A 275,810-nucleotide genomic window follows, 5' to 3' on the forward strand; every position below is an offset into this window, starting at 1 on the left:
AGAGCTGTTTTTGTCCTTAAAAGGGAATGAAAGACAGACTCAGTTTCTTTTCAGCCTGTGGACATTGCAACTTGCATGTGACACTTGGAACTGTAATTGCCATCTTATGCCTTGAAAAGAATCAACCTAAGACAACAAGGAAAACTCTCAGGATTGAAGAACTAAAATACTGCATAAATCTGGCTCCTGATGACACCTCTGGGCCATTAACTCAACCAACCCTGAAATTCCCCTCCCTCTAGATTTCTTGTAAGAAAGAAACTTTTGAGCTGATTCTTCTGTTATTTGAACCAAAGCATCCTAATTGATAGAGTTGGGATATTTATATGATTTACTACCTAAAGGATTTATTATTCTTAATATTAGCATTGATAATACCTAATAATAATAAAAATAAAAATAATTTGCAACCTTTATTTTATTCTGTAAAAAACAGTGTACCAGACACTTGTTTAGAGGGTGACAGAGGATGAGATTGTTGGATGGCATCACCAACTCAATGGACATGAACTTGAGCAAACCCTGGGAGATAGTGGAGGACAGGGAAGCCTGGCATGTTGCAGTCCATGGAGTCTCAAAGAGTCTGACATGGCTTAGTGACTGAACAACAAGGCACTTGTATAAATTATTTTATCTAATACCAATATTTGATTGAAATAGTTGTTATTGCTCTCATTTTACATGTTAAAAAAGCAAAAGCGAAAAATATAGGAGGCTTAAAAAGGTTAAGTAACTTGATATAATGTTCACAGTAAGTGAAAACAGATCCCAGGCAAAAATCTCACAGGAACTAGTGGTATAAACATAACCTCTGATCAAATACTGAATGAACAATAATTTGTGAAGACCCAGAGGCAGCTTCTAGGAAAATCATTTCCACCCTTGAATGTCTGGAAGACTGCATGCCTGCAAAAGGCCATGTCCTTTCAAGAGTAATTGGAGAGAAAAAATCCAAGGTACTAGTTCCTGGTTGAATGTGGCGGCAAAAATGTAAACTTGAATCTTTATAGCAGCCTCCATACCTACACACATTCAATGGCAAAAGGAAAAAATCTAACTGGCCAAGTAGATTTATGCACAATTTTTGACAAATAAGTGGTTTATGTTGAAGTAGGAGCAATCCTTAGGTATCTAGGCTAAAAGATTTTTTAAAAAATTAAGCAGGGATATGAGAGCTTTTTGACCACTGGGAAGGGAAATAAACTGCAAAGACTTAATTCAGCGAAGTTGCTAAACAAATCACCAAACAAGCAATAACAAGATCAAGGCTCTAGGGGATGGGGTGGAGTACAGTATTCAGAGTTGCTACACTATATTATTTCAAATGTCTAGCTTTCAATCAAAAATTATAAGACATGGAAAGACACAGGGAACTGGGATCCATACACAGGAATAAAAGCAGGCAATAGAAATTGCCTTGAAGAGGCCCAGGTGGTAGACTTAGCAGATGATCACTTCAAAGCAGTCATCATAAATATCTTCAAAATTAAAATAGACCACACCTAAGGAGTTTAAGGAATGATAACAATCTCACTGAATACAGAAAAAAAAAAACCAATATAAATTATAAAAGAGATCAAATGAAAGTCCTGGAGTTAAAAAGTTTGATAAAATGAAAAACTCATTAGAGGGGATCAACAGTAAATATGAGCTGATCAAAGGAAGAGTTATCAAACTGAAAACTAGATCAGTAGAGATTATACATCCTGAATAACAAAGGTAAAGAAAAAAGAAAAAGTGAGGTCTCAGACAGATTTGGGTCACCATTAAGAAAATAACCATATATATAATGAGAATATCAGAAAAGGAGAAAAGGGACAAAAAAAATGCTCAAAGAAATAATGTCCCTCATTTTTTTTAATTTCTCAAATTTAAAAAGAACAAAATGAAATATTCTACACATCCAAGAAGCACTATCAACTCCAAGCATCCTATTTTATCCTAAACACAGAGATTTACATTCAGTCACATCACAATAAAATGTTAAAACTCTAGAGATAAAGAGAAAGACTGGTAAGCAGTAAGAATAAAACAACTTATTATGCAGACAGTAAAGAATCCGCCTATAACGTGGGAGGCCTGGGTTCAATCCTTGGGTTGAGAACATCCCTTGGAGAAGGGAATGGCTACCCACTCCAGTATTCTGGCCTGGAGAATTCCACGGACTGTTTAGTCCATGGAGTTGCAAAGAGTCGGACATGACTGAGTGACTTTCACTTCACTTAGTACCCAGAAGAGAACTTTAACACAACATAGCTGACAGCTCATCAGGAACAATAGAGGACAGATAGGCAGCAGGAAAGTGAAAGTGTTCAGTCATGTCCTTTGCGACCCCGGGGAATAGCCTGCCATGCTCCTCTGTCCATAGGATTTCCCAGGCAAAAATATTGGAGTGGGTTGCCATTTCTTTCTCCAGGGATCTTCCCAACCCAGGAATTGAATCCTGATATTCTCAAGTGCAGACAGATTCTTTATCATCTGAGCCACCAGGGAGGCCCAGGTAGTAGGAGGACATATTCAAAATCCTGAAAGCAAAAAATTCCTCAACTAAGAATCTCATATCAAGTAAAACTATCTTTCAAAAATAAAGGCAAAAACAAATACATTCTTAGATTGAAGGGAAAAATAAGATAATTTCAGCAATTTTCTAGCAAAACTGGTAAGAAATATTATAAAGAAGTTCACAGGTCATACAGATGGCCAAAAGGCACATGAAAAGATGCTCAACATAGTTTTTCTAATTATTAGAAAAATGTAAACTAAAACTACAGTGATGTGTCATCTTACACTGGTCAGAAATGCCATCATTAAAAAATCTGCAAATAATAAATGCTGGAGAGGGTGTAGACAAAAGGGAATCCTTCCACACTGTTGAGGGAATATAAATTGGTGCAGTCACTATGAAGAACAGTATGGAGGTTCCTTTAAAAAACTAAAAATAGAGCTACAATATAATCCTACAATTCCACTCCCAGGCATATATCCAGAGAAAACTCTAACTTGAAAAGATACATGCACCGGCAATATTCATTGCAGCACTATTTTCAGTAGCCAAGACATGGAAGCAACCTAAGTGCCCATTGACACAGGAATGGATAAAGAAGATGTAGTACAGACATACAATAAGATATTACTCAGCCATTAAAAAGTATAAAATAATGCCATCTGCATCAACATGGATGAACCTAGAAATGATCATACTAAATGAAATAAGTCAGACAGAGAAAGGTAAATCTCATCTAATATCACTTATTTGTGGAATCTAAAAAATAATGACACAAATTAACTTATATACAAAACAGAAACAGATCCACAAACATAGAAAACAAACTTACAGTTGCCAGAGGGGATAGCAAGAGAGGGAAGTGGATAAGTTAGGAATTTGGGATTAACCTATACATACTACTATATATAAAATAAAGTAAACAATAAGGACCTACTAAATAGCACAGGAAACTATGCTCAGTATCTTGTAATAACCTACAATGGAAAGGACTACGAAAAAGAACACACACACCCACACACACCCCCACACCCCCACACCCCCACACCCACACACACACACACGTCACTTTGCTACACTTGAAACTAACATTGTAAATTAACTCTATTTAATTAAAAAATGAAGGAAAATAAAAATTGAAAGAAAAGAACCAACTATATACTATGTACAGGAGATACAATTTAGATCAAAGATACAAGTAGGTTGAAAGTAAAAGGGTGGAAATGTATCTCAAAAATGAACTTGAACAGTTTTACTAATATCAGACGAAATAAATTTTAAAACAAAAAATGTTACTAAAGATAATAGAGAAACTATAATGATGAAAAGGTCATTCCATCAGTAATATGTAACAACTATAAACATACATTGGAGAAAGAAATGGCAACCCACTCCAGTTTCCTTGCCTGGAGAATTCCATGGACAGAGGTGCCTGGAGGGCTACAGTTCACAGAGTCAGACATGCTGCTGCTGCTGCTGCTAAGTCGCTGCAGTCGTGTCCGACTCTGTGCGACCCCATAGACGGCAGCCTACCAGGCTCTGCCATCCCTGGGATTCTCCAGGCAAGAATACTAGAGTGGGTTGCCATTTCCTTCTCCAGTGCATGAAAGGGAAAAGTGAAAGTGAAGTTGCTCAGTCGTGTCCGACTCTTAGCGACCCAATGGACGGTAGCCTACCAGGCTCCTCCATCCATGGGATTTTCCAGGCAAGAGTACTGGAGTGGGGTGCCATTGCCTTCTCCGAGTTGGACATGACTTAGTGACTAAACAATAAACATACATTCTCCTAGCAACTGAGGTCCAAAATACATGAAACAAATCTGAAAGAATTGATGGGAGAAACAGATAATTCAATAACAGCTGAAGAGTTTAAGACTCAGTTTAAATAATGGATATCCCTAAGCAGAAGGTCAATAGCAGAATAAGACTTGAACAAGACTATAAAACAAATAGCACTAACAGACATCTGTAAAACACTCCACCCAAAGATAGCAGAATACACATTCTTCTCTAGTACATATGGAACATTCTCCAGTATAGACCATAAAACAGATATCAATAAATTTAAAAGGACTGAAATTATACAAAGTATATTCTCAGACAAAAATTAAATTAGAAATTGATAACAAAGGGAAGTTGGGCAATTCACAAATATGTAAAAATAATTAAACCTTTTGAATAAATAAGTCAAAAATAGTAACAGATAAGATGAGAAAATAGTTTAATGATTTAAACAGAAACATTGCATACTGAAACTTATGGAAGGCAGTTAAAGAAAGGCTCAGTGGGAAAATTAGAGCTGTAAATGTCTATTTTGAATACATAATAAAGATCTCAAAACTTTCTTGTTATACCTACTTTGAATACACCTATAATTTTTAACTTACTAATAAGATTGAATTAGTAATTTAAAAACTTCTCATAAGGAAAACCCCAGGAGTTTGCAGTTTCACCAATAAATTTTACCACGTGAAAAGAAGAATTATTACCAATTCTTCCAGAAAACATAATTGGAGGGAACACCTCCCAACTTACTCCATGAGACAAATATTACCTAAACCTTAAACCAGAAAAAAACATCATCATAAAAACAAAAACACCCCCTGCAGAAAAACTACAGGCCAGTATCCTCAGAAATACAGATGCAAAAAATCCTCAGAAAGTACTAGCAAACTTAATCCAACAATATTTTAAAAGGATCATGTTTCGTAATCACATGAGAATTATCTTCTTGGGATAATTCATAAATTCAAGGTTGGTTTAATGTAGAAAATCAATCAATGTAATATACCAGGCGTATCTATAGAGACATTGACTTGTGCTTGCCTAGGCTCAGATCAAGGGATGGGGAGTGACTACTGAAAGGAAAAAGATCTCTTTTGGGAGAGAGAAAAATACATCTAGATTGTGATGATTGCACAACTCTCTGATTCTACCAAAAGAATTGTACATTTTAAATGAGTGAATTTTTTGATATATGAATTATATTTTTATAAAGATGTCAACAAATAAGAAATGAAAACATAAATCATTAAATTGATCTTAAGAGTATGTATGTGCTCAGTTGTTCAGTCACGTCTGACTCTTTGATGCCACGGACTATAGCCCACTAGGCTCCTCTGTCCATGGAATTTCCCAGGCAAGAATACTGAAGTGGGTTGCCATTTCCTACTCCAAGTGATCTTCTCAACCCAGGGATCAAGCCTGGGTCTCTTGCATCTCCTGTGTCAGCAGGTGGATTCTTTACTACTGCATCACCTGGGAAATCCTTGATCTCAAGTATGAGTTCATAAAAATCAATGCTAATTTAATTAGTTTCAAGTATATTTGTAAAATCCATTCTATACATTTATTTTCACTGCCACCTCTAAGAACTAAAGTTAGTATCCAAGGACCTACAACTGAGTAGTTTCTGCTAAGCTCTTTTGAGTTTGACTTTAATTTACATAAATTCACCAAATATATGCTGAGCATGTGGTATACCAGATATTCTGATGGGTACTATAGTGGATAGCCACATAAATGCTTAAAAATAATCATCAAAGCATCTATTCAGATGTCAAATAATTTATTTTGATTTAAAGTGCAAATTTCATTCAGGGTTAAAATGTTTTTAGAAGAGTACCTTCGAGTTTCAGGTTAGATGATATTTTCATTTATTTATTCATTGTCTATGATGAACTTCATTTATTTATTTACATTTCTATATTGTTATTTACTTTTTTCTTAAATTATGTCAGTTACCAAATGCCTTATATTAACTGGGCATGATAAGAAAATGTGAGATTGTTAGTTATTCAGAAGTCCTGGGCAATTTTTTTATTCCATTATCATTTTTATTTTAGGAATTATTCAGTTCTTATTTGATCCTAGACACTGAAGCATGTAGGAGTATGCTTATTTCATAGTTTCAGAATTATGTTTCGAGTGGAAATCATTCCTGCAACATAGGAATTGGATTTGGACCTCATTCTTCTAACTTCATTATTCTTTTAAATGCCTTCAGTACCAGAAAGCTGCCCTTATATAGAAACCAGGCTCAGAGAAAGTCAGATGGAATTAAGCTTCTGAAGTTATTTCTGGGCCACTCAACCTAAGGAAGGAGAGTGGGAGAAGAGTTTACCGTGGGGTAAAAATACCAATGCCAAACTAAGGAAGAAAAGGACAAGCAGGGAGGCAGGGGCCTATGCAACAAGAAATTTGGGCTGGAGCCAAGGGACCAGATTCTTATTTAGGGTCTGTCATAATGTTCCTGTGTAATTTGAGTAAGCCATTCAAGCTCCCAGACCTCCATTGCCTCATCAATAAAATAAGAAGATTGGTATAAATATCTCCAAGATATTTTCCAACCCTTTCATTTTATGGCTTTTGGTTAGCAACTGTCCAGACTGGCTGCCCTATTTTCTCCATGTTTTCAAGTAAACAGGTGAAACTCACTCAGCAGCTCAATTTTCTTGTCATGCTGTATGACCCTTAGACCATCTTAGATTTGCTACTTTAAATTTCATTATTTTAACACAGACTCACTGATTGCTTCTTTTCTAACCAGCTCTTACTTTTAAAATGGCATTCTCTTGTATGTTTGAATGCTCTCTTTCTATGGCGCATGAGTACATTTTAAAATCTTTTCTCTCCAGGATGTGGAGAAAAGGGAATATTACTTTACTCAGCCATAAAGAATAAAGAAACAATGTCATTTACAGCAACATAGATGGACCAAGAGATTATCATACTAAGCAAAGGAAGTCAAACAGAGGAAGACAATATCATATGATACCGTTTATATGTGGAATCTAAAATACAACATAAATGAACATATCTATGAAACAGACTCACAGACAGACTTGTGGTTGCCACAAGAGAATAGAATTATGGTTGCCAATATGGAGGGGTGTGTGAGGGGGAAGGACTGGGAATTTGGCATTAGGAATTGCAAGCTATTATATACAGGATGAGCAACAAAGTCCTATTGCATGGAAGGGAAGTCAATTGAATATTACATGATAAATCATAATGGAAAAGAATATATATGTGTATAACTGAGTCACTGTTGTACAGCAGAAATTAACACAGCTTTGTAAACCAACTATACTTCAATAAAATTAAAATCTTACTTCTCTGTCTTTGAATATTTGGAGTTTCATCAGTGATCACTTCAATTTTTATATTTTTCATAGACTACTTCAAAAGGTTAAACTTGGGTCAGTTCAAGAATGGTATATGGGCTGTTTACTGGATAAATTATCTACTTAACACTGTCATGGGATGAAATGATTGTGTGGTTTTTGCACAGGACCTTAGTTTAGTCCGGAAAATTCATATTTGATGACTCTCTTGGGAAAGTAGTTGTTGTCTAGGTCAACAGAAATGTATCCAATGCCACTGACTTCGTAATAGTTCTTCCTGAAATACAGTAGGAAAAATTGGAAGGAATTTAGGATGGTAAACATTTTTTGCCACAACAAATATAATACATAGAAGACTAAGAGTCTTTCCTGCCAACTTTAGAGAAATGAGTACAAAACAAAGGAGGTGGGGTTAGGAAGAAGCCAGCTAGGGAGAAAATGAAGTGCAGGAGAATCTAATCAGGCCGCTAGACAGGGCATCATGCCAAGAACAAACACTCTGAAAGAAATGCTCCTGACCTATGACCTGAAGAATCTTTAGCATCTGGGCTCAGCATACTGAGCCATATGCTGATTAATTAAACTTAAAGTTCAGGAAGGTGGAATATCTTTTATTTTTGCATTATTGATGTCATATGTACACATCCATTTCCTGAAAAAAATAATGTGGTGCAAAATAAAATCAAAATATCACTGGGACATTGACATGCTACTACCAGGAAGACAGACACAGTACTGCTGCTACTGAGTACTTAACTCAAAGCCTGGGAACTGTGTCTAGTGGTCTCAATGCCTATATTCAAATCTTTTTCTTGATCTTCATCAATGGAAGAGCATCATGCTCAGTATCACTGACACAATGGTCTTGGATTTAATTTTATATATATATATACATATATATATATATATACATATGTATACACACATATATATGTATATACATATGTATATATATGTATATATGTGTATATACATATGTATATATATATATATATATATATATATATATAGCCCCTGGAGGAGGGCATGGCAACCCACTCCAGTATTCTTGGTTGGAGAATTCCATGGACAGATGAGCCTGGCAGGCTGCAGTTCATGTGGTCACAAAGAGTCAGAAACGACTGAAGCAACTTAGCATGCACATAGCACACAGACACACACATACACACACTCACATGTATATATATATATTAAACCTTTTCTAAGGAGATCAAGACTGGTTTACAATCATTGAGGAGTGACTGACACACAAAAATAAATGGAAAGCAGACTAAGTGTGATCTTTCTGCTTAGCTAGAAAGGACTTTAAAAACATGTAAATATTAATGCATATATATGAAATCTAGAAAATGGTACTGATGAACTTATTTGCAGGGCAGGAATAGAGACACAGACATAGAGAATGAACTCATGGACCCAGCATGGGAAGGCGAGAGTGGGATGAACTAAAAGAGTAGAATTGAAATATATGCATTATTATGTGTAAAATAGGTAGCTAGTGGGAAGTCGCTGTATAGCACAGGCAGCTCAGCCAGGTGCTCTGTGTTGTCCCAGAGGGGTGGGAGGTTCAAGAGGGAGGCGATATATGTATACTTACAGCTGATTGATGTTGTTGCACAGCAGAAACCAACACAATATTATAAAGCAATTATCCTCCAATTAAAGATTTTTAAAAAATATGTAAAATTCTGAAATGGGTTGATTGTATATAATGGGAGCTTCTCTAGGATTCTTGGTTTCTATCCTATGGCCTCTTATTTTCCTGCTTGGTAGGGTCTATTTAATTATTTGAGTCATTCTGCCCTGTCTTCCCCCTCCTTGCTCTAAGACATTGAAGAAGATTGGATGACAGTTTGAAAAATCTGTGTGGGAGGAGGAAGGAATCTGACTTTGCTTTAGAAAGGCAGAAAATATTTTACTGTTAGCCCAGCTTAAGTTAAAACTCGGGGTGAAACTCCCTTCTCTTTTAAAAATTGCCTTGATGCTTTTCAAAACCACAGACAGCATATGCCTCCAAGGCCAGCTCATTAGGGCGTTCCTGGGAACAGTGTGAACCCCCACAGGAGTGTGTGTTCCCTTGAGAAGTTGCTCAGCATCTCCTCCCTTAGCACCTGCAGATTTTCCACAAAGCTGAACGGAAGCTAATGATTTTATGAGTGTAAGCCCACATCTCTGCTACCCTGGTTTTATTGATCTCCTCTGTGCTACACTGAAATCTCTTTTATTCCTATACTTCTTACTTTGATTTTCTTAGATTCACAATAGAAGTAACTACTCCCACTAAAGTCAGTTCACCCTCTATTGGCAGAAAATTGGTCAGTGGTGAGACAACAAAACAGAACTGAAACTCGCAACTGTGGACAGACTCACTTTTCTGGAGATGAGTCTGCCTATTTGGGGAGACAGTGTGTTGTCAGTATTCTGTAACTGGCAAAACCTCTTTCCTTCCCGATATTTTCTCCCTCAGTCCCTGGGGGAGCGAAGAGCAACTTGAAAACGTAAAGACAACGCGTGCTGGTGAAAAGTGTCAAGTGTAAAAGGGTTCAGGCAGAGAGCTAGTGAAGGAGAGATCTGACTTGATCCTCCCTCAAGAGCATTCCTAACACCAGAGATTTTTAAGTGCTGGCTCTGATGCTGAGAAATTCTTGCTGAGAGAGTATGAGAGGGGAAGGTTCAAAGTGTCTTTCTTTACCAGTTAGTCAGAGCAGACATCTTCCCCAAAAGGTGGCCCATGCTCACCACCCACTCCTCTCCCATGACCCGACCCTGTCTCAGCAATCTCCTTCATACGTTCTGACCATGGTGTGGTCACTGTCCCTTAGGTCCTCAGAGAGCTTGGGTCCTCTAAATCTCTGTTGTCTCAGCCCAAATGCCACCCTGAAGTAGACCCCTCCTTGACCACTCAGCTGAAGTTGCATCTCCCACCCTTGTCTGTGTCTCTCTATCCCATTATCCTGTTTTATCATCTTCATAGCACTTATCTCTTATTAAATGACCTTGTTCATTTTGTTTGTTCCCATGGATTTGTTTTTGTCTCAATTTCCGTACCACAGTATAAGATCTAGAAAGGTAGGAACTGTACTTTTCTGATGCTGTTCTACATCCCCAGTGCCAGGGAAAGTACCTGATACAAGATATTTGTGGAATAAATGAGTTTGTGAGTGAATGAGAATCATCATAGGTAAGAAGATATTAACTATATTCAGAAGCAGGAGTCTGTGCTCTCTGTTAGTTCCTTTATGGATCCTGCCCGCATGTTTCCATCAACACAGTAGGTAAAGATGCACATATCGAATCATATTTTTCAGGTCAGGGTGTGAAGTCAGGGTGACCAGGTGAAGACTTCAAACAAACCATTTTACACATACAGATACTTTTCTCTGAAATCTGGCTTATCCAAGGAGGTAAGTACACAGACCCTGAAGTGCACTGCTGAGGTCACAGCCTGCCTACACAACTGGTTTGTGGTGTGACCCTGGGCAAATTCACCTCCCTGTGCTTTATTTTCTTTGCCTGTAAATGAAAATAGATTACTTCCCTAACTGGGTTGTTGTAAAGATTAAATGAGTTAATATAAGTAATGTACTTAGAATAGCATCTGCCTTGTCATAGTACCATAAGTGTTTCTTATTAATTCTATTATAATTCTCACGTCATATACTGTGCCTCTAAGTCTTAGGAATTTGCGCCACTTCTTGCACCACAGTTTCTGACAGTATGGGGAAGACTGTGGACCATTTGTCATAAAAATGCTCGTAAAAACATAAACTACACAATATTACAAAGGAAGCAAGTATATTGAAATATTTATCAATATTTAAAAACCTGTGATATTGAAATATATCTACTTTTTAAACACATTAAATAATAAGATACACTGTCAGGAATTAAAACCACCTTAATTTTAAAATAGTGAAAAACAAATAACATTTCAAGATACTGGCAGCAACAATGAAAATATGTGTGATTTCTATTAGTGAGAAAATCACAACTATTGCTAAAACTACTGGTTTGTTGTTATTACTAGCAATTGAAAGCTAAATTTCAGAGGTTAGAGAAAATGAAGATGCTAATTTTTTTCCCATTATAGTTCAGACACTCTGATCATATCCATAGTTCACGTAATCCAAGATGAGAACCCCTGCTACAGATACTGTTTGCAACTTCTTTAACAGCTATTCCAGGGCAGTTTGGAAAAATATACATAATTTTTATAAATACAAATTTAGAAATAGACATATATCCAATAGAAATGCTTACGCAGATCCATACACAAGAACACTTACTATAGTCTGTCTGAAATAGTGAAAGACCAGAAACAACCCACATGTCTATTGACAGGAATTTGTTAAAATAATTTCATGAATCTGTACACTACGGAATACAAGTTTTGTTTCTGTTGGTTTGTTAAGGAAGATGAAGCCTGAAAGTTGTCTCTGGGTACTGATGGAAAAGGCACTCATCACTGAAATCACAAAGTCACAAAACATATACAGTATTATCCATTTTTGTAAAAAAAAAAACCCAGGTAATTGCATAGATATACCGATTAACAGTGGTTATGGGGGTGGGTGGTTGATTATGGGAAACTTTCACTTTCTACACATTTCGGTAATTAAACATTTCTTTTTTCCAATAAGCCTGTATCTTCAATTATCAAAACATGATGATGATTATTTTTGAAAAAACAAACCCCACTCTCCCAGATTTCCTGGCATCTAGAAGCTTATAATTTCGTAAAAGGGTAAAGATCAAACATATTTATTATTATTTGCATGTCTGCAAGCAGGCAGCTCCATCTAACCCAAAGAGATAACCCCTGGGGCTTTTCCCAGAATTCCTACATAAGAATGATGCTGTGGTTCTGAAGCCACGGCCTACAGGTTTTCTATTACTCAGACGTGAACTAGCATTTAATCTCAAGAACTTTGAAATGTTTTGGGTACACTGGGTCTTGTCTGCCAATGTTTCTGGTTTTAGGACTCCTCTGTCTACCCGTTCTTAAGCTGCTCCTTGATGTAAACCAGATGTTTGCCCATTTCATGTTCTTTGTTCTATCTGCCACAAAACATTACTTTCACTGTCCTCAGCAAGCACCTAGTCCATTCTGGCGACTGGGTCTCATCCTTCTAGCTGTCCTCACCTGGCTGCACTGCATTTGAAGATCAGAGAAGAGAGCAAACGTCAGGTTAGGGAGGCTGTAATGGGCACAGCAACTGTACAGCTCCATCAACATATACATACTTAAACATCACCCACCAATGCCAAATCAATGGCAATGATTCGTTCTAAGAATCCATGCTTCTTTTAAAAGAGAAAGGGGATGGGGCTTGCTGCTTCCTCTTCCTTTAATTTACAGATCTCATCATTTCTCAACTCATAGCACTCTAGCTCCTATCTCCACCACACTTCTAGTGTCTCCAACAAGCTCCACGCTTGTTGCTGCTCTTTCCTTTTTTGCTCTCATGATATCTGATATTGCTGCTCACTGACACATCTGTGAAACTCTGTCCTCTTCATTTCTAGGACACCATGCTTTTGATTTCCCTCCTTCTTCTCCTTCATAGTTCCCTCTTTCCCACTCTTAAATACCAGGGCTGCTCAGGGCTCTGCTAATGGCTACAGAACTATGGCCCATAAGCTCCTTAAAACTCAACATGTCCAATCCTAACTTTAGCAGTTTTCTCCCCAAACCCTCTCATCTTTATTCTCCAATATTTTCTATTTCAATACATGATATCCTGCTTTTCTACGTGATCACAGCCAAACACTAAGCATCCTACTAGAACCCTCCCTCTCACTCAGCCTTACAAACCCAACCTCTCTTTTGACTCCATAGCTTTTACTGTCTTAAATGTCTTCAATCCATCAATTTCACCCCATTTTGGCTTAATTCAGAGTCTCATTACTCTTCACCTGGGCAACTACAACACTTGCTCAACTAGACTTCTTACCTCTAATTTGGCTAGCATCTAGTTACAAATAACTACATGTGATCTTTCTCAAGTCCAAATATGATTACGCCATTTCCTAGTTAAATTTCATAGATTCCCATTGCATTTATTGGATAGGCCAAAGAGTCCATTTGTGTTTTTCTGTAAGATGGTATGGAAAACCTGAATGAACTTTTTGACCAAACCAACAGTATTAAAGTAAAAAAAAAAAAATCTTCATGGACCAACCAAAATCTTCCATAATTTAGTTTCTGCCTTCTCTAGGCTCATTTCCCACAATACCCACTATAGATAGTTCAGTTCATTCACATGAAATAATTTGGTACATATCCCTTCTGAAAATGTGTCACATGTCCACAAATTTGTATATGAAAGCCTCTCTAAATGAAGTACCAATTTCCACACACCCCTCACCACCACTGTCACACATATCCATACACACACCTCTAATACAAGTCTAGCTAATGTGGACCTATCCTTGCAAACTTGTGTCATTGACTCATATAGCTTTCTTTTATCATTACCTCTACTTACCAGTCTCATTTAGATCTATCCTATGCTACCACTATCAAAGCACTGATTGCGCATGTGTGGTAAATCACTTCATCATGTTCAACTCTTTGTGACCCTATGGACTGTACCGAGGCTCTTACATCTCCTGCATTGCCAGGCAGGTTCTTTACCACTAGTGCCAACTGTGAAGCCCCATAAAATTGATTACTTGGCACTATATCTGTCATTAGGCCAGAAGCTTCTCAATCACAGAAATCATGTCTTATCAGATTCAGTATCACCAGCAACCACTGGGTACTTAACAAGTGTTTGTGGAATAAACAAATGGGTGATTTACTTTATGATACAAACTCCCATTCACTCCAATGCTCAGTCCCCACACTGCAATTCAATTCATGTCACTCACTTTCCTAGAAGCCTCTCCCATACCATTGTGAGAATAAACTGTAAGTTCCTTAATGTAGAAACTAAGACTTCATAATCTAACTCCAAACTGCTTCTCCAGAATTATTTCCCACATATATTGCCTAGGGATCATTTACTACAGCCCCAGTCTACTGCTCATCTTTCCCCGAATTCTTACTTTCTCATGCTTTCAGACTTTGATCTATTAAAAGAGAATTCACAAATTTGTCTCATTTGGAAAGTTTTTCTCAGAAAGAATTAGTTTCAGGAGAATTAACTCACTCAATACAAAATATCTTTTTGTTATTTATGTATTTAATTTCCTCCCATTGAGTTATAATGTTCCCAGAGATGGAGAATTTGTCTCTTTTCTCTCTGCTTATCCTTTTCTATTCTTAACTCCAAGGCAGCGACTTGCACATGGTTGATAATCAACACACACTGGGTAAATCACATATATTCAACAGTACAGTTTCATCTTATTTAAAAAATAAGTTTAAATTTTGAAGCCAGTAATCCAAAATTATGCCTAAAATCTGTGTTCTTCTTATTCCTGCAACTTCAGAAATAAAATCCTGGATGTAGGCAACAAAAAAGGACAAGAGGAGTAGCATCAAACTAAAAAACTGCACAGCAAAATAAGCAATTGACAACATGAAAAGGCAAATTATAGAACAAGAGAAAATATTTGCAAACCATGTATCTGATAAAAGGTTAGTACCCAAAATATATAAGAAATTCTTACAACTGAAAGAAAAAAAACTGGTTAAAAAATGGCCAAATGACTCAAATAAACCTTTCTTCAAAGAAGACATACAGTTGGGCAATAGGTAGATGAAAAGGTGCTCAGAATCACTAATTATCAGACAAATGAAAATCAAAACCACAGTGAGACATTATCTTACAACTGTTAACAATGGTTATTGTCAAAAAACAAAAGATAACAAGTGTTGTTGAGAATGTGGAGAAAAGGGAACTCTTGTACACTGTTAGTGGGATTGTAAATTGATGAAGCTATCATGGAAAACAGTATGGAAGTTCCTCAGTAAATTAAAAATAGAACTTCCATGAGATGCAGCAATCTCGTTTCTGAGTGTATATCCAAAGAAATTGAAACCAGGATCTTGAAGAGATATCTGTATTCTCATGTTCATTACATCATAATTCAAAATAGCAAAGATATGAAAGCAATTTAAGTAGTCATCAATGAATAAATGGATAAGGAAAATTATGGCATATACGTACAGTGGAATATTATTCAGCCTTTAAAATTGAAGGAAACCCTGCCATCTGGAATAGCATGGATGAATCTGGGAGATAGCATAATAAGTGAAATAAACCAGACACAGAACAACAAATAGTTATTAATGATCTCACCTTTATGAGGGATCTAAAATAGTCAAACTAAAAAATAAAAATTAAAAAAAAAATAGTCAAACTGATAGAAGCAGAGAGTTGCCAAGGGGTAAAGGGAAGGGAGAATGGGGAGGATGAGTCAAACGGTACAAAGTTTCAGTTATGCAACATAAATCCTAGAGACCTACTGTACAGCATGGTGCCTATAGTAAACAATACCATATCCTTAAAATTTTGCTAAGTAGATAGAACTTAGGTTGAGTTTTTATCACAAATAAAAGAGCGTGGATGGCAATAAACTTATAGAAGTAAGGGATACATTCATGGCACTGGCTGAGGTGGTGGTTTCATTGCTGTATACTTATCTCAAAATTCAGCAATTGCACAATTGACTATGTATAGCTTTTTGTACATCAATCATACCTCAATAAAGTGGTTTTAAAAACTCTGAAAAACACAAATATCATTTATCCATTCACAGAAAAAAAATCCTAAATATCATAACTGCTAATTAAGAAACAGGTATATTAATAATTTAATATATAAGAACGAACATAATATGTGAAAGTAATAATAATATTCTACGAAGAAGCCCATGCTTTCTGAGAAGGCAGTATCTGTTCAAGTAGATTGAATATACATTCCCTTTACTGATTTTAAAAGAAATGGGGTATCCAAGGGATTATTCAAAGTTATTTCTAACAAAGCCTCCGGACTCTCAATGAGGTCAAGGTAGTCAGTAATATTAGAAAAGACAAATTCCGATTTGAGGTGTGCATGCATGCTAAGTTGCTACAGTTATGCCCAACTCTTTGCCACCCTCTGGACTGCAGCCCTTCAGGTTCCTCTGTCCATGGGATTCTCCAAGCAAGAATACTGGAGTGGATTGTTATGCCCTCCGCCAGGGTATCTTCCTGATCCAGAGATTGAACCCACATCTCTCATGTCTCCTGCCCCCTATTTGAGGCAATCACAGCTAATAATTTCTCTGTTAATACAGACAATAGGGAAAACAAAGCTGGCATCTCTGGTTATCAGAACAGCCTGGAGTTTGCACCCCTAAGAATGTGCTTCTCTCCTCTCATCCTGTCCTCAGCTTCTTCCATTCCTCTCAGCAACGCAGGGAAATTCCAATGTGTTCTTGTATCGTTGACCAAAGATGAACACATCAACTGTGGTAGAAGCTGCTGGTCCTGGGTGACTGTGTCAGAAACCCATGTATTTCTCCAAGTATTACTCAGCAAGCAATACCTTCAGTAAATAAACGGCTTCTCCCTCTCCTATGCCTCAGACAATAACAACACAAACGAATCTAGATGCAGCAGGAGGCTGGGGGTAGGTATGAGGTCAGGGTGGTTAAGGGGAGACAGAGAAAGAGTGATATCAAGGGAAGTCCCCTTTCTGACTCTGGGTGTGGTTTTTTTTTTTTTTTTTGTCTCTGAAGTATCAGTTACATCAAATCTAGCTTAGTGAGCTTAACCTTCTGTTAGACTCTGGGTGGAGGAGGGGCTACAAAAAATCTTCACAAACTTGTGGAGCAGTCTGTTATTCAGTTCAGCTCAGTTCAGTCGCTCAGTTGTGTCCAACTCTTTGCAACCCCATGAATCACAGCACGCCAGGCCTCCCTGTCCATCACCAACTCCCAGAGTCTACCCAAACCCATGTCCATCGAGTTGGTGATACCATACAGCCATCTCATCCTCTGTCGTCCCCTTCTCCTCCGGCCCCCAGTCCTTCCCAGCATCAGGGTCTTTTCCAAAGAGTCAACTCTTCGCATGAGGTGGCCAAAGTATTGGAGTTTCAGCTTCAACATCAGTCGTTCCAATGAACACCCAGGACTGATCTCCTCTAGGATGGACTGGTTGGATCTCCTTGCAGTCCAAGGGACTCTCAAGAGTCTTTTCCAACACCACAGTTCAAAAGCATCAATTCTTCGGCACTCAGCTTTCTTCACCGTCCAACTCTCACATCCATACATGACTACTGGAAAAACCATAGCCTTGACTAGATGGACCTTTGTTGGCAAAGTAATGTCTCTGCTTTTCAATATGCTATCTAGGTTGGTCATAACTTTCCTTCCAAGGAGTAAGTGTCTTTTAATTTCCTGGCTGCAATCACCATCTGCAGTGATTTTGGAACCCCCCAAAATAAAGTCATCTACTGTTTGCCCATCTATTTCCCATGAAGTGATGGGACCAGATGCCATTATCTTAGTTTTCTGAATGTTGAGCTTTAAGCCAACTTTTTCACTCTCCTCTTTCACTTTCATCGAGAGGCTCTTTAGTTCTTCGCTTTCTGCCATAATGATGGTGGAAAACAATTGGAAAGTAACAAAGGGCATTTTATATTCAAAGGTCATTTATAATCAAATGATTCAGAATTCTTGTTTTGAGTAGTCAACTTGACGAGGTGCAAGAGCCAGAACTTATTTTTTTTTATTTTAATTAATTAATTTATTTTAATTGGAGGCTAATTACTTTACAATATTGTAGTGGTTTTTGCCATATATTGACATGAATCAGCCATGGGTGTACATGTGTTCCCCATCCTGAACCCCCTTCCCACCTCCCAAGAGCCAGAAATTATAAAGGAGGTTTTTCTGAACATGGAGCCTAAACTAATTTTGGAAATGTAAACTATTTTGACAGGCAGAGCATAGGTGCCAACATATCAAAAGGAGTTGGAGAAATTAATTGGGACTTGCCCTTCTTACAAAATCCTGTAAACTTGAAATCTCTTATTAAAGATTTTCAAAGGTCATTTTATTTTAGGCTTTAACTCAATTCTACTTCCCTTCCCAATTATTTAAAAATCTTGGTACTAAATTTACTTTATGTTCAGTTGCTTTTCTATGTGGAGTCCAGGAATCTTGAAATAAGAAACAGTGTTACCATGTGTAAAATGGATAGCTAGTGGGAAGTTGCTGTATAAGGCAGGGAGCTTAGCCATGTGTTCTGTGATGACCTAGAGGGGTGGGATGGGGGGCGGAGTGGCAGGGAGGTTCCAGAGGGAGGGGATATATGTATACCTATGGCTGATTCTTGTTGTTGTATAGCAGAAACTAACACAACATTGTAAAGTAACCATCCTTCAATTAAAAATAAAGTAAAAAGACAAATGCATAAAATAAACAAGCCAAAAGAAGGAAAAGAAAAATCTCAGAAATTGTTCTCATCCCCTTTCCCTGCCCCTTCTGAGCTGTACAGTTCGAAGGCAATAGGTAGGGCTGAGCAAGACAGACACTGAAATGTGGGAGAGGAGAGGGAACATCTTGATCTAAGGTGTGGGAGCCTGTGAGTGATGGATGATGTCTGCATAAAAGCCATAGCCCGAGAAGGGTGAGGAGGGTATCTGCGAAGAAGGGTGACCTGGCATAGGTTTGAGAGCCTAAGTGAAATTAGTCAGGCTTCCAAAATTGTCCAGTGAGAGTGAAAAGAGTACAAAGTATTTGTCCTGGCAGGGGGCTGGCAGGAAGGTCATGATGTGTCAGAAGCCCAGAAAGATACAGAGAAGGTCAACAAAGAAAGGAGCATAGGGTGGAGGTGCTAGAGCTCAAGAGGCAGATAAAGAGGATGTCTATACAGGAGGGCAGCTTGGTATGGGTGTAAGAGTCTAAGTAGGTAGATGAGAGTATCCACGTAGGTGCCCTGCACAAGTGTCTGCATCCAAGGGAGATGAAGGGGGCACCTCGTGTAAATATAACCTGAGCAAAATGAGGAGAGGAATCCTGTTGGGAACATTATAGCCCATGAGGCACCATGGAGCTTCAGCCTGAAGATGTAATCAGCCCAGGATATCTGAACTCAGGTGATGTTAGACAGGGGCTCATAACAGGATTAAGACAATGACAATAAGAGATTAGTTACAAACAAGGAAGTTGATCAAATAAGAAGTATATTCTTTCTCATTGTTGGAAAAGAGTTATAAATATGGGAAGGAAGAAAACTAGAATGAACCATGTGGTGTTGGGCTGTAAGTGAAGGTACGGGCCATTTGGGCTTTCATGTACGTGTGTGTAAACATATGCACACACAGATAAATATAGATAAAAATGGGTATGCACATACAAACACACAAACACATATACATACATTCCTCACTAGGCTCTGTATATATGTGTGTGTGTGTGTATATATGTTTACTCCTGAAAAAGATATATATATTCTTCATGCTAGCTGAGCTATTAAAATCTTAAAAGATGATGCTGTTTAAGTTCTGCTCTCAATATGTCAGCAAATTTGGAAAACTCAGCAGTGGCCACAGGACTGGAAAAGGTCAGTTTTCATTCCAATCCCAAAGAAAGGCAATGCCAAAGAATGTTGCAACTATCACACAATTGTGCTCATTTCACATGCTAGCAAGATTATCCTCAAAATACTTCAGGCTAAACTTCAGCAGTATGTGAACTGAGAACTTCCAGATGTACAAGCTGGGTTTTGATGAGGCAGAAGAACCAGAGATCAAATTACCAACATTCATCGGATCATGGAGAAAACAAGGGAATTCCAGAAAAACATCCACTTCTGCTTCATTGACTACACTAAAGCCGTTGACTCTGTGGATCACAACAAACTGTGAAAAATTATTCAAGAGATGGAACTATCAGACCACCTTATCTATCTCCTGAGAAACCTGTACGTGGGTCAATAAGCAACAGTTAGAACTGGACATGGAACAACAACATACTGGTTCCAAATTGGGAAAGGGGTATGTCAAAGCTGTATGTTGTCAGCCTGCTTATTTAAGTTATATGCAGAGTACATCATGCAAAATGCTGGACTGGATTAATCAAAAGCTGGAATCAAGATTTCCAGGAGAAATATCAACAATCCTACCCCAGCTATGGAATCAGTCATTTCTCTAAGGAGTTCTGGTCCCTTTTAGTAAGGAATGATATGGTTTTTCCAATAGTTATGTATGGATGTGAGAGTTGGACCATATAGAAGGCCGAACACCAAAGAATTGATGCTTTCCAAACTGTAGTGCTGGAGAGAACTCTTGAGAGTCCCCTGGATTTCAAGGAGATCAAACCAGTCAATCCTAAAGAAAATCAACCAATTTTCATTGGAAGGAGTGTTGCTGAAGCTCCAATACTTTCACCACCTGATGCGAAGAGCCGACTCATTGGAAAAGATCCTGATGATGGGAAAGATTGAAGGCAAAAAGAGAAGGGGGCAGCAGAGGATAAGGTGGTTAGATAGCATCACCAACTCAATGGACATGAATTCAAGCAATCTCTGGGAGATAGTGGAGGAGAGAAAAGCCTGGCATGCTACAGTCAATGGAGTCACAAAGAGTCAGACATGACTTAGCAACTGAACAAGCTTGGGGGATATCACCTTAATGAAATGATCAAATTAGCATCATTAGTAATGTGACAAATCAGTTACATGCTCTTTGACAAGATGCAATGAGAAGAATGCAGCATCACTTCTATGCTATGCCTGTCAATAGCCTGAACTCAATCGTGGTGAGACATCAGAGAAAAATCAAACTGGACACTCTCCAAAAAAAAAAAACAATTCTGTAATCCCTCAAAGTACCAAGATCCTGAAAGTCAAGAAGAGAAGACCAAAGATAGAGGCAAACTAAAGGGACACAACTAAACACAGTGTGTAGTTCTGAACTGGATCCTTTCCTTATAAAGACATCACTGGGATACTGACTGAAACTTCAGTGAAAGGATAAGATAGGATGGTATTAACAGCATATGTCAATATTTCCTGATTTTGATGGTTGTGGTGGTTATACGGGGGAATATCTTCATTTGTTAGGAGTAAAATCTAGTTTTAAAGTATGATAGGGGCATCCTATCAACAACTTACTCTCAAATGTTTCAGAAAAAAATTGATTTGTTGAAACTTTTATGTAGGTTAGAGATAGAATCAACATTTTAAAATTCACACTACTATACATAAAATAAATTACTAATAAGGACCCACTGTATAGCACAGGAGGCTCTGCTCAATACCCTGTAATGACCTATACAATGACCTAAAGAATCTCGAGAAGAGTGAATATATGTATAACCGACTCTCTTCGCTATACAGCAGAAACAAAGACTTCATTGTAAACTAACTATAGTCCAATTAAAATTTTTACTAAAAGAAGAACATCAAAGAATTTTAATAATAAATGGTGAATTGGTTATACCACATGTACTGGGCTGGTAAGGGTCCCCCTGACAAAGGCAGATAGTGGAATCTCTCCTGGGTGATGGAGTAGGGAAGGGCATAGGACATCAGTGCAGCAAAGGTGTAGAGCTTGTCCCAGCACACCCTACCCAAGCCAGAGACTGAAGGAACGATGCATCTATGCATCCTCATAGCAGAGATGTCCTGATGAGTGTGCAGAGCAGTGCTTTCTAGTTCTGAGTCACAAGGTAAAGTCAGCTTCCTCTGCTCTTTTCAGTGTAAATGATTTTTTAAAAAATAAGCCCTTCCCTCTAGAGTCCATTCCCATGTAGATGAGCCTCTAGACGTTGGCAGGGAAAGAGAAACAACTCTGGGTTTGGAAAGTTAAAACCTGGTTTGACCTTGGCCCTTTGGGGAATCCTTCTTTCCCACCTCACTGCTTGCTCTGAGTATCAGATGAGATAGTTATGAAAACTCCTTAGAAAGGGCTGTGCAAATGCTAGTATCACCATGGCTCCTCACTATCTGAGCTCACATGAGGAGAATTAAGGAGGTTTTTTGGGGTTTTTTTCAATTTTTTGCCTCTATTTTCCTTTTCTTCATTACTTGTCATCTTCTGAACCTACCTTTGATCCAGAATTTTCAGCAGCTCACTTATTACCCTGTTTTGACCCACTTGCATGTATCTTTTCCATCTTTCTATCAAAATACTAATTGCTCAGCCAACAGAGGAAATTGTGGATCTCAATCACACACATACTATGTGCCAAGCCAGTAGGAGCAATACGAAAGATTATGTGCATGCTCAGTTTCTAAGTCGAGTTCGACTCTTTGCAGCCCCATGGATGTAGCCCACCAGGCTCTTCTGTCCATGGAATTGTCTAGGTAAGAATATTGGAGTGGGTTGCCATTTCCTACTTCAGAAATCTTCCCAACCCAGGGATCAAATCCATGTTTCTTGAGTCTCCTGCATTGGCAAGTGGATTCCCTACCACTAGCAACACCTGGGAAGCCCAATGCTATACTAAAATTATGAAGCTTTGGAGATAGGGTAGTTCCAGGCAGCAAAAGACCTTATTCCCAGGAGAAAAGAAAGGTGAGGAAAAGCAGGAGGCACTCGAGAAAAAAGAGGCAGAAAATCACTGTTTTATTACCCAAAAGACCTCAAATTTAAGACCTTAAATAATAATAATAAACTTTTAAAAGTAACCTTAAATAATTTAAAGCCTTAAATAATAATAAAAACTTAAATAACCTGCCTGAGAGACAGCTTTGCCCATGGCAAAACCTATTTACATGTAAGGTGTGTGATATATTTACTGAAAGAACAGGAATCTGAGGTTTAGGTTAAGCATGGAAGGAATAACTTTGGTTTTATTGGTTTAACCAAGTGAACACTAATAACCACTCACTTATACACAAATATTCACAGAACTATCAAGCTGGGACTAACATGAAGGGTTTCAGGGACTATATCCAACTTCATCATGATCATGATGACAACTTGGTTTTGGATCAAAATGTTCAGGGTTAGTACTGTATGGCCTTGTTGCTTGTGTCTGTGCTTAGTTGCTCAGTCGTATCTGACTCTTATAACCCCATAGACTGTAGCTGTAGCCGGCCAGGCTCCTCTGACCATGGGATTCTCTAGGCAAGAATACTAGCGTGGGTTGCCATTTTCTTCTCCAGGGGATCTTCTCAACCCAGGAATTGAACCCCGGACTCCTGCATTGCAGACAGATTCTTTACCAAATGAGCTATGAGGGAAGTCTTGTTATGCCTATATGAAAACATCTATTTAGAGCTACGTGAGTCCCCCACTGGGTGAGAGTGAAAAGAGCATTGAAGAGGCTGATCATGAATGCCCTTATGTGTTTGTTTTTTGCTTTCTCAGAGGAATAGATAGCAGGGTCTGGAAAGTCAGAGTGAAAAACAGCATGAATAAGACCACCACCATAGCAAGACTAGGAGGGAGGGAACACAGCTCCACCCATCAAGAGAAAACTGAATTAAAGATTACTGAGCATGTTCCTGCCCATCAGAACAAGACCCAGTTTCCCCCTCTGTCAGTCTCTCCTATCAGTAAGCTTCCATAAGCCTCTTATCGTTCTCCATCAGAAGGCAGAAAGACCGAAAACCACAATCACAGAAAACTAACCAATCTGATCACATGGACCACAGCCTTGTCTAACTCAGTGAAACTATGAGCCATGCCGTGTAGGGCCACCCAAGATGGATGGGTCATGGTGAAGGGTTCTGACAAAATGTGGTCCACTGGAGAAAGGAATGGCAACACTTCAGTATTCTTGCCTTGAGAACCCCATGAACAGTATGAAAAGGCAAAAAGATAGGACACTGAAAGATGAACTCCCCAAGTCGGTAGGTGCCCAATATGCTAATGGAGATCAGCGGCGAAATAATTCCAGAAAGAATGAAGGGACAGAGCCAAAGCAAAAACAACACCCCATTGTGGATGTGACTGGTGATGGAAGTAAAGTCCAATGCTATAAAGAGCAATAATGCATAGGAACCTGGAATGTTAGGTCCATGAATCAAGGCAAATTGGAAGTGGTCAAACAAGAGATGGAAAGGGTGAACATTGACATTTTAGGAATCAGTGAACTAAAATGGACTGGAATGGGTGAATTTAACTCAGATACCCATTATATCTACTACTGTGGGCAGGAATCCCTTAGAAGAAATGGAGTAGCCATCATAGTCAACAAATGAGTCCAAAATGCAGTACTTGGATGCAATCTCAAAAATGACAGAATGATCTCTGTTCATTTCCAAGGCAAACCATTCAATATCACGGTAATCCAAGTCTATGCCCTGACCAGTAATGCTGAAGAAGCTGAAGTTGAATGATTCTAAGAAGACCTACAAGACCTTTTAGAACTAACACCCAAAAAAGATGTCCTTTTCATTATAGGGGACTGGAATGCAAAAGTAGGAAGTCAAGAAACACCTACAGTAACAGGCAAATTTGGTCTTGAAGTACAGAATGAAGGGCTAACCGATTTTTCTGTTAGCAAAGGCTAACAGAATTTTGCCAAGAGAACACACTGGTTATAGCAAACACCCTCTTCCAACAACACAAGAGAAAACTCTACACATGGACATCACCAGATGGTCAACACCGGAATCAGATTGATTATATTCTTTGCAGCCAAAGATGGAGAAGTTCTCTATACAGTCAGCAAAAACAAGACCGGGAGCTGAGTGTGGTTAAGATCATGAACTCCTTATTGCCAAATTCAGACTTAAATTGAATAAAGTAGGGAAAATCACTAGAACATTCAGGTATGACCTAAATCAAATCCCTTACAATTATACAGTGGATGTGAGAAATAGATTTAAGGGACTAGATCTGATAGACAGAGTGCCTGATGAACTATGGACAGAGGTTTGTGACATTATAGAGGAGACGAGGAGCAAGACCATCCCCAAGAAAAAGAAATGCAAAAAAGCAAATGGGCTGTCTAAGGAGGCCTTACAAATAGCTGTGGAAAGAAGAGAAGCAAAAAGCAAAGGAGAAAAGGAAAGATATACACATTTGAATGCAGAGTTCCAAACAATAGCAAGGAGAGATAAGAAAGCCTTTCTCAGTGATCAGTACAAAGAAATAGAGGAAAACAATAAGATGGGAAAGACCAAGGATCTCTTCAAGAAAATCAGAGATACTAAGGGAACATTTCATGCAAAGATGGGCACAATAAAGGACAGAAATGGTATGGACCTAACAGAAGTAGATGTTAAGAAGAGGTGGCAAGAATACACAGAAAAACTGTACAAAAATGATCTTCACCACCCACATAATCACGATGGTGTGATCACTCAGCTAGAACCAGACATCCTGGAATGTGAAATCAAGAGGGCCTTAGGAAGCACCACTACAAACAAAGCCAGTGGAGGTGATGGAATTCCAGTTGAGCTATTTCAAATCCTGAAAGATGACGCTGTGGAAGTGCTGCACTCAATATGCCAGCAAATATGGAAAACTCAGCAGTGGCCACAGGCTGGAAAAGGTCAGTTTTCATTCCAATCCCAAAGAAAGGCAATGCCAAAGAATGCTCAAACTACCACACAATTGCACTCATCTCACACGCTAGTAAAGTAATGCTCAAAATTCTGTAAGCCAGGCTTCAGCAATACGTGAACCATGAACTTCCAGATGTTCAAGCTGGTTTTAGAAAAGGCAGAGGAATCAGATCAAAATGCCAACATCCGCTGGATCATTGAAAAAGCAAGAGAGTTCCAGAAAAACATCTACCTCTGCTCTATTGACTATGTCAAAGCCTTTGACTGTGTGGATCACAATAAACTGTGGAAAATTCTGAAAGAGATGGGAATACCAGACCATCTGACCTGTCTCTTGAGAAACCTGTATGCAAGTCAGGAAGCAACAGTTAGAACTGGATATGGAACAACAGACTGGTTCTAAATAGGAAAAGGAGTAAATCAAGGCTGTATATTGTCACCCTGCTTATTTAACTTATATGCAGAGTACATCATGAGAAATGCTGGGCTGGAAGAAACACAAGCTGGAATCAAGACTGCCAGGAGAAATATCAGTAACCTCAGATATGCAGATGACATCACCCTTATGGCAGAAAGTGAAGAAGAACTAAAGAGCCTCTTGATGAAAGTGAAAGAGGAGAGTGAAAAAGTTGGCTTAAAGCTCAACATTCAGAAAACTAAGATCAAGGCATCCGGTCCCATCACTTCATGGAAAATAGATGGGTAAACAGTGGAAACAGTGGCTGACTTTATTTTTTTTGGCTCCAAAATCACTGCGGATGGTGACTGCAGCCACGAAATTAAAAGATGCTTACTCCTTGGCAGGAAAGTTATGACCAACCTAGACAGCATTTTAAAAAGCAGAGGCATTACTTTGCCAACCAAAGTCCATCTAGTCAAGGCTATGGTTTTTCCAGTAGTCATGTATGGATATGAGAGCCGGACTATAAAGAAAGCTGAGTGCTGAAGGATTGATGCTTTTCAACTCTGGTGTTGGAGAAGACTCTTGAGAGTCCCTTGGACTGCAAGGAGATCCAACCAGTTAATTCTAAAGACCAGTCCTGAGTGTTCATTGGGAGAACTGATGTTGAAGCTGAAACTCCAATACTTTGGCCACCTGATGCGAAGAGCTGACTCATTGGAAAAGACCCTGATGCTGGGAAAGATTGACGGTGGGAGGAGAAGGGGACAACAAAGGATGAGATGGTTGGATGGCATCACTGACTCAATGGACATGAGTTTGGGTAAACTCCCTGTGAGTGACAGGGAAACCTGGCATGCTGCAATCCATTGGGTTGCAAAGAGTCAGACACAACTGGGCAACTGAACTGACTGACTGAAGACTACCACAGGACTTCTTTGGTGGTCCAGTGGATAAGAATCTGTCTGCCAATGCAGGGGACATGTGTTTGATTCCTGGCCTGGGAAGATTTCACATGCTGTGGAGCAGCTAAGCCTGTGTGCTGCAACTACCAACAACAGTATTATTATTAGAGACTGTGCTCTGTAACAAGAGAAGCATGTGCACTGCAAGTAGAAACCCCCACCCACTGCAACTAGAGAAAACCCATGTCCAGCAACAAAGACCCAGTGCAGCCAAAAATAAGTAAATAGAATACACTAAAAAAAAAAAGACCACCACAATATCTTCCTGGGACATTCTTGCTCTTCATATTTGGCTAAGAATTTTACCATCTGAGGTATGATCCTTCAACCCTTTCCTGGCAGCCCCCTGCCTCCCATAAAAGCCTGCTGTCTGCTCAACTAAAACTAGCCATACTGAGGGCTTCTTTGCCAATATCTGTGATATCATCAAAATGTATTCTCTCCCTATTTGTAGGTTAAAGTGAATAATCTCAGTGCAGAGGATACTATTTATTTATATTTTGTTATTTAGACATAAATTAAGCAATGGTAGTAATAATTTTTAATAACAATAATAAATCTATTATGCAATTCTTATGTGCTAGATTCTATGCATTATCTTCTCTAATCCTCATAAAACCTGCTGCTGCTGCTAAGTCGCTTCAGTCGTGTCCAACTCTGTGCGACCCCATAGACAGCAGCCCACCAGGCTCCGCCGTCCCTGGGATTCTCCAGGCAAGAATACTGTAGTGGGTTGCCATTTCCTTCTCCAGTGCATGAAAGGGAAAAGGGAAAGTGAAGTTGCTCAGTCATGTCCGACTCTTAGCGACCCCATGGGCTGTAGCCTACCAGGCTCCTCCGTCCATGGGATTTTCCAGACAAGAGTACTGGAGTGGGGTGCCATATCTAATATTATCCCCATTTTACAGATAAGAAACTGAAACTTGGAAGAATTAAGCAACTGCCCAAGTTACAGAGCTAGTAAAAGGCAGAACTGAGTTTCATTCAGTTAAAATTAAAGCTCTTATTCTTAACCACTATTTTACTAAGCTAATTTTAACATGTTTTATTTGAATATGCAATAATATTTGGAAACAATAACTATTTTCTTTTTTTTAATTGGAGGAAAATTGCTTTACAATGCTGTACAACTATAAAGAATAAGTCTAAAATAATTTTGAAATCAAAAGTTAAAATAAATCACAAAGTATCTCAAAATTATTGCAATGGAAGCAATAACTTTAAAATACTTTGTGATTTTTTAACTTTTGATTTCAAAATAACTTTAGATTTATTATTTTCCAGTTGCAAAAATAGCACAGAGAATTCTCATATACCCTTCATTCAGCTTCCCTTAATGTCATATTACATAAGCATATTACATTTATTGAAACCAGAAATTAGCATTGGTTCAACACTGTTAACTAGAGACTTTATTTAGATTTCTCCAGTTTTTTTTTTAACTTGTTCCCATTTCTAGATCCAATTCATTTAGTCATTAGTCTGTAACAGTTTTTCAGCCTTTCCTTGTTTCTCACAACTGATACTTGTAGAGTATTCCTCAGGTATTTTGTAGAATGTCCCTCTATTGGGGTTTTTCTGAGGCTTTCTCATGACTATAATTTTTTTTTTCTTATGAGGTTATGTATTTCTGAGGAAGAATAGAACAAGATGAAGAGACATTTTCATTGTATTATCAGCAACACATGATATCAACGAGACTTTTTACTGGTGATACTAACTTGACCACTTCGTAGGGTGGTATCTTCCAGGATTCTTCACTATAAAGTGACTATTTTTCTCAGCTCATATTTTACTCATTTGAATCTTGTCACTAAGTTCAACCCATACTCAAACCTCCACCTCCCGGAGAAAAGGGTAGCAAAAAATCTGTGGCCATATGTTAAAACCACCATGGAAATTCATCTTTGGAAAGATGCAAGTATTCTCTTTGAAACTGCAAGTATTCTCTTTCTCCATAAAGTTTTGCCCGCTAATTTTAGTACCCATCAATAGACATTGCCTGCATCACAAAGTACTCTGGTGTTGTAATGGTGATTTTGTATTTCTCTCATTATTTCTGCATTTATTATTTGCAATTCTTCTGTAAGGAAGATTTGTTCATTCTTCCTCATTTATTTATTTATTCCATCATTTATATCAAGATATATAAATTAGGTTTATATAAAATCAGTATATATAAACTGCATATTATAGACTCTTAGATATTTATTAATTCATTTAAACATTTTATCTAGAAATAATTTTAGATTTACAGAAAAGTTGCAAAAGAAGTCCCATATACCCCCCACCGAGTTTCAATTTCCCCTAACACAACTAACTTAAATTACTATGGCATATTTACCAAAACCAGTAAACTAATATTGGTATCACTATTAACTAAATTCCATACTCTATTTGGATTTCATCAGTTTTCTTGTTAATGTCTTTTGCTGTTCGAGGAGCCAATCTTGTATGCCATATTATATTTTATTCTCATTTTCCTTTAGTCTTTCTTAGTCTGTGATGGTTCCTTTCTCCCTCTTCCTTTTCAGGAAGATTATGTCATGTATCTGTATTTGTTTAACACAGTCTGTGTTCTATTCCAGGATCTCTTCAATATCCTACTTGATTTTTCAAAAGTTTGCATAAAATGAGGTTTATTCTTTGTGATGCACACTACTATAGGTTTTATCAAAAGCACAGAGTACCTTTATCTACCACTGCAGTACCATACAGACTAGTTTCATCATCCTTAAAATTCCCTTCTGCAGTCCATTTGTAGTCATGCATGCATGCTAAGTTGCTTCAGTAATGTCCAACTCTGTGCGACCCTGTGAACTCTAGCCCACCAGGTCACAGAAAACCTAAGAACTTACTGCCAAATTCGGTGCCTTGTAGACTTTTTGGTTATGTTTTGTTTCTTAGACTTTTATAGTTTGATATCTTCTGTTTAGATTTATGATCCATTCCAAATTAAGCATTATGTATCGTGTGAGTTAAGGGTCAAGGTTACTTTTGCATGAGAGTGAAAGTTGCTCAGTAGTGTCTAATTCTTTGTGAGCCCATGGACTATACAGTCCATGGAATTCTCCAGGCCAGAATACTGGAGTGGGTAGCCTTTCTCTTCTCCAGGGGATCTTCCCAACCCAGGGACTGAACCCAAGTCTCCCGCATTGCAGGCAGATTCTTTACCAGCTGAGCTACCAGGAAAACCCAATGTTACTTTTGCATAAGGATAACCAATTGCTCTTTCTGGAGAGGGAAATGGCACCCACTCCAGTACTCTTGTCTGGAAAATCCCATTGACAGAGGAGCGTGGTAGCTTACAGTCCATGGAGTCGCAAAGAGTCGGACACGACTGAGTGACTTCACTTCACTTTAACCAATTGCTCTAGGACTGCTCGTTAAAAAGTTTATACTTTCCTTATTGAATGGGTTAATACTTTTGTTGAAAATCAGTTAACCCTATTAACCCTCTGACTTCATTACTGTAGCTTTATGGTTATAGTTTTATAGCCATCTAATTCTTAAAATCTGAGTACTGTAACTTTGTTCTTCATTTTAAAAATTGTCTTGGTTATTCAGGGTTTCTTGCATTTACATGGAAATTTCAGAATCAGCTTTCAATTTCTACAAACAAACCTTGATGAGATTTTGATTGTGATTACATTGAATCTACACATAGATTTTTGAGTAACTGATATCTTTAAAATATTGTATCTTTTGATTCGTGAACATAATATATCTGTCTAGTCATTTATGTCTCTTTTAATTTTCCCAAGAACAAACTATTTCTTGAAGACAAAAGAGTAAGAGTGATAGTTAAAGTCCACACAGCAAAGCTAGAGGATTTAGTACTATCTAAGGCAGATTAATGTGGTGACAAGTAGCACTCTATATATTTCAGAATCCTGTCAGGAAAATAATATTTAGTAACTGACATCATACATGATAACCTAAGGTTATCAAGTGACTATTAAATGCTATCCAGTATATTATTTAACAAGGCAAAACAGCATATATTTTTAAAGAGATCTTTTAATTAATAGTGATAAAAATAAAGTGTGGTGCTTAAAGAAATAAGTTCCCATTCAATGGAAAATTCACTGAAAAAGGAATACTTCATTTCCAATAGCACCAAAAGACTGAAACATAAAGCATAAAGACTAAAACATAAAGGATAAATGACTCCCTTTATCTAGATACTTATAGAAGTAAAATAGGCAGGCCAGGTTTCTCCTTCGGCCTGGGGATCTCCTTGAGAGAGGCACAAGGAGTTTTTCTTTCACTATACTCAGGGCTTTGAAGGATGTTGTTTGATCTTGTTTGTGACTTCAAAAAGTGGCTGACAATGTGCAAGTGGCTCTAAGAACTTCACACAAGAAATGCAATGTTTTCTCTTACCTAAAAATAAAGGAAGCCTTGGTTTTCTTGTAGATAGACTTCAGTTTCTTAGAGAAGAGATGAAAGTTGTCAGGTTTATTTTCTTTTTCTCACAATACTAGGTAAATCTCCCTTGGCTTTACAGCTTTGGTAGTTGGAGACCTAATCAACCCAGACAAGAGAAATTAAAGGAGAACAGTAAAAGAATTTTCATCATTTTACACAATTGCTTCATGAGTCATGCTTTTCTATGATTTGATGCTGGATACTCCATTAGGATACTAGGGCCTAGTTAAACAGTTGAAGTATTCCACTCAGTCAGGGATGAAAGGAACAAGCATGGCCTCAAGACCTTTTTCACATTAAGTGCTGTAGGTCCAGCCACAGAAGAGTACTTGGAAAGAACCAGCAGTGGAAAAAAAATTGTTAATAATTCCTTCTAGCTCAAAAAATTATTATTTTTTCTGAAGACTGTATTGGCTTATAATATTATCACTGAAAAGGCTGAATATGAGAAGAAGGAGAAATGTGGAAGATGAAAACTACCATTTAGTGTTGATAAGACTTGTTATTTTTTGAAAAACATCATTCTGAATCCTGGAAGTCACTGATTTTTTAATCAGTTCTCTATTCCTTGCTAGTTCTCTATTGCTATTCCTTGCTATTCTCTATTCCTGTTACTCTGCTTATCTAACTTACATGCAGAGTATGTCATGGGAAATGCCAGGCTGGATGAATCACAAGCTGGAATCAAGATTGCCAAGAATCTCAGATATGCAGATGACACCACCCTAATGGCAGTAAGCAAAGAGGACCTAAAGTGCCTCTTGAGGAAGGTGAAAGAAGAGAGTGAATAAACTGGCTTAAAACTCAACATTCAAAAACTAAGATTGTGGCATCTGGTCCCATCACTTCATGGCAAATAAATGGGGAAAAAATGGAAACAGTGACAGGTCTTCTTTTGTTGGGCTCCAAAAACAGAGCAGCCATGAAATTAAAAGATGCTTGCTGCCTCAAAGGAAAGCTATTACAAACCTAGACAGCATATTATAAGGCAGAGACATCACTTTGCTGACAAAGTCCATATAGTCAAAGCTATGGTTTTTCCAGTAGTCATGTGCAGATATGAGAGTTGGACCATAAAAAGGCTGAACACTGAAGAGTTGATGCTTTCGAACCATGGTGCTGGAGAAGTCTCTTGAGAGTCCCTTGGACTGCAAGGAAATCAAACCAATCAATCCTAAAGGAAATCAACCCTGAATATTCATTGGAAGGACTGATGCTGAAGTTGAAGCTCCAATACTTTGGTCACCTGATGGGAAGAGTTGACTATTGGAAAAGACCCTGATGCTGGGAAAGGTTGAAGGCAGGAAGAGAAGGGGTGACAGAGGACCAGATGGTTGGATGGCATCTTTGACTCAATGAACATGAGTTTGAGCATACTCTGGGATATGGTGAAGGACAAGGAAATCTGGCAGGCTGCAGTCCTTGGGGTGGCAAAGAGTCAGGCATGACTGAGCTAATGAACAACAGCAACAATACCCAATAGATGCTATTTAAACAGTTACTCTAATATATCACAATCATAAAAAGCCTATGACTTTTGTTTTGGTTTGTTTGTTACAGCCATGTCTCTATCCCTACACAGCCATTACTTTATTCTATGATCATTGCAGGTAGAACTAGCGTCTCTGCCTTTCTTTCTTTTCTTGTAGCCATGGAGCTCTCTTTCTAAAATATATCTTTTATTATGTCATGTTCTAAATCACTTCAGTCATGTCCAACTCTGTGATTCCATGGACTACTGTCCACCAAGTTTGTCTCTCCATGGGATTCTCCAGGCAAGAATACTGGAATGGGTTGCCATGCCCTCCTCTTACTATGTCATAGATCTGCTCAAAAACACATAGTGGGTCAAGGAAGAGGAATTATTTAAGATGAGTCTCAAAGAATAAACCAGAGAATAGCAGACTGGTGGGTCAGGAAATAGGCATTCCAAGCAGAAAAAACACCCTACATTAAGATACCAAATAGTTTGCTATAACTGGCTGTGTCTGAGGCACATGTGTTAGGAGGGATGAAAAGGAGGTTGTGCAGTTAACCAAAGATCAAATCACAATGAGTCTGGTGAATCATGGCAAGAATTTTTGACTTTATCATGTGGTATATGGTAGTTTAAGCAGGAAATTAATATGATGTGATTTTCCTTCTAGAATATAGTTCTAGCAACTTTCTGTTCCATATAATCATTTAAAGGGTAGCCATTCCCTTCTCCAGGGGATCTTCCTGACCTGGGGATCAAACCTGGCTCTCCTGCATTGCAGGAAGATTCTTTACTGTCCGAGCTACCAGAGAAGCCCCTAAAGTCTTCCAGAAACCACATAAAGAGAGCACCTGTGCTCCACCTTGCAACTCATCCATTATACCCACTACCCACTTCAAAATTCTCCAACAGATTTCCAGAATTCTTTGCCCCATTTGGTTCCATGGTCCATCCTCTGAGTCTCACCATTCATTTCTGCCTTACATTCATGACATTGTCTACCCTCTTGACATAATATTGATATTTATGAGTTAGCATGATATATTGCAATATGAGGTAAGAAGCACCACCACTCTGCTCCACCTCGGCTTCTTGAACGTATCTTTTCCCTGCAACTTACCTGACTGGAATAGGAACCAAATAACAGGAGTAGAAAGCTCAAGGTTAAAAGTAGGTTAGAAAGGAGACAAGAAAGACAATGGTGGAACTATTGCAATAACTATGGATAAGATGAACTAAGAGAAGGAATGTATGAGAGAGTGTGAAGAAAGTCAAATAAGAATGATTTTATGGGGATAAGGAGCAGAGGAATGACTTTCAGATGACTAGTGGTCCCATTCATGGAGATAAATAAAACAGGAAGCAGATTTGATGGGAAAGACTATGATCCCAGTTATGGATCTGTTGAGTCTATAGTGCCTAACAGAAATTTTGATGGAGAAATCTATGGGCAGCAGGACGTTTAGATTTGAGACTCAGGAGCATCTACACTGGAGACAGTGATTTGGATGCAGTGAAGGAAATAGGCAGGAATGAGGTCACCCAGAGAAAGTGTTCACTGTGAGAAGAGGATGAAAGATGAAAACTTGTGGAAGAAAAGCATATAATGAACAAGTAAAAACAACAATATCTGGTGAAAAAAACAAGTAGGAGTGTCCAGAGAGATAGAAACTAGACCCAGAGAGAGTTTCTTAGCTGTCTGCCAGATAAATAGATTTGGTGTTTAGAAGTGTTTTGGTGACCTTGGAGACAGCAGTTTCAGGGAAGTGATAGTAATACATTATTTTTACTGGAAAAGAAAGAGCTGAGGAATTGTTTACAGAAAATATGGGTAACTTTAAGAAACTTGATAACCAATGAAAAGAATGAGATAAAACCTTAGCTGGTTTCAGAGACTTTGTTCATTTGTTTTGCCTTTTTTTCAAGCTGGATTTAGAAAAGGCGGAGGAACCAGAGATCAAATTGCCAACATCTGTTGGATTATAAAAAAGACAAGAGAATTCCAGAAAAAACATCTACTTCTGCTTCACTGTCTACACTAAACCTTTGACTATGTGGATCTCAACACTCTGTGGAAATTTCTTCAAGAGAAGAGACTACCAGACCACCTTACCTGCCTCCTGAGACACCTGTATGCAGGTCAAGAAGCAACAGTTAGAACCAGACATGGAACAATGGAGTGGTTCCAAATTGAGAAAGGAGTATGTCAAGGCTGTATATTGTCACCTTGGTTATTTACCTTATATGCAGAAATGCCAGGCTGAATGAATCACAAGCTGGAATCAAGATTGTCAGGAGAAATATCAATAACCTCAGATATGCAGATGAGACCACCTTTATGGCAGAAAGTGAGAGGATCTAAAGAGCTTCTTGATGAAGGTGAAAGAAGAGAGTGAAAAAGCTGGCTTAAAATTCAACATTCAAAAAAACAAAGATCACAGCATCCAGTCCCATCACTTCATGGCAAATAGATGGAGAAACAATGGAAACAGTGACAGATTTCATTTTCTTGGGCTCCAAAATCACTGCAGATGGTGATTTCAGCCATGAAATTAAAAGATGCTTGCTCCTTGGAAGAAAAGTTATTACCAATCTAGACAGCATATTAAAAAGCAGAGACATTACTTAGCCAACAAAGGCCCATATAGTAAAAACTATGGCTTTCCCAATAGTCATATGTAGATATGAGTTGGGCCATAAAGAAAACTGAGCAATGAAGAACTGATGCTTTGAACTGTGGTGTTGGAGAAGACTGTTGAGAGTCCCTTGGACTGCAAGGAGAACTACCAGTCAATCCTAAAGGAAATCAGTCCTGAATATTCACTGGAAGGACTGATGCTGAAGCTGAAACTCCAATACTTTGGCCAGCTGATGTGAAGAGCTGACTCATTTGAAAAGACCCTGATGCTGGAAGAGATTGAAGGCATGAGGAGAAGGGAACAACAGAGGATGAGATGGTTGGATGGCATCACCTACTCGATGGACGTGAGTTTGAGCAAGCTCCAGGAGTTGGTGATGGACAGGGAAGCTTGGCATGCTGCAGTCTATGGGGTCAACAAAGAGTCAGACACGACTGAGTGACTGAACCGAACTGAACTGCATTGGCAGGTGGATTCTCCAACACTGAGCTACCAGGGTAGACCAAGACTCCAAACGAGGCTAGAGAACACTGTATATGGATGGCACCACATATCCTATGAAATAGAATGGAAATAGGGAAAGAATGCTGCTGATAGTAAGCTTCTAGATGTAGAAGTGAGAAACTGAGGAGATTAATATTTGTGGACTTTGATTTTACCTTTGATTTAGGGGACCTGTTCAGATGTGGAGAGTAAGAATAAATGTTTTAAGTGCGGTGAACAACTGGGATTATCACTGATGGAATTGTAGAAAGAGCTCACTTTTGGAGGTATTTAGTAGTGTTAACTTGTCATTCCTGTGATTTTCTCCAGCAGCTGAAATGTAAGAGTATAGAAAGTGGCTGACATGGAAAGAAATTCAGACATTATCATTCAAGAATGATTCAAGTTGAAAAGTAGTATCATAGGTATAGGGGAAGAAGGAAAATTAAGTTGTTTGAATGTAAAGGACTTAAGCAGTGTATTATAAAGTTTATACTAGAAAGTAAAAGAAACAAGGCTAGAGAAGAGTAATAGTATAGGTGGAAAAAGAGGAGATCAAAAAATCTTAGGTTTCTTTTTGAGAAGAAAGAACAAATATTGAGGAAATAAATTGAGAAGATGATCAAGTTGTTAATTGAGATGGTCAGAATGTTAATCAAGGTTGGGGCTTTGGACTTTGAAATTTCAGAGGAAAAATATTTCCAATTGATGATAAAGTTCAGCATGTGGCCTTGGGTGTCATCTGTTGACACATGGTATGGGTCAAGATTGCGGAGTACTTTAAGGACTCTAAGGCTAGGGCATTGGGTGCTTTGTCCCCTGAATACTGAAGACATCCAAGATAAGTATGACTTGGGAGTTAAGATGCAAACTTTGAATGTGGGTAAATGTGAAAATGGTAGATGACACTGTCCAGGAAAGGTAGAGAATGGTGTAACAAAATGTCATGAATTTTGAATGAGAAATATATTTAAACAAGGGTTGAGATGTAATGTTCTGGAAGAGTGGTTTTCAAAGTTTATTGTGCTTAAGAATCATCTGGAGGGTTTATTCAAAAGCACATTGCTGAACCCTATTTCCAGAGTTTCTGTTTCAATAGACCTGGAATAAAGCCAAGAAATTTGCTTTTCTAGTCAATTTTCAGGTTTGGGGACCATTCTTTCAGAACTATTACTCTGGAAGTGCTGTAATGAGAATTTGATAGAGATGAATTTGTTGAATAAAGAGTAACATGCAGCCTCCATAAGACAGGATGGACAAGAAGGGAACAGAGGTTAAATTGGGAATTGCATTTTTTTGTTTGTTTCAATAAAGGGATTAAGGAATAAGGGAATTCATTAAAGTAACTGAGGGCTAGAAGAAACTATCCTCATGAGTTGGAGTTCCCTAAGGATGTGGTGAAATAGCTTGGAGGAAAGTCAGGTAAGAGTTGGTTGAGGCTCTAGGGAAAATGCAAAGGTCTTAAGAAAAATAAAAAAATCTGAGAGGCTTTAAGTTAAGGAAATAAATGAAGAAATTGTCTAGGTTGTGAAGCCCTGTGTTAGCAAAGGCTCATATGCAAAGAGTGCAAGGTAAAGCTGCAGCTGGGCCACCACTTGTCAACTTCGTTGCTGTTGAAAGGCTAATGAAGTCTTTCCACAGTGAAACCAGGAGTACACTGAGATATGGGAGCATCCTGAACTTCTCTGCCTGTGTGGTTGATCTGCTCATAATCTCTTTATTTGACCACTAGGAAAGCAGAAGATGGAAACTCCTGGGGGAATTTTCTCCTGATTCAGCAATGGCCAAGGCTGTTGGCCTTTAGTGACATAGTCCCATGTGTAATATCAAGATTTGGGCAGATATATAGAGATGGCCAGCTTGTCTGGAGAGTACCTGGGTTTTAGATATTAACTAACCTATATAAAAATCCACGTTCTTTAAAAATGCAAAATACTGTTGAATATTGATAGTTTCTCAATGCTGCCTGTGAAGTATATAAACATTTCAAGTTTTGTCACTGATAACGTTGGAGATCTTATTCTCAAAATTTTTTCAGGCAGACCAAAAAATGTATTCAAAGTCACACAATAACTATATTAGGTAGGAATTAGTGTATCTTCATTTTATAGATATGGAAGTTGACGGTTAGTCACACAGCTAATAAATATTAGAGTCAAAATTTGGAAACAGACATTCTAGCTCCAGCTGTGGTGGGCCATGCTTAGTCACTCAGTTGTGTCCCACTCTCTGTGACCCCATGGACTGTAGCTCACCAGGCTTCTCTGTCCATGGGGATTCCCCAGGCAAGAATACTGGAGTGGGTAGCCATGCCCTCCTCCAGGGGAATCTTCCCAACCCAGGGATAGAACCCAGGTCTCCTGCATTTCAGGCAGATTCTTTACCATCTGAGCCACCAGAGAAGCCCCAAAATACTGCAATGGGTAGCCTATCCCTCCTCCAGGGAATCTTCCCCACCCAGGAATCTTCCCGACCCAGGAATGCCTCCTGCATTGCAGGCAATTTCTTTATCAGCTGAGCTACCAGGAAGCCCTCTAGCTCCAGAGCCCATGCTTTTAACCACTATTCCATGTATTGCCTCTATAGATGGATCATAATTTACTGAACCATTTCTCCTATTGCTGAATAAGTTTTTTAAACTTTCACTGTTAGAATGAACATCTTGTACACATATCCTTGACACAGACAACAATTTCTGTATCATATATTCCTAAAAGTGAAAGAAGGTCTGTTTTTTAATATCCAATGCCATGCAAAATCAGAGAAACAACAAATCAGAAATTAATAAACCTATTTAGCATGACCTAGAGCAAGGCATCAGGGCTAGAGAGGAGAGAGCTCCATATGTATTTTTTTTTTAATGAACTTGATATGCAAATTAGCAGTAGGTCTGTGTTCCCAGCTCCTACTTCTACCTCACAAATTTAGGCTCTGTTTTTCTGTTATTACCCTGAGGTTAGAACAAGAGTATGAAAAAAAAAAATTGTAGGAAACATGATAGAACATCCCAGACCTCTGGTTGCTTGCCCGAGTCCTCCTCCAGCTACTCTCACCCTAAGCAGCTTCTTCGTTCTTACAGAAGACAGAGCAGCCTCCTCCTCCAGTACCCCAAGAGAAGTGAGAAGGGAGGTCTCAAGAAAACCCCCAGTTGGTTTGGAAGACTGTATTTAGGAAGGGGAAACAGGTGTATAAATCCCTGACTGGATGCTCACAGAATGGCAGAATTAATGATGCTGCCATCAAATTTTGAGGCAAGCTTGTCATAATCTCATGTTCCTAAAGATGCGTGCCTTCATTTTGCCTTGAAATACCTGATTGTGAGAGGCTTGCCATGGTAACCTGACCTAGTGAGGTAATAGGGAGCAATGGAAATGTGATGGTTAATTTTATGTCAATTTGCCTAGGTCACAAGATGCCCAGATAACTGATTAAATGTTATTTCTAGGTGTGTGAGGGAGGGTGTTTCCAGAAGAAATTAGCATTAGAATAACTAGGCTGAGTTAAGTCTGTTTTGTTTTCCAGTGTGGGTGGGCATTATTAAATCTGATGAGGGCCTGAAAAGAATAAAAAGGCAAAAAAAGGGGACTTCGTGCTGCCTGACTGCTTGAGTTTTGGCCTTGGTCATCTCCTGCCCTTATACTGGGACTTACATCATTGGTACTCCTGTTCTCAAGCCTTCAGGCTTTCACTAGAACTATATACCAGCTTTCCTGGTGTATAGTTCAGCTTGCAAATGGCAGATTGTGGGATTTCTCAGCCTTTATAACTATATGAGTCAATCACTCACAATAAACCTCTTGAGATAGATAAGATGTATACTGTTAACTTTTTTCCCAGCCTTCACAAAGGGATATATGGCCTTTTACCAGAGTTACTGTGCACTGGAGAAAAGGAAATAATCAGACCTTTCATGGAATACTGGACACTGACTCTGAACTAACACAAATTCCAGGAGACCCAAAACATCACTATGGTCCACCAGGCAGAGGAGAGGCTTATAAAGTTTAGATAAATACGTGGAGTTTTAGCTCAGATCCATCTCAGAGAGGGAATGGTGGGACACCAAACATATTCTGTGGCTATTTCTTCTATTTTTTTTTTCCCCACACCATGTGGCATGTAGGATCTTCGTTCCCTGATCAAGGATTGAACCTGTACCCCCTACATGGGAGCATAGAGTCTTAACCACTGGACTGCCAGGGAAGTCCCTTCTGTGGCTATCTCTCTATTTCAAGAATACATGCTCAGCAGTTGGTAGAATCTCCTTAGTGCCCTGACTTGTAGAGTGAGGGCTATAATCATAGGAAAGGCAAAGTGGAAGCCACTAGAAGTGCCTCTTCCTAGGAAAATAGTAAACCAAAGTCACTACCACACTGCTGAGGGATTGCAAAGATTAGTGTCACCACGAAGGACTTGAGGGATGCAGGAGTGGTGTGTCCCAGTACATCCCCACTCAACTCTCCTATGTGGCCTGTGCCCACCAGGCACCTCTGTCCATGGGATTTCCCAGGCAAAAATACTGGAGTGGGTTGCCATTTCCTTCTTCAGGGGATCTTCCCAGCCCAGGGACTGAACTTGTGTATCCTGCATTGGCAGGAGGTTTCTTTACCATTGAGCCACCAGAGAAGCCTTTCCTTTTAGTATTGTCATTTAATTTGAAAAGGATTATAATTTGTCTGTTTCCCCCATTACTACTTAAGATGTGGCTGAGTTTTATTTATTAATATGGGCAAACAATACTGGGTTTCTGGCCTGGAAGTAATCCTTAGTGGTTCATGGCTCCAACCACCGAGTTTGAGGCTTTTCCCTCAAACTCAACCTTGAGGCTCTGTCTTTGGAGTTTCCTTCCTTTTTCATGAAGTATAGTGTTTGAAGCTAAATACTTTCCTCAACCTACTTCTCTCCTGTAGAATTTTGGAAGGTCAACTATCTATCATTTTATTCTCTATCTATTCATTTCAGTCCAAATGGACAGTGTTTGGACTGAACCTTCTAGAAACTCGTGGATTTCCTTTGTATGTAAGGGGATTTACTCCATGAGACAAGAGACCGCTCCATAGATCTTCCCTAGATAATGTTATTTTTAGTTTTGGCTTCTGTTGAGGTGGCTGAGGGGCTTCATGAGTCACGCATCTAATTTCTTCAGTGACCCCTGTATGACTGAATACGGTGGTATTTGATTCCTTTCAAGGCACAACAAAAGATTGTCTAGCCACACCCTTGGCTTTCTCATCAGAGTAGGTTTTCCTGGCAGTGACCCTTCTAACTTTAGCATATTTGTAAGTTTGGACAGACTGAGGATTTCCCAAATCATCAAGTCTTAGTCTCTTTAATTAACAGTTCTTCCCTTAATTTATCTCTATCCTCACCCACTTTACTGTAAAAGAAGAAGAAGAAGAAAACATGCTGTACCTTCAACACTGCTTGGAAATCTCCTCAGCTAAATTTCCAAGTTCATCACTTATGAGTTCTGCTTCCCACATAACTACAAGGACACAATTCAGCTAAGTTTTTCTCACACTTTCAATAGCATGTTCCTCATTTTCACCTGAGCCCTCACCAGTAGCTTTTGTAATATGCATATTTCTAAAAAGTCTGCTCATCATGTGTTAGGTAGTTAGAATAGGAAACAGGAGTCCAAAATGGCGGTGGATAAAAGACAAGGAAGGGAACAAAGGAAGGTCAAAGGAAGGTCCATGGACCTGAGTGAGGACTTCAGGTGGAACAAACAGCAATCCTGGCTAGCCCAATTTGCATAGGGCGGGCCCAGGGGGAAGGAAAAACATATAAAAGAGGAGCCAACCGGCTCGCCTTCTCTCGCTCTCGCTCTCTCTCTTGCACGCTCTCTCTCTCCCTCTCTCTTGCTCTCCCTCTCTTGCTCTCCATTCTCTCTCTCTCCCACACGCTCCCCTACTCTCTTCTCTTCGCATCTTTGGGTCGGCATGCCCTCATGCTTTGAGGATGGATTCTTCTGCTATATTCTAAATAAAATAGATCTGTGACACTGATTTGTCTTAGAGCTATAACATGGTCTGTCCAAGAACGGAGAGCTGTGATGCACCGAGGGCTTTAATGTCCGTCGCTCCAAATCTTTGTTGTGACGAGACAGAACTGAGGGGCATACATTTGCCTGACACGATGATTAAGGTATTCTCCAAGACAATATGTTTTGTTTTGTTTTACCACATTCCTCACTTCTGAGTTCTCACTAGCAGAGTCATTAACATGTAATGGCAACCCACGCTAGTATTCTTGGCTGGGTCCCAAAAGAGTTGGATACGACTTAGCAACTAAACAACAACAAGTTTCTAGGAAGCCATCTATCATGTTTCTCAAAATTCTTCCAGCCTCTGCAATTGCCCAATATCAAGGCCACTTCCCATTATAAAGTTTTACTACAGCAGGATTCCAGTTTTGGTACCAAAATCTGTATTAGTTTATTACTGCTATAAAAATTATCACAAATTTAATGACTTAAATTGATTTTCTTACTCTTGTGTAGGTCAGAAGTTCCATGGGCTAAAGTAAAAGTGTCAGTAGGACTGCTTTCTTTCAGAAGGCTCTAGAGGAGACTATATTTCCTTGCCTTTTCCAGCTTCTAGAGGCTGCCTGTATTCTTTGCACATGATTCCTTCTTCCATCTTCAAAGTCAACAGCATAGTAGCTTAAAGTCTCTCTCACTCTGACACTTCTGACTCTGTCTTTTAAGGAGCCTTGTGATTACATTGGTACTATCAGGATAATTTCCCATATCAATATCCTGAACTTAATCACATTAACAAAGTTACATTTGCCATCTAAGATAACATGTTCACAGGTTCTAGGGAGCCATTATTTTCCTTAACACAAGATGGAAGCTTAGATTATTTATTTGAGATTTTTTAATCTTTTTGATGTATTCATTTAGTACTATAAATTTTTCTCTCAGAACTGCTTTAGTTGTGTCCTACAAATGTTGATATATTGCTATTTATGTTTCAATCACAATAGTGTATTTTTTTTAAGTTTCCTTTGAGATTTCTTTGTGACCCATGGGTTATCTAGAAACGTGATGTTTACTAGGCAAGTGTTTGAAGACTTTCCTTTTATCTCTCTGTAAGTGATTTCTTGTGATCAGAGAACATATTTTGTATGATTTAAATTTTTTTTAAATTTATTGAGATTTTTTTCTGGCTCATGATATGGTCTATCTTGGTATATGTTTCTTGAGTATTTGTACTGAACATATGTTGAGTAAATTGTTCTACACATGCCAACTATAACTTGCTTGTTGATGGTATTGAATTCTATACCTTTGCTGATTTTCTACTTAGTTGTCATACAAATTTTTGAGAAAAGAATGTTAAAGTTTCCAACATGTTAGTGTGGATTCGTTATTTCTTCTTTCAGTTCTGTCAGTATTTGCTACACATATTTTGCAACTCTGTTATTTGGCACATATATATTTAGTGTTTTATGTCTTACTGATGTATTGACTCTTTAATTACATACATTTTCTCTGGTAATTTTCTCTTCTTAGAGTCTAATGTATCTGATATTAACATAGCCACTCCTGCTTTCTTTTAATATGTGCAAGAAGTTTTTACTTTTAACTTGCATATATCAATATATCTAAATTTCCTGTATTTGAGTTTCTAACAGACAGTATATCAGTTCCGTTCAGTCGCTCAGTCATGTCTGACTCTTTGCGACCCCATGAATTGCAGCACGCCAGGTCTCCCTGTCCATCACCAACTCCCAGAGTTTACCCAAACCCATGTCCATTGAGTCGGTGATGCCATCCAACCATCTCATCCTCTGTCGTCCCCTTCTCCTCCTGCCCCCAATCCTTCCCAGCATTAGGGTCTTTTCCAATGAGTCAACTCTTCGCATGAGGTGGCCAAAGTATTGGAGCTTCAGCTTCAACATCAGTCCTTTGAATGAACACCGAGGACTGATCTCCTTTAGGATGGACTGGTTGGATCTTCTTACAGTCCAAGGGACTCTCAAGAGTCTTCTCCAACACCACAGTTCAAAAGCATCAATTCTTCGACGCTCAGCTTTCTTCACCGTCCAACTCTCACATCCATACATGACCACTGGAAAAATCATAGCCTTGACTAGATGGACCTTTGTTGGCAAAGTAAGGTCTCTGCTTTTATATATGCTATCTAGTTTGGTCATAACCTTCCTTTCAAGGAGTAAGCGTCTTTTAATTTCATGGCTGCAATCACCATCAGCAGTGATTTTGGAGCCCCAAAAAATAAAGTCTGACACTGTTTCCACTGTTTACCCTTCTATTTCCCATGAGGCAATGGGACCAGATGCTATGATCTTAGTTTTCTGAACGCTGAGCTTTAAGCCAACTTTTTCATTCTCCTCTTTCACTTTCAAGAGGCTCTTTAGTTCTTCTTCACTTTCTGCCATAAGGGTGGTGTCATCTGCATATCTGAGGTTATTGATATTTCTCCTACAATCTTGATTCCAGCTTGTGCTTCTTCCAGCCCAGCATTTCTCATGATGTACTCTGCATATAAGTTAAATAAGCAGGGTGACAATATACAGCCTTGACGTACTCCTTTTCCTATTTAGAACCAGTCTGTTGTTCCATGTCCAGTTCTAACTGTTGCTTCCTGACCTGCATACAGGTTTCTCAAGAGACAAACGGCTGTCTGAGGAGGCTTTACAAATAGCTGGGAAAAGAAGAGAAGTGAAAAGCAAAGGAGAAAAGGAAAGATATTCCCATCTGAATGCAGAGTTCCAAAGAATAGCAAGGAGAGATAAGAAAGCCTTCCTCAGTGATCAATGCAAAGAAATAGAGGAAAACAACAGAATGGGAAAGACTAGAGATCTCTTCAAGAAAATTAGAGATACCAAGGGAACATTTCATGCAAAGATGGGCTTGATAAAGGACAGAAATGGTATGGACCTAACAGAAGCAGAAGATATTAAGAAGAGGTGGCAAGAATACACAGAAGAACTGTACAAAAAGGATCTTCACGACCCAGATAACCACGATGGTGTGATCACTCACCTAGAGCCAGACATCCTGGAATGTGAAGTCAAGGGAGCCTTAGAAAGCATCACTATGAACAAAGCTAGTGGAAGTGATGGAATTCCAGTTGAGCTATTTCAAATCCTCAAAGATGATGCTGTGAAAGGGCTGCACTCGATATGCCAGCAAATCTGGAAAACTCAGCAGTGGCCACAGGACTGGAAAAGGTCAGTTTTTATTCCAATCCCAAAGAAAGGCAATGCCAAAGAATGCTCAAACTACCATACAATTGCACTCATCTCACACGCTAGTGAAGTAATGCTCAAAATTCTCCAAGCCAGGCTTCAGCAATACGTGAACCATGAACTTCCAGATGTTCAAGCTGGTTTTAGAAAAGGCAGAGGAACCGGAGATCAAAATGCCAACATCCGCTGGATCATTGAAAAAGCAAGAGAGTTCCAGAAAAACATCTGTTTCTGTTTTATTGACTATGCCAAAGCCTTTAACTGTGTGGATCACTATAGACAGTATATAGTCAGATTATAATTTTTAATACACTCTGGGAATCACTTGCTTTTAATTGATGCATGTAGACCATTTACATTTAAAATAATTGTGTATATTTAGGGCTTCACATCTGCCAGTTTGATTTTTCTGCTTTCTTCTCTGTTTTCCACTTCTCTGGTCTCCTTTTATCCCCATGCAGTTTGCTTCAGAATTTTTTACATTTCCATTTTAATTGTCTATACAGTTTTTGATTGTATCTTGTTGTATAACTCTTTAGTACTTGCTCTAGATATTATATTATATATGCATAATTTATTATAGCCCACTGGTGTAGTCATTTACTAGTTTGAATGAACTGCAGAAATGTTGTGTTCGAGTTCTCCAGAGAAACTGGACCAATAGGATATATAGATGTAGAGATAGACATAGAAGAGGAGATTTATTATAGAAATTGGCTTATGCAGTTATGAAAGCCAAGAAGTTTTGCAATCTGCTGTGTGCAAGCTTGGGAACCAGGAAAGATGGTATAATTCAGTATGAATCTGAAGGTTTGAGAAACAGGGGGCCACTGGTAAAAGACCTGGAGACCAAAGGCCCTAGACCCAGAGGCTCAATGTCCAATGGTAGGTAAGGAGAGATGTTCCAGCTTAAAGAAGAGAATCTGCCCTTCCTTCACCCTTTAGTTCCATTCAAGTCCTCAAAAGATTGGATACTTGACCACATCAGTAACAGTGGCTCTTTCTATTCAGTATACTAAATCAAATGCTAATCTCTGCCAGAAATACCTCACATACCTCACAGGCATATCCAGAAATAATATTTTACCAGCTATCTGAGCATAACCCAGCCCAGGCAAATTGACACATGAAATTAACTCTCACAATTCTTATTTCCCTTTATCTTCCTTTATCTGTTCTAGCTTATAGTTATAAATAATTTCTCTCCATACATTTAAAACCAATTAGAAAATGTTATATTTCGGCTTCAATTTTCAAATATAATTTACAAAACTTAAGAGGAGAATGAATTTCTAATGTTTGTACCCATTTTTTTTCTTACTGTGTTCTTTCTTCCTTTGTGATATTCCAAGATTCTTTTTGTGTTGTTGCTTTTGTTTAGAAAACTTCACTTGGCTTTTCTTTTTTCTTTTCTTGAAGTTTATAAAATAATCTTTAAAAATATTTTTTTTCTAGCTATACTAAAGTACAATTGACAAATATAATTGGAACAGAGTTAAAGTGTACAATGTGATAATCTGCTATATATTAACACTCATGTACAACTCTTTGTAACTCATGGACTGCAGCCTTTCAGGCTCCTCTGTCCATGGGATTTCACAGGCAAGAATACTAGAAGTGGGTTGCCATTTCCTTCTTCAGGAGATCTTCCTGACCCAAGGATCAAACCCACGTCTCCTGCAAGCTTCCTACATTGCAGGCAGTTTCTTTACTGCTGAGTTATCAGGAAGCCCATATATTAACAAATATATAACAAATTGTATATATTGTGAAATGTTTTCCTAGGCTTTCTTGTACAATAGATCTGCTGGAAAGAAATTCTCTTAGTTTTCCTTCATCTAAGAATATATTAATTATCTTCTAATTCCTGAAGAATATTTTCACTAGATACAGGATAACAGGTTGATAGTAGTTTCCTATCACCATTTGAAAAATGTATCACTTCTAGTTTATATGGTTCCTGATGAGAAACCTCTCATCATTCAAACTGTTCTTCCCCTAAAGCTAAGGTGTTGCTTCTTTCTTCCTGCTTTAAAACTTTTTCTTGGTCTTTAGTTTTCATAAAACTTCCCTTGTGGCTCAGATGGTAAAGGATCTGCCTGCAATGTGTGAGAGCTGGGTTCTGTCCCTGGATTGTGAAGATCCCCTGGAGAAGGGAACAGCTACCCACTCCAGTTTTCTGGCATGAGAATTCCATAGACTGTTTAGTCCATGGGGTCACAAAGAGTCGGACGGACTTGACTGAGTGACTTTAACTTAGTTTTCCTAAGCTATACTATAATGTGTATTGATGTGAATTTTTAGGGAGTTCATGCTGTTTGGTGCCCCCTTAAGTTCTTGAATCTGTAATCTTTCTTCTCCTAGGACTCTAACAATAACATGAATGTTATATATTTTGTTATAGCCCTACACGTATATAAGGTTTTGCTTTTTTTTTTTATAATTTTTTCAGCCTTTTTCTTTTTTCCAGACTTGGGTGATTTCTACTGTTTTATCCTCAAATTCAATGATTTTTTCCTCTGTTCCTTACATTATGTTACTGAACCCATCCATTGAGTTTTCTTATTTTGGCTATTGCATTTTTAAATTCTAAAGTTTCCATTTGGTTCTTATGTTTTCTAATTCTTTGTTGAATTTTTTTTTTTTTTGCTAAAGCTCTATTTTTTTCATTTGGTTAAGCATATTTATAACTGCTCATTGAAGTGTTTTTATGATGGTTGTTTTAATATCTTTGTCAGATAATTCTAATATCTCTGTCATCTCAGTGTTTGCATCTATTGATTTTTTTTTCATTCAGTTAGAAGTCTCCCTGGTTCTTGTTATAATGAGGGTTTGTTGATAAACATGGCCGTAAGACTCTAAATTATATTTAAACCTGGTGTAGCTTGCTTCCATTGATACTGGGAAGAGGAATACACCACCTTAACATTGCCAGGTGGGTATATTAACAAAAGTTGATGTTGTTCACATGGCCTGTGTTGACACCCAAGCAGGGAACTCCTCATTACTGAAGGGAGGACTAGGAGTCCTGCTCCTTAGGGGCTTCCACTGATATTTCCCTGTCTGGAAGAGGTAAAGTACCTTAGTACAGCTTTTCTTGTGGCCTCTACTGACACCACAGAGGAGAATGTAGCCTTACTTCTGCTTGGTAAAGACAAAAAGTCTTGGCTCCCTACTCAGTATTCCTACTATGCCTACTACTCAACCTCCCTACTGCACTTAACAAATCCCTACTATATCTACTACTCAGTCTCCTTACCCCCATTCCCCAGGGAGAGGAAGGTGTGGGAGGATGATGTGATGATAGTGGTGATAAGGGAACCTTGTTACACTCTGGTGAGGGTTTCAATCTAATCTCCCCACTCAACAATTTTTTTTTTTTTTTTTGCTTAAGGAAAGGCCACAGTTTTTTCTGTGATATTTGGCTAGAGTAGAGTAGTCATTATACCAAAGTTTTCTGTATCACTTTTTTCTGTAATATTTGGCTAGAGTAGAGTAGTCATTATACCAAAGTTTTCTGTATCACTAGGTGTCCCATTTTATTCCTTCTAAAGATAGAAGGCTTTTGTTGGGTCTTTTTTTGTCTGTGTCCCTTTTTATTTCCAGTTTACTGCCTTCAATTTCAAATCTGGGATATATAAGATAAGCAGAAACCTCTGGAAACTTACCACTGTGACCTTCCACAGTCCTGAAAATTCTACTAATCTGTTCTCGTTTCTCTTTCAAATCTTTCTTATGTTTTATTTATATATACTCCCCATGGGTTTTAGTGATACTTATAGGAAAGATAAGGGAAAATAACATCTACTCCATCTTCTCAGAAATGGAATTGCTAATAAGTAATTTTAGAGTTATTAACAGAAACACTCCCCCCCTCCAGATTAAACTTTTACTACATGGAAAGTACTTCAGATGTTCTTTCATAAGTACAATTTAAATAATTGAATTTTATCAAAATTTAAAAATTTTCTCTGTGAAGAGCACTGATAAGTGAATGAAAAGATAATCCACAGTCTAGGAGAACAGAACCATTGCATGAAAAAATAATATCTGAATGAAAATGTCTCCATAGAAAATTTGTCCAGCTAAAAATGAAAACAAAATGATATAACTAGAACATCAACATTTTACAACCTTCAGCATACTAGTGAATGTAAGTATCTGACTATTAACAGCTGCTAACCCAGGAAGAGAGTAAAAACAAAGGTTAGTTTCCTCCTGATGGAAGAATATAACATTATCTCTAATCTTGCAAAAATGAACAAACCTGAGTTTCATCAAACCTCTGGATCCAACTACCAAATTCAGAAAATACAAAAGAAGAGAAACATGTTGAAATACACTATCAGCATGTAATCAGCAAAATCTAGTCTATAGGAAACTCTGCAAGTCAATGGCCCAAATTCTCCAACAAATACACTCTAAGAAAAAGAGAAACAGAAGATAAATCTTTAGATTAAAAGAGATTTAAATGGCATGTGAACAAGTTTTTAATAGCAAAATTAAACTAGAATATCTAGGGATGCACACTTCCATGATAAAACTATAAACACACACACCATACACTTTTTAAAAGGCATATCAAAAGGACAAAGATAGATGAGAGAAGAAGAACAAAATTTTGAAGCTGAAAATTAGATGAGTGAACTTTAATCTGTGGTAAACAAGAAGCTTAAACTTAAACCAGCAGTGGGCGTATACTTTGGTTTCTCTTCAGATTGTATAAATCTTTTGCCTTTTAAACCAGGAGTGGAAAAACTGGTTCAGAAATTGGTGATTTTAGCTATCCCTAAAACTAGGAATGAGGACAGGCCTGGAAGTAAGGGGACTGGATGAAAAAAATCTGTTTAAGAAGCAGCAAAGTCCAGGTACTCTCTCATACTGCACATAGATGGGAGCTAGCTCCTTGCCTCTGCTTGAAGAAAAGTAGATGTTTATTCTCAGTAAAAAGTTTAGTGGAAGAGATGGATGATGGATAATAGGCACCCCTGAGGGTTCTGTGCTAACTCAGGATTGAGTAAAGGTCTACATCTTGAATGGTGAATCCCCATCCTGGTTTCCCATTCATCTCTGCAGATGCTAGCAACCAGGCTTATATGCTCTAGGCATAAGAGGAAAAGATTCTTAACTGAATATTCAACCTAATCCTATAAAAAAGACCTAGAAATACTGACAAGTTGGTGGGTCCCCCAAACACAACCAGGTCAAGTCACCATGAAATGAAGCCCACTGGTCAACAAATCCCACTAAACTCCATAAAGCTTCTAGTCAATTTTCTAGTGTATCATTCAAATGTAAGCAGACATGCAAGAATTATCAGATATTTAAGGAAAGCCTTCAACCTTCAAAACAGGCATCAGACAATTTGGAAGAAATCCAGCTTGAATCATCACTAATATTCTCTGATATATAAAAGAAAATATTATATACAAAAATATGAAATATTTTTCAAAAATATAAAACATTTCAAATATGAAAGCATAATAGGGGAAGAGAACTCTTGGGAATTGAAAACAATAGCAGGAATAAAAAGTACAATAGAAAGTTTACAGGATAAATTAAGAAAATAGAAGAGAAAAGTTAAGAGTTGGGAGAATTGTAAAAAAAAAAAAAAAAAAAAAATCCCTGAAATCTGATTAGCTTGAATTCTCTTGCAGGCAAGATGAGAAAAGAGCAGGGAGTGAGTATTATCAAAGAAATAATTCAATAAAATTTCCCAGAAAGTTACATTTTCAATTTGACCACTCCTACCAACTACTTATCAAATATTTCAGAGGAAACACTCTAAATTAAGATGGATCACCATGAAATTTCAAACTCTGGCCATAGAAAGAACACTCTAAAACCATCCAAGGAAAAGAAAACCAAGGTCACATAAGCAATTAGACATTAAAACAACATTGCATTTCTCAACAACAAAGCTGAAAGCTAGAAGATAATAGATCAATCATTTCAAGTTTTTGAGGGACGATGATTTGTGACCCGAAATTTTATACCCAGTACAAATAAAATTTGTAAGAGTAGTACTAGCTATTGTAATAAATAAACTTCCAAATTTCAGAGGTTTAATGCAATAAAAGTTTACTTCTTATTTACATACAAGGCAGTATGTATTCCTGTATGGAAAAATGGCCTTCTGCTTATTGATTCAGAAAAGCAGCTTCTAAAATTTTATGATTTTTCTGTCTTCATGGATTTTGCAGTCCTCTGCCTTCAGATTAAGGATGAAAAGAAGAGGAAAGAAGGGGATGGAAGAGACAGACTTATTCAGCTCATTGACCTAGAAGTGATTCATACCACTTTTCTTCACCTACTACAGGTGTGAACTAGTCATCTACCACCTCCTAGATGATAGGATTCAAGAAAATCCAGTTTATGGGTAGCCAAGAATTTCTACCAACAGCTCTTTACAATGAAAGGAAGAGCACAAATTTCTTGTGGACAACCAGCCATTTTCCCCACATATGTCAAAATATTAGTTGAACACAAAAGAATGAAAATAATTGCTTAGACATGTGAGGTTTCAAATAACTCTTTTTCTGTATACTCTTTATCAAGAGGCTCCTTGCAGATATACTCCACCAGAATAAAGAAATGAAGACATGAATGGCAATCAGGGATTTAATGCAGAAGAGAGGTGAGGGAAATCCCTAGGGTAATAGGAAAGGGAGATTCCAAGGTGGCAGGTGTGCAGTAGGCCTAGAAAACAACAAGTGCAGATTTGGGCAGCCATTCAGAAAGAGATTGCCAAGAAGACAAAAATAATAGAACGTCTGGTGGTTTAAAATTATGGGGAGGATTTATATTTATCTTAGAAAACCAAATAAACATACCAAGAAAGACAATTGTTAACTTCATGGAAAACAGAAACCAAAAAGTTGTACAAGAAGAGAGATACACTTAATAGTAGTTTCCTACATGGAGTGGTGTAAGAAGAAATACATTTGATCTTTGTCCCTGGTTCCTGGTACAGAGCTTCCTGAGAATTTCCTCAGTGATAGGAGTATTTTTTGTTATTCATAATAATCCACTTTTAAATATACCTGAATTTATGCTAATGAGGTGACTATTGGTGGGACTCTAGAAAGCTTCAGAATGGGGACTGGTAGCCAGAGGATCCAACCATTTGATTAGAAGGCTAGAATTTTCAGCTCAACCTCCCAACCTTCAGGAAGGCGAGAGGGGCTAGAGGTTGGGTTGACTCACCAATGGCCAATGAATTAATCGTTCGTGCTTAAATAATAAAATTTTCATAAAAATCCCTCAACACAGGGTTTGGAAAGCTCTGGGTTGATGCACACATTGAGGTGCCAGAGGGTGGTGTTCCCAGAGTGGGCATGGAAGCTCTGCTCCTCCACCCTCCTGAAAAGTGTTAGTTGCTCAGTTGTGTCTGACTCTTTGTGACCCTATGGATTGTAGCCCACCCACTTCCTCTGTCCATGGAATTCTCCAGGCAAGAAAAGTGGAGTGAGTAGCCATTCCCTTCTCCAGGGGATTTTGCACTATGCATTTCTCCTATTTGTTTGTTCCTAAGTGCTATCCTTTATAATAATCCAGTAAGGGTAAGGAAACAAGCATCCTAAGTTCTGTGAATTATGCTAGCAATTACTAAGTCTGAGGAGGGAGCTGTAGAACCCCTGGATTTGTAGCCAAGTTGGACAGAAGTAGAGGTAACTTGAGGAACCTAATACTTGAGACTAATGTCTGAAGTGAGGCCTGTAGTCTGTGGAATCCAAGAAGTTGGAGTTGGTGTCAGATTTGGCTGACATAAGGAAAGGGAGAACACCAGACACAGTCTTGCTTTAAATAGTGCTCAAACAATTATAATAACATAAACTGAACCTGAATCTTACCAAAGTTACAATATAATTATAAAAATACAATTATGATTCAAAAATAATTGAAAGAAAATTTGTGTGTGTGTCTGATGGTGTTGGAGTGGAGCCTCAGTAAGAAAGCACTAAATCCTTATCTTCCATGATGGAAAGTCAACAGATAATTCCTGAAACTGAAATGAGATATAGTCATATATTAATGCTTTTAGAATTGTGAAGGGAATGCGAAAGGAATAACCTGCAAAATGCAGGAATGGGGTTAGATACAGGAGGCAGTGGCAGAACCTACTTTATTTTATAAGCAGTTTTCTAGAATGTTTAGTTCTTTTAAACTATGTATACGGGTAACTTTGATTAATATGAAAATAAATTTTTTTTTTGAAAACATACCTATACAAAGCACCCTACAGATATCCAGAAAGGAGAACAGATTGAAATCATAGGAGATGGAAATCAGAGGGACTAGTTAAAAGCCTATAGCAACAGTTCAGGAAAAGGGATCATCTGTATCAAACGAATGCAGTTTCAGTGGGAATAGAGGAAGGAGGACAAATATAACATGGTCACCAATCAATTAGGGAGGTAACAAAAGTAAGAGAGGAACATGTCATAACTGCAACAATTTGTCTTTTATAATTGCATCTATGGAAGTGCCATTGTTAGAGAGACGAAGTATAGGAGGAAGAACAAATTAAGAGGAAAGATAATGAGATTAGTTGTGGATATCATGTATATGAGAAGCCGACTTCTAGGGCCCAGAAGAGAGATTATAGGTATGGGTCTATGTTTGCCAAGAGCAGATTTTCAGTGGTAAGTAATTAAAGCCAAGGTTGACACAGTAAAGATCAGCCAAGACAGAGCTAGCAGAGTGATGAGAAAGTCAACAACTCAATTGTGGTGAAAGCCAACATTCAAGAGCAAAGAAAGAAGAGACACTGCAAAAGAGAAGGAAAAAAGACAGACGTGCAGATGCCAAAATACAGGGATGTCTCAGACTCCAGGAGAAGGAAGACTGCCAACATGAGAGGAATCTGAAATGTCAGTGTGAAAGAGAAGTGGTCAAAACAAATATTAAAGAGTCTGTTATATTTGGCAGAAGTGGTTTAAAGATAATAGGAAGCTAAGACTAACATTTCGTGGAAGAGAGAAACTAGGAAGAGAAGGCAAGAGAAGTAGCAGAACCCACATGGGAAAAAAGGTCAAAGGAGGATGGTTTGTGTGTTTACCTAACGTCTTTTTTTTTTCTGATCACAAAAGTCAAATATGCTTCACAAAGAAAATTTGGAATATTATTCAGCCATGAGAAAAGAGGCTATCCTGCCATTTTCAACAGCATGGATGGGCCTTGAGTACATTGTAAGTAAGATAAGGGAAACAGAGAAAGACAAGTGCCATATGATATCACTTATATGTGGAATCTTAAAAAAGCCAGACTCATTAAAAACAGAGAATAAATGGTGGTTACCAGGGGATGGGGGCAAGGTGACAAAATGAATCTTGTTCAAGATTATAAACTTGCAACAAGCAATACATAAGCCACAGAGATCTAATGCACAGTATAATCAATAACACAACAGTATACTATAACTATGTAATGTGATAATGTCACTACAATGGTAATCATAACACAATATATAAATGTATCAAGGCAACACACTGTACATCTTCAATTTATATGCTGCTATATGTTAAATTTATTCAAAAAGAAAAAATTTGGAAATAAATGCAGAGATCGTATTTTGATATACAAATTGTCAATATATTTTTCACTTCCACTCCTCGTTAACAATGATTTTTTTCTTCATTTAAACTAAAAGGCAATATACACATTTTCTCAAGAGAAGGAAAATGCTTTGGAAACAGAGAGAAAATTACTTAGGGCTTTAAAAGCAAAGTACCTAATATTTTGAGATTCAAAAACATTTTGCCTTACAGAATTCAATGCATCTACCTTGTGTCAGAACTAAAAAGATTTGGAAAAATATGTGATATATGAGAATCAATTTTTCCCAGCTGCACCACAAATCAGCCTCCAGACTTAGAAAAAGGGAAGGAAAAGTTGAAGAACTTTCCATATTGATGTATCCCTGGTGCTGCCTCTAGTTCATAATTGAGGGAGGGGGTCATGCCTGAAAATCCAGGCGAGCATGAGAGACTTCAGAGAAGAAGAAACCTGTGTCTGGATTTCTACGTGTGATTTGAAAAAATGGCAGGTTTTCTGGAGTTTTCCTGGACTAGCTTGCTTTGGGAGCAGTGGCAGAGGACTAGCTACATGGACATCTGGGATTTACACAACTTGTCAAATTTCTTGTGCTCTGGATGGCATAGGAACACCCAAGAAGGCCATAGAGTTAGCTGAGAGAAAACCAGACTCAGGGAGGCCTTGCAGCAAGAAGCAGAGTGCTGAGCTGTGTGAACTGACATCTGAAGCCAGATAGGCAATGACTCCGACCTTCTGCCAGTACAGACAGATGATGGCAGGAGCCAGCTCATTGGTCCCCAGAATCACAGCCTTGGCCTGCTGAATATACCCGCAACTTAGTCACAGATCCAGGAACTCTATGAATAAATTTCTACCTCCCCATTCAACTGAGGGCTTGAAATAGAACTTATACTTATTTGCAGAAAAACTAAAGAAAGTTTTTTTTTTTTTCTTCCCTCTGTTTATGGACCGAGACTTGTGCCCATTAGCCATAAAAAAAAAAAAAAAATATGAAAATGAAAATAGAAACCCCCTGCCCCATAAATGTCAGCACTGAGAGATATCCATCATTAACATTTTGGTGTATTTCTATATTGTCTTTTATAAATTTATCTGTGTAAATATGTATTTGCAACTTGGGATTAAATCTGCTATATAGTTGTGCATACTGCTTTTGAAAAATTTTAAATATCATAAAGATATATTCTAACTTTTAAATATTTTATAAAATGATTTTTAAGAGTGTCACAGATTTCATTATATGGTACATATGTGATTTTTTTCTAGGATCACTTTGAGATTTCTTGTTCTAGACGATAAAGCAAGAAGAATATGTGTTAAGTTCACTGATGAACTATAGGAACTGTGATAAGACCACAGTAGCAGTAACTGTGCCTGTTAGACTGCTAGAGTTTTACTGCCTATGCTGTTAAGTAAGATAATTTTTAAAGTTTTTTTTTATATGGACCCTTTTAAAAATCTATTGAATTTGTTACAATAGTACTTCCGATAATGGGGGGTTTGGGGACTTTTTGTTTGGTCACAAGGCATGTGGAATCTTAGCTCCCTGACCAGGGATCAAACCCACACTCCCTGCACTAGAAGGTGAAGTCTTAGCCACTGGACCACCAGGCAGGTCCCTTTAAATGAGATAACTGAATGAATAATCATTAGATTCTTTATTGTAATGAGTATGTAGATCAAGACAAAAAAAAAGATGAAAAAAGCACCTCTTATTTTAATATAACAGTGTCTGGGGAGATGGGAGCAGGGAGAGGAGATGCTGTGAGAATATCAAGCTCTGGTCATAAGGTTGGACTGCTAAGGTACATATCCTTCTTGTTCTGCATGCAGATATGCATGAACTCTTTGATATTCTTGGGAATCTGATTTTTAATGGAGACTAAACAGGAAAGGTCACTAATATCAATGTGATATCAGTCATATCCACCCCAAAAGTTAATAACTCAAACCAGGAAACCCTCTGCTTAGAACTAAGGAACGGGTATTTTAAAAGGTGGACTTTTGGTGCCATTTCTTCCTTCTCTGTTTTGCCACATCCTTTCTTAACAGCCTGTGTTCAATTTGAGATGGGCTCATGCAGATGGAAAGGGTGGACATTTGTTCATCTTTTCCTTCATGTCTCTCAAAGAATATTCTCATTTTTCTTTGGAGAATTCATCCCTCCCCATTCTTAGTCACACTACTTAGCTAAGACTGACCCCAGTCTGGCTCAAGTAGTGGGCCCTAAAATTAGCCTAAGCCAATCAGCACTCATTGGAAAAGATCGTGATGCTGGGAAAGATTGAGGACAGGAAGAGAAGGGCGCAACAGAGGATGAGATGGTTGGATGGCATCATCAACTCAATGGACATGAATTTGAGCAAACTCTGGGAGATAATGAAGGACAGTAAACTTGGCATGCTGCAATCCATGGGCTCACAGAGTCAGACATGACTGAGTGACTGAACAGTAACAAAATCAGTATTTAATTTCCTTAAGCCAAGAAATTAATTTATAATTTATGAAGTAGTTACCAGAAATAGGTTCTCCATTGGTCTCCGGTTGGGTAGTGTGAAGATGTGAAATTTGCACCATGGGTATGCAGGATGGGGAACCAGCATGATTTCTGAGAATAAAGCTAACACCACAGAAGGCAGAACAAGAAAACAGAAAGAAACAAATTCTGTGGAGACAATCTGAACCACTGTGTCAGGCCTCAGCTGAAACTAACCTCAGTTTTAATGTTTTCCATTGTGTGAACAATATCTTTAAACTTTTAAGCAAATTTAAGTTAGATTTTATGTCCCAAAACAATGGAATAATACCTAACATCAACAATTTAGGAAGGATTTGAATGAGCCATTTTCATCTGACTTTACTTTCCTAGCTGATTGAGAATCTCCTTAAATATAGATGACTATCATTTATTAAATACATCACACAGTGAAATTTAGGTTTGGAAAGAGATACAATTTTTTAAATAGTAAATTTTCCAATCCCCTCCACCAAGTTATATTTCTAGGTAGAGAAAAGTTGGTAGCTAAAAGAATCAATATTTTATGAATGCTTACATATTATCAAATTACCTTCCAGAAAGGTGGCCCCCACAGCCATTCATGAGCAGGAGTTTCAATTCAGTGAGAGTGAGCTGGTCATGGTTGTAGCTGTAGTTGTTGCTAAATACTGGAGAGATATGAACATGTTTGTAGGCTTTAAAGATTTAACTCACAGAGGAGAGGTTGAAAATGCATAATGGGGATAATGTGACTGATGAATAAAAGATCCAAGTCTTAGAGGAGAAGAGGAAATTTAGAGTATAGCACCAAAATTACCATTAGGCAAATTTTTAGACAGATACCTCCTCCTCAGAGTAGAAGAAGTTAAAGATGGAGAAATAGAGTTAGGAGGAGTAGCTAAAGGTGGATAAATGGAGTTAGGAGGAGTTAGCAGGAATGGGGAGAAGGCAATGGCAACCCACCCCAGTACTCTTGCCTAGAGAATCCCATGGATGGAGGAGCCAGGTGGGCTGCAGTCCCTGGGGTCCCTAAGAGTCAGACACGACTGAGCAACTTCACTTTCACTTTTTACTTTCATGCATTGGAGAGGGAAATGGCAACCCACTCCAGTGTTCTTGCCTGGAGAATCCCAGGGACAGGGGAGCCTGGTGGGCTGCCATCTGTGGGGTCACAGAGAGTCGGACACGACTGAAGCGACTTTGCAGCAGCAGAAGCAGTAGGAATGGAGTAAAGGATGTAATTTAATTCAGATGATCATTTTATCTACTACTGTGGGCAAGAATCCCTTAGAAGAAATGGAGTAGCCCTCACAGTCAACAAAAGAGTCTGAAATGCAGTACTTGGGTGCAGTCTCAAAAATGACAGAATGATCTCAATTTGTTTCCAAGGCAAATCATTTAACATCATAGTAATCCAAGTCTATGTCCCAACTACTTATGTTGAAGAAGCTGAAGTTGAATGGTTCTATGAAGAACTACAAGATCTTCTAGAACTAACACCAAAAAAAAAAAAAAAAAGAGATCCATTTTATCATAGGGTATTAGAATAACAAAGTAAAAAGTCAAGAGATATTTGGAGTAACAGGCAAGTTTGGCCTTGGAGTACAAAATGAAGCAGGGGCAGGCTAACAGAGTTTTGCCAGGACAACACACTGATCATAGCAAACACCCTCTTCCAACAACACAAAGAATTAAATGGATGTAATGAAGTTTCAAAGTGAAGGGATAATAAAAATTGAATAAATCTCAAATTATTGACTTCAGCCATGAAATTAAAAGATACTTGCTCCGTGGAAGAAAAGCTATGACAAACCTAGACAGCATGTTAAAAAGTAGAGACATTAATTTACCAACAAAGGTCTGTCTAGTCAAAGCTGTGGTTTTTCCAGTAGTCGTGTATGGATGTGAGAGTTGGACTATAAAGAAAGCTGAGTGCCAAAGAATTGATGCTTTTGAACTGTGGTGTTAGAGAAGACTCTTTAGAGTCCCTTGGACTGCAAGGAGATCCAACCAGTTCAACTTAAAGGAAATCAGTCCTGAATATTCTTTGGAAGGACTGATGCTAAAGCTGAAACTCCAACACTTTGGCCACCTGATGTGAAGAACCAACTCATTGGAAAAGACCCTGATTATGGGAAAGATTGAAGGCAGGAGGAGAAGGGGACAACAGAGGATAAGATGGTTAGATGGCATCACTGATGGGATGGACATGAGTTTGAGTAGGCTCCGGGAGTTGGTGATGGACAGGGAAGCCTGGCGTGCTACAGTCCATGAGGTTGCAAAGAGTCAGACATGACTGAGTGGCTGAACTGAACTGATAGGCAAGGATATCTGCTCTAAATAAGAATAATGAGTTAAGAAGTTTAAATGAAAAAGATATAAAATAAAATCCTCTAGAGCAATACAAAGAAAGGGGGATCAAGTCCACATAAGAGGATTTCTATGCCACACTCAGTTCAGTCTGAAGAACAAGAGTTGTGATTTTTTCTCCAGCTGAATGAAATAGCCCAGAGGAAAGTGAGGAAAAGAGTGTTAGATAGATCCAGTGTCAAGGAATTTTGGAAAAGAATGGAAAAAGGACAGGGTAATGAGGATGATGAGTTTTCTAGCAAGAGAGCAACTGAAGTGATGCATCCCAGTGTCTGAGTCAAGTAGACAGGATATAGAATTTGAGAACAGGTATTCATAAGGGCCTGAATACTGAAATCTCTGTAAGTTTAGAGACATGGAATGAAAGGGGAAGTGGTAAACAACAAATGGAGAGAAAAATCCAGAGGTACAACAAAATGCAGGGACCAGCCAGGGCCAGATCCAGAAAGAAACAAAATCATAGAAAAAGAATCAAGGAGAAACAAAGTCCCAGAAGTCAAAGGGAAAGAGAATGGTCAACAGTTTGAAGAATGAAAATGGAACCCTGGATTTGGCGATCTGGTTGTTAGTGATTGAAGGAAGGGCACTTTCAGCAACATGAGAGAGTAGCAGTCAGATCAACAAGGGTTCACTGAACAGGAACAATCAGTGGAACAACTAGTTTAAGAATGTTCCTGGTGAAAAGTGAAGGAATGAAAGTGTCATACATTGAAAGGTGAAAAGGCAACCTACTCCGGTATTGTTGCCTGGAGAATCCCATGGACAGAGAAGCCTGGAGAGCTACAGTCCATGGGGTCACAAAAGAGTCAGACATGACTTAGAGACTAAACAACAACAACAACAACATAGAGACTCTATCGAGGGTGGGGCAGAAATTGAGAGTCTGGTAGGAAGAATCTAGTGAAGATGAATAGACCAAAGATATAGGAGGCAATGGGGCGTGATGAATGAGCAAGGTTTCAGCAGAAACAGGACATATGTGTACTCACAGGTGGGAGGTCAGCCTTAGAGAAGATACACCTTTTCCTGAGACAGGAAAAAAGGACTCTATAGATAAGTTTGGCAGAGAAGGCAATGGCACCCCACTCCAGTACTCTTGCCTGGAAAATCCCATGGATGGAGGAGCCTGGTAGGCTGCCGTCCATGGGGTCGCCAAGAGTCAGACACGACTGAGTGATTTTACTTTCACTTTTCACTTTCATGCATTGGAGAAGGAAATGGCAACCCACTCCAGTATTCTTGCCTGGAGAATCCCAGGGACGGGGGAGCCTGGTGGGCTGCCGTCTGTGGGGTCGCACAGAGTCGGACATGACTGAAGTAACTTGGCAGCAGCAGCAGCAGATAAGTTTGGAGGTAGAAGAAAAGGAAGTTGAGGGAGTCCTGATTGCTTCCTACAGGAAAATGACTCATAGGCAGTGCTAAATAAAACCCATATTGAATTTTTTAGTTAAGAGTTTCTAAAATATCTCTTTAAAATAATGGTCTATTAAATTTATTAATATTCTTCTGGGAGCTGGCATTAATCTCAGAAACCTTGTATTAGAGTAAAACAAATTTGTCTTCTCTTTGGCTAATCATTACATAATTACTTTGATATCTCCTCTTAAATCATATAAACATAAATGCTTTCTTACAACTTACATGTCAAGCAGAATAGCAAAATACACAAACTGATTTATTGCAAATATCTCTCATTCAATCATACCTAGCAGTCACTATTAGTTTCCCAGTTTTTTACAGAAAAGTTAAAAAAAAATCCATACACTTGCATCTGAGTGGTTTGCCAAAATAATCTCTCAAGTTTGCCACTTTATAGAAAAGGAAAAATATTACCACATATACTAAAAGAACAAATTCAAGACTTTCACAATAATTAAATTTCTCTCATCAAAATATCTTAATACAGTCAAAATTAAATTTTCATATTTGTAGCTGGGTAAAGACATCATAATGGTGAGAATGAAAACTTTGAGCAACAGTTTTTGACCTTCTAAAGCCATCAGCAAGCGTTATCTATAAAGGTGCAGGTAGTAAATATTTCAATCTTAAGAGGCAGTGGGTAGGCCATAAAGTTTGTCTGACTGCTCAACTTCGCAATTCTAAACAGCCATAAACAATACTAAATAAGGGGGCTTGGCTGTGTTCCATCAAATCTTTATTTACGAAATAGGAAGCATGCCAGACCAACCTCTGTTCCAAGCAAGAACATTTTCCACAATCACTTCACTTTTTTTTTCATGCTGATGCAACCCTGGGGTCAAATAATGTGGAAATTAGCTTAAATGTACAGCCCTAACATTTGACATTATTGCATAATGTCCTGTGAAACTGATTCCTTTGGCATATGCTCTATGATAACAGAGTCATTTTATAGTCTTTTACAGAAGAAATTTTAAAATAAGTTTCTTCTCCGTAGCCCTGGGAGCTATACCTCTGACAACAGACTTGTGTCTCCTTCATTGAATATTGACCTAATGTCAGATATCCTGCTTTAAATATAGTTTATCACATTGGATTTATAAAGTTTTAAGTGGGTTTATATTTTTTTAACTGTGTTTTTCAATATTCGGTTATAAGAGCACTTTGTTTATATACTCATTTTGACAAATAAAATTATATAACTAGCTATTTCAAAATTAAAATAATCAAGTATAATAGAAACAGCATTATCATCAGCAACTGTGGCCATCCATCAAACTGTTGTAGTTGCCAGAACTCTTCTTTGGGGTCCAAGAATTAGAAAAACAGTATGTGGTACATAGCAATAGACATAGAAGCCAGGAATGGGAAAATGAGGTTTTGAAAGCTCTATATATTCAGGTTGGCTTCCCTTAAGAGGAGTGCAGAGTTATTTTGGGGAAGAAAACTTCTTTTTTGTTTGGAAAAGCATCTTAATAAGCCCTTACTTATGTAAAAATAGACCCCATGTTTAGTCTGAAAGAGAAAGATGGCTCAAAGTTAAGCTACGTTTCTCCACTTTATAGACAAACAGAATTTTGGCATGCTCTCCTGGTTAGACATGGGAAAGGAGACTAAAGGAGAACTTGGGGAAAGAAGGGGCTGGGCAGCCCTGAAATTGCAGTGAGTACCTGAGGCCTAAACTAGAGGTAAAGAACCCGCCTGACAATGCAGAAGACATAAAAGACACAGGTTCGATCCCTAGGTCGGGAAGATCCCCTGGAGGGGGGCACGGCAACCCAATCCAGTACTCGTGTCTGGAGAATCCCATGGACAGAGGAGTCTGGTGGGCTACAGTCCATAGGGTCGCAAAGAGTCAGACACAACTGAAGCGACTTAGCACAGCAAACAAGAAATAGGGCCAGTGAGAAGTCTGCTCTGCAGCAGATTGCTAAGAAATGTTAAGAAAAGAAAATATGGATAAATTGGGAATTTGAGATTAACAGATACACACTAGCATATATAAAAGAGATAAACAAGGAACTATTATATAGCACAGGGAACTATATTCATTATCTTATAATAACCTATAATGGAAAAGAATCTGAGAAAGAATACATATATACACATACATACACGTATAACTGGATCACTTTGCTGTACACCTGAAATTAACACAACATTATGAATTAACTATACTTCAATTTAAAAATGATTAAAAAATAAGAATAAATTTTAAAACTGAATCACTTCACTGTACACCTGAAATATTGTAAATCAACTATATTTTAATTTAAAAAGAAAGAAAAATATATGTAACACTGATTTGTAGCTCATTTCTGCATAGGCTGTAATACCACTATGTTAGTCCCAAACATATAATCTAGGTCAATTAAACACACTAGTTTCTGGACAGCGAAGGGGATGCCTCCATGCCTGTGGGGAGACAGCAAATTAGCCAAGATTGCGTGTTCAGGCTCTCTTGTCCCACATTTTGTAAATAATGACTATGTAACAGCTGAGATCACTTATAGAACTGTGCATCCACATCAGGAGGTACTTGCTTGGTCACGGGCTGCTTTGTGCTATGCACATGTATAAGCTCCATCTAAAAAGTGGAGGCATGTTACTGCTGCATCATGGCTGTGTCTGTTGGGTCAGTCAGGAGAGGAGAGGATATAGTGTGTCTGCTGTTACAGGTGCTGTGCCATCCAGGAGAGAATAAATTCATCTGTAGTTCCTACAGCTCCTTGACTTTCCTTCCAGACTTCGAGCTCACACATTGCCTACCCCGGGTTCAATGAACAGTACCCACAGTGAGATACAGCGAGACAATTGGCATCACGAACAGGATGATAAGCAATACAGTGCCCATCCATTGAATGAAGTAGTAGAGAGGAGAGTGGCCAGGAGAGGGGAGATGAGAGAAAGCCAGAACCAGGGGGGTTGGGAGCAGAGATACAGACCATGTGGTGTCCAAGAGAACTGGTTCTCCACTCACCACGCCTTCTTAGGCTGCTGTGCTGGCCCCTCCTCATTTCCTAAACACTAAACATTTCACTGGGCACCAGGACTCAATCCTCAAATCTCATTTATTCTCACCTTTTATTCATTTCTCAAGTCAAGGCTTTTCAAAATGTGTGCTGCCACCCATTAGTGGATGGTGAGGTTAAGTTGGAGGGCCATAACCAGTTATTTTTAATGAAATAAAAGAAATATCACTGAAAATGTCAGAGTATGACATCTGTGGTAAGGATCAGTTTTGTTTCATCCATTTTGAATCAGTGTGTGTGTGCCTGTGTACCACACTGTAGCGTGATATGCATTTCTCACTATAGCTGTGGTCCGAAAGTGAAAAGCACTGTTTTAGGTGATCTGATCTAGAGTCACAGTTTTAAATACCATCTCTGTGCTAATACTTCAGAAATGCAAACTTATATCTTCCATGGAACTTGATTGCTGAACTCCATACTCATTTATTCAGTTACTAGATATCTCAATTTGGATGTCTACCATCCAAGCTTGCAAATCAATCTATTTAAAGCAAATCTCACCAAATCTGAAAACCTGGTACCACCCCCAATACTCTCTATGTGTACTGCCTGCTTCTCTTGTAGTCTTCCCATCTCAAAATAGGCAATTTCCCTTCTGGTCCCTCAGATCAAAAAATTTTCAGTCATCCTCAACTTCTCTTTCTCTCTCATACCCTCATTTACTGCATCATCAATTCTGTCAACTCACACTTCTATATCTATCAAGAATCTTACTACTTTTCACTACCTTCACGGTCTCCACCCTAGCCCAACTGCACCCTCATATTTTGCCCAGATTATCACAGTAGCTTCCTTCTTCTTCCCCTTACCCTTCCCTAGTCTACTCTCAAAAGAGAACTAAAGTGATCCTCTACAAGTATAAAGGTGACCATATCACTTCTCTAATTTAGAAGCCCTTCAGTTCAGCTCAGTTCAGTCACTCAGTCGTGTCCAACTCTTTGCAACCCCATGAACTGCAGCACACCAGGCCTCCCTATCCATCACCAACTCCCAGAATTTACCCAAACTCATGTCCATTGATTCGGTGATGCCATCCAACCATCTCATCCTCTGTCATCCCCTTCTCTTCCTGCCCTCAAACATTCCCATAATCAGGGTCTTTACAAATGAGTCAGATCTTCGCATCAGGTGGCCAAAGTATTGGAGTTTCAGCTTCAACATCAGTCCTTCCAATGAACACCCAGGACTGATCTCCTTTAGGATGAACTGGTTGGATCTCCTTACAATGAAAGGGAATCTCAAGAGTCTTCTCCAACACCACAGTGCAAAAGCATCAATTCTTCAGTGCTCAGCTTTCTTTATAGTCCAACTCTCCCATCCATACATGACTGCTGGAAAAACTATAGCCTTGTCTAGATGGATCTTTGTTGGCAAAGTAAGGTCTCTGCTTTTTAATATGCTGTCTAGGTTGGTCATAACTTTCCTTCCAAGGAGTAAGCATCTTTTCATTTCATGGCTGAAATCACCATCTGCAGTGATGCTGGAGCCAAAAAAAAAAAGTCAGCCACTGTTTCCACTGTTTACCCATCTATTTTCCAAGAAGTGATGGGACTGGATGCCATAATCTTAGTTTTCTGAATGTTGAACGTTAAGCCAACTTTTTCACTCTCCTCTTTCACTTTCATCAAGAGGCTCTTTAGTTCTTCTTCACTTTCTGCCATAAAGGTGGTGTCATCTGCATATCTGAGGTTATTGATATTTCTCCTTCAATCTTGATTCCAGCTTGTGCTTCTTCCAGCCCAGCATTTCTCATGATGTACTCTGCATATAAGTTAAATAAGCAGGGTGACAATATACAGCCTTGACGTACTCCTTTTCCTATTTGGAACCAGTCTGTCGTTCCATGTCCAGTTCTAACTGTTGCTTCCTGATCTGCATACAGGTTTCTCAAGAGGCAGGTCAGGTGGTCTGGTATTCCCATCTCTTTCAGAATTTTCCACAGTTTATTGTGATCCACACAGTCAAAGGCTTTGACATAGTCAATAGAGCAGAGGTAGATGTTTTTCTGGAACTCTCTTGCTTTTTCAATGATCCAGCGGATGTTGGCATTTTGATCTCTGGTTTCTTTGCCTTTTCTAAAACCAGCTTGAACATCTGGAAGTTCACAGTTCACATTTTGTTGAAGCCTGGCTTACAGAATTTTGAGCATTACTTTACTAGCGTGTGAGATGAGTGCAATTGTATGGTAGTTTGAGCATTCTTTGGCATTGCCTTTCTTTGGGATTGGAATGAAAACTGACCTTTTCCAGTCCTGTGGCCACTGCTGAGTTTTCCATATTTGCTGGCATATGGAGTGCAGCATTTTCACAGCATCATCTTTGAGGATTTGAAATAGCTCAACTGGAATTCCATCACTTCCACTAGCTTTGTTTGTAGTGATGCTTCCTAAGGCCCTCTTGATCTCACATTCCAGGATGTCTGGCTCTAAGTGAGTGATCACACCATCGTGATTATCTGGGTCGTGAAGATCTTTTTTGTACAGTTCTTCTGTGTATTCTTGCCACCTCTTCTTAATATCTTCTGCTTCTGTTAGGTCCATACCATTTCTGTCCTTTATTGAGCCCATCTTTGCATGAAATGTTCCCTTGGTATCTCTAATTTTCTTGAAGAGATCTCTATCTTTCCCATTCTATTGTTTTCCTCTATTTCTTTGCTGTTGATCACTGAGAAATGCTTTCTTATCTCTCCTTGCTATTCTTTGGAACTCCTCATTCAAATGGGTATATCTTTCCCTTTCTCCTTTGCCCTTAGGACTTCTGAATTTTATGAAAATAAAATCCAGCATTATTACAATGACTATAAGGCCAAACATGAATATCTATACCCCACCACTCCTCCCTGATGTTATTGAATACTCTTCTTTTTACTCTTTTGCCCCTTCAGCCACTGTCTCCTTAAGTCTGAACTTATCAGACAAGCTCCTACCTCAGGGCCTTGGTACATTCTATTCAAATTACCTCAAAGGTTCTTACACCAAAAATATACAAGGCTGCATCTTTCATTTTATTCAGGCCACTATTTAAATAACAGTTTTCAGATAGGCCCTCCCTCTACTCACGATCGCCATTTTCCTATTTTATTTTTGTCTGTAATACATATAACTATATATATCAGAAGGTTAATATTTTTAAGGCTTGTATTTATCAAAAAGGAGTGAAAAATGAGATTTCAGTATACAATTTCCAGGAAATCAAAAAGTTCTACACCTTGTAGAAAAGAGAAAATAAATGAATGAGAATAAAGGGAAGAAAAATAAAAATCTCAAAGTCTTACAAAAATGGTTAAAATTTAACATGAGAACAAGTATTAAATTTTGAAAATAAACAAAATTATGAATCTGCAAACAAAACAAATTCAACAAAAATAGCTATAAGAATTAAATTTGAGAGATATTACCAAAAAAACCTTCTTAGTAAAGATCCTATAAGTTTACTTAAAGAAATAAAATCTGGATCCCTAAATAAATAAGAAGTCAAAGCTTAAATAGATAAGATGCTTAAAATGATAAAGGAAAAGATAAAAGATTATGTCTAAAGATATTTCATCAATGATATAAAACACTTGAAAGGTTAAAAAACCAGACTTACAGATTAAACAAAATTAAAGATTAACAAATGGATTAAATACAAAAAACAGGTTAGAGAAAGAAATGGAAAATAAATAAGAACACACAGTTTAAAGTTTAGACAACTAGGTAAAGAAGGAAGAGAAAGCCAGATGAAAACTGTCAGGAATGAACGTCTGAGGAACATACTTGGGGCTCTTCTTCTGCTTGAGCAATGAGGGTGGGGATGGGGTTCTCCCTCTAACTTATCTCCTTTCTCCAATTTATAATTTATACCACCCCTAAATAAATACTCTGAGTAAACCAGTTCCATTAAGCTTTAAATTATCTACATAGAAGATCCATAGCCCAATAGCTAGACATTTAAGACCCTCTGGAATCTGTCTTGAGGTAGGACTGTATTTCTAATCTTATCTCCAGTCCTATCTTCCATGTCTTCCCAACATGAACCCACCTTTCTGTGAGGCCGTAATTTCTCATCACATTCCCACAGCTATGCCTTGCTCACATCACGTTCCCTGCCTCGAACAGACTCTACACTCTTCCCAATAATTTCTGATGAACATGTTCTCTTTACATCAAGGCATATTTTTACTAACTATACCACTCTCTTTTCTTGAGTATTCTAATGCTCTGATTTCACCATCTTTTCAACTTCTATAGTCTCAGGGTCTCCTGGGAACTCATTAGCATTTGAAATTCTCAGGCCCCATTTACACCTACTGAATTGATCTGTGGATGGGGCTCAGCAATCTGTGCATTAACAAATCTTTGGGGGATTTTGACAATGCTAAAGTTTAGGGTTTTTTTAAACAGAAGGGGAGGAAGTAGAGATGACAGAGTAGAAGGACTTGAACTCACCCCCTGTAACAAAAATATCAAAATTACAAGTAACTGCTGAACAACCACCCATAAAGACTGGAACCTAACAAACAAGATGTTCTACAACAGAAGGCAAAGAAGAAGCCACAAGACAGTAGGAGAGGCACATTTGCAATACCATTGATTCCATACCCTCCAGGTGGGCAACCCACAAACTGGAAGACAATTATATCCCAGAGCTTCTCCAATAGGAGTGAGAGTTCTGACTCCCACATCAGGCTCCCCAGTCTGGGGGTCTGGCATCAGGAAGAGAGGCCCCCAGAGCACTTGGCATTGAAGGCCAGCATGGCTTGATTGTAGAAATTCCACAGGATTGGAGGAAACAAGCTCCACTCTAGGAAGGTGCAAACAAAGTCTTGTGCCCACTGGGACCCAGTGACTTCATAGGAGACTGGGCCAGACCTACCTTCTGGTCTTGGAGGGATTACTGGAGAGGCAGGGATAGCTGTGGCTCACTGTGGGGACAAGGACACTGGTGGTAGAAGTACTAGGGAGTATTCATTGGTGTGAGTTCTCCCAGAGGCTACCACTTTGATACTAAGATAAAGTCCCACCCAACAGCCTGTAGACTCCAGTGCTGGGATGCCTCAGGCCAAACAATGAACAGGGTGGGAACACAGCCCAACTCATCAGCAGTCAGGCTGCCTAAAGTCTTCCTTGGTCCACAGTCACCTCTAAACACAGTGACATGGTCTGCCCAATAGAGGGACAAGACCCACCAGTGGTCAGGCACCAGTCCCTCCCAACAAGAAGTCTGCACAAGCGTCTACAATAGTCTCACCTTCTAGGGAGCAGACACCAGAAGCAAAAGAGCTTCAATCCTACAGCCTGCAGAACAGATATGCAGACATAGAAAATTAGACAAAATGAGAGGAGTATGTCCCAGATGAAGGAACAAGAAAAAACCCAAGAACAACAACTAAGTGACATGGAGATGGACAATCTATCAGAAAAAGAATTCAGAGTAATGATAGTAAAGATGATTCAAGATCTTGGAAAAAGAATGGAGGCACAGAGTGAGAAGATACAAGAAATTTTTAACAGAGCTAGAAGATATAAAGAACAAACAATTGAACAATACAATAAATGAAATGAAAAATACACTAGAGGGAATTACTAGAATAAATGAGACAGGAGAATAGATAAATGACCTGGAAGACTGAATGGTGGAAATTTCTGCTGTGGAACAGAATAAAGAAACAAGAATGGAGAGAAATAAGGACAGATTAAGATACCTCTCGAATAATATTAAACACACCAATATTCACATTACAGGGGTCCTAGATGGGGAAGGGAGTGAGAAAGGGCCTGAGAAAATACTTGAAGACATAACAACTGAAAGCTTCCCTAACAAGAAAAGAAACAATCACCCAAGTCCAGGAAGTACAGACAATCTCATACAAGATTAACCCAAGGAGGAACACAGAGAAACACACATTAACCAAACTGACAAAAATTAAAGACAAAGAGAAAACACTAAAAGCAACAAGGTGAAAACAACAAATAACATGCAAGGGAATCCTCAAAAGGTTATCGGAAGACTTGTCAACAGAAACTCTGCAGGTCAGAGGGTAGTGCCACAATATATTTAAATTGATGAAAGGGAAAAACCTACAACCAAGAATACTCTATCCAGCAAGGCTCTCACTCAGAGTTGACAGAGAAATCAAAAGCTTTAGAGACAAGCAAAAGCTAACAGAATTCAGCACCAAGAAATGCGAAAGGGAATTCTCTAGATGGAAAAGAAAAGCTTCAACTAGAAACAAGAAAAGTATGAATGGGAAAGCTCACTGGTAAAGGTAAACATACAGAAAAGATAGGAAATCATTCACACACAGATGTGATCTCAAAACCAGCAATCATGAGAAAAAGAGAACACAAATGCAGGATATTGGGTCATTGGAAATTAAGAGACCAGCAACTTAAAGACAACTTGTGTATGTGTGTGGACTCCTATATGAAAACTTCATGGTAACTGCAAACCACAATTCTACACTAGATATAAACATACACACACAGAAAAAGAATTCAAGCATAATACTGAAGATAGATGTCAGATCGAAAAAGAAGAGAATAAAACAGGGAAGGAAGGAAAAAAATATAAAAACAAATCCAAAACAGTTAACAAAATGGCAGTAAGACATGCATACCGATAATTACCTTAGATGTAAATGGATTAAATGCTCCAACCAAGACATAGACTGGCTTAATGGATACAAAAACAAGGCCCATATATATGCTGTCTACAAGAGACCCATTTTAGATCTAAGGACACAGAGAGACTGAAAGTGAGAGGGTGGAGAAAGTTATTCCATGCAATGAAAATCAAAATAAAGTTGGAGTAGAAATATTTATATCAAACAAAATAGTAACTGTCTTTACTTTAAAATAAAGACTGTTACAGAGACATATAAGGATACTAAATAATGATCAAGGGATCAATTCAAGAAGATATAGAAATTGCAAATAAGTATGCACTCAACATAGGAGGACCTTAATATCTAAGGCAAATGCTAACAGCCATAAAAGGAGAATTTGACAGTAACACAATAATAGTGGGGGGCTTTAACATGCCGCTTACATCAATGGACAGATCATCCAGACAAAAAATCAGTAAGGAAACATAGGCCTTAAACGACACATTAGACCAAACAGACTTCATTGATAATCATAGAGCATTCCATCTGAAAGCAAAAGAATACACATTTTTTTCAGGTGCACTTAGAACATTCCCCAGAATAGTTCACATGCTGGGCCACAAATCAAGCATCAGTAAATTTAAGAAAGTTGAAATCATATTAAGCATCTTTTCCAACCACAACACTATGAGATTAGAAATCAACTAAAAGAAAAATTAAAACCTGTAAAAACGAACAAACAAACAAACATAAACACATGGAAGCGAAAAGCTATGTTGCTAAACAATAAATAGATCACTGAAGAAGTCAAAGAGGAAATCAAAAATTATCTAGTGACAAATGACAATGAAAACACAATGGCCCAGAACCTATGGGATGCAACAAAAGCAGTTCTAAGAGGGACGTTTATGGCAATACAAGAAAAATCTCAAATAAACAACCTAAACTTACATCTAAAGCAACTAGGGAAAGAAGAATAAACAAAACTCAAAGTTAGCAGAAGGAAAGAAATCATAAAGATCAGAGCAAACATAAATGATGGGAGAGGATTCAAATCAATAAAATTAGAAATTAAAAAATTTCAACTAATACCACAAAAATGCAAAGGTTCATAAGAGAATACTACAAGCAACTATATGCCAATAAAATGGACAACCAAGAAGAAATGAACAAATCCTTAGAAAGCTACAATCTCCCATGACTGAACCAGGAAGAAACAGAAAATATGAACAGACCAATCACAAGCACTGAAGTTGAAAATGCGATTTAAAACTTCCCAAACAAAAGTCCAGTACCAGATGGCTTCATAGGTAAATTCTATCAAACATTTGGAGAAGAGTTAACACTTATCCTTCTGAAACTATTCTAAAAATTTTAAGAGAAAGGAACACTTCCAAAATCTTTCTATGAGGCCACCATCACTCTAATATCAAAGCCAGACAAACACACAACAAAGAAGGAAAATTATAGGCCAATATCACTAAACATAGATGCAGAAATCCTGAACAAAATCTTAGCAAACAGAATCCAACAATACATTAAGGAATCACATGCTATGATCAAGTGGGATTTATCCCTAGGATGCAAGTATTTTTCAATATCTGTAAATCAATCAGTGTGATATACTACATTAACAAACTGAAGCATAAAAACCATATGATCACCTCAATAGATGCAGAAAAAGCTTTCGACATAACCCAACATCTATTGATGATAAAAACTCCCCATAAAGTGAGCATAAAGGGATATACCTCAGCATAATAAAAGCCTAGTGTGACAAACCCCGCAGCTAACATATCAACAGGGAAAACCTGAAAACATTTCTTCTACGATCAGGAACAAGACAAGGATGTCTATTCTGGCCGCTTTTATTCAAGATTGTTTTGGAAGTCCTAGACATGGCAATTAGAGAGCAAAAAGGGGGAAAAAAAAAAGAATACAAATTGGAAAAGAAGTCAAACTGTCACTGTTTTCAGATGACATGATTCTAAACACAAGAAACTTTGAAGATGCTCCCAGAAAACTATTACAATTCATCAGAATTTGGTAAATTGCAAGATACAAAATTAATATGCAGAAATCTGTTGCATTTCTATACACTAACCATGAAAGATCAGAAAGAGAAATTAGGGAAACAATTTCATTTACCATTACATCAGAAGAATAAAATACCTAGAAATAAACCTATCTGAGGAGACAAAAGACCTATACTCCAAAAAATATAAGATACTGATGAAAGAAATTGAAGATGATGCAGGTGGAAAGATGTGCCGTATTCTTGGATTGGAAGAATCAATATTGTCAAAATCACTATACTACACAAGGTAATCTACAGACTCAATGCAATCCATATCAAATTACCAATACTAGTTTTTACAGGTCTAGAACAAGAAATCTTAAAATTTGTGTGGAAAAACAAAAGCCCCCAAATAGTCCAGGCAATCTTGAGAAACAAAAATGGAGCTGGAGAGATAAGTCTCCCTGACTTCAGACTATATTATAAAGCTACAGAAATCAAAATAGTGTAGTACTGGCACAAAGACAAACTTATAGATCAATGGTACAGGAGAGAAAGCCCAGAAACAAACCCACACGCCTATGGTCAATTAATCTGACAAAAGGAGGCATGAATATACAACAAAGACAGTCTCTACAATAAGTGGCACTTGAAAAACTGGACCACTACATGTAGAAGAATGAAATTAGAACATTCTCTAATACCATACACAAAAATAAACTCAGAATGGATTAAAGATCTAAATGAAAGACTGGACACTATAAAACCCTTAGAGGGAAAACATAGAACACTTTGCGATATAAATCACAGCAATAAAAATATAATTTGGATCTACCTCCTAGGGTAATGAGAAATGAAAGCAAACAATTTGGACCTAATTAAATTTAAAGCTTTTGCACAGCAAAGGAAAGCATGGCAAAATGAAAAGACAATCCACAGAATGAGGGAAAAAAAATTATTTGCAAACAGTACAAATGACAAGGGCAACAGCTCATGCAGCTCAATATTTAAAAAAAAAAAAAATCCCAGTTGAAAAATGAGCACACCTAAATGTCTAAATGCGCATTTTTCCAAAGCATATAGATGGTCAAAAAGCACATGAAAAGATGCTCAACATTGCTAATTATTAGAGAAATGCAAATCAGAACTGCAATGAGGTATCACCTCACACCAGTCAGAAACGGCCATCATCAAGAAGTCTACAAACATAAATGCTGGAGAGAGTTTGGAGAAAAGGGAACCCTACTACACTGTAGGAAATGTAAGCTGGAATGCAGGGACTGTAAATTGGAATAGCCACCATGGACAACAGTACAGAGGTTCTTGAAAAAAACTAAATATAGAACTACCATATGACCCAGAAATCCCACTCCTGAGCATATAACTGAAGAAAGTCATAATTCAAAAAGATTCATGAACCCCAATGTTCATTGCAGCCACTATTTACAATAAGACATGGAAGCAATCTAAATGTCTAACAGGTGAATGTATTTAGATGTGGTACATACATGTAATCAGATATTATTCAGCCATAAAAAAAATGAAATGCCATTTGCAGCAACATAGATGGACCTAGAAATTATCATATAAAGTCAGACAAAGACAAATACATGATATCACTTATATGTGGAATCTAAAAAAATTGTACTCAATGTAGAAAAGTATTTGTACAAAAGAGAAACAGACTCACAAACTTAGATAGCAAACTTATGATTAACAAAGGGGAAAGGTGGAGGGGGGTTGGAGGGATAAATTCGAAGTTTGGGATTACCTTATATACACTATTATATGCAAAATAATCAACAAGGATCTACTGTACAGCACAAAGAACTCTACTCAGTGTTCTGTAATAACCTATATGGGAAAAGAATCTGAAAAAGAATAGATACATGTATATGTACAACTGAATCACTTAACTGTACTCCTGAAACTAACACAACATTGTAAATCAACTATACTCCATGTAAGTTACAAATGAAAATAAATGAACTTTAAAAACTAAACATAAAGTTTATGAGTGACTAAAGTTTAAGGTTTACAATTATCTGTGTTATTTCATTTTCAGTTCATCAAACATGGTAGAACGTAGGCTCTAGAGTCAGGTTACCCAGGTCTGAATCCATCTCGTTCCTTCTATGACCTCGAAAACTTCTCCTTTTCCTCTCCATACCTTAGTTTCCTCATTTGTGAGAGAGACACAGCATCCTAGTTCCTAGATCCCCTGCCTTCTGACTCTTTCCTATCTACCTCTTTAAAAAAAATTTTTTTATTGGAGTATGGTTGACTTACAGTGTTGTGCTAGTTTCAGGTATACAGCAAAGTGAATCCAGCATTTATATATATATCCATGGTGGCTCAGACAGCAAAGAATCTGCCTATGATGCAGGAGACCCAGGTTCACTCCTTGGGTTGGGATGATCCCCTACTGAAGGGAATGGCTACCCACTCCAGTATTCTTGCCCAGAGAATTCCTTGGATAGAAGAGCCTAGTGGGCTACAGTCAGTGGGGTCTCAAAGAGTTAGACATGACTGAGTGACTTAACACACTTTTTCCCCCATTCTTTTTCAAGTTCCTTTCCTATATAAGTTTTACAGAATAAGTAGAGTTCCCTGTGCTATACAAAGCCAGTAGATTTAGATTTCTTAAATGAATTTCTGTACGTACTTTACTGACTCTCCTGTGCTTCCAAAACACAAACTCTCAGTCATGGCATTCAAGTCAAGTGCCTCATGACTAATCAGCACATTTCCTACCGTTCCCCACCTTGTTGCTTATACACCAGCAGAACTAAATCCCTTGCAGCGCTTCCATTGCCCAGGAGACCCGTATGACTTCATATTGTTATCGTTCAGATATAAAGCTCGCTCTGAAATCCCCCTCCTCCTCAACCCTGAACATAACCTGCAACCCCTCCCAGACTCACCTCTTCGGTGAAGCCCACCCCACACCCTTCTCCTCTCCCTGACCCGCTCCATAAATGGTCACTTCTTTCTTTGAATTATCATTCTATCTGACACATAGAGCAGTTGTAAAGCTGCAGCTCCTTGAGGGGAAGTGGTACTTGTATGGGACTCTAACATGAAACACAGTGTCTGACACATGGAAGCATGTGCTCATGAAGATTTTCCTAAGGTGGGGGAGGCGGGAGGATGAAGAGCTGGATGCCAGTTTACTTGCCTGAATCTCGCACTAGACTATAAACTCTGAGAGCAGCGACTTTGCCCAGCTCATTTTGTCACCGTATCCCCAATCCTACCTGTGCCTCCCCTGTACTCAGTGTTCAAGTGCTTGCTGGATAAATGAATGAATAGAAAGCTAACAATCACAGACAAATAGAGTAATTTCATCATAAAAAGGTAGAAAATAGAAATGGAAGAGAAATATCACCTGTTAGATATCAAGCACTCTCTGAAATATCACCTGTTAGATATCAGTGTTCAAGTGCTTGCTGGATAAATGAATGAATAGATTGTCTTTTCTCCATTGTATATTCATGCCTCCTTTGTCGAAGATAAGGTGTCCATATGTGCATGGGTTTATCTCTGGGCTTTCTATTTTGTTCCATTGATCTATATTTCTATCTTTGTGCCAGTACCATACTGTCTTGATGACTGTGGCTTTGTAGTAGAGCCTGAAGTCAGGCAGGTTGATTCCTCCAGTTCCATTCTTCTTCCTCAAGATTGCTTTGGCTATTCGAGGTTTCTTATATTTCCATACAAATTGTGAGATGATTTGTTCTAGTTCTGTGAAAAATACCATTGGTAGCTTGATAGGGATTGCATTGAATCTATAGATTGCTTTGGGTAGTATACTCATTTTCACTATATTAATTCTTCCAATCCATGAACACGGTATATTTCTCCATCTGTTTGTGTCCTCTTTGATTTCTTTCATCAGTGTTTTATAGTTTTCTATATATAAGTCTTTTGTTTCTTTAGGTAGATATATTCCTAAGTATTTTATTCTTTTTGTTGCAATGGTGAATGGTATTGTTTCCTTAATTTCTCTTTCTGTTTTCTCATTATTGGAGTATAGGAATGCAAGGGATTTCTGTGTGTTAATTTTATATCCTGCAACTTTACTATATTCATTGATCAACTCGAGTAATTTTCTAGTAGAGTCTTTAGGGTTTTCTATGTAGAGGATCATGTCATCTGCAAACAGTGAGAGTTTTACTTCTTCTTTTCCTATCTATATTCCTTTTATTTCTTTTTCAGCTCTGATTGCTGTGGCCAAAACTTCCAAAACTATGTTGAATAGTAGTGGTGAGAGTGGGCATCCTTGCCTTGTTCCTGACTTTAGGGGAAATGCTTTCAATTTTTTCTGGAGGGTCGGTTCTACTGAGATGGATGAAACTGGAGCCCATTATACAGAGTGAAGTAAGCCAGAAAGAAAAACAACAATACAGTATACTAATGCATATATATGGAATTTGAAAGATGGTAACGATAGCCCTATATGCGAGTCAGAATAAGAGACACAGATGCATGGAACAATTTTATGGACTCTGAGGGAGAAGGTGAGGGTGGGACGTTCTGGGAGAATAGCATTGAAACATGTATATTATCGTATGTGAAACAGAACACCATTCCATGTTCGATGCATGAGACAAGGGCTCAGGGCCGGGGCAATGGGATGACCCAGAGGGATGGGATGGGGAGGGAGGTGGGTAGGGGGTCCAGGAAGGGGAACACATGTAAACCCATGGCTGATTCATGTCAATGTATGGCAAAAACTATTACAATATTGTAAAGTAATTAGCCCCCAACTAAAATAAATAAATTTATTAAAATATGAAAAAACAAACAAACAAAAAAAAAACAAAAGCATCAAAAAAAAAAAAAGATTTTATTCTGAAGACAAAATATAAAATAAGGTTATATATAACAATAATATTCATGTGTCCTGGTATTGGATTTTAGTAATCAGTACTTCCTAGATCTATTTGTACTTATTATTTTCTAGAATAATCCTGAATAATAAAGACATTTTCTGTTCTCTGTGATTTTAACAATCACTCATTATAATTTAAAAAAAAAAAATGAATGAATAGAAAGCTAACAATCACAGACAAATAGAGTAATTTCATCATAAAAAGGTAGAAAATAGAAATGGAAGAGAAATATCACCTGTTAGATATCAAGCACTCGTTGAACCTTACAATATGTGAAACTTGAAATGTATCATCCCTCTTTGTATATATGTGTGTGTGTGTGTGTGTGTGTGTGTAAAGTCACTCAGTTGTGTCTGACTCTTTGCAACCCCACAGACTGTAGCCTATCAGGCTCCTCTGTCCATGGGATTTCCCAGGCAAGAATACTGAAGTGGGTTGCCATTTCCTTCTCCAAGGGATCTTCCTGACCCAGGGATCTAACCCATGTCTGTTACGTCTCCTGAATTGGTAGGCGGGTTCTTTACCACTGCACCACCTAGGAAGCCCTATCATCCCTCTTTAAGAGAGGATAAAGCTGAGACTCAAATCAGTTGAAGTAACTCACCCAAGGTCAAACAACTAGGGTCAGAAGTCATATTTAAACTAAGATTGGTCTGATAACAAATATTCCACTAAATGACTTGGATTCTTTTTTCCTTAAGAAGCTTGTTACTTAAATAACATTAACAGAAGTAAGGGACAGTAACTGGATGCCAGAGGAAAGATGTGACAGTGATGACAGAAAGAAGAAAGGCAGGGGAGATCTGGGTGTTTGGGGGAGGGTATGGGGCAAAGGAGACAGAAATGGAATGGGGAAAGTCATAGCATGCTGATGAGAAACACTGAGAAAGAGAACTGTGAATAACCAAAATGAATAATAAGGAATAATGGAATGAAGCCCAGGAAGGACAGGCAATGACCACACACACACACAAAAAAAAAGAGTTCAAGGAGACTATTAACAAGGGCAGGAAATGCTAACAGTTTTGGAAACAATTTCAACATTATCAAAAGAAAACCCACAGGGCCTTTCTGCATCTTCAGCACCTCTGGCTGCTAAGCAAGTTACAGTAAAATCCAGAAGTAGGGCAGAGCAGGTCTGCGTGGGAGTTCAAACCACGTCAGCTCCAGGCCCGGGGGGATTGCCCCGGGGCATGGCCAGGGACCTCTCCAAGGTCTGAGAGTTTCATCAGAAGTGGGCAGGGACAGGGTCTCTGTGGGGTGATCTGCTGGCCATCTTTACTGGAGAAGTCTGGAGGGGCTAATGGGAATCTTAAAACTTGTGAGAGGAAAAACAGAAAGTCAAGACAATATAGAGGCAGCAGCTTTACAATTCTCTGGCTTCAAATACAACTTATGCAAAGCTTTGAAGGGTAGGAAGGATGTAGGTGAGCAGAGAGGGAAGGAGAGGGTATTTTAGGAGGGGAAACTCCCTGACCAAAGATTCTCAGGCAGGAATTAGCATGTGATCATGTGTGTGTGTGTGATCATGTGTGATCGTGTGTGTGTGCGCGCACGCGCCCATTTGTGCAAGGGATGGGGAAAGTCCAAAAAAAGGACACTCCTGCTTGTACTGGATATGTAAATTTTTTTCTTTAGTGAAGTTTGGACTGAAGTTCTTCTTGGAATGTATCTTTCAGATCACAGCATCATCTTAAGACCAAATGGAACCTCAGAGAATCTCCTCCCAGACCCCTCCAATAAAATGGAGCCAGTGGGTTTATGTGACTTGATCGAGAAAATATGAAAAAAATAAGAATTACAGTACACTTTATGTTGTTAAATGCTCAATAAATTCAAAGATAATGTAATTTATTACTAGGACATTTTTGAGAAGGTCATGGCCTCCCTCCATCCCTCCCTTATTTTCTGCTTCTTTCTCTCCATTACTATTTATTAAGTACCAACTACATGACAAGCACAGTGTAAATGAAAAGACTGACATGCCCCTTGCTTTCGTGAAGCTTACATTCTCTGGGGAGAGACGAGAGGGTGGGATTTGGGGAGAGGGAAGAGGTGAGGCTGCTTTCTTCTAGTTCAGTCAACTGGGCCTGATTCTTTAGTCCCATATAAAAAAAAAAAAATTCAAGCGGTTTGTATTCAGTTTCCATTTCTACTTCCTGAGTATATTTCTAACTTTTCATAAAGATAGCTAAGTTTAACAAGAATTAAGATGATGTGAGTAATTTATAGATTAGTAAACATGGTGACAAAACATGTGGGGAAGTTTCAACCTTTGTAATAATTAAAGAATATAATTTAAAACAAGTATAAAGCACTACTTTATATTCACTGAATTAATGTGAAATGCATTAATATTTCATAAAATAATGAAGTTGTTCAATCACTTTGGAGGGTCATCTGGCAGTATATAATAAGAGCTATAGGATTTGTCCTATCCTATGATATAGTCTTCTCATTTTGACCAATATATTTCAAGAAAAGAGTCTATAAATATTGAAAATGTCATCAGATATAATATTCAAAGTCCTTTTAAATGATTGACAAGGTAAAGAGAAAACAGAATTTTAAGATCCTATAAAGGGGTTCCTCATCCTGTTATAACAGGAAAAGCTCATGATGAGTCACCAAAGCCCATGGACATGGGGAAATGAACCCTGAACCCATATTTTCCCTGAGGCTGTTATGCATACAATAGTTTTGGGAAATTTTAACAGGTGTCCCTCGGGGAAAGAGTTTAGGGGTCAAATGTGTCTTAAGAAAGCTGAGAAGTACAAACAAAAAAAAGGATTTATCCCTTAAGACTTTATGTTCTGTATATTTCTGAGGGGAATTTCTACAGAAGTCATTTATACACTAATTTGGTAAAAAGATTCTGATTGCTAGAAGCATCTGGAGAGTTAATTTTGTATAGAAGCTCTGTCATGGAACACTGAGGTTTGTATTTATCCAATTTTGAAAGAAAAGGATCCTATAAATTTTAAACAAAAACTAATTGCATTATTCAGTGCATTATTCAGTTCTGTAAAATATCCTGAATATTTGACATAAATAAAGTCATTGTACTCATATTATTTTATATGAGTATATCCTACTTACTTCACATTATCTCATATTTCCGATAATTGACATAGTTGACATAATCCTCTAATATAATTATATATCTATAACTTTGAAATACCATGAAACACATGACCATTCTCAATTGAATTAAACAAATATGCAATATTATTGTTTAGGATCTGGGGGTCTCATCATTTTTCTTATGCAAAAACATCTCAAGAATAACATAGGTTCTCATCAGTAATCATGGCTCATTTTGATGATTGTCTCAGAATCTTCCAGGAGAGGGAGGTTGAAGTGGGAAAGGTTGTACTTGTGAGGAAACTCATAGATGATTTTTGTTGACCCTTCCCACCTCTGTCCTGGTTGGAAATCACTGTCTTAGGCCCTGTAAATTAGGCAAAGTTCTAACCCTTAAGAGGCTTACAAAAAATCATCAGTTACACGTTCACACCCACACATACACTCCTTCTCCTCTTGCCTTCAGTCTTTCCTAGCATCAGGGTCTTTTCCAATGAGTTGGCTCTCTGCATTAGGTGGCAAAGTATTGGAGCTTCAGCTTCAGCATCAATCCTTCCAATGAATATTCAGGGTTGGTTTCCTTTAGGATTGAATGGTTTGATCTCTTTCTGTCCAAGAGACTCTCAAGAGTCTTCTCCAAGATGACAGAGGAGTAGGTGGATATGGAATACATCTCTCTCCACAGATACATCAGCAGTACACCTTCAGACACAGAAGTGCATGCAGAACACTAGCTGAGAGTGGCCAGGAGTACTTGACCAGAAGGAAAGAATATATAGAACCATGCAAAACTCAGTAGGATGAAGGAACTAGGGGGAAAAACAGGAGTGTTAGTAGGACTGGACATGCCCTTGGCAGGGGAGGGAACTGAAGCAGGAGTCGGATCCCCACATCAGGGCAATTGTCTGAGTCAGAGGAGAAACATTTAAGACTGAGAGTGAAACAGCTGATCTGTGGCAGCCTAAATGGAATGAGAATCAGATAGGCCTTGCAGCAGCCATACATACCCTGGACAGGAACGCTGGTCCCCTGGAAGGTGCAGCGACTAGGAGCTGGAGTTTAGGGATTGTGGGGCAATCCCAGTGCTAGGGCTGCTGTTGACTGCAGAGAGGCAGATCAAGGGGATGTGAGGGAAGAGATTGTGGTGGGAAATGCCTGTGGAGGAAAGACAGGCAGCCATGGAAGAAGGTGATACTGCTGAGTCACACGTAGGGGGTGGAGCCATCACCATAGCCTCTCTCTCCCCACACTCCAGCATCCAGAGCTGAACAACAGAGAGGCTGGCCCATCATACACCTGAACAACAGGTAGGACCCCACCCAGGGTGCCCCTTTAAGTGCCTGACATGCCGATCTACAGAGTAGGACTGCAGCCAGGGGGTCCCCTCTATATGCCTGATGTGCCAAACAATAGAGAAGGACCCCAGGTAAGGGAGCCCTCTAAGTGTCTGAGTAGGCAGAGCTGTGGAGAAAGACTGGCCAAAGAGGCCTTCTGATCAGCTGCTACAAGAGGCTCAAAAAAAGACTCTGATAGGGCCATAACTCCTGTGGCAGAGGCAGTCCGTGTCCCTGCACACTTGGTGCTGCCAGGGTCCCTGTAAGCCAAGCAGCTGTGCCACCTTTGTGCTCAACACTAACTGGGGCAGAACTGTCACAGGTGAAAAAAGTTTTGAATCTATGCATGCAGGGTCACTTCAATCATGTCCAGCACTTTATGACCCTGTGGGCTGTGGCCTGCCAGGCTTCTCTGTCAGGGGGCTTCTCCAGGCAAGAATACTGGAGCACATTGGCCAATACTGGTTGCCATACCCTTATAGAGCACTATATTTCCTGCGGCCCTAGCTGCCAACTCCCCTGAGTAGCTGGTGCTGCCAGAATCCCTGTAACCCAAGAAGCTGCACAACCTCCATACCTGGCACTCACTGTGGCAGGCCCAAGTCCTCCAGGGCAGCCTCAGGAGCAAACCCCAGTGGATGACCCACATGCAAAGGTGGAAATAAAACCACTTTTGAAACCCAGGGGCAGTGTAGCTAAGAAAGAAGACCCAAAACCTTCCCACCAGCTGTACAAGCTGCAGATTAAATCCAAACAATCAACTAGGCAGACTCTGTGTCTATGGCATATATAAAAGGACACTGAGAGTTCCCACAAAAGAAAATGCACTAGTTCTGATAGCTGTGGACATTGAAGGCAAGAACACACAGGAGTAGGACCAGATTAGAATATGAGCTGATGCTATAGCAGGTCAAGGATAAGCAGAGTGTTGGAGGCCATTCTAGGGAGGTGAGGTGGACTGTGACTCTCAGTGAGGGAAAGGACTCTGACAGCAGTGACCCAAGGAAAACATTTATTCTTCTTTTTGTTTTGACTTGTTCTGTAGATTCTTTTGGATTTTTTTCTTTTTTTTCCTCTTCCCACCCTGCCCCATTGTAGTTGTTGATTTTATTGGCACTATGAAATATAATTAAGCTTTTGAGGTTTTTTTTCCCTCAGTTACATTTTTTTTATTGTTATAAACTTCTGCCTCTACACTGGGCTTTTGCAGTTCTGTGGAGTTTTCCTTTTTTTTTTTTCTTTCTTCTTCCTTTTTTTTTCTCTCTCTTTTTTAATTTTATTTTTTTAAACCTGTTATTATTTTTTCTACATTTATTCCTTTTTTGCTTATCCTACTGCTCTTTTTCCTTGCAGTTAATTTTTAATGTATATAAATCCTCTTTATCTACCTCTATTTAACTTTGGATATCTGTTCTTTCTTTCTTTTCTTTCTTTCCTTTCCTCTCAATATATTTGTTGGTTTTGTTTTGATTGCTTTATTCCCCACTTGGCACCTTGGTTTTAGTTTTGTTTTCCAGTTTGTACTTTAGTTAGTTTTGTTCTTAACTGGTAGATATAATTTTTGATTTCCTTTCTTCCCTAGGTCAATCTATTGTACTTTACATTTGCTGGACTGCTTTGATTTTGCTTATGGGTGTATATGTATATGTGTGTATTCCATTATTTATTATTTGCCTGATTTTGTAACTGCCATTTGTCTGGCGTTCATCTTTGGTTACTTGTTTTTGGGTATTTGTTTTAATCTCACTTAATGCCATAATAAACCACTTGTGGGATCTTCATTCCTGACCAGAGATCAAGCCCTGAGCCTGTGGAGTGGGAGTGCTGACTCCAAGACCCTAGACTACCAGAGAACTAACCCTAAGGAGTATCAAATAGTGAGAATTCACACAAAGGAAACCACTTGAATACAAGACCCGGCATCACCCAACCACCAGTAGCACCCTGTGCAGGAGGCCTCACCTAAACAACAAAACAAAAATACAAACCCACACTCAGTCTTGCCCATTAGAGGAAAAACAAACAAACACAAACAAAACTCAGCAAAAATCTCACCCAATACAAAGCTTACACAAACCACTGGACCAACCTTAGGAGGGCAGAAACCAAAAGGAAGAAAGAATTCAACCCTGAAGCCTGGGAAAAGGAGACCTCAAACACAATAAGTTAAAAAAAATGAAAAGGCAGAGAAATACTACACAAATGAAGGAACAAACTAGAAACACAGAAGTTCAAATAAATGAAGAGGAAATAGGCAAACTACCTGAAAATGGATTCAGAATAATGATAGTACAGATAATCAAAAACCTCAAAAACAGAATGGAGAAAATGCAAGAATCAATTAACAAAGACCTAGAAGAATTAAAGAATAAACATACAGAGACAAACAACACAATTACTGAGATTAAAAATACTCTAGAAGGAATCAATAGCAGAATATCTGAAGCAGAAGAACGAATCAGTGAGTTGGAAGATAAAATGCTCTGAAGAGCAGAATAAAGTAAAAAGAATGAAAAGAACTAAGGATAGTCTCAGAGACCTCTGGGACAGTATCAAAGGCATGAACATTCAAATTATAGGGGTCTCAGAAGAAGAAGAGAAAAAGAAAGAGTATGAGAAAATTTTTGAAGAGATTATGGTGTAAATTTCCCCAACATGGAAAAAGAAATAGTCAATCAAGTTCAAGCTCAAGAGGTGCAAAGAGTCCCGTACAGAATAAACCCAAGGAGAAATATGGCAAGACACATACTAATCAAACTAACAAAGACTAAACACAAAGAATATTAAAAGCAGCAAGGAAAAAGCAACAAGTAACATACAAGGGAAACCCCATAAATTTAACAGCTGATCTTTCAGCAGAAACTCTGCAGGTCAGAAGGGAATGGCATAATATATTTAAAGTACTGAAAGGGAAATATTTACAACCAATATTACTGCACCCAGCAAAATGTCATTCAAAATTGATAGAGAAATAAAAAGCTTTTCAGACAAGCAAAAGTTGAGAGAATTCGGTGCCACCAAACCAGCATTACAACAAATGTGAAAGGGACTTATATAGTCAAGAAATACAAGAGAAGAAAAAAGACCTACAAAATCAACCCCAAACAATTAAGAAAATTGCAATAGGAACATATACATCAACAATTACTTTAAATGTAAACGGATTAAATATTCCAAACAAAAGACACAGACTGGCTTAACAGATACAAAAACAAGAACCATATATACGCTGTCTACAAGAAACTCACTTCAGACCTAAAGACACATATGACTGAAAGTGAGAGAATAGAAAAATATATTCTGTGAAAATGGGAAGCAAAAGAAAGCTGGAGTAGCAATCTCATATCAGACAAAATAGACCTTAAAATAAAGATTACAAGAGATAAGGAAGGACACTACATAATGATCAAGGGATCAATCCAAGAAGAAGATATAACAACTGTAAACATCTATGCGCCCAACATAGGAGCACCTCAATACATAAGACAAACACTAACAGACATAAAAGGAGAAATTGACAGTAACACAATAATAGTAGGAGACTTTAACACCCCACTCACACCAATGGACAGATCATCAAAACAGAAAATTAATAAGGAAACACAAGTCTTAAATGATACATTAGACGAAATGGATCTCATTGATATCTTCAGGACATTCCATCCAAATGCAAAATACATCTTTTTCTCAAGTGCACATGGAACATTCTCCAGGATAGACTAGGTTTGATTTGGGTCACAAATCAAACCTCAGTACATTTAAGAAAATTGAAATTGTATCAAGCATCTTCTCCACCACAGCACTATGAGACTAGATATCAATTACAAGAAACAAACTGTAAAAAACAAAAGCACATAGAGATTAAACAACACATTTTGAAATAACCAATGGGTTACTGAAGAAATCAAAAGGGAAATCAAAAAATTTCTAGAAACAAATGACAATGAAAACACGACAACTCAAAACCTATGTGATGCAGCAAAAGCAGTTCTAAGAGGGAAGTTCATAGCAATACAATCCTACCTCAAGAAACAAGAGAAATATCGAATAGACACTCTCACTTTACACCTAAAACAACTGGAAAAAGAAGAACCAAAAAAGCCCCCAAAAGTAGTAGAAGGAAATAAATCATAAATATCAGAGCAGAAATAAATGAAAAGGAAATGAAAGAACCAATAGTAAATATTAATAAAACTAAAAGCTGGTTCTTTGAGAAGATAAACAAAATTGACAAACCTTCAGCCAGACTCAGAAGAAAAAAGAGAGAAGAATCAAATTAACAAAATTAGAAATAGAAAAGAAGAGGTTAAAACAGACAATGCAGAAATACAAAGGATTATGAGACTATTATGAACAACTGTATGTCAATAAAATGGACAACCTGGAAGAAATGGATAGGTTCTTAGAAAAGTTCAATCTTCCAAGACTGAACCAGGAAGAAATAGAAATTATGAACAATCCAATTACAAGCACTGAAATTGAAGCTGTGATCAAAAATCTCCCAGAAAACAAAAGCCCAGAACCAGATGGCTTCACAGGAGAATTCTATCAAACATGTAGAGAAGAGCTAATGCCTATCCTTCTAAAACTCTTTCAAAAAATTGCAGAGGAACGAACACTTCCAAACTCATTCTATGAGGCCACCATCACCCTGATATGAAAACCAGACAAAGACAAACAAAAAAAGAAAACTATAGGCTGATATCACTAATGAACATAGTTTCAAAAATCCTCAACAAAATTTTAGCAAAGAGAATTCAGCAACACATCATAAAGCTCATACACCTTGATCAAGTTGGGTTTATTCCAGGAATGCAAGCATTCTTCAATATATGCAAATCAAGCAATGTGATACACCATATTAACAAATTGAAAGATAAAACCATACAATAATCTCAATAGATGCAGAAAAAGCCTTGGACAAAATTCACCACCTATTTATGATTAAAACTCTTTAAAATATGGGCATAGAAGGAACCTATCTCAACATAGTAAAGGCCATATATGATTGATAAGCCTACAGCAAACATTATTCTCAGTGGTGAAAAACTGAAAGCATTCTCCCTAAGACCTGGAACAAGACAAGGTTGTCCACTTTCACCACTATTATTCAACACAGTCTGGAAGTCCTAGCTACAGCAATCAGAGAAGAAAACGAAATAAAAGGAATCCAGGTTGGAAAAAAAGAATTAAAGTGCTCACTCTTTGCAGATGACATGATAGTGTACTTTGAAATTCCTAAAGACAGTATCAGAAAATTGCTAGAGCTAATCAGTGAATTTCATGCAGCCAACCTGCATGAAACAAAATCAATACACAGAAATCACTTGCATTTCTATATACTAACAATGAAAAATCAGAAAGAGAAATTAAGAAATCAATCCCATTAACCATTGCAACAAAAATAAATAAATATTTAGGAATAAACTTACCTAAGGAGACAAAAGAACAGTACACAGAAAATTATAAGACACCAATAAAAGAAATCAAAGATGACATAAACAGATGGAGAGATATTCCATTTTCCTGGGTAGGAAGAATCAATTTTGTGAAAATGACTATACTACCAAATGCAATCTACAGATTCAATGTGATCCCTATCAAATTACCAATGGCATCTTTCACAGAACTAGAACAAAAAAATTAACAGTTAATATGGAAACACAGGAGACCCCAAATAGCCAAAGCAGTCTTGAGAAAGAAGAATAGAGCTGGAGGAATCAACCTTCTTGACTTCAGATTATACTACAAAGCTACAGTCATCAAGACAGTATGGTACTGGCACAAAAACAGAAATATAGACCAATTGAACAAGACAGAAAACCCAGAAGTAAATCCATGCACCTACGGGTACCTTGTTTTTGACAAAGGAGGCAATAATACATAATGGGGCAAAGACAGCCTCTTCAATAAGTGGTGCTGGGAAAACTAGACAGCTACATGTAAAAGAATGAAATTAGAACGCTTCTTAACACCATCAGTTCAGTTCAGTAGCTAAGTCATGGCCAATTCTTTGCAACCCTATGAATCGCAGCACCCCAGGCCTCCCTGTCCATCATCAACTCCTGGAGTCTACCCAAACTCATGTCCATTGAGTCAGTGACGCCATCCAACCATCTCACCCTCTGTTATCCCCTTCTCATCCTGCACTCAATCTTTCCCAGCATATGGGTCCTTAACACCATACACAAAGATAAATTCAAAATGGATTAAAGATCTAAATGTAAGGCCAGAAACTGTAAAATTCTTAGAGGAAAAATAGGCAGAAAACTCGATGACATAAATCAAAGCAAGATCCTCTGTGACCCATGGGTCCTAGAGTAATGGAAATAAAAACAAAAGTAAACAAGTGGGACCCAATTAAGCTTAAAAGCTTTTGCACAGAAAAGGAAACTATCAGCAAGGTGAAAAGACAATCCTCAGAATGGGAGAAAATAATAGCAAATGAAACAACTGACAAAGGATTAATTTCCAATATATACAAGCAGCTCATACAACTCAATGCCAGAAAGACAAACAATACAATCAAAAAGTGGGAAAAAGACCTAAACAAATATTTCTCCAAAGAAGACATACAGTTGGCTAACAAACACATGAAAAGATGCTCAACACTGCTCATTATTAGAGAAATGTACATCAAAACTACAATGAGATATCACCTCACACTGGTCAGAATGGCCATCATCAGGTCTGAAAATGAAAGTGAAATTGTTAGTTGCTCAGTCGTGTCCGACTCTTTACCATGATCCTTTGTCCATGGGATTCTCCAGGCAAAAATACAGGAGTGGGTTGCCATTTCCTTCTCCAGGGGATCTTTCCAATCCTGGGATTGAACCTGGGTCTCCTGCATTGCAGACAGATTCTTTACCATCTGGGCCACCAAGGAAGGCCATCATCAGGTCTACAAACAATAAATGCCGGAGAGGGTGTGGAGAAAAGGGAACGCTCTTGCACTGTCGGTGGGAATGTAAATTGATACAGCCACTATGGAAGATGGTATGGAGATTCCTTAAAAAAACTAGGAATAAAACCACCATGCTGCTGCTGCTGCTAAGTCGCTTCAGTCATGTCTGACTCTGTGCAACTCCATAGACGGTAGCCCACCAGGCTCCTCTGTCCCTGGGATTCTCCAGGCAAGAATACTGGAATGGGTTGCCATTTCCTTCTCCAAGGCATGCATGCATGCATGCTAAGTCATTCAGTCGTGTCTGACTGTGTGCGACCCTGTGGACCGCAGCCCACCAGGCTCCTCTGTTCACAGGATTCTCTTGACAAGAATACTGGAGTGGGTTGCCACCATATGACCCAGCGATTCCACTCCTAGGCATATACCCTGAGGAAACCAAAATTGAAAAAGACACGTGTACCCCATTGTTCATTGCAGCACTATTTACAATAGCTAAAACATGGAAGCAACCTAGATGTCCATTGACAGATGAATGTTTAAGGAACATTCATACATTCATTGTGGTACATAGACACAGTGGAATACCACTCAGCCATAAAAAGAAATGCATTTGAGTCAGTTCTAGTGAAGTGGATGAACTTAGAACCTATTATACAGAGTGAAGTAAGTCAGAAAGAGAAAGATCAATATTGTATTCTAACACATATATATGGAATCTAGAAAAATGGTACTGAAGAATTTATTTACAGGGCAGCAAGGGAGAAACAGACATAGAGAATAGAGTTATGGACATGGTGTGAGGGGAGGAGAGGTTGAGATGTATGGAAAGAGTAACATAGAAACTTACATTACCATATGTAAAATAGATAACCAATGGGAATTTGCTGTATGGCTCAGGAAACTCTAACAGGGGCTCTGTATCAAGCTAGAGGGGTGGGATGGGGAAGAAGATGGGAGGGAGGTTCAAACAGGATGGGATATATGTATACCTATGGCTGATTCATGTTGAGGTTTGACAGAAAACAACAAGATTCTGTCAAGCAATTATCCTTCCATTAAAAAATAAATAAATTTTAAAAAATAATTTAAAAAGTCGTCTCCAACACCACAGTTTGAAAACATCAATTCTTCAGCACTCAGCCTTCTTTATGGTCCAACTCTCACATCTATACATGACTACTGGAAAAATCATAGCTTTGACTAGACCTATCTTCATCAGCAATGTGATGTCTCTGCTTTTTAACCCACTCTCTAGGTTTGTCATAGCTTTTCTTCCAAGGAGCAAGTGTCTTTTAAATTCATGATTGCAGTCACCATCCATAATGACTTTGGAGACCAAGAAAATAAAATCTATCACTGTTTCCATTTTTTTCCTTTTCCCATCTATTTCCTATGAAGTGATGGGACCAGATGCCATGATCTTAGTTTTCTAAATGCTGTTTTAAGCCAGCTATTTCACTCTCCTCTTTCACCTTCTTCAAGAGGCTCTTTAGTTCTTCGCTTTCTGGCATTAAACTGGTATCATCTGCATATCTGAGATTGTTGATATTTCTCCTGGCAATCTTAAGTCCAGCTTGTGACTCATCCAGCTCAGCACCTCTACTGTTCCTTGAGTCTCTTCCCTTTGCTCTGGGGACTTCTGCAAAGGCCTCCTAAATGCTCTTCTCATTTTCACTTTCTCTGTTTGTGAATCCATTCTCTCTACATCATTCTGAATAATATTTCTTAAATATAAACCAGGCCTGTCTCTCGTTGTTGTTTAGTCATTAAGTCATGCCTGACTCTTTTGCATTCCCATGGATGGTAGCCCACCAGGCTGTCCATGGGATTTCCCAAGCAAGAATATTGGAGCAGGTAGCCATTTCCTTCCCCAGGGGATCTTCCTGACCCAGGGATCATACCTGTGTCTTCTGTATTGGAGGTGGATTCTTTACCAATGAGCCACCAGGGAAGCCTTGTCTTCCTTCTCACTTAGAGTAAAACCCAAAGTTCCTGTCAAGATGGAGTAAGCAAAGCCCTGAATGATAAGGCCCCTACTCAGCTTTCCCCCACCCCCCTTATCTCACAGTAGGATGCAGTCTCTCTGTCTCTCTTTCTCTTCTAGAACTTTTCTCCCTCAGGAACTTTGCACTTGCTTCTCTTTACCTGGAGTAACATCCCCAGACACAACGGTTAGGCTGAGGCCTAGAGGACAAAAGGGACCCTATTGCTAATACTAGAGATCCCAAGGGAATATTTCATGCAAAGATGGGCACAATAAAGGACAGAAATGGTATGGAACTAACGGAAGCAGAAGATATTAAGAAGAGGTGGCAACAACACACAGAGAACTATACAAAAAATATCTTCAGGACCCAGATAACCATGATGGTGTGATCACTCACCTAGAGCCAGACATCCTGGAATGCATAGTCAAGTGAGCCTTAGAAAGCATCACTATGAACAAAGCTAGTGAAGGTGATGGAATTCCAGTTGAGCTCTTTCAAATTATTAAAGATGATGCTGTGAAAGTGCTGCACTCAATATGCCAGCAAATTTGGAAAACTCAGTAGTGGCCACAGAACTGGAAAAGGTTAATTTTCATTCCAATACCAAAGAAAGCAATGCCAAAGAATGCTCAAACTATTGTGCACTTGCATTCATCTCACACGCTAGCAAAGTAATGCTCAAAATTCTCCAAGCCAGGCTTCAACAGTATGAACTGAGAACTTCCAGGTGTTCAAGCTGGATTTAGAAAAGGCACAGGAACCAGAGATCAAATTGCCAACATCTGTTGGATCATCAAAAAAAATGCGAGAGAATTCCAGAAAAACATCTATTTCTGCTACACCAAAGCTTTTAACTGGGTGGATCACAACAATCTGTGGAAAGTTCTCTGAGAGATGGGAATACCAGACCACCTTACTTGCCTCCTGAGAAATCTGTATGCAGATCAAGAAGCAACAGTTAGAACCAGACATGGAACAATGGACTGGTTCCAAATTGGAAAAGGAGTACATCAAGGCTGTATATTGTCACCCTGCTTATTTAACTTCTATGCAGAGTACATCATGTGCAATGTCAGGCTGGATGAAGCACAAGCTGGAATCAAGGTTGCAGGGAGATATATCAATAACCTCAGATATGCAGATGACACCACCCTTATGGCAGAAAGTGAAGAAGAACTAAAGAGCCTTTTGAAGAAAGTGAAAGAGGAGAGTGAAAAGTTGGCTTAAAACCCAACATTCAAAAAACTAAGATCATGGCATCCGGTCCCATCACTCCATGGCAAATAGATGGGGAAACAGTGGAAATTGTGACAGACTTTATTTTCTTGGGCTTCAAAATCACTGCAGATGGTGACTGCAGCCATGAAATTAAAAGATGCTTGCTCCTTGGAAGAAAAGCTATGACTAACCTAGACAGCATATTATAAAGCAGAGACATTACTTTGCCAACAAAGGTCCATCTAGTCAAAGCTATAGTTTTTCCAGTAGTCATGTATGGATGTGAGAGTTGGACCATAAAGAAAGCTGAGCGCTGAGGAATTGATGCTTTTGAATTGTGGCATTGACGAAGACTCTTGAGAGTCTCTTGGACTGCAAGGTGATCAAACCAGTCAATCCTAAAGGATATCAGTCCTGAATATTTATTGAAAGGACTGATGCTTAAGCTGAAGCTCCAATGCTTTGGCCATCTGATGTGAAGAACTGACCCTGATGCTGGGAAAGACTGAAGGCAGGAGGAGAAGGGGATGACAGAGGATGAAATGGTTGGATGGAATCACTGATTTGATAGACATGAGTATGTGCAAGCTCTGGAAGTTAGTGATGGACAGGGAAGCCTGGCGTGCTACAGTCCATGGGGTCATAAAAAAGTCAGACATGATTGAGCGACTGAACTGAACTTATCATCAATATAGTCGCTCCCTGACCTCCCTGTCTGCCATGCTTCTCTCTGTGTTTCAGTCTCACAATAACACTTATTTCCTGCATAGCATTTTTCTTTGAACAATATTTATCTGTTCACTTATTAATAAATCGCCCCCACAAAACTAAGCACCCAGATACCAAGATGCTTGTCTGCTAATTCATTCCTGTTTTCCCAGGAACTCACACAGCTCCTGCCACAGTTTTCATGTTCAAAAAACATTTGTTAAGTGAGTTAATGAATGAAGAGTATAAATCCATAAGTAATATGCCAAAATGAAATGTCATGGCTCAAGTGACTTGTGACTATCTCAAATTAATATACTGTGCTGAAGTTAAAAGTGAAAATGTTAGTCACTCAGTCATGTCTGACTGTTTGTGACCCCATGGACTGTAGCCCACCAGGCTCCTCTGTCCATGGAATTCTCCAAGCAAGAATATTGGAGTGGGTAGTCATTCCCTTCTCTAGGGGATCTTCCTTACTCAGGGATTGAACCCAGGTCTCCTGTATTGCAGGCAGATTCTTTACCATCTGAGCCACCAATATGTTAAATTGAAATCTCATGGTCCCAAGAGGCCTGTGACTATCTCTGATTAATATAATATACTATATTATAACATATGATACTACAATATACTATACTATAATGTATAATGGGCTTCCCTAGTGGCTCAGCTGGTAAAGCACCTGCCTGCCAATGCAGGAGATGCAAGAGACATAGAAGCTCAGTCTCTAGAAAGTTGGAAGAAGCTTTCTGTTGACTTAAAGGCTAGGGCTGAGTTGACATGGCATCACTTCCAAACTACCCTATTGGTTAAAGCAGTCACAGCCCATCCCAGATTCAAGGGAAGGAGAAATAACCACCTGATGTTGATGGGAAAGTAGCCAAGAATTTGTAGCCATCTTCATCTGATGTACTAATCTTATGAGGAAAGGGTATGATCATCTCCAAACTTTAGCTAAGACCACTGAGGCACAGAGAGTTGGTAGACCCAGACAGGCCTTTGCCTTAACTTCTACATTGGTTAAGCTGAGATAGTTAATACCTTTTCTAACAATATTTTACAGGGTAAAATAGTAAAAGAAAATTGAGTAGCAATCATGTACAAAACACTCTACTCACCATAACAGACGAAAAAAGAGGAACAAAAGCCTCTTGGTTTTTGTTTCTTGTTCTATATGTGAAAATTATTTGAAGATAAAAATCTATAATGTACATTTCTGAATGAAGAAAATGTGTGTGTGTATATATACATATCGGAGAAGGCAATGGCAACCCACTCCAGTACTCTTGCCTGGAAAATCCCATGGACAGAGGAGCCTGGTAGGCTGCAGTCCATGGGGTCGCGAAGAGTCAGACACGACTGAGTGACTTCCCTTTCACTTTTCACCTTCAGGCATTGGAGAAGGAAATGGCAACCCACTCCAGTGTTCTTGCCTGGAGAATCTCAGGGATGGCAGAGCCTGGTGGGCTGCCGTCTATGGGGTCGCACAGAGTCGGACACGACTGAAGCAACTTAGCAGCAGTAGCAGCACATATACATATACAATTGAATATTAGTCCTCCCTAAAAAAGAAGGAAATCCTGCCATATACAGAAACATGGATGAACCTGGGGAGCATTGTGCTGAGTTAAATAGGGCAAATACTGCATGAATCCACTTAACTGAAGGATCTGAAATAGTCAAACTCATAGAAACAGAGAGTAGAATGGTAGTTGCCAGGTGCCGAGGGAAGAGGGAAATGAAGAGCTGTTGTTCAACGGGTAGAAAGTTTCAGTTCTATAATATAAATAAGTTCTAGAGATCTGCTGTTCCTCACGGTGACTATAGTTAGCAATACTGTACTACGTACTTACACATTTGTTAATGAGGTAGATCTCATTTTAAGTGTTCTTGGCATAATAAAAAGAGACATTTCCCAAAAAAAGGGAAGAAGAAGAAGAGCTAAATAGGTAATAACAAACAGCTCTTCATTTCCCTCTTCCCAGCACCTGGCAACCACCATTCTACTCTCTGTTTCTATGAGTTTGACTATTTTAGATCCTTCAGATAAGTGGATTCATGCAGTATTTGCCCTATTTAACTCAGCACAATGCTCCCCAGGTTCATCCATGTTTCTGTATAATACTAATTGTCTTTAAAATACTATATGATGATGGTGGGAGTAGCACAACAACATGAATGCACTTAGTACCACTGAACCATACAGTTAAATATGGTTAAAATAGTATGTTTTATATTATGTGACTTTTACCAGAATAAAAATTTTTTAAAAGATATTATATATTCATATAAGTATATACCACAGATGGTATTTCAAATTCTTCTTGTTGTTTACTTGCTAAGTCATGTCTGACTCTTTGAGACCCCATTGTCTGTAGCCTGCCAGGCTCCTCTGTCCATGGAATTATCCCAGCAAGAATACTGAAATTCTATCTCCAGGGGATTGAAGCCACATCTCTTGTATTGGCAGGTCAATTCTTTGCTGCTGAGCCATCAGGGAAGCCCTATTTCAAATTCTTAAATAAAAGCAAATCTATGCTAGATAGATAGATAGACAGACAGACAGATGTTAATAGATAGAGATATGAGGAACTGTTATCTGATGTATTCTAAGTAACCCCATGGGAGCAACACCAGATTTAGCTTCAGGAGATCAAGGTGCTAAAAGTGATTGTTAATGACTATGGGACCTGGAGAAATCACCAACTTTCTTGGGTCTCTTCATCTATTAAACTAGATGACTGCTAGGTTTCCTCCTCAATTTGACTATCTATGATTCAAGATTTAAAAAGTACTTTTGTGATACTATTTACCAGTGCTACAGGATAGCTCCCTTTCCCTAAAATAGCTACTTGATCCTGGTTCTAGCAGAGAGGTCTTATTGGCTATTTTAGGATGGAGTCACCCTTATGGGAGGAAAAGTACTCTGATTTCCCCTTTGTGACAGGTACACTTCATTCAATACAAGGTGTCTGTCTTGGTCAGCTCAGCTGCTGGTGGGTTATCTCAGCATAGGAGGTGTGAGGTGAGAAGAGGGATAATATGGTTATACCAGTACCAGAGTCAGAAAGTAATACTGTTTGTTGTTGTTCAGTTGGTAAGTCATGTCCAACTCTGCAACCCCGTGGACTGCAGCACACCAAGCTTCCCTGTTCTGTATCTCCCAGAGTTTGCTCAAACTCATGTCCATTAAGCTAGTGATGCCAATCAACCATCTCATCTTCTATCACCCCTTTTCCTTTTGTCCTCAATCTTTCCCAGCATCAAAGTCTTTTCCAATGAGTTGACTCTTTACATTCTGTTTATTATGAATCTATCTATCCTGGGGAATTTAAATGCCAAAGCAGCTTATTCACAAACAGCAAACACCATCTTCAGCATCTGCTATAAGAAAATATCATAGGCTGGGGGGCTTACACTGCAGTCATTTATTTCTCACAGTTTCAGAGGCTGAAAAGTCCAAGGTCAAGGTAATAGTGGTGAAAGCCCTCGGTTCTTGGTGAAGGCCCTCTTCCTGACTTGCAGACAGCCTCCTTCTCACTCTGTGCTCACATAGCCTGTCCTGGGTACACGGAGAGAGTGCCCTCTCCCTCTTCATATAAAGACAATAATCCTATAATGAGGATCCCAGCCTCACAACTTCATCTAAACCTTATTCTGTTCCAAAAGCCCACCTCCTAATACCATCACATCAGGGCTTAGAGCTTCAAAATACGAATTTTGGAGGGACATGAACATTTAACTCATAGTAGTGTTTTTGTTCAATGACACCAAATGTCAAAACATTCACAAGAGCTATGGGATCCCCATTCTTTCAGGAAATGTGTACTACACCAAATTCTGTTCCCTGCTTTTCCTCCTCTCTCAGGAGTATAACATTGGAAGATCAAAATAATTATCACAGAAAAACAACATCAAACTTTCATTTTCCAAGCTAGTCACCACAACAAACACACATTCTTGCCTTGGGCTTTAAAGAGCTCCCTTCATTTCCTCTGTTACTGGCTATCAGTGGGTTTGGGTATGACACACCTTCTTTCTCACTCACAGCCATAAAGGTAAAGGGTACAGAGAGAGAGAGTAAGATTCACGAAGCCATGACTCATTTTTGCATCTTTTGGTTTTTGATCAAATGCCAACAGATGGCAAGAGATAAATAAATGAGCCTTCAATAATGGGCTATATGGAAACCAGTAACATTATGGGTGATTATTCAAGTTTCATTTTTAATTTTCTTCCTCCTAAAATTGTAAATAAATGTCGTACAATAGACAAAGGATACATTCCTAACGCTTTCTGGGAGGAGAGAGAAGTTGCACTTTTCAGCTACATGTGTGACTTACTCACAGACATGCAAGTAAGAGATGAGGTAATAACTGTTCACCATAAACCTGTGGTGTTTCAGATCACCATGGAAAATGTACATTATTTATGCAACAAACTATAAAATATATTTTTATTTCAAAACACATTCATTTTCTTGCCTTAATAGCAGTGCAAAGGAGGAAATGCTTTCTAAGATGACCCAGATCAATATCCTACACAACGTAACTAGGATACAGAGGTGGAAGGAACCTAAGAAAATCAGCCTCCTCGTAATTATAAAAGAAGAAAACTATAGCCCCCAAATAAATGACTTGCCCAGGGCAACAGAGCCAATGAATGCTTTTTAGTCGCTCAGCCGTGTATGACTCTTTGAGACCCCATGGATTGTAGCTCCCCCGCCAGGCTCCTCTGTCTATGGGATTTCCCAGGCAAGAATACTGGAGTAGGTTGCCATTTCGTTCTCCAGCCAATGAATAGTTATGCCCAATAAGTAAACGTCTCCAGAGTCCCATTACAAAGCCCTTTTCAGCATCCCTGATGCCTCTGGAAATGATGGTCTCAGCACTATAAACTTTATATCCCTGGATCATGACGTTTTGAAAAAAGATGAAACAGCAGTCCTCCTTTATATGTATAGCAACTAGAATGTAGCAGGCACATTATATATATCTGTGAAGTATATAAAAAAAACTACATCACATTGGACAAAAAAAAATCTGACCTACCAACAGGGCCAAAAAAAAAAAAAAACCAATTGAGTTAGTTGATATATAGTACTTGATCAGTAGGACAACCTTCGCTCCCCCAATGTGTAACATTATTTGGCAAAATAAAATCCAGTTTATATGCTTTATGACATAATTTCCAGGAACTCATTGTGGTGAAAACTGGGGACTTTCTGCACCAGTGTGTTGGACAGTACCCTCCTTGACCTCATCATCAGCAATGTTGAAGATGACTCTCCCCAGCAGTGTTATCAAGGCACCACTGACAAGAATGTGGTACGGTGACCCCAAGAACGGTGGCCAGACTCTCAGCAATCTACTTCACCAAAAAGTACCTGCTAGTGATAAGACTATGCTCTTCATCTCTCTCTCTTCAGAGAAAAATGGAAGGTCTTTAACTGTTATTTACCAGGTTCATTAAAGCCTCCAACTATTGATATTCCAAATTTGATAATACAACTGAAAAATTAGACAATTTTCTTTGTATTTAATGTTCTGAATGGGACTAAGACCCAGGTGGTTTCTAAACTCTTCATTCAATTATTTTATGAATTTTACACTAATTGTAACTCCAGTACCTAGATAAGCAACAAGGACTTACTATGTAGCACAGGGAACTATATTCAATACCTTGTAATAACCTATAATGGAAAAGAATCTGATAAAAAGGTAGATATACACATATATAACTGAATCACTTTGCTGTACACCTGAAACTAACACAACATTGTAAATTAATTGTGTGTGTGTGTGTGTGTGTGTGTTGGTAGGTCTAGTTGTTAGTTGCTCTGTTGTGTCCAGCTCTTTGCAATCCCATGGACTGTGGCCCGCCAGGCAAGAATACCGGAGTGGGTTGCCATTCCCTTCTTTTGGGGATCTTTCAATCCAGGGATTGAACCTTGGTCTCCTGCATTGCAAGTGGATTCTTTACCATCTGAGCCACCAGGGAAGTTGTAAATTAACTACTTCAATTCTAAAAATGGTTAAGAAATTAAAATAAATTAAACTCCCCCCAAGTGCCTTCTCAATTATACATTTGTGAAATATGATCAGTCAGCCCATTTTATCTATCATGCTCAGGATTATTATATATTATATATTATTATATATTATATATTATTATTATTATATATTCAGAGGTCATGTAATACAGGGAAAGGTGAGGACTTTGGAAAGTCTAAACTCAATCCCTGGCTTTTCTATTTGCAAGATGAGTAGTTTGAATAAACCACAATCTACCAGAACTTTAGTTTGCTCTTTTATAAATTGGAGATAACTGTAGTATGGCAGAGCCAACACATGTGTTCACAAACCCTTGTTTTTCTTTTTCTAATCAATGGAAAGATTGCATTTCTCAGCTTTCCAAGGAGTGAGCTAAGGCCATTAGAAGTAGGATATGGAAGTGGAGATTTGATCTTTAAAAATATCCCATGGAGACACTCAGCTCTCTCTTCTCATGCTGTGGTAAACTCAGAGGCCATGTGTCAAGATGTGCTCTATGCTTTCTTAGATTCTGTATTTGTCTCCGTGAAGTGAAAGTGGAAGTTGCTCAGTCATGTCTGACTCTTTGTGACCCCATGGACTATACAGTCCATGGAATTCTCCAGGCCAGAATACTGGAGTGGGTAGCCTTTCCCTTCCCCAGGGGACCTTCCCAACCCAGGGATCAAACCCAGGTCTCCCGCATTGTAGGCAGATTCTTTACCAGCTGAGCCACAAGGGAAGCCCATTAATCAGAACCAAATGGCCAAAGTTATTTACATCTCCCTTGTGACCCAGCTTTCTTGAATGCACAAAAATTATATCACAAACCCTCCAACCAATCCTAAGTCCTTATATTCAGCTGCCTTCTTTATCTAACTCTCATTTACCAAGCCAGTGTTTCTCCTGCCCTAAATCACTCAGGGCCAGGTACCGGAGAACTAGAGACCAACCCTATTGCCCAGAGCCTACCAACATAATTCAAACCAGTCCTAAGCAGTTTCCCTGCCCTGCTTTGCCCTTTCCACAGAGAACAGAATAAAGATTCTGGACCTGTGTGTTTTCCCTTATTCCTGCCTCTGCCTTTTAACTAACTCTGGTGCTTCCCCATGTGTCCCTGCATGATAAGTCAAGGTGCTATTTCTAAGGGAACTGGGAATAATGACAAACTTTTCTTTCAATGGCATTGATCTCCTATGTTGTCACTCAGTCATCTTTACCAATTAAGAGCCAGGCAGAAATCAAGATGATGGTCTCATAAGATGAAGAATCCTTCCTGACCAGCATTGGACTTTACATGACTGGATGATAAATGTTTGTTTTGCTAAAGCACTGAAATTTTAGGGGCGATTTGTTACTACAGCTTAGTTGAACCTGTCCTGGCCAATACAAAATCCTCATATTCCAAGTGTGTTTCAATGATTAGGAAAAATAAATGTACATACACTATATACAGTTAATGGTATAAAGTAGGAACTCCAAAAATGGTAGTTGTTATGATGATAATTCAACAATGTCTAAAAATATCTAAAATGTATCAACAATATCTAAAAGTATCTACATGTATCAATAATGCCTAAGAGTATCAACAATGTCTAACAGTGTCTAAAAGCAAGTATGATGTTTATTACTCCATCAAGTGAAAATAACAAAACAAATTTTCATCAGATATGGAGCATATGTTTGAAATATTGACTTACAACAAAGATTGTGGTGTACAAAAGAATACACTTTGGCAATTTGTTCAAAGAGATGTTCACAGGAAGTGTAAACAAAAGACTCATTTCTTGGAAGGGGCACTCCCTGTGCTAGACCTCACAGAACACAACAATGAATTCAAACAAAAACCCATGTCAAAATACAAGGACAGATGCTACGAATAATAGGCATTGCTTTGCTGTTTCTTGTTACATGGACAACCTACATGGCCAGGATGATTTATTTATTATGAGATGGTTAATGATGCAGGCAGGCCACTTAGTCTGTATAACTCTTCAAAGTTTACAAAACACTCTCAACCAACATTCTAACAAGAGCCATATGAAATGATCGGAGAAGTGATATGCTGTCAGAAACAAGAGAGAATTCCCCTGTGTACAACTACCCACTTCATATGCTATTTCCAGAACTTAAAAATTGTATTTTTTTTCTAACAGGAAAAAGTTGGAGGCAATGCAGGACATTAGGATCCATACAAGTAACCTACAAACTTGCTACTTACAGTATATCTTTGGACCAATATCATTGATAGCACCTGGAGCTTATTAGAAGCTCAGAAACTCAGGTCCTGTTCCAGACCTGTTGAGTCACATTCTTCTTTTCAACGAGATGTCCAGGTACTTCCTATGCTCATTAACATTTGACAAGCGATACTCTAAAATGGTATCTCTAAAATCGTATGCCTGAGATTTGCAAACCTCTGAATTGAATCAGGGAAAATAGCATGTAACCTCAAAAAAATAAGACTACAATGTGACTGCAATTAATGAACCTGAAAATTCAACCATGTTAGTGTTTTCTGTCTGAAATTGAAAACTATTAATGGCATTGGAGACAGATTACTTGGAGTCTAGAAATAAGCCTAAAAAGCACAGTTTTGCCTAATGTTTTCTATGGCATTTGATAAAGATACTTCTAACCTACTAACCTACATGTTTGTTCTAAGAGATGATGAGTGCATTTGATCAAATGGAGAACAGTGTGGAGATTCCTCAAAAAACTGGAAATAGAACTGCCATATGACTCAGCAATCCCACTGCTGGATATACACACTGAGGAAACCAGACTTGAAAGAGACACATGTACCCCAATGTTCATCACAGCACTGTTTATAATAGCCAGGACATGGAAACAACCTAGATGTCTATCAGCAGACGAATGGATAAGGAAGCCGTGGTACATATACACAATGGAATATTACTCAGCCATTAAAAAGAATATATTCAAATCAGTTCTAATGAGGTGGATGAAACTGGAGCCTATTATACAGAGTAAAGTAAGCCAGAAAGAAAAACACCGATACAGTATACTAACGCATATATATGGAATTTAGAAAGTTGGTAAAAATAACCCTGTATGCGAGACAGCAAAAGAGACACAGATGTATAGAATAGTCTCTTGGACTCTATAGGAGAGGGCAAGGGCAGGATGATATGGGAGAATGGCATTGAAGCATGTAAATTATCATATGTGAAACGAATCAACAGTTCAGGTTCGATGCATGATACAGGGTGCTTGGGGCTGGTGCACCGGGATGACCTAGAGGGATGGGATGTGGAGAGAGGTGGGAGGGGGGTTCTGGAAGGGGAACAAATGTACACCCATGGCGGATTCATGGCAATGTATGGCAAAACCAATACAATGTTGTAAAGTAAAAAAATAAATTAAAAAAATAAAATTAAAAAAAAAAAGTTGAACACCTTACATAATATCTTCATAATCTAATTTTGTTTTTCTTTCAACTTTCTGATTATAATTTTACAACCCAATTTATATATAATTTTTAATATTTACATATAATACTACACAATTTTTTTACAATTTTACTCCGATTTTTTTTTCACACAAAGAGAACTGACCAATCAGACCAAAACATTTTACATTACCAACAACTGTACTTTCCATTACAATTTAGCATATTGTCTGCCTATTTTTAAAGTCAGTCAATTTGAGTAGTTAGGGGAAACAAATGTACTTGTGTCCACTATAAACTCAATATTAGAATTTTCTGGACATTGATGACCACTTCCTAGAAACATAACTGTGGTTATGGCAGAATGATATGCCTGAATAATGATAAACAGATTAAGCACTTAGAGCATATAAATGTTTGCCTCTTTAATTCTTACAATCATTATTATCTTCATTTTACAGATGTGAAAACAGGAGAACAAAATCATTAAGTACTTGACTAAATTATGAGGTGACAGAAATAGCGTTTTAATCCAGGCAATCTGGCAACAAAGACACCTCTCTTGACCACTTTGATATATTTCTTCCATCCTGTCTCTCTATAATTATTACCTATTTGTCTCTTCCTCTTTACTTCCCCTAACCATCATTTTTGGATTAAATTCAAAAACATTAACAGAACTAAAGAACCAGGAAATAGAGAGCTTGATAAAACAAAGAGATTAAAACTCCAAGCCTCAGTAAGTAACTCATTCACCTATGTGACTGAGTATGCTCCCCTGAGGCATACAGGTTAAACCACAGATACGCTAGATCCTAAAAAGATACTCTCTATTTTGCACCTCCTTGGATTTGCTTCCCCTGGTATTGAGAACCGAATGGTACAGAAGCCAAGACTGGACAGGGCCAGGGAAGGGCAAGGAGACAGAATTACTTCAGTAGGGGCTTAGGCAAAGAGGAGTCTCTAACTCCATAACAAGTAACCTTATTGGTCTTTGAATCAAGGATTCCATAGAAATACTAAATGTGCTTTGCCTTTAGTATGTAAATATGCTTTGCCTTTAGCTCTGGGTCAGGAGCTTCAGCCACAAAGAACTCTAGGATTTGCAACCCTAGATCTCTGGCCAAATACCAGTATTATCCACATGACAAACACAACAGAAATAGTAAATCATTTACAGATTTTGTAAAAACACTGGTAAACTGAACCGTAAAGATCTTTACCTCCATTCCTGTGAGATAGGCAGCATGAACCTGGAACAAGTTCTGTAAGGTGTCTCCTAGAATCTTTATAGCCCTCCACTACAGATGACTAGAATTGCCCAGTGACTTGTCCTTGGGACATCAGATCTTTTTCGATCTTGTCGACATTTGTGATCTTTTCTCTGCCCAGCACACCTATGAGAAACAATACATTTCCATAGTTACAGTAATGCTTCAAATGAGATTTGTATAAAACTACACATCTTCCTCAACTTCAATGGGGTAACATCCCCATAAACCCATCGTAAGTTGAAAATATCCTGGGTCAAAAATGCATTTAATACCCCTAACCTCCCAAACATCATAGGTTAGTCAAGCCTGTCTTAAATGTCCTCAGAATGCTTTCATTAGCCTACAGTTGGCAAAATCATCTAACACAAACCTATTTTATAAGTACTGGATATCTCATGTTATTGGATACTGTACTGAAATTGAAAAACAGTATGGTTGGCTGGGGGCAAATGGTTGTAAGTTTATCAGCTGTTTACTCTTGTGATAGTGTAGCTGACAGGAGTTGTGGCTCATTCCCACTGGCCAACATCATGAGAGTCTATCATATTGCATATCGCTAGCTGAAGAAAAGATCAAAATTCAAAGTAAAGTTTCTACTGAATTCGTACTGTATTTGCACCATTGTAAAGTTGAAAAATTCTAAATCGAACCATTATAAATTAAAAACCACCTGTGCATGTTCTGACTCCCTTCAGTACAAAATAATGGAATCACGCTGCTCAGCATTTGTAAATATGCCAAACACATGTCATTGCCTCAGGGAGAAAAGAAAACAATTCAGTAAAAATGAGCAGCAGTGTAAGACTTCAGTATAAACTTAAACTGAACTTGAACATGTAACCTGTTTTGACGTGCCTAATGACTAATAACTGGGCTTCTTTTCCCCTCCTGGTTCTTGGCAATAACAAAGAAACAAAGACTGATTGAACAAGCAAAAATGAATAACTGCAGTCACTTAACTTGTTCTATGTTTGTTAGAAAAGTAAAATAGTTTAGTTTGTTATGTATTTATAATTTTTTAACCAATTTCCCAATGTTTCCAAATATTTGTCATCTGTCTATCTATCATTATCTAGAAAGCATTAGGATAACTTCCCAAGAGTCAGGAGGAAGTTGTTTGCACATGACTCCCCTGGCAAATAAAAATAGTAATATTTAGGGTTAACCAAACTTTTTATAAATATTGGATCATGGCAATTGATGGGTTCATTCACTTTAATGGCAACCCACTCCAGTATGCTTACCTGGGAAATCCCATGGACAGAGGAGCCTGGCAGGCTACAATCCATGGGGTTAAAAAGAGTTGGACACAACTTAACAATTAAACACCAACAAACCTCTAAGTTTGTATTTACTCAGTATATTTTTAGAAACTAGATTTAGAATTTAAAGCATGCAAAGTTAAACAAATCATCTATTTTTAGCTTGATCTGGAGTATAAATACGTCTGAAAAAATGCATTTCTGACCGTTTTTTTCTTGCATTTATGAACCACTGCTTCACTTTTTCAAAGATTTAATAGTTTAAGAAGCATAAAAATTACTGATTTCTATGCAATAAATCAGAGCACAAGACACTGTGATAAACTGTAAAAGATATGTCCATGAAACATTAAGACAAGACCAGAAAATTTACAGTAGCCAACACATGGGAGCAACCTAAGTGTCCATTAACAGATGAATGGATAAACAAAATGCAGTACGTATATATGATGGAATATTAGTCAGTCATAAAAAAGGATGCAATAATGCCATTTGTAGCAACATGGATGGGCCTAGAGTTTATCATACTAAGTGAAGTCAACCAGAGAAAGACAAATATCATCTGATATCCCTTACATAAGGAATCTAAAAAAATGATACAAATGAACTTATTTACAAAACAGATTCACAGACATAGAAAACAAACTTATGGTTACCAAACAGGGAAGGAGGAGAGAGATAAATTGGAAGTTTGAGATTAATAGATATATACTACCATATGTAAAATAAACAAGGACTGTAATACAGAGAACTATATTTGATATCTTGTAGTAACCTATAATGGAAACAAATTTGAAATAGATAACTGAATCATTTTGCTGTACATTTGAAACTAACACAACATCATAAATAGACTGTATTTCAATTACAAAGAGAAAAGAGGAGACCAGATAGTTCACCACATCAAAATGAGATTCAACAAGAATAAAGCTGAAAGAGAATTTTGAAGGAGAGGAAGTGGAATTGTAAATGAAAAAAGCTTAATGTCATAAATAAATCATATTGAATGCCAGATGAAAATAATCAATGTGTCTGAGCATAACATAAGAAACAGTTATAATTATGAGAGTTGCAACGCCATATATTCAGAATGATAGCTAAAAACAATTCAATGTACAGATTCATTTTAATAACTACTAAGATCAGCAAGAAGGAGTTTATATTATACCTTGTATAACTGTAAGCAAAGTTGAAATAAACACATACATTTATATCAGTGCGAAGCAATTATTACTTCAAATTTCAAGAACTCATGGAACTAAATCAATGCATTAAATATAATCAGTATCACCAGACTGGCATCCAGAAGGTTTTCATGAATTTACTTTTCCACAAAGTGTTTGATTCCCATACCATTGCTAACTCTGAGTGCATGTGTATGTGCCAAGTCGCTTCAGTCATGTTCGACTCTGCGACCCTATGGACTGTAGCCCCCAGACTCCTCTGTCCATGGGACTCTCTAGGCAAGAATAGTAGAGTGGGTTTCCATGCTCTCCTCTAGAGGATCTTCCTGACCCAGAGATCGAACCCACATCTCTTACATCTCCTGCCTTGGCAGGCAGGTTCTTTACTACTAGAGCCACCTATGAAGCACTAAAACCATGGGTATTGCTTTTTAACTAAAAATTTTCCTACTTTCTAAGAGCAAAATCATATTATCTTATTTTTATTTCCAGTGCACTTGAACACACTTTTGCATATTTCTTGTACTTTTATATTTGTCTTCGAAATTTCCTGCTTATGCCTCCTGCCCATTTTCTGTTGGAATATTCATTTTTCTTTTATTAATCTATAAAAACTTTCATATATTCTGAGTACTTATATGCCACATATGTTGAAAAATAGCTTTCATGACTGCAAATTTGTTTTCTGATTGGTTCAAACAACTCTGTCCTATTTGAGAGCCGTGTTAACTGTGTTATAGGCTATTCAGGCTCAGAGCAACAGATTTGTATCTAGCTAACCTAACACACTCATTGGCTTTCAATGGATCTTCTGTTTAATTCAAAGAAAGAAAGCACCCCAGGTTCACACCTGAGTCCTCTGCCTTTCTCTGCCCTGCTAAATATTCCTTCAGAAGTTCATGTACTCCAGTAGTTCTCACAACTCTAAGTTGATAATTTATAAATCTAAGTCACAGTTCTGGACATGGTCTACCCAACAAGAGAGTAGTATGAGATTTCAGAGCCAGAGATTTCATCTGCCTGATGAACCCTTTCATTAAGATTCCATTCATTCATTCACCCACTCAAATGCATACAGTGTCTTTTAAGCATACCTAGTACCTGTGAAGTATTTCAATGTTTCATTATCTCAAATTAAAAGATTTGAAACTAAAGTCACCTGCTGCCCCATAAACCATCCTTCTTCTCCAAATTCCTTTTTTGTTCATTATATCCCCAACTTTCTGCTGTTGTATCTAAAAATGTCATGACTCTGCTCTCTGTTGTTATGACACGCAATCAATCTTTGTTCATTTTTCCTCTAATGGCTCAAACTCTTTTTTTTTTTTTTCCTTCACATGACTGCCACTCTGGTCCATGCCCTCAGCATCTGGCACCTGTTGAACAGCCTTGATTTCCCGTTGGCCTCACTGATTCCCACCTTTTTCCCACTTAGTTGGTTTTGTATCTTGTGCTGGATTGTTCTTCCTGCAGGATGGCTCTGAAAATATCACTCCTCTGTTCAAGAATCTCAAGAGCTTCCTCTGCCTGTGTAGATAAGCCCATATCCACATGCCCCTCATCAGAAGTTTCTAATAAGCCAATTCTACCAACACAAACTCATCTCCCCCTACTCTGTGTCAGAAACACAATGTTAGTGTTCTGTCTGATTATCATTCAAACACCATCCACCCAATTCTTCACAGCCCAGCTCAAGTCTTCTCTCTTCCAGGAAGTTGGCCCCAACTAAAACCAAATTTAATTTTCTTAGAACCAGAGCAGACTTCAGAGAGCACCCTCAAGGACTCTGAGGCTCAAGAAATCTTAAATCTTGTTCAATAAAAATTATCAAACACTTATTATGCACAAAACCCTGTGCTAGGAACTGGTGGTGAGAAAAATAAGTAGATGTGACCCCTCCTCTCAAGGAGCTCATGCCCACTGAAGTGGAGAAGTACATATCAAAATATATAATTTTATTAAAACCTGGGAAGTTCTAGGTTGGAGGTAAACACAGTGCTATGAGAAAGGGGGGCATTTAGTCCAACTAGGGTTTCCAGGAAAACATCCCAGAGAGATATCATGTGACAAGAACTTTAAAAGATGAGTAAGAGCTATTAAGACAAAGTAAAATGGGAGGAGAGTTTAAGACAAAGGGAACAAAATAAATAAATACAGAGACACAGACAATGGGGAAGGAGTGAGAAACTAGAGGCAGTATTATTGGGCTGTAATGTTGAGAACAAGAACTGGTGAGAGATAATTCAGGAATCAACCAGAGGGAGTAAGCCAGGCATGTAGGGCTATGTAAACTATAGTAAGAGCTTCGCACTCTGATCTGTAAATGATGAGGAGCCACTAAAATTGTTTAAAGGAGGTGGTTAAATGATGTGGTTTTGTAGAGTATTCTCTCTACATTGCAGAGGCTAAATTGAAGGGAAGCAAGACAGAAGAAAGGAGACTGACTACATATTACAGTGCACCAAGAAAGAGAGGCTAAGGGCCTGCATGACATCCCTGATATAAGGGACAGGGCTAAAAAGACAGATTTGGAAAATTATTTAAGAGCTAAAGTTGCTGATTGTCTAGACATAGAAGGTTTAGGGAAATGAGAAATCTCACATGACTCCTTAAGTCTCTGGTTTGGGCAACTAGATGGTGGTGCCAGTAAACTAGCAATAAAGAAGCCACACAGCATTGTAAGGGGTGGGGGTGGGGGTTGATGGTGAGGACTGAAGGTGGTGAGTAGAGAATGACAGTCAAAGCTAAAGGTAAAAATTTGCCATTGATCATTATTCCACTGATGGATAAAATAATGATAGTGATGAGATTGCCCAAGCAAAGTGCACACAGACAGAAATAAGTTAAAAAAAATTTTTTTTAATTTATTTAATTGGAGGATAATTACTTTACAATATTGTGATGGTTTTTGCCATACATCAACGTGAATCAGCCACAGGTTTACATGTGTCCCCCCACATCCTGAACCCCCTCCCAACTCTCCACCGCCCATCCCTGTGGGTTGTCCCAGAGCACTGGCTTTGAGTGCCCTGCTTCATGCATTGAACTTGCACCGGGCATCTGTTTTACATATGGCAATGTATATGTTTCAATGCTATTCTCTCACACTGTCCCACCTTTGCCTTCTCTCACTGAGTCCAAAAGTCTGTTCTCTATATTTGCGTCTCCCTTGCTGCCCTGCGTGTAAGATCATTGCTACCATCCTTCTAACTTCCATATATATGCGCTAATATACAGTATTTGTTTTTTTTTTCTGACTTACTTCACTCTATATAATAACCTCCAGTTTTGTAACCCTGGGATACACTAATGGTCAATGGATATGCACAAAAGGAAGAGTTCGTGAAGACCAGAAAGGAATAACCAAGGAATTAGGAGGACTACCAGGACAAATTGGAGTCAAGGAAGTAAAGACCAGAGTTTTAGGATGGGGTGAGTGGATAAGGACTGCAGAAGCATCCTCTGGCATGGCAATGTAAGGTTCACTGATGATCTGCAGAAGCAAGTGTGGACTCCAAACTGAGATGAGCTGAAGAGCAGATGAAGTACAGACATGGCAGTGTTAACTTAGATGAGAAGGAAAGGAGAAGAATTAGAACACAGCTAGTGGTGAGGCAGGGCCAAGAGACAGCTGACTAAGGCTAAAAGAAAAATGATTATAAAGGCAGAGAGTAAACTGTCATTATTTAATTCATTGCTTTAAGGAGAACAAGAGAAAACAGTCTATAGACAATTCAATACCCAAATATCTCCTTTAGTCACAAGAGCAGAAGAGAATAAAGCCACATGCACTGGCACTGACTTTGGCAGAATTCTAACCACATCTTTGTGTACAGGAAGATGATGAAGTTTCTGCTCCTGCCAGGAACCTGATGCTTGTCAAACTGGTCATGCATCTCCTGGAATAACTCAACTTTGGGGTATAATGATTTGCTTTCTGGAAGCTGGGCACCACTATTTCTGTGAGGAGTCACTGCACCACCAAGTGGCCAGTCGTGAGTTTTTCTCAACTTTCTCCCACTGGTAGTTCTGGTTTGAATCACGGAAAAAGAGAATTCTGCAGCTGGCGGAGACCTTCAGTTCAGTTGCTCAGTCGTGTCCGACTCTTTGTGACCTCATGGACTGCAGCATGCCAGGCTTCCCTGTCCATAACCAACTCCCGGAGCTTGCTCAGACTCTTGTCCATCGAGTCGGTGATGCCATCCTCTGTTGTCCCCTTCTCCTCCTGCCTTCAATCTTTCCCAGCATCAGGGTCTTTTCTAATGATTCACTTCCTTGCATCAGGTGGCCAAAGTATTAGAGCTTCAGCTTCAGCATCAATCCTTCCAATGAATACTGATACTATATAGTTCTGGTTTGAATCACAGAAAAAGAATTCTGTAACTAGTGGAGACCTTAGGGGCACTCTTCTTATTGTACAGAGAAAGACTTGCTTCATTTTTCAAAATCTCTTATTTTGAAAAATGAAGCAAGTCTTTCTCTGTACAATGATAACCCTATATGCGAGACAGAATAAGAGACACAGATGCATGGAACAATTTTATGGACTCTGAGGGAGAAGGTGAGGGTGGGACGTTCTGGGAGAATAGCATTGAAACATGTATATTATCATATGTGAAACAGAACACCATTCCATGTTCGATGCATGTGACAAGGGCTCAGGGCCGGGGCAATGGGATGATCCAGAAGGATGGGATGGGGAGGGAGGTGGGTGGGGGGTCCAGGATGGGGAACACATGTAAACCCATGGCTGATTCATGTCAATGTATGGCAAAAACTATTACAATATTGTAAAGTAATTAGCCCCCAACTAAAATAAATAAATTTATTAAAAAAAAAAATCTCTTATTTTGACTTGCATATTATATCTTGTGCATATGTGAGTGATTGCATGCATATGCACATATATACACAAATATCTGTTTCATATACATATACACAATCTTTAAGTATTCATTGAAGCCCAAGAATAACATTCTTATCAGATTCCCTTGCTTTAACACATTGATGAAATGCAGCAACTTGCACTGATCTTTGTTTCTAAACTAATCATTAGCAACAATCATATTGCTAGGAGGTTAGTATGATATTTTGTGTAAACTGAGCTATTCCAAATCATATTTTAAAAATGTATGTGTACTCACATGGAATGATGAAATAGGAAACAAACCTCCTTAGGATGAATTATCTTAAGACATAAAACTCAGGGATTTCCCTAGTGGACCAGTTCTAAGACTGCTCACAGTGCAGGGGGCCCAGGTTTGATCTCTGGTCAGGGAACTAGATCTCACACACCGCAACTAAGAATTTGCCTGTCGCAACTAGAAGATTCCGCGTGCAGCAATGAAGATCCTCCATGCCATAACTAAGATCTGGCACAGCCAAATAAATAAATAACTTTTTTTAAGAAAAGATAGAAAACTCAGTTCTATGTTATCATTTTGCTTTTCCATTTATCATTTTCTCTGATGATTTGAGTAACAGATATCATAAAGAAAGCTTGGAGATTTCATAGGGGAACGAAAAGTATTAAAAATCACTCAAAATTCCATAGCCTAATAATAACCTTTAAGATTTTGGCACATTCAATGTTTTCTAAATGTTTTAAGTTAAACATATCAAACTAGTCATTTTAACATAGCACAGGGGACAATACTCAATATTTTATAATAACTTATAAGGGAAAATCATCTGAAAAGTAAATATATACACACATGCATGCACACACACATATATATCTGAATCACTGTGTTGCACACTTGAGACTAACATAATATTGTAATCGATTATACTTCAAATTAATATATGTGTATGTATATATATATGTATATATATATATACACAAAAAAGCTAGTCATTTTATTTATTCCATGGAATTAGCTAAGAGTTAAATTTTTTTCTTTCATATTTATAGAAGTTCTTTCACCCTTTAAGTCCACCTGACCAAAATATTCACCAACTTGGAGACTTTAAACACATGTCAAAGAACGAAAGTAGACCAAAGTTGACAAAGTTCGGGCAAGCTTTGTCCAAGGTGATATCTAGAGCCAAACCACTCACTTGTTCATCAGTGTGTTATCATTAATTATTTCTGAACTTCCACACTGTGTTGGCTTCTCTCTGCAACTTTTTATCTCCCAGTTCAAAGATGTTTCCACTGATTCTAGATCATTTTGAAAGGGAGCACCCTAAATTAGCAAAACTACAACATTTGAAATGTTTCAAATCAAAACAATGGACTTCTGCTGAATGCAGCATTAATAGAAGTAGTGCTAGTAATGGCTTCCTAGGTGGCTCAGTGGGTAAAGAATTTGCCTGCACTGCAGGAGTTATAAGAAATGTCGATTTGATTCCTGGGTTGGGAAGATCTCCTGGAAGAGGGCATGGCAACCCACTCCAGTATTCTTGCCTAGAGAATCCCATGGACAGAGGAACCTTGTGGGCTACAGTCCATATGGTCGCAAAGAGTCAGACATGACTGAAGCGACTGAGCATGCACGCATGTATTACTTATGGTGAGAGCGATAGATGAAGCTCTTGTAAGTGCTTTGCAAAGTTCTCATTTAATCACCCTGATTTTACAATGAAAGATGTTTAGAAATGGTCTCACCTCATAAGCTAATATTCATGTGGTCAGTCTCTGCCCCAAACTCTGTTCCAGGAACCAGAATCCCACAGCTCAAGACCTTTTCAGGAACTCAATGCTTAACCAATCCCAGGTTTTCTGATTCTTTTCAACCTATAGTAATGTAATTACATCACAACTGCAGTGTGTAATATTTTGAAAAAGTACTTGCTTCTCTCTTTTCCCTTTTTTGACTAGGTCAGTACAAGGAGTCCATTTCTCTGGGAAAATACTAGAATACTTTACAAAAGGAATGCAAAGGGGGAAAATGAGCAAATATTCATTTTCTGATATACAAGATAGATTTATTCAGAAGACAATTTTTATTTTCCTGAGGAGGGCATGGCAACCCACTCCAGTATTCTTGCCTAGAGAATCCCATGGACAGAGGAACCTGGTGGGCTACAGAGTCCATACAGTCAGAATGGAGTCCATACGGAGGAAATAAAGCCCCTTTATTCCCTCACATTAAGACCCAACATTTATATAGATCACCTGTAGTGTGGGAATGATAGAACCCTGGACCAATGATGGGCAAGTCCCTGGGGAGGCTTGATGCTCAAAGATAAAAGGAATAAATGACTCAGGAGGTAAAAGAAAAAGTCACCCTCACTTCATTTTTTTATAAAAGAAAGTTGGGGGAGGCCAAAGAGGAAGACTGTTAACCACATGTGTCCCAATTGCCCCCCTTCCAGGCTTTGGCCCCCAGAGGGGGAGGTACAGTCAGGTAACATTGTGGTCAGGAGGAGTTTCTGCTCCCCACTTGACTTGGAAAATAATTACCTCCTGCACCAACCTGGCACATGACCACATCAATTAGGAAGCCCAGGGAGGAGGAAATTTCAAAAGTTTAGCTTTCCAAAGTTTTGGTTCTCATGGACTGTGGGGGGCGAGGCAAGATCCACAGAGCAACCACTGATTCCCCAGGGACAGTGGCCTTATTACTGATTCTGAGGTGGACCTGTGGGCCAGTGGACCAGCAGTAGCACATGGTGGAGACCCAGGCCTGCAGCCAGTGGGAACCAGGTATAAGCCATCCCAATCCAAGGGGCACAGCCGGGTTCTGAGAAGCAAGGAGAAAAATGGGGCAACAAGATGAGAGTCACCAACTGCACAAGAAAATGCCAGCAAAGCAAACAGCAGCCAGGTAAACAGGAACCTCACTTGGATTCCAGAGAACATGGGACCCAAAGACACAAAGTCCTCTTCTCAGATCTCCTTCCCCTCATGTGTAAATACGTGGGAGAAACACAGGAGGAAAAGGGAGCAACCAGAGAGAATGCATTTTTCCCATAGGGAGACTGAGCATTATCTAAAGGAACTGATTAAGTTATCAAATTATTTTTTTTACTTTGATAGCCAGCAGATGAGTCCCCCTGAAGATCAAATGAGTTCCCGGCAAAAGAAAGAAGTTATATTTGGGGAGGGTCTAGGTTGAGGGCTAAGGTGGATGACTTAATACACCTATCTACCTTCAACCCTTCCTAAAACCAGAACTGCAGTAAAGGTTGCTTTGACAAGACCCAAATCCATAACAATGGAAGAACCGAAGAGATCCCAGCTCCACAGTCTGGAAGCTAGCAAGAGATGGGCAAGTGATAACTAACTCACCAGGTCCCATCCTGACAGTAGACAAAGATGGGGAGAACCAACCCACTTAACATCACAGAACCTGCAAAGTTCTCAGGAACCAGAAGCCCCAAGGTCTCTGGAACTTGGGGTCAAAGGGATGTCTGAAATAAGGAAGCCTGAGTGGAATACTATCTCAGAAGCTGTTAAGAGTCCCTAGGTTCCCTTGTCTTCTGTTTCATTTTTCCTAGTTTTTCAGAAATCTGAAGATTTGTTCTCTGAAAAGAGAACAGAGAGACTCTGGATCTGGAGGACACAGGTACAGTTGGGGATGTTGGCACCTATTCCAAAATACTGAGTAATTGTCCATCCCAAACTCCCTAACTATCTCTTTCCCCCATCCTTACCCCCCAGCAACTGTAAGTTACACACTGCTATATTTAAAATGAATAGCCAACAAGGACCTGCTGTATAACACAGGGAGCTCTGCTCAAAGTTATGTGGCAGCCTGGATGGGAGGGGAGTTTGGGGGCAAATGGATATGTATATGTATGGCTGAGTCCCTTCAGTTCACCTGAAACCATCACAACATTGTTGATCAGCTATACCCCAATACAAAATAAACAGTTTAGTCAAGAAGAACATTGAGTGAGGGGTGGTCCATACTGAATGTTAAATGTGACAAACTCTTGCCATCTTCCCCCACTTTGAGAGCTCTAACAAAAAGACCCTTACACTCCTGGTAGGAATCCAGCCAACTGGTCTAACTTAAGCAATGTGATATGATGAGGACTATCTTCACTGTGTCTCTCACCTCAATCAGACCATCTTTTTTAATTTTAATACAGAATATGTTAGGAAGCCAGATCCACATTCATATCTGTTTTGTCTTGTCATGACCTTATGCTGATCGAAGCTCCTATGAACTCCTCTATTCCTCCAACTTCAGCTAGCTGAGGATGCTCTTTTCATACCAGAGAATGCCCCTGCTTTGCCCTGCTCCTAAGGGCTGCATGTAGGTGGTGAGATGAGAAGCAGAAAATACAGGGCAGCCACTCCATTTGATGGCATTTCTATCAGATGCCCAAAGCATGGTCCCATACAACAGCCCTGCAAGATGAGGATGACTATGGGATCACCTATGTAGTGACTCCTGTTTCTCAATCACCATCTTGCCCACTGACTTTCCCAAGGGGATCTTATAAACTCTCAGAAAAACTAAAGCCAAACCATGATTCAGAGTCTCTATTCAGCATTTCATCTCCTGGGAACAGCCACAACACTGCTAATATAGCTCTTTCTATACACAAATAGATATATGCTGATTGCTCAGATTTTTTTTAATTTATTTTTTAATTGAAGGATAATTGCTTTACAGAATTTTGTTGCTGTCAAACATCAACAAGAATCAGCCATAGGTACACCCCTGTCCCCTCCCTCCCATCTCCCTTTCTATTCCACCCCTCTAGGTTGTTACAGAGCCCCCTTTTGAGTTCCCTGAGGCATACAGCAAATTCCCATTGGCTATCTATTTTACATTTGGTAATGTAAGTTTCCATGTTATTCTCTCCATACATCTCACCCTCTCCCTCCTTCCCTCCCCCCATGTCCATAGGTCTGTACTCTTATATTTGCTTCTCCATTGCTGCCCTGCAAATAAATTCATCAGTACCATCTTTCTAGATTCCATATATATGCATCAGTATACAATATTTATATTACTCTTTCTGCCTTACTTCACTCTGTGTAATAGGTTTTAGGTTCGTCCACCTCGTCGGAACTGATTCAAATGCATTGCTTTTTGTGGCTGAGTATTATTCAATTGTATACATACACCACAACTTCTTTATCCATTCATCTGTCGACGGCCGATGGATATCTAAGTTGCTTCCATGTTTTGGCTATTGTAAATAGTGGTGCAATGAACACTGGGACATGAGTCTTTTTCAGTTATGGTTTCCTCAGGGTATATGCCAGTCGTAGGATTGCTGGGTCATATGGTAGTTTTATTCCTAGTTTCTAAGGAATCTCCATACTGTCTTCCATAGTGGCTGTATCAATTTACACACCCACCAGCAATGCGAAGAGGGTTCCCTTTTCTTCACACCCTTTCCAGCATTTATTGTTTGTAGACATTTTGATGATGGCCATTCTGACTGGTGTGAGTTGGTATCTCATTGTAGTTTTGATTTGCATTTCTCTAATAATGAGCAATGGTGAGCATCCTTTCATGTGTTTGTTTATCACTCAGATTTTTCAAAAATCACACGACACTGTTTATGGATTCACACCCCAGCGTGAACTGCAAACATCAGTTGTCAGAGGAAGATGAAGATATGAACGAGTGCAGCATGGCAGCTGTTACTTCAGTCACACCTAGTCCAACCCAGGTACTCATGACTGTAAGTCACATTGAAGACTTAGCCAACCCTCTGGGAAGCATGAGTCTACAGGAGACACTTCTCTGGGGGTGCTTCTAAAAGGGAGGAACACCAAGAAAACAGAATCTTCTCCTCCACATTGACACAGACCACCTAGCTCTGCCACCTAAGGGCTTCAAGCCCCTAGCTGTGCTGCTACCTGGCAAGAATGGGATTTCTCTGTGTGTGAGCATATAGGAAACATTCCTTAAAAATTCCCAAGTGTACTTAAGTGACAAGAGTGGTAGAGAAAAATGATCAAGAGATTGGGCTTTCAGATTAACTCAAACCCAGACTCCAAAACCTACTAGCTCTCACCTTAGTCAGTTTACATAACTTATCAGAATTCATTCTCTTTATCTATAAAATAAGGATTGTTATGGTCACATTTTTTTTTTTTTTGCCCAATCAATACCATTCACGCATTAGATGAAGAAATACTTGCGTATTTATTATGTGCCAGGCATTCTATTGGTACTTAAGATGCATCCATTAAAGACAGAGTGAGATTTCTCTTTTTAAAAAACAAATCCCTGCCCTTACGGTAACTCACATGTTTTTTTGAAAATTATTATTTCTTTTGGCTGTGCTAGGTCTTTAATGTGGTGTGCAGGCTTTCTCTAGTTCTTGTGCACCTGTTCTTGCCACTTATGGGCTTAGTTGCTCGGCAGCATGTGGGATCTTAGTTCCCTGACCAGGGATGGAACGGGCATTCCATGCATTGGAAGGCAGATTCTTAACCACTGGGCCACCAGGGAAGTCCCCTGTACTTACATTCTAAAGGAGGATATAAACAAAAACTAAACACTAAGGAAATGTAGTAAACAGGCAGTATATTAGAAGGTAAGTCCAAGAGGGAGAAAAAGCAGGAAACTGGAAGTGTGGGGGTCAGGTTTGCAATCTTAAATAAAAGGGTGAAAGTCAGCTTCAGTGAGAAGAAAAAAATTGAGCCAAGACTGAAAGGAGTGATGTAGGGACTACATGACACAGTGCAATTAAATGCTCTTACTGCCCACCTCACCTGGCATAGCCAGTGCTCGGCAAATTATGATGGTGATGGCGGGGAGGAGGAAGGAGAGGAGAAAGATGAATGATGCGAGATCAAGGTCCCGAGTGGGCAGATGAGTGAGATGGGCTGTAACATTCCTGTGACGTGACGCTCTTTAACAATAGTTAAGGTGACACTCCTTAATAAAAGTAACTGTTATTTATCACATTTTCGCTATGTGCTAAGCATAGTGCTAAATTTTAAAATATTTTGTCTCATCTAATATTTGTCAATAGCCCTATGAAGCCAAATTGAGGCTGACAGAGATAAATCATTGACTCAAGGTCACACAGCCAGCTGGCAATAAATTAGAGGTCACCAGAACCTTGGCCAGAGGCTTTAGCCATTGTCACTCTTGGTCCCCTTAATGCTTTGGTTCTCAGGTTTGTTCTCAGACACCAGTGAGACCAGTGGAAGCATGAGTCACCAGGAGGAAACGGAGGGACATGCACAGTGGCTGTGTCCGGGTGACGTTGCTCTCTTCCGCTCCCCTGCCTGGCTGAGCACCAACACCATCTAACTTGGACAGAAAGTCTACCAGACAACAATCCTCCCCGAACGTAACAGGGAGAGTCACTGTGGAATCATCTTTTGGGGGGATTTTAAAATAATAGATGAGAGCTTCTTCAAGCCGAAGTGTGCTTTTTAGCAGCCCAGGCCCCAAAGATGGTGCACAATAAAAGAAGAATGGATGTTCCAGGAGGCATGAGGCCCCTTGTCTGTAGCCTCCACTCAGGGTCTGGTCATGGGAAGACTCAGTGACACACATGTGTTGACTGACTCCAGAGGACCCTGCAACTTGGATTGATCCAGTGCTGCTCAGACTAATTACAGCAGCCACCTGACCTGTGGGAACATGGGTCTGAGGCTCTGAGGCATGCCCTGCACACGAGGAGGAAACACAGGGTGTTTTTAAGATTTCTTTCAAGCTAAGGGGAAAATAGAGTCTAAACGTAAATTCAAATCTATGCTCAGAAAGCAAGCCCTCTCGTGCATTAAAATGTTGGAGGGAAGAGAGAAAGACCTCGGAACACGAGAAAACAAAACTGAGAAATTTTACCCCGTGCCTTGGTTTCACAGAGTCAAGAGCAGAAACTGAAACCAGCAGACATTTCTGTTAAAGGGTTCACCTTCTGGAGCCCAACAACCCATCAACGATCTCAGACTAGCTAAAATAAGCAAGAGGCTTCCCACCACAAAGCCCCGAAGGGCAAACCAAGCCTGCCAAAGGGGCTCTCATCAACAGAGAAACATTTGAACAGAGAAGGGGAGACAAGGTGAGCCACCTCCTCCCCCACTTTCTCCGAGGCTGTGAAGTCTGCCACTTGCCACCTGAGTGACGACACGAACTTGGGCAGCTCCAATACACCAAAAAAAAAAAAAAAAATAGGGGAAGTGACACTGGTGACATTCTCCATGAGAGAAATGAGTAATAGTGTCAAAAAGTGCATGGTCTACTGCCCCTAGAAACTTTAGCATGACACCTCCCCCACTGAAACAGTGAGCCAGCAACAAATAGCAAATGTCACAAAAAACAAATCTCTTGCTGTTGGGTGACCCCCTCAGCTGAGGCTTTGAAGGGAGGAGGCCAGTAAGAACAGAGAGGTGGTGAAAAGTCACACAGTGAGGCCCCTATAGGGCTTTTATTCACAGGCTACATAACTGATCATCCCTAGGTGCCAAGGTCACACTAAGTTTTCTTTTTTTAATATTTTATTGCATTTAAATGAACATCCAGGGCAGCCACAATCCACTTTGTTAATAATGTAAGCATCAGAAACCACACACTCCCATATACGTCCCTTCCCAATCTACTGTATTATAAATAAAGAGGAAATTTAGAATGACTAGCCAGTTCAAGCCAGCCTTTCATGCCTGAATATTGCTAGAAGCAGAAGGATGTGCTAAAAATAGATAAGCAAGTAAGTCTCTTCTAACGTTCACCTCATCCCCTCATGAATGGTACCATGTTCTCATTTCCCCTCTGCTCCCGCTCCGAGTCACTGCACAGCTCTGATCCCATGCACCCTGAATGTGGCAACACCAAACATGGGGCCCTATGGGCAGCGAAGTTGTATCTGCCACTAAGGAGTTTTTTCAAGTCAGGGCTTCATTATAAGATGGGATTAATAAGGCTATCCCTGTGATAATCCTTCCATCTTTACCAGTAACAACATTGCCAGAATTCCCACCTTGTCCCCAAACTGAGTTAGAGGAAAAAGAAAAACTCTATTCTCCTATTGTTGGCTGACTAGATCCCCATTGCCTAGAGGACATATCTGACATACAGTAAATTATTGATGAAGATCTATTAAATGAATTTTCCACTGAATGAAAACAGTTATCTTTCTCTAGTAAGTAAAATAGTTAACAAACCACTTGGAAACTTGGTCAACTTTTTTACATTTATGTAAATAAATGAGATGAACAGATGGGTCCTGTGAACGTGCTTCAGGATGGGTCTGTAAGCTTCCTTGTTTTGTTATTTTTTGGTGTGTTTTTAACTAACCCTTACGTGCTATGAACTAGGAATCTATACGTTGTGTTTGTTATTCTCGGCAAGTATTCATTCCCCCAAGCACCTAGCTACACACAGTGTTAGAATACTGCTATGTTACAGAAGATGGGAAGGGGGTAAGTTTCTCAGGTAGAACAGGATTCTTGGAAGAGTTGTAATAGGAACGGACACTAGGTGCCCTTAGTCTCTCTCCCTTGATAACCCTTTACTTCACTTCATAAGCTAACAAGTCTGTGCTTTTGGCTTTACTTCACACAGGTCAGGATCCAAAGGCATAGCCTCGTTTTCACTTTCATGTCACTATAAGCCGATGACCATTTTTCTCCCAATCTTCACCCTTGTCCATCATTGACTTTTGATCATTTCCTCAACCATTACTGAATACTATTACATTGTTCTCTTTTTGTTTTTTTCAAAGTCCCCATTTTTTGCTCCTACCCTGTGCATTCCCCAGTCCCCTGTCTGTTCATCCCATCTGTATTTCACACACTCATTCTTACTCACTCAGTTTGACTTCTAGGTTTGTTTTCCTTGTGGGATTACTTGTATTTTTTTTTCTTCTTACTTTCTTTTTTGCCTCCTCTTCCAACTTACCTCCCTTTTTGTAAAATTCTCTTTTTTCCCTAAAGTTCCATTTCCTTGCTCTTCTGTCTACATTACTTTTACCCTTCTGTCTCTCTCAGATCATATAAAGTTTGGCTTCTGCATTCTTATTTAGAAAAAAAAATTTATAATTCTTAAATGTCAAATTACTTGTATCCTCATATTTTATCTCAGACCCTTTTGGTTTCTTTTAGCATTTTACAGACCAGCACTGATGTATAGCAAAATGTCCTTGTTTCAAGCTTCTTCCCTTCACCTGTAACTTTTATTCACTCACTATAATAAAGGAAGACACATAAGCCTTAACAGGTTAGAAGGGATAAGGTTGACAACATTATAAAGAATCACCCTTTTATTCCTCTTCTATTTCTCCCTTCTTTACAGTTTCTCTCTGGCAAATTGTGCCCACATTTTATCTACTTAAATTCTGGTAACTGGTGAGGAAGCTATAGAATAAAACAGCAAAAATTTTCTTGGGAATCCAGAGAAGATATGCAGCAAACTGTCCAAGTTTCCAGAACAAGATACTTTCCATTTTTTTATTCCATGTTTAGGGGAACCCAATATTTGTCTCTTAAACTGACCAAAGCTGAACAACTCACTTAATTTGTAAAATTTTATGTAGTCTCATAGATCTTGACACCTATGGTTAATTAGGTTGAGTTTACTGTGTAGGCTGGCACATGAAAAACATTTTAATCAAAAGAAAGGGAAGTACAGCAAATGAAGGATCACTTATGTTTTCCTTCTCTATACCATTCTTTCTCTTATTAACTGACAACATCATTTCATACTTTAATACGCGTGGTTTCCAATTACTGAATTCCCTCTTCTCTTGCCTTGATATTAACTATAAATTCATTGAGAAAAGAGTATGTATCATGTGAGAGGGAAAAAGGAATAATATTTAATAAGTGTTCCCCGTATTTCAGGCACTATGCTACATGCTCTAAATTTGAGTTGGCTCATTTTACACTGACAGTCATCCTGTGAAGTACATATTGCTATTCTCACTTTACAAAAGAGGAACTTGTGTTACAGAAAATTTGAGTACCTTGTCCCAGATCACCTGGATAGAAAATAGAGACACTGAAATTCAACCCCAGATTAATCTCTTTACTATCCTAGTCTTCCTACCTGCATAGGGCCTATCTCAATTCTAGGAACATAGTAGGCATTCAGAGAGTGATCCTCAACTTTTAAGGTAAGAGCAAAAAGTCATGCAAAAAGTGTCTCTCCTCATCTCACACGATGGGACTGCCCAAAGCTCACTTGTTATTACCACTGTACTGTCCCCTCTCTCAACACACCTGTCTTGGTACACCCTTGCTTCCCTTGTGCAACACTCCTCACTTGAAAATTCTCTCCCCAGCATCCCTTGACCTTAGGATACCTGGACCTCTTTAAGGGACATACAACTAATAATATATACATGTGCACATAAAAGGACAATCTCTTCTGTGTCCCTTGTTTCGCCCACTATCTCTAGCATAGTACTGTACTGCATTCTCATCATTATTGTCATCACTATTGTCACCTTGATATGGATGCTAGATACACTGGTGTGTTCACTTTTGACTGTGTACTTTTCTGTATCTTTCTGCTTTTGATTACATAAAATAGTAGGAATAGAAGAAGTCTATGGACACCCCTGTTCAACTCAGAGTTCACCCTGTGTAAAACTGAAAACATGTACTACAGGTTTTAATAATAAAAATTATAAAAGGACACTTTTAGGAATTTAAGTTAATGAACTAATCAGAAATGCAGGTTAGGAGTGCACAAGAAAATTTGAGGTAATATTTTTAAAATACTGCAAAACTGGAAATTGTGTGGCTGTCCAATATGATAGAACAGTGTCTTACTAAAATATATCTACTGAATGGAAAAATGGGCTTCCAAATTAACTTCAAGACTTTCAGCAAATGTTGATTATATAAGGGAAAAGCATAAATCCACCATATGATTGCAATTTATTTACAAATACACTCACACACAGACACATATATGTTTGTGTGTGTCCATATAAGTATACATGTGAATATGTAGCCATAAAGTGTATATTTTATAGATGTATTCATAGACACAACAGAAAATTAAACACCCCAATATACCACCATTATTTATTGCTGGAAGGTGGAACTCTATTTTTTTCCCTTACATTATTCTGCATTTTTCAACTTGAACTTATTTCTTCCTCAACTCTACCTTCTCTCCAGGCACGATGTCCTCCTCTCCTCAACTCTCTTTTCTACTCCTCACCTTCATGACTACTTTAGTCAGGGAAAATAATTAATTAATTTAATTAATAAACTTATGGAAATGCATAAAACAAAATCCAGAAGGAAAGATACTTAAAGTGATGATGAACTTATATTTATAGGTGACTTTTTAAAATTTATGCATGCTTTTACACATTTTCTAAATTTTATTCTATAATCAGGAGAAAAAGAGTTTGAAATATTAGGAAAAGGGAATATTTCCAGGATGGCACTGTAAGGGCACCCAAAAATCTGCTCCTCCATAAAAGCATGAGAATTTGGGGCGGTGGAGGGATGTCAAAATCAACTTTTTCTGAACTTTGGAAATTAACCAAGGTCATACAAAAATCGGAGGGGTATTTATTAAAGAAAACAGCTCAATCTCAGTAAGAACAGTAAGCTCTGTGACATTTTAACTTACTCTATTCCCATGGTCCTCTCCTTAGCTCCAAGTTAGCCTTGAAATCCAATAACCCTAGAAGCATGGTAGCTGTGAGAACCAGCAACCTAGCAATGAATGGAGGGAACAGAATGGATTTGAAGTTCCCCAGAAAGCCCCAACCCCAGATAATCATTATTATTTGACCTGTATGGCAATTTCTTGGAAAAGCCCTATCCACAAGGTTTCTTATTTTTTTTTACCTAACTCAGAGCTCACTCCCTAAAAAAATCCTATCCTCAGGTCACCTGCTAAAAACAATCTGGTAACTGTTTAACACTGAAGTGGCCTGTGGCAGTGATACCAACTGGGATAAACAACATGCTGGTCAGAAAATTTGGGGAATAAAATCTCTATAGCAGGCTTTTAGAAGCTCCAATATGTTTCTAGGGATCTAGAAGGATGCTCACATTTAAGGGCTATTTGCCTATCTAAGAAAGATGTGACAAAGATTCTAGTACCTCAGCTGTCTGAACTAGAAGCTCTGCACAAGCAGGAGGCTAAGACTAAGGCAGAGTCACAAACTTTCAGAATGTTGAAGGCCTGTCCCAACACACACACACACAGAACCTTACAGTAAAGAATACGAGACTTACTGATTCAAAGAAATTACTGAAATTTTCACCAAAACCTTAGCTAATCATTAAGCTAAATAAACAGACATGTGTCAAGGACTTCACACAACAAAAGATACAGACATTACAGAATTCATCCAGGAAAGTTAATAAGCAAATAACAGGGGAGGAAAAAAAAGACCCAGGAACAACAAGAATAACAACAACAAAAAGCTAGAGGAGAGGGGAGTCTGATTTTCAGAATGCCACATTATATTATTTTTAATGTCCAATATTCACCAAAACACAAACACAAAAAAAATACATGCAAAGAAAGTATGGCCTGAACACCCCAAAACAGCATACAACAGAAAGCATTCTAAAAACCCCAGAGAATCCTATGGCAGTTCAGTGGTTAGGAATTGGTACTTTCACTGCCACGGCCCAGGTTCAATTCCTGGTCAAGCAACTAAGATCCTGCAAGCTGTGTGGTACAGCAAGAAACAAAACAAATAAACTAAACAAACAAACAACCCCCAACAAAAAACAGATACTAGATTTAGTATAAAAAACTTTAATAAACTATTATAAATATGTTCAAAATTTAATGGGAATCATATCTGAAAAACTAAAGGAGAATACAAATGATTGCTAACCAGATAGGAAATATCAATAAAGATATAGATATTATGGGAGAATCAAATAGAAATTCAAGAATTAAACGTACAGTAATGAGGGGCTTAAAAGAAGATCTGAACTGGCAGCAAAAACAATCTACAAATTGGAGACAGATTGAGATTGAAATCAGGTATTCTGTTTGAAAAACAGAAAGAAAAAACATGAAGAAAAAACATTAGGACACAATCTAAGAGTTCTGTGGGATACCATAAATCATACCAACATACAAACATGTATCAACATACGTATATCAACATACATATATGGGTGCCCCAGAAGGAGAGGAGGAGAAGGCAATGGCACCCCACTCCAGTACTCTTGCCTGGAAAATCCCTTGGAGGGAGGAGCCTGGCGGGCTGCAGACCATGGGGTCGCTAAGAGTCGGAAACGACTGAGCGACTTCACTTTCTCTTTTCACTTTCATACATTGGAGAAGGAAATGGCAACCCACTCCAGTGTTCTTGTCTGGAGAATCCCAGAGATGGGGGAGCCTGGTGGGCTGCCGTCTATGCGGTCGCACAGAGTCAGACACGACTGAAGCGATTTAGCAGCAGCAGCAGCAGCAGCAGCAGGAGAGGAAAAAGACATAAAGAATATTTGAGAAATAATGACTGAAAACTTCTTGAATTTGATGAAAAACATTCATTAACACACCAAAATTGTCCAACAAATTCCTACTAGGATAAACTCAAAGAAATATACACCTATCCATATCATAGACATACTATAACTAGATAGAGGAAAAGAAGGGGAGAAAATAAAATATTTTCAGAAAAGCAAAACCTGAGATAACTGCTATTAGATCTACACTATTAGAACTAGGCAGCCTTAAAAGATACTAGACATGAGGCCGTTCTCTATGTTTGTTTCTCCATTGCTGCCCTGCAAATAGATTCATCAGTACCATCTTTCTAGATTCCACATACAGGCATTAATATATGATATCTGTTTTTCTCTTTCTGGCTTACTTCACTCTGTATAATAGGCTCTAGGTTCATCCATCTTGGGTGGGAGGTGGGAGGAGGCTCACAAGGGAGGGGACATATGTACACCTGTGGCTAATTCACATTGATGTACAAAAGAAATCAAACCAATATTGTAAAGCAATCACCCTTCAATTAAAAATAATTTTTTAAAAGACACTAGACGTAGATCAATGGAACAAAATAGAAAGCCCAGAGATAAACCCACCCACATATGGACACCTTATCTTCGACAAAGGAGGCAAGAATATACAATGGAGAAAAGACAATCTCTTTAACAAGTGGTGCTGGGAAAACTGGTCAACCACTTGTAAAAGAATGAAACTAGAACACTTCCTAACACCATACACAAAAATAAACTCAAAATGGATTAAAGATCTAAACGTAAGACCAGAAACAATAAAACTCCTAGAGGAAAACACAGGCAAAACACTCTCCGACATAAATCACAGCAGGATCCTCCATGACCCACCTCCCAGAATATTGGAAATAAAAGCAAAAATAAACAAATGGGACCTAATTAAAATTAAAAGCTTTTGCACAACAAAGGAAACTATAAACAAGGTGAAAAGACAGCCTTCAGAATGGGAGAAAATAATAGCAAATGAAGCAACAGACAAACAATTAATCTCAAAAATATACAAGCAACTTCTGCAGCTGAATTCCCGAAAAATAAATGACCCAATCAAAAAATGGGCCAAAGAACTAAACAGACATTTCTCCAAAGAAGACATACAGATGGCTAACAAACACATGAAAAGATGCTCAACATCACTCATTATTAGAGAAATGCAAATCAAAACCACAATGAGGTATCATTTCACACCAGTCAGAATGGCTGCTATCCAAAAGTCTACAAGCAATAAATGCTGGAGAGGGTGTGGAGAAAAGGGAACCCTCTTACACTGTTGGTGGGAATGCAAACTAGTACAGCCACTATGGAGAACAGTGTGGAGATTCCTTAAAAAACTGGGAATAGAACTGCCATATGACCCAGCAATCCCACTGCTGGGCATACACACCGAGGAAACCAGAATTGAAAGAGACGCGTGTACCCCAATGTTCATCGCAGCACTGTTTACAATAGCCAGGACATGGAAGCAACCTAGATGTCCATCAGCAGACGAATGGATAAGGAAGCTGTGGTACATATACACAATGGAATATTACTCAGCCATTAAAAAAAATACATTTGAATCGGTTCTACTGAGATGGATGAAACTGGAGCCCATTATACAGAGTGAAGTAAGCCAGAAAGAAAAACAACAATACAGTATACTAATGCATATATATGGAATTTGAAAGATGGTAACGATAACCCTATATGCGAGACAGAATAAGAGACACAGATGCATGGAACAATTTTATGGACTCTGAGGGAGAAGGTGAGGGTGGGACGTTCTGGGAGAATAGCATTGAAACATGTATATTATCATATGTGAAACAGAACACCATTCCATGTTCGATGCATGTGACAAGGGCTCAGGGCCGGGGCAATGGGATGATCCAGAAGGATGGGATGGGGAGGGAGGTGGGGGGGGGGTCCAGGAAGGGGAACACATGTAAACCCATGGCTGATTCATGTCAATGTATGGCAAAAACTATTACAATATTGTAAAGTAATTAGCCCCCAACTAAAATAAATAAATTTATAAGAAAAAAAAAAAGACAATTGCATAAAGCAGTAATTATAAAATTGTGCTGACGGGCTAATGATACGTAAAGATGTAATTTGTACAGCAATAACAGTACAAAGGAGAGTGAAGGGAGTGAAGCCATGTTGGAACAAGTTTGAACAAGAATGTTTTAAGATATTAATTGTAAGCTTTAGGGAAATGTCTATAAAAATATGAAAATTAATCAAAGAAACAAGGGAATTGAAATAGCACACTAAAAAGTAGTATATACATAACAAAAGGACAGATGTAAATCTTACTTTAAAGTAGTTACAGTGAATGTAAATGGATTAAATGTACCAATTGAAAGGTGGATATTGGAAAAACTATTTAAAATACAAAAACATGATCTAGCTATATGTACTAGACAAGAGCACATTTTAGATCAAAATACACACACAGGTCGAAAGTAAACGAATGGGAAAAGATATATCAAAAGAAGCTGGAGTGCTATAGTAATGTCAGAAAAAATACACTCTTTTAAAAAATGTCACTAGTGGAAAAAAAGACGTTTTATAATAATAAAGTTCAATCCAACAGGAAGGTATAACAATTATAAACATGAATGCATCTAATAACAGAATACAATGTGCAAAATATACCACATAAAAACTGAGAACTGAAGGAAGAATTAGAAAATTCAACAACAGTAGTTGAAGAATTCAATAACACATTTTCAGTAATGGATATGGCAAAGACAGAACAACAATAAATGAGAAGACTTGAGTAAAACTATAAAACAAGTAGACCAATCATCCATCTACAGGATACTCCTTCCTCCACGTTACCATCAATAGCAGAATAATATTTTTTTCAAATGCACATGCAAAAGTCCACAAGGTATACCATAATATAAGCCATAAAACAAATATCAATAAATTCATAGTTGAAATCATACAAAGTATGTTTTCATACCATAATGAAATAAAAATCAAAAACAGAGATTTGAGAAAATGACAATATGTAGGAATTAAACAATAATTTTCTAAATAATAGGCCAAAAAAGAAATCACATAGGGCCGGGGCAATTGGATGACCCAGAGGGATGGGATGGGGAGGGAGGTGGGTGGGGGGTCCAGGAAGGGGAACACATGTAAACCCATGGCTGATTCATGGCAATGTATGGCAAAAACTATTACAATATTGTAAAGTAATTAGCCCCCAACTAAAATAAATAAATTTATTTAAAAAAAAGAAAAAAAAAGAAAAAAAAATACTTTGAGATGGAATGATGGTGAAACACAACATACCAACACTTATGGGATGGAACTGAAGCAGTGCCTGCAGGAAATTTATAGCTCTAAATCCCTATTATTAGAAAAGAAATCCATCCTTACTCTAATCTTTAACCTTAAGAAATTAGGAAAAAGACCAAATTAAAGGCAAAGCATACAGGGGAAAGAAAATAATAAGGATTAGAATGAGAATAAGTGAAAGACAAGATGGAAAAACAATGAGAAAATTCAATGAAATCCAAAATTGGTTCTTTAAATAGACCAAAAAAATTGACAAACATTTAGCTAGACTAATGAAGAAGAAGAAAAAAAATAATGAAGAAGAAAAAGAAAAAGACTCAAATTACTAAAATCAGGAATTAAAGAGAAAGCATCACTACCATCATTACAGAAATAAAAGAATTCTAAGGAATTACTGGGAACAACTGTACACCCACACATTAGATAAATGAAATTAAATGAAATGAACAAACTCTTAGAAAGATACAAACTACAGAAACTGAAAGAGAAATTGAAAATCTGAATGCACTATATTAAGTAAAGGTATTAAATTAGTAATTTTCAAACATCTCTCCAAAAAAGCCCAACTTCAAATGGCTTCACTGGAGAAATCTATAAAATGTTTAAGGAGTAAATATTACCAATCATTCCCAAATACTTCCAAAAGATAGAAAAGGGCGCATTTTCCAAATCTCGTATGATGATCATGTATTACCACAAAACCAAAACTAGACAAATATCACTAGAAAAGAAGATCAATATCCCTCAGTAATACAGGATCAAAAACGCTCAGCATATTACTAGCAAACCAAATTCAGCAACAAATAAAAAAGAATTGCACACCACAGCAATGTTGGATCTATCCTAGGAATGCAAGGTTGGTTTAGCATACAAAAATCAATCAATATATCATATTAACAGAATATAAGATGAAAACCAGATGATCCTCTCAACTGATGCAAAAAAAAGCATTTGAAAAATCCAACATCCATTCATTTTCAAAACATCCAACACACTATGCCTAAAAGAGACATTTCTAGATCTGATAAAAGTCATTATGAAAAACCCAAAGGAAACATCATATTAATGGTAAAATGCTGAATGCTTTACCCCTATAATCTAGAACAAAAATGTCCGCTCTCACCATTTCTATCCTGCAGTACACTAGAGATTCTATCAAGGCAATTGATAGAAAAATAAATAACAGAAATTCGTATTGGAAATGAAGAAGTAAATCTACTTCTATTTGCAGATGATATAATCTTATATATAGATAATGCTAAGGAATCTGGGAGAAAGCTATTAAAATATATAAGCATATTCAGAAAACATATAAGAGACAAGATAAATACACAAAATCACTTGCATTCTATACACTAACAATAAACAATCTGAATAAGAAATTAATAAATAATTCCACTTACAATATCATAAAAAAAAATATTAGTCAATTCAATTCAGTCATTCAGTCGTGTCCAACTCTTTGCAACCACCTGGACAATAGTATGCCAGGCTTTCCTGTCCATCACCAACTCCCATAGCTTGCCCAAACTCGATGCCATCCAACCATCTCACCATCTGTCATCCCCTTCTCCTCCTGCCTTCAATCTTTTCCAGCATCAGGGTCTTTTCTGATGAGTCAGTTCTTTGCATCAGGTGGCCAAAGTATTGGAGTTTCACCTTCAGCATCAGTCCTTCCAATGAACACCCAAGACTGATTTCCATTAGTATTGACTGGTTGGATCTCCTTGCAGTCCAAGGGACTCTCAAGAATCTTCTCCAACACCACAATTCAAACGCATCGATTCTTCAGCTCTCAGCTTTCTCTGTGGTCCAGCTCTCACATCCACACATGACTACTGGGAAAACCGTAGCTTTGACTAGACAAACATTTGTTGGCAAAGTAATGTCTCTGATTTTTAATATGTTGTCTAGGTTGGTCATAGCTTTTCTTCCAAGGAGTAAGCGTCCTTTAATTTCACGGCTGCAGTCACCATCTGCAGTGATGTTGGAGCCCCCCAAAATAAAGTCTGTCACTGTTTCCACTGTTTCCCCATCTATTTCCCATGAAGTGATGGGACCGGATGCCATGATCTTAGTTTTCTGAATGTTGAGCTTTAAGCCAACTTTTTCACTCTTCTCTCTCACTTTCACCAAGAGGGTTTTTAGTTCTTCTTCACTTTCCGCCGTAAGGGTGGTGTCATCTGCATATCTGAGGTTATTGATATTTCTCCCGGCAATCTTGATTCCAGCTTGTGCTTCATCCAGCCCAGCATTTCTCATGATGTACTCTGCATATAAGTTAAATAAGCAGGGTGACAATATATAGCCTTGACATACTCCTTATATGATATTAGAGAATATTCTAATTTCATTGTTCTACATGTAGCTGTGCTGTTCTCCCAGCACCACTCATTGAAGAGGCTGTCTTTTCTCCATTGTGTATTTTTGCCTCCTTTGTTGTAGATTAGTTGACCATAAGTGCATGGGTTTATTTTTGAGCTGTCTATTCTGTTCCATTGATCTATGTGTCTGCTTTTGTGCCAGTACCACACTGTTTTGATTACTGTAACTTTGAAGTATAGTCTGAAGTCAGGGAATGTGTTCCCAAGTTGTTTTTTCAATATTGTTTTTGGCTATTCAGGCCCTTTTCTTTATACAAATTCAAAAATTATTCTAATTCTGTGAAAAATGCCCTTGCTATTTTGGTAGGGATTGCATTGAATCTGAAGATTGCCTTGAGTAGTTAGTCTTGGTTGGTATAGTCATTTTAACAATATTAATTCTCCTGATCCAAGAACATTGTATAGCTATTTGTTTATATCATCTTCAGTTTCTTTCATCATTGTATTATAGTTTTCTGAGTACAGGTCTTTTGCCCCCTTGTTGTTGTTCAGTTATCTATCCAGTTGTGTCTGACTTTTTGTGACCCCATGGACTGCAGCATGCCAGGCCTTCCTGCCCCTCACCATCTCCCAAAGTTTGCCCAAGTTCATGCCCATTGCATCGGTGATGCCATTTAGCCTTCTCATCCTCTGATGCCGTCTTCTCTTTCTGCCCTCAATCAGGGAGTTTTCCGTTGAGTCAGCTGTTTGCATCAGATGATCAACTGGAGTTTTAGCTTCAGCATGAGTACTTTCAATGAGTATTCAGGGTTAGTTTCCCTTAAGACTGAGTGGCTTGATCTCCTTGCTGTCCAAGGAACTCTCAGGAGTCTTCTCCAGCACCATAGTTCAAAGACATCAGTTCTTCAGTGCTCCACCTTCTTTATGGTCCAGATCTCATGACCTTGCATGACCACTGGGAAGACCATAGCCTTGAGTATATGGACCTTTGTCAGTAGAGTAATGTCTCTGCTTCTCTGCACTGTCTAGGTTTGTCATAGCTTTCCTGCCAAGAAGCAAAGTCTTCTGATTTCATGGCTACAGTCACCATCCACAGTGAGTTTAGAGCCCAAGAAGAGGAAATTTGTCACTACTTCCAATTTTCCCCCCTCTATTTGCATGAAGTAATGGGGCTGGATGCCACAATCTTAGTTTCTTTAATATTTAGTATTAAGCTGGCTCTTTCACTCTCTTCCTTCACCCTATCAAGAGGTACTTTAGTGTACCAGCTTTAGGTAAGTTTATTCCTAGGTATTTTATTCTTTTTAATGTAATGATATATAAGATTGTTTTTCTTTCTGATAGTTTGTTGCTATTGTGTAGAAGTGCAACAGATTTCTGTATATTAATTTTTCATCCTGCAACCATACCAAATTCATTGATAAACTCTAGTAGTTTTCTGTGGGTTCCTAGATGATGCCAGTGATATCCCTCTTGATACCCCTCTAGATTGTTACAGAGTCCCTGTTTGAGTTCCCTGAGACAAACAGCACCCTTCTAGATTGTCAGAGTCCCTGTTTGAGTTCCCTGAGACATACAACAAATTCCCATTGGCTATTTTACATTTAGTATTGTAAGTTTCCATGTAACTCTCTCCATATATCTTACCCTCTCCCTCCTCCTCCCTCCTCCCCTCCACCCCACCCCCTGTGTCCATAAGTCTATTCTCTGTGTCTGTTTCTCCATTGCTGCCCTGCAAATAAATTCATCAGTGCTAACTTTCTAGATTCTACATATATGCATTAGTATATGATACTTATTTTTCTCTGACTTACTTCACTCTGTACATTAGGCTCTAGGTTCATCCACCTCATTAGAACACATTCAGTGTGTTCCTTTTAATGGCTCAGTAATATTCCATTGTATATATGTACCACAGCTTCTTTATCCATTCATCTGTCAAAGGACACCTATATTGCTTCCAAGTTCTAGCTATTATAAATAGTGCTGCAGTGAACAGTTGGGTATATGTCTTTCTCAATTTTGGTTTCCTCAGGGTATATGCCTAGTAATGGGGATTCCTGGGTCATATGGTGGTTTTATTCCTAGATTTTAGGGAGAGGGTTTTCTTTCTTCTTGGGTTATACCTCTACTGCTATGAAGTTCCTCCTTAGAACCACATTTTCTGCATCCTATAGATTTCGTAAAGTTATATTTTCATTTATCTCTAGGTATTTTCTGATTTATTCTTTGATTTCATTATTGACTCCTTTGTTGTTTATTTTGTTTTTAGTATGTTCTTTGTTCTTTCTGTGTTTGTTCTTCCCTCATTTTTCTCTCTGTGGTTGATTTTTACTTTCATACCATTGTGGTCAGAAAAGATGCTTGAAACAATGTCTGTCCCCTTAAATTTGCTGAGACTTGTTTTGTGAACTAATACTGAAACTCCAATACTTGGCCACCTCATGCGAAGAGTTGACTCATTGGAAAAGACCCTAATGCTGGGAAGGATTGGGGGCAGGAGGAGAAGGGGATGACGGAGGATGAGATGGTTGGATGGCATCACCGACTCGATGGACATGGGTTTGGGTAAACTCCGGGAGCTGGTAATGGACAGGGAGGCCTGGCATGCTGCAATTCATGGGGTCGCAAAGAGTTGGACACGACTGAGCGACTGAACTGAATATATGGTCTATCTTAGACAATATTCCATGAGGGCTTAAAAAGAATGTATGATCTGTTTTGTTGGATATAGTTGACTATAGATATCAATTAAGTCCAACTGGTATATTGTGTTATTTAGGACTTCTGCATTTCTGATTTTCTGTCTGAATGAGCTGTCCATTGATGTCAGTAGAGTGTTAGTCCTCTACTATTACTGTATTCCTGTCAATTTCTCCCTTTATGTCTATTAGTATTTGTTTTATATATTTAGGTGCTCCTGTATTGGGCATATTTATGTTAATGAGTGTAATAACATCTTTTTATATTGATCCCTTTACTGTTATATAATATCTTTGCTTATATGGCCTTTGTTTTAAAGCCTATCTATTTTGTCTGATATGAATATGGCTTACCCCTGCTCTCTTGCTATTTATGTTTATATAAACTCTATTTTTCCATCCCCTTACTTTTGGTCTGCATGTCTTTCACCCTAAAGTGAGTCTCTTGTAGGCAGCATACTGTAGGTCCTCATTTTTTTTAATGCAGCCTGCCACTTTGGGTCTTTTGATTAGAGCATTTGGTTCATTGCCATTTAGAGTAACTATTGATAGGGATCACAAAGAGTTAGACTGGACTGAGCAACTAACACAAACAATTACTTACTGTCATTTTAAACTGTTTTCCAGTTGTGTTTGTAGTTCTTCTTTATTTCTTTTTGTTTTTCCTTTTGTGGTTTGATGATTTTCTTTTGTAGTATGCTTGAGTTACTTTCTATTTTTTTGTGAATCTATTTTATATTTTTGATTTGTGGCTACCCTGGAGTTCAAGTATGGTTGACCCATCACTATAGCTTCTTGCTTTAAATTGATAGTTATACAAGTTCAAACACAAAACAAATCTATATTTTTCTACTTCTATCCCTCACATTTTGTGATTTTGATGCCTTATTTTACATTTTCATGCTTATCTTTTTGCTATTAATTTTAGTTATAATCACTCTTACAAAATTTTTTTATTGTTTTTAAATCTATGTACTGGCTTACTTAACTGATCTTCAATCCTTTCGTATGTTTGTCATTCCTATTATGATTTAGAGAAGACCTTTCAATATTTCTTTTAGAATAGATTTAGTATCACTGAATTCTTTTATAGTTTTGTTGTTGGTGGTGGTGGTGGTGATGGTGGGTTTTTATTTTTGCATAAGAAACTCTTTATCTCTCCTGTTCTAAATTATAACCTTACTTGGTAGAGAATCCTAGGTTGCAGGTTTTGCACTTTTAGGACTTTGTAGTCCTTTTCAGACTTTCATATATTCAAAGTTTCTGAAGAGAAATCAGCTAATAGCCTTATGGGGTTTCACATGTAACTGACTTTTTGTTTTTCTCTTGCTGCTTTTAGAATTCTATCTTTAACATTTGCCATTTTAATTGTATGACTTATTGTGGGTCTGTTTGGATTCATCTTGTGTGGGACTCCCTGTGCTTCCTGTACTTGTATATTTGTTTCCTTCATCAGATTTGAGAAATTTTCAGTCATAATTTTTTCAAATACATGTTTGATATTTTTCCTTCTCTCTTCTTTTCCTGGAACCCCTGTTATCCTAATGCCAGTACACTGTTTTTGTTACTGTAGCATTATAGTAAGCTTTGAAATAGTGAAACATGAGTCCTCAAACTTTGTTCTTCTTTTTGTCTTTTTCTGATAATTGTTTTTTGATATTTGGCTATTCTTATTTATTTTTATTTCCACATTAATTTCTTTTAATCAATTTGCTAGTTTATACCCTCAAAAGCTATCCTTGATATGACATTATGTTGAATCTGTTAAGTAATGTGGGGACTATTGTTATCTCAAAAATGCTGTCTTTCAATCCATTAATGTTGGTTGTTTTACATTTATGTCTTTTAAAACTATTTTCAACAATGTTTTGTAGTGCCAATGTAAAAGTCTTTCATTTCTTTTGTTAAATATCAGGGGATCTTTCCAACCCAGGGATTGAACCCAGATCTCCTGCATTACAGGCAAATTCTTTACTATCTGAGACACCAGGGGAGCTCCTTTTTAAATATATTCCTAATATTTTGGATTTAGAAAAGGCAGAGGAACCAGAGGTCAAACTGCCAACATCCACTGGATCATAGAAATAGCAAGAGAGTTTCAGAAAAACATCTACTTCTGCTTTATTGACTACATCAAAGCCTTTGACTGTGTGAGTAATAACAAACTGTGGAAAATTCTTAAAGAGATGGGAAAACCAGACCACCTTACCTGCCTCCTGAGAAATCTGTATGGAGGTCAAGAAGGAACAATTAGAACTGGACTTTGAGCAACAGACTGATTCCAAATTGGGAAAGGAATATGTCAAGGCTGTATATTGTCACCCTACTTATTTAACTTATAAGCAGAGTACATCATGTGAAATGCTGGGCTGGATGAAGAACAAGCTGGAATCAAGATTGCAGGGAGAAATATCAATAATCTCAGATATGCAGATGACACCACCCTTATGGCAAAAAGCGAAGAGGGACTAAAGAGCTTCTTGAAGAAAATGAAAGAGGAGAGTGAAAAAGCTGGCTTAAAGCTCAACATTCAGAAAACTAAGATCATGACATCTGGTCCCATCACTTCATGGCAAATAGATAGGGAAACAATGGAAACAGTGACAGACTTTACTTGTGGCGGAGGGCGGGGCAGGGGGGCTCCAAAATCACTGTAGATGGTGACTACCATTGTGAAATTAAAAGATGCTTGCTCCTTGGAAGAAAAGCTATGACCAACCTAGACAGCATATTAAAAAGCAGAGACATTACTTTGCCAACAAAGGTCTGTCTAGTCAAAGCTATGGTTTTTCCAGTAGTCATGTATGGATGTGAGAGTTGGATTATGAAGAAAGCTGAGCACCAAAGAATTGATGATTTTCAACTGTGGTGCTGGAGAAGACTCTTGAGAGTCCCTTGGACTGCAAGGAGATCCAACCAGTCCATCCTAAAGGAAATCAGTCCTGAATATTCATTGGAAGGACTGATGCTAAAGCTGAAATTCCAATCCTTTGGCCACTTGATACAAAGATCTGACTCATTAGAAAAGACCCTGATGCTGGAAAAGATTGAAGGCAGGAGAAGGGGATGACAGAGGGTGAGATGATTGGATAGTATCACCAACTCAATGGACATGAGTTTGAGTAAACTCCAGGAGTTGGAGATGGACAGGGAGGCCTTGCGTGCTGCAGCCCATGGGGTTGCAAAGAGTCAGACACGACTGAGCGACTGAAATGACTGACTGATCATATACAAAAATAAATTCAAAATGGACCTAAGTGTTAGACAAGAAACCATAAAACTCCTAGAAGAAAACTTAGGCAGAACACTCTTTGACATAAACTGAAATAATATATTTTTTTGGATCTGTATCCTAAAGCAAAGAAAATGAAAGCAAAAATAAACAAATGGGAACTAGATAAGCTTAAAAGTTTTGGTACAGCAAACGGAGTCATCAAAACAAAAAGACTACCTACTGAATGAGAGAAAAGATTTGCAAATGATAGGACCAGTAAGAGATTAATATAAAAAAAATATAAATAGCTTATTTAATTCAATGTTAATGTACATGTGTGGGGGACACGTGTACACCATGGCTGACTCCTGTGAATGTATGGCAAAAACCACTACAATATTGCAAAGTACTTAGCCTCTAATTAAAGTAAATAAATTAATTTACAAAAAAAATAATTCAACGTTTTAAAAAAAAGATTAAAAAATGGAAAGAAGAACTAAATAGACATGTTTTCCAAAGAGGACATGCAGATGGCCAAAACACAAAAAATGTTGATGAGGATGTGGAGAAAAGGGAACTCTCACACACTATTGGTGGGAATGTAAATTGATGCAATCACTGTGAAAAGCAGTAGGGAGGCCTCTCAAAAAACTTAAAATAGAACTTTCATATAACCCAGCAATTCTACTCCTGCATATATATCTTAAAAAAAAAAAAACCAAAACACTAAATTTGAAAATATACATACATCCTAATGTTCATAGCAGCATTATTTATATTTCTTTCAACAAAGGAAGGATAAAGAAGATATGAGAGATTTGCAACAACACGGATGGACTTGAAGGGTATTATGTTAAGTGAAATAAGACAGAGAAAGACAATCACTTATATGTAGAATCTAAAAAGCCATTGTATGGTTTGTATATAACAAAAAGGATACAGATTCACAGATTCAGAGAACAAACTAGTGATTACCAATGAGGAGAAGGGAGGGGAGAGAATCATGATATGGGATGTGCATAAAGAGGTACAAATTATTATGTACAAGATAAATAAGCTACAACACAAGGAATATACTAATATTATATAGTGACTATAAATGGAATATAAACCTTTAAAAATTGTGAATCTTTATGTTATACACCTATAACTTAATGTAATATTGTACATCAACTATACTTCAATTTTAATAATTAAAATTAAATCAAATAGAAAAAAACAGCAATTCCTGAGAATTAAAAACAGAAGCCAGTTTTACTAATTGTTTATTATTTGTAAAAATAATTATTTTAAGTGACTTAAGAACACAATATTTTAAATGTAAATCCATATGAACCTTCCTTAAAAATTAAAAATAGACCTAACAGATAATTCAGCTATCTCACTCCTGAGTATATGTCCAGAAAAGACAAAACACCAATTCAGAATGATACATCTACCCCAATGTTCATAGCAGCACTATGCATTAATACAATAGCCAGGCATGGAAACAACCCCACTGTCCACCAGGTGATGACTGGCTTAAGAGCATGTGCCATATGTACATGTGTTGTATGTCTGTATGTTTGTGTGTATGTGTGTGTACACATGGGGCTTCCCTGGTGGTTCAGTGGTAAAGAATCCACCTGCCAATGCAGGAGATGTGGGTTCAAACCCTGAGTTGGGAAGATCTCCTGGAGAAGGAAATGGCAACCGACTCCAGTATTCTTGCTTGGGAAATCCCATGGACAGAGAAGCCTGGCATGCTACACTGCATGGGGTCACAAAAGAGTTGGACATGACTTAGAGACTAAACAGCAATATATATACATATATATACACAATGGAATAGTACTCAGTCATAAAATAGAATGAAATATTGCCATTTGCTGCAACACAGATGAATCCAGAGAGTATTATATTTAGTCAAGTCAGAGAAAGATAAAAGTAACTTATATATGGAATCAAAAATATATATAAATTAATCTATGTACAAAACAGAAACAGACAAACAGACATAGCAAAAAAAACCTATGGTTACAAAAGGGGAAAGGGGGACTAGCAATGGCACCCCACCCCAGTACTCTTGCCTAGAAAATCCCATGGACGGAGGAGCCTGGTGGGCTGCAGTCCATGGGGTCGCAAGAGTCGGACACGACTGAGCAACTTCACTTTCACTTTTCCCTTTCATGCACTGGAGAAGGAAATGGCAACCCACTCCAGTGTTCTTGCCTGGAGAATCCCAGGGACGGCGGAGCCTGGTGGGCTGCTGTCTATGGGGTCGCACAGGGTCGGACATGACTGAAGCGACTTAGCAGCAGCAGCATGGGATTAACAAATATAAACTACTATATATAAAATAGATAAGCAGCAAGCATTTACTGTATAGCACAGGGAACTATATTCAATATCTTGTAATAACCTATAATGGAAGATAGTCTGTATATGTGTCTGTATATATTTGAATCACTTTGCTGTATACCTAAAACTAACATAATATTGTTAATCAACTATACTTTAATTAAAAAAACAATGAGATAACATTTCATTCCCACTAGGATGACTAAAAGCAAAAAGACAGAAAATAACAAGTGCTGGCAAGGATGTGAAAAAATTAGAACTCTAACTCATGGCTGGTAAAGTTCTACAATGGTTCAGTCATTTTGGAGAAGGAAATGGCAACCCACTCCAGTATCCTTGCCTGGAAAATCCCATGGACAGAAGAACCTGGGGGGCTACAGTCCATGGGGTCCACGGGAGAAACAGCACAGCATTTTGGAAAACTCTATGGCATTTCCTCAAAGTACTAAACACAGAATCACACATGGCCCAACAATTCTACTTCTAGTTACATACCTAAGAGAAATGTAAACATATGTTCACACAAAAACTGTATATATAAAACAGATAGATAGTGGGAATCTGCTGTATAGCACAGAGAGCTCAGCTTGGTGCTCTATGGTGAGCTAGAGGGGGGAGATATGGCAGGGTGCAAGGCCAAGAGAAAGGGAAATATATATGTATGTATGTATGTGTATGAGTGTGTGTATACATAGCTGATTCATGCTGTTGTACAGCAGAAATTAACACAACATTGTAAAGAAACTATATCCCAATTTTTTAAAAAATGTTCTTAGCACCATTATTATTATAGCCAAAAAGTGAAAACAAAGCTGATACATGCTATAACATGGATGAACCTTAAGAACTTAATGCTAAATGAAAGGAGCTGGTTTCAAAAGACTGCATATTGTATGATTCCACTTATGTGATCTGTCTAGAACAGGCTAATTTACAGGAACTGAAAACAGATGTGTGGTTTCCAGGGACTAGGGGCAAGGGGAGAATGCAGAGTGACTACTAATGGGTAATTTTTTTTACAGGGGGTGATAAAAATGTTCTTGAATTCTAGTTGTGATTGTTGCACAACTTTATAACTTTACTTAGAAAACACTGAATTGTATACTTTTTAAAGGTGAGATATACGGTGTGCAAATATCACTTTAAAATTGTTATTAAAAAAAATTAGGAAAGACATAACAGACAAGAATACCCATGCTTCACTCTACCCCACCCAGTCCCTTGCATTTTCCTTCCTTTTTTACCCATCGTTGATCTCCATGTGTGCTTTCCTTCTCTCTCTCTGACCTATTCCCTCCATCTCAATCACTTGCTCCCCTGGAATCTGTGGTCTGGCTCAGATGGATTAGAAATCCCCTGTTGCACACCCTGGCTTTGCATTGCAAGGATTCTGACTTGCTGGGGGTGGGGGGCGAGTCTTAGTCACTCTTTGTGACCCCATGGACTGTAGCCCACCAGGCACCTCTATCCATGCAATTCTCCAGGTAAGAACTCTGAATTTTTGGGATGAGTAGTGAACAACCCAAAGAGTTAAGGAGTAGTAGTGCCACTGGATCTACAATGAACAGAGTTCTCTCCATGGCCCCCCAGGGCTTTCTATTGTCTAAGAAAGGAAAGGGCCTGCTATTCCCCTCCTCCTGGGACTTCCTAACCTACAAGTTAACTTCAGAACCTTTCAGCCTAGACTTCCTTATTCCAGGGCTCTCTCTTCCTCTCTCCAGCCCCCCATTGCAGTACCTTCTTCTCCCCCCAAACTCTCTCCTCCTCACCACCTTTCTTCTTCCTGTAACTCTGGCAGCTTTCCTTGAAACCCCCTTCTCTACCCTATTTATCCCCACATCCATTCCCAGGATCTCTGCTGCTGCATCTCCAGGGCCCACCCTCCCAAATCTGGTCACAGAACAAGAACATATAGGCCTTTTGAGCCATGTGGTACTCTCTCAAAGAATTAAAGAGCCTAAGCATCTGACTCTTTGCAACCTTATGGACCGCAGCCCACCAGGCTCCTCTGTCCATGCCCTATATGTTCTTGTTAGTCTCTCAAAGAATTAAAGTTCATTACCAAATTCCCCTACAAGATACAAAATAGATAAAAGGATATGGATAATATGGATATAAAGGATGATATGCATTGCTAGGTCCTGGAAACTGAAATGGACTTCCAGGTGGTGCTAGTGGTAAAGAAACCTCCTGTCAATGCAAGAGACTAAGAGACTCGGGTTCCATCCCTGGTTCGAGAAGATCCCCTGGAGGAGGAAATGGCAAACCACTCCAGTATTCTTGCCTGGAGAATCCCCGTGGACAGAAAAGCCTGGTGGGCTATAGTCCCTAGTGTTACACAGAGTTGGACACGACTGAAGTGACTTAGCACGCATGCAGGCACAAAGACTGGAACGTGTTTACTGCCTACGTTCTTCTCATCTTCCTCCTAATGCCCTCAAGTTAATATGAGTAGTATCTAACAAGGTTAGAAGGAAGGTCAAGCTTTCACTTCTCTAATAAGTGAATAAAACAGGTAGATAACTCCTCTTAAGAGCTTAAAATTTTGTTAAGCAGAAGAAATTAACTGAACTGATTCTAAGACCATGAAAGTGACCATTTTACATCATTATAGACCACAGCCACACCCACAAATATTCTCTAATGACTGGTATTACTATACTTTTCACCCCTGTGTATGATAGTTCCTCCTACAATTATGAGGATTTCCTATGAACTGATCAAATTGATTGACTGATTGATTGGGTTAGACAGTTCTAACCCAATTTCTCTTCACTTCCCCTTGGAGGTGGGGGTATCCGATACTTCATATTCTCAGTCTCCAGGCTCCCAGGGACCCCTGGAAGTAAGCCCACATGGCTCATTTAGACTCAGATAGAAAGAACAGACAAGTTAGCTTCAAACCAACAACAAAAGGGGCTTCGGTGCCTCCCCTCTCCAGCTGCCCTAGGACTGAGAGCAGGGCCAGCATTACAGGTCCGTGGCTGTGAAGCTGCAGAGAGCCATGTGCTTGGTTTAATGCCCTGATTGTCACTGTCCTGAAATTCTTAACAACTTTTGAACATGGGGCCATGTGTTTTCATTTTGCTCTGAGCCCTACAAATTATGTAGCCAGTCCTGGCAGGCAGTTACTCATGAGAAAAGCAGACACATACTAAGTCAGCTTTGGTCCTCTTCTCTTTCCCCACCTGTTTAGTCATCAATTTCCCCAGTCTTCTGCTCCTGATGTAGCAGATAGAAAGGGAAAATGTAAGGAAGAATTGAAAAGGATATATTTTTCCCAGTGCATGGGTGCTAAGTCACTTCAGTCGTGTTCGACTCTGTGCAACACTATGGACTGGAGCCCATCAGGCTCCTCTCTCCATGGGATTCTCCAAGCTAGAACACTGTAGTGGGTTGCCATTCCCTCCTCCAGGGGATCTTCCTGACCCAGGAATGGAACCCATGTCTCTTACATCTCATGCATTGGCAGGCTGGTTCTTTACCTCTAGTGCTACCTGGGCATAAGTAATCAGTTTCAGGGTCATTATTCTGCACTGCCTTAGGAAAGATGAAGTTTCTTCAGGTTTTCTTTTTAAGGAAGGAAGAGACAATCTTGTAAGATGCAAAACCATTTTGTATGTGCAAATGTGGTATGCATGTATTAGAGAAGTGGCATCTACTGTGTGCCAGACCTTGCATCAGGAACTTGATGTAAATCATCTCATTCATTCCATAAAACAAACTATGAGGTAAATATCACTATTATCTCAACTTACAGGTGGAGTAAACAATGCTTAGAAAGATTACATAACTTGTCCCACATCCTACTGCAGGCCAGAGGCACAACTGACTCCAGATCCAAACTAACTATAAATCTCATGCATTCCACCATTAGGCTGTGCAGCCTGGGCTTGTCAGGGAGGGGGAGGGGGATGGCTAGCAGGTGAGTTCCATGGGAAATAATTACTAAGTGCTGATGATGTGCCAAGCATTTTATGTCTATGAACTCATTTAATCCTTGTAATTCTCTCTGAGATGATGCTTTTCTATCTCCATTATACAAGTGAAAGGAAACTGAGGCATAGAGAGGTTACATAAATTGTCAAAGATCACATGGCTAGTGAGTACTGGAGATCAATTTTTAAATCACACTTTCTTGCTCTAGATTCTGAACTTTTAACCAATACCTTTTTCTGCCTCAAGGTAGGAGAAATTACCTAATAGACTATAACCCAAGATCTCTTCTGATGATAAACAAGCATGGAAAAATTTACCCTGTTCTTGACTTAAAATCAGCCCTTTACCTGAATTGACATGAGAATGCCCTGATGTACTTCCCACGACCCACAACTCAGACACTGACAAGAATACCTTCCCGCCACCCCCACCCCCCCAAATAAGCAGTCACCATGTCTTTATCTCCCCATCTCCTCCAGGATTCCTCTACTATTTTGTGAAGACATGCCTTTTCCACTTCTCTCTCAGTCTTCAAGGATCTCTTAGCAGCAATACCTGACTGTTGATGTAAGAGACACAAGAAAGTGGGTATCCAGCCCACATATGTTGATGGCCATCTCCCCACTTTCCCCCACCGAGCCACACCACACTTCCTCAGCATGGGACCTGCTCAACTAGAGCAGAGCCAGTTTACTCAGAACAAGAGCAATGGCCTGAGAGGAACAGCGGCCAGTGGGAGAATTTCCAGATGAATAAGATGACCTTCAGGTCCTCCTGTGTTTTTTTCAGCCCAAGATCGCCTCCTTAGTCTTTGCTACATCGAGCACCTTTTTTAAACAAGAAAACTGTTGCTTTCTCTTCCCAGAGTAGCCACAGCCGAGGAAACCACACACTGACCTATATGTAGAGAAGACCTTGACATATGTGGTTTTGAAATGTGCTAGTTAAGCAGGGGTTGGGTCACTAATCTTAGTATCACCGGATTATTTCACTGGTTTTTCGTGCAAGTTCTAGAGATAGGAGGGGTTTTTCCCTGATGGGGTGTGGAGGAAAAAGAAGAATGAAGAAGGGGAATTACTTGTGACATTCACCTTCCCGCTCTATCAGGTGGTTTGGTAAAATAATTTCAAAGGACAAGGCTCAATAATATTAAGAGTTCTGACCTCCATAATGGACTGAACTGCTATAATGTAGTATTCAGAAACAAGGTTGAATTACTTTCCCTGCAAAACACCTAGAGTGAGCCTAAAGGAAGCTTTTCAGTAAGTATCTGAATTAGTAATAACTTGTATTTGTTTCTATTAATTTCATGGATGGGCTTTTTCTTCCTACTTCCTCAGTCACACTGTAAGCTACGTAAGGGAAGGAACACTTTCATAATTCTGTTGCACAGTGACACATTTCGCAATTCTGAGCATATTATAGCAATCTACAATCAAAGATATCCAAGACAAATCTGGGAGAAATAGATTTCACCAAGAGATTGTGGCACAGTCTTTTTTGAAGCACTTGGGATACCAGGACTTTTCCAGGTTTCCAGGGGTACAAACTATTAGTTTGCTTAGCCGTCTTGAGATGGACCAATGCTGTGTTTGGGGGTTATGATAAGAAAAAGAAATCACACATCGGGTTCTTCAAATCAGACATTTAACTGCATAAGGATTATAAGTGAACAAAGAAACTAGGTATGAGTACAATTTAAAAGGGAAATATCAACCAGAGAACTTTGGATTGGGCAAAATTCTACTCTCTTGAGGTGTGCTCTTCATCTTTGGGGCCCAGATGAATTTAAGAGAAGTAAATGTTAACTCTCACATCCTACTTTTTAAAATAATAAGCTTTCACATTTGCATGCAGTTTTATATTTGTCAAAGTGTTTTCATTTCCATTATAAAATCGGAGTTCATGGGGACTTCCCTAATTTTATAATGAATATGAAAAGACTTTGAAAAATAAAGAACTGAATGCAATGTGTTTCTCTGGTGGGTCCAATGGTTAGGACTCCACCCTTCCACTGCAGAGGGTACAGGTTCAACCCCTGTTGGGGGAACTAAGGTCTTACATGCCTCATGGTATGGCTAAATAAATAAAATTAAAATTGAATAAAAATTTGCTGTTCAGTCATTCAGTAGTGTCTGACTCTTTGCAACCCCATGAACTGAAGCACAGGCTTTCCTGTCTTTTACCATCTCCCAGAATTTGCTCAAACTCATGTCCATTAGGTTGGTGATGTCATCCAACCATCTCATCCTCTGTTGCCCCCTTTGCCTCCTCTCAAAAGTCTTCTCCAGCACCACAGTTCAAAGGCATCAATTCTTTGGTGCTCAGCCTTTTTTATTGTTCAGATCTCACATCCATACATGACTACTGGAAAAACCATAGCTTTGACTAGACAGAACTTTGTAGGCAAAGTAATGTCTCTGCTTTTTAATATGCTGTCTAGATTTGTCACTGCATTTCTTCCAAGGGCAAGAAACACACATCCAGAGAAACTAATTTGACAAATGTCAGAAAATCTAGGTAAACTAGGATAAAAAAACCCAGAAGGCTTCTGGTGCAGTATTATTCCTCCATGGTCATCTACTTCATTGACAACCATTCTTCTATGCACCCTGTTGATAATAATGCTTTGAGTATGAATTTCAGTATTTAACAGTTTACAAAGTACATACATCATGTCATTACACATTGCAAAGTATAATTATGTTATATATAAGTATATAAAATTGTGTTCACTCTCATTGCATCAATCTCCCCAGAGCCTAATGCATCATACGTCTTTTCTTCAGTCCTATTCTTGACTGAAGAATTTACCGACTCAATGGACATGAGTTTGAGTAAGCTCTCGGAGTTGGTAATGGACAGAGAAGTCTGGCATGCTGCAGTCCATGGGGTTGCAAAGAGTCGGACATGACTGAGCAACTGAACTGAACTGATCCTTGACTGTATTTCACAATAATTTCTTCCCAGGTAGCACTAATGGTAAAAAGTCTGCCTGCCAATGCAGGAGATGTAAGAAAGGCAGGTTCTATCCCTAGGGCAGGAGATCTCCCTGAAGAAGGGAATGGTTACCCACTCCAGTATTCTTGCCTGAAGAATCCCATGGAGAGGAGCCTGGTGAGCTACAGTTCATAGGGCCACAAAGAGTTGGGCACAACTGAAGTGACTTAGCCTGCAGGCAAGCACAATAATTTCTAATTTACCATCTCCCATCTTACTTTTTCTATTTTCTGGCTTTTTATTTTGGAATGTCCCTTTTTTTTTTACTCAAGTTGTTTCCCACTTGTTTAGATCAATCTGAGTGTGGGATGTGTGTGTCTGTATGTTTGTGTATGTGGTGTTTGTGTGTGTGTGTGATATGACAACTACCTAGTTTTTTTTTAATTTGGTTTTGGGTTATTTATGGTTTCTCCTCTTACAAAGATAGGGATTGTTTTTTGTTTTCAAATAGTATGAACACATTTTTGCATTAGATTTGCATGTCAAAAGGAGTTTTTTTTTTTAATCGTTCTTAGTTTGGGTTACTCAAAAGCAGAAGCACTTGAGTACAAGTGGTTTATTTGAGAAATGATCTCAGAGAAAGTGAGGAAAATAAACACAAGAAAAGGAGAAAAGTTGATTTTAAAAGGTGCTAACAAATGGGTTATCAGTGTGAGTAAAGGGGCTGATCTTCCCTGAGGACTTTCTTAGAATATATGGATGCAACTCAGGATCATATCTCTTCCCCCCAACCCCACCCCCCACACATACACACCTCTAGGTAGCACTTGTTTGCTCTAAAAAATTAGCTCAGAGATAAGGGACAAGGGCAAAGTCAGGAATCCAGATGTGCTCATATTTGTCAGAGAAGTCCTAGCATGAGTTAATAGGTATCAAGAAAACTTTACTAGAATTGAAACAAGTCTTCCCTCAAAGCCAAAATGTCTTACATAGTGATAGAAATACTCAATGCTGTTTTATGACTCATGAACAGAAATCTGCCCATTCTCAGACTCAGTTTTTGAATGGTAAGAAAAGCCAAAATCAAGACCAAAGAATTATTTGTTGTTGTTGTTCATTTACTAAGTCGGGTCCAACTCTTTGTGACTCCATGGACCGCAGCACGCCAGGCTCCTCTGTCCTCCACTATCTCCCAGAGTTGGCTCACAGTCATGTTCACTGAGTTGGTGATACTATCTAACCATCTCATCCTGCTGCCCCCTTTGCCTCCTGCTCTCAATTTTCCCCAGCATCAGGATCTTTTCCAATGAGTTGGCTCTTCACATCAGGTGGCCCAAGTATTGGAGCTTCAGCTTCAGCATTAGTCCTTCCAATGAATATTCAGGATTGATTTCCTTTAGGGTTGATTGGTTTGATCTCCTTGCTGTCCAAGGGACTCTCAAGAGTCTTCTCCAACACCATGGTTGGAAAGGCATCAAGTCTTCAGTACTTTGCCTTCTTTGTGGTCCAATTCTCATACCCATACATGACTATTGGAAAATCCAAAGCTTTCACTAGATGGACCTTTGTCAGCAAAGTAATGTCTCCACTTTTTAATACACTGTCTAGGTTTGTCATAGCTCTTCTTCCAAGGAGCAAGTATCTTTTAATTTCATGGCTACAGGCAACACCTGCAGTGATTTTGGAGCCCAAGAAAATAAAATCTGATTGTGCTTCCACTTTTTCCCCTCTATTTCCTAGGAAATGATGGGACTGGGTGCCATGATCTTAGTTTTTTGAATGTTGACTTTTAAGCCAGCTTTTTCACTCTCCTCTTTCACCCTCATTAAGAAGCATGAAACAAATGCTCAGGGCTGGGGCAATGGGATGACCCAGAGGGATGGGATGGGGAGGGAGGTGGGAGGGGGGTTCAGGATGGGGAACACATGTAAACCCATGGCTGATTCATGTCAATGTATGGCAAAAACTACTACAATATTGTAAAGTAATTAGCCCCCAACTAAAATAAATAAATTTATTAAAAAAAAAAAAAAAAGAAGCTCTTTAGTTCCTCTTCGGTTTCTGAGTTAGAGTGGCATCGTTTGCATATCTGAGGTCGCTGTTATTTCTCCCAGGAATCTTGATTTCAGCATGTGATTCATCCAGCCCAGCATATTAGGAGCTACTTAAAGCCATCTCAAGTGTATCACCATTTAAAAATAAACTTATAGTGGAAGCAACCTAATAATGAACTTATTAGCAAAGCCATCTTTAAGATGTTTGACTTTAAGGAAAATAGCTTGACTCATCCCAACTTGGGCAAAGTTTCCTTGATACCAATTAGCTGGTACTAGAGCTCATACCTGACTAACAGAAGCACCATCTGAGTTAATGACCTTGATCTTTTTCCTGACATCTGAGATCCTGAGGAGTGAAATGGAGTGATAAATTTAGTTGTTTCCATTATCTTCTGCAGATAGTGTATAATCTTGGGAAATATTGCTTCGTTAGGTTTTTCAGTAGTTAAGTTTTATTCTGCATCACCTATAGATTCTTATGTGAAGCCTCTTCTATTAGAGAGCCTACTGTTCCTAAGACAGGACCAGACAAAAATCTCGGTTTTCTTTTCTAGCACATATGCTGGTTTCTATTTGAAAAGTGACATTTCTTTACCCCCTGTGGAGCTCTTATCTTGCTGTAATATCTCATCCCACATTAACATAAAGGTCAGCACTTAGGGGGAAAAGTATCTCACAGGTATCTGACAAAAAGTGCCAAAATAAGAGAAAAATGCTGCCAGGACAGAAACTATTTCCCTCTCATAATTAACCAGGAAATAGTAGCAAAGTAATCAGATGCTATCAAGTGATTACACCCACAGGTAGCATTTACACAAAAAGGAACTTTGCCACGTGATGTAATCCAAGGCCTTTCAGGAAAATGTGTGAGTGTGAGTTCTGCCTTAGAAGACCCTCAGATGAGTTACCACACGTCTGTTTCAGTTTCAAACTCTGATTAATCCCTTAATTACAAACTGAGTAGCAATCTACTGGGTAAAGTATTATTCATAAATATCTTATGTAATCCTCATAAGAACTTCATGGAATAAGTTTTATTGCCCTGATTTTTCAAATGATAAAATGAAGTTCAAAAAGTTAGATGACTCACCTAAGGTCACACAACCTGTAAAAGGAAAATCCAGAACTTCCTCTGGGGTCTTGAGATCCAAACTGAATTCCCTTCCCACTGAACTGGGACTGGTTTCCACACATGAGGGCACAATTCCTTTGCGTCCAGACAAATGTAAGCAGAGACTACTGGTCAAATTGTGACTGAATAATTTCATGTACAGGCACAAGAAAAGGAAGAGAAAGAGTAGAAGAGGGAGTGATGTAGCAGAAGGAATTTTTTAAAGTTTAAAAACAGCAAAGGTTTCTAAAAAGTTGAATTAAAGAGGAAAAGCAGTTTTCTTCAAAACTTTCTTTTAATAGTTCTTCATACTTCATTGTCTTTATCTGTCTTATTTATTCAAATTTCAGATCTTTTCGTTTCTAACCCAGTGTACCAATCAGGAAGTAACTGGTATCAATTCTTAAGTGAAAAAAAATGTTTACACAGCATGAAATTTAGATCATATACTTCTAGAATTGTACTAAATTTGTCTGGAATTAAATAATTTTCCTGCTCTCAGGCAGGTCATGTGTGAGTTAAATTAAGCTCTCTGAAGGCTTGTTTTATAATGTCAAACTTGGCTGAGAATCATTTCTTGTTTAATTGTCCCTAATTTCTTCCGTGTTTAATGATATCCAGATGAAAAAAAAATTCTTCTGGTTGTTTTAATGAAGGAAAACATCACTGAATGTTAACAATTTACTAAATGTGGTGCTGATGAGAAGGAAAATAGGAAAAATTAGACAGAAGATAGCCAGATTATGAAAGAGCCAACTCAAACTACACCCTAAAAAATATGTTCTCTTAAAGATATATCAATGCATTTTTCAAGGCTGTTATGCCCACATCACATCTTTTTTCTAATTTCTTTACCCCTGTAGATTATAGTCACTTATCAGTATTTCACACCCATTTCCAATTAAAATCACAAAAGAATCACAGAATGTAATAATTTGGAGTCAAAGGAACCTCTCAGATGTTACTTGCTTCCAAGACGCATTTAAAGGTAGCATTGATAGCTATTTGTTGCAACATTTATGAAGTTGGGGTTTAAGTTTTCTTTTTAAAAATGAGCTATGATTTGGAGATGGCAAATTAGGGTGAAACAAGAATCCCTCTGATAACCTTCACATCCAAATTCAGCTTGTTAGAAGGAAGGGGATGAGATAAGGGGATGAGATAAAGGAATGAGAAGAGAGCAAATCCTTAATCTCCTTACAGGCAGTGAGTTACTATCAAGTACTGAAGTGGGGAAGGGATGTGTATGTCATATAGAGAAAAGTCTATTGTGAAATCAGCATTAAGAGACATCATGGCCATAAGTAAAGTTTTAAGTTTGCCTATGACTCTGCTCCCCTTGCTATAGGATATTGTTCCTGTAATAAGCCTGTCAGTGAAAAACAGCAGCTTGTTGACACTTTTTAAAGGTGTGGTAATATAGGAATGAGAAGAAAATAGTTTGCATAGTCCAAGCCAACTCTCGTATTTCAAAATAAAAACAAAAAATATATAACTTCCAATATCTCATCTAAATCCTCTCAGCTCAGCTTCTCAAATAAAGGTACACGGTCCTTTCAAAGACTATTTTGGAATACTTCACTTTGATTGGTCTGTTTCCATCAAGAAATGCTCACAGAATACATCTTCTGACTATGCAATGTCCACATCAGATAAATTAGAATGCTTATGAAACTCACCATTTTGAAGGAGTTGGACACCATATGGTTTGTTATTCCTGGATCCAGATGCTGCTGTGTAGTAATCAGCTGAATTCTTCCCCTCTGCCGCCCTTAACGTGAAGAAAAGTCTATTCCTTCTCAGCACTATGACCTTCTCTTTTCCCTGGATCTCATCCCACTGTCATCTTGTTTCTCCATCTTCACTTGTTACCTTCCTTTCAGCTTCCTCCATTCTTCAAAGCAGCCGCTATGCTCTTTTCTCTGCCAGTGTGATAAGGCATGAAATCCGACTGATACACAATATTTCAATGAAGTCCATATTGATTGCCTGGTAACAAATAACAAAATATAAACAATGCAGTCATCTTACATTCTAGAGAAGTTAGGTCATTCATTAAATTTCAGTAGGATATGGGCTATGCCTTTCCAAATGTCTGCAGTTACTTCAATTCTAAATGTTAGAAAGAAAACAAGTCTTCAAGGTAAGGCTGGCCTTACATGAAAGCCACTGACCTCTTCAGTGTGATATGGGACCCTAGAGGGGGTTGGGGGAAGATGGCAGGCATCTGAAAGATGGAAGAATAAATGCTGTAGAATCACAGAGCTAATAGAAACTTCAAGAGATCACTTGACCCAACTGCTTAATTTTTACAGATGAAAACATACAGTGCCATAGACTTTAAGAAGTTATTCAAGATCACCATGCTAGCTAGAAGGTGCCAAAGTTAATTCTCGGATGCAACAATATTGTGGCTTATTTTTTATTTATACTACTTCTGTTTTTAAAAGGGGAGTCATACTATTAATACCACACCAATCATATGCTATATGGCACATAACCAAATTCCTTTTTCTTTTACCCTAATATTAATAACTAGACCTCATTTTTTACCCACTTCATATCTTACCATTCTCTTTTTTCTGGAATGTGACCTACTAATCTCATTTCATCTCCTTGGTTTGGTGAATTTGGAAGTGACTTCTGGCCCCACATTGGGCTCTGACCTTGTACCTGATATTCATTCAGTCTCTACTTAAACTTTTATCTCAACACACAATGCTCCAAAGAGCTTCCGTTCTCTATCTTCAACTTTGTTCCTCCATTCACTTCCTAGGGTACTCAGAAATAAGTTAGATAGAGCCCTGCTTCTCTCGCAATCCTTGTCTGAGCTTGCAGAAATCCCATAGGATGGATGCTACATTTGAAGGGATTCAGGGGGAAAATGATCAGCATGGATTCCTTGCACTGGGTACAACTCCTGGATTACAGATCCCTCATAACAAGGACCTCTACCCAGAAGCCCTAGTGTAAGTCTGCACATCAACAACTCTGACCCCAGAACCAATGCAATGGAGACTCACAAAAATCTGAGTTGCCACACCCTCAACAACCAATATTCCCTCAAAAATGTAACCTGGATTTTCCTGGTGGTACAGAGGATAAGAATTTGCCTACCAATGCAGGGGACACAGATTCGATGCCTGGTCCAGGAAGATTCCACATGCCTCTGAGCGACTAAATCTTGTGTGCCACAGCTACTGAAATCCGTGCGCCTACAGCCTATGCTCTGCAACAAGAGAAACCACCACAATGTGTAGACTGCACACTGCAGCTAGAGAGTAGCCCTTACTTGCCGCAACTAGAGAAAGCCCAGGTGCAGCAACAAAGACCCAGCACAACCAAAAGTAAATATATAAATTATATATATATATATATATCCATAAGCTATCTCAAGCTGTGGCTGACTCTAAAACAACTGAAGTGCATTTACCTACAGGGGTCTCTTCAGAAGACATCTGGGATCAGTTGTCTCCGCCATACTGGAGTCCACTATACTTCACCTTTCTTGTGTCCTTCCTCCCGTGTCTGAAGCCCGTTTGTGGTTTAATCTCTCCTATACTTCCATCATTAGAGCTACTCTGTGCTGCCCCTCCTTTGTACCTTCCCTAACAATCCTTTTCTACAGGACCTCTCCTCATTGTCAATCACTCCTCAGACACATCTACAACTGTGTCCCTCAGAATTTCTCTAGATTCAAAAGATTAAAGTCAGTCACTCCAGTCTCTTTTACTCTTCCATTTCTCTCACTCAGCTCCCCTCCCTATACCTGCTTTTTATCTTAACCAGATCCACCAATCTAATAACCCTCTCAAGTTTCTCCCAGTTAGCCCTTTCAGACTCACTTCCTTCCCTATCTGGCATATTGCTTTAATTAATTAAAAGCACAGTATACACCTTTCCTGGGCAATCTTGTCCATTCCTATTGGAAAAGACAATACCAGATATTTTGTCTCCAGCCCAGATCTCCTTCTTAAACTCTAGGTTGAGGCATTAAACTAAGTGGCCTTTTCATAGACACCAAAAAACCCAACATCTCCATAACTGAAACAAGACTATTTTCCCAGTAGTCTTGTTTTCCTGAAATACAGAGAGCTTCTTGTATCCAGTAGGGAGAGAACTACTTCCATCAATACAATGACAACTGCCTGCCTGTTGAATAACCTAAACAGAAAATTCAAATCATGAAATATGATTCATGACTGCTTTCCACTACTACTGATACCTTAAGAATGCACAGACTCAGACCTTTAGGCAGTTATTTAACAAAAACTCTTAAGTAGGGCTGCTTTCAGACAACAGTGATAAAATTAACCCAAAAGATTGCAGCTCTGAAAGCTACCCACTGTCTTGAACACGTTGTCTGGTTAGCCTCATGTTGGATCTTTCCACTGTGAATCCTGATAGATTTGCTTTCTCCTATGATCTGATAAACTTCCTTCAACTCTTTAGTCTGATATTTCAGATACAGCTTGCCTATCATCTTTGCTCTTTGAATAGTTTTTGTTCAATCACCCAGTTCAAGCCACGTCTTCCTTCTAAGTTATTTTTCTCTTGTCTGGTGACCAACCTAAGAAACCAATTTGTTGTTATTCAGTTGCTCAGTCATGTCTGTCTCTTTGTGACCCCATGGACAGCAGCACACCAGGCATCCCTGTCCTTCACCATCTCCCAGAGCTTGCTCAAACTCATGTCCATCAAGTTGGTGATGCCATCCAACCATCTTGCCCTCTGTCATCCCCTTCTCCTCCTGCCTTCAATCGTTCCTAGCATCAGGGTCTTTTCTAATAAGTCAGCTCTTTGCATCACATGGCCAAAGTATTGGAGCTTCAGCTTCAGCATCAGCCCTTCCAGTGAATATTCAGGATTCATTTCCTTAGGATTGACTGATTTGATCTCCTTGCACTCCAAGGGACTCTCAAGAGTCTTCAAAAGCATAAATCCTTTGATGCTAAGCCTTCCTTATGGTTCAACTCTCACATCCATACATGACTACTGGAAAAACCACAGCTTTAACTATATTGACCTTTGTCAGCAAGGTAATGGTTGCAAGTTTGTAACTAATTTAATCTTTACTTATTCTTCGCCTGAGTCCTTCACTAGAATGGAAGTTCTGTAAAGTCAATAATATTTTTATTTACCATGTTTTCATCTTCAGTGCTTGTAACAGTAGTTGGTGCATAGTATGTGCCAAAATAAATATTTGTTGAGTACACGGAAAGAAGTGAGATGGCTTTCAGGCTTGTAGATGGTGACTGATTGTTGGAGAAGAAATGAATGAAAGGATGGGACTTAAGATCTTTAGCAGCTTAAAATTAAGAAAAATTAAAATAAAAAATACTGGGAAAGAAAAAGTCAAAGTATAGATATCTATGGGGTTGCAAAGAGTTGGACCTGACTGAAATGCATAGGACAAGTTTCTCCCCCAGAGGCAGAGACCTAAAGGAAACTAGATGATTAAAACGCTCAGGAAAATCATGCCTACCTAGGATTGCAAAGTAGAAATAATTCTCTGACCACAGCGATAATAAGATTTGGAAAGGACTTTCACATGAACAAGATCAGACATGAGCTTTTTTGGGAAGGGGGATTTGGAGGAGAGCACCTTTTATTTCAGCACCAAAGATAAACTGAGATGTGTTCTTGTCTGAGGAACTGAGGTTATCATGGACTTTTTAAACCTCTTATCCTGCATGGACAGTTGCATCTCCTTTTCTTTCCTCTAGTCTTTAGGACATGGGAGAAATTTTTTCTGATCTCAGTTTTCCCCTATTTCCTTATAGATCTGGTTCTGCTGATGATTCAGTTTCTCTTGCTACCCTTTCTCAATGTCTCTATTATCTATAAACTTGGCCATTTCCTTCTCTCCGAAACATATTTACCTAACATTACACAGCATCCACACAGGAGAAGGAAATGGCAACCCAATCCAGTATTCTTGCCTGAAGAATCCCATGGACAGATGAGCCTGGCAGGTTACAGTCTATAGGGTCACAAGGGTTGGATACAACTTAGCAACTTCACCACCACCACCACACAACATCCACACAAGACACTGCCCTAATTCTTATCCTCCTCTTTGAGGTCAAACTTATAGAAGGAGCAGATTATGCCTCCTGTATAATTTTTTTTTCCTTCAGATCCCATCACTCAATAGAAACCCACTCTAGCAATACCAACAAAACTCCTTAATTATCAAATGCAAAGGGCTATTTTCAATGCTTATCTAATTGATTATGCTATCACATTGTTTCCCAAAGAGAATTCCTTGGGTTCTAGTTCTTTGTGCTATTATTCAGACTAGTTATGTAAGAAAAACAGGGAGAGATTTAAGGTCAAATAAGTTTTGGAAACGTTACATCAGAAATTTAAATGTATAGGTTTCTTAACATCAAAACTTTTCAAAGACAATTAATATGCTAAATCATTGTGTGATTCTGCAAGAGAAGTAGACTTCAGCATTTCTCTCACTTAGTTGACCAAAGAATCTTTTTCAAAGTTGTACTTCATGGGAGGATTATTCCTTGGAATAGCCTTTGAGAAACACTTATCCTTTGACACAGGTGACCATTACTTTCAATATTTTTTCCTCCTCGGATTCTATGATATGCTGTTTCTGCTCTCTTCTTTCTGTTCTCAAACTTTGCTTCCTCTACTCAACCTTCAACTAGTTTTTCCTTGCTTTTGTCCTAGGTCTCTTTCTACCTATGTCCTTTTTGAAAGTGAAAGTGTTAGTCGCTCACTCGTGTTTAACTCGTTCCAACTCCACGGACTGTAGCCAGGCTTCTCTGGCTACCGGCTGCTCTGTCTGTTGGATTTTATAGGCAAGAATACTGGAGTGGATAGCCATTCCCTTCTCCAGGGGATCTTCACAATGAACCCTGGTCTCCTGCATTGCAGGCAGCTTCTTTACCATGGATGATCTCATTTGCCATCTTGATTTTAGTACTTACTATGAACTGATGATCCTCAAGTCTATATTTTTAACCAAGATCCCTCCACTGCATTCTCCACATGCCATACATCTAAAGGTCTCCTTAACATTTCCACTTGAATATATTCCATGTTATCTCTAACTCAGCATGTGCAAAGTTCTTCCCCAAATCCCAATCCTTTTCTTGTGTTTCCTATTGCATTGAGAAGCACCACTAAGCATTAAATCATCTAAGTTAGAAATCATCCAAGATTTTCCTGCCTTGCTCTTCACATATTATCAACCATCAAATCCTGTAGATATTCAAACTGTCTTAATTCTACAGATATCTAACCTATTTAAATTTCTTCATTTATTGAGCAAATATTTACACACTGAAAACTAACTATATGGGCTTCTCAGGTGGTGCAATGGTAAAGAATCTACCTGCCAAGGCAGAAGACATGGGTTTGATCCCTGGGCCAGGAAGATTCCCTGGAGAAGGCAGCCCACTCCAGCATTCTTGCCTGGGAAAATCCCATGGGCAGAGGAGCTGATGGGCTACAGTCCATGGGATCTCAAGAGTTGGACATGACTAAGCAACTGAGCATGCATGCGTGCACTAACTACACACCAGTCACAAATCTAAGTGCTTTGGACACAGCATCTAACAAAATAGATACCCTATACCAAAGGACCTATATTTTGGTAGTGAGAATATAAACCGTATATAGGTGTTAAAGGCTGAATGTGACTCCCCCAAAATCACATACTGAAGGCTTAACCTCCCAGAATCTCAGAATAGGACTCTATTTGGAGATAGGCTCTTAATAGAGGTAATTTAGTTAAAATAAAGTCATTGATGTGGGCCTTAACTGACTGGTGTCTTTATAAGAGGAGTTTAAGGCACAGGCATATACAGAGGGAAGACCATGTGAAGAAACATGGAAAAGATGGCCATCAACAAGTCAAGGAGAGAAATAGAAGAAATCAACAGTACTGACACCTTGATCTTGGACTTCTAGTCTACAGAATTGTGGGAAAATAACTTTGTTGTTTAAGCTGCCAATCTCTACTACTTTGTTTTGGCAGCCCTGGCAAATTAACCCATCATGTAAACAAATTTTTTAAAAGAAAAATATCAATGATTAAAATTGCCATGAAGGAAATAAAACAGAGATTTGATAGCAAAGTCAGATGCTCAGAGACAAGGACCAACCAGCCTAGCACATTCTGGAGTGGGCGGGATGAGGGAGAAAAGTCTGAGCTAGAAGGTCAAGGTGACAAGAGATGCGGTAGAGAGAGCAAGACCAGATCCCAAAATGGATCTTTTACCTATTTTTCTACTTAAGGTTTTCATATTTTTTGCATTGTTTTTAGGATAATTTGAATATTAGTTGTACTCTTTGTCTAACTATAACAACAGCAGTCAACCCAGCCATTTAAGATGTCTTCTTTGTTACCTTAAGATTATAGAAATATCTATAATGCTGGAGACCAGGATGGGCTAATCCTGGTCTCCAACTCTTCTCTGGGTTGTCATCATTGAGTAAATTCAGGGTGTGCCAAATCGGGAGTAAATATTTATTCATGAAGCCCAATAACTCCCATAATAATGCACTCCCTGCTAAAACACTCACTGTGGACCTGAGGTCAAAATGGGACTTTCTTAAGTCAATCAAGTCTGTTAAGAAGATGACATAAATTGTTACCCAACTACTTCACAGGCACATCAACAGTAGGACAGAGAAACCAAGAAAGCCCAGGAGAGTAACGTTATGTCTGGGCCTGCTTCCAGAGGGCAAACTCCAGCACTGACCCTGGTACAGCTCTCATACAGAAGGAGGAAGAGAAGGGAGCACATGTTCTTACCTACCCACGTTGTAGTCAAAGCAGGAGAAAGCAGAAAGTTCCTCTACTCTCTAAGACACTGGACCCAGGCCAGAGGACATCAGACTCTTCCCCATAAGACTAGCTATTCCTTTTCCCTTGGAGACAAGCATGTTAGAGGTGGAAAGAAACACAGAAACCCCCTTGCAGGTACTTCCCAGAAAGGATGGAAGGGTTGATGGAACTTCCTTTCCATGGGGGCCACAGACGAATATGAAGTAGGGAGTAAAAGAGTCTTCCACTAGAATCCACCTAAGTTTTCTGTTAATAATTTCAGAAATCATCACACTTTCAGGTTTCGTATTAATAAACCAACATGCATGCACATTCACCCCACTCCTCTGCAAACTGAGGTTATATGGTAGGCTGAGGCTGATGGGTGGGAAAAGGTTGTGAGCCATCCTAAAGGACCATTTTCTGAGCTAGAAATTTAGTTATTTTAAAAGACTGTGTTTCACATAATACATCACAGGCCCTCTGAATTTGCTTGAAACTTATGTAGATCTGGGTCTATTTCATTCTTCAGCAGCCAAGGCAAGAATAGCAATAGCAGCAGAAACAGCAAATTTCTATAGATCCTCTACTGGGCACAAGTTGTAGGATGCTGGGTAGAAGAGTGTTAAGTTCTGTTCCTAACTTCAAGGTCTAGTCAGGGAAGTCACTGTGCTTAGGACTTGCCTTGTTTATAGAGTTTTCTCTCCTAGATTTTTATACCAGCAAACCTACTGGACTTGAGGACAAGATGAAATGATGCAGGGAAAGTTTCCAATTATCTCGTGCATAGATATAACTAAAAGTCACGTGGTAGATACAATTCTAAGGAAGTGCCCCACCTTTCTCCGAGATTCACCTCCTGGCTATTAAACTCTAATCTAGGCTATGAAGAGATTTTGTAGATGGAATTAAGTTCACTCATCAGCTGAGCTTCCCCTGAAGGAGGAAATGGCCACGACTCCAGTATTCTTGCCTGGAGAATCCCATGGACAGAGGAGCCTGGAGAGCTTCAGTCCATAGGGTCACAAAGAGTTGGACATGACTGAAGCAACTTAGCATAGCACATCAGCTGAGCTTAAAATAGGAAGATGACCCCGGATTATCTGGGCAGGCCCAACATAATCACATGAGACCTTAAAGGCAGAAGTGGAGGCAGAGGAGTCAGAGAAGTGTGACTGAAGAGGTGAGCGAAGGCCAGATGAGGCAGAAGGGGAAGGTCAGAGGGGTTAGAAGCATGAGGACTCAATCCACATGGTTGCTGACTTTGAAAATGGAGGGAGGGGGTCATGAGTCAGGGAATATCAGAGGCCTCTAGAAACTAGTAACATACTCTGACCAATTGCAAACAAGGAAACAGATCCCTCAGGCCAACATGCAACTGGACCTGGCCAAATCCTGAATGAGCCTGGAAGCAAGCTCCAGACCCTTGCTGATGCCTCATCTCAGTCCTGAGAGACTCAAAGTCTTGGATGCTGTGACTGGATCTCTGTGCTTCAGAACTACAAGATAATAAATGGGTGCTAAACTGCTAAATTTGTGATAACTTGTAATAGCAACAACAAAAAACTGATATAGCCCAAGAAAGTTATTCTGTTATAAGGCTAACAAAAAGAGAAGTTGACCAGAAAAGGGAGCAAAGGAGATTGTGTATCCCTTTGCAAAATGTTATTTAAATAGCACTGAGTAATGCTGAGAAAGAATGAAGGCAGGAGGAGAAGGGGACAACAGAGAACAAGATGCTTGGATCGCATCACTGACTCAATGGACATGAGTTTGAGCAAGTTCTGGGAGTCGGTGATGGACAGGGAAGCCTGGCGTGCTGCAGTCCATAGGGTCGCAGAGAGTCGGACACGACTGAGTGACTGAACTGAACTCATTACGATTTCTCTTTGCATTCTAAAGAAATGCTCACTTTTGTACCTAATTGTATTTTCCTCATTTTGTATACTACTTTATGTAAGTTTCTTGTTGTCCACACTTGGATCTTCTCCAGCAAGGATGAATGTTCATGTAACAGACTTCTTTTCTTCCATATTCTTGGATCCAAGAACAGTTTTGGTAGAGGGGTGGGATGAGGAGGAGGTGGGAGGGAGGTCCAAGAGGGAGGAGATATATGTATACATATAGCTGATACACTTCGTTGTGCAGCAGAAACACAACACTATAAAGCAGTTATATTCCAATAAAAATAAAGAGCACTGAGTTTCTTAGTTGATACTCTTGTCTTTCTTTTAAGAAGTAAGCCTCTTTCTGGACTCAACACTAGGGAAGGATGTATTTTCAAAAAATTTAAGTTAAGCAAATTCCCACTAGCATCCTGTCTTACACATTTTAAAAAATAACAGGATGCCTATCAAGACCAAAAATAAGAAGGGTGTACTTGAGGATTTTGATAGATGATGTTATTATTCTTTCAAACATTCCAGTTCCCCTTTCTGTGGTATTCTTCCCTGCAGGATTATATATCACCCTCCATGACATCAGGCTTAACCATGTAAGCTTGGGTCCATCAAATGCAAGCGGAAGTTATGCTTGTCACTTACAAGCAGAAGTTTAAGAGCCAGCATGAAGTTCACTGGGGACCACTTCCCTCTTCGATGAGCCTGGCAATGCCCCCAGATAGAGGCTGCAACGTCATTTGGGGTCTCACGATGAAGATATGGAGCAAGAGCCTCAACAGACCAGTGATGGAAATGTAAATTGAGCAAGAAATAAACCTTTATTGATAGGAGCCACTTGGATTTGGAGGTCATTTTTTATCATAGTATAATTGAGCCAAGCTGACTGATGTAGGTGTAGTCCTAGAAATGTCAACCCCTTTAAAGTCTAGGAGTCAGTAAGTAAGTCCGTCTGAAGCAAACCTTTCTGTTCAGGGTGGTTAAATATAAAAGGTTCCTCTTGCTTATGCAAAAATAAGCTGGATGACATTGTCTGGGTTAGGGGTGTGGCAAATTGTCTTGAGTAATAAGTGTACTGGTTAAAGAAGGATAGACTCTTCTATGATAACAATTAGACTCCTAAATCTCAAGACTTCACAAAATAAAGATGTATTTCTCATGCTCCCAAGAGATCGTGCAGACTGGCTATTTTCCTATTAAAAGGTGACTTTCCTCTAAGCAGTGACTCAGGGGTCAGGCTATTCTCTACTCATGGCTTTACCATCTTGGAATCCTTTACTTTCAGCCATGCAGATGAAGGAAAGGGCACGGGGAAAGTTTTATGGCAAAACCTGGGGACAACAGGGCACGTGGGCCCACATTCTCTGTGCGTTTCTCATCACAGTTTCCACCTTGAAGCAAGGAAGGCTGGAAAATGAAGTCTTCCTATATGAAAGGGAGGAAAATGGTTTTATGAATGATTACATTTTGTCCACCACAATGAAGCACTATTTTCATAGGAGAAAAGTATTAAAGAGATGTTGAATTTTCTGTGGCTTTAAAAGAGTGCTACCATTTGGGTAAAAATGGTCACCAGAAAAGGTGGAGAATGTTGATTCTCTTTTCACTGTAGTTATTAGAACCCAGCTAAACCTCTCAGTGTTGGTCAGTTTCTGCCCCTGGTTGTCTGTGTGTGTGAACCAAAAGAACTTTCTGCTAGAGCCATAGCCAACAGAGGCCAAGTGCAGATGAAGAACCACTGCATAAAATGGAGGTGTCAGGGCCACCAAGGGTACCACTGCTGTCGTGGACAAGCCCTGCTGGAGAGAGGTGCAGGACTGGTCCTCCACGGTCCCCAGTGGTGGCAAGCAAGGAACTGACCAGACCCCAATTCTATTTTTACATAGCGTTAACCCTGGAGTTACTAGGCAATTTAAGTAGGAGAACCTCAAGAGAAATTTTGGCTTCCTTGCTAAGAAAATGTGTAGCAGTTCAAACAAATAGTTAAAGAGCAAAAAGATGTCTTGTGTTTGAATAACAAGTTTGTTGAGCAATTCATTCCGATTAACTGAAGAGAAAGATGATGGGAAAATACTAAAGAGAGAAAGGAGAGCTTCAGAATGGAAGAAAGTGAACATGAAAAAGTAAGTGATTCATTTATATTAATTTTGGTTTTTCTGGGATTTCCCTGGAGGTCCAGTGGTTAAGACTTCACCTTTCAATGCAGGGGGTGTGAGTTCGATTCCTGGTCACAGAGCTAAGATCCCACATACCTGGCAGCCAAAAAAACCCAAAAAATCAGAACATAAACAACAGAAGCAATATTGTGACTAATTAAACAAAGATTTTAAAAATAATCCATCAAAAAAAAACTTTAAAAAAAAATTTTTTTTTTTTGGTTTCTCTTTAATCAATAGCCCCCAGCCCTGCAGCAACGCTAGCCAGGTAGGTTAGCTGGCCAGGACAGCAATTACTGAGACAGGGATAGTTTTCTGTGATTCTCAAGTGATTCCACTTTAGAAATTCAGAGTCTAGAGAACAGAGCAGCATTTCTGCTCTGTGTATTGAGTCACGGCAGGGGAAAGAGGATACCCTTCCAGTGTGTACTTAAAGCACTGTGGGGGTGTTTGATCTAACTTCTTACATAAACAGGATCTACATGTGAGAACACTTTCAAAGTGTGCACGTGGAGCTGTGCTAGAGACACAGCAGCAGGTGGGCAGCCAGCCAACCACTCACAAGGGACTGGAAGTGACAACGTTCTGAAGCCTGTGGGGCTCCTCGCAACCTCCCCCACTTGCTCAGCCCACTCAGACACAGACTTAATGAGGTGCCTCTCACCTGTGGGCTGCCCCTACGCAAACCCCAACTGCACATCTGATCTAATCTGCAGAGGCCTTTCATATAGAGAACACACTTGCTCAAACACCCCTCCCTCATGGGAAAATGGCATCTCTGCTCAACAGCACAATTTTCTCTTGGGAACGCACAAATCATCTGCTCTCACTAAAACAATGGAATCATGGACTTGTTAAGAAAGCCAACTGTCATCTCTGTCTGTTCATCAAATCAACTGTTTGACTCAACGGATCTACGAGTATTGTGACCACCCTGTTCTACCCCAGGCCCTCATCTGCCCATGATGGACAGAAATTTGAGTGTCTTTGACCTCTTCAATCCCTGAACTTTGTTGACATGGGCTCCAAACCCCCAACTCTTACCTTACCCTGGTATCCCAGGGTTTCCTGTTCCACTGAATAGATGCCAACCTCTCTCACTGCAGCGTCTATCCCTATGATTGTTACACTGCTCAGCACACACTGACCACTTGGCAGTGGGTCCTTGCTCCCACCAGAGCTAAGAGACCAGCCATTGGCAGCTGCAAATCTCACCACTGTGACTTCTACTTCCAAACTCTTGTCATTAACAATTTATTACCCCAGAAGCTAAAGTCAATCCCCAAAGAAGGCCAGGTATTTTAATTCACAGAGTTCTTTACCAAAGAACCAGGAAAATGTTTCCCAAAGTGTGGCCAGGATGCAGAGAGTAGCACCATTTTGAGATCAATCCCAAAGTGATCTTCCTCAACACCCTCGGTAAATAGTGTCCCTTTGGGCTTCCCTGTTGGCTCAATAGTAAAGAATCTGCCTGCAATGCAGGAGACCCAGGTTCAATCCCTGGGTTGGGAAGATCCCCTGGAGAAGGGAATGGCTATCCAATTCTATATTCTTGCCTAGAGAATTCAATGGATAGAGAAGCCTGGTGGGCTCTAGTCCATGAGGTTGCAAAGAGTCGGACATGACTGAGTCACTAACACTTAACACTTTACATTGTCCCAGGCATTGTTCTAAGCCCCAGGGATGAACAGATGAATAAGACACTATCCTTGTCCTAAAAGAGTTCTCTGCTTCTGTGTTGCTCTTGCCTAAACATGGTAGATATTCACTCCAAAGAGCAGGCAGCTTCTTGAGCAAGCATGGTGTTATAGATGCTATCGATTACAGCACAAAGTAAGGACAGTTCTTGGTAAACCATAATTGTTGGAAAGAACCAAGGAATTCCCCAGCTGGGATTAGGGGTAGCACTTTCTGAAGCCTTACTGTGGATTCTTTTGATTGAGTCTAAAGGAAAGGGAAAAACAGACTGTTCATTTGGTTATTTGGTTTTCCCTTCTAACAAGCTGCCAGATCATTACTTTCATGAAGCATTTGCTGTCCCAAGGCAGCTATACTTTCTGTGGAGCACCCTAGAAAGTGATAAATAAAGATAAATCTAACTGCAAACAAAATAAGAATCTCATTAAAAAAAAGGCAAAAAAAAAATTAACTGAAATAATCACATTGTATTAGCAAACAAGTATATAACCTAGAACAACATAGGTTGAAAGCAAAATCATTTATTAAGTTAATAACATGCAAAAGATTTAAAGTAGTTTAGTCCTGACAATGCCCTGGGGTTCTTTGTTACAAAAAACACCTAGGTTCTTTAGAAATTTCCCAAGATCAACAACAGAACCAAGAAGAAAACCTCACTTTTATTATTTATGCATATTAAAAATCTGGGAAATACTAAAGGGTGAACTGGATCTAAAACCTTTCACAATCTCTTCCTTCCTCCCATCTTCTAAAGATACAGGTCTTATGGAAATAAGCATGTTTGGAAGGATGTGGCTGTGGGTGGATTTGAGTAACCCTGAAGATTTTGTTTGTTTTTCTGAAGGCATCTGAATATGCCAGTGTTTTCCTAAACTGAATGAGAATCAAGAAGAGCTGATTCATGTGAACGCATGGCAAAAACCACAATATTGTAAAGTAATTAGCCTCCAATTAAAATAAACTAATTAAAAAAAATAAAAAAGAAGAGCTATGAATATAGCTAGGGTGAAAGAGAGTTATATTGATCAATACTGGCAAGACAAATAGATTTCTCAAGCCTATGAAATGTCCTTGGACTACTGATCTTTGGAATTCAGCTACAGGTCACACTATTGTCCTACTTAGAACTTATCTACTGCTACTAAATGATTCTCCCTAAACAATATGGGCTCTCTGTTAGGTCATATCTATGCTTCCCCTATTACGGTTTCTCTGCTCCCTCACCACAGGTTTCTTCCATTTAATACAGAACACCCTACCTTCTATTATAAGATAAAGGTCAGAGTCAAAACCAAAAAGTTTCACAAAAACAATAACCGCCTTGTTCCCCACAACCTCTATCTACCCCATAACCTCCCCAAAGGGAAAAAATGCAAGAAGGGAGCTTGGTTTGAATGGAAATTGATTAAACTTTTTTTTCCAGTTTCAACACTATTAAAAAAAAAAAAACTCTTGGTTTCTAGTGACCTTTCAAATACAGAATAATTAAATGCTGAAGTTGTTATAGTTGAAAAACCTAAATTTAAAAGTCACCTAACAATGCTGCCAACTCTTATTTATGCGGCCATCCAAGACCCTAAAAATGCAAAGATTTCTTGCTTGCTACTGGTTTTGTCATACCTTGCCAGGGATGATGATGCATTTTAAATAATGAAAGAACTATCCCAGATACCTGGATCTACAGCTGAACACAGTTCATGTTACACACACACACACACACACACACACACACACACACACACACATACACAATCAGATTCTGCTGCCCACCCTTAGGGATAAAATACTTTTTAACTACTCAAATAAAATGGCACAAGTACCTAAGTTTCAAACTAAAGGAATTCTTCACCCATAGAACAGAGATAAGAAATACTGTCTATTTCCTGTCTAGTCTGCAGCCTGATTCTCCTTCCTCTCAACTACCTGACTCTCCACTCCAAGACTGTCTTGCTCATGCTAAATACCAAGTTCCTATTTCTATTTAGCTTTAAGCTAAATCACCACTAGAAACTGTCATGCATAACAGAAGTTTAATGAAACTTTAGGAGGGAGTCCAGCAAAGCTGGGAAGCATGTAGAAATAAGAGTCACTCCTGTTCTAAAGTTCCTTGATCACATTCACTACATATCACGGATTTCCTCAGCCCCCTACTGGATAGCCCCTCCATCTGTGTCCCCTCCTCCCTCCATCTTTCATTTTCAGAAACTCTCTCCCAGGCTACCCACAGGTCAGGCTTTCCCCTCACTTGGTTTTTCAGAGTAATTCACCTTTCCCTTTGTTTTCCCCTCTCTCCCCAGGACACTCAGCAAAAAGGCCTCCAAGGTAATTTTTCTAAGAAAGATACTGTTTACCTAAGATAGACTTCTGCTATGCCAGGGAGGTTAGAGGTGGCTGTAGCTGGGTTTTGCCTTGAATAACATTCCTTTTTTACCACACACATATACCCACAAGCATTAAAAAATATGTGTGTGTATATATATATGTTAAACATATATTCAACTATTAAAGATATTGTCCTTGACAAGTAGAATTTAACAAGTGAAAGTCGCTCAGTTGTGTCTGACTCTTTGCAACTCCATGGATAGTCCATGGAATTCTCCAGGCCAGAATACTGGATTGGGTAGCCTCTCCCTTCTCCAAGGGATCTTCCCAACCCAGGGATTGAACCCAAGTCTCCTGCATTGTAGGCAGATTCTTTACCAGCTGAGCCACACCAGAAGCCCAAGAATACTGCAGTGGATAGCCTAGCCCTTCTCCAGGGGATCTTCCCGAACCAGGAATCAAACCGGGGTCTCCGGCATTGCAGGAGGATTCTTTACCAACTGAGCTATGAGGGAAGCAGAATTTAACTAAGTTGAGAGCTTTTATTTTCCTATAGTGTGTGTATGTGTATGTTGTGTAATACTATGTTTAATGATTACGTCCTATTTTACAATTAAAGAAGGAAAAACATTGTTAATAGAAACTGAAATCTTGGAGTAATCCTTCTTCTTCAGTTTCCCCACATCCTATCCATCTGGAAGGTCACCTCCAAAATGTCACACCTCATCCACTTCTCTTTCTCCACGGCCACCCTCATTTGCAACCCACCACTTCTAACCTGGATACCACAATAGCTTCCTAATAAGTCTCCATGCTTTCACTCTTACAATTCATTCTTTACATAGGAGAAAGATTTTTAAAGCATGCCATGACACTTCCCTGCTTAAAATTCTTTGAAGGCTTCCTAAGAAAACCCAAACCCCTTCCCAAGGCATTGCAGGACCTAGTGGTCGCCTCCTTTGTACCCTCACCTCCAGCCATGTTCCCTCTTGTTCACTGTGCTCTAAGCATGTTAGTTGGAGCACAAACTCATTCCTTGCTTAACCTGCTTCTTGGGGCTGGTTTTTTCTCTACATGTCTTAGCTTCAATGGCACCTCCTTAGCAGGCCCTCCTGAAGCACAACACTATCTGAAATAAGTCATGACGTTATTCTCTATCAAGGTACTAATAACAACCTCTAACCTACTTGATTACTCATTTATCTGTACCGCCAAATGGAATGCAAATCCCCTGGGGCAAAGACCACATTTGTTTTGTTCTCTGTTGCATCCTCTACAGACTAATATAACACGTGGCTAAGAGTAATGTATGGATGAATAAAAGAATGAATCACCTTCTCTTTGGAAGCTGTTGTGCAAGGAACTTTACATATAGGCATAAAAATGCAACTTGCACTTTTCAGGATCTTACCCTCAAACAAAACGAATAAGACTTGTGAATAAATAATGACAAAATGTTGTAAGAACTCAAAAGAGGAAAAAATGCTTTTAATAGTTAAGATAATCAAAGGCTTTGTAGATGAGTGGGAAGTTGAGATAATGGATACTGAGGGATGGGTAAGATCTCAAAGGATGGAAATTGCAATATTCCACATAGAATGAGGAAAAATACAAATGCATAAAATACAAAACACACCTGGGAAATGATACGGAGCTGTTTTACTAGAGGAGGTTTGTGTAGTGTGGGTTAAGTGGGGAAAGGCAGGGTGGGGTCAGATTTTTGAAAATCATGAATACCAGAATCAGTTCAGTTCAGTTCAGTCGCTCAGTCATGTCCGACTCTTTGTGACACCATGAACCGCAGCACGCCAGGCCTCCCTGTCCATCACCAACTCCCAAAGTTTACTCAAACTCATGTCCATTGAGTCGGTGATGCCATCCAACCATCTCATCCTCTGTCTCCCCTTCTTCTGCCCTCAATCTTTCCCAGCATCAAGGTCTTTTCAAATGAGTCAGCTCTTCGCATCAGGTGGCCAAAGTATTGGCGTTTCAGCTTCAACATCAGTCTTTCTAATGAACACCCAGGACTGATTTCCTTTAGGATGGACTGGTTGGATCTCCTTGCAATCCAAGGGATTCTCAAGAGTCTTCTCAAACACCACAGTTCAAAAGCATCAATTCTTTTGCGCTCAGCTTTCTTTATAGTCCAACTCTCACATTCGTACATGAGAATAGGAAGTTTAAACTTTCAGTTTTTCAAAAGGATACTGACATGATCAAAGTAAATTTAAGCCAAGTGAATCTTGCAGTGGTATATAAGACCAATTAGAAGGTATGCTCATTTATTAGGGCTTCCCAGGTGGTGCTAGTGGTAAAGAACCTGCCTGCCAATGCAGGAGACACTAGATAAATGGGTTTGATCCCTGGGTCAGAAAGATCCTCTGCAGAAGGGAAAGGCTACCCACCCCAGTATTCTAGCCTGGAGAATTCCACGGACAGAGGAACCTGATGGGTTATGTTTCATGGGATTGCAAAGAGTCAGACACAACTGAAGTGACTACACATGCATGCCATAAAAGGGTATCACATACTGGATGGATTTCATAACAGAAATTTGTTTTTTCAGAGTTGTAGAGGCTCAGAGCCCAAGGTCAAGGTTTTGGCAGGCTTGGCTGCTTTCTTGCTGTGTCCTCACATGGTTGCCTCTCTGTGCATACAAGGGATGAGCCGCTTTCCGTGTGTTCTCATTGCCTCTTATTAGGACATTGGTCCCACTAGATTGAGGCCCACCCTAATGACCTCATTTTAACTTAGTCACTTCCTTAAAGGCCTTATTTCCAAATGCAGTCACATTCTTAGGTGCTGGGTATTAGGACCTCAACATACAAATTTTAAGGGGAAAATAATTATCCATGAAGTGAAGTAATAGCCACTCAATTGTGTCCCACTCTGTGACCCCAAGGACTATACAGGCCAGAATACTGGAATGGGTAGCCTTTCCCTTCTCCAGGGGATCTTCCCAACCCAGGGATCGAACCCAGGTCTCCCACATTGCAGGCAGATTCTTTACCAGCTGAGCCACAAGGGAAGCCACAAGGAATTGTCCATAGCAGAAGATAAAGGAGAGAGGATAATATGGGGGATTGAATGTCAAGATGTCTCAACTTTCCCTTCTTAATGTCATGAGGACCCCTCCCTCTTCCCTTGTTGATCATGAGGAAATTCTGGAGAGGTCTTGGGTAAATTCAAGTAGAAAAGAAATCCTATCAAATTTTGTATAAAAGTAAAGTTTTTTTTTTTTAATTTACCCTTTAAATTTTTTTTAATTGGAGGATAGTTGCTTTATAATGTTTTGTTGATTTCTGCCATACAACAATGTTAATCAGCCTTAAGTATGGTTGTCACAGAGCACCAAAAAACCCTATAATTTTGATGTAAAGAAATCAAAGATGATGGTTTCTGATTAGTAAACATTCTCCTCCTTCCCTCATACAATGAAATTCTTACAAAAGTTGAAGTCAAATTTTTAAATTCTAAATCTTTATATGAAGACCCTAAGGGGAAAATCTTTCCGTGGCCTAGTATCAGGAATGGTTACTTTCCTCCTACTTCCCTACTAGGGATTGACTGGTACCTAGGGAATCCAATACATTTTGTAAACAATCACGTTCACTTTTCTGGTTAGTTCCTAGACAGGCCCAACTCCAACAAATGTAGTGAACTTTATAGCATAAATGTTACATTCTAAATTCACTGCTGGATTCATCTAGCATCCCCCACACTTCTTTTCCCAATGTCTCATTTGTCTTATGCATTTACTTTTTCTTTTCCATTCCATGAGATTTCTAAAGTAGTCTTTGCACCCAGGTTGGGTATTTTTTAAAAAATAAGCATTGAATTTTTTTTTTAGAGGCAAAATCTTACATTAAATTTAGTAATTTTATTTCATAATGGAAGTCTTGCAAATTTTGGTTCTCACTAGATGTTTGTCCATAGCCATAAAACTAACAGTAAATTGATAGGAACAAAGTGGGAGAGAGGAAAAAGTGATGATTCTCCTATTCTAGGAACCTATGTCTAATAGTCAGATTCTTTCCCACTCCTCAGAGCAGCTGGCTTCTATAGTCTCCAATGATCCTCAGCTACTGACTCCAATCACACTCTAAATCTCCTCTCTTCATTGTCCCTCACTATCAAGCCTGTGTTCATTTCTCTGGATTCCTTTAGCCAGCAGATATCTCTCTTGGTCAGAGTCTGGGGCCCAAACCTGGGTAGTGGTCGCTTGGGTGACATACCAGTGAATACTACAAAAGCATCAGCTCACATGTGACTGTACCTAACCTTTAGACATACCCTGTGTAATATTGGGGTCTGTTTTACCATTGTATCTTGTCTCTCTCCAAGTAGATCATCAATCTGAAGGGAAGACATTATCTTCCTTTCTGTGAGCCCCTCAACTACATCACAATGCTAAGTACATAGTAGTTCATCACTAAACTCTTGTTAGTATAAATGAATTCAGTGCCTCTAAAAAGGGTAGAAATAGCAACAGCTAAAGGAGAAAGGGAAGCTGCAGGTCTAAGACTCAGTTAACTGTGTCTGTCTGGGGGCTTTACCAACAGACCAGAACAGACCACGTGGGGCTGCCCACAGGACACTTAGAGAGGAATTGTTTGGGAGGAAGGAAAGGAGTTACCACTTTCAGTGTTACTTGGAGAAATATTTAACCTCAAACAAGGAAAACTGGAAGTCAAAAAGTAAAGGTAGGGAGAATAAACAGGAAAAATAAAAAGGATGGGAGAAGACACACATTAACTGAACACCAGAGCCAGGCGCAATGCAAAATGTTTTACACATACTAGTTAATCTTCTCAACTAACTGTGGGGCAGGCATGTAAGAAAACAGGCTATAAGTAGATAACAACTTCCCTAAAGTCACACAGCTTGTGATTTACAGAGCAGAGAGCTGAGCTCAACCTATCTGATAAGAAAGCCCAAGCTCTTGATTCAATACCACGCATTGGACAATAAACATGAGGGGTTCAGACTGAGATGTAAATGGTAGGTGATCAATAAGTCAACAGAGAAGGAAATTAAAAGAATGGAGTGAGCGCAAGGCAGAAGTTTCAGGATAAAAAGTCATGAGCACCAGGCCTGTGCGAGAACATACATGTCCCACTGGTATGGGTATACTTCTTAAAAGACACCAATTACCCCTACAATGTCCACTTTATTCCACGAAATTTGACATTTACATGTTCCTCTGAGCCCCTGTGATAATTCATTTTAAGATATCATAGTTAAGAGAACTTAACTTTTCTTACTAAAATAAAATCTCCGTCTTCCTCTTTCATAACATTGTAACTGGACACTCCCAGAAAACCAAGAAAACTGCTTATTTGTGTAACACACCTAGTTTTAAAAAGACAATCCCTTAAAAAATTGCATAGACAAGCCACAGATGGAAAGAAAATGTTTTCAATACAAATATCTGGCAACGGAATTATATCCATAATTTATAAAGAACTTTTAAAACTCAACAATAAGAAAATAAACATTTTGATTAATTAATTACTAAACATTTTGGGATTCCATTTAAAAATGGGCAGAAGCTCTGAACATTTTACTGAAGGAGATATACGGATGGCAAATAAGTACATGGAAATATGCTCAGCATCACATGTCATTAGAAAATTGCAAATCAAAGCAACAGTGAGGTACCACTACACAATAATTAGAATGGTGAAAATCCAAATCCAACATCAAATGCCAATTAGGATGTGGTGCAACAAGAACTCTCATTCATTGCTGAAGGGAATACAGCTTGGCAATTTCCTACAAAACTAAACAGCCTTACCGTACAATCCAGAAATGGTGCCCCTTGGTATTTATTCAAATGAGTTGAAAACTTATGTCCACCCAAAAACCCACACATGAACATTTATAGCAGTTTTACTCATAAGTGCCAAATATGAGAAACAGCCAAGATGTCCATCAATAAGTGAATAAAGTATGGTACATTCATAAAATAAATGGAAATGAGCTACTAAGCCATGGAAAGACCTTAAGTACATACTGCTAAGTGAAAGAAGCCAGTCTGAAAAGACTACATACTATATCACTCCAACTATATGACATTTGAGAAAAATGCAAAACTATAGAGACAGTAAAAACACAGTCTCTACTGTGTTGTCAATTCTCCCTAAATTCCAAGCTGCCAGGAATTCAGGGAGAAGGAAGGAGGGATGACTAGGCAGAACACAGAGAAATTTTAAGATGATAGAACTATTCAATACAATACCATTAGGTGGATATAGGACATTATGCATTTGTCAAAAGCCATAGAACTGAACAACACAAAGAGGGAACCCTAATGTGAACTATAGACTTTAATTAATAGTGATATATCAATATGGGTTTACCAGTTGTAGCAAATCCACCACAGCAATGCAAGATGTGAAGAACAAGGGAAATTCTGCATGTGTGTGCATGTGAGAAGAGGGAGCAGTATAGTAACTCTCATTTTTCTGTAAACCTCTTTAATTATACTGAAATCAATTAACTTAAAAAGGAAAAGAAAAATGATACCTAAATATATTTGTCTACTAGGCTCAATAGCTAATGGCATGAAAATTGAACCTATAAATTTGTATATATGGACATTCTGGTAAACTTTGGCAAATTTCAATTTTCCTTTGTCCTTTGAGGTTGTGTTTTACATTTGAAACAACCCTTAATGGCTATTTGTTGCTTTAAAATGCTGCTTATGATGAATGTACCCTTTTTTATACACAGTGAATCTACCAAAATTAACTTCTGTCTTATTCCAGATTAGCAGAAATTTTAGTGCTTCAGGTAGTTTTATGGGTCCTTTGGTAGCTCAGGTAGTAAAGAATCTACCTGTAATGCAAGAGACCCAGGTTCAATCCCTGGGTCAGGAAGTTCCCCTGGAGAAGGGAATAGCAATCCACTCCAGTATTCTTACCTGAAGAATTCCATGCACAGAGGAGCCTGGCAGACTACAGTCTGTGGGGTCACAAAGAGTCAGACATGACTGAGCCACTGTCACTTCACTTCAATTCACTTCAAGTAGTTTTAAGACAGAAATCACATTCTGTTTCACAACCATGTGAATTGTTCTTCTCTGAAGAGAATTCATTTTATTAAGAGAGAAATACCATTTCTGAAAATCATTTCATTTCATCCTCATCCATCAAATGTGTCATTAAGGATCAGGAACTAATTACCTTTATAGTACCAAGACAAAGAAAAATGAAAAAAAAATGAACAGTGATCACATATCTCCATTAGAAATAAAGTAAATTTGAGACAAATTCCATACACCCTTTCCTAAGACACACAGAAAGAATAAAACTCTAATATACCCGCTGGAGAATTATCATTGGCTTATTATGACTTCATGTGGTTTCATAAAAGGCAAGGAAGAGTCATTGTGCTGTAGTGTTTGTAAAAACGGGGAAGAAAGAAGAGGAAGCAACAGAACTCCTGGAAAGCTACGACTCAAGTGGGGAGTGAAACTCAAGGGGTGCTGGGACGCTGGGGAAATTCCTCCAAGGTTGGAAAGCAAAAAACTGAGAGGACATCAGATTTCAAATCCAGGGTGACAGCACACTCACGTCAGAAGCTTAAGTTAGAAGCAGAAAAGAGTGCTGATATAGGACCAAAATATTTGTGTTCAAGAGTCCTGTCCTTCACAATTCACTTGTTTGGACAGTTTTCCACTAATGGTAGATGCTTACTTCCTGGTTCACGGTGATGTTCTCAGCTGTATGTAGTTACATGAAAAAAAATGGAGAGACTGCAATTCAACATTCCATTGAGAGTTTAAGCTCTGTGGAACCACTTGAATGGAGACTGTCAATCCCTTTCATAGTTTGAATCCATTCTAGCAGGTCCCAGTGAGATGATCAACTCCTCTCTGAAGCCAAGAATCCAACTAAGCAAAATATCAAGAGCTCCACCCTAAGAATCATAATCCTCTGCATCATTCCTGTGAACAGGAGGAGCTAGATAACAACTGGCTCTCCTCAGCCTTCCAGAAATGCCCTTGACTCAGCTCCTGGGCTTCCAGGTGGCACAGTGGTAAAGAACCCACCTCCCAATGCAAGAGATGCAAGATACTCGGATTCAATCTCTGGGTCAGGAAGATCCCCTGGAGGAGGAAATGGCAACCCACTTCAGTAATTTTGCCTGGAAAAATTCCATGGACAGAGGAGCCTGGGAAGCTACAGTCAATGGGGTTGCAAAGAGCTGGACACGACTGAGCAGGCACACACAGGCTAACTTCACTCCTACATGCCCATCAGGTAGCCAGTCTATCTGCTTGGCATTGGATCTCTGGGTACTCAAGTTTCTCCACTTTCTCCTTCTCAGACTCTCTCTCCTCTATAGGACTCTATGCTATATTCTAACCAGCTGACTAGGATCTACTGGATGTCTAGGTACTGCCAGGCATTGCCTCCAAATTCTTTGGGTTCATTTTGAAATAAGGAGATGTGAAATAATCAAGGGCAAAGAAAAGTTACTCAATACATACATATACTTTAAAGATATTTATTTATTCATTTATTTGGCTGTGCCAGGTCCCAGTTGTAGCACGCGGGGTCTTTTAGTTGCAGCAATGTGAACTCCTAGCATGCAGAATCCAGTTCCTTGGCCAGGGATCAAACCCCAGCCCCAAGCACTGGATCAAACCCCAGCCCCAAGCACTGGGAGTACAGAGTCTTAGCCACTGGATCACCAGGGAAGTCCCTTCGATAAATATTAAGCAGCAAACTGGGAAGAGGTAAAATAGGGAATGCAAAGGCTAAAAACTAATCTAAACTGGTAGATCTCAAAATGGAAAAGCATCAGAATCACTTTGAAAACATCCCTCAATCTTTTCAGATATCATCCCAGATTCGGTGAATAAAAATGGCAGATAGTGGAGAGAGGAGTGTAATTTTAAAAAAGTTCCACAAGTGATTGACTTGCAACTGTGTTTAAATGCAGATAGAATTTGTAGCTGAGCCAAAGCATTTATTTTTGCACGTATTTTCTTTATGTTCATTTGGAAATAAGGTGAGAAACAATCAGGTACAAAGAAATAAAAGCTATTAAATGCATATGATGTAACGAAGTATCATTTTTTGCATTTTTTAATTGAACATGTTTTCTTTTTGTCTCAGAAAAACAGCACTTCTAAAACTTTCTTTTTAAAAAAAAATATGAGAATACATTAAGGAATACATACATCAAGAAATACATAAAGAAATCAATTCACCCAAGCACACAGAGAAATTCCAAGTTAATTCTATAGTTAATCTACCATTAACTCTTCTTTAAAATTTTATTGCTCTAATATTTCTGGCATTCAGAAGTACAAAACAGCCAACAATCAATTTTTTTCAGAGTATTAGTCTGAATATTAATAGTCTCATACAATGAACACACATGTTGGAATAGAAGGTTTGGAAATTGAACTGAATCTGGATTGATCCCCCGGAAGTTTAGTTTTGTCAGTAGGCTTTTTCCTCCTAAAAATGAAACATCTCCAGAAATGAGTTAACTGATAATTCTTTTAAGTTGTATGCCAATTAAATTCAGAATAAAGCTGCCATATATATGTGAGGCATGAGGGTGGTAGAAGTCAGTTGGCACAGGGTCTCTAGGGGCCGTCCCCCATAGATGTTTTGACACCTTATTAAACATTCTGAAAATCCCATAGGGCTTTAAGCCTCCTATATGGTCTGATCCTAGTCAGAGGTGGGTTTACTGGCATCACCCAGACAAAAAAGGCAGGTTCTGTGTGGGCGTAGGGGTAATTGACAAGTATGACTGAAGACCTGGGGGGCTGAGTAGTTAAAGCTGTGGTTTAACATTTTCAGTTTTGAGTTGTTGGGGGCCCCATAAGAGCTAGAAAAGACTATATTTGGGGGAGAGAATCTGCCAGGCATCAGTTCTAAAGACCTCTCACCAGAACCCTCAGATCACCTACAAGCAGGAAATGCTCTAGTAGAAATGGGTAGTGCCTCAGAGTCACTGGCCAATTTCTTAAAGGCCACATTGTAAGAGTTGGAGTCAGGCTTCTTGAACATTTTCTAATTCTCAATCTAAGTTTTCTTTTCCCTCACAACTAATAAAGGTAACCAGAAAAATAGTCTGTGCAACTTCTAACCCTTGGAGTACATTGAGTTTTTAATTTATAAGCACAAATAATCTATCTGTCAGACTTTTATTCCATTCTCTAAGACCCTATTTACGTCTCACCCACAGTCTAAAGTTTCCTCTGGCTAACCCCAGTAGCTAGGCGGTTGAATTATTTATGTGTAGCTTCATTACTGAAAAACACATTGCATTACATTGGAACATATCTATCTCCTTGAGGCAAAAGTCATGTTTTATTTATACATTATCTCTCTTTCTTTGTTGGTTCTAAACTCAGTATTTCTTGGGAAAAATAAAATGAGATAGAAAAGGGAACAAGGAGGGAAGGAAGAAAAATGAACCAAAAAGAAATTATTTCTTTATCTTATATTCAAATAAATATTTCTACATAACAAAAGTTCAGTTCATTTTGGGCTCACACAAATAGTTACTGGAATGGATCAAAATACAGTTTCACACAGTATAGGAGAAAGAGTAGGTCAACTTTTCTTTCCTTGAGTCCATACCTCAGTAGTAGTTTATGTCTTAGAAACACCTCTGATCACCATATCTGATAACTCTGTAATTCTCTCCTTAGGTCTTTCCAACCTAAAAGCCCCAAGGAATGGGCATCTGAGTGAATAGGAGTACAAAACTCTACATATAGCACCTGCTCAATGAATACTTACTAAAGTCACACAGGAATGCCTTGAAGAAAGAGACAGTTATGCTGAAGGGAATTCTATTTTCTCCTGAGTTAAAAAAATAGCACAGTCAGCTGCTCCAGAATGACTGAAGGTAAGCCTGGACTCAAGCTCCTCAAATCAGAGCTTTTGGCTGGTGCTATTCTAAGGAGAAATGAACTCACAGTGAATAAACAGCCGGTTTTAGCAGAACTGAATAAAAATAGTTTTGGAAGAGAATGATCTTCAAAAGTTACTTTACTTTATGGACTTGTGTCTATGCTTCTGCAGGACAACTAGATACAAATTTAGAATCTCAGAACTCTAGCTCTGTTGTTGACAGAAAATAGATGGCCAACTTTAATCAACTCATTTCCATTTTCTGTGCTTCTTTTTCCTCATCTCTTCAAGAAGGATAATAATCTCTGCTGTATCTCAGTGTTGTTGTAATTCCAAACCAGTATACGATCTAATTCACAACAGTGTCTTCTAAAAGTTCTCTAACCACACTTCTTGGTACACAGACAATCCCCCTCAAAAATGTTTATGGAATAAATGGAGTGGAGTGGGTCAGAATGAATTTTCTACATTCATTTTCTGAGTTCAAAGCAACTTTGTCATTCTTGGAGGTAGATGCTTTGATCAATGAGATGAAAAATATTCAGCAATACCTATTAGTTTTTCAAAGCTTGGGTCACTGAGAAAACTTATTTATTGTTGTTATTGTTACTATTTTTACCCACCAGATATTTAAAAGAGTTTTTCCCTATGCCATGTTTTCACATTTGACATTGTTTTTATTTCCACATTTCATGATGAAATAAAGATGGCAGGAAGGAGACAAACATAACAGTGTCCAGTCTGTAAGTCATTTCCAGTTCTAATTTTTTCCTTTCAGAGGGTCATTGAACTGTAACATGGGGCATTGGAGCAAAAGCATCACAGATGTAAATATAAAGATCCAAGTAAGTAATAGATATCTGGGTTACTAACAGGACAAGCAACACAAATAATATTGTCATAATAGACTTGTACTGGACACATACAAACTACAAGTTCAGTTAACACAATTGTAAAACAAGAAAGGCAACTGGAAGGCAGAGAAGCTGGAGGTAGGCCAATGAGAGATAGAAAGAAATCCTCTGATAAATCAAGGACGATGATAGTAGTATAATGATGACAGAAAATCATTGTGACTGTCAAGAAAGAAGTTAATTTCCTTTCCTCAGAGAGGGTTAGGTGGACAACACTACTGTAAAACCCATGTCTTCTCAGAGGACAATATTAGGGCATCACTACCTATTCAACCCAGAATAGCATCCAGCTCCCATAGTGGAACCACAGGAGACTGTACCTTAGCATTTAGCTGATATGACTGGGAAAACAAGTAGAGTACAATGACAGCAGAGGAGCTGAGTGGGAGTTTTTCCAGACAGAAGTAAGCCAAGAATCACCAGTATTGAATGATGATCTGTACTATGGTTGGGATCTGTTGCTTCATTTTTCAGATATTTCCATGAGTGCTTGGGGGGAGAAATAATGTTCCACTCATTACAGACAAAAGACCTACCTACCTAGAGGAATACATACAGATGTTTCATAAAGGGGGATCACATACACACAAAGCTGAATTAGGTACAAATCAAGGAGCTCACAGTCTAAAATAGGAATTCTTAACCTGGAGTCTATAAACAGAATAAAGGGAAATCCATGAAATTGAATTGAAAATATATGCACTATTCTTTCCTCTAATTTCTCACTAAAATTTTTCATTTCCTTCAATTAAGAATGTAGGCAATAAACTAACCCCAGTCATATCAGCAGTAATTGAGACCTTGTCTCCTACTGAAATTAAGTATTTTCATCTTCTTTATAATCCTTACAGATATTGTAAGCTACTAGCAGATACACAAGATACATTTATGCTCATCACCGCTGAAGCTACAATATTAATTAGAGTCACCAGTTATCTACTGCATTAACAAAGAGGCATATATATTGCTATATACCCCCCACACAGGATATTTTAATATTTTGATAACTATATTTCAATATAATTGGTTTCCTTTGTAAGGAAAGGAAAGTTCCTGCATACTTTATCTTACAGATTTTAAAATATTCTGAGAAGCGGTTCATAGACTTCATTTGATGGCCAAACGGGTTCATGTTACAGAAGATTAAGGACTCCTGGTCTGAAGAGAAGTCAGACAAGCACAGAGCTCCTGTGTCAGTCTGACAAAAGTGTAGCGACTGTCTTTTGATGGAAGTCTGTTTTCTAACCTTCTTGCTGCTTCTCTGAAGCAGTTGCCTTCCAATAAGTCCCTTTCCTGCTTATGTAATCTAGAGCTTATATCTATTAAGTGCAACCAAGACTCAGGTGGCACTGTATTTAATATTTACATATTATGATTTTAATAAGTACATTTTATGGAAAATGCATAAATGGCTATCACATGCTAAATCTTCTAAAATGTTAACAGTTTAATAAGTCTCCTGATTGAATCTAATCTGCCCTAATAGATGCTACCCCCTACCTCATAGCAACTACCAAATGACAGGCCTAATACCTAAGAAGAATTGAATGTCATACTGCCTTGAAAATTCAGCCCAATGAAGTGGCCGCCATATTTGTATACCTACAGATACAAACTGTTTGGAATGCCTCATCTTTCTCCACTATCAGCCTTTTCTCATAACTTTCTTACTATCACCCAGATAACTTAACAAGGCAATAGGTAATAGTTGATGGATCAGTGATGCAGAATTCAAGAATAATTCTATTTGCCCTTTTCTTCAACTAAAAAGGATTTACTTATTGAGGAAAGAAATGCAACCTCCTCGACGTGGCATTCCCATAACCTGGATACTCAAGAGCTAAGTTAAACTGAGAATCTAGAACAGACATTGGGATGTTCTAGATGCCCACTGGGATCTGGTGGTGGTGGCTGTCTGGAGCACAGTGATAAGAAGTGTCTTGAGGCTACATCCTGGCTCAGTGTGAAAGAATGCTACAATTAAAGAACAATGCTTATCAAGGGCACAGAAGCAGTGACTTGACTTCTTGGTATCTTCCTCCTGGCTTTACATACTTTCATGAAAGATTAACCAAATGGAACCACAAAGAAGAAAGTCCTTCTTTTGTCTATCGGCTCTTCACAAGTTCAACTTCGATTCTCAACAGGTACGCCAAGATTTCTTAGGACCTTTATGAGTGGTCCAATATCATGAGCTTGTTAGTAGACACAAGAATTAAAGATGTAATAATAGCAAATAATCCTCTTGGAGACCCTCCCCATCATATACCAGCTTATCAAATATAAATTTATTTGAGTCCATCTATAGGTCCTGAGCTCTTTAGCCATTGGCATCACTCCAATGGATGAGAGAATAAAGAAAGACATTGGCAAATACTTGAAGATTCAAAACCAAATTCCTCTTCCTAGTTCACCTTGCTTACAGAGATGACACATAGCACTCCCAGAAACTAGTGACTACCTACAGTGGTAAACACTCTGGCACTGGTGGCCTCTTGTGTTTCTTCTTTCTAGTCATATAGTCCTTTTCAGCAAGGGTCACTCTTACTCCCAAGAGGAAAGTCAACATGACTCACTTGCAGAAACTGAAAGTACGCCATGTCCACATGAGCAGTGCTGCTTACTGTGTAACCACAAAACCACATCAGAAGAAGTAGTCAGCTGCTTAGGAAGGAGAAGAGGCAGTGGGCTGAACAAACTCATTCCCCATTCCAGACAGCCAGGCTTCTGGAGGACCACGGGTTCCTTTGCTAAGATATGGAACAGAGGACAAATGTCAGCAACAAATGCAACCAGGGTCCTTGGCTTCTGGTCACTGAATGCAGAGAAATGAGGGCCAAGACCCCATTGTGAAGCAGTGAGGTTTTGGCCTCATCCTTCTTTCCATTTCCTGGGGCATGTTATTCTCCAATTCTATCCTCTTCCCAAACATCCAGCACTCTTACTGAACCTTGTGTTAGGGGATTTGGAGGGAGGATTTAAGGAAACAAGGCTTTGGTCTGGGTGGGATACTATCAGGATTCTATGACTGCGTATCCTGATAATTCTTACCTAGAAGGTATGAGGAATATGTGCTGTGTGTCAGTCGCTCAATTGTGTCTGACACTTTGCAACCCCATGAGTGTAGCCTGCCAAGCTCTTCCGTCCATGTGATTTTTCCCAGTAACAATACTTGAGTGGGTTGCCATTTCCTTCTCCAGGGGATCTTCCTGATCCAGGGGTCGAACAGAGGTCTCCTGCATTGCAGGCAGACTTGTACCATCTGAGCCACCAGAGAAGAAGGTATGAGGAATGAAACATGGCCAAACTTTAATCGGCAAAGAAATATAACTCACCCACTCATATTCATCAGATTGTTGGCATGTTTGGTCATTTTTGTGCCCACTTTTGACCATGCTCTCATCTGTATCTATGTTCAGACCTAATTAACAAGTAATTTTTTTGTTTTTCGCCTTGCCCACTGTGGTTGCAGACTGGCCTTGTCAGATATTGGGGTTGTGTGAAATTGTTTCTGTTCAACCAGAGACCACCACAGCCTAGCCAAGAGTACAGGGCCAGCTCCAGCAATACCAAGGACTACCTGATAGAGCCAGGCCAGCTCCTAGCTGTCAGCCAAAATGAGGAGTGGGAATTCACCCTAAATTCTGATCCTGTAGTATGACTTTAACCTTTCCCTCCACTTTTGGCTGAAAACTATTTGTTTCCACTCCCTTCCTTGAGACAATTCACTCTTTCAAAGTGGCATAAACTAGTCGAAGAATTGATCTGAGCTAATAAGAGTTAAACTTTTGTCCCAAAGGGGTTGGGGGGATGTCCTGTACTTACATTATAACAGTGATCTTGCAGAGACAAAAGCTGACCCAGATGAGCCATAAGGGTGAGCCTGGGCTCAACTGTGGAACAGAACACCTTCAGGACTTCACCAGGTAAACTAGACAGACAACTGGTTCTTCTTCCAACATACAGATCAGGCCCTGAATTTCATACCCACAACTGAACTTCCACATACTGACTCAGTGAGGTGTTCTCTTGTCACCTCTATGTTGATTTCTCCAAGCATCTCTCCCCTCACAGAGAAATCTTCCCTCATCCCCTGACCAATCTCTGCTAGTTTTTATACGGAGATGGTATTTTTGAACTCATTGGAACCTGACTTGTCAGATCTAATGAGTTGCTTTCAGAATAAGGACTGCCCTGAATAAGCCAATCCCTCTCTTTTCTCATTTACTTTACTCTTTTTATTCAAGTACGGTTTATTTACAGTGTTGTGTTAATTTCTGCTGCACATCAAAGTGACTTAGTTATGTGTGCGTGTGCACACCCACACACACACACACACATATATATATATATTCTTTTTCATACTCTTTTCCATTATATGGAAAGGATATTGAATATAGTTCCTTATGTTATACAGTAGGACCTTATTATTTATCCATTCTATATGTGATAGTTTGCATCTGCTAACTGTTACAATCAGATGAAATAGACTTTAAAACAAAGGCCATAAAGATAAAGAAGGACACTATATAATGATAAAAAGAGCAACACAAGGGACTTCCCTGCTGGTCCAGTGGTTAAGACTCCATGCTTGCAATGCAGGGGGCCCAGGGTTTGATCCCTGGTCAAGGAACTAGGTCCCACATGCCACAACTAAGAGTTTACATGCCAAAACAAGATCCTACATACTTCAACAAAGATCCCACGTGCTGCAACTTAGACCTGGAGCAGACAAATAAATAAAGACTTTTAATTAAAAAAAAAAAAATCAATGCAAGAAGAGGATTTTATACTCATCAACATATAGGCACCCAAACATAAATAGAAATAGACATAAAGGGAGAAACTGACAGGAATACAATAATAGCAGGAAACTTAAACACCCCACTGACATCAATGGACAGATCTTCAAGCCACCATCACTTGCTTGTCTCTACTCTATGGTCTGAGTAGGACACTGAATTCTATGACTTCTCATAATACTCTGCTGCCACCTGGTGAAAACTCATAACCAAATAGGACACAAGTCACCTCTGACTTTCAATCTCTATACATGCTCACATAGACACACAAAGGAAGTATTTACTCCTGCGGGATAAGTGAACCTGGAATTCCTGAGGACATCTTGTTGATCCTTCAATTTTGTCTGTAACTGGTCTTTAAAAGTAAATGCTACAGCAACATTCATATTAAAACATACACAAATACCTATCTGCTTACCTTCTGCATGTACATTGGGCCATTTTAATCTTCAAGATAGCTCTATGAGTTAATTTATTAATATCACCACTTCATAGATAAGAAAACTAAGGCACAGAGAAGCTAAGTGATGTCCCCAAAGTCACCTTAGGGGAAGAACTGAGATAGAACCTCAGAGAGTATGGCTTCAGAATCTATTCTTTCCTGCTGTGACTTTCTGACTCTTACTATGCTACCTGGAGCTCTGATCACTGGAAAAGAAAAAGAGGGAAAGAAGCTTCCTATCTCCTTTTTGAATCTGCATCCTTTGCCTCTCCATCCTCCATTTCTCAGGCACCCTAGAGTCCTTGAACCAGATTCCCAGCTTCTATGGACTCAGGGAACAAAGAATACTGATCACCCTTTGGGATTCACCGAGCTATAATAAGGCATCAGCAAGAGAAACAAAAACTCTCAATTCTCCCCCAGTTCTAATTAATAAGAAATACTGATTAAAATCTATGTATAGATACGTAAGTAGACTATCCTATTTTAAATGCAACCTAGAAGTTTAAAGAACCAATAGATTTAAAAAGAAAATTTTGAAGACCACAGTAACTTCTGAATGAGCACCAAAGAACCATCAGGGTCACTGTTAAATCCTGCACTGATGTACCTGAAACATAAGGAGAACACTAGGAATACAGTGCTTTGCATGCCAGCCACCACCCTGAGTAACCAGCCTGGTGGCTTTTACGTAGAGGGGAAGGCAGAGGGCTGGGAGTAGGGGGTAGCTCATAGGAAGGGCTGGGGGAAGTTGCTCTGAGACACACCATTAGGAAACCTTTCCACACACAGACAAGAAAATCAGCAAAGAGGAACTCCCTCCATGGACACTTAGGTCTGGACCTCAGCCATGACAGAGATCAGGAAAGGAACCTACAGATGACTCTCAGGAAGAAGTGGCTGCCCAAGGGCCCACTCCAGCCCACAGATAGTTTTGATTGGCTCACTCTGTGCTTCCTAAACTATGAATCAGTGCCAGCATTTAAAAAAAAAAAAAAAATCAGGAAATTTCATATAAATTTGCATTTCTGAACTCTCTTGAAAAATTGGAAGACTTAGTAATACCGGGTCCAGGTCACCATGTGATAACAAGCTTTCACCCAGGCCCTTCAGACTGACCACATCTGGCAGGGTGCCTACCCAGCCAAGGCACTCATGTAACTTCCCTCCGGGACCCTAGAGGATGTGATTGAGTCTTGAGCTTCTGATCCAGCAGGAGCTGTCCAAGGCTCTGGGACAGGCTGCTCCACCACAGAGGACTGTTGCTAAGCACTGTGAGCCCATCCAGCACCCAGGCCAGAGATGGGAGCATGTACACAGGACTCAGAAACAACACCTTTCCCCCATAATGTGGGGGACTCCCATAACGTGATGCCAACTCAGCTTCCCAACATCAGTTCCCATGATCTCCTTCACATATGCTATGCTGCAGCCATGCTTCAGTATTTCTTGTTCTCTAGATATTCTTCCCAGATCTGTACCCTCTGCCTACAACGCAGTAGACCCAGGTTCGATCCCTGGGTCGGGAAGATCTCCTAGAGAAGGAAATGGCAACCCACTCCAGTACTCTTGCCTGGAAAATTCCATGGACGGAGCAGTCTGGTAGACTACAGTCCATGGGGTCACAAAGAGTCAGACATTACTGAACAACTTCACTTTCCTCCTCTCTACCACCTCCCTCTTCCCACCTGGTATGTTCAACCTTTACCCAACTGTCAAAGCCAACCACAGAAGTTGTTCAGTGAAGACTTCTTCAGTTTTTGTAAATCAGAATTAATCCCCCTTTCTGTCTTACTTCAATATTAGTTTACACTTCTACTGTAGGATTACCATAGTCTGATTTATATTATGGTTAGTCTTTCTTCCTGTTAACTTGTGAAATCCTGAAAGGCAGAAATTGCCTCTTATTAATTTTCATGCCCACCCCCTCTCCACAACCACTCCTCTCATTTCCTAATCCATAAGTATATTGTTAATATCATCATTGTTGTGTATGTTTTTAAAAGATTGCGAAGCAGACCTTTGTTTCTACTGCCATCTAGTGACCATAATGTAGAATTATGCCTGAAACCACTGTAATCTTTTAGGAACCAAACATTCTAAATTCATCCCTCTGTTTCTCTTTCCAGTATTTCCTATTCCTTCTTCTCCTTTATTTCTTTTCTCCTTCACTTTTTATTCATTTATCCTTTCAATCAACACATACTCATTGATCATCTTCTAGGTGTCAGACACTGAGCAATTAATGATCATCACAAATATGAATAAATGTGAAGGACCCCTATTGCCAACCAAGATGGAGCAAGCCCACTGCAGCCTGTATCTTGCATCGATTACAGAAAAACTGTGGGCAAACACATGAAAGCAACTACCTGGAAGAAGATTAGGGAGGAGAACCTAAATTTGAAAAATTCATATAGAGATGAGTTTCTTTGGTATTTTTCCTCTTTTGCCTTCCCACTTTGACCCAAGTGATTCCCACTGTTTTGTGGGTTTTTTTTTCTCCTATTTTTCCTTCCAGTCCTGCACCAAGGGCAACCCAAATCATGAATCTGCGATGTGATCACCATTACTCCAGCACAAAAATCCCTGGGAGAAAATCCATGTTTCTGGCCAAAGTAACTCAAAGGGAACCTTGTGATACAAAAAGAGTGGAGAAATTAATTTTATGTTTTTCCCTCTCTCTCTCCCCCCTTTATTCTCACCACTTGGTACTGAGGGTTGCCCCAGTCATACATAATTATGGGTAATAAGGTCACTAGAACTTCAAATAAAGTTTTTTCTAGTCAGATGATCAGGAAAAGGAGCTCCTGGAAGCCAGAGAGTTTAGGGGATACACTGGACAGAAAGAGTCAGAGAGGGAGATCTCTGAATTTTGTGGATAAAGCCACATGTCCTGAATTCATCTCTGAGTGCCCATGCACAGGACAGAGTGAAGGCCGAAGGGCAAAGACCTTGAAAGGCCACACAGAGAAAATGAAAGAAAACTCACAATCTAAATTTAAAGATTAACTACCAAAAAAAAAGAAAACCCCTATCCAGAGGAGTTTAACAGGACCCACTCTCAATATAAAATCCAAAATGTCTGGATACAATTAAAAAAAAAAAAAAAAAGCTACTGACAGGCAAGGAACCAGGGAAAATTGACAACTTCTTACAGGAAAGTAAGAATCAATGAAAGTCAGTTGTGAAATGACACAGATATTGAAATCAGACAAAATTTAGACCAGCTATAGTAACCAGACTCCGAGAAGCAAACACTCCTGAAATAAATGTAGAGATAGAAGCTCTCAATAAAGAAACAGAAGCTTGGGGGGGGCGGGGGGGGGGAGAAAATTTTAGAACCAAAAAGTATCTGAAATACAAAATTCACTAGGTGGTCTCAAGGGAGAGGAAAAAAGGAAAGAGTCAGAAAATTAGTACAGATAAACAGAAACTATTCAAACCTGAAGAACAGAAAGGGAAAATACTCGGGGCGGGGGCTGGGGAACAAGCCTACAGGAAAATATCGAAAGGTTTACATATATGTCTTTGGAATCACAGAAAAATGTGAAAAGGGGAAAAGGGCTTGGCGCAGAAAAACTGTTTGAAGAAATGATGGCTGAAAACTTTCCAGACTTTGTGAAAGAAATAAATTTATAAATTCAAAATGCTCAGAAAATCCCAGATAGGTTAAATTCAAAGAAAATCATACCTCCATACATTATAATAAATTTGCAGGAAATCAAGGATTTTTTTAAAGTTTTGAAAATAACCAGAGGAAAATGACACATTACAAAAAGAGGCAAAATTATTCAAATTACTGTGGATTTCTTATCAGAAAACATGGAGACCAGAAGATAGTGACACAGTATCTTTTAAAGTAACTATAATGTAATAACTAGCAAACCAGAATTCTGTGTTTACTAACGAAATACCTAGCAGGAAAAATATAGTGAAATTAAGACATTTTAAGGTGAAGGAAAACTAAGACAATTCATATTCAGCAAAACTGCTCTAAGAAAAATGCTAAAGGAGTTTCTTCAGGCTAACTGAAAGTGATACAACATGGAGATTAAGAAAGAGCAGTAACATAATAAACAACAATGATAGATATCTAGATAAATAGCTTATTTCTTCCTCTTAGATTTATTAAAGTAGATGTGACTATTAAAAGCAAAAATTATAATATTGTCTGATGGGATTCTCAATGCATATAAATGTAATACATTGGTGTGTGTGCTCAGTTGCTTGGTTATGTCCGACTCTTTGCGACCCCACAGATTATAACCCACCAGGTTCCTCTGTCCATGAGAATCTCTAGGCAAGAATACTGGAGTGGTTTGCCATTTCCTTCTCCAGGACATCTTCCTGACCCAGGAATAGACCTTGGGTCTCCTGCATTGCAGGCAGATTCTTTACCAACTGAGCTACAAGGGAAGATTATTTGCAGATGACATGATACTATGCATAGAAAATCCTAAAGATGCTACCAGATAACCTAAGAATATATCAATGAATTTGGTAAAGTTGCAGGATATGAAATTAATACACAGAAATCTTTTGCATTTCTCTATACTAACAATGAAATATCAGAATGAGAAAATAAAGAAACAATCCTGTTTTCCATCACATGAAAAAGAATAAAATACCTAGGAATAAATTTACCTAAGGAGGCAAAACACTCATACACCAAAAACTATGAGGCTGATGAAAGAAACTGAAGATGACACAAACAGTTGGAAAGATATACCATGTTCTAGGATGGGAAGAATCAGTATTGTCAGAATCACTATACTACCCAACAATCTACAGATTCAGTGCAATCCTTATCAAACAGCCAGTGGCATTTTTCACAAATCTAGAAAAAAATCTTAAAATTTGTGTGGAAACACAAAAGACTCTGAGTAGCCAATGCCATCTTGAGAAAGAAAAATGGAGCTAGAGGAAATCAGACTCCCTAACTTCACTCTGTACTACAGTCATAAAGACAGTATGTTACTGACACAAAGGCAGAAATATAGATCAATGGAATAGGATTGAAATTCCAGAGATAAACTCACTTACCTACGGTCACCTAATCTATGACAAAGGAGGCGAGAATACACAATGGAGAAAAGACAGTCTCTTCAATAAGTGGGGAAAACTAGATAGTTATATGTGAAAGAATGAAATTAGAATGCTTCCTAACACCATATACAAAAATAAACTCAAAAATTGATTAAAGACCTAAATGTAACACTTGATACTATAAAACTCTTAGAGGAAAACATAGGCAGAATCCTCTGACATAAGTTGCAGCAAGATTTTTTAAGCCATCATAGAGTAATGAAAATAAAAACAAAAATAAACAACTGGGACCAAACTAAACTTAAAGGTTTGTACAGCAAATAATAATCAAAAATAATAACACCCAGAATGGGAGAAAATATTTGCAAATATTTGCTAAGTGACCAACAAGGAATTAACCTCCAAAATATACAAACAGCTCATTCAGCTCAATTAAAAAATCAATCCAATAATAGGAAGATCTAAATAGACATTTCTCCTAAGAAGACATACCATACAGATGGCCAAGAAGCACATGAAAAGATGCTCAACATTACTGATTATTAGAGAAATACAAATCAAAACTACAATGAGGTATCACCTCACATCAGTTAAAATGGCCATTATCACAAAATCTGCAAACAATGAATGCTGGAGAGGGTGTGGAAAAAAGGAATCCTCCTACACTGTTAGTGGGAATGTAAATTGGTACAGCCACTATGGAGAACAGTATGGAGTTTCCTTAAAAAACTAAAAATAGAGCTTCCATATGACCTAGCAATCCCATCCCTGGGATAATACCCAGAGAAAACCATAATTTGAAAAGATACATACACCTCAATGCTCATTGCAGCACTATTTACAATAGCCAGGACATGGAAGTAACTTAGATGTCCATCAACAGCAGAACGGATAAAGATGTGGTCCACATATACAATGGAATATTATTCAGCCATAAAAAAGAATGAAATGTCATTTGCAGCATCGTAGATGGATCTAGAGATTGTTATACAGAATGAAGTCAGACAGATAAATACAAATATCAAGATATCATTTTTATGTGGAATCTTAAAAAAATAATACAAATGAACCTATTCACAAAACAGAAAGAGTCACAGATGTAGAAAACAAACATGGTTACCAGGAGGAAAGGGCGAGGATAAGTAGGGAGATTGTGATTGACATAAACACACCACTAAATATAAAATATATAATAAGGACCTATTGCATAGCACAAGGAACTCTGTTCAGCACTCTCTAATGACCTACATGGGAAAAGATTCTAAAAAAGAGTGGATATATGTATAACTGATTCACTTTGCTATGCACCTGAAACACAATGTTATAAAACAACTATACTCCAATAAAATTTTTTTAAAAAATAGCCTACTGACTTTACTTGCTCACAGACTTTACCTGCCCCTCCAAAAATAGAAACATGTTCACACTAAAACCTATTTGCAAATGTTTATAGTGGCTTTATTCACAATCACTAAAAACTAGGAAAAAGCAAATGTCTTTCAACAGGTGACTGGATAAACAGATCATGATACATCAATAAAATAGAATACCATTCTGTAACAAAAAGTATGTATTTTACTGATACACACAACAACATAAATAAATCTCCAAAAAATGATTGATGCTAAGTGAGGGGGGAAAAAAAGCTAGACTGAAAAGGCTACATATTGTCTGATTCCATTTCTTTGATTTTCTGGAAAAGGTGAAACTATAGGAACAGAGAACACAGTGGTTGCTAGGGGTTGATGATGGGAGGAAGAATTGATACATGAGCTGTATAAGGAATTGGTGGGTGATAAAACCATTCTGTATCTTGGTTGTATTGGTAATGATATGACTGCATGCATTTGGGAAAACTCAGAAATATATACTAAATAGAATGAATATTAATACATGCACATATAAATAAAATAAGAGAAAAGTAAGTGGATATAACTATCTCTGAGTGTCTTCAATATTAGAAAGAAACTTATCACTGGGATTTGAATGATCTTTATGAAATAAAATGAGCTGGTTTGACTACATTGTCTTTAAAGTCCATTTTAATTCTGAAATTCAATTATTCTATAATTTGATATTGTATAGATACCTCCTCACCATATAGGAGGACAAATAAAGGAGATCAATTTTATTTTTACTGATAATGATAATGAAGATGACATATTCTCTCTTTGAATAAAGTAAGTATAGCAACTCTTCTTAGGTCCAAGTCTTTATTATTCAGAGCAGCATAGAACCTGCACAATCACATGCTAAATATGGAAAAGAGCAAGATACTCCTCCACATTTTTAGGTCTTTCTGTAGAGTTTTTCCAATGGTTTTTATTTAAGAATTTGACTCTTTTATCTGAATAAATATAATTTAGAAAAGCTATCTTTTTTCTGGGTAAGCATTATGTTAGTCTTAGGTTCCTACATAATATTTTTGAAATACTAGTGTAGAGATAAATTAGACCAAACATAGCTTTTACTAATTCTTGACAAATTAACTTCAATAAGAACTCAGTAATAAATTACAGGAAAGCATTTAATCTACTAATAAGCCCCTTTATTATTTTATTTAAGATATTTACACAGTTTTGACATTAATATTCAGAGGATATGCTGAAGAGTTCTCAGAAGTAAATTTACCTAACTGTGTAAGTGAGCTGTGAACCAAAGAGAACTTTCAGAGGATCAGAATAATGCCAATTTTGATGATTATCTAGTTCAAACACTTCAATTTACAGACCAGAAAACTAGATACCAAGGAAGGAAAATGACTGGGTTTGTCAAGCTTATATGCCTTACACACTGATGGAGCCAGAACTTTAGAAATCAAATCAGACAGACCAGCACTTGCAAATTTTAACAGCTCAACATAGAAATCTCAGGATAGCTTCAATTAAGTTGACCAAGGCACTTTGAAATTATTAGTCTTAATTTTTGGTTTTGGAGTCAAATCACCAACAGTATTTAATAACTGCCCTTTTGCATAGTCATAAAAATAAATCAGACAAAAATCACTCAGAACTTTAATGATCACATTAAAATGATCAAAAATTAGATTTTGTGTGAACTTATTTCACTTTACTCTCGTTTTATCCATTTACCACATATTTTCATCTGGTAATCTAGCAGGTAATTAAAGTCACATATGTAATTTTGTACTCTTTAATTTCAGTGCCCTCTTCAACACCTCTGAACTGCCTCAGTCATATGATGGAGATAATAATTCCTACATACTGAGGTCAGAGATTAATAGCCCCAGTTGTATTCATGCTGAAGGTCAGTTCTTGTCTGAATACATCTGTAGAATCTACCAAGTAACCTCAAATACAAGAAAAGGAAGTTATTCAAACACAGAATGACTCCTTGTGCCTGAGCCTGTTCCAAGGGCAGGGTTGAAGAGACAGTGCTGTGCTTCTGCTAGTAGGCTGACAAGTCACACCAGCATCTTTGAGGGAGGGCTCTAATAAAGAGAAGGTTAAAAAGTTAATCATTTCCCCCAAATCTCTGCTATTAGGGGACTTTCATAATTCTTTTTAAATTGAAAAACACAATAAAGTAAAAGCTGCTTATAGTTTCATCACATGAAAATTATGCAATATAAATAAAAGATGTGTTGTAGTTCCTCTCATTTCCAACATCCTTTTTAGCCTGCCTCTATCCCTACTTATTCCAAGTTCATTCCTTGAGGAAACCGTGATTAACAGTTTGTTGTATAACTTTAGACACATGCACAGTTTTGCATTGAGGTCATGCTATGCTATTGAACTGAAACTGCTAAAAATATATCATAGTCATGTTTTCAGGTCAGTATTTATTTTTAATAGTTCCTAGTATTTCATAATTTTTTCAGCCATTTATCTATTGATAGACACATGGGTCATTTCCAATTTCTTAACGAAAGGTTCTGGCTAAGGAGGAGGTTCTAGCTCAGGAAGAATTAGAGAAGCCTCTTCCTGAAAGAGGCTATTTGAAATCACATACAAAATACTCATGAAATGAGCAAATGGTAAGGAGAGATTCAAGGAAGGCTGAAATTATAGTCAAACCAAACCTAACTCTACCTCAAGCTTTGTTGTGAGTAATAAGATTACACATATAAAGCATCTAGTGCTATGTTTGGCGACATAAGAAGTTCAATAAACATCAGTTTCCTTCCCACAGTTCTGTAAGTGCCTGTGTATGACAGCCAACTATGTGGAAGTATTTAAATTCCTGAGTTTGAGGCTGGAGGGGATTGAAGTATCCCAGTACCATCCTAGAAGCCAATGATCACCAACAGATAACAAGTGTCCCAAGATAAAACACGTGCCTTCTTTCCACACAACCTCAGTGTGATGATCTCGCCATCCTGGGGAGTTCTCCAACATGCCCAAAAGAGATGGACAAAGGTAGCCTTTGTCTCAAGTCTGTTTCTCAAGATTTCCATCTGTTTTAACAGTGTATTTCAAAAACAGTTTTTATTTATTTATACTTTAATTTTTATTAGAGTATAGCTGATTTACAATGTTGTGTTGTTTTCAGGTGTACAGCAAAGTCAATTACTTATATATTTATACATATATCTACTCTTTTTTAAAAGATTCTTTTCTCCTATAGCCCACTGTTAATCAGTCACTAAGTCATTTCCAATTTTTACAACCCCATGGACTATAGCCTGCCAGGCTCCTCTGCCTTGGGATTTCCCAGGCAAGAATACTGGAGTGGATTTCTATTTCCCTCTCCAGGGGATCTTCCCAGCCCAGGGATTGAACCTGTGTCTCCTGCATTGGCAGGGGGATTCTTTACCCCTGAGCCACCAGGGAAGCCCTATAGGCTGTTACAGAGTATTGAGTAGAGGTCCTTATGCTAATACAGCAGATTCTTCTTAATTATGTACTTTACATATAGTATTAATAGTGTGTATATGTCAAGGATTTCTATTTTGATGCCCCAAGAACCACAGTCTCTTTATATTTGTTACCCAAGGGACCTTGGGCCACCATACCAGGAGGATTCCTAGGAACTTTGCCTGTTATTTTAGAGTTCTGAAAATGAACATTGCTGTATATATACACATGAGAAGTTTTTCTATAGAGAATATATTATCTCTAAATGTTTCCCAAACATGTATTGATATATTGCTTATATATTTATTATATCTCTCATCTCATTTAGTATAATTGGTTTCTTTCCTGTTTCCTGCATTAGACTATAAAATCCTTACTGGCAGAGACCTTCTCTACTCTTCACCCCTGAACTGCAAGGGACTTGAATCAAACCTACCAAGCCATGTATCTGAAAGAACACGGGGTGGAGAATCATATCTGGGTGTTACTCCTAACTCTGTTAATAACTTGCATCTGATCTCAGAAAAGTCTCACCTCCTGTCTGGATCTGTTTTCCTCATCTTTAAAACATCTTTACAGTAAAGGAACAGAATGAATCAAATGTCCTTTACAGTCCCCTCAAGCTCTAACATTTGATACTCACAACTGATATCTGTCACCAGGAATCATGATAGCAAAACAGAAAAATGCTTACTACCTTAATATAGATTGTCACTACAATATACATTTTAATTAGTAAAAATGAGTTTAACTTTTCTTATTTATACTTGTATATTTCCTAAATTCACATCAGCTACACAGAAATTATTCCTAAGCGCGGGCTTGTACAAATGGCTTTGCAACAGGTACCACTTATCAGTTGACTTTCATTATTTTCTTTTTTCAAATGGTGCCTTTTCTTGACCTTCCCCTTAATTCCAGCTGTTTCTATACTCTTACCTTGGCTAATTATTCTACAATCACTTCAAAGTATTACAACTATCACTAAGATTACTTCTAACAGTACTTTTTAATAATAATTGAGATAATATTTTTATAATGCTTTAAACTTAATCATGGTCTTTCACACATATCTCATTTGAATCTTAGAAGAAGTATGTTAGAGGGATATAGTAGATAATACTACATTCTTGATTTTACTGCCGAAAACCCTCAGCTAGAGAGATTGGATAAATCACCCAAGTTGCAAAGCTAAAAACAAATGTCACTGCATCAAGTAGCAGTAGTGTTAGCCGCTCAGTCGTGTCTGACTCTTTGCGACCCCAGCCCACCAGGCTCCTCCATCCATGGGATTTTCCAGGCTAGAACACTGGAGTGGGTTGCCATTTCCTTCTCCAGGGGATCTTCCCGACCCAGGGATTGAACCTGGGTCTCCCACATTGCAGGCATACTCTTTACTGTCTGAGCCACCAGGGAAGCCAACAATGAGTTACTCCTTCCCTATCAGTGGCAGTTAAACAGAGTTGGATCGTTAAAGAAAATTCACAGGACCCAAATGACAAAGCTTAAGCAGACAAAAGACACAGAAGTAGTACAGGATTAACAGCACAACCACAGGATCTCACAGAAAGGGGCCTGGGGAGGCCAGGTCCTCACTCTCTCAGGGCTGTAGCCGGATAAACTTTCTCTCTCTAGTGACAAATGCACAGAACAACTTTAAAAAACCTCATCTGTGACTATTTTCATTTTGCTAATCACTTGGACATAATCCTGCTATGTACTAGCTCAACACCAGAGCCAGAATTCTGAAGAGCTCAGTAAAACTAGGTGCAAATACACACACACACTTTTCTCCAGATTCAGATTACATACATTAAATGTGTACAGTTTTTAATGTCAATCGTATCTCAATAAAATGGTTTAAAAAAGACTAATGCCATTATCAAGCTTAAGCAGTACCTACAGCTGCCACTAGGCAGTACCAACAAGCCAAACATGTATACAGGGGCAGAAACAAAATGAAAAGAAACAAGAAAAGAAAATGATGACTGGATACAACCAAAATTAGTTAAATATTTCCTAATTATTTGTAAAAGCCATATATGAGATAGAATCAGTCTGGCAGGGGACGAGGAAATATGTGTCTTCTGATTTCACATTATGATATATCCCCACACATTCTGCTAATTTAAACTTTTAAAGCTCTTGATTCAATGTCTCAATATCCCTGAAGGAGAAATATCACATATGCAGTCATCAGGCAAATGACAGACATTAAAAATGAGAGTAGATGAAATCACCAATACACATTTCTAAATACAAGTCACTGTTCTATTGATTCTACCACTGTACAAACTTTAACTTGGGCCTCACTCCAACTCTATCACATTTATGTAAGTCAAGCTTGAAAAGCAGATATTATTTACCATTCCTTCCCTTGTTTAGTGAAGGAGGTTGAGGCTCAAAGAATGAAGTTGCCCACAATCATAGCACTAGCAGAGCTGGAATTCAAATCCTGATCTAACTTCAAAGACTTTTCTCTTTAAACCATAAAACTGGGAGACAAGTTTCCTGAATCATTACTAAATTTATTTAAGATTTCCTTGGAGAAGGAGGAAAACAAAATTATAAATATAAACAGTGATTATTATGTTTATCTATTCCTTTCAATGGTCAGGAACCCTGCTAACACATTTACAACCATCTAGGGAACTGTTGTTGGTTGCCTCCTGGCATCATATTCTCCCCCTTTCCCTGGAACAAGATTCATATTTTTCTTTGAGGAATTGCCTCTCCTAGAGTCTTCACATGGTGGTTAATGTGGATTTGACACCACCCTCAGCTCTGGAAGTGACCCTTATGTCTATCATCTCACCCTTTTTGCCCAGTGATTGTTCAGAGTGTACTCATGAGCTAATTCTGGCCTTTGAGACATTTGCTGAGGGCTTCTTGGAAAGAAGGTTCTTCCTCCTTCCATGGGAATTACCAGAAGAGAACTCTCTTCTTTTAGATAGTGGGATGTGAAGGTGTAAGGTCTAGAACTGCCATGACCATTGTTGCTTCCCTGAAGTAAGACAGTCTGAGGCCATAGCTGATGCAAGAAGGGAAGACACAGCAAGAGATTTGTAAAGAAATGCAGCTAGAGGCCCAATGAAATTGTGAGTAGCTGGATCAAACCACACCTGAAGCTGGACCTATTTCAAAACTTTATTTCCCTTAAACTATCTTGAGTTTTCTATTATTCACAATCAAAGGCATCTTAACTGATTCATATAAGCACTAGCATTTATCCCTGTTTTAAGAAAAAGAAAATGCTGCTGCTGCTGCTTCTGCTAAGTCGCTTCAGTCGTGTCCGACTCTGTGCGACCCCATAGACAGCAGCCCACCAGGCTCCGCCGTCCCTGGGAGTCTCCAGGCAAGAACACTGGAGTGGGTTGCCATTTCCTTCTCCAATGCATGAGAGTGAAAAGTGAGAGTGAAGTCACTCAGTCGTGTCCGACTCCTAGCGACCCCATGGACTGCAGCCCACCAGGCTCCCCCGTCCATGGGATCTTCCAGGCAAGAGCACTGGAGTGGGGCGCCATTGCCTTCTCCGAAAAGAAAATGAGGACTTAAAAAATTCCCCAATATTCTACCATTTGTAAGAAAATTTGAGCTTTCTGGCCCCCAAGCCTGGGGGGTTGGGGGGATATGCAGGAAGTTCCCCAATGGCTCAGCAGGTAAAGAGTCCCCCTTCAACACAGGAGACACAGGTTCAATCCCTGGGCCACGAAGATACCCTGGAGAAGCAAATAGCAACCCACTCCAGGATTCTTGCCTCCTCCTCCCATGGACAGAGGAGTTTGGCAGGCTACAGTCCAAAGGGTCACAAAGGGTCAGACACAACTAAGCACGCAGGCATGGCATGGCCCCCAAGCCTTAGCTATTGATTACAAATTACAACTTTCGCATGCCAACATCCCAAAGAAGGGAAATGCCTCTTTCCCTTTGGCTTTAGCTAGGAGCTGCTGTTTAGCCCTTCTCCTTAATATTCACAGTTTCTAGGGAACTCTTTAAAGAGCCTCTTTTGATCACATATGCACTGGACTAAGATGTTACTAGATTGATGATGTGAACTCCCAGGTGCAAAAAAGATTGTATTATTTGATTTCAAAAGTGACCTATTAGAATGACTTCAAGCTCAGGAACCAATTATGTGTCTTCACTATGGATTTCTGATTGTTTCCTATGCTTAGACACAGTCATTTCTGGATCTCTGGTGATATCACAGAGTATTTGTCTAGTCATTGACATTGCCAGGCAAAGCAGAGTCAAAGGAAACATTGTGACAGTGGCCTTGTAAATATATGGCTCATAGCAAACTTCCCAAGAGGGTAAGAGGGTCATCACAAACAAACCTACAGCATTATTGAAATACCTGCATGATCCCAGTTTAGAACTCCTGTCTCCACTCACATTCTACTTAGAAAAGAGTCCCAAATGTCCCCACCCCCAACTATGCTCAAACTGTTTTCTGTCCACTTAACCAAACCTATAAAATTACCCTTTGTGACAGTACAAAACAAGAAAAGCCTATGGAAGGGAAGTTCATCAAAACAATTTCCAGTGGGATCCACCAAAAAGACTTTTCGGGAAGTATCTTCTCACAAAGTACAATAACAATAAGAGGGCACGTACACCTCTCGGAAGCTTAACTCTCTGTTCTCTGTGGTGGAAATATTCTGTTGCACTTATCAAACTTGTTATTCAAGTTTTTTTTTCACTATCAATCTGACATTTTCTTTCTTTAAACATCTCCACCTCTATAGCTCCCTCCCTGTACATGGCCTCGGCTGTTAATAGAATTTGAAAGGTATACCCCAACAACTGGGCTTTTGATGTGGGTTTTGCTGCATGGTTTTCTTATTGACTGTTCAAAATAATTTCAGCAATTTTTTTCAATCATTACATTTGGTTTTCTGTTTGTACTTTAGAATCGTTCTCCCCAGAGAGTGGCAAAACAAGATGAGTCTCTGCACTTTTCCACCCACATGACAGCCAGTCACGGGGGGGGAGGGGGGAGAAGAGGGGGCGACGATAGGAAACCCTGCAGAGGCATGAGTGGAGGAAGATGCAAGATAAGGCTCTAAATGACACCAACACAGCTTCTCCAGGAGGGAGAGAAATAATACCTCTTAGGGGTTTTCATATGTCTCTATAGAGCAAATCCAAAAGCCTACAGATTAGTAATTGAACCCTCCCTTGTCGTTCAGTCACTAACTGGTGTCTGACTCTTTGCAACCCCATGGACTGCAGCATGTCCTTCACCATCTCCCAGAGCTTGCTCTAACTCATGTCCATCAAGTCGATGATGCTATCCCACCATCTCATCCTCTGTTGCCCCCTTCTCCTCCTGCCCTCAATCTTGCCCATCACCAGGGTCTTTCCCAGTGAGTCGACTCTTCATATCAGGTGGCCAAAGTATTGGAGCTTCAGCTTAAGCATCAGTCCTTCCAATGAATATTCAGAGTTAATTTCCTTTAGGACTGACTGGTTTGATCTCCTTACTGTCCAAGGGACTCTCAAGTCTTCTCCAGCACCACAGTTCAAAAGCATCAACTTTCACACCCATACATGACTACTGGAAAAACCGTAGCTTTCCTACTGAGTGATACTCTATAAGAACAGTTATTATAGTCTACTAAGTTCAACTGTTGAATTATGGACAAGTCAGTTGACTTTGTTACTTTCATGACAAACACTGGATAGAGAACGTGTCTGCCACATGACCATCAGGACTGCTGATCCACCTCTTTCCAGAGCCCTACTCTGCTGAAGGAGCAACTGGATTACATTTTAGCCAGGTGTCTCACTGGAGGCACATAGAAGAGTCCATCAGGAGAGGTCACTGCTGAGCCCCGAAGCTCCTTGATGAGCTGTGAAGATGTGGTTCATGGACACAGACCTCAAGTAGAAGAGCAAGATAGACTCCTTCTTAGAATTAGCGTCAATGCTATGAGCAACTTTGGAAGTCACTTAGTACAAAACCCTTATTTTCAAGTTAAAGAAATGAAGACCCAGAGGTTAAAGTAACATGCCTAAGGTCACAACTCTAACATATTCAAGAGCAAGAATAGAACCTAAATCCACCTTTTCCCCCTGCCATGCCTTGCTTCTTTTTATCAGTTTTGGCAACTATAAATCAGATTATAAGACTGAATTTCATAAAATATAATCTGAAGATTTGGAAGAGAAATTAAGGTCAACTGATCAAACCTTCCTTGCTGAAGTCTATTCTATAATATAACTCTTAATTGCTGTCCTGTTTGTGCTTGTATACCCTCAGTGTTGGAGAACTTACTACACCTCAAATCAAAATGTTCTATCTACGGAGAATTGGTTTAAAAAAATTCTTCCTTGGACTTTCCTGGTGGTACAGTGGATAAGAATCTGCCTGCCAAGGCAAGGGACACAGATTTGGTCCCTGATCTGGGAAGATTCCACATGCTGTGGGGCAACTAAACACATGTGCCACAGCTACTGAGCCTGTGCTCTTAGAGCCCGTGAACCACAACTACTGAGCCTGTGTGCTGCAACTACTGAAGCTTGTGTGCCCTAGAGCCTGTGCTCAGTGACAAAAGATGCCACCACAATGAGAAGCGCTCACACCCCAACGAAGAGTAGCCCCCCAGTTGCAATTAGAGAAAGCCCATGCAAAGCAATGAATACCCAGCACAGCCAAAAATAAATAAATTAAAAAAAAAAAAAAAAACCTCTTCCTTACATTGAAGAGAAATCTAACTCTTTGCAACTCCTCCTCACCTCCCCACCCACAGCAAGGCCCCATGGGCCTTAGTTTTTTGTCTGGAGTCACATAAGGAGCAAAATTAAACCTTCTTACATCACAGTCCTTTAGTTACTTGAAGATGTCTATCATGTCTATTACTCTACTCTTCTCCAGGATATACACCCTAATTCTTTTAAACTCTCTACTTAAGGGTTCCAAATCTCGTCATGTGTCCTGATCATTTTACACTGGACATGCCAGTTTGTCCAGGACACTCCCACAGGGGACTTACGGAAATAAACGTGAGCTCCAAGTACAATCTAGTACAGAAAGGAGAAGATCACTTCCCTTGTTCTGGTCAACAGAGCAGTCCCTGGGACCACATTTAGGTCAGCAATATACAAATGCTCTTTCTAACTTCCCTCTACAGCCTTCTCCCTAAAAAGGATAAAATATCTAAATGTTATCATCCACTGAACAGCTGTGGATTGTCTAAGGACATTCAGCTGTCCTTAGAAAGCTTTCAATTCTAGACCAACCAAATCCAGATCAGCAGAGCAGAAAGGCAGTCTACGAAGATTATAAGAGAAAAAGGGAAGCCAGTTAACAGCCAGTTAAGACAGACTCTTGTCAGTTTTGCGTGGTTGAAAGTTGCTCCTATTAGGCAATTGATAAGTGAAGGAATTTATCAAAGAAACCTTGGGCATCATGAAATAAAAGCAGCAACCAGGAGTGATATTAGCAACTTCTAGGATTTATTAAAATATGAACCCATACCCATCTATGCCACATTATTGAGGCAGAAGTCTGTGTAAGAGGATGGGTGTTGGTAGGCTTCTCAAAGTCTCTTCCAGCCTGTTTACAAATGTTAAATCACTAAGCTGCACTTCAAGACACTATACTTGGAAGTGACGCTGTAACATTAAGTCCCCCCAAATGACAAAAATTTACAGGATAATGTGAAATTGACTAATTCTTAGGACAAAGAGTCTAACCTGTAAAAACATGAAAGGAGACCATTCTGATCATTGACAGAAAGACAGTATCATTCTGAAATAGATGATTTCTCCAGTACTTAGGCTTCTTAGGCCTCATTCCCTTAAATCCCAATGGTCCCAAGAAAACGGTCAGTGTTTGAGTTAAATGCTCTATTGGGCGTTTTTAAATTGTTGAAATGTCAAATGAAATGATCTTCATGTGACAAATTCATACCATGTGTCTAAAAGATAACCTGAATGGTGGTGAAAAAATTCAGCCCTGTGTTTTTAAATGCTCTCTTTGTAGGTAAAAGGAAGACCAAAGAGGAACTCTAAAGTCATCATTATTTTTGCTTCAAAAATAAAAGTTTCAAAGTCTACTGTTGTGTTTTTAAATTTTTTATTTCATTTATTTCTAGGGGGATGTTTGTAGTTTACTTCTAGCCCATGAATTTCATTGTATGTTCAAGCAGAGTCATATCTATTATGTTTTACTTTCATATTTATATTTAAGAAAGTTCCCATTTCTGATCATGATGTGTAAAATACAACTAGAGAGACAATTGAACAGGGAAGGATCTTCATGTGTAATTTGGTGTGACCTGGGAATTAATGGAAGTATCATGAACTAAAAAATAGCATGGAAAACTCCACTAGAAAATATCTAGGTAAGTGAGACTGCTTTGGACTGCCTAACTCCAGCTTTACAGAATGTCCTCATAAGATGGAAAAATGGATTTTCACAATGGCCCAAGAAATTTTTGCTGACAAAAAAAAGTAATATCATAGAGAACTTGCTTTTGAAAGTCAATATAACTTATTTGGGAATTGCTTTTATAGTTCTTTTTCTCTGGATAATATAAATGTATTTGAATATATAGATTCTGGCTCTACTTCCTGTCATCTAAGAATGATCAGCGTATACTCATGGGTAAACCGCCCCCCCCCAACACACTTCCATACTCAGGACCAGCAGGAGAGCTTGCTTCTACCCCTTCTCTATTTTATATGCTAAAGAGAAGGGCATGAGGTTCCTGCAAATTAACTTAAGAGTGCTGTCTATCATACTTCCTTGCTAATAATTGCCCAGAACGAAGAAAACAGCTGTTGCTTGGCCAAATGTCAAAATTTCTGAATTCCACTGCAGTAAGTATACCTGTGAGTGAAAGAGCATATTTTCTTTCCTGCCTAACAAGTGGGGGAGGGGGCAGAGGGGGATAGAGTTAGATTTACTTTGCCTTAGCAAGAGTCAAGCAAATTTTGCTCTATCATAATCAGTAGTTCTCCAACTATAAGGGCTCTGGAACCACTCAGAAAGCTAGTGAAAATGCACAGGGATATTTGACTGAGTAGGCTGGGAGAGAGACCTAGAAGACTGTACTTGAAACAAAATACTACAGGTGGTCCTTGGTCCACACTTCAAGATAACCCATTCTAGAACCCCACTACTCAATAGGTATACACAAAAGAGCTCCAAGTGGTCCATGAATGATGGCTTGTTAATGAAATGTTTGGCACAGATAGAGATTACTTTCCTTTATCTCCTCCCACTCCTCCTTCTCACCACCCTTGCTGCTTTCCCCTTGGTTTCCTTCTGCTCTGTCTTTGCATTCTCAGCTGTGAATCATGGAAAAGCATAAGAAAAGTGAAGAAGAAGAAAGGGTAAGCAGAAGGGAAGACCTCACTCCTCTTGACTTTCTGAGCACCAGACTGTCATTTGTTGATGTCCTCCTTAAATTCAAGAATTTTCCTTAAGTCTGGTACTGATACAATTTTCTTACCTTTCAGTTCCATGATTTCTCCTTTCTTTTTCTTCGGCTAAAAGCTTTGGAATATCCACAAGCCAATAAATTGAGAGGTGAAAGGAAACTCCATCTAACACATTTATTACTTGTTAGCAGCTTGGAGAAAGATTTACTGAAAGAACTGAAGCTAGAGAATAAAAATATCAAGAAAAAGATTTATTGACTCATTCTTTCACTTATTCTCAACATCCATATTTTTTTTGCCAGGGCATAAGAAAATTAAATGGTTTTCATTATTGTTAAAGGATTGTTCAAGAAATAATTAAAAATAAAGAAATCAAATCAAATAGAAGACTAAGAAATGTTTTCATATCATCAACTTTGTTTCTCATAATCTAAAGCTGATGGATCTCCCTTCATTTACAAAGAATATCTTTACTTAATTCACTCAAGCAATCTTGGATCAACTCATTAAGCTCCTGACCAAAACAAATGAAGATGAGTTACTTCACCTATCTTCAATTCCTCTAAATCAGCAATTCCCAACCTTTGTTGACACCAGGCACCGGTTTTACGGATGACCAGTTTTCCACGGATAGAGGGGGATGGTTTCTGGATGATTTGAATGCATTACATTTATTATGCACTTTATTTCTAACCTAATGCCATTGCTGATTTGACAGGAGGTACCCTGTCCACAGCCTGAAGATTAGGGACCCTACCTCTAAGTCATTGGTCATTAACATGGTATTCATAGATCCCAAGGAGCCCATTGATGGAATAGAGGGGATTCCTGAACCTGAATGGGGAAAACAAAAACGCATCTTGATTTTTCATTAACTTTGAACTGGTATTTAACACATCTTCTTTTATGATTGTAGGAAATAAATCACAGTAATATTAGCCATATCTGTAGCTATCAGAGATCACCGATATCTTCCTTAATACATTAACAGTTGTACAAACGTTGAAACAGTGTTTACATTTATCCCTATGTTAACCTAAAATACTTTGCAGACATGCTGATATCTTATTTAAAATGTTAACATATTAATATATCACAAATTTTCAAATATATCAATATCCATACTTCAATACAACTGATTTCATTGTAATTTTATGTTCTTTGTTTCATATCTATAAAACGGTGTTTTAAAAACAAGTCCATAGTGTAAGAAAGTTAAAGAACTCCAGCAATAAATCCTCAATATTCTAATTCTGTGTCAAATAATGTTTAAGCAAGACATATTAGCTTAGGACTCCATACAAACTCCTTAAGTGAGCACAATATTATGCCTTTGAATTTTGAAGGATCATGAATGTGAGAGAAAATTACTCATAGGATATTTCTGCAGACATGTCCATTTCTTTACTAGTCTTTATAATAAGACTAAGTTAATTTCTCTTGGGAATTCAATACCAAAAAAAAAAAAAAAACTCCAAATGGATTTTTATGATTCCCTTTATCAAATAACAAGGACTATGTCTGTTTTTTTAGTTATTGTTTTCCTAAGTCTACTAAGATCAGAGCTAAATCTAGTACCTGATTTTCCGACAATATCATACCAGTTTTGATGTAAAATTGTCTGTCTCCCTTTAAAATAGTTTGTTAAACCGTTTTAGCTGGCCTATGATAAAATTTGGAAAAGACCCTGATGCTGGGAAAGACTGAAGGCAGGAGGAGAAGGGGACCACAGAGGATGAGATGATTCGATGGCCATCACTGACTCAATGAACATGAGTTTGAGCAAGCTCCAGGAGTTAGTGATGGACAGGGAAATCCGGCATGCTGCAGTCCATGGGGTCGCAGAGAGTAGGACACGACTTGGCAACTGAACAACAAATGCTGTAACTTTTAACAACTTAAGAGTTGTTAAAACTTTAATTATAAGTTGACATAAAACATTTTTTGAAGTAGGAAAGGTGAGAAAGACGAACAAGTTTTTCTTAACGGTTTTGAAGAAATATTTTAAGTCCTTCCATCTAGACATTTTCCAAGTTCTTTCCTATCCTGGGGAAAAGAAAGTTGTTTTGTTTTTTTTTAATATGGTCTTTACTTCCTTCATTTACCTTCTAGACACTTTCTGAGTCAGTGCTCATGAGCTCTGCAACCCCTAATCATCTGTCAGAAACAAAGGAGCTTCTGCATGGGACGATATAAGTTGTTATGTTACAGGGCCTCAGTAGGCCATGACCACCACAGAAAAATTCCACCAGTCTTGATAGAAATAAACTGCCCCCAAGACATTCCAGTGATTCAGTTCTCCCACTTTAATGAGCTGTTATGCAAATATTCATGAACTGCAGAAGGACTTTGCCTTATACAGAATTACACAGGAAACCAGCATCTGATTTTTTAAATCAATGTAATTGCCACCCACCCACTACACCATTCCTCCTTCTCCCAGCCTCACTCCCATCCTCCCCACAGCCCAGGTTCACTCACCTATTCATAGAACACCCCCAGGACTTTCCAAGTTTCCAGAAAAAAAAAATATATCAAAGGAATAAAGGTTCTGAGACAGAAGTGTGAACCCAAGTGGGTCATTTCAAATCAGGAATGAGAGTCCTTGAGACTTCACTCTAAATGAGGCACCTATTGTCTCCACCCACTAAATGTGGACTTTGGCCTGACTCACTGAATTGAGAGGAAGTAATGAGTTTTCTTAGTGAGTTCCTGGTAAAGAATAAAGACAGCTACAGACGGGAGGTAGATGGGTCCCCCCAGGGAAAGCACTCCCTGTGGACAGAAACTCCAAAACATACACAGCAAGACAAGAAAGGAACCTGGGCCCTGCCCAGATAAAAGATAAGAGACTGTATAATTCTCAGAGCCAAGGAAACATTCTAGGCTAGAAAGCTCTTTGGAGGTCAGAAAGGAAGTGATACTTAGTCTACCCATAGGCCTCCTTGCCAGAATCCATCTTGGCTGAGAGATGTGCACACGCACACACATGGGAGAACCCTGAGATAAACCAAATACGGACTCAGAACCAAGCAAAGCAAGATGATTGGCCAAAGAAAATCTGGAACAAATACCCCATAAAAGTGACTTAAACTGCCATGAGGCCATGACCCCAAGTTTGCTCCTGTATCTAGCAACACATACTGTACTATGTTTCCTCCTAATAAACAGTTTACTTATTTCATTACTTTCTGTCTTTGTGGGAATTCTTTTCTGCAAAGCTGAAGGGCCAGGGCCTTGCCACTGACCTAGTGGTTAAGACTAGGTGCTCTCACTGCCATGACCTGACCTTGAACCCTGGCCAGGAACCAAATCCCTGCTTCAAGCCGCTGCAGGCCGAGGCCACCAAGACCAAGCTGAGCACTATAACTTCAGTTCTGCCCTTGACCCTCTGAAGACCCTAGACATTATCTTTAGCCATCAATTTCCCCACATGACTGAGCTCTCCTTAGAGAGTACTCTTGACCTCTTTCAGAGTAAAACCCATAACCATAACCCACAGTAGAGTTTGACGTATGGAAGCAAAGGGCAGGAATGGTTTTCTGCTTATGGAGTAGTAGTCAATTGAAAAAAAAAAAAAAAAAAGAGGAAAAAAGGCAAAACAAATCAAAATACTAAGGCTGAAGCTTAATTTCAAAATTGTCCTTGCATAGTATCCTTAAAATCTATCATAATGATGTGAGTTGTACCTTAGAGTTACAATTTTCTATAAAAATGCCATCCTTAAATAACTGACAGATGCCTCTCAGGCATTCAGAACACTGAGAAGAACATTAAATCCTTCAACAAAGAAATAGTAAACAGCTTTATTCCAAAATCTGGGAACCACACAAGTGCCATCAACAAGACAATGGAGAATCAACTTTTAGGGCATTCATACAATGGAATGTTAGTCAGCAATAAAAGGAGTAAACTGATATCTACAGCAACTTGAATGAATCTCATAGGGATTGTGTTGAAAGAAAGCCAAAAATAGGCAAAAGTGAAGTAATGTAAATCAGTAAATGGTTACCTTTGGTGAAGAACTAAGGAGAGGAGCATGAGGAAAACTTTCATGGATAATGAAAAAATACCATATCATTATGAGTGGTGGTTACATGGGTGTACATAATTGTCAAAATCATACTGAACATTTAAAATCTTTCCTCGTTTTATGTAAATAAAAGAAAGAATTAAATAGAAAGAAATTAAATTAAATTAAATTAAATTAAAAAGAGAAATTAATTAAAAGCCAACTTTAAATTAATTAAATTAAATTAAAAAGAAATAAATAGAAAGAATTATTTCTTTTAGATCATATGCCCATCTAAAAAAGAAAAGGAAATGAAAAAGAACAGGCATAGTCTTTGTGGTACAACAGGGAAAGACTGATAATACAAAAGAAAATAAGCAAATTGATAATTACATGAACAGAATGCAGTAATAGAAAATAATAGAGGGACCTCATTAGTGTGGTTGTGGAAGGTCTTTCTGAGAAGATAGCCTAAAGAGCCAAAGGATGAAAAGAAATAGCCTTGTAAAGAGCCACAGAGCAGCATTTCAAGTAGAAGAAATGGCATGTGCAAAGGCCCTGAGGTAAGAGAGAGTGGTGGTTGCAGCAACTGAAGGGGCCAGTGTGGCTGGCACTTAGTGGACATCAGGGAAGCTAGCATGAGATGAGGCTGGGGAGTAGACAGGCACCAGAAAATATTGGTTAGAAAGGCCATGAACAAGAGTTTGGATTTTCAATTTCAGAGTACTGGGAAGTCATTGAAGGATTTAATACAGGTGAACATTGCTGAGTCATGTCCGATTCTTGCTACTCCATGGACTGTAGCCTGCCAGTCTCCTCTTGAAAAGAAAAAGTTAAAATTTTACATAATCTCCTTCTCCTTCTGCCTCTGTAACTCAGCTTGCTTCTTGCAAAGTCTGGATCACGTATGTCATGTAGTCTCAGAAAGTGGGGACTCAATACTAGGAACTGGAGCTTATCTCACTCACCGTTGTCCTGCTCTTTGCAATCACTCAGCTCCTGCAAACCCACTTAATCATGCCTGTCCATGTATAAAAACTCTGTAACCCCTTTGTTCAGGGCGCAGAGATTGGAGTGTTAACTCCTCCAGGCCCATCAGCATAATAAACCTGAGTTCTCCAACTCTCCTTGTGTGGTGCTTGGTTTCTCGAGTACTGGTTTCTGCAACACTCTCTCCAAGGGATTTCCCAGGCAAGAATACTGGAGTGGGTTCCATTTCCTTCTCCAGGGGATCATCCCAACTCAGGGGTCAAACCTGTGTCTCCTGCATTGCCAGGTGAATTCTTTACCACTGGATCATCAGGGAAGCCCAATACAGGTGAAAAGTGGGATTTATTTTTTTTAAATATCACTCTGGTTGCTGGACTGAAAATGGAGGAACACATGAACTATGTAAACCAATTTCTCTCTTAAAAGTTATTAAGCTTTTTCAGAATGAATTTAGTTTTTCAATTACATAAAGCTATTTTATTCTATCATATTAGTCTTCAGGGCTTGGGTGTCAAGTGTAAAAGAAGCATAGTTCTCTACTCCATGAAACCGATTTGTCTTTTTCTGATTATTCCATTTTATCCTTCAGCCCAAAGAGAAAAGTAAAGTATTCAAATACTCTTGACTACAGAATGAAGCTTGTCTGTTAGGAAAATGCAGCCTCAACTGTTGCTGGTTGAAACTTCAGGAGAGGGACACAAAGAGCAACTTTAAATGAAGAAGTTATCCCAATCAGCCAGTCCTAGCTGCTGAATCAATGAGTGTGCATGTGGGGAGAGGCATGGACTTCAAAGCCAGATTACACTCTCAAGTATTCTGCAGCTATCTTTTTTTTAAAGCCTAGGTTAGCAGAAAAGAAAAAGGCAATGCTCTCATCTCTTCTCCCCCGCACCTCATCCTCCAACCTCATCAAGAGGACACAGCCCAATCTACAAAACTAACATGGAAAACAGCCATCAGACCTGCAGCTAAGAAGCCCCAGAGACAAAGTTATTTTATTCACCAAGGACTCTGCAAACACGCTCAGGTTTTCTGATGAAGCACTACTTGGAACAATGAATAAGATTCCACCCCAGGGGGGTTGCCTGACTAAACAAAAAGTAAAAGTTGACAAATAGAGGGAAAGAGTGACACGCTCAGATAGCCTCTATCTGCAGTGGAAATCAATGCTCAGCAAACTGTGAGGTGGGAAAATACTACCTAACGGGAGCGATCAAAAGAAAAAGCTTCAGCTGTTCAGCTTGTTTTCAGCCTGTCAGCTGAAGCAGGTGTCTTCTCTCAAAAATCCGCAGAGCAGGGAATACCCATGGTGACCCCCGCCTCTTCCTCCCACTCGGAGAGAGAATTCTGACTTGAGAAGAAACAGATTTCTCCAGTATCTTTAAAGCACTGAAATTTTTTAAAAAACCAAACACACACAGGTGAAAAGAACAATGAGGCAGTCTAATCAAGTTACAAGCAGGAAAAAAAAAAAAAACAAACAGGCAAGTCAGGGAAAATGAGCTCTAATTATAAGCACATTTGGAACCTGATTCTGGCCAGGAATACTTTTTTTCCAGTAAGCCACCAACCAAGGATCTTCATTTTCTCAATTATGATATTGTCCAAGCGTAAGTCATTTCGATGTGAATTAAGTCCTAGACACAATACATGCCAGTAGTTTTACCCCTAAAACCAACCGCTGATTTATTTACTATTGAGATCTGTGGTCTCCCCTCCCTGCTTTCTCGCTTCATACGCAATTCTTTTTAAATATTGTATCTCTGTTAATTCTTGGTTCCAACAGACTCTTGGAAAAGCCTTAAGGCTCTCCTAACTTAAAACATGAAGTTTAAAGTCAGTATGTTGCTGTTGGGATGGCTCAGTGGTAAAGAATCTGCTTGCCAATGCAGGATACTCGGGTTTGATCCCTGAGTCAAGAAGCTCCCTGGAGAAGGAAATGGCCCCCCACTCCAGGATTCTTGCCTGGAGAATCCCATGGACAGAGGAGCCTGGCACACTACAGTCCGTGGCTTGCAAAGAGTCAGACACGGCTTAGCAACTAAACAACAACAAACTTAAAACATGATGTTTAAACTCGGTATACTTAAATTCAAAGTATTTTGAATTTACCTAAGGGAAAAACATGTTAAATACTGCTTGTTTTGATTTAGAACCCAAGCACCTCCATAAGATTCTAAAATGAACACAAGATAATATTTTAAAAGTTTCTAGAGCAGCCAAGCATTCAGGAAGCCTCCATACCTCTTTCAGGAAAGAAGCCAGCGGCGTTGGAGGAGGTCACGGAGAGGACAGGGCCATCAGCTGATCCAAGAGGTAGATCCAGGCAATCTGAGCCTTTTCACCCCTTTCTCTGATCCTTGAGGCTTATATCGGCCCACCATTCCCACAGCTGGAACCGTTTTCAAGGATGCAGCCTTGGGAGGGTTAGGGGTTATTGAGACCATCTGGATTAAATATGTGACTGAATGTCATTGAGGCCTCAAAAACTTTTTAAAAAATATATTCTTAAATATATATATTCTTGTATTTGTGATAGTTTTGTTAATTTGCTTTGTTCTTTTTTAGTTGGAGGATAACTGCTTTACAATGTTGTGTTGGTTTCTGCCATATGACAACACAAATCAACCATAAAATATATATGGGGTTTCCTAAGTGGTGCAGTGGTAAAGAATTCGCCTGCCAATGCAGGAGACGCAAGTTTGATTCCTGCGTCAGCCAGATTCCCTGAGGAGGAAATGGCAACCCATTCCAGTATTCTTTCCTGAAGAATCCCATGAACAGAGGAGCCTGGTGATGTCCCTGCTACTCTCTCAATTCGTCCCACCCTCTCCTTCCCCCACTGTGTCCACAAGGCCGTTCTCTAAATCTGTGTCTTATAAACTTTTATAGCACATGGCAGGCAGGTACAGAGAGCTAATCAAATTGTAGCATCCAAGACAAGCCCTGCAAATTTCCTTGTTTGTTAAACCTACTACCTACCAGGCTGGAATGGTCTGCTTGTTTCCTCAGTCTCTCCTTTTCCAACATATAGGTGGCCTGTTCAAGAACTAACAGTTAATTTCTAGCTCTCCATGTAAAGAGGAGTTGCTCAAAAGTGCCTGAATTTGAATCCTTGGGAAGTAAGAACGGGAACAGCCTGAATGGCAATTTTACTGTCATACTCATTTTCTTTCACTTTTTAAAATTTAATTTTTTTATTGAGGTATAACTGGCATAATATTATATTAGTTTTAGGTAGCCAACAAAATGATTTGATGTATATCTTGTGAAATGATCTCCATGAGTTATTTATTTTATAACTGGAAATTTGGACTTTTTGACACCTGTCACCCATTTCATCCATTCCCCACCCCCTCCCTACCCCCTCAAAACCATCAATCTGTTCTCTGTATCTATAAGCTTGGGTCTTTGGGGGGGGGGGGTTGTGGTTCTCAGTGGGGGAAGGTGTTTTAAAGGAGGCCAGAGAAGCCCTCACTAAACTGAGAAGGTGGTGGAACACTTTTATTTAAAAGCTAAAAAATAAGGACCAACACCTAAGTGCTAGTTTTTGTGGAACCGTGTTGGGAGGTCTTTGAAATCACTGCTGAACTAGCAGTACAGGAGGCAGGGAGCACCATGCACAATATTTGGGCTATTTCTGCACTGGAAGTCCTAAGCCTGGATTCCTTGTAAAGTGTGCATGACTCTAGTCATTTCCTTCTCAGCGTGGCTGAGCTTCGGGAAGGCAGGCTCTGGGAAGTAACTGACAACCACACAGGGAAAACAACCCAAGAAGAAGCCAGCTTGGTAGGAAGCAGAAGGGAAAGGTCCCCTAGGACCCATCTGGGCTGTAAACTCATGAGGCAGGGTGCTCAGGGCTGGTCCACTGGGATGACCCTGAGGGATGGAATGGGGAGGGAGGTGGGAGGGAGGGTCAGGATGGGGAACACATGTACACCCAAGGCTGATTCATGTGAATGTATGCCAAAAACCACCACAATATTGTAAAGTAAATAGCCTCCAATTAAAATTTTAAAAAAATCAACACGAACCCTGAAGTCTACCCTCACTGTGAGCTTTCCAATATGTGAAAGAATCATACTGTATTTTCTAAGGACATCTGAGTCTGGGAATGCTGCAAACTTGCTGGCAAACCATGCTGATACAGACAGTCAGCATTAAGCAGAGGATTTTTTGGGGGTTCCTCCTATATGTCAGACACCATGCCAGGCCCTGGGTCCACAGTGGTGAAAAGAAAAGGAATTCCTCCTTATGGAGTATACAGTCCAGTGGGGAAAACACTCTCTGCTGCTGCTGCTGCTTCTGCTAAGTCGCTTAGTCGTGTCCGACTCTGTGCGACCCCATAGACGGCAGCCCACCAGGCTCCGCCGTCCCTGGGATTCTCCAGGCAAGAACACTGGAGTGGGTTGCCATTGCCTTCTCCAATGAGACACTCTCTAGCTACACAAAAATACTATCAGAAAATTCTAGTGTGCAAATCCTGGGGACCGGAGTTGCTGATAACTAGGGAGTCTAACAGAGTCTGAGAAATGAGAGGTTTTCCTGAAGAAAGTGATGTTTAAGCTGAGACCTGAAGAGCAAATGGGAGTTGTTCCAAGTCAAGACTGTATGTGTGGGAAGCTGACGGTGAGGGAGTAATGGTTGGTAATTTCCAGGTAAAGGGATGGCCTGGAAGCAGCAAGAAACTGCCATCCGTCTTATTTAAGGAACTGATAACCATCAGGTACTGCTTGGAGTGGGCTTTCCTGGTGACTCAGTGATAAAGATCCGCCTGCCAAAGCAGGAGATGCAGGTTCCATCTATGGGTCGGGAAGATCCCCTGGGAAAAGAAATGGCAACCCACTCCAATATTTTTACCTGGGAAATCCCATTGACAGAGGAGTCTGGTAGTCTACACTCCATGGGGTTGCAAAAGAGTCAGTAGGAAGTTGGCAACTAAACAACAATTGCTTGGAGCAGAGAGCCTGGGAGATTCACTTGGGGCTGGAGGATAATAGTCAGTGTAGCTACATGGGTAGCTTGAGGCCAGAGCAGTAGGTAGGCCGTGTTACAAATCTGAAGCTAGGGCTTCCGTGGTGACTCAGTGGTAAGGAGTCTGCCTGCCAATGCAGGAGACAGGGTTCGATCCCTGGTCCAGGAGGATCCCACATGCCATGGAGCAATTAGGCCTATGTACCACAACTACTGAGCCTGCACTTCAGAGCCAGGGAGGTGCAACTACCAAGCCTGTACACCCTAGAACCTGTGGTCTGCAATAGGAGAAGCCACCGCAATGAGAAACCCATGTACCACAACTAGAAAGTAGCCCCCACTTGCTGCAACTAGAGAAAAATCCGTGCAGCAACAAAGACCCAGCACAGCCAAAAATAAAAAGTAAATAAGATTAAACATATAAAAAAAGAATTTGAAGCTAAATTCTTAAGTCAGTAAAAAGCCATGGTAAAGGAGTGAGTGGCACAGTCAGGTATATGATTTTAAAAGAATATTTTATAAGAGGGTGATGAATGGATGGGTGGAGTTCAAGAGTGCAGCAGAAAGGCAGGCCAAAAAGGACCAGGAGGGGAAAGTATCTAAAGGGATGGAAAGCATATAAACGGTGGACTTGATAATGGCTTGGATGTAGGGGTGAAGAACTAGTCATCAGCAATGACTCCAACATCTCTGGCCTGGGAAAGAAGGGAGAAGGCAAGGCTGTCTACTGAAGTTCAGGACAGGTAAAGTAGAGGAGGTGACAAGCAGGGGGAAGAGGTACATGAGAGACCAAAAAAATTGACTCTCTTTGTAGAAAATTGCGCTGGTCAGTGATTCAAGCGGGCTCTGGGGACCTAATTTACAGCAGTGAATCCGGGTAGTTAGAAGAGTCAGACACAGAACTGAGCCCCCAAGATCAACACACACACCTGACCCTTGTGGTTTTCCAGCTGACTCAGTGACGCAGCTGCATGTGGGGACCCACCGTCACGCTGCACGTCCTCTTTCCTGAAGATCATCAAGATGACCACAGCACAGGGACTCTGCACTGCTGAGATGACTGGAAGTGATCTTCAGTGAGGTCAAAAACTAAAGCTGAACCTAAAAAAGTTTTCTGTCCTGCTGCCTGGGTTTCTCACGCTCAGTACAGGTTATGTCTCTCCATGAAAAGTCACATCATCCAGACACTCTATCGTAGTTCATTCTGTTTCAAAGGGCATCACTGGCCTTCTCAGCACGTGATTGTTCATTGGCCCTGCTGTTCAGGTCCACACAGGAAAACAGAACAGCCCTAGAAAACGCCTTGGGAGTGTCCACTGGCAACGATTAAATAACATGTGTATACTGTCAACTGGGAAAAACCTATGTCACTTATATTTGCTGCTGTATATAGTTAATAACTACTGATCACTATATAGAAGATGCAGGGACATGCAAGTGACCTGAATTGTATTTTCCTTGAGAAGGAAAAGATTAAAAACAACCATCAATTGTGTTAAAGTGTTACAAAATTCCTCTAACCAAGCTACCTAAAAGGAGTGCCCTTATTTATTGCATATGTTATTTGGTCTCTAATTGGATTTTTAATTTGGTAGTGGCTAGGGAGGGAAAGAGGTTCTGGGCTTTGGTTTTTCTTTCGTCCTTTTTTTTCTTTCTTTTGAAGTGCATGAGGGGCACACAATGAAATGTTGTCTTCATGGAAGAAGATATCTATCAAATGAAAAACAAACAAACATAAAAACCTCTGTTCACACTACTACATATAAAATAGATAAACAACAAGAATTTGCTGTATAGCACAGGGAACTAAACCCAATATCTTGTAATAACCTATAATGGAAAAGAATCTGAGAAAGAATATATATGTATGTATACATATGTGTATATACATATATACAGACATGCATATAGGTATATATAACCAAATCACTTTGCCTCACACCTGAAACTAATACAATATTGTAAATCAATTATTCTTCAATTTAAAGAAAATATTCATTTAAAAAAATCTTTTATTGTCCAATAGCTATAACCATAGCATTATAAGATAGAGAAGGATGTCTGACTGATTGATTGCTCTAACACTACTCACTATTTTCCTCTTTCTGCATAATCTGTATAATCTCTGGCAATTATGGTAAAAAAACAACACCAGAGCTGTCAAGATGAATCATCCATCCCCCTAATTGTCTAGGAGTTGACAGAAGTTACCAAAATCAACTCTGATCTAAGCCAATCTACTTAGAGCCCTTGTTCGTTATAAGGGTTTTTGAAACCTTAACCAAAACCTATCTTCAGAGCAGACCACAGTACAACGCCAGGAAATGCATTTTCACTGGGGGTGGGGGGAGGGTGGAAGGGTTCACACAAAAGCACTTTCCTTTGTTCTGGAAGGAAAGGATCATTTATTTGTTCACTCAGAATGAGAACTCAGACAGGTAGCCCAGCAGAAGGAGCAGTTAGGAACAGGAAGGTTGGTTTTGACAACTGGCTCATCGTATATTAGAGAAGCAGAGTTTAGTTTCCTGAAGTGAAGTCCTGGAGGGCCACTGAAAGTGTACTTGGAAGGAGCATGAAGAAATCATGAAGAGTGCCGTTCAGGCAGGGAAAGTGGCAGTGGAAGGGGCAGAGCCAAGGTCCTCTCTTTGCATGTTTTACTTTGGACATTGTGCCCATGTTCCCTTCCTTCAATACCCACACACACTCATGCTTGTTCCTCAGACCCTCCCAGGGCACAAGCACTTTGCCTGTGAATTCCCTGCGTGGCTGTGAGCTGGGTGAACCAGCAAGCCCCTCCTATGTCCCTTCTCCTAACATAAGGGATCAAAGTTACAGAAGTGGAGAAAAGGTGCATATATATTGCTTACGCCATGGCTACCTTAGTTAATAGGGGCATTTATACATTGGACTGATCTACAAAAACCCTTTCTCTCCACACACAAGGAAGGGTACAAGAAACAGCCCAGGTCCAAGGAGTGTTCTCTTAAAAGTCCAGACAGGCTTTGACCCTGACTACCAGCCCAGGGCACTACCCTCTCCTTCTCTCTGCCCATCTCGGGTCTGTTCTCTCTACAAGTTCCATTTACAGCAGGGAGGAGGCGGGGGATGGTTGGCTTTGACAGGATGAATAATTTCTGAGTTACGTTTCTTCTTAGTGACGCCATTAAAGTTTCATTAAGGGGAAATATCACAACTAATGACTAAAAAGAGATCTTTAATGGATTTTTTGGCCCCATCTGTTAACTTGTGCCCTAACTTTCCCCTGACCATGAAGCATCTGCTCAGCCTTAGCCAGAGAGGGGTCAATTTATCACTTCTTGCACACCAAGAATGTTACTGCCCCTTGCCTTTGGCCATGTCTCTCTGCCAGGTCCACTCCTGTCCATCCTTCAAGTAATGTGAGTCCAACTCTTGACTCATACCTTCTTTGGGAATGGCTGTTAACTTCTCATCCCATAATGATGTCCCCTTCCTGTAATTCAGAGCAAGGGTGATCTAAAACTTTTGCTTTTTCTTGGCCTTTAGCAAGCCTGGGACTGCCTTGGTTCCAATCCTTTTGTGGTCATCTAACCTTTTATATGCAAATTCTGTCTTACCAAGTTGGCTGTAAGCTAAAGACTTGAAGTGCAGCATCTAGCACAGCACTGATTGTTTAAGGGCATCTGGTAATATTTAGAAGTAAATGTTACTATGAGGAGATGATCAAATCCAGTCATCTCATTTTACAAATTAAATATAAAATGAGGTAATTTTCCCAAGGTCACTGTGACAACCAGAAATCAATCTGAAGCCTACCCCCCTTTATCAATCCATGTCTCTACTCTAAATTGCTGATTTCTATCCAGGTACTCCATTACAAAGAACAAAGAATCTAGAATGCAGATAATAAAGAAAGCTGTCATTCAATCCAGTTAGAATCCTGTATCTATAAAAGGTTACTAGTTGAACATCATTTCCAAATGAATGAGGAGAAGAAGAAGAAGATGCCATCGTCCTGAATAACCAAGACAGTTTAAGGAAAGGGGCTGAGGAGCTGACCTCCACCAGTCAGAATCAGCCCTCTTGGGTTGGCTGTGTCCTCTCATATAGTTACTCCATTTACAAGACTAAGAAATGACTTTCCTCCAATACCATTTCTGTCATTTTTCATTGCATGTAAAAATTTAAAGGTGCTTTAACACTTCTTAGAGATATGTAGAGGTGTGGGTAGGAAATTTTATTTTGGTGTTTGTAATGACACACTGAAAGCTCAGTAAAATGATGTGAACATCACCTTGACTACCAATTATTTTTATGCCAATAAAAAACTCTCAGTTTCCATACTACTCTTCATCTTGCCTTATGGCATTGATTTCTACTCCTTTCTCATATTTTCTCACATGATTGTGTCTTTTGATAATATGCTATACTTTATTGCCAAAGTCTTCAAGTGAGTCCCTATATAAAGTCTCTAATTGTTCTTCTCTTATTCTTTTCTTAAACTCATTCCAACCAGACATTAGTCCTTATAACCCCACCACACCTGCTCTCATCAAAGTCCTCAGTGATCCCCACTTTGCTGGCTCCCTTGATCAATTCTCAGCAATTTACATCTCTCACCATAATTGACCTATCAGAAGCATTTGTTGTAGTAGGTCTTTCCTACCCCTTGATATATTTTTTGTCGCTTGCTTTCTAGGACCCCAAACTCTAGTTTCCTCCTACATCATGGGTCTTTCCTTCTCCATCTCCTTTACTGGTTCCTTCTCTTCTTCCCAACCTCTTAATGCTGGAGTATCTATCCCAAGATTGAGCCCTTTGGTCCTCTGTTCTTCTCTGTCAACAGTCACTCATCTGGTGTCATAATTGTAAACATCTCCTAAATGCCAGGCCTCCCAGATTTCTATACCCAGTGCAGACCTCTCTCCTGAACTCTAGAATCACACCTCCACAATTGCCCTCTCCATATTTCCACTTGGAATTCAAGAGAAACAGAATCCTTCATCACCTCTGAAACCCAAACCCTTAATCTTTCCCCTGAGATGTCTCCACCTTAGTTCACCGTTACTCCATCCCTCCAGTTGTTCAGATCAAAAATTTTGAGCCCCCATATTCCCGATTCCCTGATCCCTGATCACTTGGATTATTGCCATACCTCTTTTTTTTTTAGTAATTAATTTATTTATTTTAATTGGAGGCTAATTACTTTACAATATTGTAGTGGTTTTTGCCATACATTGACATGAATCAGCCATGGGTGTACATGTGTCCCTTATCCTGAACCCCCCTCCCACCTCCCTCCACATCCCATCCCTCAGGGTTGTCCCAGTGCACCACCCCTGAGCACCCTGTCTCATGCATAGAACCTGGACTGGTGATCTATTTCACATATGGTAATATACATGTTTCAATGCTATTCTCTCAAATCATCCCACCCTCGCCTTCCCCCACAGAGTCCAAAAGTCTGTTCTTTATATCTGTGTCTCTTTTGCTGTCTCGCATATAGGATCATTGTTACCATCTTTCTAAATTCCATATATATGTGTTAATATACTACATTGGTGTTTTTCTTTCTGACTTACCACACTCTATGTAACAGGCTCCAGTTTCATCCACCTCATTAGAACTGATTCAAATTTGTTCTTTTTAATAGCTGAGTAATCCGTGAACTTCCAGATGTTCAAGCTGGTTTTAGAAAAGGCAGAGGAACCAGAGATCAAATTGCCAATATCTGCTGGATCATCGAAAAAGCAAGAGAGTTCCAGAAGAACATCTACTTTAGCTTTATTGACTAGGCCAAAGGCTTTGACTGTGTGGATCACAATAAACTGTGGAACATTCTGAAAGAGATGGGAATACCAGGCTATCTGACCTGTCTCTTGAGAAATCTGTATGCAGGTCAGGAAGCAACAGTTAGAACTGGACATGGAACAACAGACTGGTTCCAAATAGGAAAAGGAGTCCGTCAAGGCTGTATATTGTCACCCTGCTGATTTAACTTACATGCAGAGTACATCATGAGAAACGGTGGGCTGGAGGAAGCACAAGCTGGAATCAAGACTGCCAGGAGAAATATCAATAACCTCAGATATGCAGATGACACCACTCTTATGGCAGAAAGTAAAGAACTAAACAGCCTCTTGATGAAAGTGAAACAGGAGAGTGAAAAAGTTGGCTTAAAGCTCAACATTCAGAAAACTAAGATCATGGCATCTGGTCCCATCACTTCATGGCAAATAGATGAGGGGACAGTGGAAACAGTGGCTGACTTTATTTTGGGGGGCTCCAAAAGCACTGCAGATGGTGATTGCAACCATGAAATTAAAAGATGCTTACTCCTTGGAAGAAAAGTTATGACCAACCTAGACAGCATATTAAAAAGCAGAGACATTACTTTGTCAACAAAGGTCCGTCTAGTCAAGGCTATGGTTTTTCCAGTAGTCATGTGTGGATGTGAGAGTTGGACTATAAAGAAAGCTGAGTGCTGAAGAATTGATGCTTTTGAACTGTGTTGTTGGAGAAGACTCTTGACAGTCCCTTGGACTGCAAGGAGATCCAACCGGTCCATCCTAAAGGAGATCAGTCCTGGGTGTTCATTGGAAGGACTGATGTTGAAGCTGAAACGCCAATCCTTTGGCCATCTGATGCGAAGAGCTGACTCATTTGAAAAGACCCTGATGTTGGGAAAGATTGGGGGCAGGAGGAGAAGGGGACGACAGAGGATGAGATGGTTGGATGGCATCACTGACTCAATGGACATGAGTTTGGGTAAACTCCGGGAGTTGGCGATGGACAGGGAGGCCTGGCGAGCTGCAGTTCATGGGGTCGCAAAGAGTCGGACACAACTGAGCGACTGAACTGAACTGAACTGAATACTTCATTGTGTATATATACCACAGCTTTCTTATCCATTCGTCTGCCAGTGGACATCTAGATTGCTTCCATGTCCTAGCTATCATAAACAGTGCTGCGATGAACATTGGGGTACACGTGTCTCTTTCAACTCTGGTTTCCTCGGCGTTTATGCCCAGCAGTGGGATTGCTGGTTTGTATGGCAGTTCTATTTCCAGTTTCTTAATGAATATCCACACTGTTCTCCATAGTGGTTGTACAAATTTGCATTCCCACCAACAGTGTAATAGGGTTCCTGTTTCTCCGCACCCTCTCCAGCATTTATTGTTTGTAGACTTTTTGATAGCAGCCATTCTGACCAGTGTGAGATGGTTCCTCACTGTGGTTTTGATTTGTCTTTCTCTGATAATGAGTGATGTTGAGCATCTTTTCATGTGTTTGTTAGCCACCTGTATATCCTCTTTGGAGAAATGTCTGTTTAGTTCTTTGGCCCAATTTTTGATTGGGTTGTTAGTTTTTCTGGTATTGAGCTGCATGAGCTGCTTGTATATTTTTGAGATTAATTCTTTGTCAGTTGCTTCATTTGGTATTATTTTCTCCCATTCTGAAGGCTGTCTTTTCACCTTTCTCATAGTTTCCTTCATTGTGGATTATTGTCATACCTCTTTACAGGTCTCTCTGATTTTGCCTTTGCCTATCCACAGCCTTTTTTGGACTGTGGTGTTGAAGAAGACTCTTGAGAATCTCTTGGACTGCAAGGAGATCCAATCAGTCCATCCTAAAGGAAATCAGTCCTAAATATTCATTGGAAGGACTGATGCTGATGCTGAAACTCCAACACTTTGGCCACCTGATGCAAAGAACTGACTCATTGGAAAAGACCCTGATGCTGGGAAGATTGAAGGTGGGAGGAGAAGGGGACGACAGAGGATGAGATGTTTGGATGGCATCACCGATGCGGTGGGACATGAGTTTGAGTAAGTAGGTTCTGGAAGTTGGTGATGGACAGAGAAGCCTGGTGTGCTGCAGTGCATGGGGTCACGAAGAGTCGGATATGACTGAGCGACTGAACTGAACTGAACTGAGACACACTGACCTCGTTGCTCTCCCTGGAATATTCCAACCACTCTACTGCCCCGGGTCCTCTACACCAGCTGTCACCTCTGCCTGGCAACATGCTTGCCCCAGAAATCTGCCTGGTTTCCTCCCTTACTCCTGTCAAGTCTCTCCCCAAATATCAATTTTCCGATGAGACTTACTGTGACCATGTTATTTAATATTATAACATGCTTCCACTAATACTCCCATAGTTCCCCTACCTTACTCTACATCTCATTTTTCCTGAGCCGTTATAACCTTATAGCATATAATATTTATTTAATTTACTATGTGTCTCCATCAACTGCAGTAAAAGCTCTATGAGGATACAGGTCTTCTTCGTTCACCAATATATCTCAAGTTCCTGGATTGATGCTTCCACATATATGCTGAATGAGTGGATGAACGTGTTCAGCAACCCCCTCCACTGCAAGCAACAGGGAACTGTCTACTGCATACCTCCTCAAATGAGGAAAGTCAAACCCAAAAGGGACTTGACTGTTAATCAAAGTAGAAGTTCAAGTCTTAGGATTTCATTTTTTCTTTCCTTCTTTCACATAGGTCACCTGTCACTTTTTATGTGGATAACTGTACAGGTAAGAACTTTCACTTTCCTGCAATATGGGTTCTACTCACTCACCTCAGAACTGGAAAGAAATGGAAGACTGAGATGATGAATTCTTACCGACATCCAAGCAAGGACAAATTCTCTTCCTTCAATAATCATTGAGCTCTAATTCTGTGCCAGGAACGGGAAACATGCTAAAGAAGGAAGGAAAGGACACTGATCTCCTGGAGATTAAATTCCAGTGTAATTACCTATCCCTATGAAGGTCTGTGTCTGGGTGCCAGATTATTAGAACTCATTTGCCTTGTTGAGGACAGAAGAAAAACCCATGTATTCTATGTTACATTCACCCTTAGAATGTGTGGCTCATAGTGTGATCCCCAGCTAGCTGCATGGGCTCACCTGGGAGTCTGTTAGAAATGCAGACTCACAGGCCCTACCTCAGGCCTATGAATCAGAGACTGTGTTTGAATAAGATTCCCAGGCAATTCTTATGCACAGAAATGTTACTATGCACTGCCTTGGAGCCCTCCACTCACAGTAAACCCATTGGTATCACGTGACTTGTGGCCGACAGAAATTTGACAAAGAGAAAGGAGAGAATCCTGCTCATATTCCCTTTTGCTAATAAACAAGGACTATCATTTGATGCCATAGATGATAATAGGAATTGTAGTAGAAGGCTCTAGATTAATGTCCTTGATCATTTAAAAATTCATAGAACACAAAACTGGTCTGAAATAGATACACAATAATCATTTGCTAAACACTTTGAGCTTTCAAACACATTCAAGAGGCAGTGCTTAAAGGCCTTAATACACTTGAGTCTAGGTTCTGCAGTCAAATATCCTGATTTCTAAGCTGTCGCTCTATCATTAGTTGTGGTTCCTGGGTCAATTTGTTTGGCCTCTCTAAGTTTCTGTTTCCTCTTCTATAAATTAGAAATAATAATAGTACTTACCTTATATGATTTTTATGAGGACTAGATAAGGTAATTGTATATAAAGAAGTAAGCATCCAACATACACACAAACTTTCCATTAGAAAATAAATAACTCCTAGAGATCTAACGTGAAGCATGATAACTGTACTTGATAATGTATCTACCTCTGGAATGAGTAGATTTAGTGTCCTCAGCACATAGAAAGGTAAAGAGAGGAAAAAAAGAAAGAAGCATAATGCTAAACATATAATAATAACTCAATAAATTTTAGCTTATATTATTATTATTATTTTGTTTCAATCAACATTTCATTTATTTGAAAAATATTTTAGGAATGTAATGTAATGTGTCAGTCATGTCTGACTCTTTGTGACCCCATGCACTATAGCCTGCCATGCCATGTCAAGAATACTAGAGTGGGTTGCCATTTCCTTCTCCAGGGGATCTTCCCAACCCAGGGACTGAACCTGTGTCTCTTGCATTGGCAGGTGGATTCTTTACCACTGAGCCACCTGGGAAGCCCTATTTTAGGAATAGGGTACAAAAATGGAGACAATCAGGATAAAGTATGAGGAATCTACTTAGATTAGCTGATAAAGCAAGACCTCTCTGGGGAAAGGTTAACATGGAAACCTGGAGGATAAGAAATAGCCAGTCATGATGAGTCATGGAGTCATGCTGGGGAAGGGAAGAGCAGTTCAAGATAGATACAGATCACACAGGGCTTCAGAGTCTAGAAGAGGGGAATGGAATTTATCCATCATCATAGAAAGCTACTGAATCCTTTCAGACAAAGGAGTGAATTGGACAAGCACGAATGTATACTTGGGTGCCATTGGGGACAAAGGTCTGGGAAAAGTCCTTGGGACGTACGAAGATGAATCAAACATGGGGTCAGCTTCTAAGGAACTGTCATTCTAATAGTCTGGCTTGAGACTTAATGCCAAAGTGGCAAAGTTCTCCTCCCATGTCCTCCCACCCTTCCTCTGCACCTCCGCACTGAACATGTCCAGGAACCAGCTCACCCATCAGCTCCTTTCTGGAACTTGTACTGACCTCTGTCCCCTAAATCCCTGGCTCTTTCGTCTGATCTCTCAGAGAACCTGGCACACACCTGTGGAATAGAGCCTCAATCTTCTGTGGCTGTAATTAGTTGCATCCTTTCTATACTTGTTTATGGCTAAATCTATGTTTTCCATTTTTGTAGTCTCACTACCGATTACAACGTTGGCAGGTTGGCGCGTGGTCAGTTCTCAATAAAAGTTATTGTGAATAAAAGAACTAACATTTGTTTGCCATTTCTTTTCTTTATGGCCAAAAAAGTGTGCGCCAAATTCAGTTTCTGTGTTTCAGTGACAAACCAGAGACCCCCTGACTAGGGGTTTTCTCGAAGAGAATTATCTCTTTTAGTGACAGCCCCCTGAAAAGAAAATCAATTTGAAATGCATTTTACTGATAAGTGTACGTGTATTTTACACACCTTGTGGTTTCTTTTTTTAAAATTCAGCCCAAAATTATTACCATAGAAACCATAGAAGAACATATCCACCACCAGCATCTTGGTCTATTTTTTTAGTTTTTCCTCCCCATGGCCCTTTGTTGTGCTTCTCATCTCACAGAAGGGGAAACTGAAGCACAGGAAGGGCAGGCCACACAATGAGTCAGTGATCAAACAAGCTCTTCCTGTGAGCAGGGTGCTCTGGAGGTGTCTCTGTGGTGGCCATACTCATCTCTGACCTTGCCCTCCCCTCTCTGCACTGCTCTCCTAAGTCTCCTCCAGGCATAACTTCCACTCTTCCCTCGTCCTGTTAGTCCATTCCCGTATCCCCGGTCAGCCCCAGAAAACCCAGCCACGCCCATCCCAGACTCCTCACCTGGACAATCTCTCCTATGCTGGCCGCCTACCCTGCCTCAGAGTGGCTCACGCCCTCCTTCACACCATTCTCTCTCTGCCATCCCTTCTCCTAACTGGTCACAAATGCTAGTTGAATCGTCAAGCTGTGCCTCTCTTTCTCTTGAAGTCCTGCTATTTGAAACAAATATAGAACCTCAAGTTGACAAAGAACTCAAAGAGTCGTACAATCCCACCTACTAAGGTACCTTACAAAGTAATCTGGACTTTCCTTGTGGTACAGTGGATGGGGGCCCACCTGCCAATGCAGGAGACAAGGGTTCGATCCATGGTCTGGGAAGATTCCACATGCTACCAAGCCTAAGAGCCCCAACTACTGAAGACCATGTGCCCTAGAGCCTGCACACCACAACTACTGAGGCCACATGCTGCAACTACCGAAGACTGGGCACCTAGAGCCTGTGTTCCACAAAAGTCACCACAATGAGAAGCCCATTTACCACAATGAAGAGTATCCCCTACTCACTGCAACTACAGAAAGACTGTTCAGAGCAATGAAGACCCAGTGCCATCAAAAATAAATAAATAATATTAAAAAAAAATAGCAGCTAATCTGAAAAGCAGTTTGTGTTCCTGAGTAGTTAATGAAAAGTAGTTAATGAAAAGAAAAAAGGTCAGCACTGAGAGGAGCCAAAATTAAGTACCCTTTCAAGAATCAGGGTAAGCTAATTGCCACATCTGCTTGGTCATGACCACCACTCTGGCATGTTCACTGGAAGAGTTAGAACTCATGTCTACCAAAACTGTTATTGGATCCAAGAAGATGGGAGAAAAGAAGTCTGTTACATGAACATTCATCCTTGCTACTGAAGAAGATCCAAGTGTGGACAACAAGAAACTTATATAAAGTAGTACACAAAATGAGGAAAATACAATTAGGTACCAAAGTGAGCATTTCTTTAGAATGCAAAGAGAAATTGTAATGAATTCAGTTAAGTTCAGTTCAGTCACTCAGTTGTGTCAAATTCTTTGCAACCTCATGGACTGCAGCACACCAGGCCTCCCTGTCCATCACCAACTCCCGGAGCATGCTCAAACTCATGTCGAGTCAGTGATGCCATCCAACCATCTCACCTGTTGTCTCCTTCTCCTCCTGCCTTCAATCTTTCCCAGCATCAGGGTCTTTTCAAATGAGTCAGTTCTTCACATCAGGTGGCCAAAGTATTGGAACTTCAGCTTCAGCATCAGTCCTTCCAATGAATATTTAGGACTGATTTCCTTTAGGATTGACTAGTTGGATCTCCTTGCAGTCCAAGAGACGCTCAAGACTCTTCTCCAACACCACAGTTCAAAAGCATCAATTCTTCGATGTTCAGCTTTATTTACATTCCAACTCTCACATCCATGCATGATTACTGGAAAAACCATAGCTTTGACTAGATAGACCTTTGTTGGTAAAATAATGTCTCTGTTTTTTAATACACTGTCTAGGTTTGTCATAACTTTTCTTCAAAGGAGCAAGCATCTTTTAATTTCATGGCTGCAGTCACCATCTGCAGTGATGTTGGAGCCCAAGAAAATAGTCTGTCACTGTTTCCATTGTTTCCCCATCTATTTGCCATTAAATGATGGGACTGGATGCCATGATTTTCATTTTTTGAATGCTGAGTTTTAAGTTAGCTTTTTCACTCTCCTCTTTCACCTTCATCAAAAGGGTCTTTAGTTTCTCTTCGCTTTCTGCCATAAGGGTAGTGTCATCTGCATATCTGAGGTTATTGCTATTTCTCCCTGCAATCTTCATTCCAGCTTGTGCTTCATCCAGTCCGGCATTTTGCTTGATGTACTCTGCATATAAGTTAAATAAGCAAGGTAACAATATACAGTCTTGATATACTCCTTACTTTCCCAATTTGGAACCAGTCCATTGTTCCATGTCCAGTTCTAACTGTTGCTTCTTGACCTGCATACAGATTTCTCAGGAGGCAGGAAAGATGGTCTGGTATTTCCATTTCTTTAAGAATTTTCCACAGTTTGTTGTGGAAAAGTTTTACATTGTCAATGAAGCAGAAGTAGGTATTCTTCTGGAATACTCTTGTCTTTTCGATGATCCAATGGATTTTGGCAATTTGCTCTGGTTCCTCTACCTTTTCTAAATCCAGCTTGAACATCTGGAAGTTCTTGATTCATGTACTGTTGAAGCCTGACTTGGAGAATTTTGAGCATTACTTTGCTAGCATGTGAGATGAGTGCAATTGTGCGGTAGTTTGAATATTCTTAGGCATTGTCTTTCTTTGGGATTGGAATGAAAACTGATTTTTTTCCAGTCCTATGGCCACTGCTGAGTTTTCCAGATTTGCTGGCATATTGAGTGTCGCACTTTCACAGCATCATCTTTTAGGATTTGAAATAACTCAACTGGAATTCCATCATCTCCACTAGCTTTGTTCGTAGTGATGCTTTCTAAGACCCATTCGACTTTGCACTCCAGGATGTCTGGCTCTAGGTGAGTGATCACACATCGTGGTTGTCTGGGTTATTAAGATCTTTTTTGTGTAGTTCTTCTGTGTATTGTTGCCACCTCTTCTTAATATCTTCTGCTTCTGTTAAGTCCATACCATTTCTGTCCTTTATTGTGCTCATCTTTGCATGAAATGTGCCCTTGGTATCTCTAATTTTTTGAAGAGATCTCTAGTCTTTCCCATTCTATTGTTTCCATCTGTTTCTTTGCATTGATCACTGAGGAAGGCTTTCTCATCTTTCCTTGCTATTCTTTGAAACTCTGCATTCAGATTGGGTGTATCTTTCCTTTTTTCCTTTGCTTTTTGCTTCTATTTTCTCAGCTATTTGTAAGGCCTCATCAGACAATCAGTTTGCCTTTTGGCATTTCTTTTTCTTGGGGATGGTTTTGATCACCACCTCCTGTACAGTGTTATGAACCACGATCCATAGTTCTTCAGGCACTCTATCAGATCTAATCCCTGAATCTCTTTGTCATTTCCACTGTATAATCGTAAGGATTTGATTTAGGTCATATCTGAATGGTCTAGTGGTTTTCCTTACTTTCTTCAACTTAAGTCTGAATTTGCAATAAGGAGTTCATGATCTGAGTCACAATCAGCTCCTGGTCTTGTTTTTTGCTGATTGTATAGAGCTTCTTCATCTTCGGCTGCAAAGAATACAATCAATCTGATTTTGGTATTGACCATCTGGTGAAGTCCATGTGTAGAGTCTTCTTTTGTGTTGTTGGAAGAAGGTGTTTTCTGTGACCAGTGCGTTCTCTTGGCAAAACTCTGTTAGCCTTAGCCCTGCTTCATTTTGTACTCCAAGGCCAAACTTGCCTGTTACTCCAGGTATCTCTTGACTTCTTACTTTTGCATTCCAGTCCCCTATGATGATAAGGACATCTTTTTTTGGTGTTAGTTCTAGAAGTTCTTATAGGTCTTCATGGAACAAACTGCACATTTTTTAAAAGGTGATAAGTATCACAAAATCCTAAGTATTCCAATATCAGAGCAGTGAGGAGCCCTGGAGTTTTTTCTACCAGGGTAGGTAACTCTGACTTTAATCCTGGAGTTCTTTTTCTTTTTTGTTTCCTGCCTATATTTTTTTTTTTTGAAAAGTTGTCTGTCTTCCTCTCCTCCATTTCCTAATCAATGAATCTCCCCCTAATTGCTGACACTGTTTTCTAGTCTACACTACTCCACTGAAATCATCTCTCAAAGGTTCCCAGTGCCTCCTCATCACCTAATCAGATGGCTTTTACCCAGCCTTTGTGCTACTGGTCTCTTTTTCATGGCAGACACTCATAACTGAAAACAAGTCCTCCTAAAAACAAGTTCTCTTACTGAGTTTATGATTCATCTTTCTATCCAGAACTTTTTTCCCTTTCTTATCCCCTGACCTCAATTCTGTGCTGAGCACTAATCAACCAGAATCAGATGATTAAGATTGCAGTTGTCCCTAAATATTGTTAATGGACTAAAGTTGCTATTGTTATATTTCAATATTAATGTACAAACTAAAGTTGCTTTTCCAGGACAAGATGAGCTCACAGACCCCTAAGCCATGGACAACCTGGCTAGAGAATCATAAACTGGACACATCTTGACTCCTAAAACCATGATTAAGAAATGTCACAGGGTGATGATTTATCCCAGTTTCTTTGTTCTTCCCCTTAAAAATATCCCTAACTCAAAGATCAAGGTGGAATGGATCTGAGTCCTGTCTGCCACTCCTTTGCTTGATTCCTTGCAAATAAATCCTTACTTTGCTGCAAACACTTGCTACCAGAGTTTGGCTTTCTGCCTTGTGGGCACACAAGCCCTTGCTCAGTTACATAACCACACCTGCCTTCTCAGAATTCTATCAGTCTTGGCATGCACAAGGCTATATTGTCACAATCTCCCTACCATATCTACTCATCTTTTTTTTTCTTGGTTTCACTTTCTCCTTCCATGCACCCAATTGGGTATAACCCGAGGCTCAATCCTCAATCCCTGCTTTTGGCAGTCCAAGAGTTTCCCCATCACCTCACAAAGCTTCAAACATACAAGTAATGACCAAATCTGTAACTCTGGCCCTGACACCTCTTCTATATGTCAGCCCTGCCAGGTGGACATCTCCATAGGAAAATCTCGCTGAACCTCAAACTCCATGTGTTCAAAGCCTAATGATACACACTTCAAAACTGGATTCTGTGTTCTAAAAACTCACTAGATTCTGAAGTTCAATGTTTCTAAAATTAAATGCATCATCTTCCCTCATAACTAGCTATTTATCAGAACCTCCCCTTTCTGTTAAAGATCTGAACTAAGTAGATACTCATCTAGTCATAATCTCAGATGAGAATGTGACACTATCTTTCTCCTATCCTGTCTACATAAAGCAATTCATTCTGGTTTGTTCCTCATGAGAACAGGAAGTTGCTCTGAAGAGTTGGTTGGGAGAGAGCATCTGCAACCCACTTCATGAACTTTTGTTTACATGCAATTCTGTGTCTGTTTCCACCTAGACTTAGAGCAGAGGCTCCAGGCCCCATTAGAATGAAAGCATGTTTTGTGGTCAGCGGTGCTATTGTGATTCTGGTAGCTAACAGGAACATTTAAAAGCATTTAAAAGATGAACGTTGTGTTATCTATACTATTTTTAAAAACAAACAAAACTAAGAAGCAAAAAAACTTTCCTTTATACTTGTAGAATTGAGGTGCAAGAGCAAAAACAGCTCTTAACCCTCTTCTTAGTACCTCAAGGAACTAGAAAATGTCCTTACAAAAAGGAGCAGAATGGCAGAGTTCATGGGGGAGCGTTCAATGAGAAGAGAGAGGAAGAAGAAAAGGAGAGGAGAGGGAGTGAGGAGGAGAAAGAAGAGGAAAAGAGAGAGCATTAAAGTGAAACAGGAACCTCCAACCCTTGCAGAATAAAATTGATTCTTCAGTGCCCTAAAGCAAAAAACAAGATTGTCTCAACTGAATATTGAGGAAAGAGAAATTGACTGATCAGTTTCAAAGACTGACATCCTGAGTGGCTTCTAATAGAAACTGACCTGGAAGTCTGGAGAGATGTTTTGTTAAGGAGGCAAAATTCAGCCAAGCAAAGAAGCTGGGATGTAAAATGAAGAGAAGCAAGAGCAATTTCCCTTTTAAAATCATAATATTATGACCAACCCTGGGACTTCCCTGGTGGTCCAGTGGTTAAGAATCTGCCTGCCAATGCAGGGGACATAGGTTTGTTTCCTCATCCAGGAAGATCCCACATGCTGTGTCACAACTATTGAGCCCATGCTCTAGAGCCTGTGCTCTGCAACAAGAGAAGCCGCCACACTAAGAAGCCCACACACCACAGCTAGAGAGTAGCCCCCACTCACTGCAACTAGAGAAAAGCCTGTGCACAGCAACGAAGACACCGCGCAGCCAAAAATACAGATTGGTATTTTATTTTATCTGGGTAATCCAGAGTCCGTGTATATATCACAGCTGTAAGTGACTGGGTAGAATATACAGGTAATTCTTATAGTAATATATATATATATATCCACATTTATACCTAAAGTAGATAATACAATCACAGAGGAAAATACTTTCAGTACTCAGAACTGAGCATGTCCAAATGACAAATGGCCAATTTGTCAATGCTCCGCAAGGTTCTGACTTTGGTTCTTCTCTTACACTATTCTTTTTCCCTTTTTCCCTTTGTGATCCTCTCTTAATTTTGAGACCTGCATATCCAGATCCACATTGTGCATTTTCATGTGTGTCCTTCGGGGTTTTTGTTTCTCTCTTATTGCCCCATAACAAACTACCACACATTTAATGGTGAATAAACATTGATTCTCACGCTCATGAATCTGCAGATTGATTGCAGTTCAGCTCATCTAGAATGAGCTTGGTTAGGCAGTTCTACTCCAAAGTGTGGGTTAAGCTCAGATCTGCTCCGTATGTGTTCTGTTCTGGGACCCAGAATGAAAGAGCTTTTTATTTTCATGGTAGGTGGTAGCAGTTCCTTCCCTGAGCACAAATACACAATTCATCTATGGCTTAGTCTTTGAAAGGGCAGCTATCATTTTCATCTGCATTCTATCAGTTAAAACAAGCCATGCACCCAAAAACACCATCAAAGGCTCAAAGAAAAGCAGTTTTCTCATAGAGGCTGAGAAAAGGAAGTGAATGATATTTAATCTGCTAAATTTCTCAAACTCAATCACTCCAAATCTTTCATCCTTGTTCTCTTTTATTTAATGTCTGGCACCATTATACACCCAGTTAGAAAACCAAAAGTCATTATAACTTCTGCCTACCTTCAGTAACTTGTTTATCAAATCTCATTGATTCTCATTTTTACCTTTTTAATTTATCTGTACTTAATTTAGGCTTGTAGTGAAAACTATAATGATTTTCTGACTATGCCAACTGTATCATTCCAGAGCTGATTGTTCTATTATCCTAAAATTAGAGAAAGCAAGTAAACCTAGGTGATCACTAAAAGCTCTTTTTTTTACAGTACTCCATCTAATAAATGTGGAAGAAATGATTGAATTTATAAACCCCAATCAACTATTGACTCAAGGAAAAATCATCTGCAGTTGAAACCATTAAATCAGGCATTCTCAACCTCAGCACTACTAACTTTTTTCATCATCAGAATTATTACTGTCTTTTTCTAATTTCACATCCCTTGCACTGCAAGGAGATCCAACCAGTCCATCCTAAAGGAAATCAGTTCTGAATATTCATTGGAAGGACTGATGTTGAAGGTGAAACTCCAATACTTTGGCCACCTGATGTGAACAGCTGACTCATTTGAAAAGACCCCGATGCTGGGAAAGATCGAAGGTGTGAGGAGAAGGGGATGACAGAGGATGAGATGGTTGGATGGCATCACCAACTCCATGGACATGAGTTTGAGTAAACTCCAGGAGCTGGTGATGGACAGGGAGGCCTGGTGTGCTGCAGTCCATGTGGTCGCAAAAAGTTGGACACAATTGAGTGACTGAACTGACTGAACTCAAATGCTTGGGATATTGCACCTGTCAGTATGTTCTCTTCACTTGTATCCCATCTCAGTTCCCAACAAAAGCTTTTTTAAAACTGGAGTATAGATGCTTTACAATGTTGTTTTAGTTTCCGCTATACAATGAAGTGAATCAGCTATATATATATATTTCCTTCCTTTTGGACCTCCCACCCAAGCCATCCCATCCCACTCCTCTAGGTCACCACAGAGCACTGAGCTGAGCTCCCTGTACTATACAGTAGGTTCCCACTAACTTTCTGTTTTACATATGGCAGTGCACATACGTCAGTCCCAACCTCCCAATTCATCCCATCTGCCCCCATGTTCACACGTCTACTCCCTACATCTACATCTCTATTTCTGCCCTGCAAATAGTTTCATCTGTACCGTTTTTTCCCTAGATTCCACATACATGTGTTAATATACAATATTTGCTTTTCTCTTTCTTACTTCACTCAGTATGAAAAGTTCAAGCAATTTTGTACTACTCACCACATGTCTCATCACTTCCCTGGTGGCTCAGAGGGTAAAGAATCTGCCTGCAATGAGGGAGACCCAGGTTTGATCCCTCCATCAGCAAAATCCCCTGGAGAAGGGAGTGGCAACCCACTCCAGTATTCTTGCCTGAAGAATCCTAAGGACAGAGGAACCTGGTGGGCTACAGTTCATGGAGTTGTGAAGAGTCGGACATGACTGAGCGGCTTTCACTGTCACCACATGCCAGCGTCTATCAGAACAGTAGCGACAGGATTCTTATTGCCAGCTAGCTGATGGGCTATCCAACTCTAAAATCCTATTTTGTCTGCATTCTCAAACAGACTTTCTTAGTTTGGGTTCTCTGGGAATAGACACCAAGAGAGATTTGTGGAAGATCTCCTTATTTGTGTTTGTTCTCAGGAACACCACATTTCTAGGAGAGAAAGAAGCAGAACTAGACAAAGGGAGAAACTGAACTGAAAAGAAGTCGTGGCAAAGCCCACTACCTATCCCATGAGGAGCTCTGGGAGTAGAATGGCCCTTCAAAATTGTTTTTTTTTTTTAATATTTTTTCCAAGTTAAGTTTATCAAGATAAATTTACATTCAGTTAAATTCTCTCTTTTTAGTGTACAGTTCTATGAATTTTGACACACACACACACACACACTCATGTAACTGCCTCCACAATAAAGATATAAAATGTTTCTATCATCCCCAAAAGTTCTCTCACATGACTTTGTGATCAATCCCCACTCCCTCTTTGCCATGGCGACCACTGATTTGATTTTTGCCATTGTGGTTTTAGTCTCTTCTGAAATATCGTATGAATGGAATCATGCAGAATGTCGCCTTTCGAATCTGGTTGTTTTAAATTGTGGCAGTGGCATTTTTCCATCATGTTGGCCCGTCCCTGATGTCACACCCTACAGACAGAGTGTGAAACCTTGCAGAAGGCAGCTGCCTTCAGCTGAGGGCAATTTCCATCAGCTGTGAACCCTCCGTGGCCAACATTCTCCTTGCTTGAAAATGCGTGCCTCGGTCTTGAAGCGATATGGGCAGTGCCCCGCGCTACCCACTACAGGTGTGAGTGTGCTCTAAGGTTTGGACAGTCAGGTTCAACATGTTTCGGGGATGTGGGTGAAGGACATATTACATCAGAATAGTTGAGGCACATGATATCCGCTTGCCCCACCCTAACGTCCTTTTATCTCAGGCAGTGGTTCCCTACACAGTCAGTTTTGCCCCAACCAAGGAACATCTGACACTGTCTGAAGACGTGTTTGGTTGCCCCAACTGGGAGGGTGGAGGGTGGAGGTTGCTACTGTCCTCTGGTACGATGCTGCTAACCACCCAACAGCGCACAATACAATATCATCCCCAACAAAGATTTATTCTCATGCTCAAAATGCTGATAGTGCTAAGGAGTGAGAAAGTCAAAGGGCCTCCTGGGCAACATCAAAGACTAACTCTTGAAGCTGGAGGTTAGAGCTCTAAAGAAATCTGAGAATTGGGTCCCAGTCTTAACCTTAGTGTGCTCCAGACAAGTTTACAGTCTCAACTCTGACAAGTCCAATATGCCAGGGGAAGGACTCTGCTTCAAAAAGCATGGTACCTTGAGACTGGAAAATAGGACATTTAGGTCAGTGCTCTAAAAATCCTTGAAATATAAGATTCCCTTGAACTTTCTGGGTCTGCAGAAGAGGCCCACTCCTCCATATTAAAAATTAACATTCCCCCTTGCTTGAAGATGACACAGAGGTCTCTGCCTTACAATAAAAAAAAAAAAAAACTTTCAAAGATTAAAATTTGCTTCCACCTCCTCCTTTTAGCCATCAGAGCAAACTAGAGTCATTCACCACATGGCATATTATGGTGGGAAGACCAAACTCTACCACCATTACCTTTCAGCTGAGATAGTAAATCAAAACAATCTTTCATGCTGGGCAGGGGGATGACAGGAGTGGTAGTTCTCACCATATTTCCATTTAATTCATGTCTGATTCATAAGGAAACCATGTGGATCCTAGAGGATGACAGTGGGCTGCAACAAACTCCATCCATACTGCCTCTGCGTGCAGCTGTGGTGACAGACAAGCTATTTTTAGGTAGAGCACATTGGCACTGTCTCAGCAACAAAGTGTTTATCATTGATCTGGTCAAAGAATTCTTTTCCATATTATCAAGACAACAGAGCAGAAATAGTTTATGTTCCATGGAAGGGACAATACATTGCAGTTATGGTTTTGCTCTAAGGTGATACTCTCTCCCTCTGTCATAATATAGTCTAAAGGGACTTGGACCATCTGAACATATATTAGTATATTCTGCAGATGGCACCATTTTAATTAGTTGACATAAGCAAAAAATGGCAGGTATTTTGAAGGCCTTGGTAAGACACAAACACTCCAGAGGGTGGGAGATGCATCATCCCATGAAGATTCAGAGGCCTGTCTCACTGGTGAAAAACTGTAGGAGTCTAGTGGCCTGAGGGATGATTTAAACAACTCCTTTACTAGGATCTTCATCTCTCCTTGCCCTTATCCTTCCACTACAATTCATGCAGACCTCCAATCACCTCTGAATGACACCAAAAGCTACATATCCAAAACGAAACTCACAACCTTCCCCAGAGACCCTGCTCCTTTCCTATGTTGTATCTCTTGGTGAATGTCTCTACCACCCAACCTATTAATCCTATATGCCCCAGCTTTATCTCTCTCTTTACCCCAAATCCAATAAATCACTGAATCCTAAGCATCTCTCAAATCAGTCTTCTTATTTTCTCCACTGCTATTACTCTAATTCAGGCCTTCCCCATCTCTTTCCTGGTCTGACACTAGAGACAAATACACAAGTGGAAGGAATATCAGTTTTGGAAACCTGCTGGTCTGCTGACCTGGGTTCTAATTTTCATTTTACCCACTCTCTGCCTACATGAACTTGAACAAGTAAACTAACCTAAGACTTAGTTTCTTCATCTGTAAAAAGAGATAATAAATATCCAAATAATAATGTTAGTATGAGGATACAATGAAACTAATGTGTAAATTGCCTGACACAGAGGTCAGCATATTTTCCTAGAAGGGTAGATTTCATAGTGTAAAGCAGTCAAATTCCCTCCAAATTGAATTATGATAAATTTAATATAATTCCAATCAAAAGTTCAATAGGATTTGGCAGGTAAGTGAATGGGGGGGAAAGGCACTGGAGGATTTGATTATAAATTCCACAAGAAGAGTAAATATATAAAAATTGCAAACAACAAAAAGTCATAAAGATGCAGTTATCAAAATAGAATGACTAGTCCAATAACAGACAAAAAGACCAAAGGAACAGAAGAGAGAGTTTGGAACAGTTGAAATATAAAATTCAACTGAGTAATTTTCTTTCTATTTAGCTTTATCCACAACTCATGAATTGAGATGCACACCATCTAGTAAACAGAAGAGTTCTCCAAGGAGCTGTATAAAATGAATGGCTTTTACAGAAATGGAACAGGACAAGGAGGTTATTAGCAAAAGAAAAGAAAGTTTCAGGCAAAGCTACCTCATTAGTGCTGACCAGAAATTTCCAGAAATTCCATTCCTGAGAGAAGTAGAAACTGCAATTAAGTCTAGGTTTGCTGTTCTGGGGACAAATGGTTTCATCTTAGGCCTGTTGACTTTTTTTTCCTTTTTTTTTTTTTTAAACAGAAACAAACCCAAGCATAAAGGGAGTTTAATCTAAGATTGTGTTGTCCTTTCAAATGAATGGGCAATTAAAGCGTGGTGTGACTTATGTTGTCCATTATATGATTTGAAAAATCTATGTACTACTTATCTCACACTATATAAAAGTAGCTTTTTAAACATATTATGGAACTAAAGCACAATGAAAGCTTTCTATTAGAAGAAAATAGAGAAATATGTATCTGTAAGTATAAGGTGAGGGAAGTCTAAGTGTGACAAGAAGCTATAAAGAAAACAATAGATTTGCTTTTAAAAATTAAACATTTCTACATGGAAAAAGTTAACAGACAAATGACACAATGGGAAGACACCTTTGTAATACATGTAACTGACAAAGAAAGAGCTACATTCATAACACACAATGAGCTGCTGTAAACTAGTAATAAAAATACAACAGCTTAATTTTTAAGAGTAAATTGTATTAGGTAATTCACTGAAGAAGAACTACAAATGGCAATAAAGCCAAAAATTAAAGAGTTTCAACTTCGAAAATATTTTAAGGCAAATTATAGAGAGCATTTTTTTGCCTGCTCGTGTAAAAAGTTTTAGAAATGATAATATAAATAAAGCTGACAGCATAGAGAAAAGGCATTCTGACCTGGTGTGGGTAGGAGTGAAAATTAGTATAACCTTTCACAGAGCAATTTGATAATACCCACTGAAAGTCATAACTATATAGCTTATATCTTCCAATTCAGTTTTTCTATCCTAAAGAAATACTAGGAGAAATACACAAACACATATATAAACATAGTCATTATAGCATTTTTTTTTGAAACAGCTAACCTTTGGGAACAAATTAAATGTCCCTTCACAGAGAAATGACTCAAGATGTGCTGATGGTCTATGCACACAACCATTAACAAGAAAGAGGTAGATGTGTAAAATAAATAGCTAGTGGGAAGTTGCTGTATAACACAGGGAGCTCAGCCTGGTGTTCTGTGATGACCTGGAGGGATGGGGTGGGGGTGGGAGGGAGGCACAAGGGTACAGACATATGCATACTTATGACTGATTCACTTGTGTGGCAGAAACGAACACAATATTGTAAAGCAATTATTCTCCAATTAAAAAAAAAAAAAACTTTATAGATGAGGGACTTCCCTGGCTATTCAGTGGTTAAGACTTTGCCTTCTAATGCAGTAGGGCGCAGGTTTGCTCCCTCTTCAGAGAGCTAAGATCCCATATGTCTCAGGTCAAAAACCAAAAACATAAAACAGAAGTAATATTATAACAAATAAAAGACTTTGAGAAATGAAAACAGAAAAAAAAAAAAAAGAAAGAAAGGGGTAGATCTGTATGTTTGGAGAAAGAGATGTCCATATTATTATGTTCAATCATTTTTTCATCACAATGTTATTGAGCACCAGAATAAAAGTAGACCTGGATCTAACTGGAAAAATACACAAAGGAAAAAAAAAAAAGTCTAGGAAATCATTACAATAGGTGCTGTAAAGGAAACAGAGTAGAAAATAGTAGGCGTAATCCTTGATTCATCTCTTTTCCATGCACCCAACACCCAGTCAACAGACCTGAAAATTTTACTACTAAAACTAACAGATCAAAACTTTCCACTTCTCTCCAGTTCTCCTTTTATTATGCTTTTCAGTGGCTTCCACTAGAACCTAAATCCCTCACCCCAGTTTAGAAAGCCCTGCATCATCCCGACTCCTGACTACTTCTTCAGCATCATCTCTTGCCATCCCCAGACCCCAGCGCTGTGGTCTTTCATGCTGTTCCTACTATTAATACCTGCTGAGCCCATTCCCGTTTTACAGCCATCACTTTTGACGGCGGTTTTCAACAAGGAGGAAGTTTGGAGCCACGCCAGGGAGAAGTTTGGAAATATTAGGGGGATATATTTAGTTGTGTGAAAGGATTTCAATCTAACATGGAACTGGAGGGTATGCAGTGGTGGACCTTATGCATGTGCCCTCAGAGGAATGGAATTTAAGAACTGAGACCGATTTCCTATAAACGTCTGGTTTATGAAAGACTGAGACTTATTACCTGACCAGTGAACATCTGCCAAGACTCTCTCTCCATCTTCAAGCCAAAAAACATGTTTCTTGGACTCTCCCTGAACTTCCCCTTCTTCGCAATCCTTGCTCATAAATATGTCACCCTAAATCCTCAACAGACTTGCCTATAACTTGCTACAGCACGTGTTTCCCAAATAACAATTCCTCTATTGTTCTCAAATAAACCTAATTTCTAGTAACTTGAACTTGCCTCAGTTTACTTCTTTATTTAGGCTGACAGTTGTCAAGTAACTAGTGGACCTATTGGCATTTAAAAAATCTCAGCATATTTCTAGATTCATTATGGTCTCAAAAATACCATGAGTAAGCCCAGAAAATGTTGTTGCCTCTGCTTGCAATGTACTTTAGCTTCATCTTTGCCTTCCTGGCCCTTGTTATTTTAAATGGTGCCTTCTCAGAAAGGCCTTCCCACTAACGTAGTTTTCTAGTCTCTGTTTACCTTATCACCCTATGGTAATTCTCTGTATAGTGTTTATGGTATTTATTATTTACTTGTCTGTTTATTTTCTCCACCACTCATGCTCCCAGCTAGGATGTAAGTTTAAAAGAAGTGAGGAACTCACCTGACTTGTTCACTATTCTATCCTCTGAACAATGCCTGGCACCTAGTAGTTGCTTAATGAATATTTGTTGAATGAATGAAGAACACTGGTAATATAATGGGGCAATATGATCTTGCTTTGGTTAAGATTTTTTGGATCATAAAAGCCTGGTCTTAAACTCTATCTTTCTTACCATGTGACCTTGGGAAAGTTACTTAATCTCTCTGAAACTAAATCTGTTTTTGGTCATTTGCAAAATGGATTTGTAGAGCTGCTGTGGGGATTAGTAAACATAAATGTTGGGTGCTTTGCATAATCCTCACAAAAGGGAGTCAATAAGTTACAACTACTATTTCTACTTACATACTTCATGGCTTGGCTTAGGGCAAGAATTAAGTCATGTGATAAGTGACCCACTATTTTTAAGTAAAGGGCTTCCCCGGTAGCACAGTTGGTAAAAATCCACCTGCAATGCAGGAGACCGCGGTTTGATTCCTGGTTGGGAAGATCCCCTGGAGAACGGGTAGGCTACCCACTCCAGTATTCTTGGTCTTCCCTGTGGCTCAGATGGTAAAGAATCTGCCTGCAATGTGCAAGACCTGGTTTTGATTTCTGGGTGGTGGAGGAGGGTATGGCAACCCACTCCAATATTCTTACCTGGAGAATCCCCATAGACAGAGGAGCCTGGCGGGCTACAGTCCACAGGACTGGAAAGAGTTAGGCACGACTGAGTGGCTAAGCACAGGGACACATTTTAAAGTAAAAGTTGGGTATACTTACCCATCTTGTGAGCCATAAGATATGACAACGTGGACTTAGAAGTAGGGCAGAAAAAATGTATTCATCTTCCTCTCAAATGTACTTTCAGCTACCTGAACACTGATTATACTCCTGCTCCCAATCTCAGAACAGAGCAATCTTTTCATGTTCTTCTGGAAAGTTAGAAAGAGTCACTTTGCCACCCAAAAGACATATGAACCATCTCAGCCCCTTGCGTGGTGTTCTTCTCTTTGCCACCCTCCAGACCCCTCCATAAGCCTCCAGAATTTCTTAGAAGCCAGAACACAACCCACCAAATGATGCAAAGAGGATGCTGAGGTTTGAACTATCTTCCCTTGTAGTTCACACTTTAAGAGTTCTGTTTGACACCTTTGGGTCTCTTTCTCATCATCTGAGTCAATGCTGTTTTCTTTTCTCAATGAAGACATGGGTGAGAATAAGACACATTTCATGTTATTGGAATCCCCAGTTTCTTTAATCTACAGTCTTCAATCTGTTACAAAGATCTAGATTCTTAGTTCCTTTACTTAAGGCCAGAGAACTTGTAGCTTCCTGAATCTTTCACCTGCCTTCTCTTTCAATCAGGAGCAACTTATAGAATCTCCCTTTCCAGAAAATGTGTACCAAGTTCCCTTCCAGAGACTGGAAGTGGTGCAGGGGTGTGGTGTTATGGTGAGGTGTACAAAAAGACTGAGACTTAAACCAAGTGAAACTAAAAGATCCTTGCCCAGAGAAACATTTGAGATATCAACAGATGCCTCTACAACTCTCTAGTCTCCTTTGCAAAGGTTCTTGTCTTGCATATGCTATCTTACATGAGTGGACACTTTCAGAGTTCAGTAACATCAAGAGTGCCTCTTGGTAACTCACTTTGTCGCTTTGTTCACCCACGGAAAGCCAAGGCTAGGACAAAAGCAGTAAGAAGTACTATCCCTTCCGTGATGAGCGGCTGGAGAAGGTAGATTCCTTAGAAGTTCATGTTTCCTAAGACAGCCCTGAGTTAAGCAGAGGGTTTTAGCTATAGATAAGATAGCAGAGAGCTTAAAGTGTTATATATCACCAGTCAAAAGTGAGTTAAATAGAATTAAATCACTCTATTTAATTATATGTCAGGCTTAAAAAATAGGCGTCAAAATGGATCACCCTAGGCTGTGAATATAATGAGCATAGAAAACATTCAATATATTCAACTAACTTTGTAGAGAATCTGATACATGCCAACTGCTTTTATGTGTATTACTTCATATATTTTTTAAAACAATAAAAGCAAGAGGCATGTGAGAAAATGTTTTTAAAGGCCATAAAGATATAAGATACTATTACTTTATTTACATAGCTCAGAATGAGATTTACCCAGATGTTGTTCTAAATAGTATTTTTATGTTTGATGGGATTCATATATGATAGGATTATGGATAATTGATTTTGTAAGCAAGTAAGAAAGTTTTTAAGTGGCTTTATCAAGAAAGTTGGGTCTTCCCTGGTGGCTCAGATGGTAAAGAATCTGCCTACAATGCTGGAGACCTGGGTTCGATCCCTCAGTACGGAAGACCCCCTGGAGGAGAGTGTGGCAACCCACTCTAGTATTCTTACCTGGAGGATCCCCCTGGATAGAGGAGTCTGGCAGGCTATAGACCATAGGGTTGCAAAGAGTCAGACATGACTGAGCGACTAAGCATACATACATATCAAGAAAGTTGCTGAGGAACATAGCAGTTCCAATGACTTACCTCAGGAGTGATTTTCCAAGTCACAATGTAGCCTCGTTCCATTTCGCATTAACACTAGTCCTATAAAGTCATAAGAATAGAAATTGGCATTCTTATTTTACAGAGGAGACAATCTCAAGTTGTTCATGTCACTTACTTAAGGTCCCACATATAGAAGAGGCTGAACCCAAACCCAGGCCTTCTGACCCCAAGCTCAATCTCTTTCCCTGTCACCTTATTAAAACCAGGATGCTATGTGCTGGCAGAGGGGCAGTAGGGGCAAATCATATAGAACACAGTACAGAGAAGAAACAAAAGAAGAATCAAAGAGCAAGTCTCAGCCCTGAAACTCTGTGAACCGTATCAACAGTTACATCAGAATTATACCAAAATCAACAGGATTACATCAATATAATGTATGTTATATATAACAATATGATATAATGAAGAATACTGGTACTAGGCAAAGTGAGACTCATATTGAAATGCAAGGAGATAATGAATCACTGAAAATTAATGAGATGAGGCTCATGTTGAGTGTCATTTTATGATACAGTTTTAAGAAATCTCTTTGCATGTGTAAAGAACTTATGACATAGGGTTAGACAATTACAGTTAAGTCCCACCTCCACCATTTCTTAGCCACGTCACCTTTAGCAAGGCTCACAACTTTCCAGGATTTCAGTTGTTTTTGTGTATAAAATGAGGATAAAAATCTACCTTACAGGGTTTAGTGAAAAATAAACAAGGTAAGGTACATGAGAGAGCTTGACAAGCCATAAAATTCCACAGGAGTATTAAGCAGCAAAGACCTATGACCAGTGTGTAGAGGACTTCAATCTAAGAAAAAACTTTCTAAAATGTAATGTAATGTAGTCCAGTACAGAAATGGGTTCCCTCACAGTTCAGTGAGTCCTCTCTTCTGAAACTTTTCAAATAGAGGGTATGTAGGAAAAGGGTTCCACTCGTTGGAAATACAGCAAAGGGGACTTCTACATTAGAAGAGAGGTTGCCTTATTTCTAAGATTATTTATTAACAAGATCTGCAATGAGTCATTTTTGGCAACTGGGGCAATTTCAGGTTAATACATGGCAATCTTAATATACACTGCCTTCCTTCCTTCTTAAGGCCATTATAGAGCGCTTATATCTATGAGAAGAACTCAGAAGAAAGAAAAGTGAGAAAGTGAAGTCACTCAGTTGTTTCTGACTCTTTGCGACCCCATGGACTGTAGCCCACCAGGCTCCTCCATCCATGGAATTTTCTAGGCAAGAGAACTGGAGGGGGTTGCCATTTCCTTCTCCAGGGGATCATCCCAACCCAGGGATCAAACCCGGGTTTCTCGCATTGCAGGCAGAGGCTCTACTGTCTGAGCCACCAGGGAATCCCATGAGAAGAACTCAAGCAGAACCTAAAGGCTGGCTGGTCTTTATGCCTTTGGCTATCAGTGAAGAGCTAGTCCTTGTTGGTACAAACCCAAGGATGTGTAACAGGAAACAAAGAGTTTTCTTTTTTAAAATTTTTATTTGTCTATTTTTATTTTTGGTTGTGCTGGGTCTTCATTACCTCATGGGCGTTTTTGGGGTCTACTTTCTAGTTCCAATGCATGGGCTTCTCATTACAGTGGCTTCTCTTGTTGCAGAGTATGGGCTCTAGGGTGTCTGGGCCTCAGTAGTTGTGGCATGTGGGCTCAGTAGCTGCAGCTCCCAGGCTCCAGAGCACAGGCTCAGTAGTTGTGGCACATGATCTTAGTTGCTCCACAGCATGAGGGATCTTCCCAGACCCGGGATCGAACCCATGTCCCCTGCAATGGCAGGTGGATTCTTTATCACTGAGCCACGAGAGAATCCCCAAACAAGAGTTTTCTGCCTCCATCACAGCCTGTACCTCCTATTCGAGAGTAGCAAAACCACACTACAGTAAACGGCATCACCATCCACCCAACTGCTCAGACAAAAAATGAAAGAACTGTCATTTCCCTTACGTCCCACATCCAATCCGTTAGCAAATTTGTTTAACACTAACATCAAATTGACTCTCAACACCCTGGTTCAAACTACCGCCTTCTCCAACCGGGAGTGCTAAAGCAGCCCTACACTGTCCTCCCAACTCAGAGGCTGTTCTCCATAAACAACTAGAGGTCACATCACTCTCTGTTTCTAGCCCTTTAAAGACTTTCTATGATCCTTAGAATAAAATCTACACTCCTGTGCAAAGTTTCCAGGGCCCTACATCATCTGGCCCCCTGTAACCTCTCCAACCAGTTTTCATCAACTCACTCCACTCCAACCATATATCAAACACACCAAACACCTTTTGGTCTTATGCCTTTGCATTTTAATTTCTCTGCTTGATGTGTTATAAGTGGTATCCCCTCACCACTTATCAAACAATCCCCTCCTTCTTTGCCACTCTCCACCATCTTATCTCACTGAAAATTTCTTCATTAGCACTCACTGTGTGTGCTCAGTCACTCAGTCATGTACGACTCTTAGCGACCCCATGGACTGGGGTCCATCAGGCTCCTCTGAGAGGAGGAGATTCATGACATTCTCCAGGCGAGAATACTGGAGTGGGTAGCCATTTCTTCCTCCATACGAATCTTCCTGACCCAGGAATTAAACCTGTATCTCTTGCCTCTCCTGCATTGGCAGGCAAATTCTTTACCACGGTGCCACCTGGGAAGCCCATGACTAACTAGATAGTTACTTGCTTCTTTTTTGTTGGCTATTTACCATCTCTCCATTAGAATATAACTCCATAAGAGATTTTATTTTTTTTGTCATACTCATGGTATCTAGAATAGTTTCTGGTAGATGGGAGACATTAAACAGTTTTTGAATGAATGAGCTTACGCTTCCTTTCAAGTACTAGGATTTGAGGTGACACATTTAAGGAAATAACCGCAGCAAATTTGAGGGATGATGGCGATGTCTAACACTCAATTTTAGGTGTAACTTACACTATGTGTGTAATATAATCTCTGTCCATTAGCCCCAAACTGTCAATAAAATTTGTGTACACCCAGCAATTTGTGGTAGGAGTGCCTTGAGGGCAACACAGATGGTCCACAATAGGAGTACCTTAGAGAACATGCACTGCCAGAATCCAGATGAGAGCCAGGAAGCCTGCTGCTAATATCATGTGGACTGCTCAAAGAATGGAGGTCTTTCCTGAAATTTTCAGAAAACTTAAGACAACTTTTAGAACAGAAGACAACTTTCTACAGAATGTGATTGAGGTTCACGTCGTTCTACTGAGAAGAGAAGAAAGGATGACCCCATAGAGTTGAAGGGGTCTCCGAGAGAGAGAAGAGACATGCCCAGTGCACTTTTCTCTAAAGATGTACCAGGTAGAACAGTGAAGAAATGTGTCCCAGCAAAGGGAAAACTTTAGCAACAGCAAGAAAGTTATCATTGAAGTGATGCTTTTCTACCCTCTGGGTGAACCGTAAGGAGGAAAATATCCACTTAACTGTCTGTATTTCCAAGGCTGTTGGTTTCTAGATGAATCCCAAAGATTCCTGGCTACTATCAGTAGTTATATTATTTCTGAATAAGGTCCATTTCTGAGTCTGAAGGCCCCAAGGAATGGGGTTTAATTCAGCTTTCCTAGGATTACCTCATTCTGCCTCTGGATGATTCAAAACCCTGGAAAAGAAATACACACACAAATACATACACACACAGAGAAAGTAAAAAATTATCTCTACTAACATCAGAACTTAACCAAACTCCTTTGAAAAAAATGTAATTTAACATAATTTAACAGCACTCTTTCTTAGATAAGGACCAGGAAATGTCTACGGCTTAACCTCCTTAAGGAAATCTTACAGTCTGGCTTTGAGGAGGCAGCTTCTCTAACCAATTCAACGTCTTCCAATGATCTGTTGTTTCAAGTTAGTCATTCTCACAATGATGGTCCCAGTAAAGCTTTTTTTTTTTTTTTCTGAAAATCTGTGGTAAGTCAAAACCTACTTCAGAGAACACAGTCACCACTCTGGGGGGCTAAGAAAAAAAAATATGGTTTTCTATGTTTTTAGTTCTTTGAAAAGAAAGAAAACCTCAAATTACTGAACCAGAGGTGACCTGTTTTTTTTTTTGTTTTTTTTTTTTTAATAAGTGTTCTACTTTTGCGTTTAGTATTTCATAAGGGAACAATGGCTGACTCTATTTTTGTTGAGCACATTCAAAAAGTTTTAGGGTTTTGACATCCTTGTATTCTTGCTTACAGAAAAATTGCTAAAGAAACTGTTAGTATCTCTTCCCTGAAACAAGTATTTAAAGCATAGTAAGTTACAAACCTGTCTTCAGAAAATCCCAAAGGGATCCTAGCAGAGCAGATTCAGATGCATAAAAGGACCAGTAGTACCACAACTAGCTAATTACGTCAAGTCCCCTCTGGATGTCCAGCACCATTCCTATTTCCTCTTACACTATTATCTAGAAGGGCCCATTGACTCCCAAAAATGGTCCAGCAAACTTCCCATGACCATCAGAACCAGTTTACTTCAATGAATGGAGCCATATGAGGACGAAACTGATGAGGAAAATTTCATTGTGAGGGTTGGGAGTACAGACAATCAGCCAAAAGAAGGGTGAATACCTCTCTGACTTTCTCCATGAAGTAACTGGTCAGAAACCTGACCATATAAAGTAGATTAATCAACAGAAGAGTTTTAAGGAGATCAGGTGACATACTCCAACCTGGACCTTTGGTTTTGTTCATTAATTTATTCAACAAATATGTATTGAAAAAGTGAAAGTGTTAATTGCTCAGTCATGTCCGACCGTTTGCGACCCTATGGTCTATAGCCTGCCAGGCTCCTCTGTCCATGGAATTTCCTAAGCGAGAACACTGAAGTGGGTTGCCATTCCCTTCTCCAGGGGATCTTCCCGACCCAGGGATCGAACCCAGGTCTTCTGCACTGCAGGCAGATTCCTTACTGTCTGAGCCACTAGGGAAGACAAATAGGTATTGAGTATCTTCTAAATGACAGCTTCAGCTCTAATAACCTGGAATTTTTCCTCAACATTCTCCCAAAAGCTCCTGGTAATTCCAAGGACCAATTAGATCTTGCTTGTTTTCTAATTTCATGAATTAGGATGCACAATTTTTTTTTTCATCTGTAGCCTCAAACTCCCGTTGAATAATCTAGTCAAAGCTGGATAAACATGCACACACATCCATGAGACAACACAGCTATGGATTCACTACTCTGAAAAACATATCCACTGAAAGGCTTTTGCCTTATGATTAAAGTTGTTTAGTCAAAAAATATTTATTGAGCACCTAATATGTGCTAGCTCTGAGTTAGGTAATCTGGAATACAAAGGCAAACACAACAGAAAAGGTCTTGCTTTTGGAACTTTTATTCTAACAGGAAAAAAAAAAAAACAGATTTTTTTAAGTGATCAAATAAATAACTTAGCCAGGTTCCTGGCTAAGAAAAATGGAGCTCATGTGTGTGGAGAAAACCTTCTCAGATGTTTGTCTTTACCAGGAAAATGAGAAACGAAGCCATTACTGATGGAAGAGGAAGGGTAAAGAAAGGTTTGCGTTGTTTTGTGGTTTGATTTGTCTTTTAGTGAAAGGGAATACTTGAGTATATATGTATTACATGCTAGTGGGCATTATTTCATAGACAGAGCTAGTTTGAAGATCCAGAAGAAAGAAGAAAATTTTTAAACAGGTAAAGCAGGGAAGAGAAAATGAGTCTAGTGCACAAATAAATGGTCCTCTTCCTCCTCTGTATCGGATGGAAGAAAGAGATCATTCAGATGCAGGTGGGTTTGTGTTTCAGTGGTAGAAGTGAGATTCCATGGTGGGAGGAGGGGATGTGGTTGGTTTACAACAGGAAAAGACATGATGTAATTGTCTCAAACAGTGAAAAAAAAAAATGCTCGTGAAGAAACTGAAGAAAAAGTGGTGGGCCTTTGAATGCTGATTTGAAATCTCTGATCACTAATGTAAAGCAGTGCTTCTCAACCAGGAAGGATTTTGTCTCCCCATTCCCTGCCTGGGGACATTTGGCCTTATTTGGTGATATTTTTGGTTATCACACACATGAGGAAAGGGGAATGCTACTCGTATCTAGTGGGTAGAAGGCAGGGATACTGCTAAACATACTACAATGCACAGGCAGGACAACCCTCACAACAAAGAATTAGCCAGCTCAGAATGTCAATAGAACCGAGGCTGGGAAACCCTGACATAAAGTGATGTCATATTTATTTACAGACCATCTCGCAAAAGCTACAGAAGGAGACAGTGATCTTCCTTGTGGGCAGAGGTGGAGCCACAGGACAGGATGAGAAGAGGACTTAACTTTCATCCTTTATCTTTGTATACCTTTTACAATTTGTACTATGTGCACACATTACCTATTCAAACCAATCAAAATACAGAAATAATTCACTGATAGAGAAATAATTGATTGGCTGATTTAAGTAGATGATAGATAAAAATAAAATGAAACTAGTCAATCAGTTTGAGTCGTTTTTCTCCAGCAACATCCAGCTGCTATGATGCCAGCATAAAGAAAATGAGATTTTTACAAGAGGAAAATAGTGACTGTAACAGAGTATTTTGGAGTTCAGGGTCTTTTCAAGGTACTGATTGTAATGACAGATCATGGAATCTAAGCTAAATAGAGAAAAGTGACGATAAAGAAGGAGCTGATAGATAAGCAAGAAAATGATACTATTTATTAATTGAACATCAAACATGGAAAAATATATATTTTAGGAGAGAAAATGTTGGACCAATTGAGTTGGAATTACAGGAGATTGTGTTGTGAAAATAAGGTGCTGAAATCAAATTCTAACAGAAGTGTTATTTTTAACAGTGACAATGTATAAGGAGAAGTCATGGTAATGAGCATTTGGACAAAATAGGAAAAGGTCATTGTGACTGATCAAGGTGAGGAAACAAGAAACAGGTGTTTGGATGGCTCTATCAGATTTGTAGCTTCTTCTGGAGAATGAAGTACCTCCCCTTATTAATAATGGCAGATACTATTTTTGACATTCCTGTATGTATCAGATATTTTATGTACATATCACCCCCCTTTTGTCCAAAAAAGATCAAGTGATCTGCTTAGTTATTAAGTAGAGGAACAAAGATTCAAATTCAGGTTTTTAGGCCCAAAGTCTATGCCCTTTCCATTGTGCCATGTCTCTGCCCCCAGGAAAAGACAAACTGTCATCAAATCTATGGGAAATGGGTGAGCTTAACACTGGCAATAATACTGGTAATGGAAACTCTGGGTAGTAGGAGAAAGAAAGGAAAGAGAATATAGTGAGGAGAGGAGAGCCTGGCAAAGATGCAAAGGTCTGCCTCATAACTTTTCTCACACTAGTAAACTCTTCTTTGAGTGGGCTTAAGTCATAATGAATGAGGAAACCATGGAGAAAAGAAATAATAAGGAAAATATACAAACCTTAGTGATTTCCAAATAGAACACTCATAATGTCTACCTATATTACAAAATATAGGTTTTGTTATGGGTATTCTTTTCATTAAAAATGTACAAAATACATATAAATATGGTTACATTATGGGAAAACAGCATTAATAACTGACAATCAAAGGCTTTGAGGACTATTAGAGTTGGTTACCAAAAAGCATTCAAAATCTACCACCAAATGCAGCCCATATTCTCCTAACATGCCCTTCCCAATTTCCACATTCTTTCTACTTATGTAACCCTCTAGTCACATACTCACACTCACACACACACACGCACACACACACACACCTACAATTGCACTGGAAATATACATGCTGTATAGGGAGTGTGTTGAGTTCCCAAAAGATTTCTTTTGCTTCTCTGTTAATATCACCTGATGACTCAGGCTCTACATCTAGAAATAAAGATGCTGCCAGTGGGACGCTGGCCTTTCAGTCTCTTTAGCTTATCATGCAAGCCTGGTCCTCTTTTCCCATCCCTTATACATTCATGTCACATCCATATACATGAAAGACAGCTTCCCCTGAGGTAGACAGTAGACCCACCCCAAGAGGTGAGTTAAAAGGTGCCATTTTCAATGTGTCCAAATGCACTAGGCCACTTAAGACGAGTGTAGTTGCTGGCACAAGCAACCAGTAGTCACTTTTCCCTGCCTTTCCATCTCCACATGGTAGCCCACAGTTTCATGTTCATTACTCATAGTCCTCCTCCTGTCTGGTTTGTGGACCTTAGGTGAGATAAGGAACTGTAGACCTGCTGGATTCTGTGGTCTCAAGATCCTCTTGGTTCATGTCTTCTTTCATGACCTCAAGTGGACTTAAGAAAACTCTCATTCAAGACAAGATTCTCAGGGCCTGTAACAAGGAATCATAATGGAGAGAATCCCAGAGTGCTTTTCTTAGAGTTTATATAAGCCAAAAAATGTCTTAGATTCCTCAAAACTGACCAGAGAGAGTTCAGATACATTGACATATAAATGGTCAGCACTGGTGAGATTGAATACAGCCCCCAGGTAGCTGCTGCGGGCCCACATCTTGCCAGTAGTGCAGTAGTTCATCATCTTCCCCTCCATCAGCACCATGTCCTGGGGATACCTAAAGTTCCTGGAGTAGACCTTGTGGCTCAGGGGCTGGTTGTTGCAGGACTGACCCCGGAAGTATACTTTGGAATACACAAAATACAGCCCAGTTTCATTGATCACAAGGCTGCCCTTCTTGTACTTCACCCCAGAGACCAGGGCAATTCCATAGGTGTCTTCCCATTCCAAAGGGATGGATCTTGAGTTGGGCTTGCCTGAAATCAAACCAGAGAGGAGCTTTCAGCCAGGAATGCTCATGTATCCCACAGACCAAGCTTTCAAGGCAAAACTGTGGACCATTCCTCGAGCAAGTGCTTTTTCCCTAAATGACATAGAACTGGGTGATGGGTCAGACCTGACCTGTCACTGAACTTCTTCAGCACATTTATCAAACTGGCTCCCTCAATTTTATCATCCACACAACTGGGACAATAACATATGTCTCTAACCAACTGCATTGAGAAAAGACTAGGATGATTTTAGCTCTCTGGAACAGAGATTCTATGAACAGAGGTTCACAACTAGCATCCAAACTGCTAGTGTTTGAGTCTCTTCATGAGAGGAGAAGTCAAATCCAAGGAATTCTGAAGTTCTAAAGTTGGAAAGGACCTTAGGAATCATCTAGTCCAACTCTTTACCTACACGAAAGATTCTTCAGTGTGGGCAAAAATCCCCTTTCCTTTGTATCCACGCAGCATGGTGTACATACCTACTTCAAGCAGAGAATGCTGGAAATATTGCTTTCATACATGTCTTTCCCTATTCGATTGTAAGCTCCTTGAAGGCAGGAGCCATGTGTGATTCACCTCCATGTGCCCCAGGTTTGGCACACAGCACATGCTCAAGAAATATCTGTTGATCTAAACTGGATCATTTTACAGCCTCTGCTGACATAGTTTCAGGGACAGCAGCATGCCAGTTTCTGTGATACTCATCCACTTTGCAGATATTGGTGGACTTCACACTGACAGTGCCCCCACTGTCTTGCTATCAAATCATGTCACTCCACTGCATGACCACGTGTGCCAGGACCCGGCCTCCCTTCTACTTCTGCTCACGGACAGAGTAAAGCTCTTCCAGAAAACCAGGGCAACACATATTGAAATAATTCACTGTTCACTATCTCCCCAGCTCTCACCTCTTGGACTTGTGTCCCAAATTCCCTACAGGTCCTTGGAGTGAGTGAAGAGAGTGAGCTCATTATGAGCAGGGATCATGTCATAAGCAGCTCCATTTCTCCAGTTTAGAGCAGGGCCTTGCCCAGAGCAGAGCCACCGTGTGTGTGTGTGTGTGTGTGTGTGTGTGTGTGTGTGTGTGTGTGTGTGTGTGTGTGTGTGTGTGTGTGTGTGTGTGTGTGTGTGCGCGTGCGTGCGTGAGCAGAGCCACCGTGTGTGTGTGTGTGTGTGTGCGTGTGTGTGGTGCTGACGTGACTAGAAAGATGTGACGTGACTACTCTTGGGTTTCAAATACTGTCACTGGAAAGTATCAGCTCCCTCAGAGCACAGTTACAGAAGCCAACCAGCTACTCTGCTTTCTGCCAAAGGCTTTCCCAAGACGGCCCTCCAGATACAGACCTGTTAAATGAGCCGCTTTTTTCAGTTCCTTTTTCTCAGAGGGTGGACTGGGGTGACCTGTATTATAGAGAGATGAAAGATACATGTAAAAGTGACATAACTACTATTCTTTTTTGTGGGACTCTAAACAGGGCATTTAAATAAGAGATTTTTTATAAGCATAAATGGCAACAGTCTACATACATTAATCATTCAAGTCCAAACTGTAGGACTTACATCAGCCTATATTTCAGAAACAGAGAGGTAAAAAGGAGTCAAATTAAGATAGACACGCATAAATTATAATATACTACAAAACAGTATAAAGGTTGGTTTATAAAGACCTGCCATGTAAGTTACTGCATTTGTAACTCCCAACAATCCTTTGAGGTAGAGATTATTGTCCCATCTTACAGATGGCAAAATGAGCTTGAAAGCGGGGTGACTTGTCCAAGAAGACCCGCTAACTCAGTGTCAGAGTGGGACCAACACACAGGTCTCCTGAGTCCAAATCCAGGGCTCTTTCGTCTCTGGCTCTGCTGCCCTCAGGACTACAGGACAAAGGTTGAAGAAGACTGCTAATGTCCAGGCCACCAGGTCTTCCCCAATGGCATTCTACAGTTGGCCCCAGATTAATTATTCTAAGGTCTCACACACCTCGAATGACTCCTCATTAAACATGTAATTGCATACAGGTGTTCCCCACCACATGCTCTCTGCCCATCTGTCCAGCCTTCTCTGGCTTACTCACCCACACTGGACACTGCCACACAACAGTTCTGAGCATACCCAGCCTCCCTGCCTCTGTGCTTTTGTCCATGCTGTTCTTCCTGCCTGGAATGCCCTCCCAAACTGATCTCTGTGTCAAATTCCTATTGACACTACAAACACCATCTAAAATATCTCTTTTCCTGGAAAACCTTCCCAAGCCTTTCTAATCAAATATGACTTTTCCCTCCTTTGAAACCTTGAAGCACTCTGTCTTCACCCTCATGTCGGTTCTGACTCGCGTTTTTTTAATGGTAACTGTATGACTCGTCTTACTCCTCCAAATAAATGGCAAATTCCTTACTATATGTTTAATCTACCAGAGTAATTAGCTCAGTTTCTAACCCAGGGCATGTGATCAGTACATGTTCACTAAATTAAACTGAAAGATTTAAAATAGCAGTTCTCAAAATAGATACTATTTCACTGACTGGAGATATTCCAGTGGAATAGCACTACCATTTGGCTAATGAATTCGGCTAACTTAGACTTTGAAGAAAGTTGCATAGACGAGTGCTCATCCACATCAGGCTCCTCATGGTTAGCCTGTAAAACTCCATATGGTGTGCGGATGCTCCAATCAACTGAGACTATGATGTGAGCAGTCATTCCCTCTGTAGCTGCCCAAGACCACACACCATGAATGAGGTGTTAGCGAACAGGAAAGGCAAAACTGAGTCTCTTCTATATTCCTATACCACAAACCATCTGTGCAGCTATCTGGCATTCAGCCATGAACTGACAGGAAATGGAACAGAGAACCACATGTTGTCTATCTTTATATTTCTCACAGTGTTGGTCTTATAGAAGGTACTCAATAAAAATACCTGCTGGATAAATGCTGGAATAAATAAAGAAGAAATACACCCTACACTTTTGGTGATGACTGTTTCCTGCCCCAGGGACTTTGCACATGCCCTTCTCAGTGCTGGACTGCTTTTCCCAGCCTCCCATCCAACTCACACACACACACACACCCATGTTAACAACACCTCCTTAGAGGGGACTTTCCAGACCACTCTATCTTAGGTTGCATTTAGCACAGCTTGAAAGTATGTTGTCTGTTTGCTTGCTTTTGTTTATCTTCTCTAGCATGCTAAGAGCTCCATGAGAGCAGGCCCCTTGTCTCTCTTGTTCTGTCTTCACCCACTAACCCACACCCAGCCTGGCATACAGGAAGCACTCCAAGAACATTTGTGAATGAATAAAAGATTCAATGAGTTAACTGTGGAAAAATGACAGTGAACCAAATAAGAAAGTTTAAATAATCTACAGTAGTAAGTATCTCCCAGTTAACCTGTTGGAGTATAAGTCCTTCTAGATGCTTACTAAGAATATGAAAATATGTATATGCATTTAAAGAGTGAATATTAAACTAAATACACTGTTTTATAACTTGTCTTTTTATCTAACAATATGGACTACACAATCTCTATGACATTAAATGTTCTTCTAGTGTAGTTTTAGTTGCTGCATATTATGCTCTTGTGTGAATACACTGTAATGTGTTTAACTAATTTCCTATTGAGTGGCATTTAACTTTCTCCTAAGTGGTTTATTAGAAATAGTCATATAAGCAAGTGGTGAACATCCTTATTATAAATTTTCAGGCACATTTTATTTTCTTTACATAGCTTTAGTGATGAGATTACAAGGTAATTTAACAGTATTAATCCTCAGATATATTTTTCCCAACTGCTCTTTAGAGAAGGTATAGGAATTTACATCCCCAGTGACTGTCACTAAGCAGACCCTTTTCACTTGCATTTTTTGCCAACTGGGCTTTATTTTTTTAAACTTCACTAATTAGATGGGCCATCCTAGGTATCCCCCTTTTTAAAATTTGCATCTCTTATCTCATTAGTAGAGTTGCTAATTTGATTTCTGTGTGATAACACACCAATTTCTGGCCCATCTGGTTTGGTCTAAAAAGATACTTAATACTTGTTAGTGGGACAGATTGACCTGACTCATCTGCTAACTTGATTTTTAATCACTAAAAGAACTCTAGAGAGTGTTGAGAGATGAGTAATTTGGTACCCATTTTACCGGCCACATTCCACTGATCTTCAAAGCTATTTTATTTTAGAAATCCTCCAGAAGCTTTATTCTTCTAACGAACATTTGTACTCTGCTTGGGTACATCTGGAATTTCTCTTTACAGGATCATACCCAGAACTAGAAACCAAAGGACCCTACCAATAGCTCCTGCAAGAGCCTACCTTCTAGGGCAATAGGGTGACTTGGGCTTCTCAGGCACAGCCTGAGAATTTGGAGCAGGCTTCCCTGACTAGATGACCAGTGCTCTCTTCTCTCTTATTCCCAATTTCTAAGGATGAGATTTACTTATTGTCTTTGCAGAGGCATCTTGCCTGTCATCTTTATTTCTCATTCCATGGTCATCAGAGACAGATAGGGTAGGAGTTTCCCTGGGTCACAGGGCCAGAGCACGTACTGGTAAGAGCTGGAGGTGACAAGGCATCAGGAGCCTGAGTTCCTTCTCAGCCCCATTCCACAGCAGAGGTCTTGGGCACATTACTAATCTGTCTGGTGTTTTCTTTCTCTTCTGAAAGATGAGATGACTGGACCGGTTGTTCTCTAAGCTCCTTTCCATCTTAGTTTAATGAGTATTCCAAATCCACAGTTTCCGAAACTATGTCAGGCAACTTTAGGAGGCGATGTTCAACACTGTGATCTTCCTGTCCTGGATTTCACACAGATGATTTCCCTTTATTATCAAAAGTAGCTCATGATTGTGTCTGAGTGAAGTGGGACCACCCTCTGAAAAATGCCTAACGTCTTCTTCCAAGCTTTCCAGCAGCTGCAAAAGAACCACCCTAATGTGGATGACTGGTTGCCCACTCTTTAAAAGCTTAAATATAATCTATTAAAATTTTAAATCAGGTATGACTCTTAAGTAATCTCTTATATAGAGTTTAAATAGGAGAGCAAGGATCTTTCCCAGCAACAGCTGTGTCTGCCTCCACCTCCCTTTCTCTCCTGAGGGACTATAGCCCCCTCCCTGTGCATGGGAATCAGGAGGCCTGAGGAAGGGGGCAGGCCTGGAGCCAGCTACTTGGGGGGCAAAGGTCCAGGGTTGTACACGTGTGTTTCTCTCTCCAAATTCAAGCAGAAATTTTAGTTTTTAATTTTTTTGTGATACTTAACTAAACTAACTTTGAACAGTTAAACTCACTTCATATTTTAGGGCAGTTTCAAGAACCAAAATGACCAGAGATTTCAGAATTGGTTAGGATTCTCTTCCATAGTCTACATATGCCCAAGAATAAGATGGAATTCAAGGTACTCCTTCAACACGGTTCAGTGCTGAGGAGTGTTTTTAGAAACTCAACGTGCAGGCATAAAAGAACTCACCTATTTGCTTCTCCAAAGATGATGCTGTATGCCTTTGGCTGGTGGACTGGCAAAAGAGAAAAGATATGTAATAACTATGAAGTTCTTTAAGCAAAGGAAGAAGAATTGTCAGATAAACTAAGCACTGTAAAGGGAATCTAAGCACCCAGAACCTCTCCTAACTCAGACTCTGGCCACGCAGTTATGTCGGTCTATGCCTCAGTTTTATGATTTGAAATAGTTCCAATACTTTTAAGCACTTTCAAGGAAATTTAGTTTGTGCATTTGAACAAATTCACTTCTCAGATGCCAAGTTCCTTTTCTTTCTTGAATCGAGTATGAGGTACATAGTAGAGTTCTTCCTTTCTCAGATGATCAGCCAACTGAGAAAGCAAGAACTCTTAACTGCCAGTCCTAATTTGATCCTGATCCTTCCCAAGATAGAAATATTCCTTCCACCCATTTGAGCCCCCATTTCTCTGCAGGTGGAATAGGATGGCTAGCGTGATTCATTTCTAAGACAGGAAGAAAGGATTGAGAAGTATGCTGCAAGCAAAGTGTGGTCCATGTGGATTCCTGTCGCCCCCCGCCCCCCTCGCCACTGCAGCAGGGCAGTTTCACCCCATTCCCCACCCCCGCACCTTCAGGGCGCGGCAAACCCCCAGGCAGCTTACCTCTCTGAGTTCAGCCAACTCCTTCTGTAGATGGAACAGCTGAAATATCCCCAGCCCCAATCCAACCAGGGCCACCAGAACCATGAAAAACATCACAAGGAGACACAGGCCTGTGCTGTGGTCCCTCCTTTTCTTCAGAGGTGGTGGCGGTAGTGGAGGCAGGGGTGGCGGTGATGGTAGTGTTGGGGGTGGCGGCGGTGGTGGCCTCCTTTGCCCCGGCCTTCCTGGCACTGAGGACGGACAGGGGAAGACTGATCCGGGAGAGGCCCAGGGGGAGCTGGCACTGCTGTCCACCCAGAAGATTGGGGGGTATGGGTAATTCAAGGGCGGCTGCATGGCATCCAGTGCCTCAGGCCAGCCCCCAGCCAAGGGTTTTCCTCCTCCTCAGTCGTGCAGAGGCCCAGGTGTCAAGGGCCGGACTCCTGTTTCTGACTGCTCAAGAGAAGGAAGCCGGTTCTCTCTTTATAGAGTTTCCAGAACCAAGGGAAACACTTCTCTTTCGTTCTCTCTTTCGGCTTCTCAAAGGGACACCCACTCACTCTGCATCTGAGACCTCAAGAAGCTCAGAGCAAACCCCCGGGAAGTTTCCGCCCACAACTTTCTGATGAAAGCTTTCAAAACCCCAATCGCTGCTGCCCTGCTCCCTGAAAGGCTGGTAGGGTGGGCTCGTTGTCCTCAGGCCCTGAGAGAGCAGGTAGCATCAGCACAGCTCTGTGGGCTCCGGCCGTTGTTCAGCTACAAGGAGAGTGGCCTGTGGGGCGAAAGCACCAAGTCATGGCCAGAGGAGTCACTTCTGTGACTTACCTTTGGCAGGAGGGAATCACCCCCTGCTGCCATCCCTCCCCCACACCCAAGTACTATTTACCCTGACACAGCAAAGCACCGTAGTTTACAGGTTACAAACCTGCCCACCTACTCTATAATAGATCAGAAATTGCAAACCAGTGGTCCACCAGAGGTCACAGAGCCCTCTCAGACTTGCTTTGCTTGTGCCTTACAATGTTGTTTATTTACTGTCCTCCTCAAAAAAACGGGATAGTCCATAATGCAGGCACTCATCTCTGTTTTGCTGAACCTAGAACTCAGGCCAGAAAAGCAGTTGGCATTGCGAAACTTTCAGTATCACAAGATAAACCAACCACAGATGCCTGGGGAAAAAGATTACTGTTGAGACTCACAGTGGACTGCTGTTATGGCCTGAATAGTGTTCTTCCAAAGTGTAAGCACCACACCCCAATCCCCAATGTAATTGTATTTGGAGATAATGCCTTTAAGGTGTAATTAAGGTTAAATGAGGTCGTCTGAGTGGGACCCTAATCCAACATGATTAATGTCCTTACAAGAAGAGGTAGAGAGCTCCCTTGGTGGTCCAGTGGTTGAGAATCTGCCTTGCAATGCAGGGGACACATATTCCATTCTTGCTCTAGGAAGATCCCACATGCCATGGGGCAGCTAAGCCCGAGAGCTGCAACTACTAAACCCACATGCCCTAGAGCCCATGCTCTACAATGAGAGAAGACACTGCAATGAGAAGCCCGTGCTGTCTACGATTAGAGAAAGCCCATGCACTGACAAGGACCCAGCATAGCCAAAAATAAATAAGTATTTTTTGAAAAAATAAGAAGAAGCAGCTGTAGAGACAATAGGGATGCATGTGTACAGAGAAAAGGCCAAGTGAGTACACAGCAAGAAGGTGGTTATCTATAAACCAAGAAAAGAGGACTCAGGAGAAATCAGCCCTACCAAAACTTTGATTGTGGACTTCTATCATCCAGAATTGAGAAAATAAATTTTTGTTGTGTAGGCCATTCAGAAAAATTGGGATAGTCCATATACATTATAGTCATATTAGGTTTTGAAATACTAGAATACTGGACAGTCTGGAGGCTCTGTCTGCAAACCCAATCAGCTGGAGTTGGGCCATTGCTGCAGCTCTCAGGGACAGGACATGGGTATGCCAGGCTGCCTGGCTTGCACACCTTCCACTGAGTTTCCCATGCACCTCACTGCGCAAAATGGCCTTCCTGGGCCCTTTAGGCATCTCTGTTTGCTACTTCTATTATGGTTGTCAACATTTGTTGGGTCATGGAGAAAGCCAGGGAGTTTCAGAAAAACATCTATTTCTGCTTCATTGACTACCCTAAAGCTTTTGACTGTGTGAATTACAACAAACTGGAAAATTCTTTAAGAGATTGGAATACCAGACCACCTTACCTGCCTCCTGAGAAACCTGTATGCAGGTCAAGAAGTAATAGTTAGAACCAGACATGGAACAACTGACTGATTCAAAATTGGGAAAGGAGTATAATAAGGCTGTATATTGTCACCTTATATGCAGAATACATCATGTGAAATGCTGAGCTGGAGGAATCATAAGGTGGAATCAAGATTGCCAGGAGAAATATCAATAACCTCAGATATGCAAATGATACCACTCTAATGGCAGAAAGTGAGGAGGAACTAAAGAGCCTCTTGGTGATGGTGAAAGAGGAGAGTGAAAAAGCTGGCTTAAAACTCAACATTCAAAAACTAAGACCATGGCATCCAGTCCCATCACTTTGTGGCAAATAGAAAGGGAAAAAGTGGAAACAGTGACAGATTTTATTTTCTTGGGCTCCAAAATCACTGCAGACAGTGATTGCAGCCATGAAATTAAAAGACCCTTGCTCCTTTGAAGGAAATCTATGACAAACTTAGACAGCATATTAAAAAGCAGAGACATTACTTTGCCAACAAAGTCAAGTCTAGTCAAAGATATGGTTTTTCCAGTAGTCATGTACAGATGTGAGAGTTGGGTCATAAAGAAAGTGGAGTTGAAGAATTAATACTTTCAAATTGTGATCCTGGAGAAGACTCTTGAGAGTCCCCTGGACTGCAAGGAGATCAAACCAATCAATCCTAAAGGAATCAACCCTGAATATTCATTGGAAGGAATGATGCTAAAGCTCCAATACTTTGGCCACCTGATGTGAAGAGTTGGCTCATTGGAAAAGACCCAGATGCTGGGAAAGATGGAAGGCAAAAGGAGAAGAGGACGGTAGAGGATGAGATGGTTAGACAGCATCACTGACTCAATGGACATGAATTTGAGCAAACTCCAGGAGAGAGCGGAGGACAGAGGAGCCTGGTGTGTTGCAGTCCATGGGGTCGCAGAAAGAAAGACATGCCCGAACAACAACAACAAAACAACAAAAGAGATCATTTGACTTAATTTCAATATATAATAATTAAAAGAAAAGAGATAGAAACAATACAGAAAAATAACAGCAAATACATCACCAAACTAGGCTGACCTATATCCAGACTTGAACAGTGCTGGGAAGTCCCTCATTAACAGCAATCTGGAGTCCCAGTTGGGAAAGAGTCCTGAGCAGTGCGTCCACCCCATGGGTGAGACCCCAAATTGCAGTTTCAAAGGCTCCTACTTGTAATCTCAGGTTGCAAACTGATACCATCATCAATTTGCACCTAAAAATGTAGCTATGGTTTTTGTAACTTTTGAACTGTGGTGTTGGAGAAAACTCTTGAGAGTCCCTTGGACACCAAGGAGATCCAACCAGTCCATCCTAAAGGAAATCAGTCCTGAATATTCATTGGAAGGACTGAGGCTGAAGCTGAAGCCCCAATACTTTGGCCACCTGATGCGAAGAAGTGACTCATTTGAAAAGACCCTGATGCTGGGAAAGACTGAAGGCAGGAGGAGAAGGGGACAACAGAGGATGAGATAGTTGGATGGCATCACTGATTCGATGCATATGAGTTTGAGTAAACTCCGAGAGTTGGTGATGGACAGGGAGGCCTGGTGTGCTGCAGTCCATGGAGTCACAAAGAGTCGGACGTGACTAAGCGATTAAACTGAAGTGAACTTTTAAATGCTTGTTTCACCTTGTGCATTTTAGGATTTTGTTGGGCCCCGGGGTGGGTTTTGTTGACCCTCAGGGGCTCAAGAATTCCAGGACCTGCTCCCTTTCTTATCTAAAGTGCTGCCTTACTTGCTGTGCGTGCAGGCAGGTATGGAATCTGGGCAGTGTCCAGGCAGGTGAGAAGCCGGTCAGAAGCCTGTTCTCCTGCTTCTGAAGCCTAAACAAGACTTCCTCCATTTTAATTTCCCTAACATGGCACAATATTCTCACTCTTTTACAGGTGGTTGGAGTTAACATGCTTTTAAAATCACATATGGGTTTCTTCATAGTCAAAAAATATAGTAAGTTTATAATTAATAATCAGAAAACATAATTTTAAGAGTTCCACATTATGTAGAACCAAAACATAACCGTTAAAGTATCCTGAAGTAATTCTTAATAGCAGTTGTATAGAATCATATTTTTAAACTATAAAAATTTTCCTGAGAATGGCAAAGATTCAAATAAATGGAAAAAATCCCCCATATCCTGGATGGGGAGGTCAGAAAAGTGATTAGGGTTGTGTGCTTCTGTTGTGAGACTTCCTGAGTTCAAATCCCAGCTTTTCCACTTATTAGTTATGTGAATTGGACAGGTCACTTTCCCTCCTCTGCGCCACAGTTTTCTCATGTATAAAAATGGGCATGATTATAATAGTACCTATTTCACAGAGTAATATGAGAATTAAATGAGCCACAGCATTTGATACACTTAAAATAGTCCTCAACATAAAAGTAAGCACTCAACAAATGTTACTGTTATTGTTGTGTTTGTGGGAAAATATAGTGTATCTTCCCACAAATAATCTGGCTGTAGACTTAATGTAATTTACCTTCTTTCACGAAGAATAAAAGACAGGGGAGAGAGGAGAGATTACAGTAAAAACTACAAGTTAATGTCTGACGTCCAGTATCCTGAGAGATGCTACCAGTGAACAGATGCACCGATGGATTCTTCTGTTTCAGGCTAAGACCGCGCTGCTTTTCTATCTCAAACTCCCACAGAAAATTCTAGACCTATTCAATAAGAATTATGCTGTAGTTTCACATTTTCCTCTGTCCTGCTTCTTTTCTTGATTCATTCTGTGGTAGCCAAAATCAGAATCCTAATATCTGCCCCCAACCCACTCAATACCCTCCAATCCTAGAAAGAACTCTGAGCTGAAATAGAGACAAAGGGAGCAGTCTTAAACCTGGGTGTCGCTCTTTGACAATGCCACTCCAAGCATCACAGGTTGGTAAAGTTCCTAGCAAAATAAACACCCTGACAAACAACGACAGGGGCCCATCATAGTTTGGGGTTCTACCAGAACCTTAGGAATTAGCAAAAATAATCTTTTACAAATTGATGTTAACTCTGTGATCACTAAAGGGAAAAATTTGTGTATTTGCTCTTGGGAGATGCACTGAATAAATAAATCAAAGAGTCAGCAGGCTGGCAGCTCATCCAAATTGAAGAGTTTCTTTCCTTCTCACCTTCCCCCTCCTACCTGCATCTCTGATTCTGGAACCAGGGTTCCTTGAGGATGGATGGGGCAGAAAGATTCAGAGTTGGTGATTTCTTTCAGCAGGTAGGATCACCAGTCACAGAGATTTAAAGAGATGTGCATGAGTTCATCTTTGTTTTTCTCTACATGTGAATCAGTTTTCTTAACATAATCCATCTTTTCTCCAAGTGAATTACAGTGATATATTTATCATATATGAAGTTTGTACATATAGTTGGGTCTTTTTCTGGGCTCTTATCTTTGTTTCATTGATTTATTTCTCTATTCCAGTACTAGGGTCACACAGTTTTCACAACTATAGCTTTATAAAATGTCTTGAGGCTAGTATGGCAAAATTTTCCCTCTTTGATCCTCTTTTTCAAAATTAACTTGAGAATAGTTAATCTCTCCTATATCTATTAGGAAAAGAAAAACTACCATGGTCTTAAAATGTTCTACTGGACTCTTTACTGTAATTGCACTAATTTAGGTGAAGTATTTTCTTTACAATGTTTTTGCCCTATCAACAGCTTTTCATCTGTCTTTTATGGCTTTTAAAATTTTTCTCCAGGATGGTCTTCTCCATTCTTTCTTAGATTAATTGCTTGATATTTTGTAATTTTGTTGTGATAAAAAACTTTGTCATTTTCTGGGGTATTTTTAGATTCTGTGGTAAGCAACCTCTACATAACCCCAATGATCCTCCACCTTCTGGTATTCACACTTTTTCATAATTCCCTCCGCTTAAGTGTGGACTGGACCTGCTGACCCACTTCTAATAGAATAAAGCAGAAGTGTTGGGATAGCACTTCCAAGATCAAGTCATTAAAAGGCTGGTTTCTGCACTGCAGATGGCTGTCTTCTCATTGTATCCTCTTAGGGCAGAAAGAAAAAGGAAGCAAGATTTCCTCTGGCTCTCATTAGGGCACTAATCCCCTTCATGGGCTTCCCTGGTGGCTCAGACAATAAAGAATCTGCCTACAATGCGGGAGACCTGGGTTTTATCCCTGGGTTGGGAAGATCCCCTAGAGGAGGACATGGCAACCCACTCCATTATTCTTGCCTGGAGAATCCTCATGGATAGATGAGCCTGGTGAGCTACAATCCAGTCGGTCAGTCAGTTCAGTTGCTCAGTTGTGTCTGACTCTTTGTGATCCCATGGATTGCAGCACGCCAGGATTCCCTGTCCATGACCAACTCCCGGAGCTTACTCAAACTCATGTCCATTGAGTCGGTGATGCCATCTGACCATCTCATCCTCTGTCGTCCCCTTCTCCTCCTGCCTTCAGTCTTTCCCAGCATCAGTGTCTTTTCCAGTGAGTCAGTTCTTCACATCAGGTGGCCAAAGTATTGGAGTTTCAGCTTCAGCATCAGTCTTTCCAAAGAATATCCAGAACTCATTTCCTTTAGGACTGACTGGTTGGATCTCACTGTAGTCCAAGAGACTCTCAAGAGTCTTCTCCAACACCACAGTTCAAAAGCATCAATTCTTCAGTGCTCAGTTTTCTTTATAGTTCAACTCTCACATCCATATATGACTAATGGAAAAACCATAGCTTTGACTAGACAGACCTTTGCTGGCAAAGTAATGTCTCTGCTTTTTAATATGCTGTTTAGGTTGGTCATAGCTTTTCTTGCAAGGAGCAAGCGTCTTTTAATTTCATGGCTGCAGTCACCATCTGCAGTGATTTTGGAGTCCAAGAAAATGAAATCTGTCACTGTTTCTATTGTTTCCCCATCTATTTGCCATGAAGTGATGGGACCAGATGCCATGATCTTCATTTTCTTAATGCTGTGTTTTAAGCCAACTTTTTCACTCTACTCTTTCACTTTCATCAGAGGCTCTTTAGTTCTTTGCTTTCTGCCATAAAGGTCATGTCATCTGCGTATCTGAGGTTATTGATATTTCTCCTGGCAATCTTGATTACATCTTGTGCTTCATCCAGCCCAGCATTTCGCATGATGTACTCTACATATAAGTTAAATAAGCAGGGTGACAATATACAGCCTTGACATACTCCTTTCCCAGTTTGGAACCAATCTGTTGTTCCATGTTCAGTTCTAACTGTTGCTTCTTGACCTGCATACAGATTTCTCAGGAGGCAGGTCTGGTCATCTGGTATTCCCACCTCTTGAAGAATTTTCCACAGTTTGTTATGATCCACACAGTTAAAGGCTTTGGCATAGTCAATAAAGCAGAAGTAGATGTTTTCTGGAACTCTCTTGCTTTTTTGATGATCCCACAGATATTGGCAATTTGATCTCTGGTTCCTTTGCCTTTTCTAAATCCAACTTGAACCTGGAAGTTCACAGTTCACGTACTGTTGAAGCCTGGCTTGGAGAATTTTGAGCATTACTTTGCTAGTGTGTGAGATGAATGCAATTGTGTGGTAGTTTGAACATTCTTTGGCATTGCCTTTCTTTGGGATTGGAATGAAAACTGACCTTTTCCAGTCCTGTGGCCACTGCTGAGTTTTCCAAATTTGCTGGCATATTGAGTGTAGCACTTTCACAGCATCATTTTTTAGGATTTGAAATAGCTCAGCTGGAATTCCATCACTTCCACTAGCTTTGTTCGTAATCATTCATAGTCACAAATGACTCTGATTTAAATAAATGTTCTTCATTCTGTAATAATTTAGACTCTTGTAAACTTATGGAACTCTCTTTATTTCTGGTAGTGTGCCTGTTGACTCCTGAGGTTTTCTTTCCTATATATATATAACATTATTAGTGTAATCTCCCTTTCTAATACTATGCCTCGTTCTTTTACTTTTCTTTTTGAGTTGTCCCAAACCTCAAGAACTATATAAAACAGTAATTGTGATTATGGGTATCTATATCTTGTCCCTAATCACAGAGAGACTGTTCTAAACTTTCTCACAATAAGTATGATGTTTTTCTAAGGTTTTTGTTTTTAATATATAACTCTATCAATAAAGTTTCCCATTATATCATCAGAATCTCATCAGTAAACAGATGGAACAGAAATCAGGATACCTTGAGAAGGGCCTGGCAAAAGGGACAACCACGTAAGTAAGGTGTAGGGAAATGAAAAAGAAAACGGTATACTGTTCCAGCACTAGAAGGAACAGGGCTGTTATGACCACTAGTTAAGAAGAAAGATAAGTTATTGGAACCCAAGAAGGACAGACTTGTATGGAGAAGACAACCTAAACAGGAATTGTGACTTCGAGTCAAGAATTGCAGCCAGTCCAAGATGGACCTGGAGAATAAATATCCTATCCTACTACAGGATAGGTCCTTCTTTTCTGCTGGGGCTTCCCATTAGGCAAATTCAGTCAGAAGCCAGAGGGCAAGGAAGTCCATTGAAGTAGTCCATATAAGGTAAATTCACAGGAAGCAAACTATAGTCCCATTTCCAACCATCACCTTCATCATGTTCGTACTGCCTAAAATTTTAATTCTGGGTTGTGATGGATCCTTACAGTTCCTTGGTACTAGTATTTAAATGGTAGTTTAGCTGGATATACATTTCAAAATCTGACATTTTTTCCCCCCAAAATTTGCAACTAAGATTTCTTTCAAAATTTTTATCTACTTTCTTGATGCTTTGAAGTTTTCAGATATCTTCCAGCTCAGTAATACATCCAGTACATTCTTCAGCTATATCTTTTCTAAAATTTAACAAATTCATTAAGATTTTTATTTCAACCATTACATTTTTTCAAATCCAATATTTCCCACCAGTTCTTCTTTGAATTGTTTTCCTTGATTAATGTTGTCGGTATTTTACCTTCATATTTTTGGAAGGTATGTCTCATGCTTATTTTAAACTTATTTTCTACAGTATTAATTTTCTTTGCTGGGTATAATTTGTTTGGTGTTGTCTTTCTTTTAGAGCACTGTGTCCTCGTATGTCTGATCACTTTTCCTTGTGAGCTTACACATTCCTGAGAGTTTCAGTTCTCATGGAGCATAATGTGAAGCATGCGTGTGGGAGCTAGAGGGAAGGAGAGGTGAAGGTGGCTAAGGCCAGGAATCCAGGAGTAATTTGTGCCCTTCCTAGTGAGCTTAGGGAGTTGGCAGTGGGTCCCTCCTTAGGAGGAAGAGCCTCTGGCATTATAATCTGGGGTAAGTCATCCCCTGTTTGTCATCTACCTTGCCAAGGAAAATCTACTGAGGGTCTGCCTGACATTGCTCTTTTTTTTGAGATTTTCTTCCTCAGCTGGAATCATTTATCTATACCTGCTGTTGACTCCTCCTCCCCATCTCAGCCAGATTCCAGCACTATATTGATATTTCCCCCAGTGCTTCTGGGCATCCACTGCTGTTTATCTGCCTCAAATGACAACCAAGCAATATAGGAAAAAGAAACACACAGAATCATAAAGCTCTGGCCTGGACCATCTCCATGTGGCATCTGACCCTCTTCTCCCCTGAGCTGCTGTAAACATACACCCACATGTACACTGAGATTCAGCCACCCCCTCTTCTCCCATCAAGAGCTTCTTAGGTTGATGTCAGTTTCTCAGGCCCATCAAGACACTGCCTATTTCTTGGAGTTGTTTCAAGGGTCAGAGTCAGAAACCCATGTTCATAAGTCATCTTGTCAGCCCTGCTATATTCTTTACATCTTTACATTCTCTAGTGTTATTGTGGGGATTAATTAAATGAGTTGATGAGTTGATTCACATGAGGCACTTAGGAGAGTGTCTGGAATATAGTGCATGGTTTACAACTGTTAGCAGTAATTATTATTTATCATCATCATCATTAATATGCAGAATAAATCTATGAAAATGAGTATATTATCTCTATAGATGAATAATTAGATTCAGAGAAGAAAGGTAAACCTGGCAAGCTTTATCTCAAGCCAGGCTTCAGTCACATTTAAGTCTATTTGATCTGCAAAGAGTATGCTCTTTATCTTCTTTTTATAGGTGGCCCTTTTCTACTCCCACTTCACAATCTGGTTGGCTCAGGGAAATCTATAAGATATTGAAAGCTTTTTAACTCACTTCAGGAGGTGGATGACCACAATTTTCTTTGTGCTTCAATTTGATCTCTTGTCTCTAAGATAAAGGTAAGTTTGATGTTCTTTTCTAGTATAAAAGACTGAACTGGAGGATAAGCTATCAAGCATAACTCTTGTTTCTCCAAGTCACAGCAACTTGAATGGGGAAAATCTGGAGACTGTGGATGACAGCAGCAATGGGGCCAAAATTATCCTTCATCCCTGCCACTCCATGCAACAGTATTATTGGATGTCAAGACTATTTTCATTTTTACCCGGTCTTCTGTGTATCAATTGGAGCCTGGACAGAAAAACAGAACCCACTATAAGTATGCAAAGTGGGGAAAGGATTAATACAGGAATTAAAGATTGGGTGAGCAAAAGTCAACAAAGACAACTTTAGGAAACTTTGAAGTTCAAACTTATGCTACAACCAGTAGTTTCAGCTTCCAACCACACTGATATTGGTGATTCTTAGGAAAATAGCAGAAAGCTGTAGGAAAACCCAAACCACTTCTGCTGTCCCCCACACACTCTTCAGTAACTACCGTGACAATCAGTGGCTTCTCCTCCATTACTTTCCAAATCTCATGCAATTGCTTCTCATTGATGGAATCCAATTGGAATCTCACTTGCAATGGAGTGGAGGAATTGTCATTTCTCAGCTTTATGCTCCTGGGAACAGGGAAGAGGATAAAGAGACAGAGGTAGTACTGAGTACTAACAAATTACACGTGGTACATTGTGTCTGTTTTGTTCAACATCACTGGGTAAAAACTCAACATATGTTGGCTGAATTAATAATTCCAAGAGGGTCCCAGGTCATGAACAGGACTATTTAGTGGAAATTATTCTATTGCAGCCTCATTCAGTGATGTTATGTGCTCCCTAGCCTGATAATACCCTACACATGCTATCAGCCTGTCATTGACTTATTATGGAATCATGACAACATTGTGTTTCTTCACCTTCCACTGGGGTGGGTCATGTCACTTCTTCAGTTGTCACTGATGCAAGTATAAATCTGATCATGTAAATCTGCTTCTTAAAAGTCACAATTCAGTGGCTGTCCATTGCCTCTAGAATAAAATCTGAACACTTTGTCATGACTTCCAAGACCCTGAATTATCTGGGGTCTTCCCAGCTCTCCAGCTTAACTGTTTCTACTCCCTTCTTCTCTCACCACACACAGGCCACACTGGCCTTTCAGTTCATCAAATGGGGCAAATTCTTCCTTACCTCAGGATCTATGCCTAAGATGCTGCCTGGAAAGCTCTTTGCCCTACCTCTGCCCCACTTTTATTTGATCAGGTGCTAGAACCCTTCAATCCTAAACTGCATATCACTTTCCCAAAGTGGTTTTCACTTGTCACTTCATCTAAAGGAGATAATGCCAGTTAGTATTCTCTCTCTGGGATTTTTCCCCTCTTCTGGTACTTATCACTGTTTGATAGGTATAGATATAAAATCACATCACATTCAATTGTATACCCAGCCCAGCTCAATGCCTGGCAACTAATATGCACTCAATAAATAAATGCTGAAATTCTTTACAGGCTCCTCATAAAGTGATTTTACAGAATGCTCAAATTATATTTCACTTTCTAAATTTCCCATCAGCTTTTGGCTTTTAAACCTGAGACAAGCCAAAAGACATTTGAAAGGAAACAGACTTACTACCAAAGGCACTTATTACCATTAATAATCCAACTAGATCCCAAGCACTGCCTCTAGATGACCTCCTTTCCACCCAAAGTATGTCCCAATAAGCCAGAGAGCGACTCCATCATCTCTCTTGCTCAAAGGTTTTAATACCATTTCATTGTATTACTATTTCTCTCAGAAGGTTCATCGTGTTCTCCTGCAATTAGAATCCTGGTGGCTGACCTTGACATGGTAAGTTAGGTATGGCTCTGCTTACTGACCATATTTTCCTCTCAGTCTCTGTATGCAAGCACAGTAATACATAGTGTACAACTGGGAACAGTGTTGGAGGTCATACATTTGCTCCCTAAATCTTATTAGTGACCAATTCCTTTAATTTCTCAAAGACAAATGAATAAACATTCCAAGCCAAGAATAGTGCCTGGTCTTAGAGGCACTCAATAAATGTATGCTGATTATATGAATGTAGATGAAGAAACTGACACTTAAATAGATTAAGGGACTTGCCTGAAGTCACACAGCCTGTTGGTATCGAGCCAAAACTCTAATCCAAAAAGGACACAATGTAAGAGGGATTATGAAACAAGACTGTTCCGTGAGCAGTGCTCCCAAGTGTACAGGGCGGAGAACCCACTGCCTATAGGCCAGTGGGAGACAGGATAGGACAATATCTATTAAGACTGAAAATGTCTGAAGGAATAATAAAGATCAGAGCAGAAATAAATGAAATAGAGACTGTAAAAATAATAGAAAGATGAATTAAACTAAGAGTTGGTTCTTTGAAAAGGTAAACAAAATTTACAAATCTTTATCCAGACATCAAGAAGAGGGCCCAAATCAACAAAACCAGGGGGGGATAAAGGAGAAGTTACAGGCAATACCACAGAAATGGAAAGGATCATAAGAGATTACCAGAAACAATTGAACACCAAAAAAAATGGACAATCTCCCAAGATAGAGCCAGGAAGAAATAGAAAAGATAAATAGATCAACTACCAGTAATAAAACTGAATTAGGACTTAAAAAAAAAAAAAAAACTGGATGAGATGGCTTCACAGGTTAAATTTACCAAATATTTAGAGAACAGTTAATGCCTATTCTTCTCAAACTATTCCAAGAACTTGGAGAGGAAGAAATGTTTCTTAACTAATTCTATGAGGGGCCAGAATCATCCTAATACCAAAACTAGACAAAGATATCACACAAAAAAGAAAATTACAGGCCAGTATCACTGATGAACATGATGCCAAAATCCTCAACAAAATACTAACAAACCAAATAGAACAATACATTAAAAGGATCTTATACCATGATCAAGTGGGATTAATATCAGGGATGCAAGGATGGTTCAGTATCCACAAACCAATCAATGTGATATACCACATTACCATATTAAAGAATAAAGATCATACGATCATCTCAATAAATGCAGAAAAAGTTTTTCATGTGATTTAACATCTATTTATGATAAAAAATAATCTCTCACAAAGTAGCTATAGAGAGAATATACCTGAACATAATAAAGGCCATGTACGACCAGCCCACAGCCAAAATTATAACCAACAGTGAAAAGCTGAGAACACTTCATTTAAGATCAGGAACAAGACAAGGATGCCCACTCTCACCACTTGGATTCAACATATTATTGGAAGTCCTAGCCACAGCACTCAGACAATAAAAAGAAAGGAAAGGTATCCAAATGGGAGAGGAAGAAGGAAAACTGTTACTGTTTGCAGATGACATGATAGAAAATCCTAAAGATACCACAAAAAAATACTAGAACTCATCAATGAATTCAGTAAAGTTGCAGAGTATAAAATTAATATACAGATGTCTGTCACATTTCTATTTCCTAACAAGAAACTATCAAAAAGAGAAATTAAGAAAACAATCCTATTTACAACCACTGCAAAAGAATAAAAATAAGTCTAACTAAGGAGGCAAAAGAATGGTACTCAGAAAACTGTAAGACACTGTTGAAAGAGACTGAAGGCAACACAAACAGATGAAAAGATAGCCCATGGTCATAAATTGGAAGAATTAATACAGTTAAAAAGAGCATACTACCCAATGTAATCTACTGACTCAATGCAATCCCCAGCAAAATATCAATGACATTTTTCACAGAACTAGAACAAATTATTCTAAAATTTTTATGGAAACACAAAAGATCCCAAATAGTCAAAACAATCTTAAGAAATAAAAGTAGAACTAGAAGTACTATGCTCCCTGATTTCAAACTACACTTCAAAGTTAGAGTAATCAAAATGGTATGGTCCCAGCACAAAAACAGACACAAAATTCAGTGGGGAAAAAAGAGATCCTAGAAATGAACCCACATTTTTATGGGTAATTAATCTATGAAAAAAGGCGGCAAGAATATATGATGGAGAAAAGACAGCTTCTTCAATAAATGGTGTTGGGAAAACTATACAGTTACATGCAAAAGAATCAAACTGGATTACTCTCTTAAAGTACAAAACTCAAACTAGATTCCTCTCTCAAAGCACAAAAATAAACGTGAAATGGATTAAAGACTTAAGACCTGAAACCATAAAACTTCTAGAAAAAATCATAAGCTCTTTGGCATCAGTCATGGTAGAATTTTTTTTTCTTTGTATATGTCCCATCAGACAATGGAAACAAAAACAAAAATAAGCAAATGGGGCTATATAAAACTAAAAAGCTTTTGCATTATGGAGAAAACTATCAACAAAATGAAAAGTCAACCTACTAAATGGGAGTGAGTGAAAGGAGATATTTGCAAAAAATATATCCAATAAGGGGTTAATATCCTATTTATATATATATATATGCATAAGTTAAATATGCATATATATATATATATAAGTTATATATATATAACTTACACAATTCAACATCAAAAATACAGACAATCCAACCAATTGAAAACGGGCAGAGGATCTGAACAGATATTCTTCCAAACTGGCACATGAAAAGATGCTTAATATTACTAATCATCAGGGAAATGCAAGTCAAAACCTTAATGAGAAATTATCTCATACTTGTCAGAATGGCTATTATCAAAAAGACAACAAACAACAAGTGCTTGGAAGGACGTGAAGAAAAGAGAACTCCCACCCATTTGTAAACTGGTGCAGCTCCTATGAAAATCAGTATGGAGATTCCTTTAAAAATTAAACATAGACCTACTAAATGATCCAGAAACTTCACTCCTGGGTATTTATTTGAGGAAAAGGAAACAACTAATTCAAAAATAGACATATGAACCCCTATGTTCACTGCAGCCTTTTTTACAACTGCCAGGATATGGAAGTAACTTAAGTGCCCAAAAACAGATGAATGGATGAAGAAGATATATATAAGGGAAAATTACTCAGCCATAAAAAAGAATGAAATCTTGCCATCTGTGACAACATGGAAGAACCTAGAGGGTATTAAGTAAAATTAGACACACAGAGATAGACAAATGCTATTTGACTTCACTTATTATGTGGAATCTAAAAAACCAAGCAGAAGACACAGACATAAAGAACAGATTTTTGGACATAGTAGAGGAAGGAGAAGGTGAGATAATTTGAGAGAATAGCATTGAAACATACTGCCTGGAAAATCCCATGGACAGAGGAGACTAGGGGGCTACAGTCTATAGGCTCACAAGAGTCGGACATGACTTAGCGACTAAACCACCACCACCATATACATCACCATATGTAAAACAGATAGCCAGTGGGAATTTGGATGTATGATGAAGGGAACCCAAAGCTGGCGCTCTGTGACAACTTGAGGGATGGGGTGGGTAGGCAGGTGGAGGGGGGGATCAAGAGGGAGGGACATGTATATCTATGGTCGATTCATGTTGATGTATGGCAAAACCCATCACAATATTGTAATTATCCCCCAGTTAAATAAATTTTTTTAAAAAGCAAATGAACAAACGGAAACAGAATCATATATACAGAGCAAAAACAGGTGGTTGCCAGAGAAGAGGAGGGTTGGGGCAGGTGAGGAGGAATTGGTAAGGGAGATTAAGTACAAAATTCTAGCTGCAAAATAAATGAGTCACAGGTATGAAGTGTACAGTGAGAGACTATAGTCAAGAATCATGCAGTATCATTGTATGCTGACATACTGTACCTAGAATTATCCTGGTGACCATTTTAGTATATATAGAAATATCAAATAATAGAAACTAACATAGTATTGTAGCTCAATTATACTTTAAAAGCAAACAAACTCACAGAAAAAGAGATCAGATTTGTGGCTACCAGAGGCAGGGTTTTGGGGGGAGGAGAAACTGGATGAAGCTAGTCAAAAGGGACAAACTTCCAGTTATAAATATAAGTATGAGGGATATAATATACAACATCATAAATATAATTACTGCTGTATGTTATATATCGATTCCTGGGTCAGGAAGATCCCCTGGAGAAGGGAACGGCTTCCCACTTTATTATTCTTGCCTGGAGAATTCCATGGACAGAGGAGCCTGGCAGGCTGTAGTCCATGGGGTGGCAAAGAGTCAGACACAACTGAGCAACTTTCACTTTCACTGTGTTATATATGAAAGTTGTTAAGACAGTAAATCCCAAGAGTTCTCATCATAAGGAAAAAAGTTTTTTCTGTTTCTTAAATTTTGCATCTGTACAAGATGATGGATGTTCATTAAACTTGTGATAATTATTTCATGATGTATGCAAGTCAAATCATTATGTTGTACACTATAAACATATGCAATGCTATATGCCAGTTATAGCTCAATAATTAACTGGAAGTGAAAAAAGACTGGAAAGGCCTAGGTCTTGTAGGCTCTTTTAAGAACCCTTTATTGATGTCTGAAATGCTTCTCCACATTTGTCACGGTGTCGTGGTGGGTTTGTGGGAAGGCCACATGCACTAAGGACTGACTTAAATGTCAAAGTCGTTGTTTTTGTCACCCACTGTTTCCTTTGAGCGTCTAGCAGATGTTAGTCAGGGCTATGCAGCTGGAAGAGCCTTCTAACCTCAGGGTCTCATGAGAAGAAAATTGAGCATACTGCCTCTGAGTCTGGATATGTTTCGCTATCTATTACCAACGGTGGGACAGTCACAGCCCAACAAGTGAAGAGCCTAGGCCTTGTGCCAGTTTGCAATTTGATAAATGAGGTGCTCTCCAATGAGCTTTCTTTGCAAACTAGCGATGTCTGACGAATCTGAAACTTTACAGTAAAGTCCTAGAATCTCAATGCTGGAATAGGGAAGAGCTGACTGACTCGTGTCCCTAACTTCACAGATTTGGACCTGAGCTCAAGAGAGATAAGAGGATTCTCCCCAAACCACAACCAGTAAGGAGGAAGAACTGGGAAGAAATCCCACCTTATCTGCTGGTGCTTCCCCACCACACCTTCTACATCTGGAAATGAAACATAGGAAGCATTTGTTTCTGTTCAATTCCATCCATACATGTCTTGAGCACCTAACAGGAGCCAAGCAGCATGGAAGGGTGCAAAGACAAAGCTATGGTCATACACAACTTCTTCAGGAGCTCCTAATTTGATGAGTCCTGTCCCTGTGGTTATTTTCATGCTAAGTTGCTTCAGTTATGTCCGACTCCATGGACTGTAGTCCACCAGGTTCTTTTGTACATGGGATTCTCCATCCAAAAATACTGAAGTGGGTTGCCATTTCCTCCTCCAGGGGATCTTCCCAACCCAGGGATCAACCCACGTGTCTTATGTCTCCTGCACTGGAAGTCGGCTCTTTACCACTGAAGCCCACCTCAAAATCATCCAATTTTTCCTGTTCCTCCTAGTCAACCACTTACTCAGTGTTCTGTCGGGATGGGTGGGGAGGAAAAGGGGAAGGAAAGAAACAAGTTATTTAGCAAGTACTATATGCTAGACGCTGAGCTAGGAACTCTATGCTGTGCTGTGCTTAGTCACTCAGTCGTGTCCGACTCTGCGACTCCCTGGACTGTAGCCTGCCAGGCTCCTCTGTCCATGGGGATTCTTCAGGCAAGAATACTGGAGTGGAATGCCATTTCCTCCTCCAGGGGATCTTCCCAACCCAGGGATCGAACCCAGGTCTCCCACATTGCAGGCAGATTCTTTATTGTCTGAGCCACCATGGAAGCAGGAACTCTATACATTACCTTATTTTACTCTCAAGCAGCCCTCTATGATAAGAATTATCTTATCTTCACTTTACAAATGATTTGAGAGGCTAAAGAACCTACGAAGAGGCTGAGCTTAGATGTGAATTCAGGTCTTCCTACCAGACCACACTGTGACTCTAGGTTTTTCTTCTCACCACTGCCCCCTCATCCCCGCGAATTCTCACATGCCTTTAGAATGCCTTTGACAAATAAGTTCCCCTCCCCAAATACATACCATCAAAATCCCTATTTATCATTCTAGGGAACCTGAATTCCATGTGGAAGTTTCACGTTCTCACTTTTAAACTCCTAGTCCTCACTTCTCCATGCCTCCTGTTTTATAAGGTCTACCTGTCTCTGAAGCCACACTCGCAACCGCTTAGCTTGCCTTACCTCCCTAAATGCACTGTACTCCACGACTGAGACCTGGACTGAATACTCAGACTCCACCCCCTATTCTCCCCACCACAAGACAGCCTGGTACTGCAGTCGCCTCTATCAACAGAAGAGGTAATGGGAACCCAGCAAGGCTGTCCTTTCACAACAGGGAGTGCTGGACCTCCACACCTCTACTCCTCAGGGTTCCTTCTCCCTGACCTCCTTGCACCACCCTGTGTGTGGTTCCTATATCGCGTTGCACGTGATTTTTTTTTTCCCGTCTCCTAGGGAATCTATCAGTCCAGCCCATTCCTTCACTCCTTCCAGTTAAATACCTCACTCTATTTTACCTTAGTCAAGCTGCCTGATGGAGCCCCATATCCCCCAAGTCCTGCCTGGTAAACTCTTCTTCCCAAAGTCAGCTCAGACATCAGCTCCTCTGTGAGGCCTTCCGAGGCACAGTTAATTCCTCCTCCTTCAAGGTTCCTGCAGCTTGTTTATTATAGCACTTAACACACCATGTCCTTGGAAATCTAGTCTCTTTCCTAAACACAAGCATCTTAATTCTTGGGACACTTTCAAGTCAACTTTGCAATCTGTAGTCTCTAGCCCAGAGGCTGGCACACAGGAAATGTTCAATAAACATCCCCTGAGTATTGCTTGTCTAGATAGACCTGTGGAGGAGAACTAGAACCAAACAGTAGAAGGTTCCAGGTCCTCAGAGGCAGAGGGAACAACTTCTTTCATCAGTGGAGCCCCACTGTGTTTACAGTCACAGCGCTGCAAACACAGCACGAGCCACCCTGGGCTGGGGTCAGTTTCCAGTTCCGGGAGATGCCTAAGCTTGGGATAATGATGTGCTGGCAGAGAGTTGGGGCTCGGGCTGCACTAGATGTTCTGAGGTCCCCTCTACTCCAAAGACCATAGTTCTATGATGGGGGAGAAATTGGTTAAAAGATCAAAAGATAGGAAAAAGGTGTGGACAGAGAAAGGTGGAGGTGAAAGAGCCACAGGCCAGAAGATAAGATTTAGTGAGGAAAGGGAGGCTGAAAACTGAGGAAAGAGAGGAGACTGGAGGGACTGGCAAGAAGGACAAAGAGAGGGAGAGAGGTGCTTGGACATGATCAGATTCCCAAGATCCCGTGCCCATAAGCACAAAGTCTTCCAGAAAACTAAAACTGAAATGCTGAAAGCTGCTGCTCTTGAAAATCAGTCCAAAATGGACTTAACATCTCTCCCACCCAAACAGGAAACTAAATCCTCAGAAAATTAGCTGCAGCTGACAAAAACCAAGAACCACAAGAACATAGTTACAGCACTTACTGCCTGGCGCCATCTGGTCCTTCCCATGTGCCGTGGGCTGGCCAGTCCTGAGTCAGCACGCTGGAGCATCAGTCCTTAAGCAACAAGGAGCCAGGGAGGGCAGCCCACTTCCCAGCTCCAGTGACCCAATGGCTCTATAATCCGTCTACCCTC

At 39.3% G+C, this 275,810-nt stretch overlaps 1 protein-coding gene and 1 long non-coding RNA gene across 3 annotated transcripts; both read right to left on the bottom strand.

The window, feature by feature from the left end:
* Positions 1–102,839: 102,839 nt before the first annotated feature.
* Positions 102,840–210,206, bottom strand: LOC145505984 (uncharacterized). The gene is made up of 3 exons (XR_014053434.1): positions 210,102–210,206; positions 151,358–151,667; positions 102,840–104,098 (listed from the first exon to the last, which is right to left on the bottom strand). It is a non-coding gene; the product is annotated as an uncharacterized LOC145505984 (long non-coding RNA).
* A 36,062-nt stretch (positions 210,207–246,268) lies between these two features.
* Positions 246,269–266,477, bottom strand: FASLG (Fas ligand). 2 transcript variants are annotated; one of them, XM_081489473.1, is made up of 5 exons: positions 266,181–266,477; positions 255,811–256,040; positions 255,158–255,203; positions 251,036–251,092; positions 246,269–249,676 (listed from the first exon to the last, which is right to left on the bottom strand). In XM_081489473.1, coding segments are annotated over exons 1-5 (729 nt in total). In that variant the 5' UTR covers positions 266,182–266,477; the 3' UTR covers positions 246,269–249,281. The 2 variants fall into 2 exon arrangements, with proteins under 2 accessions (XP_081345599.1, XP_081345598.1); XM_081489472.1 differs by lacking the exon at positions 266,181–266,477 and having other exon boundaries at positions 255,811–256,357.
* Between the last annotated feature and the right edge of the window lie 9,333 nt (positions 266,478–275,810).

The sequence above is a fragment of the Giraffa tippelskirchi genome, chromosome 5 (genome assembly GCF_054371585.1).
Source record: "Giraffa tippelskirchi isolate mGirTip1 chromosome 5, T2T-mGirTip1v1.2.pri, whole genome shotgun sequence".
Taxonomy (NCBI): domain Eukaryota; kingdom Metazoa; phylum Chordata; class Mammalia; order Artiodactyla; family Giraffidae; genus Giraffa; species Giraffa tippelskirchi.

Excerpts from the sequence above, each read along its gene's own strand:
- FASLG (XM_081489472.1), bottom strand. The coding sequence starts at position 256,146 with ATGCAGCCGCCCTTGAATTACCCATACCCCCCAATCTTCTGGGTGGAC. Across the intron at positions 255,204-255,810 it reads AGTTGGCTGAACTCAGAGAG|TCCACCAGCCAAAGGCATAC; the intron begins GTAAGCTGCCTG and ends CTCTTTTGCCAG. Across the intron at positions 251,093-255,157 it reads ATCTTTGGAGAAGCAAATAG|GTCACCCCAGTCCACCCTCT; the intron begins GTGAGTTCTTTT and ends TCTATAATACAG.